The following is a 243,793-nucleotide window of genomic DNA, read 5'->3' on the forward strand; positions in this document are numbered from 1 at the left end:
TTGAGCCGGTTATACCCCCTGACGGCAAGGAACATTTATGTAATACTGGCATGAGTGAATCGGATTCTTCCTTATCTGATACCTCTAATATTACCAATAACATGACTCACATATTGGGTCGTTTGAAACCCTCAATAGAAAATCCTTTAAACCCAATACGGAAAAGATGTTTGGCCAGTAATATTGAGCAAAGGGTTAGTGCCACATCCAATATTAGCCACTTCAATACAGGGCATTTATACACCCTTCCTTCCTAGACCAATTTTTAGCTTTCAGAGCTCTTACACTTTGAATGACAATTACTCAGTCATGCTACACTGTACCCAAACAAAATTTATCATTTTTTTCTCACAAACAGAGCTTTCTTTTGGTGGTATTTATTTATCGCTGGGTTTTTTATTTTTTGCAATATAAGCGAAAAAATTGAGAAATGTTTGAAAAAAAAATTTTTTTTTTATTTCTATTGTAAAATTTTGCAAATAAGTAATTTTTCTTCATATATTTGGGGCAAAATGTATACATCTACATATCTTTAGTAAAAATAACCCACAAGCTATGGTGCAAATCATTGAAAAATGATCACATCTGATCACACCTGATGTACTGAAGGCCTATCTCAATTCTTGAGATCCTAACAAGCCAGGAAAGTACAAATACCCCCCAAATTACCCATTTTTAGAAAGGAGACATCCCAAGGTATTTAGTAAGAGGCATGGTGAGTTTTTTTAAGTTGTAATTTTTTCAATGACACCCTACACCCTACAATACCCTACAATACCCTACAATACATTCTGCTACTCCTCCTGAGTATGGCGATACCACATGTGTGAGACTTTTACACAGCCTGGCCACATACAGAGGCCCAACATCCAAGTAGCACCATCAGGCTTTCTACAAGTATAAATTACACATCTCATTTCTCAACCACCTATTACACTTTTGAAGACCCTGGAGCACCAGGACAGTGGAAACGCCCACAAAATGACCCCATTTTGGAAAGCTAACACCCCAACGTATAATCTATGAGGTATAATGAGTCTTTGGATTGGTTCATTTTTTTCCAGAAGTTTTTGGAAAATGCTGAAAAAAAATGAAAATGCATTTTTTTTTTACACAAAGTTGTCCATTTATAAGATATTTCCAACACACAGCATGTACATAGCAAAAAGGACATCCCAAAATACATTCTTCTACTCCTCTGGAGTATGGCGATACCGATGAGTGAGACTATTACATAGCCTGGATACATACAGAGGCCCAACATCCAAGTAGCACTGTCAGGTGTTCTAGGAGCATAAATTACACACATAAATTCCTGCCAACCTATCACATTGTTGAAGGCCCTTCATATTTCTAACACATAGCATGTACTGTACATACCAATTACAAACCAAAATACATTCTGCTGAGCAAAGGGTTTAGAAAAGATTACCTGCGGTTTTAGTAGTGCAGTGCTCCACAGAGGAGAGCATCAGTCCAGGCAGCAGGCAGGAACATGGACATCGACAGCAAAACAGGCAGCAGGCAGGAATAGTCAGTACAGGTAGAGATGTTGTCTGCACAGCCAAACCATTGGTCCATATAGCAGGCAGGTATGTGGTCAGCAGCAGCAAAAGGATCGTCCATGCAGCAGGCAGGAATACTGTCCATAGTTAGTACATGCAACAGGCAGAGATATGGTCAGTACAGCCAAAGTATTTGTCCAGGAAGCAGGCAGGACCATCAAGCTTAGGGAATTGGTCAGGAAAGAATGTGGACAGGGGTAGAGGCTTCTCCCATCCAAATTGTTTTGAGGCCCCTGGGCAACCTGACCCTGTTCCGGGAACACAGAAAACCAAAAACTGTTTTTATCAACTCAGAACACTATTCTGGAGCCCCTCATATATGTGAGACCCCTGTGTAGCAGGGTGAAAGATCAATCCAAGGGGCAGGCAAAAACATGGTCAACAGGTCGAGGTCAGTGCAGGTAAAAGACAGAAATAGACGGTAGGCAGAGGCATAATCGATACAGTCCAGGGTCAGTTCACATGAAAGGCAGAAACATGGCGGATAAACAATGCAGATGGCAGGCAGAGGCATAATCGAGAAACAGGCCAGCGTCAGTTCACATGGAAGACAATGATATGGTTGGTTGAGGCAGGGAAATATTCAGGACAGAAATTGAAAATGGAGAAATGGCAGTCTATTGGAAAAATGGGCTAACAGTTTACAAGAGTGTGATAGTGTCTGAAGCATTCTCTGGCAAATGCCAGGTTAGGGGGGACATTGTGGACAATGGAAACTGATGTCTTTCCTAACTCCTCTTTTGGTGCACACCCGACATTTTTTTTGGCGTCGTCTTCCGGATCCTGATGGTGGAATATGGTCCAGAATGCTTTCTGGGAGGGATACTTGATAGATCAGGGCAGTGACAATGTCTTCAATAAACGTTATGAAGGTGTTGGGCGTTTCCGTCGATTTTTGGTAGATAATGAAAGAATTTAAAAGGGCCAAATGAAACAAGTAAATTACTACTTTTTTGTACCAGACGAGGTATTTTCGTGTTGATAAATAGGGCTGTAACATTTGATCATTTAAATCCACCCCTCCCATGAATTTATTGTACTCGTTGATACAGGAAGGCGTGCGAGTCTTCTGCGAAGTTCCACCAAGGTGTCATCATGGATGGTGGACATGATGTACACATCTTTCCTATCCCTCCACTTCACAGCCAACGCTTCCTCGTTCCTCAAGCTTGCTGATTCCCCCCTTTGTAGCGTTGTGGTGACTAGACGCTGTGGGAAGCCCTTTCAGTTTTTCCTTGCTGTACCGCAGGCCATTTATTATTATTATTATTTTTTAGGTATAGGTGGCGAAAAATGGGAAAACTGGTATAGCAGTTGTGCATGTAAATGTGATTCCCCTTTTTGAAGGAGTGGGAATGCCAACTCTCAGACATTTTTTCTGCTTATTCCCATGTACGAAGGACACTCAGGGGGCTGGAGCTGGGAGTCTTTGCCTTCATACACGCGGAATGAGTGTACATATCTGGTGGAGCTTTCACAGAGCTTGTTGAGCTTCAACCTGTACCTCGCCCTCTTACTGGGGATATATTGCTTGATTCCCAGCCGGCCTGTGAAATGACCAAGGATTCGTCCACAGAGATGTTCTTGTCAGGGATATACATTTCGGCAAACCTCTTGGAGAAAAAATCAATTAGGGGCGAATTTGATATAATTTATCTGAGTCTGGGTGATTTCTGGGGGGGCACTGTGAATTATCGTTGAAATGCAGAAAGCGCATCATAATTTCATATCGGGACCTGCACATGACAGATGAAAAAATTGGCATGTGGTGGATAGGGTTGGTCGACCAATATTTATGCAGTTAATTTTTTTTGTAAGCCCCATGTTGAGCATTAGGCCTAAAAACAATTTAAGCTCCTCCACTGTTAGGGGTCTCCATTCAAAAGAGCATAGCTTGAGCTGGGGTTATTTTCAATAAATTGTTGAGCAAAAAGATTGATTTGGTACACGATGCCTTGAACTAATTCATCAGTGAAAAAAAAATTTAAAAAATCAATTTCTGATAAACCTTCTGTGTTGACTTGCACACCTGACTGTGATTGTGAAAGGGGGGATTGTGGCTGACCCTGTGCTAGAAGGCAGCCACAATGGGTTTGCCAAGGCATCTGGAAGCTGAGTTTGGGCCCTAATTCTTTGGTGTGCAATTCCTGCACTTGTACTGGGCCTTTCCTCCTGGGGTCTAGCAGCGCTTGCACTGGGTCCAGCGCCGTTGGCACTGCTGGTAGCTGCCTGGTGTTCAGATCGTCTTCTTTTTGAATGGACTGCTTCCTCCTCCGATTCGGATCCTGATGTGCTGTCTTTGGGGGGCTCATATTCCCGAACCAGAATTGGAATTAGAACTGGGCAGTGATCTCTCCCCGTTGCTCTCATCGGTCATACTCAGAATCTGACATGCCTCTTCTGGCATGTATACCTTTCTGGACATAGTGGCTGATGGGATCACAGGACAGGTACTCAGACGGGATGGATGGATGGATGACAGGTACTCTGACGGAATGGATGGATGGCAGGTACTCTGGTGACAGGTACTCTGATGGCGGGTACTCTGGTGACAGATACTCCTGTGACAGGTACTGTGGTGACAGGTACTCCTGTGACAGGTACTGTGGTGACAGGTACTCTGATGGCGGGTACTCCTGTGACAGGTACTGTGGTGACAGGTACTCTGATGGCGGGTACTTTGATGGTGGGTACTCCTGTGACAGGTGCTGTGGTGACAGGTACTCCTGTGGCGGGTACTCTGGTGACAGGTACTCTGATGGCGGGTACTCTGATGGCGAGTACTCCTGTGACAGGTACTCCTCTGACAGGTACTGTGGTGACAGGTACTCCTGTGACAGGTACTGTGGTGACAGGTACTCTGATGGCGGGTACTCTGGTGACAGGTACTCTGATGGCAGGTAATCTGATGGCGGGTAATCTGATGGCAGGTGCTCTGGTGATAGGTACTCTGATGGCGGGTACCCTGATGGTGGGTAATCTGGTGACAGGTACTCCTGTGACAGGTACTCTGGTGACAGCTACTGTGGTGACAGGTATCCTGTGACAGGTACTGTGATAACAGGTACTCTTTATTGAGGGGGCAATCTGGACACTAGAATAATCTGTAACTAATCTCTGTAACTGTAACTCACTGTTCGCTGATCTTCTCCTCACACTAGATCGGAGTGTGAGGAGAAGAGCCCAGCAACAGCCGTTGCAGCTGGAGGAACATGACTGCCAGTTTCTTGTCCTTCTTGGGCACCCCCTCTCTCTAGGCTCACATTACTCCCTTCCTCAACCTGGAACCAACATCGGAGCCTTCAAATCGCTGTGCATCCTCCAGCAGTAGTTCGGGGGACTTCTCCGCGCATAATGGTGGGGCTACGGAAGGAGTGACTGTGGACAAGGAGCTGGTGGAATAGGCCGCTTTGGCAGCTGCATAGGAAGGCAAACTACTCTGAGCCTGGGTGACAGAGGAGGATGAGGACGGCTTTGTTATCCACTCCAACTCTTCTGTATGTTCTGGCTCAATAACACGGCCAGCAGCAGAGAAATAGTACAAGTGTGCCCCAAGGCCACCTGCAGAGAATGCACCATGTCAATGACCAGCACTGTTGACTGTTGTATACATAGAGCCTGCTTGCCCTCTTTTAGTGGCCTGTGAGTGTCTGCCTCTCCTTGGTGGCCTTCCGGACATGATGTATATTTGGTTTTGCAACACCGCACTACACTGTATTGTGTAATGTGTACACCACCAGAAGTGTAGTAGCAACTGCACTATGACTGCACTGTATTGTGTACTGTACACCACCAGAAGTGTAGTAGCAACTGCACTACAGCTGCACTGTATTGTATACTGTGTACACCACTCAGAAAAGTAGTAGCAACTGCAGTACGGCTGCACTGTATTGTGTACTGTGTACACCACCAGAAGTGTAGTAGAAACAGTACACCACGGAATGCACTGTAGATATAGGCTACACTGGATGCCGGTGCCACAGTCTATTCTTCCATTGATGATGCTGATTGTCTTGCTTACATGTGAGTGTTCACGTTTTTTACTTTAATAAATTGCCATCTGATTTTACACTATGGGAGCCCTCCCTTTCTTTTCTCCTATGATGACAATACTATGCTGAGGGCTGAGCCCCTTTCTGTGGACCCATCCATCTCCATCCCAGCACCTGACGCCCTTTCCAGGTCCCATCTCCATCTCTGTTCCCGGGAATTCCGGACCAGTAGGATTTCAAAAGCCCTCTTAGACCCTCTGTAACGGGGGGGTCATGGGGTTCTGGTAAGCGGCCAGGCTCTTACTGTTGGTGGTGGTCCTACACATCCAAGGTTCCATGCGGTTGAAAGACCCGGGATTGCTATTTCACATTTTTTTGGGTTCTTCTTATGGACTATTTTTTTAACTATTCACAATGATTTTCCAATACGTGCATTACGTTTGGACTTTATTTGACATTTGTTTGCACTAATGGTGACATATTACTGCACAGATGGTTTATGTATTCACTAATACTGGTTGTAGTTGGGAGTGTGGTTGGGAGTTTTTGGAGTGGCAATTTGGCCACACATTCAATAATTTGCACAGCGCGAATCATCCAATTTTTTCTTGTTCATGTTATGTGTTTGTGTCACATTTAAGATATCGCTGCTTTTTTTCATATCTTTAGACATTTTGAAGCGCAATTATTTTTTTCTCTTTTTTTCCTACACTGGATGCAGAGTATATATATATATATATATATATATATATATATATATATATATATATATATATATATATATATATTTATTAATACACCGCCTGAAGTATATTAGAAAAAGTACACCAGGAATGCACTGTAGATATAGCCTACACTGGATGCAGAGTGTATAATATATATATATATATATATATATATATATATATATATATATATATATATATATATATATATATATATACACACACATACACACACACTAGACTAACTGTGTATATAGCAGCCGTAATGCATTTGCTACTACTTTTCTGGTGGTGTACACAGCGCACAATACAGTGCAACCGTAGTGTAGTACATATATATATATATATATATATCTATATATATATCACCCTTTACCTAAAGGTAGGTGCTAGAGTAGTATTTTTCTATCTCAGGGCCCAAATGCAGATAAATTTAGCCAGGCCTGTGTTGTTACATTTCAGGCCTGGTTGTTGTGATTTTGGACTGGGAGTGTCTAATGTAGTGGGGGTGTGTGGCCACTTATGCTTTGGCTCAGAGATGCCTTCTCTGCTTTCAGATGGATTATTCTGGAAAAGAGGTGGGACTTAATTTCCGTGTAAGCTGTAGTGTATTTAAAGACAAACCAACAGGACCATATCTTTTTCCCCAATTCAGCTTTGTTTCTAAGGGAGTAAGTTAGGTCTTCCATATAGTATAGATGATCTACCTCCACAAACCATTGCTAAGAAGAAGTTAATGATACAGATCTTCATCTCTAGGGAGGCATCTGGCTGCTGTAACCGGGGAACACAGGACCTGGATGTAAAGAGGATTAAGTCACGGAAGTGTCAGTCAAGCGGAGGAGAGTGGAGCAGCATTCTGTGACCGGGGACACAGAACTGTTCTGGAGGAGAAAGGTTAGTGTAACAGAAGAAGAGAAACTTGTCAGAGCAGTGTAGAATGCTGTGGCCAGGGAACACAGCATTGTTAGCGATGGACTGGCTGGAATTAGTAGTCCGCTTATTGCCATGTGTCAGGTCATCGGGGGGAGATGCCATGTCGTCTCTGGCCTGGTTAGCACATCGGTAATACCTTACAAAGACTGGGTGACTGTTCGATTTATGGAGGCTGGGGGGAGAAGCTGTGTGCAGCTCTGGCTCTTTGATTCATAAAGACAATATCACTCCGGTTTACAAATGGGAATTATTCAGAGTGGTTCCTTTTGTTCTTTTGGAAGTAAAGCTAGTAACTCAGTAACTGCGCAGTAAAGGATTTGCACAAAGAAAAGAAACAACATTCAGTAAAGAAGTTAATGCACAGAAATACAAAGATACAAGGCCAAGGCCACCAGTAATTTCAAGAATGTGCTGTATTATGGGCATCCCATATTCCCTTTTCTCCCATCCAAGTTGTACCCCACAATAAAAGCAACAAAACGGAGAAAAATGACTGTTTATTGTCTTTAAAATGGTGAATGGGGGGTTGGCAGCAGGGTGATTGGCGGATGCTAGTAACCAAATCAGCAGCCCTTATGAGGGTTCCGCTACATATGTATGTATATATATATATATCAAATACACTGCAGCTAACTGATTAACCTGCCTGCTTAATCTAAATCACGCTATTTCTCTGTCCACGCCAGCACTACACTGCCATGTAAGCAGCCTTATATAGTGTGGGGCGTGGACTTAGTCCCCCTGAGCCATGATTGGCCAAAGGCACCCTGCCTTTGGCCAATTATGGCTCAGAGCAGAGGGGGCTGGGATTGGCCAAAGGATGCAGGTCAGGTGCATGCTTTGGCCAATCATCATACAGCAATGCACTGCGAACATCGAGCTCATCCCTACTGTACATACATTCTTACACTTAATGTGCTTTGTGGTTTTGGTGGTTCCTGTTTCCCTTCATTTTTTCCCACAGACACATATTCATACATTCTTCACCATTTTCCCTGAGATGGGTCTTTTTATTTTTCCTGTACTCAGGTACAGTTTTCACTGTACTCCTAACTCTATTTGTGTTTTTGTCCTGACTCTTAATTATCATGCCACACCAGTATTTTGTTATACAAAATTAAACACATTTATATATATTTTTTATAATAAATTACTCTGGATGAAAAATGGATGGACACATTTCTATTCTACACATAGATGGAAAAGAGGATACCCACCAAGGAAATTGGGACTTTAAAGGCAACAAGGTACACATATCATAAAAAATGATTTATTCGAGAATCATATATAAAAATATAATTATACAGTGTTCAAACCAATAAAAACACTGATGACTATGGTGATAGATTCCCATGTGAAGTCCAGACTGCCGACGCGTTTCAGGACCCAATAAGCCCCTTCGTCAGGGGAACTTGTCAGGAGGGGATCACACTGTACAATAAAATTCAAATACATTAATTAGTATCAATAAGCAGTTTTTACAGTAATTTACAAAGAATGGACATACAGCATAGTAGTTGCATAAGGAACATACCCATGATGGTCATCGTAGACATTCACTGCTGGACCAGTGGCAAAATTAGACTCATGGACAGGCAGAACTTGCGTCAATTAGACACAGTTGTACCGGGCGGGTCCCCACTCATCCACACAAGGCCTCCAAATGGTAATGAATAGGGGGGCTCATCAATGAATATAATTCCTCAATATAAGATCTATTAAGAGGGTATAGCAGTGTTTAGTCCTACTATTGAGCATCAATAACTTCATGTCTGAAGGATAACTCCTTTTTAACAGACATGAATGCATAGAAGATACAAAACACATGCCAAAAATATCCACCTCCTACCTCCATACAATCCTTATCCAAATGGAACAGGGTAGAGCAGGAAATAGCCCCGGCTGGAGACATGCACATAACCGTCCCTCATCTGGTTAATTAATTTACGGCTTGGAAATAAATCTATACAAAAAAAGGGTACCTAATAGGAACCATATACTTGTCTCAATAAGTTCCTATCAAGAGGGGAGTATGTTTTCCCCTCCAGCAAATATACACTTAATATGCATAATGCAGAGTCTATAAAGGGAATGGCTCATAGAGCCTAAGCATACCTTCACAAGGACTGTATGTACAAAAAAGTAATGGTGTATGAAGTATCGTCCCATTGCCGTCCATCGAGAAGATGCACGCCCGTCTCCGCTGTCTATACAGTGAAAGAGCAATTGCATCTACTGTTGACTTTTAAAATAACCGGGAAGCGTGCGTGGCGTGATGAGATCACTACACACAGCGTTGCAGTGATATCGTGTCAGGCGCCACATCAATAGCGAGGCGTTTCCGCTTGTTCACCGCGCATGTGCCATTTTCCATAACCGTAAATCAGTGCTCAGAGGTTGCCTAGCAACCGTAAACAAAGAAGCCGTGGCTAGGGGACAAAATTAAACTAATAGGTATATGTCTTGAGGTGAAATTATACGTAGGAAACACATGGTTATGTTACAACTGTGGTATATGTGGACTCAACAAAGGACCGGTGCGCAAAATGTGCCACAACCGACCAATGATTCTCCTAACTGCTCTGTGTTGGTTGTTGTACTTGGTAATCACTCTGATGACCTGTTTGTCACTCGTTTTTTCCTTTTTGCCAAATAGCAACTCTCGTCTCGAATGTCCATTGGCCCACTTAAAGGCCTTTAAGGAAGTATGTGAATAGCCTCTCATCAAAAGCCTATCCCTCAAAGCACCCGCCTCCTGTGCAAATAATTCTTGGTCAGAACAATTCCGTTTAAGCCTGAGGTATTGGCTATACAGAATTGAACGTAGGAGGGGCTGAGGGTGTGAATTGGAGGCATGTAAAATTGTATTCCCTGCCGTTGGTTTATGATAGAGTCTACTCGACAGACTCCCATCAATATTTTTAATTATGGTAACATCCAAGAACATTATACTGGTTTCACTGTATGTTACAGTGAACTTTAAATTAAATTCATGACTGCTGAGGCGCAATGGGCTTAGGTCCCACTTAACGTAACACCAAGGGATAAAGTCCCCCACCACCCTTGCCCTTCACTTACAACCATTAGGTTGGAAAGAGCAAGGCCACAGCTTTATTAAATTCCAACACATAACATGTGAACATATTTAACCAGTACCAGTCACAGTTGTACTGTGAGCACTTAACCAAAAGAGGGAAGTGGTGCCTGTCCTTACCATAAGTGCTGGACAGACAGCCTATTTCCTATTTTCCATCAAGGGCATAGCCCATTACAGCAACTTTAACTGCTGGCAAGGTCAAGAAAACTGCAGCAAGCTGTGACATACCAAACATAGGAAAAAAGGGGCGGAGGGTGGGCAGCTCTTCCATCGACTCTTCCGAAAGACCCAGAATTCCCTGGGGCACACGATTTTCTGAGCTCAGACCTATCCCATCCCCATGTCCCAACCAATCGTTCCCCTTGTCACACACCTAGCCATGCCCCCATCAGTCAAGGCTCTCTTTCCCTAGGGGGCTCAAGAGGCCTTCATTCTGATTCATCGCAGAAATACATTCCTCCAGTTCGGCCACGGAGACCTGCCATAGCAACAGGATATCATCTATGTAGCGGAACCAAGCCGCTACATGATGAGTACGAGAGCAGTAACAGGTTAGGCATATTGAGGAGGGAAATGCGATGGGACCCAACAGTCGGCAGACACCACAAAGGAATACATCAAGAGGGGGAAAAGAACAAAACCAATAAGGTTTAATAGACAAATAAAAAATAAAAAAAAAATAATGAAAAATATAAAAAATAAAATTAAAAAAAAAAAAAAAAAGATTTTGTTGGAAAAGCAATGAATTCATAAGAAGTATTGGATTGTTAATATTTAGTAAATTCATACGTCAGTAGTGCATGGTTAGTACATTAAACTACGCATTATTGATTGCGTATGATAATCGTTGCCACATGGCATACATATTCGATCGAATATGCCATTGCCACCCACCCATACTATCACCCCCTTGGATAATACATGTTGAATATAATGCTCAGGTGTAATTGGGAGTGATGTGATTTGTTATATGATTAATCTTATGTCATGTCCACTTTTTAATTTAAGTTATCTGTATATATATTTACAGCTTGGCCATCTCTCTTTTTTGCCTGATCGTGGTGTTTCTGTGTGGACCAGTGGCGATGACCATGGACATGTGTGATACCATCCTGGGTGGATCCTTTCTTGTCCCGTCTGGCGCACACGGGCCTCCCATATATTGGGCGGCCTTTCATGGTGGTCCGGGCGTGGACAACCACGCCTGTAGCACTATGGTTTGGTGCTCGGCACTATGCCTGCCCCTTGGCCCATGTTGTTGCGTCAGTAGGCATTGCCTGCAGGATGCCCTCTTCGCAAAGCCTCCCTCTTGGACCGGTCCTATGGGGGGCGCCCTTGCAGCCTCTGCCTAGGGTCCCCTTTTTGGTATTCTTGGGAATGTAGGACATCTATGTGCATATGATTGTAACTTGTAACATAACCATGTGTTTCCTATGTATTTTTTCACCATAAGACATATACCCATTAGTTTAATTTTGTCCCCTAGCCACGGCTTCTTTGTTTACGGTTGCTAGGCAACCTCTGAGCACTTATTTCTGGTTAGGGAACCTGGCACATGAGCGGTGAACACGCGGAAGAGCGCCGCTATTGATGTGGCGCCTGACGCAATATCACTGTGATGCTGTGTGACATCATCGCACCACGCACGCTTCCCGGTTATTTTAAAAGTCAACAGTAGGTGCAATTGCTCTGCCACCGTCTAGATGGCGGAGACGGGCGAGCATCTTCTCGATGACGGATGGCAACTGGACAATACTTCATACACCATCACTTTTTTGCACATACAGTCCTTGTGAAAGTATGCTTAGGCTCTATGAACCGTTCCCTTTATATACTCTGCATTATGCATATTAAGCACATATTTGCTGGAGGGGAAAACATACTCCCCTCTTGATAGGAACTTATTGAGACAAGTATATGGTTCGTATTAGGTACCCTTTTTTGTACAGATTTATTCCCAAGCCGTAAATTAATTAACCAGATGAGTGACGGTTATGTGCATGTTTCCAGCCGGGGCTATTTCCTGCTCTACCCTGTTCCATTTGGATGAGGATTGTATGATGATAGGAGGTGGATATTTTTGGCATGTGTTTTGTATCTTCTATGCATTCATGTCTGTTAAAAAGGAGTTATCCTTCGGACATGAAGTTGTTGATGCTCAATAGTAGGACTAAACACTGCCTCTACCCCCTTAATAGATCGTATATTGAGAAATTATATTCATTGATGCGTCCCCCTATTCGTTACCAATTGGAGGCCTTGCGTGGATGAGTGGGGACCCGCCCGGTACAACTGTGTTTAATTAACACAAGTGCTGCCTGTCCATGAGTCTAATTTTGCCACTGGTCTAGCAGTGAATGCCTACAATGATCATTATGGGTATGTTCCTTATGCAACTACTATGCTGTATGTCCATTCTTTGTAAATGACTGTAAAAACTGCTTATTAATACTAATTAATGTATTTGAAATTTTATTGTACAGTGTGATTCCCTCTTGACAAGTGCCCCTGACGAAGGGACGTATTGGGTCCTGAAACGCGCCAGGCTGTCTGGACTTCACATGGGAATCTATCACCATAGTCATCAGTGTTTTTATTGGTTTGAAAACTGTATAATTATATTTTTTGTATACGATTCTTAAATAAATCATTATGTGTACCTTTGTTGCCTTTAAAGTCCCAATTTCCTTGGTGGGGTATCCTCTTTTCCATCTATTGCATAAGGGATGTTGGCAACTTAAATTTGTGTAGTTGGGTGTTCTCTCTTTTTATGTCTATTCTACACATAGTGTATCCACCTTCCATTTGCTCCCCCTTGGGTCTTACTTGGTCCCGCTCCTTCAGCTCTCGGGTCAGATGTTCCTAACTGTCACCAAATGGGAATGTTGCCATAGTACTTAAGCTCAGCCGATTTGTAAGTATGGGGTCCCTTACGGTGTCCCCTATGGTTTTAAAGATACTACTCATTGCTAAAGTTAGATATTCTAAAACTGATGTTTTACTCTATAAACATGTTTTATGTGCATCCGCTCCTGAGGAAGTGAGCGGTCACTCATGAAACGCATCAAGTTTTTAAGATGCCCTATTCCAACCATGTATTGACATTTGAAACTTTTTATTCATGTACCGTACATTGGAACTACTATTAATTGACTTGGTATTTTTGTATCTGCATTTGATCTAATATGACGACAATTGTATCTACTTTTGAATAAATCCATTAATTATGTTTAATTTGTTTTCAGTGGCCATGTGTGGTACACCTCATTTAACTATTTGCCGTTCGACCATTTCAGACACTTCACTTCTACACACAAGAATCTACTTTTTTTTGCTAGAAAATTACTTAGGACGCCCAAATAGAAAAAAATTGTGGGAGTTGCACTTCTTTATGTCACGGTATTTGCGCAGTGGTTTTTCAAAATTCAAAGTTAATAAAAAAAAAAAATGAATAAAAAACACACACCACACTAAAATTCTGGTCTGGTGACCCATTCTGAATCATTTATTACTACATTCTGAAGTGGAAGAGGAGTTTTTGCTCACAATTCAGTCTATATACCAGTGGTGGCTAGTGCTCAAAATTTTTGGTGGGGGCGCAAACAAACTGAAAAAAAAAAAAAATCATAAATTGCAGCCTCACTGTGCCCAAACGCAGCCACCGTGCCCATCACACACAACCTCATTTTCCCCTTAAATGCAGCCTCACTGTGCCCAAATAGTGCCACTTTGCCCCATAAAATGCTGCCACTGTGCCAAACACTGCCACTGTGCTCCATTAAAAATTCTACTGCCACTGTGCCCATCAAAAAAGCACTATGATTGTGCCCAAATGCAGCCAATGTACCCAACACTGCCACTGTGCCCATCAAACACTGTTACTGTGCCCCCCCACCCGCTGTCTGCCTGGCACCTACCCTGTCTCGGTGGTGGGTCAGTCATGCGGGTGACAGCGATGAGCGGTGGGACCTTGCAGGGGGGGGGTCAGACAGCGGCTCCTGTGTCCTCCGTGTACCTCTCCCCTCCTCCTGATGGGCGTCCAATCGTAGCGCTTGTTCTTTCAGCCAATCAGGTGATGGGTAACAGACCCGCGCACCTGATTGGCGGAGAGGCGGTTCTGTGTTAGGAAAGCCGATCTATATTTTTGAAGCCTATTAGAGCCTATGGCTCTAATCAGGTACTTTAATAAACACACCCATGCCGCTGGAATTCAGGCACCCGGCGTCCTAAAAGGGTGTCAGATGACTGAATAGGGGGTGGCTGCCATGGATAGATTCATGCAATGCATGAATCTATCCATCAGTCAGAGGGGGGTGGCTGGAGAGAGGCCCCAAAAGGATTTGCCCCTTCCTGACCAGGCCATTTTTTTTGCGATACAGTACTCAATTTAACTAACAATTTTGCGGTCGTGCAACATTGTACCCAAACAAAATTGATGTCCTTTTTTCCCCACAAATAGAGCTTTCTTTTGGTGGCATATGATCACCTCTGCAATTTTCTTTTTTGCGCTATGAAAAAAAAAGCGCAACAATTTTGAAAAAAAAAAAAAACCCACACACACAATATTTTGTACTTTTTGCTATAATAAATATCCCTTTTTTTAATATTAATTTTCTCCTCAGTTTAGGCTGATATGTATTCTACATATTTTTAGTGGGAAGGAAAAAAAAACTAAAAAAGGGAAAAAAAACAAAAAAAACGCAAGCAGCATATATTAATTAGTTTGCGCAAAAGTTATAGTTTCTACAAAATAGGGGATAGAGTTATGGCATTTTTACTAGTAAATCAGAGGTAAAAATAGCCACCGATTACTGAATAAATGTCATTGGCAGGGAAGGGGTTAACACTAGGAGGCGATCAAGGTGTTACCTGTGCTCCCTAGGTGTGTTCTAACTGTGGGGGGGGGGGGTGCAACTAACTAGGGGAGGAGACCGATCGGTGTTCCTACTTAGTAGGAGCACGCAATCTGTCTCCTCTACCCTGAGAGAACTGGGATTTGTACGTTTACACACAGACAGATCCCGGTTCTCGCTCTGTCAAGTATAACTGCGGCGGCTGGTCCGGAAGTGGTTAATGGATGCACCGCCACCGCTATATACAAAATGCATATTGTAAAACCATCAAACAAAATGGATGTTCTCATGCTTAAAACAATACGTGATTTTTTTTTTTTTTGTCAGTTCCCCTTTTTTGTTTATTTAAAGTATAAATAAAGGCAAAACTTTCTTAAGCTTTGGATAGAGTGGAGAGGGATTAGACAGTGTGTCAAGTTTTGTTGCGGTCTGTGTCCCCATTAAGGAGATTTAACCTCTCTATATGTCCTGTTTATCATCTTTGAAAGTAAAAGAAAATCCCAAAGTTTGGATTGTCTCCAGAAATTTAAATAATGGGAAGTTCTGGTGACCTGGCTATGGGACAGGAAGTGAAGGGAAATCTCCACAATGGGACACAAATAGGAAAAAAAAAAGAAAATCTCACAGGGGTTATAACCCTCCCTTACTCTATCCAAAATGGAAAAAAAAAAAAAAGGATGATTTGCCTTTAGTTCTTATGTGCATCATGTCCAGCTGACTGTTGGCAGCTCCTGTTGCATTGGCACAGATATGGCGTCTTGTTTAATGCTCACTGACTCTCTCATAAGTAATGGTTCGTTTGGGGAGGTGGACCGTCTGTTGGTACAGCATGTAATTGCACGTAGGCAAAGTCTTATGCAAACATAAATAATAAGCATGAGAAAAAGATAAACAACAATGCAAACACTTATTTTCAGAAACCATGTTGCCAAATCATCAAAATTGTCCAATCCCTTAAAGGGGTTCCAGCCATCTTTATGAATATTCCTCATCTTATTTTGTAATTCTTTTCGCCTATCAAGACTTTCATTAATCGTATCATAATAATCAGGTATCATGTTATCAAAATCTTCTTGCATTGACTGGCTTGAATTCATGTAGTCTTTCCTTCAAACTTTTTCACGAATCCGGACGTCAGAAGTACCAAAATGTGGCCCGCCGAATTTTGATTCCAATGGCTTTCTAACGTGTCTCTTGACAACCACCCAATCACCTGGTTTGATCCTGTGAAAACCTAAATCAGAATATGCATTGGGAAAAAAAGAGTTGTACTTAGTTTAATATTCTTTGGAAATATTGAACATATTTTTTAGTAAATTTCAGTAAGAAGCCTTTAACTGTTGGGAGAAATATAGCCCTGTTTTGGGTTCCTAGAAAGACAGCCCATTCGGTTGAGGGGAAGACCTTGCAGATTATAGGCTTCTACCCATCCTTTTCCTGTATCCGCTTTCATTTTTGCACATGTTTTTTAAAAATTTAATGAAGTCACTCAACCTTACCACTTCTTTATGGGTGATAAGGAGTGTGACGAGAGGGCCCGTGGAACCCAGAATCCCTTGGAAAAGTTGGGAAACCCTTGTTTCAGCTCCCCATGCACCTCCTATGTCTAAGTCACCCTGTGTCCATTAGGGGCACAGGCAGACTGAGAAAATATGGCTTGGATTACTTTAAATGCTACATACTATTCTTGGTTTGTTTGATTCTGAACTCAACATGTTCATTGAAAGAGCTGATCACATTGGCCTCTGTACATTGTAGGAGACAGTCCGACTCCTACTTGAGCTTGTTCTATTGTGAGAAGGTGTCCTGTGTTTATACTTATGATAATGTATAATCAATCTACTGTGTGAAGCTCGGTGACAACAAGTCTGACCTGTAGTGAAATCCTGATTAATCACAACAGTGGCCAGATGGGCACAGAGTCACATCGGCTGCTTTATGGGATTAGTTAATTAGCTCATATTAATTTAGGTTTCTGGTTACAGGTGGATTGTTAGAGTAATATGAGCAGGAGGGAGGAACCTCCTCTTCAACTGTTTACAACACTGTATTCTTGTTCTAACAAACAGTTCATTTTGAGCAACCAAATGAGTATTGTCTTGGCTGTGGTTGGAATATCTGATATCTATATTCAGACTGGAAGGAAGTGGTATATGAAAGCACTCAAGCGGAGTGTGGAACCTTTCGTTACAAGGATTATGGAAAGCTTGCTCTGTGTTATGTCCTTCCATCACCTCTTTCATCGCTTCTCCTGTAAAGTAGGTTCCTCTGTCACTCTCAAGAGTTTCAGGAACTATATATATCTGCAATTATTTCATTCAAATTCTCTTAGCAGTTGTTTTTGCATTAGCCTTAGCCACCGGCCAGACCTCAGACCAACCTGTGAACATATCAACATACACTAGAGTATACTCATAGGTTCCTATCTAGGCATAGGAACATAGGGGGTTATTTACGAAAGGCATATCCACTTTGAAGTGCAGTCACTGTAAATGTGAGGGGTAGATCTGAAATGAGGGAAAGCTCTGCCGATTTTATTATCCAATCATGTGCAAGCTAAAATGCTGTGTTTTTATTTTCCTTGCATGCCCCCCTCGGATCTACAGCGACTGCACTTCCAAGTGCACTTTCAGTGCAATTTCAAGTGTGCTTTGCACTTTGTAGTACAAAGTGGATTTGCCTTTCGTAAATAACCTCCATAGGCTCTTTGGAAAGGGAAAATTGGACTAGGAGTATAGGTTTGGGGAACCTATACAGGCCTCCATGTGTTCCTGAAAGGAATCTTTCCCTCTTACCTGGGCAACCCCTTCAGAAGTTATAAGGACAGCAGCCCTAACTGTGTGATCTGCTAAAATATTTGCTCTGGCGGTCATCTCACTTCCTTTCGTATACCCCTTTACTGTCGGGGCCTGGAACTAAACCACTGCCCTGTCTGGCAGCAACTCTCATTGCTGCACAATTCCCTGCCTGATTGCTTGAACAACCTTGCCTTATGTTTCATTTCTCTTGAACCCTTTGCACCTCCTATGAATTTCCTATTTAAGCCATGCCTTTGCACTTTACTAAATTATTGCGCTCTCCTCCACTAATATTTTGCTTCTTTCACTCCTGCTGCTGTCCATATCTTTGCTTCTGCTTGATCGCAGCCATTTACTGCCTTGGCTTGATCCTTGACTACACTTCCTGTTACTGACTTTGGCTTGTTCCTGACTACACCTCTGCTTGATCCCCACTAGCTAAATCTGAAACTTGACCCTGGCTTGCTCACCTCCTGGTGTGGCAATCTCGAGGACTGCGACCTGGCATTAGCACGCAACAAAACCAATATCCACTATTAGCAGCTCTGGTAAATACCAGCTACTGTTTAGATCCCTGCACCTCAGGTGAACCTGCATCATCTACCAGGATGATTTGCTTGTGCGTTTGTCCTGCTTGTTGGTGGGAATCTCTCAACTGTTATATCCACTGGTCTCCTAGCCTGACCCCGGACCGTGACATTTACCTTCAAGATGGAAACTTTTGCTGGTTTCTGAAAGTCCTCAAATAGTTGGTCTAGAAATTTTGCATGTCTCATGCCGCGTACACACGAGCGGACTTTGACCAGACTGGTCCGGCGGACAATCCGATCGTGTGTGGGCTTCATCAAACCTTCAGCTGACTTTTCCAGTCGAAAATCTGACGAACTTTAGATTTGCAACATGTTTCAAATCTTTCCGACGGACTCGAGTCTGGTCGAAAACTCCGCTCGTCTGTATGCTCCATCTCCATCTCCATCAGAGCCATGCAATCATGAGAAAAGCTCCCTTCCTTGTCAAGTATAGGAAGAAGGGTAGCCAGATTAAGGTGAACACATCATTTGACTGTGAAAGTCAATGGAGCAAAAGGCAATCTGGTACACTTCAAATCTACTGGCAGACACATCCTTGGTATTGATTTAGAATTACTGTCAGGAAGGGCATGCCAGCACCCAAGATGGCTACCGAAGAAGATGAACTGTTACCTATGCCCCTGTCAGAATGCCATTGGTGCGCACCCACCCTGTGACAGCTTTTGCCGCCCAAACAGACTATTTAAACTCAGCCAGTTTCCAAACTCAGTGCCGTCTGCTCTACAGCGTTCCCGTTGCCTTGTTAACCCGGCTTGCCTCTAACGTTCCTGCTTCCTGCCTGTACCTGACCTGCCTTGTTTGACTCTGCATCTGCCTGCTCCCTCTGCTACCTCGCTGCCAGCCCATCACAGATCCGGCCTGTATCCTGACTACGCTTCTGCCTTCGCATCTGCTCCTGACGTGCCCTCCAGTGTATGACCCGACCTGCCTGTACCTGCCTTCTCTTCTGCTTGAAGAATCCTACTGAACTACCATCCCTTCTGCATCTGTCTCGGCTTCACTGTCTGCAATCCACCTGGCACTCGTGCAACTTTGCACTCCTGCACCTCCTTTCTGCTCTACCAGGGGGCCTCAAGTCAGAGGTGTAAGAGAGGCCATCCTCTGCACATCAGGCTCTGCCATCAGGTACTTGACAATTACCTTTACTAAATCTGACACATATGGGGTTAAATCAGAGTCTAACACAATTGCGTTATTTTGTCTAGCACTAAGGTGCAGGCTGCTATGGCCCTCATACAACTGGGAGAACCTTTGATCACAGACTCTAAAGAGAGAAACATTCATCACAGGCCTCAGGTTGTCTTAATGTAGCTTGGTGAGTACACCTGCAGCATATGACAAAACAATGAAAAAAAAAAAAACTTCCTATAGTCAGCTTGGAGCTTCTAATAGAAAGGGAAAGGGTTTATTGTGGTAGCCTCATAAAGAGCAGTCATGAGTTCTGATGCATTAGGAATACAGTTTCTGCAATATCCCACTAACCCCAGGAAGCCATGTCTCTGCCATGCATTTCTGGGTTTTTTAAATCCCTATAGCATTTTACCTCGGTCTGGGGTTAGGTGATGGATTTCATGTGAAATACAGTGGCCCAGGAAAAATCACTTTCACTTGACAATATTGCAATTTATCATCTTCACTAACTCTGTTGCTACTGTTGTAAAGAAACATGAGAAAGCTTACTGTCTCTTTTCTGCATATATTCTCAATAAACAAATCACCCACGTGTTGATGTAGCACTGTAGGTAGTCAGTAGTGTATTAAGGTTTTGTGTTGCCCTAGGCCTGACTAAACCCCCCAACGTAAATATGACCCACCTCTTGCTGTTCAGTACCTGCCCTGAAATTTTCGAGTGGGGACACTAGTTCTGAGGTCGGGGGGGCAATGGATGCCCTTAATTTGCAGAGATTTCCTCTCACTTCCTGTTTGGCTATGGGGCAGGAAGTGAAGGGAAATCTCTGCAATGGGACAGGGATGGTAAAAAAATAAACTGGCAGGGGCTATAACCCTCCCTTACTCTATCCAAAATGATAATGCCTATAGTTCTACTTTAAGCACACCCTTCTGATAATTTTATGGAGAGGACTAAGAAGATATAACCATGCCAATGGTGCAGCAGAAAACATAGCACAGTAAAGAAGGTTTTTAGTCCAGGATGATAGAACAGTCAAAAGTAGAAGTGGCGGCGGCGCGCCCCCCCCAACAATTGCGGAATGCCGGCCACCCGCATACCGGAAGCAGTGCAGCCACTTTTTGGGGGTGCTAGACTAATTTGACTCTCAGCCCAGTCCACCTAATAAGACTGGCACTACACTAACAGTGTACCACAAGCCGGCGGGGACCCTTTCCGTGCTGCCCCCCTGCAAAGAGTCGGCCTTGACCAGGATACAGCATTGTGTGTAGGTGTGAGGAGGACCAGCAGTCCAATACCTGCATTTACACAGTATAATATTCAGAGGGGTTGCTCACATAATTTTAATTTGAGACTTGCTTTCCATATCATCGCCATCAAAAACGAATAGGGTCCTGACAAGTTAGACTGCCGCAGGTTGCTCTGGGGCAGAAGGGGTATCCCCTTGCTTGCTATTCACTTCATGTTGTTGCCACAACATAGAAAGTATGTTGTGCCCAAGATCTGGGCTGGACTGGGACAAAAATTTGGCCCTGGACTTCACCCAGACTGGCCCACTTTGACAGGTCTCTCCCATGCCGGCTTGCCACCCAAGCCCCCCCCCCACTAGCTATTAGCCGTTCTACATTATTTCTCTTATAGGCAGTACCAGTGGGGAAGCTAGACATTATTTCACCTGGGGCAAAGAATCAGTTTGGTGCCCCCCCCCAATGGAACAAGATTAGGCAGGAAAGTGAGGCCGCCCTCCTTCCAGATCGTATGATGAGCTTCTAAGTGTTGACTCCTGAGCATCATGTCTGTATTCAGGTGTGCTGCATAACTAGCCAGGGAGAGGAGGTGAGCACTGCGGGGGGGACAGAGGACTGGAGGGAGGCAGCGGTCCACTGTCACTGAAATCGGCCCACTGAGCCATCGGCCCACCGGGAAACTCCCTGTAGTCCCAATGGCCAGTACATGCCTGCCCAAGATGTTGGGCCAACTCCTTAAGTTTAGATTTATCCAGTTTTGCATAGGGGCCCTTTGAGTCCATTCATCCTCTCTTTGAACATTAGCCAAATTCAGCTTAGTATGGGGCTTTTAAACCTTTATGCTGTACTATATTGCACAAATCATCCTTTATGTTTTTGCATATAATCTGGCTCTTGTGAGTTTCTGGATGGATCTTCTAATGTCAAACTAGCAGTTACACAAGGTGGGGAGTCCTCCTCTACAGAATCTTCTGGCCAGGTGTAAAATGAGGGCATTACATTTTTTTTTTTAAAAAACACTTCCATCAAGTCAGTTTAATTTACTAATGTAGCTTCTGTCCCCTATGGAGCTCTTCTACATGTTCCTTCACTGCACAGTAGGGGGCGATAATCATGCACAAAGGTTTGCCATGGTTGTAAATCGAAAGTTCCTTCAGACGTTAACAGCTTAGCTGTCCCTTTTTTCACTCTACATATTTATCTAGGGGCATAGTATAGGTGGAACCATACCCGTGGTTCATAAACTCATCTTGCGTCAGGCATTTTCTGAGGGTCCCTGATTTACCTAAATGTAATGCCCATAATGACCAGCCAGTCTTTTTTCTTTTTTTTACTTATTCTCTCTAAAACAAATAGTATAGCAGATCTGAAGATTTACAAGCATAGTCTCCACTTATTCTCATGGATAGAAAGTGTTCATGACGCAGTACGCATGCACCGGACTTCCAATATGGCCGCGTAAGCCGGGGGTTCCGCTCTGCCTGAGCCAGCAAGCCGCTCTAACCCCGGATCTGGGCTAGCAGGACACCCACAGACATCGGGAATCAATCGGGGAACACCCTTGCAGCATATACATGCCAGGCAGCTGAGTCCGCCGTGACCTGGGACCGCAATTTACTCCCGATGGACACCAGGCCAAATCCAAGATGGCGACCGCGTCTCAGCCACGAGACATGCACACAGGGGGACAGGCAGAACACAGGCAAGTCATTGCTCCAGCCACATTGGCCTACACACCCCAGGCAAATCCCAACATCTCCCACAATGTGACCCCATCGCCTGCATCCACAGAATCGCTCATAGAGCGATCGATAAACAATTACATGCTATCCCCTCTGGGTAACACACCAGCACATCAAGACGCCTTGATCTCACCAGGAGGCCCAGACCCCGATATACCCCAGAATGCAGGAGACTTGTTTCTCAAACTGTCTGAGCTCCTGGAAAAGGGCCTGAAAGATACTGCCAACAAAATCACGAATGATATCCGCTCTGGTTTCCAAAACCTGGGCTCCAGGATGGAAGCGATCGAACATAACAGTGTCCGGTGCCAACCAGAAAACTGATCATATCCACCTCATCCAAGAGCAACTAGAGGTGGCCCTTAACAAGATCGACTATCTTGAAAATCGGTCGAGAAGGAACACTTTCAGAGTCAGAGGTTTCCCAGAATCCACCACTGATGTCCCCAAAGCGGTCCAAGACCTCATCAAAACCCTCATTCCGGCGATAACCCCACACCAGCTGGAGTTAGATAGAGCTCATAGGTCACTGGGTCCCCCCAGAAAAGACAGGTCACCAAGGGATGTGGTAGTGAAACCGCACTACTACAGCGTTAAAGAGTAGATTATGAAAATGTGACAACAATCCCGCATCTCCTTCCAAGGACAGGAGATCCAGATTTTTGCAGACATCTCTCCCATGACCATTCAAAGGCGCAGAGCCCTCAAACCATTGTTTCAGATACTCTTACAGAGGGAAATAAAATATTGGTGGGCTTTCCCCTTCGCTCTAAAATTTTCTTACAATGGCAAAACCCACTCCTTTGCTACCTTCCCATAGGGAGAACAAGTGCTCCTCTCCCTGAGATTCATTTCTCAAGACCCTGCAATGGACACATTTAATCTGCAAGCAGGATCCTCCAAACTCCCAACTCCTACAAGTCTGATTTCCCCCTCGTGGAAATCAAACAAAAGCAGGCGAGTGAAGGAATCCATGCCTACCTGAAGAAGGCCAAGACGCTACTATTCCATCCTACTTCCCAGGGAATAACCCTGTGCGTCAAACTTAAATGGGACCTCCTTCCTGATCGAGGAAACCCTATTGTCACCACTACACCACCCCACACATTTTTATTCACAGGAAAATACATCCATCTCACCTGCTTCAGCATATCCACTCCCCATCAATATTATGGGTCAAGGATTATCTAATTTATCAAGCAATTTACCTGAGATGAATAGTCCTAAATCCTCAAAGGGAAACATTCCGGACTTTCTTCAGCTGACTGAAAGGACGGTTTGCAGCATATCAGGATCAAGAGGGGATGGTCACAAGCAATCTTACCCATTTTAGGGGCCACGTTTGGCGAAATCTCTCAAGATTGTGACATTCCCATTCCCCTCACCTCCCCATCTATCTCCCATACCCACTCCTACTTACCCCCCCCCCCCAACAGATTGCAAAGGACTAGATGTCCTGCTGGCTTTGATCCAATGTTGAAACATTATAGTTTCTATTTTTGTTCCAGTTGATATTTACTAATTGCTTTTCTACAGTTCCAGGGTAGGCTTTAGCTGAGGAAGCAGTCATGCGCCTCCATCATGGTGTCACCATTTTCAAGTGATGGAACAGTAGCCCTACTGAAGGACTACCACTGTTTTTTTGTACGGTGACGAGGGAAGGGACCTATTCCCCCCCCCCCTCCTCGCTAGGCCAAATTACATTTTGTTTCCCCTTCTTTCTTTTCTTCCCCACTAACCTCTTCTCTCTGGTTGCCAGCTTGCAGTTGTTGCCATTCCATCAAACCACTCCAGGTCCCAGGTACAGCTCCAAGTCTTGTTTAAGATTGCTCCGTCTTCCTCAAGGAGGGGTAAGTGACATATACATTGAGACACTTCTTTTCTCCAGTGGTCATGCCTAATAATATGCTCCCCCCTCTCCTCAGAATAGTCTCCCATAATGTGCAGGGTCTCAATTCAACAGTTTAAGAGAAGAAAAGTCTTTCAGTCATACCATTCCCAGAAAATGGCAGTGGTTCTGCTACAGGAGACCCATTTTCCAATACGATACACCCCATCTTTTCTACATGCTCACTACCCCCAATTCTTTTTGGCAATTGCCGAAGACAAGACGAAGGGGGTAGCGATCATGTTTGCAAGACCATGTAAGTTTAAAGCCCTTCAGGTCCACAAGGACCCTGAGGGTAGGTTTATTCTGGTGAAGAGATTGATAGAAGGTCATTTATATTCATTCATCTCTTATTACACTCCCAAGAAAGGACAGGGGAAATTTTTTCAATCCATGTTCCAAACCCTAGGTCCTTTTTTGGAAGGGACGGTGATATATCGCGTTCGACCAAAGCCTTGATAAATCTAAACCACCTTCAGCACAACTCACACTCCCACGAAAATCAGTTCCAAAATAGCGAAATTAATTTACCAACAATGTCTTGCAGATATCTGGCGAGAACTTAACCCAACCACCAGGGACTACACACATTTCTCAAACCCTCACCAATCCTATTCAAGAATTGATCACATTTTTATTTCCTCAATACATATCCCAGCAGCAATCAAAGCCTACATTAAAGGACATGGCATTATCGGACCATTCTATGGTTATACTCACATTTCAGGGACACCTCACCAGACCTCCTCTCCCTCAATGGAGACTCAAGGAATATATTCTTAAGGACCCAATTCAGGTTATAGAACTAGACAAAGCATTGAAAGAATATTTCCTCCTGAGCGACATAGAAGGAATCTTGGCTGAGACATTATGGGCGGCCCACAAAGCTACGATCTGTGGCAAGCTAATCCAAATAGCCTCACAAATGAAAAAAAAAAAAAAAGAGCCTCGGATGTAAAGAAGCTAGAAAGAGACTTCTATGCTTTATGCAAACAGCACAAAAAAGACCCGACAAAAGGTCCAAATCGCTCAACTAGATGCTGCACGAATAGCGTTAAACCTGGTGCTCACAGTCAAGGCCGAGAATTCCCTACGTTGGAGTGGAGCAAGATTTTATCAGCAAAAAGATAAAATGAGCACGATGTTAGCTACAAAGCGCTCTCCCAAAATCCATACATTCACACTCCCAGGAAGACAGGGCCCAGACCAGGTAAGGAGGGCAATAGACATTATTTCAATCCTTCAATCTGGATGGGATGGAGGACCCCCCCAGGAGGGTTTCCTCTTATTGTTAGACATGCAGAAGGCCTTTGATTCGCTCTCCTGGCCTTACCTGTTTGCAGCTTTTAAATGTTGGGGATTCGGTGAAAACTTTATGGGGCTGCTGAGATCCCTCTACTCTGATCCTGAAGCGGGGGTCAGACTACAGGGATACTACTCCAACCCCATCAAAATTGCCAGAGGAACTAAACTGTTCGTTGTCCCCTCTAATCTTCGCTTTAGTGATTGAAATTGTTGCCATAACGATTAGATCAGATCCAAACATCAAGGGTGTAAAGTGCAGACAAACTTCCCACAAATGCGCACTTTTAGCAGATGATGTCCTTCTTTTTGTCACCTCCAACATAAACAAGCTCCTCGATTCCTTTGGAAATATATCAGGCCTACAGGTTAACATGATCAAATCCCAAGCAATGAATATTTCGCTTCACCCAACAGTGGTCAAACAGCTAAAACCTGCATTTAAATTTAAATGGAGCGAATCATCAATCCGTTACTTAGGGATAAATCTCACCCCTAAGATAGAACACCTGTATCCAGCAAACTTTCACCCCATGTATCGTAAATTGGAAAATGACCTCCAGATTTGGTCGTCACACAACATATCATGGTTAGGTTAAAATCACTCTATCAAAATGACTCTTCTCCCTAGACTCCTCTACCTGTTTAGAGCTCTCCCGATAACAATTAAAAAAGATCTTAAGACTTTTCAGGGGAGGATAATAAAATTAATCTGGGGGAAAAAAGGATACAGATTAGCCAGATGCATCCTTTATAGCCCAAAAACACGGGGAGGATTAGGTCTTCCTGATCTCCATAAATACTACCAAGCTGCTAGACTTGCCCAACTCTCGACGGTCTACTTCAGAGGAGAGAAACCCAACTGGATTAGTATAGAAAGACAGGCGGTCCAAAACATACACCCTAGACTTCTTACTGTGATCTCCCTGTAAATCCAGACCCCCAATATTATCCCCCACGCTATCAAATTCCATTAAGTTATGGGATGACATGATAGAGCTACCCTCTCTGACATCAGATACACGTCTACCAACTCATTTTCCACAACCCCCTATTCAAGCCAGGTACACATATCAAATCATTCCAATGGCGGCTAAATAAAGGGATGTATCGTATTGGACACTACTTCTCCACCTCCGGACCGATCTCGTTGAAACATTGTGTTGAAAATTTAGAACTTCCAGACTCAGAAAAATTTTGATACTTACAGATCTCGCACTTTGTACACTCTATATGGAAAAACATACCCAATCCCCCAGAACTCACACATTATGGAGCGTTGGTGTGGGCAGGCAGTGGAGCAGCGGTGGGGTATATCCATAATATACATGTCTCTTTCAGAACCCACCTCCAAATTTCCATACATGGAAGCATGAGAAATCGACTTGCAAGAAACCTGGGACCTGGAGGATTGGCATAAAATGGGATCGAGAGCTTCTAAAGGTATTGTGAATATTTCTCTGATAGAAGCAAACCTGAAAGTATTTACAAGATGGTACCTGGTACCCGCTAGATTAGCATTAATGTTTCCCTCCTCATCACCATTATACTTTAGAGACGGTCAAGCACAGGGATCCATGGTCCACATTTGGTGGGAGTGTCCGAGAATCAGAGGATTCTGGAACAAAATGTTTAATCTTATCAGGAGAATCACAGACCTCTCCATCCCGAAATCCCCCCAAACAGCGCTACTAAATGGCCACATCCCCAAGATCCCTAAACATTCTCGTAAATTTATTTCATTCATGCTAATGGGTGCAAAAATTGCTATTGCCAAGGCCTGGAAACAACCAACGGTCTCGCTCTCGGCTGCCAAGAGGAAGATCTCTTGGATCATATTCCAAAAAAAAAAAAAAAAAATGGTCAGTACGTTAACGGATTCAGCAAAATCATTTGAGGCTATTTGGGAACCCTGGGCTAGGCACATAGGTATCTCCCTTATACCTGGAGTTAGTGTTAAATGAACAAGCACTCAAGTTCGAGTAATGGCAACCCCCCCCTATACTCTCTCTTGTTTCTTCTCTCTCCCCTTTTTCTTCTCTTCTACTATTATTTTAAGGCCTAAGTGAGTCTGTATTTGTACTCCAGCAATCGTTAATTAGAGTACGCGTACATACCAACATCATATTCGCAGGAACTCTCAAACATTAGTTATAGTCTTTCAGTGTACATCCTGCTTCACATGAGATTTCAACAGAAACGAACAGGTGATTCACCTTTGGACGCTCTCGCTCCTTGGGAAATGACGGTTATTCCCAGGAGGTGAGCCGCCGTGTCCTGGTCCCGAAAGAGCACATATTCTAACTCCATGACTCGGAGAGGTGTCAGGCCCGACGACCAAACTTTTTATATGTACCGCTGTTCAGCTGAACCTCGGGAAGAATCCGTAATACTTTGTTGAGTGAGATCATATATTATGATGTATATATCTATTTTTCATAGGCTCTGTCTCAAAGTTAAATGATTGCCTTACATTGTACTGCACTGCTTTTCAATACAAATTTAATCAAAAAAAAAAAAAAAAAAAAGTTTTTATGACAATAGACAAAACATTTGTGCAAGAGACCCTCCTCGTTTCTTTTTCTGTGGGTTTTTTTCTGATCCTACCATGTGCCTCTGACCCAGGCAGCCCCAAAGCGTCAGAGTAGGGAACTGCAGAGGTCTATCCCTGTTCACAATCGATCCAGTCCATGAAGGGGACACAAACACATTCACATACGCAATACCCAACCAGAAAGGTCCATGAATGGATCTTTAAGGGCAGCTTACCTATCCAGCTTTTAGTGGTCTGCGTTCCAGATGGTCTCAATCAAGGCGTGATTCTTTCTGGAGACTGTGTCCACCTCTGGCTTCTGACTCAATAAAATTGTTGTGGATATTTCTGGTTGATACACTAAAAATAAAAAAAAAATTATTTAATTGTATAGAACAAATATAACAGGAGACGACAACAAAACAGAGAGACAGAGAGACAGATTTGCACAGCAATTTTTCCAGCTCTTTAGTGAATTTTAATGAGAAAAAAAAAAACCACAACACACAATATTTCACCACTAGCCGACCAGCTTATGCAGATATACTGCGGCAGGTCAGCTCTCCTGCATGAATCGCCGTATCTGTACGGCAGCTTGCGCAGTTGCGAGCAGAGTGCTCTCGATGTCTGCCGGCGACCTGTGATCACCTAATACAGAGGCAGAATGGGGATCTGCCTTTGTAAACAAGGCAAATCCCCGTTCTGACATGGGAAATGTGAGAGATCTTCTGTTCCCAGTCATGTCTGTCAAATCCCTGGTAGCCCCCCACCCCCTACAGTTAGAAGGGAACACAGTTAACCCCTCGATTGCCCATACACTGATCAATGTAAAAAAAATGTATGTATGAGAGATAGATAGAGAGATATATATATATATATATATATATATATATATATATATATATATATATATATATATATATATATATATATATATATATATATATATATATATATATATATATAATATATAATATATATATATATATATATATATATATATATATATATATATCTATCTATCTATCTATCTATATCTATATCTATATATATTTGACCTAAACTGATGAATAAATGTGTTTTTTTTTTTTATATTTTTTGGATATGCATTATAGCAAAAAAATAAATAAAAAATAAAATAAAAATAAATAAAGATAATAATTTTCAAAATTGTCCCTTTGTGTTTATAGCGCAACAAATAAAAACCGCAGGAGGTGATCGACTACCACCAAAAGAAAGCTCCATTTGTGGAAAAAAGAAAGGAAGTCAATTTTGTTTAGGTACAACATCGCACGACCGCACAACTGTCAAAGTGACGCAGTGCCATATGGCAAAAAAAAAAAATGGCATGGTTATGTATGGGGCAAATCCTACCAGGGCTGAAGTGGTTAAAGCCTTTTTATTGGGCAAGCTATAAGGGCACTTTCACACGGAGGAATCGTCTGTAAAGCGTCGCTAGTATTAACGGCGCTTTACCGTTGTTTTAGCGGTGGTTTTCAGCCGCTAGCAGGGTGCATTTAACCCCCACTAGCAGCTGAAGGGTTAAAAGCTCCCCCAATGCGTCGCTGCCAAGGCGCAGCCCATTGATATCAATGGGCAGGGGCGCTTTAGGAGCGGTGTATACACCGCTCCTAAAAGCCGCCCCAAAGATGCTGCTTGCAGCCTTTTTTTTTTTTTTTTAACCTCCAGCCAGCGCAGTGACCCAATGTGAAAGCACTCCGCTTTTACACTGGAGTGACAGGAGAGGCGTTTTACAGGCACTATTTATAGTGCCTCAGTGTGAAAGAAACCTTAAAGATGATGTTAAACCGAGTAGATAGATATCAAACATGTTGCGCTTTAAAATTGCACATGCTCTTGGAATGGAGCCAAACTACGGTACTTTAAACTCTCCAGAGGACACGCTTTAAAAAATTTTAAGGTTACAAAAAGGAGGTCTAGCACTAGAATTATTGCTCTCGCTCTAAGGCCCCTTTCACACTGGGGCGGTGCAGGCGTCGGCGGTAAAACTGCGCTATCTCTAGCGCCGCTTTACTGTCCTTTTAGCGGTGGTATTCGGCCACTAGCGGGGGGGGGTAAAGCCGAGAAAGGATTAAAACCACCGCAAAGCGCTGCTGCAGCGGCGCTTTGCCAGCGGTATAGCCGCGCTGCCCCATTGATTTCAATGGGCAGGAGCGGTATACACACCGCTCCAAAGATGCTGCTAGCAGGACTTTTTTTAGCGTCCTGCTAGCGCACCGCTCCAGTGTGAAAGCCCCTCTAGGCTTTCACACTGGAGTGTGAGCAGCGGCTCTTTCAGGGCGCTTTGCAGGCGCCATTTTTAGCGCTGTAGTGCCTGCAAAGTGCCTCAGTGTGAAAGGGGTCCAACGTCTGCGACAATACCTCACGTGTGGTGTGAACGCCGTTGACATGGGGACGTGACCTATGAATGCATTTAATTCTACGCATGAGGCGACAGGGATGTTTTATTTTTATAAATTATAATTAGTTTTTACGCTCTTTATTTAATTTTTTTTTTAATCACTTTAATTTATCTCACAAAAAATGTAAACATCCCTTGTGATAGAAATAAGGCGTTAAAGGTCCTCTTTATGTAGACATCTGTGGTCTATAAGAGAGATCAGAAGGGAAAAAAAAAAAGGGAAATATAAAACAAAAAGCATTGCTCTCTGCTTTCCTGAAAAAAAATGGTAGTGTTTGCATCTGTCAGAGCCGGAAGTGATGATTCTCTCACACACACACACAAACACACACACACACACACACACACACACACACACACACACACACACACACACAAACACACACACACACACACACAAACACACAAACACGTATAATCCACTTTTTATAGACAAGTATTTTGTATGGACACTTTTTTCACAATAAACACTGTATTTTTTTGTTTTATGGAACTTTTTTTATTAGCCATCCAGGATCACAAATGTTACATTGAGCACTCATACGATTTAACACTAATAAATGTTTGTGTGATTTGTAATTTAATGAGATAGGACATGTTAGCAGTAGTGTATTTAGGTTTTGTGCTGCCCTAGGCCTGACTAAACTCGTGTACTCTCCCACCATTTAAATATGACCCACCCCCTCCTGTCAAGGCCACACCCCTTGCTGTTTTAGACCTGCCCTGAAATTTTCGAGTGGGGACACTAGTTCTGAGGGTCGGGGGGGGGGTGATGAATTCCTTTAATTTGCATAGATTTCCTCTCACTTCTTGTTTGGCTATGGGGCAGGAAGTAAAAATCTCTGCAATAGGACAAGGATGGTAAAAAAGAAACTGACAGGGGTCATCCTCCCTTACTCTATCCAAAATGAAATGTAGCGCCCTGCTCCTGAAGAGCAGGCACTATTCTTTTCAAATTTAAGTTAGTTGAAGCTACAGTTTGGCTCAGCTTATTATTACCTAAAGTTACTGCTTTCTGTACCAGTTTGGCTTTACCATGCGAATTTCCATCTGACCATGGGTGGTGCTGTTACCATTGGTGGATGTTGTAAATACAGTCTGGTTGGACATACTGAATACTCTTTGCCTAGAATGGAGCCAAACTACGATACTAGAGTTCAGTGGGAGTGGTTCATCCGCCGTGCATTCTGGGGAGCAGACACCATTTTTTAGGGGTTGTTCACGCTTCCTGACCTCATGGTCCTCCTGGCCTGGGGGAATTGCTGCTGCCTAAAATCCTGCCTTGGGGGTCGGCTGACCCAAGGCCCAGCTACTAGAAGAAGGCCAAAAGTTTTAGTGGCCTATTGGTCCATAGGATGGTCTCTTTGCTGTCTGGCCTGCGGGAAGAAGCAAGGGACTGTAGCAACCAGGGGAGGACTCTTCAGGAGAGGACCGAGCATAAGGCTGGTATCTGGGAAGAGCCTGGGAACTCAGTCGGAGACGCATCTGGGATCAAGCACAGCAATTAATTTATTCAAGATTGTCAGGTCTGTGACAGAGACCGTGCCCGAGCATCGCATCGGCTGCTGGGTTGGTGAGAGAGACCTATCCGGTGGTTGCTAAATCCAGCTGTGGAGCTGCTGCTCGCTGGATATAGGAATCTCTAACCGCAAAATTCAAGGTACCTGAATCCCTTTTAACCTCTACCCTGCTATTGCATATTTTGTTTCTTCAATAAAACTTGGAAAAAGGATTAAGTGTTGGAGCCAGTGTCTTCCATTGAATATCTACTATGGGACCCCTATGATGAACACTGAGGATGGTAACGGTAAGCCCAAATCTATTCAGCAGCTCCTTCGGGGGTTAGTGCTTCAAGGAATAAAGAGGTGTTGCCTATATTTCTACTTTAAGCACAAATTTCTGATAATTTTATAGAGGACTAGGAAGATATAACCATACCAATAGTGTAGCAGAAAACATTTTGGTTTGGAAGGTTTGTGGTCCAGGATGATAGGACAGTCAAAATTAGAAGCGGCGCCCCCCCGCCCCACAGTTGCGGAATGCCGGCCGCCCGCATGCCGGAAGCCCAGTCAGACTAATTTGCCTCTCAGCCCAGTCCGCCCCATAAGACTGGCGCTACACCAACAGTGTAGCGCAAGCCGGCAGGGACACTGTCCGTGCTTCCCTAGGCCTGGGCCTTCTCGGGCCTAGGCCAGGATACAGCGTTGCGCGTTATACTGGCCTAGGCCAACAAGTTTATTTTACTTTTCCAGCTTTAAAACACAACCACTTATTAGATTTAGGAAGCGCCTCTTTACCTCCCCTTTCCTTGTATCTTGCTCACCAGCTCCATTCTATGGAGCTTTGGGGGGTAGCCTAGGCAGCAGCCACACCTGTTTTACCATAGCACGGAAAACAACAACTTATTTCAGCTTCTGGCCTCCCAGGATCATAGAGATGGCCGGAGACCATCCTGTCCACAGCCAGCTCTATGGTAACCTGGTGACACTGCTGGGTTAGGTCTTGGGCTCCCTGGTCACATGAAAGAGCCCAGAGAGGCACCGTCGAGTGATGGGAGGGGAGGGGGGGACAGGGCTGCTGTTAGAAATCACGGGGCCCCATACAGCCTACCTGACAGGGGCCCCCCCCGCCAAAAAGTGACTGGAGGTCATAGATTTAGCCATACCTCCCAAGATTTTGAGATGGGAATGAGGGACACCTACTAACAAACGTATTTAGACATAGGACACGCCCCCTGCCACACCCCCTTAAGGGAGAACTAACCAAAAAAATAAAAAAAGTTAAATTAAATCTACAAGGACTTTTTTTACTGCTATTCCTGCTGTATTAAAATTTACAAATGCAGCAATTTAGAATTTGGATGAAATGTTTAGCGCTAGGAAATAATCTTTATCTTTCAAAAAGTGCATTTTATACACAACTATATAGATCAGACCAAAATGAGGGACAAATGAGGAGGAATGAGGGACAGAGGGACATTACTCCAAATCAGGGACAGTTGGGAGTTATGGATTTATCAGTCCTTTTCTCTGTAGCCCCTGCTGCACAGATGAATGAATAGGAAACACTCTGAGGCTTCCTGCTCATTCACAAACTGAAGCAAAGTAAACACTGTTATGATCTAACACAGTTTACTATGCTTCAGTGATGAATGGACATAGCAGTGATTGGTACTGATCGCTTACTGTGTTCATTCAGGAAAAGAAGGGGTTAGTAAATTACATATTTACCAGCTCCTTCCCCTGCTCTCCATCCTGAAACATTCCCTTGTGTACCCCAAGCAGCTACCAGCAGGAGAGGAGAGGAGGGAAGCTGACAGCACTGTGGAGTAAAGGGGTCCATGGGGGCGGGGGTAGCAGATGGAAGGTGCTCATGTGCTATAACCAATCCCTCTGCAGTGCAGCCGGAGGGAGGGAATGGAGGAGAAGCTGGAAGCACTGCAGGGGGAGGCAGAAGTGGATCGGTATCTGCAATAGGGCTGTACAGCTGGCCCTCCTGTTTAGTAGGTGACCAGGCCACCCTTTTGAACTGATGGGGCCCAGGCCTAGTATATAGTTGCCAACATTGCAAAAATGTTTATAGGGACACTTTTTTGTCTGTAGGTGGAGTCTTGCTATAATTAGGGGGCGGGGCATTCATTTGAAGGTGGGGCGCAGCGAGGAAATAAAAATGTGGTGCGCGATGGGCATGGTTCTGATGAAAATTTGGGCGTGGCTAGAATCTGAGCTGAATGAGGGAGAGAGAAAAGAAAGAAATAGGGAGGGAAGGAGAGAGAAGGAAAGAAAGAGGGATGGAGGGACAGCAGGCCCAGATCCTACACCACAATAGAAATGTGTATTTCAGAAAGTTTAACAATCAGCAGATAAAGATACTCCAAACACCTGGCGTTAGCACTTCAATCATCCCGGCACCATGCTTGAACTCGCCATAAAGCAGAATCAGTGGGAGCTCTGGAGAGTGTCATTTGACACGTCGTCTGCCACCAAATGCCATCAGGCACCCCCAGCAGAGTCCCTCCTTACACCAGGCGCCCCCCAGCAGAGTCCCTCCTTACACCAGGCGCCCCCCAGCAGAGTCCCTCCTTACACCAGGCGCCCCCCAGCAGAGTCCCTCCTTACTCCAGGCGCCCCCCAGCAGAGTCCCTCCTTACACCAGGCGCCCCCCAGCAGAGTCCCTCCTTACACCAGGCGCCCCCCAGCAGAGTCCCTCCTTACACCAGGCGCCCCCCAGCAGAGTCCCTCCTTACACCAGGCGCCCCCCAGCAGAGTCCCTCCTTACTCCAGGCACCCCCCAGCAGAGTCCCTCCTTACACCAGGCGCCCCCCAGCAGAGTCCCTCCTTACACCAGGCGCCCCCCAGCAGAGTCCCACCTTACACCAGGTGCCCCCCAGCAGGGTCCCACCTTACACCAGGCGCCCCAAGCTCAGCACACACTCTACACCCAGCACAGTACATACTCTTTAATCAACACATAATCTACACCAGGCACAATCTGTCCACCCATCACAGTACACACGCTACATCCAGTACAATCTGTATACCCATCACATAAACACACTATTACACCCAGCACAACACACACTCTGCACCTGGCACAATCTGTATACACATACTTTATAGTGTCATTCTTCTCCAGGCTGATTTCCTCTGCAGTGTCTTGTATGCAAGTTTTGTACAACACCCATGTGCCACATTTCTCAATCTCTCCACACACATATACAGCTGTGATCAGAAACCCTCACCCACTATTGTGCTCTGTGTAGGCTGTGTGCACACAGACAGCGCAAGAATATTCAGAATTACACAAAACTTCCTACACAGTCTGCCGCCACCACCACCACCATCATCATACATGAGACCACAAAGATAGCTGGTCTTCAGTAAAATTGCAGCTGGAGACATTTTACCAGTGACCTCTATCATTGGTAGCGGCGGGAAAACAGCGATTTCCCGGGAAACTAAGACTGGTAAACAAATCTAAATTTGGGACAGTTGGCAACTATGCTAGTACAAAAGGGCTGGCTGTACTGCCTCATCGGGGGGGCGGACATCCTCTCCTGCTGCCTGTAAAATACAGCTGCTGAAATACTGTATTTCATAGTATGAAAAAACATGTGCATAATTCTAGTTATTCTCAGACTAAGTACCAAATATACACCAGCATTAGCTCTGAGCCCAACATACAGCCAGTATTACTATGCTTTTTTTTTTTTTTTTTTTTAATCTTTTATTATTTTTTTCCCAACTAAAAGGCAAGAGTTTTTTTTTTTTTAAGGGTATTAGAACCCCTGTCCTTTTTTAATCACTATATGTCCCTGTTGAGGAGATTCTGCCCTCTCTATTTGTCCTGTTTACCATGACCATTGTATAACAGATGTACTATCCTTCCCATACTGCCTGACCAACCCCCTACTCCAACCCCCACACCATTTCCCATTAATAGAGACCACACCAAGTTGGAGTACATTTTGGCCGTGGCAGCCTCTTTAATAACCAAAAAATTTAAATTAACATTACCATAAAAAACATCTGATAGTCGCGTTGGTCTTTGCAGGCACTCCGCATACCATCTGTTTAATAAAATAAATAGAAAAGATTTGCGCTCAGTAAAAAAAAAAAAACAGTGAGATATGAATATTAAAGTGATAATAAAAATACGTGAGAAGAGTCCTGCAACTAGACACAATAACCCCGATATGAGGGCACAAATATGGATATAGATAGAACAGTGCAGCGCTGGACAAATATTATATGAGTGAAATGTGTTAAACGAGTGAAAAATTCCAATTAAAATGAACAACAATAAATAAGTTGTAACAACTGATAAATATTAATTAACCAATATAAGTGCTCATAAGGCCCCTTTCACACGAGGCGGACTCTGCTTCCACGGAGCCTGCCTCGGTCCGCCAGCTCAGCGGGAGATCTCTCCGTTGATCTCCGCTGGGCCGGCGGATGACAGGTCCCTCTCTGCTCACTGAGTGGGGAGGGGCTTGTCAGGCGCCGCTGCCGCCTATGGAGGGATCGGATGAAAACGGACAGCATGTCCGTTTTCATCAGATCTCACCCGATCCGATAGCGATGGATCTGGACGTAGGGCCATCCGTCTGCTTTTTGCGGATCGGACCGGGTCGAATGTCAGCGGACATGTCTCCGCTGACATCCGATGCTCCATAGGCTGACATGGAGCGCCGTTCAGGTCCGCCATCAAAACTGACAGGTGGACTCGAACGGTCCTGATCGTGTGAAAGGGGCCTAAATGACATATTAAAGTGCAAACAGTGAACAATATTCAATGTATTGGGTGAAAAATAAAAAATAAAACTAAAGTCCATAAACAAAGGTGTTCCGATGTATATTCTGGACCACTATTCCACCGCTGGTGCTGCCCACCACCTTGTGATAGAGAAAGGGAGGCTTACCAGACAGCCTGCAACCGCCCCTTACTCAGGGGGGTCAAAACAGGCTCAGCAGAAATGTGTAGACCACAAGGGATATCCCACAGGGAGCTCTGCATATGTTCCTCCACCTTCCTTCCAGAACGGTTAGTCAGCAACACCAGGGAATGTTGTAAGGGATGCAATCCCAGGGGTACTTCCTCTCCTCCGGAGCTCCTCGGTGACAACAAAACTCACTTCCAGGTTCTGTTTCTGGACATGTTTTTGGCTGCCCGGAGTTTGGGCCTATCCCGGGTACATCTGGCTGTAGGCTGTCTGAGGGCCTATCCAGAAACAAGAGAGCAGTGTAGGGTTGGGATTGCGGGTTGCAGTCCAACCAGAAGTGACGGTTCTGCCGGGCAAAGAACCTGTCGTGGTCAGAGGTAGAGGGGAAGCTGTCACCACTAAGGGACCAACCACCTTATTACCAGGGACCACAGTGAGTAGCTGAAGCAAGTACCGGAGCAGTATTCTCACCAACCAGGGACAGTGAAGAATCAGAAAACTTCAGCAGGTGCCAAGCCCATAGTTGCCAACATTGAAAAAAAAAAAACTTTTTTGGCTGTAAGCAGAGTCTTATTATAATTAGGGGGCGGGGCATGCGTTTGTAGGTGTGGCTTAAGGGGAAAGTAAAAATGCGGCGCACGAAGTGGCGGAAGATGGGCATGGTTGACACAAAATAGTGGGCGTGGCTCAAAGGGGGTGTGGTTAGAGTCTGAGGGAGAGAGGGAGACAGAGAGACAGAGACAGAGACACACAGACAGAGACACAGACACAGACACAGAGAGGAGACAGAGGAGACAGACAGAGACAGAGACAGACAGAGACACCAGATCCTACACAACAATGGAAATATGTGTATTCTAGAAATTTTAACAACCAGCAGATAAAGATACTCCAAACACCTGGTGTTAGCACTTCAATCATCCCGGCACCATGGTTGTTATGGTGTCAGGATGATTGAAGTGCATTATTTCTATTATTACATTGTAATATAAAATGAAATCATTCAACTCACCATAATGCTGAATCAGTGGGATCCCTGAGAGTGTCACCTGCCACGTCGCCTGCCCCCAGCGGAGCCCCCCCCTACATCAGGTGTCCCCAGAGGAGCCCCCCCTTACCCTCAGGTGTCCTAGTAGGAGGGGGTATACAAAATAATGTCTCCCGCCGTGTAGTTACAATAGAACCCCCTTTCCATAACAGACCGGCAGCAGGGCGGGGGGGTAGCCGGAGCAGGGCACAGGGTGGGCGGCGATGCAGGAGCTTCGTCTAGCCACCCAGCTGTTCCTGGTCTAATTAAAAATGGCAGCCGGCGGAGACAATGTCTCCACCGGCCGTGGAACGCTAGCGGCGGCGGCAAAAATTCGTGAAAAACTGGGATTTCTCTGGACATTTCCCGGGAAACAATAAAAATCGGGAAAAGAGTCCAAATCCCGGGAATGTCCCGGGAAATCCGGGACAGTTGGCACGTATGCAAGCCAGGGACCCAGCCAGTGGGGTGAGGTTTGGAGTCATCCCACGGAGTATCTGAGTGCCAAGCCAGAGACCGAGCAGGGAAGCGGGGGTGATGCTTGAGGAGGATACTAAGAAGTACTAAGTAAGAAGCTTGGAAGAGCTTACGGGAGTCAGTGGCAGTGAATCACAAAGTCTAGGGAGAGAGATTGGGAGCTCAGTGGGCTGAGAATTTACAAGAAGTGACTGTATAGGAGTATAGGAGTTTGTTACAGCTTGTTAGGAACGGTTCTAAGACAGTTGCCATAGGAGACAGCATTCCTACACATGCAGATGTGGGGGTCTTGCTGGATGCCTTTCCCTGCATGGCTGTCTACCTGTAGAAGTCTGAGTCTGCCAATTGACATTGCAACTACCTAAGGGTGTCCTGGCCCTAACCCTCTCTCACCAAAAGTTCTGTTCAAGAGAAAAATAACCACAGAATTTGAATTGGTCGATCAATTTTCGACCCATTTGAATTCCAAATTGTTCTGAAAATTTGGAATTTGTTAAAAAAATAATAATAATAAATAAAATAAAATATACAAATGAAATTAAACAATTTTTTGCATCCTGCGCAAGTTGCATCTATATGATGCAGGTGCGACTTTTGAGGTCTATGGACCTCAAGTCATATGAAAGTCGGACCAAAGTAGTGCAGGAACTACTTTGAAGTCGCTCAGATATGAACAGTACTCATAGGGAAACATGGAGTGCAACTTGTCATGTGATTGTGGGGTCCAAAGTCACGCACGTGTTTTGTCTTGAAGATAAATCCTTCTGCACATACAGCAATATAAAAAAAAAACAATAGGTTCATGATATGCCACATGTAAAATCACACACACACACACACACACACACTTGAATGCCTTATTAGAGCACATGCAATGGCTTGTTGGAGGCACAGCAAAAAAGTGCCAACTGAATTTTTTTTGTTTAATATTACCAACTTTGCCGTGGGATGTCACCATCCTGCACCGTGCCGTCACTCCAAGGTCCCATACACACTATTCGATTTTCTGCAGATATTTGTTCTTCAGATTTACCAAAACCCATGTAGTGTAAGGGTCGGCCTGATTGCATACATAATTAAAACTCTTAAAAGGTTTGACCTCCATATTATATGGTTTTGGTAAATGAGGACAAAAATCTGCAGAAAACTGAATAGCGTTTATGGGATCTAAGGCTGGCCATACATGTTCAAAAATTTCTTGTACAAATTTAGATTTACCGAAAACCATATAACATGGGGTCAAAACTGAACAACACTTTCAATTGTATCCAATTGGTAAATCTAAAGAAAATTTGTGATTGTTTTGGTATCACTTCAGCAGAAGGGGCTTCAGAATTGGGCAGAGCACGGTTCCAGTGCTCCATCATGACAGGATGATGTCCAGCCTTTGAGGTCTCTTACCTGTAGGATGCCACCATATTGCACTCTGTTGTCTCTCACCTGCAGTGGTCTCTTCTCCTGGGTATGTATCGTTGGGTTCTCAGTCTGGCAATCTCACACTGTTGTCACCCCTTTCAGATTCTCTCTCTTTTGATTCCACACGGTAAAGAGAGGAACATATGTTGGTACCATGTATGGTGGACACTGTCACGTCTGGATATCTCCCTGTGACCTCTTTATGCCCCAACTGCAGCCTGGACGGCACTCACTGCGTCTTCAGAAGGTGATGAAAGCATGGCAAACTCCGCAAGTAAAAAGGGGAAGTAAACTCAAGGTGGCTGAGATGTTAGGGAGGGACACACAATACCACAACACCGAAAACACATACAAATCTCCCAGCACTCAACAATCAGATGTAGGGGGCACAGCTGGAGTGGGCTTGATTTGTTAAAGCAGTGGTCATCAACTCCTATCCTCAGGGCCCACAAACAGGCCAGGTTTTATGTATTACCTTGGGGGAGATCCAGACTAGAATACTGCAATCACTGAGCAGCAAATGATATCACCTGGGATGTATTTCAGCTATTTCACCTTCACATATTGTTTCACCATTTATTCACTACTTTGATGTCAAAATGATGTTACACATAGTTACATAGTTACATAGTAGGTGAGGTTGAAAAAAGACACAAGTCCACCAAGTCCATCATACTTGGCGTATGTCCCTTTAAGGGTCATTTGGACTCACCACACATTTTGGTTTTCATTCCACCTCATGAGCTTTATGTTTATTATTTTTTCTCTTCATTCCTTTTCAATGCAAAATCACTGTGTATTTATTCAATTAGACTTTCACGTTGTTTGTATTGATCCATGTGAGACCCATCAAATGGTCTTTGTTTTCCTACACTTTTAGCTTTACCGCTATCATTGCAATTACCACTATCATTTGCCGTGTCAGCTGCTGCTTCGTATTTAAGGGTGTAGCGCGGTATTATATTTGTATTATTTTACTACATATGCATGAACTGGCCAACAGGTATGCCTCAAGTAAGATTTGCATGGTGTGGGCTCTTGGTGCATAGGATTGTAGTCAATATCAACGGCTCAACTAGAGTCGCCACCTCATCCCTTTAAACCCGAACACATATTAATTACACAGGTTCTGAGACTAATTTAATGCAGATAAGGCACCAAGTGAGTTTAATTACCACCTTAATCAGCCACAGAACCTGTGTAATTAATATGTGTTCGGGTTTAAAGGGATGAGGTGGCAACCCTAGGCTCAACTATCAACCCATCTCCCCACGCCAAGGTCCTAGGTGTAATCCTGGACTCTGAACTAACCTTTCGACCCCACATCCTATCGCTATCCAAAATTTGCCGCCTCAATCTCCGCAACATCTCCCAGATACGCCCCTTCCTAACCAATGTCACCACAAAGCTTCTAATCCACTCCCTGGTCATCTCCCGCCTCGACTACTGCAACTCCCTCCTCATTGGTTTACCTCTAAATAGGCTATCTCCACTTCAGTCCATCATGAACGCTGCTACCAGACTCATCCACCTCACAAACCGCTCAGCGTCTGCTACACCCCTCTGCCAATCCCTCCATTGGCTGTCACTCAGTCACCGAATTAAATTCAAGATACTAACTATAACTTACAAAGCCATCCACAACCTGGCCCCCAGCTACATCTCTAACCTAGTCTCACAATACCAACCTAATCATTCTCTTCGCTCCTCCCAAGACCTCCTGCTCTCAAACTCCCTTGTCACCACATCCCACGCTCGCCTTCAGGACTTCTCCAGAGCCTCCCCCATCCTCTGGAATCCTCTACCCCAATCCGTCCGATTTTCTCCTACTTTATCCACTTTCAGATGACCCCTGAAAACTCATCTCTTCAGAGAAGCCTATCTGGCCCCCACCTAACATCTGTACATTTATCTTCTCCATCAGAACATCCCCCACAGTTATTACCTCTTGTATCTCTTGACCTTCCCTCTTAGATTGTAAGCTCTAAGGAGCAGGGCCCTCTGATTGCTACTGTATTAAAGTGTATTGTATTTGTACTGTCTACCCTCAAGTTGTAAAGCGCTACGTAAACTGTTGGCGCTGTATAAATACTGTATAATAATAATAATAATTCCCAGCACTAGGTTTTCCAAAGAGTTTAATCTGTATTTTCAGATCTCTATCTAGTTAGCTCTTATGCCCCGTACACACGATCAGAATTTCCATCAGAAAAAACTTGGATGGTTTTTCTGTCGGAATTCCGCTCAAGCTTGCCTTGCATACACACGGGTCACACAAAAGTTCTCTGAACTTTCGACCGTCAAGAACGCCGGTGACGTACAACACTACGATGAGCCGGGAAAATGAAGTTCAATGCTTCCGAGCATGCGTCGAATTGTTTCCGAGCATGCGTTGCATATAGACGATCGCATTTTCGGATAGGAACTTTTTCCGACCGAAAAATAGAGAACCTGCTCTTAATCTTTTGCTGGCTGGAATTCAGACAGAAATAGTTGGATGGAGCAGGGGCGGACTGACAACTCATGGGGCCCCCAGGCAATAGGAGATTATGGGGCCCCCAGGCAATAGGAGATTATGGGGCCCCCAGGCAATAGATTATGGGGCCACACAGTATACACACATACGCATACAGTATACACACACAGAATACACATACACACACATTTTTACATACTGTCCCTGGTTTTATTGAGGCTGGCAACCCTGATGGGGCCCTGGGGCAGTGCCCGAGTGCCCGAATGGTCAGTCCGCCCCTGGGGATGGAGCATACACACAGTCGGAATATCCGACCAAAAGCTCACATCAGACTTTTTTTGAAGGAAATTCCGCTCCTGTGTATGGGGCATAAGAAGAGGAATGTCATGCTGTATTTGTCATTGGGAATAGTCGATTGAAATAATTCACATTTAACAAACCGGTAAAATTATATCAAATTTGCAACTGGTCCAATCCAGAACATTAAGATGATGATGATGATGTTCCTTTTCCATGATAGAATGTGGCACAGATACATCAACAGATTGTCTCTAGAAAAAAAAAAAAAACAATGCACCCCAGGCACAGGTTTGTGTCGAACATAACAGTAATGTCAAAGTTAAATAAAGCTCTGAAACCTCCTGAGACATGAATTTCCCCAGGGGCCCGGGGCGGGGGGCGGGGGGGACATGTCATTCTTGCCTAGATGAGGAAAGCAGAAGTACTTGGTGCACTACACTAAAGGTACATATTCTGCCAATCCCCCTCCTTATTTTTATTTTTTTTTGCAATTTGCTGATGTTAGGAGTAAGATTGAAAGAACAATAAAAGTTAGTGAAGGATTTTTGCCTGCATCACTCTTTGTTAACTCCCCCCCCTTGTCAATGTGGCAGCTCTGTGTCCCCCCTTCCATTATCGGGGTGCTGGCTAATCCAAAAGCCCCCATGTTTGTTGGCCCTTCTACACAGTGGCGGGTGGTAGGTTTTTCTTTTGGAGGGGAGGCAAACAACCACCCCCCCGGTACTACCATACCCGGGCAGCCAGCGGCACGGCACTACCACCCCCCCAAGTGGTCCGGCACTTATCCGATCTGGGTGGCGGGCTGTGGCATCCTTTAGCATAGTCCACACGCCGCGCCGGCTGCAGGGTGCGGGGGGCGGCTCCGGTGTCCGCTCCTCCAGCAGTTTCCTCCGCAGTGTGTCTCCTCTCTTTTGCCTAAGCGCTAGGCATCCGATAGGATCGCCTGAAGCTTTGGCCAATCAGGAAACAGGTCTCACAACCTGCCTCCTGATTGGCGGGGAGGAACTTTAGTGTGATGATAGCAAAAAATTAACTCGCTATCGTCACACAACTGGGTGGGCTCGGGGGAACCACAGCCCCACCACACGAGCAGGTAAGTGCCGGACCGCCTGCAGGAGGGGGTTTGCTGCATTGCCACGCCGCCAGGAGGGGTTTTGTTTGTTTGTCACCCCCCCAATAAAAGAACCCACCAGCCGCCACTGGTCAAAAGTGTCAGTCGGTGTCTGATTGGCTGCCGCATGTCAGGAACGGTGTCATCTCCGGTTTCTCCTGCTGGTGGCACTATTACATTCAGCACCTGTGCCCACTGTCCAGTCTGAAGTTCCAGTACCTGCTATCCAGTCCGATGTACCTGCTGTTCAGCCTGTTGTGCCAGTACCTGCTGTTCTGCCTGATGTGCCAGCACCTGTGCCCACTGTCCAGTCTGAAGTTCCAGTACCGGCTGCCCGGTTTGAAGTTCCAGTACCTGCTATCCAGTCCGATGTACCTGCTGTTCAGCCTGATGTGCCAGCCCTCCAGCCTGATGTCTTGGTGCAGCCCAGCGATCTGATCACCTGCATTGGATGTTGTGTATAACATCCCCTGACACCGGAACATCGTAGTCCCGCTTTAAGTCACTGAAATAAATAAATACAAATTTCATAAATATATCCCATAATTTTTAGATGCTATAACGTTTGTGTAAACAGATCCATATACGCTTATTGGGATGTTTTACCAAAAATATGAAGCAGAATACATATTGGCCTAAATTCATGAAGAAATTAGATTTTTTTTTTAATTTTATTGGATATGTTTTATAGCAGAAGGTAAAAAACATACATATATATATTTTAAAATTAAAAAATATATATAAATGCGCTAATAATTAACTTCCTATTTAAATAGTACTATGCATATAATATACCGTGAAGTAAAAAATATATAATATGTGATCCACAGTTTCGTTTTCTTTCCTCTCACCGCTGACACTGTGTCTCGGATGACGTCACTGGCTCCTCCCGACGCGTTGCGTCACATGTCACGTGACTTTATCAAGGGTACCAAGGGTATATTTTTGTTTTCAAAATTGTTGATCTTTTTTTTGTATATAGCTCAAAAAATAAAAAACGCAGAGGTGATCAAACACCACCAAAAAGAAAGCTCAATTTGAAGGAAAAAAAAATTTGGTACAGAGTCTCATGAGCGCGCAATTGTCAGTTAAAGTAACGCAGTGCCGTATCACAAAAAATGGCCTGGTCAGGAAAGGGGGGTTAAACCTTCCGGCGGGCAAGTGGTTAACAGGCTCTGATTAGGAAAATGCGCATAAAGCACATACAGTGTCCTGATAATAAATGCACAGTATGTTATATAGACATGTACTGTATATATGGGGGAAGTTCCACTTGTAGTGAAATAACACAGCAGAGGACAGCTAAGGACTCCATAGCCACCAGTCTTAGAGACATCTGTCCTTCTATGTTCTGTCTTCTATAAAGCATCGCAAATGATAAATTCCTGCAGCCAGTGATATGAGAAAAAACTATCACCTGAAACTCCGACTTTACTGCCAGTCAGTTCTTCATCTACAGAGAGGAAATGGTGGGCGGGGAGCAGTCAGTGCAGCTGCTGTAAGAGATATTATTATTGCTAATCAGTTTGACAGAACGGCCTCCACTAGGGGTCGCCACCTTTTCTTCAAGTCAAACCCGAACACAAAGGCCTCATGCCCACGGATGTTTTTACAGCCTTTTTTTTTTAGCGTTTTTTGCAGCTTAAAAACACCTGTCTATGTTAGTCTATGTGGCTTCATGCCCACCTAGGCGTTTTTTGAGCTGCAAATGGCATAGGCGTTTTTAAGCTGTAAAAAAACAAAAACAAAACTAGTGGGTTCTGAGAGATGTTTTTCAGCTGTAAAAACGCTCTAACGCTGATAAATGCTGACAAACGTCGATAAACGTCGCTCACCAATGTTTTTTAATGTTTTTGATCCATTGAAAAAATAAAAATCGAAAAAAAAAGATGCTAAAAAATGCTAATGCGGAAAAACGCTAATAAACGCTAAAAAACGCTATTGCAAAAACATTGAAAAAGCTGAAAAAAGTTTAAAAAATTCACTGCAAAGCTGTGTGCATGAGGCCTTAAAGCGGCGCACAGCTATTTTTTTTTTTATAGTATAAACTATACATACATTTTGCTATTAAATACCATTTCTAATCATATGAAGTTAATAACAAGAGTTCCCCCTTTACATCAGAGTCCACAGAGTTCCCCTTTTACATCAGAGTCCACAGAGTTCTCCTTTACATCAGAGTCCACAGAGTTCCCACTTTACATCAGAGACCACAGAGTTCCCCCTTCACATCAGAGTCCACAGAGTTCTCCTTTACATCAGAGTCCACAGAGTTCCCACTTTACATCAGAGTCCACAGAGTTCCCACTTTACATCAGAGTCCACAGAGTTCTCCCTTTACATCAGAGTCCACAGAGTTCCCCTTTACATCAGAGTCCACAGAGTTCCTCCTTTACATCAGAGTCCACAGAGTTCCCCCTTTACATCAGAGTCCACAGAGTTCTCCCTTTACATCAGAGTCCACAGAGTTCCCCTTTACATGAAAGTCCACAGAGTTCTCCCTTTACATCAGAGTCCACAGAGTTCCCCTTTACATCAGAGTCCACAGAGTTCTCCCTTTACATCAGAGTCTACAGAGTTCCCCTTTACATGAGAGTCCACAGAGTTCTCCCTTTACATCAGAGTCCACAGAGTTTCCCTTTACATCAGAGTCCACAGAGTTCCTCCTTTACATCAGAGTCCACAGAGTTCCTCCTTTACATCAGAGTCCACAAAGTTCCTCCTTTACATCAGAGTCCACAGAGTTCCTCCTTTACATCAGAGTCCACAGAGTTCCTCCTTTACATCAGAGTCCACAGAGTTCCTCCTTTACATCAGAGTCCACAGAGTTCCCCCTTTACATCAGAGTCCACAGAGTTCCTCCTTTACATCAGAGTCCACAGAGTTCCCCCTTTACATCAGAGTCCACAGAGTTCCTCCTTTACATCAGAGTCCACAGAGTTCCTCCTTTACATCAGAGTCCACAGAGTTCCTCCTTTACATCAGAGTCCACAGAGTTCCCCCTTTACATCAGAGTCCACAGAGTTCCTCCTTTACATCAGAGTCCACAGAGTTCCCCCTTTACATCAGAGTCCACAGAGTTCCTCCTTTACATCAGAGTCCACAGAGTTCCTCCTTTACATCAAAGTCCACAGAGTTCCTCCTTTACATCAGAGTCCACAGAGTTCCCCCTTTACATCAGAGTCCACAGAGTTCCCCCTTTACATCAGAGTCCACAGAGTTCCCCCTTTACATCAGAGTCCACAGAGTTCCTCCTTTACATCAGAGTCCACAGAGTTCCTCCTTTACATCAGAGTCCACAGAGTTCCCCCTTTACATCAAAGTCCACAGAGTTCCTCCTTTACATCAGAGTCCACAGAGTTCCTCCTTTACATCAGAGTCCACAGAGTTCCCCCTTTACATCAGAGTCCACAGAGTTCCTCCTTTACATCAGAGTCCACAGAGTTCCCCCTTTACATCAGAGTCCACAGAGTTCCTCCTTTACATCAGAGTCCACAGAGTTCCTCCTTTACATCAGAGTCCACAGAGTTCCTCCTTTACATCAGAGTCCACAGAGTTCCTCCTTTACATCAGAGTCCACAGAGTTCCTCCTTTACATCAGAGTCCACAGAGTTCCTCCTTTACATCAGAGTCCACAGAGTTCCTCCTTTACATCAGAGTCCACAGAGTTCCTCCTTTACATCAGAGTCCACAGAGTTCCTCCTTTACATCAGAGTCCACAGAGTTCCCCCCTTTACATCAGAGTCCACAGAGTTCCCCCTTTACATCAGAGTCCACAGAGTTCCCCTTTTACATCAGAGTCCACAGAGTTCTTCCTTTACATCAGAGTCCACAGAGTTCCTCCTTTACATCAAAGTCCACAGAGTTCCTCCTTTACATCAGAGTCCACAGAGTTCCCCCTTTACATCAGAGTCCACAGAGTTCCCCCTTTACATCAGAGTCCACAGAGTTCCCCCTTTACATCAGAGTCCACAGAGTTCCTCCTTTACATCAGAGTCCACAGAGTTCCCCCTTTACATCAGAGTCCACAGAGTTCCTCCTTTACATCAGAGTCCACAGAGTTCCTCCTTTACATCAGAGTCCACAGAGTTCCCCCTTTACATCAAAGTCCACAGAGTTCCTCCTTTACATCAGAGTCCACAGAGTTCCTCCTTTACATCAGAGTCCACAGAGTTCCCCCTTTACATCAGAGTCCACAGAGTTCCTCCTTTACATCAGAGTCCACAGAGTTCCCCCTTTACATCAGAGTCCACAGAGTTCCTCCTTTACATCAGAGTCCACAGAGTTCCTCCTTTACATCAGAGTCCACAGAGTTCCTCCTTTACATCAGAGTCCACAGAGTTCCTCCTTTACATCAGAGTCCACAGAGTTCCTCCTTTACATCAGAGTCCACAGAGTTCCTCCTTTACATCAGAGTCCACAGAGTTCCTCCTTTACATCAGAGTCCACAGAGTTCCCCCCTTTACATCAGAGTCCACAGAGTTCCCCCTTTACATCAGAGTCCACAGAGTTCCCCTTTTACATCTGAACTCGCAAAGTTCCCTTTACCTGTAAGGGGGGGGGACTCTGCACTCTCTGATGTAAGGGAGAACTCTAGGGACTCTGACATAAGGGATTCTCTAGGAACCCTGATCTAAGGGGGAACACTGAGAACTCTGATGTACGGAGAGGACTCTGATGTAAAGGGGAAACACTGAGGCCTCTGGTGTAAAGGGGAACTCTGATGTAAGGGGTGCTCTGAGAACCCTGATTTTCCTTAGTGTACACACTCAGAGGCAGGAGAAAGAAGGGGGAGACTTCAGTCACAGACAGGGATGGATGGTGAGCTCACTCACCCCTTGGCAGTCACCACCTCTCATCCAGATGTATCTGAGGCTGCTGGACTTCAAATTTCTGGCCCCCCCATGTTGCTTTTCTGAGGCACAGTGCTCAGGGATTGGAGTGTGAGCAGACAAAGGGGTAGGGGTGAGGGGAAGAGGTGCAGATCGAGCCCTCTCTCCTCTCCTGTCTGTGTGTGTGTGTGTGGGGGGGGATGGTTAGTTCTGGCTTTGGACAGTAAGAAAGAGCATGCAACAGACACTCCCAGCGTAGACAACTGCAGCCAGCAACCCTGCTGGGAAGTCATAGACCAGTCTGAATAATGTGTTCGGGTTCAGACAGTCTGAAACCCGGACACATGATTCCAAACCCGAACTGTCCAGGTGAATCCCAGGAAGGTGGCAACCCTAGCCTCCACCCATCAATGCAACCTGCAAACGGTTTATTTCCTTATTTTCCTTTTTTTTTGCAGCATGTAGTCCAGTAATTTCAGCCCTGCAAGCATCTAGGTAGGGATGAGGTTTGGGTTCACATTGTTTCCCAGAGATTTGCAAAGTTTGAAGTGAATTTGCAAAATCTGAAAATCTGTAAGGTTTACTACCAATCCACCACCAGAAAGAAGGAACAACCTAATCATTCCACCTTTTCCTTGGTCAACAAAGTCACAAGAGCCAAGAATGTGAAGCCATTATTTTCTGCCTCTTTTCTATAAAAGGATAGGCTTGTCAGTGTGTGTGTTGGACCTGTTAGAGAGAGCTGACAATTCGGTATAAAGAGATACTTTTTATCATTTGTATTTATTAATTTACTGTATCTCACAAAAGTGAGTACACCCCTCACATTTCTGTAAATCTTTTCTTCTATCTTTTCATGTGACAACACTGAAGAAATGACACTTGTCTACAATGTAAAGTAGTGAGTGTACAGCTTGTATAACAGTGTCAATTTGATGTCCACTCAAAATAACTCAACACACAGTCATTAATGTCTAAACCGCTGGTAACAAAAGTGAGTACACCCCTAAGTGAAAATGTCCAAACTGAGCCCAATTGGCCATTTTCCCTCCCCAGTGTCATGTGACTCATTAGTGTTACAAGGTCTCAGGTGTGAATGGGGAGCAGGTGTGTTAAATTTGGTGTTATCGCTCTCATTCTCATACTGGTCACTGGAAGTTCAACATGGTACCTCATGGCAAAAAACTCTCTGAGGATCTGAAAAAAAGAATTGTTGCTCTACATAAAGATGGCCTAGGCTATAAGAATATTGCCAAGACCCTGAAACTGAGCTGCAGCACGGTGGCCAAGACTATACAGTGGTTTAATAGGACAGGTTCCACTCAGAACAGGCCTCGCCATGGTCGACAAAAGAAGTTGAGGTCACGTGCTCAGCGTCATATCCAGAGGTTGTCTTTGGCAAATAGACGTATGAGTGCTGCCAGCATTGCTGCAGAGGTTGAAGGGGTGGGAGGTCAGCCTGTCAGTACTCAGACCATACGCCGCACACTGCATCAAACTGGTCTGCATGACTGTCGTCCCAGAGGGACCAAGATAAACTTGTTTGATTCAGATGGTGACAAGCGTGTGTGGTGGCAACCAGGTGAGGAGTACAAAGACAAGCGTGTCTTGCCTACAGTCAAGCATGGCGGTGGGAGTGTCATGGTCTGGAGCTGCATGAGTGCTACCGGAACTGGGGAGCTACAGATCATTGAGGGAACCATGAATGCCAACATGTACTGTGACATACTGAAGCAGAGCATGATCCCCTCCCTTCAGAGACTAGGCTGCAGGGCAGTATTCCAACATGATAACAACCCCAAACTCACCTCCAAGACGACCACTGCCTTGCTAAAGAAGCTGAGGGTAAAGGTGATGGACTGTCCAAGCATGTCTCCAGACCTAAACCCTATTGATCATCTGTGGGACATCCTCAAACAGAAGGTGGAGGAGCGCAAGGTCTCTAACATCCACCAGCTCTGTGATGTCATCATGGAGGAGGGGAAGAGGACTCCAGTGGCAACCTGCGAAGCTCTGGTGAACTTCATGCCCAAGAGGGTTAAGGCAGTGCTGGAAAATAATGGTGGCCACACAAAATATTGACACTTTGGGCCCAATTTGGACATTTTCACTTAGGGGTGTACTCATTTTTGTTGCCAGTGGTTTAGACATTAATGGCTGTGTGTTGAGTTATTTTGAGGGGACAGCAAATTTACACTGTTATACAAGCTGTACACTCACTACTTTACATTGTAGCAAAGTGTCATTTCTTCAGTGTTGTCACATGAAAAGATAGAAGAAAATATTTACAAAAATGTGAGGGGTGTACTTACTTTTTGAGATACTGTATATGTTTGTTTCTCTTCATTTTGGCATTGTTCCATGTCCTCCATGGCAGTGTCCATCTCCCCTTGCCTTTTGTATGACAATAGCTATCTCATTAGCCCTACAAATGGCCAGGCTTGAATAGCAAGGTTTGCCTATCCCATAGACTTCATGAAGGTCAGCAAAACTTCACCTCCTTCACTAAGCTCTAGGGTGAATTCCCTTACAAAGTGAAAAATCTATTTGCCTTTAGTGAAACCAACCCTTGAAACCAGAGGCAACTAGGCACCTAGAATTTTCACAATGAGCATGACAATAACCAGCTATGTCACTTAATGGTAATCCATAATCTGAGCTACAGATGGGTGGGGGGTGTCGAGATGAGTTGCCAACAGGGGGTGCAAAGGTGAGTTGAGAATGTGTGGGGGGTGCAGAGGTGAGTTTTGGACAGGCATGCAGAAGTGAGCTGCAGACAGTTTTGGATGGTGGTGCAGAGGTGAGTTGTGGCAGGAGGTGCAGAGGTGACAGTTTTTTTTTTTTGGGGAGGGGGGGTGAGTTATGGGTAAGGATGCAGTGGTGAGTTGCAGATAGGGGATGCAGAGATTAGTTGTGGACAGGAATGCAGACGTAAACTGTAGACAGTTTTGGACGGTGGTGCAAAAGTGAGTTGTGGCAGGAGGTGGAGATGAGTTGTGGATGGTGGTACAGGGGTGAATCGCTGACAGTTTTGGGGGGAGGGGGAAAGAGATGAGTTATGGGTAAGGATGCAGCGGTGAGTTGCAGATAGGGGATGCAGAGATGAGTTGTGGACAGGGATGCAGAAGTAAGCTGTAGACAGTTTTGGACGGTGGTGCAAAGGTGAGTTGTGGCAGGGGGTGCAGAGGAGAGTTGCAGACAGTTTTGGAAGGTGGAGCAGAGGTGAGTTGTGGCAGGGGGTGCAGAGATGAGCTGTGGATGGCGGTACAGAGGTGAATCGCTGACAGTTTTGGGGAGGGGGGTGAGTTATGGACAGGGGTGCAGCGGTGAGTTGTAGAGGTGAGTTTTGGACAGGATTGCAGAGGTGAGCTGCGGACAGTTTTGGATGGTGGTGCAGAGGTGAGTCATGGCAGGGGGGTGAAGAGGTGAGTTGTGGCAGGGGGGTGCAGAGGTGAGTCGTGGATGGTGGACAGAGGTGAGTCGCTGACAGTTTTGGGGGGGAGATATGGGTTTTGGATGGGGATGCAGAGGTGAGTTGTGGCAGGGGTGTGCAGAGGTGAGTCGTGGATGGTGGACAGAGGTGAGTCGCTGACAGTTTCGGGAGGGGGGGAGATATGGGTTTTGGATGGGGATGCAGAGGTGAGTTGTGGCAGGGGGGTGCAGGGGTGAGTTGTGGATGGTGGACAGAGGTGAGTCGCTGACAGTTTCGGGAGGGGGGGAGATATGGGTTTTGGATGGGGATGCAGAGGTGAGTTGTGGCAGGGGTTTGCAGAGGTGAGTCGTGGATGGTGGACAGAGGTGAGTCGCTGACAGTTTCGGGAGGAGGGAAATATGGGTTTTGGATGGGGATGCAGAGGTGAGTTGTGGCAGGGGGGTGCAGGGGTGAGTTGTGGATGGTGGACAGAGGTGAGTCGTGGATGGTGGACAGAGGTGAGTCGCTGACAGTTTCGGGAGGGGGGGAGATATGGGTTTTGGGTGGGGATGCAGAGGTGAGTTGTGGCAGGGGGGTGCAGGGGTGAGTTGTGGATGGTGGACAGAGGTGAGTCGCTGACAGTTTCGGGAGGGGGGAAATATGGGTTTTGGATGGGGATGCAGAGGTGAGTTGTGGCAGGGGGGTGCAGGGGTGAGTTGTGGATGGTGGACAGAGGTGAGTCGTGGATGGTGGACAGAGGTGAGTCGCTGACAGTTTCGGGAGGGGGGGAGATATGGGTTTTGGGTGGGGATGCAGAGGTGAGTTGTGGCAGGGGGGTGCAGGGGTGAGTTGTGGATGGTGGACAGAGGTGAGTCGCTGACAGTTTCAGGAGGGGGGGAGATATGGGTTTTGGATGGGGATGCAGAGGTGAGTTGTGGCAGGGGGGTGCAGGGGTGAGTTGTGGATGGTGGACAGAGGTGAGTCGTGGATGGTGGACAGAGGTGAGTCGCTGACAGTTTCGGGAGGGGGGGAGATATGGGTTTTGGGTGGGGATGCAGAGGTGAGTTGTGGCAGGGGGGTGCAGGGGTGAGTTGTGGATGGTGGACAGAGGTGAGTCGCTGACAGTTTCAGGAGGGGGGGAGATATGGGTTTTGGATGGGGATGCAGAGGTGAGTTGTGGCAGGGGGGTGCAGGGGTGAGTTGTGGATGGTGGACAGAGGTGAGTCGCTGACAGTTTCGGGAGGGGTGGAGATATGGGTTTTGGGTGGGGATGCAGAGGTGAGTTGTGGCAGGGGGGTGCAGGGGTGAGTTGTGGATGGTGGACAGAGGTGAGTCGCTGTCAGTTTCGGGAGGGGGGGGAGATATGGGTTTTGGGTGGGGATGCAGAGGTGAGTTGTGGCAGGGGGGTGCAGGAGTGAGTTGTGGATGGTGGACAGAGGTGAGTCGTGGATGGTGGACAGGGGTGAGTCGCTGACAGTTTCGGGAGGGGGGGGAGATATGGGTTTTGGGTGGGGATGCAGAGGTGAGTTGTGGCAGGGGTGTGCAGAGGTGAGTCATGGATTGCGGGACAGAGGTGAGTCGCTGACAGTTTCGGGAGGGGGGAGATATGTGTTTTGGATGGGGATGCAGAGGTGAGTTGTGGCAGGGGGGTGCAGGGGTGAGTTGTGTACAGTTTTGGAAGGCGGTGCAGAAGTGAGTTATGGCGGGGGATGCAGAGGTGAGTCACTGACAGTTTTAGCGGGGGGGGGCAGAGATGAGTTATGGATAGGGGTGCAGTGGTGAGTGGCAGAGTCGATGCACGGCCAGTTGTGGACAGGCATGCAGATGGGAGTTGTGGATGGTGGGGTGCAAAGGTGAGCTTTGGACAGGAGAGCACAGCTGAGTTTAGGACAAGGGGCAGAGGTGAGTTGTGCACAGTGTGGGGTAGTGGTTAACAATGCCCCTTTAAGACCCACCCACTATGCAATTTTGCCGTACCCACCTTATGACGTGGTGCACACAATGCACGGCATCGGTGGGCGAGTTCCTGTACCTGTTCTCCATAAAGAAGAACAGCCCTGGAAAAATAGCCCTGATTGTGATATTGTGATGTTAGGGAATTCGGCTCAGTGGTAGAGATAACATTAGTGAGTCCACTCCAGTCCAATCTGTGGTTTAGAGCTTGCCAGTCCATTTTTATTAAACAAATGAAAGCAAAAATTAAAAACAGAACAGTTGCCCACGCAGGGGTTTTTTTGCCAGCAAAACAGAAAAAGCAGAGCCACCTGGCTCCCTCTTCAGAAGGTCTGAGGCTCTTTTCTCTGGTCCCACAACCCACAACCCACAACCCAGCTCTCTTGGCTCAGTCAGCCTTTTGATTTATAGCACACTGCTGCACCTGATATGGGTGTAAATACGATTGTGAGAGTTCCTCTCCCACATAGAAACCCACCATCTCTTCCTGTTTCCTGAATGAGATTAACATTTACATGTGTTTCTCTGTTCACCAACATCTTTGAACCCTACCAGAAGAAAAGAAGAAGAGAAAACAAAGATTAATTATGAGAGACCTCACCGGCCGATCGACCTTCTTATCCTCACATATACAGGCAGATCAGCTGCGATCAGTTGGAGAAGACGAGAGATCCCAGAAAATGGGAGCAACACTATAAGATGATCTGTATACATTCTTCATATATCTGCCTAGACATTATACCATAAAGGCCCAGCCATCATTTCCATACATCGTACTTCGCCCATCACTCACACTTCCTATGTGCTGACTGGTTCAGGGAATCAGTCCCAGAGCCACATTCAACTTTTTTTTTTTTTTTGCACACATGTTAAAATGCACATTTTAGAAGTGAAAATTAGTTCCAATTCCATATTATATATTTTCTGAAAGCAGAGACCCTAGAGAATAAAATGGTGGTTGTTGCAGTTTTTTATACCACATGATATTAGTGCAATGGTTTATCAAAGTGATATTTGTGGTTAAAAAGAATGCACTTTAGGGCACACAATTTTTGGTGAAACACAAGAGATGAGATTGTGCCAAGTGAATAGATACCCAACATGTCAAGCCTTAAAGCTGCGTGTGCAGTAAAATGGCGACAAACTTTGATACCTGAAATAGTCCATAAACATGCTTTAAAACCCTAGACAGGTCATCAGTTTAGACATTTAATTGTACATAATGGGCCTAGAATTATTGCTCTTACTCTGGCATGCATGGCAACATACATTATAACATGTGCTGTTGTCGTATGTTGGCACCCCCAACTCAGGTCTTTATGCATTTTTTAAAAATTTATTAACACATTTATTGCTATCACATTTGGGGCCGAGAGCCCCCTATGTGATACCATATAGGTTATGACAGGTTCTCCCATGTTGAGGGCATGTGGCCTGGTATGGTTCAGGGGAGGCAGCGCTCCCCCCCCCCTTTCCCCCTTTCCTAACCTGCCTGCCTAGATAAGGGTCTGGTATGGATTTTGGTGGGGACCCCACGCCATTTTTTTTCTTTTAATTTTGGCGTGGGACTGAGACTGGGGAGGAGGACCCCACGCCGTTTTTTTCTTAACTTCTTCAATAGCTGGGTGCCAGCAATTGCAATCGCAAGTCATTTTAAATGGGATTTGACTCCTTATTTTTCTTCAGAAATGTCAGTTTTTCTGCAGCATGTTCTATGCATGCTACAGATGCACCTCTTTGCAGGCAGACTAAGGGGACCCTCCGGGAACTAAATTTTAAAGGAATTTTTCATTTTTTTTATTGCACTTTAACCACTTCAATACCAGGCACTTATACACCTTCCTGCCCAAGCCAATTTTCAGCTTTCAAATTGAATGACAATTGCGCGGTCATGCTACACTGTACCCAAACAATTTTTATCATTTTTTTCCCACAAATAGAGCTTTCTTTTGGTGGTATTTGATCACCTCTGCGATTTTTATTTTTTGCGCAACAAATAAAAAAAGACTGAAAAGTTTTTCTTTGTTTCTGTTAAAATGTTTTGTAAATAAGTACGTTTTCTTCTTCAATGACAGGCACTGATATGGCTGCGAAGAACAGAGAGAAGCACACCGCTCCAGGCAAACTCAGGTGCAGGATGGATCACAGGTGCAGACCTCGGCTCACCACCGTGGAAGACGAACAAGACAAGGAATTGGTCGCACACCGGAACTCCAAATTATCTCGATGTCATCTTTATTGTCAAAAAACGGTCAGACAGATACAGGCAATGGTAGACGTTTCACAAGCGATAGCTTGCTTGTTCACAACCAACACTAAACAGGCAGGTCTTTTAAGGGAGTCCATCCAAATTGGGATACACCCAAAAACACACCTGGCTCTAAGGCTCCATTCACACTAGCGCGTTTTTTGATGCATTTTGCATTTTGCAGAAATGCACGGGAATTTTTTAACATGGGTTCCTATGGAACATGTTCACATCAATGCCTTTTTGTTTCTCTGCATTTTTGGAAAGGGTCAGGGACTTTTTTTCATGCAAAATGCAACGTTTTGCATGTAATAGAATTCAATGGACAAGCATCAAAAACGCAAGTGCACCGTTTTTGCAGCGTTTTTGCCGCTGCTCAAAAACGCTGCTCAAAAACGTGGCAAGCATGAAAAAAAAACCTCCAAAAACGCCCAAAAGCAACATGCATAGGTGTGAATCGAGCCTAATGCCGCGTACACACGGTCGGACTTTCCGGCATACTTGGTCCGGCGGACCAGAGTGTGCCGGACAATCCGCCCGTGTGTGGGCGGCGGCGGACTTTTCCGGCGGACTTCTTCCCAAAAGCCCGCCGGACCTAGATTTGAAGAAAGTTTCAAATCTTTCCGTCGGACTCAGTTTCGGGCGGAAAGTCCGCTCGTGTGTGTGCTGGTCCGACGGAAAGCCCGCTCGTGTGTAGGCTGGTCCGACAGACCAAATACGACACGAGGGGATGGTATTGCATCTCGCGCTCGCTGCAATAGGAAAAACAAATCTTCCTATTGCGGCGAGCGCGGGGCATACCAGGCCCTTAGGTCTGGTATGGATTATAAAGGGGAACCCCGCTACGCCGAAAAAACGGCGTGGGGTCCCCCTAAAATCCATACCAGACCCCGATCCGAGCACGCAGCCTGGCCGGTCAGGAAAGGGGGTGGGGACGAGCGAGCGCCCCCCCCCCTCCTGAACCGTACCAGGCCGCATGCCCTCAACATGGGGGGTGGGTGCTTTGGGGGAGGGGGGCGCCCTGCGCCCCCCCCCCCCCAAAGCACCTTGTCCCCATGTTGATGAGGACAAGGGCCTCTTCCCGACAACCCTGGCCGTTGGTTGTCGGGGTCTGCGGGCGGGGGCTTATCGGAATCTGGGAGCCCCCTTTAATAAGGGGGCCCCCAGATCCCGGCCCCCCACCCTATGTAAATGAGTATGGGGTACATGGTACCCCTACCCATTTACCTAGGAAAAAAGTGTAAGTAATAAAACACACTACACAGGTTTTTAAAATATTTTATTAAACAGCTCCGGGGGGGGGGATCTTCCTCCGGCTTCGGGGGTCTTCTTCCGGCTTCGGGGGTCCCTCCGCTTCATCTTCTCCCAGCGTCCGGTTGGTTCTTCTCCGCTCTCTTCTCCCGGTGTCGCAGGTCTTCGGCCGGCCCCTCCGCTGTCTTCATGTAGCTCTATTGCGAGCGGAGGTCCGGACTTCTGGGCTTCTTGGCTTCTCTTCTCTTCTCTTCCCCCAGATGTTGACACGACGCTCTCTCCGGCTGGACTGGTCTCTGAGGGCTGCGTTGTGACTTATATAGGCGGAGACCCCGCCCCCATATGATGTCACAGTCCCTGGGCATGCTGGGACTGTGACGTTTTAGGGGGCGTGGTCGACCACGCCCCCTAAAACGTCACAGTCCCAGCATGCCCAGGGACTGTGACATCATATGGGGGCGGGGTCTCCGCCTATATAAGTCACAACGCAGCCCTCAGAGACCAGTCCAGCCGGAGAGAGCGTTGTGTCAACATCTGGGGGAAGAGAAGAGAAGAGAAGCCAAGAAGCCAAGAAGCCCAGAAGCCCAGAAGTCCGGACCTCCGCTGGCAATAGAGCTACATGAAGACAGCGGAGGGGCCGGCCGAAGACCTGCGACACCGGGAGAAGAGGCCGGAGAGCGGAGAAGAACCAACCGGACGCCGGGAGAAGATGAAGCGGAGGGACCCCCGAAGCCGGAAGAAGACCCCCGAAGCCGGAGGAAGATCCCCCCCCCGGAGCTGTTTAATAAAATATTTTAAAAACCTGTGTGGTGTGTTTTATTACTTACACTTTTTTCCTAGGTAAATGGGTAGGGGTACCATGTACCCCATACTCATTTACATAGGGTGGGGGGCCGGGATCTGGGGGCCCCCTTATTAAAGGGGGCTCCCAGATTCCGATAAGCCCCCGCCCGCAGACCCCGACAACCAACGGCCAGGGTTGTCGGGAAGAGGCCCTTGTCCTCATCAACATGGGGACAAGGTGCTTTGGGGGGGGGGGGGGCGCAGGGCGCCCCCCTCCCCCAAAGCACCCACCCCCCATGTTGAGGGCATGCGGCCTGGTACGGTTCAGGAGGGGGGGGGGGCGCTCGCTCGTCCCCACCCCCTTTCCTGACCGGCCAGGCTGCGTGCTCGGATCGGGGTCTGGTATGGATTTTAGGGGGACCCCACGCCGTTTTTTCGGCGTAGCGGGGTTCCCCTTTATAATCCATACCAGACCTAAGGGCCTGGTATGCCCCGCGACGGGGCTCGCAAGGTGTCAATCTCGCCGATAAAAGCGGCAAGATTGACATCCTTTTCTAGTCCTGTCGCACCCGAGTCACATTCAAAATGAACGGACTTGTCCGTGTGTGGGCAAGTCCGTTCATTCTGAAAGTCCGCCGGAACTCCGGCGAAAGTCCGTCGGATAGACGGGCGGACTTAGCCCGCCGGAAAGTCCCGGCGTGTGTGGGCAAGTCCGTCCGTTTTAAAGTCCGGCGCACCTGGCGGACAAAGTCCGTCGGAAAGTGTGCCGGACCAAGTAGGATAGAAAGTCCGACCGTGTGTACGCGGCATAAGGGTCAGGGACTTTTTTTCATGCAAAATGCAGCATTTTGCATGTAATAGAATTCAATGGACAAGCATCAAAAACGCATGTGCACCGTTTTTGCAGCGTTTTTACAGCGTTTTTGATGCGTTTTTGATGCATTTTTGCCGGTTTTTTTTTTTTTTTTTAGACTGTAAAAAAAAGCTAAAAAAAAAACCCGCAAAACGCAAAACGCAAATCGCGGCAAAATCGCGGCAAAAACGCCACAAAAACGCTGCTCAAAAACGTGGCAAGCATGAAAAAAAAAACCTCCAAAAACGCCCAAAAGCAACATGCATAGGTGTGAATCGAGCCTAAGGCTCCATTCACACTAGCGCGTTTTTTGATGCATTTTGCATTTTGCAGAAATGCATGGGAATTTTTTAACATGGGTTCCTATGGAACATGTTCACATCAATGCTTTTTTGTTTCTTTGCGTTTTTGGAAAGGGTCGGGGACTTTTTTTCATGCAAAATGCAGCGTTTTGCATGTAATGGTTTTCAATGGACAAGCATCAAAAACGCAAGTGCACCTTTTTTGCAGCGTTTTTGATGCGTTTTTGGTGCGTTTTTGATGCGTTTTTTTTTTTTTTTTTTTTTTTTTTTTTTTTAATTTTTTTGAAGACTGTAAAAAAAAATGTAAAAAAAATTAAAAAAAAAAAAAACGCAAAACGCAAATCGCGGCAAAATCGCGGCAAAATCGCGGCAAAAACGCGGCTCAAAAACGTGGCAAGCATGAAAAAAAAACCTCCAAAAACGCTCAAAAGCAACATGCATAGGTGTGAATCGAGCCTAAGGCTCCATTCACACTAGCGCGTTTTTTGATGCATTTTGCATTTTGCAGAAATGCATGGGAATTTTTTAACATGGGTTCCTATGGAACATGTTCACATCAATGCTTTTTTGTTTCTTTGCGTTTTTGGAAAGGGTCGGGGACTTTTTTTCATGCAAAATGCAGCGTTTTGCATGTAATGGTTTTCAATGGACAAGCATCAAAAACGCAAGTGCACCTTTTTTGCAGCGTTTTTGATGCGTTTTTGGTGCGTTTTTGATGCGTTTTTTTTTTTTTTTTTTTTTTTTTTTTTTTTAATTTTTTTGAAGACTGTAAAAAAAAATGTAAAAAAAATTAAAAAAAAAAAAAACGCAAAACGCAAATCGCGGCAAAATCGCGGCAAAATCGCGGCAAAAACGCGGCTCAAAAACGTGGCAAGCATGAAAAAAAAACCTCCAAAAACGCTCAAAAGCAACATGCATAGGTGTGAATCGAGCCTAAGGCTCCATTCACACTAGCGCGTTTTTTGATGCATTTTGCATTTTGCAGAAATGCATGGGAATTTTTTAACATGGGTTCCTATGGAACATGTTCACATCAATGCTTTTTTGTTTCTTTGCGTTTTTGGAAAGGGTCGGGGACTTTTTTTCATGCAAAATGTAGCGTTTTGCATGTAATGGTTTTCAATGGACAAGCATCAAAAACGCAAGTGCACCTTTTTTGCAGCGTTTTTGATGCGTTTTTGGTGCGTTTTTGATGCGTTTTTTTTTTTTTTTTTTTTTTTTAATTTTTTTGAAGACTGTAAAAAAAAATGTAAAAAAAATAAAAAAAAAAAAAAAACGCAAAACGCAAATCGCGGCAAAATCGCGGCGAAATCGCGGCAAAATCGCGGCAAAAACGCGGCTCAAAAACGTGGCAAGCATGAAAAAAAAACCTCCAAAAACGCAAAAAAAAAAAACTCCAAAAAAAAAAAAAAAAAAACGCAAAAACGCATCAAAAACGCATCAAAAACGCATCAAAAACGCTGCAAAAAAGGTGCACTTGCGTTTTTGATGCTTGTCCATTGAATTCTATTACATGCAAAACGCTGCATTTTGCACGAAAAAAAGTCCCTGACCCTTTCCAAAAATGCAGAGAAACAAAAAGGCATTGATGTGAACATGTTCCATAGGAACCCATGTTAAAAAATTCCCATGCATTTCTGCAAAATGCAAAATGCATCAAAAAACGCGCTAGTGTGAATGGAGCCTAATAGTGCCACATACAAACAACATTTCAACCAACATTTTAAAAACATTGCAACGTTTAAAACGCATACATATGTCTAAACAAGTGCACACAAAAACAATAACAGTCATAATAAAATATATATATAAGTAAGCTTGCGGTCATGTATCCAAAGTTAAATCACAAGCAAATCATGAAAAAGGAGAAAAAGTAAAGAAAAGGACAATAAAGCCTAAAAAAAAAAAAGACACCAAGTGTCCAAATCCAGGCTTGTAAATGCCCAAAAAGGGTTAACCAAAAACACACCTGTTCAATGAATACATGAAATGCTAAATATCTATGCACACATTATGAACATTCATAGGTGTGTATGTAAATAGATGTATATAGCAAAATCTCATTGGGTATTAAAAGTTCAGAACCAAAACTTTGTTCAGCTAAACTGAACCTCAGTATAATTGGACTATTGATGTGAAAAATACATAGAGCTGACTGGTGATTAAAAAAATAGCCATCAAAAGTCAAATCTATGAAGGACATAAGGACAAAAGGAGCATTGTAACAAAAAACATTGAATTCCGCTGTAAAATATAAACATCAGAATGTGCAAATCGCAGCAGAGACAAAATAGGAAAAGATATGGAATTAATATACATATAAATGTAAATGTAAATTTACATAGATTTGACTTTTGATGGCTATTTTTGTATCACCAGTCAACTGATATGGCTGCACTGATTGGCACTGATAAGGCGGCACTGATGGGCACCGATGAGGTGGCACCAATGAGGTGGCACTGATGATGGGCACTGATGGGCACTGATAGGTGGCACTGGTATGTGGCACTGATGGGCACTCATAGGCGGCACTGATGGGCACTCGTAGGCGGCACTGATGGGTAATTATGGGTGGCACTGATGGGTACTTATGGGTGGCACTGATAGGTGGCACTGATGGACACTGATGGGTGGCACTGATGACACTGATGGGTGGCATTGCTGGGCACAATTTTTATTGTGCCATAGAGGTGCCAGTCAGTGCCCATTTGTGGCATATGTTGGGCATTGATTTTCACATGTGGATGGCCATGGGGGATGTACCTGGCCATCCACATGTTAGGAGCTTCCCTGGTGGTCCTGGGTGGCTTCCCTGGTGGTCTAGTGTGGGCATCTGAGGGGGGGCTGTGCTGATAAACAATCAGCGCAGACCCCCCTGTCAGGAGAGCCACCGATTGGCTCTCCTCTACTCACGTCTGTCAGATGCGAGTGAGGAAAAGCCGATCAATGGCTCTTCCTATTTACATCGTGATCAGCTGTGATTGGACACAGCTGTCTATTAGGGATGAGCCGAACACCCCCCTGTTCGGTTCGCACCAGAACATGCGAACAGGAAAAAAGTTTGTTCGAACATGCGAACACCATTAAAGTCTATGGGACACGAACATGAATAATCAAAAGTGCTAATTTTAAAGGCTTATATGAAAGTTATTGTCATAAAAAGTGTTTGAGGACCTGGGTCCTGCCCCAGGGGACATGGATCAATGCAAAAAAAAGTTTTAAAAACGGCCGTTTTTTCAGGAGCAGTGATTTTAATAATGCTTAAAGTCAAACAATAAAAGTGTAATATCCCTTTAAATTTCGTAGCTGGGGGGTGTCTATAGTATGCCTGTAAAGGGGCGCATGTTTCCTGTGTTTAGAACAGTCTGACAGCAAAATGACATTTTGAAGGAAAAAACTCATTTAAAACTACTCGCGGCTATTGCATTGCCGACAATACACATAGAAGTTCATTGATAAAAACGGCATGGGAATTCCCCACAGGGGAACCCCGAACCAAAATTAAAAAAAAAAAATGACGTGGGAGTCCTCCTAAATTCCATACCAGGCCCTTCAGGTCTGGTATGGATTTTAAGGGGAACCCCGCGCCAAAAAAAAAAAAAAAAAACGGCGTGGGGTCCCCCCAAAAATCCATACCAGACCCTTATCCGAGCACGCAACCTGGCAGGCCGCAGGAAAAGAGGGGGGGACGAGAGTGCGGCCCCCCCTCCCTCCTGAACCGTACCAGGCCACATGCCCTCAACATTGGGAGGGTGCTTTGGGGTAGCCCCCCAAAACACCTTGTCCCCATGTTGATGAGGACAAGGGCCTCATCCCCACAACCCTGGCCGGTGGTTGTGGGGGTCTGCGGGCGGGGGGCTTATCGGAATCTGGAAGCCCCCTTTAACAAGGTGACCCCCAGATCCCGGCCCCCCCCCCTGTGTGAAATGGTAAGGGGGTACATAAGTACCCCTACCATTTCACGAAGAAAGTGTCAAAAATGTTAAAAATGACAAGAGACAGTTTTTGACAATTCCTTTATTTAAATGCTTCTTCTTTCTTCTATCTTCCTTCATCTTCTGGTTCTTCTGGTTCTTCTGGCTCTTCTGGTTCTTCCTCCGGCGTTCTCGTCCAGCATCTCCTCCGCGGCGTCTTCTGTCTTCTTCTCCTCGGGCCGCTCCGCACCCATGGCATGGGGGGGAGGCTCCCGCTCTTCTCTTCTTCTTTTCTTCTCTTCTTCTTTTCTTCTCTTCTTCTCTTCTTCTCTTCTTCTTCATTTTCTTCTCCGGGCCGCTCCGCAATCCATGCTGGCATGGAGGGAGGCTCCCGCTGTGTGACGGCGCTCCTCGTCTGACAGTTCTTAAATAACGGGGGGGCGGGGCCACCCGGTGACCCCGCCCCCCTCTGACGCACGGTGACTTGACGGGACTTCCCTGTGGCATTCCCTGTGACGTCACAGGGAAGTCCCGTCAAGTCACCGTGCGTCAGAGGGGGGCGGGGTCACCGGGTGGCCCCGCCCCCCCATTATTTAAGAACTGTCAGACGAGGAGCGCCGTCACACAGCGGGAGCCTCCCTCCATGCCAGCATGGATTGCGGAGCGGCCCGGAGAAGAAAAGAAGAAAAGAAGAAGAGAAGAAGAGAAGAAAAGAAGAAGAGAAGAGCGGGAGCCTCCCCCCCATGCCATGGGTGCGGAGCGGCCCGAGGAGAAGAAGATAGAAGACGCCGCAGAGGAGATGCTGGACGAGAACGCCGGAGGAAGAACCAGAAGAGCCAGAAGATGAAGGAAGATAGAAGAAAGAAGAAGCATTGAAATAAAGGAATTGTCAAAAACTGTCTCTTGTCATTTTTAACATTTTTGACACTTTTTTCGTGAAATGGTAGGGGTACTTATGTACCCCCTTACCATTTCACACAGGGGGGGGGCCGGGATCTGGGGGTCACCTTGTTAAAGGGGGCTTCCAGATTCCGATAAGCCCTCCGCCCGCAGACCCCCACAACCACCGGCCAGGGTTGTGGGGATGAGGCCCTTGTCCTCATCAACATGGGGACAAGATGTTTTGGGGGGCTACCCCAAAGCACCCTCCCAATGTTGAGGGCATGTGGCCTGGTACGGTTCAGGAGGGAGGGGGGGCCGCACTCTTGTCCCCCCCTCTTTTCCTGCGGCCTGCCAGGTTGCGTGCTCGGATAAGGGTCTGGTATGGATTTTTGGGGGGACCCCACGCCGTTTTTTTGTTTTTTTTTGGCGCGGGGTTCCCCTTAAAATCCATACCAGACCTGAAGGGTCTGGTATGGAATTTAGGGGGAACCCCACGTCATTTTTTTTTTTAAATTTTGGCCGGGGTTCCCCTTAATATCCATACCAGACCTGAAGGGCCTGGTATGGAATTTAGGGGGACTCCCACGTCATTTTTTTTTTTTAATTTTGGTTCGGGGTTCCCCTTTGGGGAATTCCCATGCCGTTTTTATCAATGAACTTCTATGTGTATTGTCGGCAATGCAATAGCCGCGAGTAGTTTTAAATGAGTTTTTTCCTTCAAAATGTCATTTTGCTGTCAGACTGTTCTAAACACAGGAAACATGCGCCCCTTTACAGGCACACTATAGACACCCCCCAGGTACGAAATTTAAAGGGATATTACACTTTTATTGTTTGACTTTAAGCATTATTAAAATCACTGCTCCTGAAAAAACGGCCGTTTTTAAAACTTTTTTTTGCATTGATCCATGTCCCCTGGGGCAGGACCCAGGTCCCCAAACACTTTTTATGACAATAACTTGCATATTAGCCTTTAAAATTAGCACTTTTGATTTCTCCCATAGACTTTTAAAGGGTGTTCCGCGGCATTCGAATTTGCCGCGAACACCCCAAATTGTTCGCTGTTCAGTGAACTTGCGAACAGCCAATGTTCGAGTCGAACATGAGTTCAACTCGAACTCGAAGCTCATCCTAGTGTCTATGAGACTCGGCTGATCGCAGATCGGAGTAAGGGTTTGATCCTGATCCCTTACCACGTGATCAGCTGTCAGCCAATGACAGCTGATCATGTGATGTAAACAGAGCTGGTAATCGGTTATTTTTTCTCCTCTGGTAGTGTGAGGAGAAAAAAAAAAAGTCGATCACCGGCGGCTGGGAGAGCGACATCAGTCCCGATCATCGAGAGCCTCTGCAGAGGCTTCTGTGCCCACCAGTGCCACCTACCAGTGCCCACCAGCACCACCTACCAGTGCCCACAGTATCACCTATCAGTGCCCACAGTGTCACCTATCAGTGCCCACAGTGCCACCTATAAATCACTAATCAGTGCACCATCACCAGTGCTGCCTATCAATACCACCTACCAGTGCCCATCAGTGCCACCTACCAGTGCCCAGCAGTGCCCATCAGTGACATCTATCAGTGCCACCCATCAGGGACCATCAGTGCCCATCAGTTCCGTCTCATCAGTGCCTATCAGTGTCGCCTTATCTGTCCCCATCAGTACAGCCCATCAGTGCCCATCAGTGCAGCCTGATCAGCAAATATCAATGAAGGAGAAAATTTCCCGTTTGCAAAATTTTATAACAAACTATGAAACATGTTTTTTTTTTTTTTCAAAAATTTCTGTCTTTTTTTTGTTTGTTTAGCAAAAAATAAAAACCCAAGTGGTGATTAAATACCACCAAAAGAAAGCTCAATTTGTGTGAAAAAAATGATAAAAATTCCATTTGAGTACAGTGTAGCATGACCGCGCAATTGTCATTCAAAGTGCGACAGAGCTGAAAGCTGAAAATTAAAAAAGTTTGGATACCCCTGTTCTAGACCAGAGAGGTGATCGGAGATAATCTGGTCTCCCAACACTATTGTAAGCCTGGAGAGGTACCAGAGGGCAGCGGGAGGGCTCTTCCACCGCCTGTAAAAGCAATCCAGCGGCTAATTAGACTGCTTTTGCTTTGTAAAGGATTGACTTCTGAAGAAAATGATACAAGGTCTATGGCTGACAGCTGCAGCTCTAACCCCAGTAAATTAAATGAAATCTGCTGTGCTAAAAATTCTCAGTACAAAATAGTTCAGTACAAAATAGAGTTTTGTCGCCGACTCCTCCCAGATGAGGGAGGAGTCGGCGACGAGATGCTAGTGCATGCTGCCATCTTTCTGGTGGGGACGGCTGTATACATACACACAAAGCTCATTTTTTGTTTGTCCAAGGTATGAGTGTATTTCCATTAATTTTTACAACATAAATGCTGTTTTTACATACTGCGCAATGAGGTTCATCTCCTTCTGTTCACATGGGATGACATTTATGGGGTGACTATTGCTGGAGTGTATTTTGAAGAAGGAGAATTACACCTGTGTTTGCTGTATCCATAATCCAGTCTGCTGTCATTAAAGTATATGAAGGTTGATGGGCTTCCTCTATACTACACCTCATGTATGCTGATGTGGCCTTTGTGATGAGGGTCCACTAAACAGGGTAATCGGCTGTGTTGTTGGGCGCCGGTGATGGTTTCCTCTATCATACACTTACCTCCTGCTTACCACAGATTGAATCATAATTGAATATCTGTTCCTGAACTGAGTTTTATGGACTATCATTTATAAGCGCCGCACCTTAATTACATAAAACCCTGGTACAACCGCTCAAAGTCAACCATGTACGTGATTTGGCAGCAAGTGGATAATTATGGTTAATGGTTTTTATTTTCTAATTGTATTTTTATTGTAAGTGATGGTATTACAGGAAGGGTTAATGTTAGGATTACAGAATGTGTTAGGGTTTCAAGGAGGGTTAATATAAAGCCTACAGTACTAAAATTAACCACTTAAAGAGGAAGTAAACCCTGGTGGGTTTATTTCCTCTTTGTTTCCCTGCAAAGGTAAAGAATAATGGGCTACTATGCATCGCATCGCATCGCTTAGTAGCCCATTATGTGTCACTTACCTGACACAGGAGCCTGCGATGTCAACGCTGTCCCCTCTGCTACGGAGCGTCCATCTTCTTTGCGGGTATCATGGCTCCGGCGCTGTGATTGGCGCGCAGGAGCCGCCACTAACGGCATATCGCCGTTAGCAGCGGCATGCTCAGTGCGCCTGCGCGCCGCTATCTACGCCGCATGTGCCATAGACAGCGGTGCCTGTCTTTTTGCAAATATCTCCTAAACCGTGTAGGTTTAGGAGATATTTCTTGGACCTACAGGTAAGCCTTAATCTAGACTTACCTGTAGGTCAAAGTGGTCTGTAAGGCCCCTTTCACACTGGGGCGGTGGGGGCGTCGGCGGTACAACAGCGCTATTTTTAGCGCTGCTGTACCGTCGTTCTTGCAGCGGTATTCGGCCGCTAGCGGTGCGGTTTTACCCCCCGCTGGCGGCCGAAAAAGGGTTAAAATCCCTCGCACAGCGTGGCTATAGCCGCGGTATTGCCGCGGTATAGCCGCACTGACCCATTGATTTCAATGGGCAGGAGCGGGGAAGGAGCGATGAATACACCGCTCCTTCCCCGCTCCAAAAAAGTGGTTTTCAGGACTTTTTTCACCATCCTGTCAGCGCACCGCTTCAGTGTGAAAGCCCTCGGGCTTTCACACTGAACAAACAGCGGAGGCTGTTTAGGGGCGGTTTGCAGGCGGTATTTTTAGCGCAATAACGTCTACAAACCGCCCCAGTGTGAAAGGGGTCTAAAGGTTTACAACCACTTTAAGGACGAGCCTCTTTTTGAGATTTGTTGTTTACAAGTTAAAAACAGGTTTTTTTTTGCTAGAAAATTACTTAAAACCCCCAAACATTATACATTTTTTTTCTAACACCCTAGAGAATAAAATGGCGGTCAATGCAATACTTTCTGTCACATCGTATTTGCGCAACGGTCTTACAAGCGCACTTTTTTTGGAAAAAAAAATACACTTTTTTGAATTAAAACATAAGACAACAGTAAAGTTAGCCCAATATTTTTTTTTTTTATATTGTGAAATATAATTTTTACGCCGAGTAAATAGATACCCAACATGTCACACTTCAAAATTGCGCCCGCTCGTGGAATGGTGACAAACCTTTAACCTTTAGAAATTTCCATAGGCGACGTTAATTTTTTACAGGTTGCATGTTTTGCGTTACAGAGGAGGTTTTGGCGCTAGAATTAATGCTCTCGCTCTACCGATCGCGGCGATACCTCACATGTGTGGTTTGAATACCGTTTTCATATGCGGGCGCTACTCACGTATGCGTTCTCTTCTGCACGTGAGCTCGTCAGGACGGGGCGCGTTTAAAAGATTTTTTTTTATTATTTATTTTATTTTTTATTTTTACACTGTTCTTCTTTTTTTTTTTTTTTTAAATGTCCTTTTTATTCCTATTACAAGGAATGTAAACATCCCTTGTAATAGAAAAAAAATCATGACAGGTCCTCTTAAATATGAGATCTGGGGAGTCAAAAAGACATCAGATCTCATATTTACACTAAAATGCAAAAAAAAAAAAATTGTCATTTAAAAAAAAATTTAAAAAATGGCCCTTTAAGAGCTATGGGCAGAAGTGACGTTTTGACGTTGCTTCTGCCCTGCAATGGAAGAGGATCCGATCGCCTCCGCCGCTTCTGACAGGTCCAGAGCGCGGTGGGAGGGGGGCCCTCTCCCGCCGCCGATAAAAGTGATCTCGCAGCGAATCCGCGACAGAGACCAACATTATTGGAAACCGGACCGCCGGGCCGAAGAAGAGGATAATGGGGTTAGGGCAGCAGCTATATATATATATATATATATATATATATATATATATATATATATATACATCCTCTTCAAATTTAGGATGTATATAATCGTGCGGCGTTCCGGAGGTGGTTAATGTATCTGAGAAAAAACAAATTATTTGGGAGGACACCAAACATTTCTTTGCAAGTTTTAAAATATTTACAATAATAAAAAAATAAAAAATCTAAATCTGTAGACCAGAAGCCATAAACCTGCCTGATATCCAATTCCAAGGAAACAAATCCCAAGTCAGACGAGGAACACTCCTAGTACAGCAGAGTTCTAAAGATTCACTAATCTCTACTGATAATAAAAGTGAAACCGCCTTCACCTCTAAGCAACAATTAAAGCAAACAACCCAGTCAGACCGGAATCAGGTCACACCCTCCGGGAATTCGAGAGCAAAGCTATGAGTAACACAACAGGTGACAATAACAAGAGGGAGATGCCTTCTGTAGGCAACACGGAAGAGGAAGAAGTGCGGAATACAGACATCCCGATCTGTTTTGTTGGATCTACATCTCTTCAATGTATATGGAATGCGTGATGGGACAACCAAAACTTCACCGATGAGAAGAGACCAAGATATGGGAACACGGCAAGAGCAACACAACACCAACCTCAAGGGAACTTACCACAAATCTAGCTTAATAGTGAGTTCATTATTTTCTATGAAAGGCCCACAAAGTTACCATAGCTCTGAACCATAGTTCATATTGTATATATTCTATTCATCTTTCTTCTGTGTGTATCTGCTTCTTTGTGGTTCCCCTCTCCTTCAGGGAGCGCCTGCCCCCGGTCGTTAAACTTCAAAGAAGTTTAAATAATAATATTACAATAAAATCAACTGGATCTAAATCTATCAAATTAAAAATGTTAAAAATGCATCAGAAATAGCATGGGGGTGGAACATCTATCAATGCAAAAACTTGAAAAGCTTTACAAATGCTATTCGGACAGGAGCAATGATATACAGAGAGTGCTAGAGCACTAACATTAACCACTTAACGACCAAGCTTCTTTTTGAGATTTGTTGTATACGAGTTAAAAACTGTTTTTTTTTTTTGCTAGAAAATTACTTGGAACCCCCAAACATTATACATTTTTTTTGCCCTAACACCCTATAGGCGGTCGTTGCAATACTTTCTGTCACACCGTATTTGCGCAGCGGTCTTACAAGCGCAATTTTTTTTGGAAAAAAAAAATACACTTTTTTTTAATTAAAAAATAAGACAACAGTAAAGTTAGCCCAATTTTTTTTTATATTGTGAAAGATGATGTTACGCCGAGTAAATTGATACCCAACATGTCACGCTTCAAAACTGTGCCCGCTCGTGGAATGGCGACAAAATTTTACACTTAAAAATCTCCAGGCGACGTTTAAAAAATTCTACAGGTTGCATGTTACAGAGGAGGTCTAGGGCTGGAATTAATGCTCTCGCTCTACCGATCGCAGTGATACCTCACATGTGTGGTTTGAACACCGTTTTCATATGCGGGCGCTGCTCACGTATGCGTTCGCTTCTGCATGCGAGCTCGTCAGAACGGGGCGCATTTACATTTTTTTTTTTCTTATTTATTTTACCTTTTATTTTTTTATTTTTACATGGTTTAAAAAAAAAATTGTGTCACTTTTATTCTTATTACAAGGAATGTAAACATCCCTCAGATCTAATATTTACACTAAAATGCAATAAAAAAAAATTGTCATTTAAAAAAAAAAAAAAAAAGTCCCTTTAACCACTTACCGACCGGCTCATGTACATTTACGTCGGCAGTTTGAAGATGGATATCTCGGCAACGGCAGCAGCTGCTGCCACAAACGAGGTATTCATCTTTAGAGCCGGCAGTTCCGTTTACGATAATGGTGGTCTCTGCGGTGGATTCACCGCGAGATCACCGTTATCGGTGGCGGGAAAGGCGCCACCCCCCTCCCGCCGCTCTCCCGTGCCCTCCGCTGCTTACCGGAGCCGTCAGTAGCGGCAGAGGCGATCGGGACCTGTCCATGGCTGGGTATGGAGGCAAGTGAGGGGAAGGTGGCCCCCACCCATCTCCATACCATAGGAGGGCGGAAGTGACGTCAAAACATCACTTCCGCTCATACGTCTTAAAGGGCCATTTTCCTGTTGTCATTTTTTCAAATAACATTTTTTTTTTTTTTTTTGCATTTTAGTCCAAATATGAGATCTGAGGACTTTTTGACCCCAGATCTCATATTTAAGAGGTCCTGTCATGCTTTTTTTTATTACAAGGGATGTTTACATTCCTTGTAATAGGAATAAAAGTGACCCAATTTAAAAAAAAAAAAAAAAACAGTGAAAAAATAGATAAAATCAAGTAAAATAAATAAGAAAAAAAAAAATTAAAGCGCCCCGTCCGGGGCGAGCTCGCGCGCAGAAGCGAACGCATACGTGAGTAGCGCCCGCATATGAAAACGGTGGTCAAACCACACATGTGAGGTATTGCCGCGATTGTGAGAGCGAGAGCAATAATTCTAGCCATAGACCTCCGCAACCTGTAGAATTTTTTAAACGTCGCCTATGGAGATTTTTGAGGGTAAAAGTTTGACACCATTCCACGTGCGGGCGCAATTTTTAAGCGTGACATGTTGGGTATCAATTTACTCCGCATAACATTATCTTTCACAATATAAAAAAATATTGGACTAACTTTACTGTTGTCTTATTTTTTTATTCAAAAAAATGATTTTTTTCCAAAAAAGTGCGCTTGTAAGAACGCTGCGCAAATACGGTGTGAAAAAAAATATTGCAATGAGCGCCATTTTATTCTCTAGGGTGTTAGGAAAAAAAACAAAATATATAATGTTTGGGGGTTCTAAGTAATTTTCTAGCAAAAAAACCTGTTTTAAACATGTAAACACCTAAATTTCAAAACGAGGCTTAAGTGAGCTATGGGCGGAAGTGACGTTTTGACATCGCTTCCACCCTGCAGTGTTATGGAGACGGGTGGGGGCCATCTTCCCCTCACTCGTCTCCATACCCAGCAAGGGGTAACATACGATCGCCTCCGCCGTTGCCGACGGCTCCGGTAAGAGGCGGAGGGCACCGGAGCCAGGCGGGAGGAGGGGGAGGCCTCTCCCGCTGCTGATTAAAGTGATCTCACGGCGAATCTGCCGCAGAGACTACTCTTATCGGAAAGCAGACCACCAGCTCAAGAAGAGGATACTGGGGTTATGGCAGCTAGCTGCTGCCATAACTACGATATTCCTCTTCAAAGTAAGGACGTATAGCGGCGTGCGGCGGTCCGGAAGTGGTTAACAAAGACAAAATGTGTTTAAGTTCGCTAGCAAATTACATGTCATTGACAGCTTCTTTTTTTTTTTTTTTTTTAAAAGGGTCTGCTGTGTAATTTGGGGGACATTTGGAAGGGTTTGTGTGCTGTTTTGTTTAAAAAAATGTAGGCAATGAATGTCATTTGCTGGCAATTTAACCTGTATTGTTTTTTCTTTGTAAATGTCACTTTTGCTGTAGCACATCCTACAGCAAAAATTTTAAAAATGCACAATGTCCCCCCAAAAATCCATACCAGACCCTATTGAATCTGGTAATGATTCTAAGGGGGTACTTCACAAAAGAAAAAGTGTGAGGTCCCCCAAGAAATGCATACCAGACCCTTAATCCGAACGTGCAGCCTGGCTGGACAAGCGTGCACCCCCCTTCCCTCCCCAGAACCATATCAGGCCACATGTCCTCATCATGAAGAGGGGTACCTTGCCAGGAGGAAACTTCCCCTGGAAAAAGTACCTTGTTGCCATCCATGTTGATGAGGACAAAGGCCTCCTCCCTACAACCCTGGCAGGTGGTCGGGGGATCTGCAAGTGGAATCTGCGGCACATCGTAATTTGGAAGCACCCTTTAATAATAAGCGGGCCCCAGATAACATCCCCCTCTATGCGAATGAGTAACACAACAAAAAATATGTAGCCTAGAAATAAGGACACCCAAACATCTGGCAAGTTCTTTATTTTAAAAAATTTTAAAAAGTCCCTCATTGTAAAGCCATGGATGATGTCCGCCGACAATCTGGAAAAAAAAACAGATGACCCCGCACACATGACCGTTCCTAGTGATACAACTAGCTGAATGACAGATCTTTGAGCTATCATCGGCTATATAAGGAAGACAGTGGGAAACTGTCATATACAGAAGTGATAGAAATACCACTGAACCATTGGCTAATCCCTAGTATGAAGATATCTTCTAAGGTAGACACAGAAATAAAGAGGCTAGAACTCTTCCTCACACCATTAAAGCCTCCAGCCCTGCATCCTGGGAGGACATGTATTGTTTATTTTTTTTTTTATACTTACCTATTTCTAGATACACTATATTACTAAAAGTATTGGGATGCCTGACTTTACACGCACATGAACTTTAATGGCATCCCAGTCTTAGCCCGTAGGGTTCAATATTGAGTTGGACCACCCTTTGCAGCTATAACGGCTTCAAATCTTCTAGGAAGGCCGTCCACAAGGTTTAGGAGTGTGTCTATGGGAATGTTTGAACATTCTTCCAGAAGTGTCTTTGTGAGGTCAGACATTGATGTGGAGGGGAAGGCCTGGCTCACAGTCTCCGCTCTAATTCATCCCAAGGGTGTTCTATCGATTTGAGGTCAGGACTGTGCAGGCCAGTCAAGTTCCTCCACCCCAAACTTGCTCATCCATGTCTTTATGGATCTTGCTTTGTGCACTGGTCCAAATCATTTGGTGGAGGGGGGATTATGGTGTGGGGTTGCTTTTCAGGTGTTGGGCTTGGCCCCTTAGTTCCAGTGAAGGGAACTCTTAAGGCATCATCATACCAAGACATTTTGGACAATTTCATGCTCCCAACTTTGTGGGAACAGTTTGGGGATTGCCCCTTCCTGTTCCAACATGACTGCCCACCAGTGCACAAAGCAAGGTCCATAAAGACATGGATGAGCGGGTTTCGATGAGCACAGAGTCCTGACCTCAACCCCATAGAACACCTTTGGGATGAATTAGAGCGGAGACTGTGAGCCCAGGCCTTCTTGTCTAACATCAGTGCCTGACCTTACAAATGCGCTTCTGGAAGAATGGTCAAACACTCCCATAGACACACTCCTAAACCTTGTGGACAGCCTTCCCAGAAGAGCTGAAGCTGTTATAGCTGCAAAGGGTGGGCCAACTCCATAATAAACCCTACAGACTTATGCCCTGTACACACAATAGGATTTTCCGACAACAAAATCCATGTTTTTTTTTTCGACGGATGTCGGCTCAAACTTGTCTTGCATACACACGGTCACACAAATCTTGTCGGAAATTCCGAACGTCAAGAACGCGGTGATGTACAACACATACGGCGAGCCGAGAAAAATGAAGTTCAATAGCCAGTGCGGCTCTTCTGCTTGATTCCGAGCATGCGTAGAACTTTGCGCATCGGAATTGTGTACACACACGATCGGAATTTACGAGAACGGTTTTGTTGTCCGAAATTTTGAGATCCAGATCTCAAATTTTGTGTGTCGGAAATTCCGATGGAAAATGTCCGATGGAGCCTACACATGTTCGGAATTTCCGACAACAAGCTCTCATCGAACATTTTCCGTCGGAAAATCCTATTGTGTGTACAGGGCATAGGACTGGGATGCCATCAAAGTTCATGTGTGTGTAAAGGCAGGCGTCCCAGTACTTTTGGTAATATAGTGCATCTTCAGTTTGGCCACATGGAGAGTTGCCATCTCTTCTGAGATCACAAGGTTAATTTTCTTCTACCTCCTTGCCTCTTCTTCAGTGCTAGGCAGTCCTGAATAATGCAGAGATCATGATGATACCAGCACTGTTGTCTGTATTACTATACTTCGAGTGCAAAGCACCATGATGACAACCCCCTGGGGGGAATCCTTGACTCTCAGTGCTAAGAAAGTGTGTTCAATAAAGCTGGGTGCAGAAGACCACTGTTGGATTAAGACTAGTGCTGGATCCAAAAAAAATGACTACAAGCAAATACCCTGGTCAATAGTAAATTCAGTCTCTATGTTGCTTGATAGCCATTTTGTTCATGCTTTCCTCATATATTGGCATATAAGGAATCTATTTACGAACATAAATATCTGAAGGATCAGGGCTTTTTTTCTCAAACAGTAGGTGCTGGAACTTAACCACGACCCCTCAAAACCCCTCCCCCCTACACACACCCTCCAAATCACATCAAATAGTGGGTGTGTTCAGTCAAATTTCACGAAAACAGTAGGAGGGTCTTAAAGGGGCATTAAATACCAGGATTGCATTACACACAGAGTGCAGAGCTGTCACTTGTAAACACAGAAACCAGACTTCTGTGATTACAAGTGATTGTGGTGAGCAGGCACCAAAGGGTCTGAGCCAGAGGTGGTGGAACTGAGTTCCACCAAGTTCCCCCTGAAAAAAAGCCCTGTGAAGGATACATTGGTCATATTTTATCACGCTCAAATGCAGTGACAGCTGGTGCTCAAACTTTTTTGGGGGGCGAAAACAAGCTGAAAAATTCTGAAAAATACTAAAAAAAAACATCAAATGCAGCCTCGCTGTGCCCATCAATTGCAGGCCTGCTCTGCCCATTAAATGCAGCCTCACTGTGCCCATCAATTGCAGCCTCACTTTGTTCATCAATTGCAGCCTCAATGTGCCCATAAATTGCAGCCTCACTGTGCCCATCAATTGCAGCCTCACTGTGTCCATCAATTGCAGCCTCACTGTGCCCATCAATTGCAGCCTCACTGTGCCCATCAATTGCAGCCCTGCTCTGCCCATCAAATGCAGCTTCACTGTGTCCATCAATTGCAGCCACTGTGCCCATAAATTGCAGCCTCACTGTGCCCATTATGAGGGGTTCACTTCCCACCATCATCCCTGTGAGTTCCCGGCCAGGCATGTACGTCAGCTGTGCCTGCTGTGCCCATTATGAGTGTCCCCACGCCCCACTGATGCAGTGCATCAGCAATAGCCCACTACTGCTGCTCACTCCGAGTCCCAGGATGACACCTTGTCCAGCAGTGCTTACCACAGACATCAGCCCAGGCATCCACTCTTCCCTAGCAGTGCTGCAGCACATATGCCCTGGCTGCCGGCTGTGGATGCTCAACGGCTGGTCGTTGACTCCTCCTGGCCGCTCAGGCCTTGCGTTCCATTCCAGTGAGGCTCTGGTGAAACCGGAAGTGATATTGCAGGTCCAAAGAAAGCACTGTCTATGTCTTACAGAGCGCCAATCAGAGCACAAGCAGAGGGAACAGAATAGTACAGTGGGATGCATCATTCTGCGTCCCAAAGGCAATCTAAAGGCCGCCAATAAGGCTTCTGAGCCACATTCACGTGTTTGGAAACACTCCATGCCTCTTATAGCACCCGTGTGTTCAGCGCCATGCACAGACTTAAATTGACTTATTTTTTTTTTTCTTTTGCTATTGGGGGAAGGGGGGGCAGCGCCCCTGTGCTCCCTATTGACGGGCCTCCACTGCTTGAAAGCAAATACACTATTAACATACTTTTTTTGTTTTCCCCATGTAAGTATGCAGGTTGATAATATAGGCAAATTCACATTTTCTTATATTTTCTTTCTACAGGTTGCCTAAAACTGGGAAAATGAATAACAGCAAAGTGAAAGTGGCTGTGAGGGTTCGTCCTCTGAATCAGAGGGAGGAAGGACTAAACTCAGAGTGTGTTGTTCGGGTCAGTGGAACCCAGATTACCCTTCTGCCACCCATTTCTTTCAAGGAAAAAGACAGAAAAGAACCTCATATATTCACATATGACAACTGTTTCTGGACAGAGGATAGACATGATACTGGGCAGGAGGATGTATTTGAACATCTTGGAGATGGAGCTCTTGAGAACATATGGCTTGGTTACAATGTATGTATCTTTGCTTATGGCCAAACCGGATCAGGAAAAACATTTTCAATGATGGGGACAGATAACCAACCTGGTATTGTGCCAAGAATCTGCTCTGCTTTATTTAATAAAGAGTCCAATGACTTGGAAACCATCAGGATTGAGGCCTCTTATTTTGAGATATATAATGAGGAGGTGAGAGATCTTTTAAGGTCAGCAAAAAACCAAAAGAAACTAAGGGTTCGAGAAGACAGGCTAATTGGTCCATATGTTGAGGAGTTATCTTGTCATGCTGTTCAAAGCTATGGAGAAATTAAATTACTGCTGGACCAAGGTAACAAACAAAGGGCCATTGCAGAAACCAAGATGAATGAGCAGAGCAGTCGATCCCATTCTATATTAACACTGACCATTACACAAACATGTAATGATCAAAAGTCTGGAGCCTCCAGAGAGTTGGTGAGTAAGGTCAGCCTAGTAGATCTGGCGGGAAGTGAGAGGTCCTACAAATCTGGTGCCCAAGGCAGTCAGCTTAAGGAGAGTTGTAATATCAACAAATCCCTCTTAACTCTCGGTCTAGTCATAAATTCATTAGCTGAAATCTCAGAAAATAAAAGGAAGAGTCAATACGTGAATTATAGAGACTCTGTGCTCACATGGCTGCTAAAGAACAATCTTGGAGGAAACAGCAAGACGATTATGTTGGCCACAGTCAGTCCTGCAGCAGATAATTATCAGGAAACGCTCTCTACTCTAAGATATGCAGACAGCGCCAAACGAATAGTCAACCAAGCCGTGGTGAATGAGGATGTGAAATCTAAAGTCATAGAGGAGCTACAAGAGGAAATAAAAAGACTCAGAGAGCAGCTTACAACAACAGAGCAAGTGAAGGCAGAAGTACAGGAACTAAAGTTGCATTTGGAAGAAAAAGAAAATCTTCTCAGAGATCTGAAAACCTCCTGGGAAGAAAAGCTAAGAAGGACCGAAATCGCCACACAGAAATGGCAGAAGAATATAGAGAACATGGGCGTCATTCTTAATAAACAGGATGTCGTATTTAGTAATCAATGCTATCTTATCCAACAAAGTACAGCATTAATTATCCATAATATAAATGATATCACCAAGATTGGCTCTGGACCTTCTCAAGACATCCAGATCTCTGGTCCTGAGGCTGAGTGTGAACACTGTGAGATCAGGAAGACAGAAGAAGGAGAGGTTTTTCTAACTCCAGTTGGCAACTCAAAAACCTATGTTAATGGCTGCTTGTCCAAAACATTGACCCAGCTGTGGCATGAAGATAAAATACAGATAGGAAGCAATGTATTTATTTTACACCTTCCCAACAGACCAAAGCCAGATCATATGAAGACAAATGTTTCTATTGAAGCCGAGGATCAAAGATATGATGAACTGAACACAGAAAATTACATCTCATCCATATTATCTAAAAGAGACAGATGGAATAGTAGCATGACTGAGGGAGAGAAATCCAAGACTAACTCAGCAATGTCCGAAAATCACAAGACAACTCATGGCTTCACACAAACCATTCCAGCCTCTGATGATGACTGTAACTCTTCTAAAAACAAACACATATCTGATATCTTCACCGAAATCTCTAATAAGTCAAACAGCCCCCATAATAATGTTAATACCACTGGAAATACCCAATCAGAATACCGGGAGTTAGGTGTAGGCACACAAGTACAACCCTTTATTGTTCAATGTTCACCGCAGTATGGGGAGGCCAGTTTTCAAACTTCTAAAACTTTACAGAGCAGCAATTACTTTCGGAACACTCCACATCAGGAATACAATTTTACTTTACCAAGGTATTTTATTTTTTTTATATATTTTATATTATTTTATTTTAGGACATATGTAATAGCAAATGACAGGCCATATACTGTATGACACAAAAGATAGGCAATACAATTTGCTCTCTTTGGGGATCTGGCACAAATAGTGTTGCAAATTGTTATTAAACCATGCAGTAACTTGACCTGGTCTTTGTAGTTGGGTATGCAGCAACCTTTTATTAAACTCCAATATTCTGATGGTTTTATTTTGATGCATTGTTGCCATGTACAGCATGAAAAAATGTTGAACACACAAATTTATGAATTAAAAACTCCAAATTAGTGGCAATGGGGGCCCATTCTTTTTAGCAATGCAAGGTTCTAACTTGATTTCTTTTTCCTCCACTTTGTTATTCTAAGAACTAACACGTGGATGAATAATTCAGGCACATCCAGTAGAACAACCACGATGAAGTAGGAGCCTCTCATCAGCTGTAGCCTCTGCTCTCATTGGTTGAGTTGTGACTGGAGAGAGAGATACTGACTCTCTGTACTCTGATTCTGAGTTGAACTCTACTGAGTAACTTGTTGTGCCAATGGCCTCCAATGTAGTAGAAGCATTGACATTGACCTCCTATATAACATGAGTATTTATAGTGACCACTAATATAATAGGGGTATTAACACTGACCACTAATGTAACAAGGGCATTCAACAATGTAATGGGCACAAGGGCATTGATCACTATGGCAATGTTCTTTGACATGGTATAGTGAAGTCAGATTTTTTAACAGAATCAAATAAGAGAATGAGCTTGTGTGGCAAAATGGTGACTAATTATTATATGATCATACATTTAAGATACCATTCGGTAATGCTTATAATGTGTGTAGATTACATAAGGCTGCCCATTCATGGCAGATCCTTCAATGACAACAAGATTGTGGATCTTCTCATCATTGCTTAAAATAATGGATTGCCAACAACTCATTATTTGTTTCCAGTGACAAACAAAACACTCAGTGGCCTGCATTTCTACCCCCTCTGGGGCTCTCTCTGCATGGAGTTGGTATGTTCTCTTTGTGTTTCTGTACTTTTTCCCCCAAATGTCCTGGCTTCCACCGACCAAATCCCCCCAAAAAATTCATGTAAGTTTACCAGCTTCTTTGTACTTTTCTGTATAACATGCTCACAATCACACATTTCAGAGATTTTCCAGCATTCTCTACACTTGATAATGAGCACTTTTGATTCTCAAAGGTTCTCAAAATTATTGCTGATAAGACTGGTCCTTCGCCTGTGAGATTATCTCTAGTCATGTTCAAATGTGTTGCATCATTTGGGTCATTACATCATTTATATTGGTCATACATGGGAAGATCTGAGGGCTTGCAAAGAGTTGATTGGCCTTTACATGATTCTCTGCTCGTCTAGAATTCAAATAACCCTTTCGCTGATTGTCAGTCATCTTACCATTACAGATATGTACAGAGGTGTTGACAATAACAGCTTGTATGATAACAGGCTTGATTTATCTCCCTTTAAATATCTCAGTTTTAAGGCACTACTTCCTCCTGTCTCTATGTTTCAGTGGTGGTGGAAGAAGGAACACTCATGGGTTCTTCTGTTGGGACAAGGACACTGATCTACAATGGCTGACGGATCTCCTTCCAAGGACCTCCATCTCAGCTGCCTCTATCTGCTGTATTTCACATCCTCCTGGAGATTACTGGAAAACTGAGGTTCATAAATTCTCTCCCATCATTTTCTGTCACTCATTCACTACACAGGCTAAGTGGACTCAGCTGGAGGAATTCCTTAGACATTGTACAGGTGTATGTGGTAAGTGATATACAGGATGACATTAATATTTGTCATTGTTCCAGCTTTGACCAATGTAACTTTGTATAAACCATTACTGTGGGATCCCTGTGGTATGAAAATCATTGCAATAGAAACAACTAGGACAAGTGGCTATCCAGCTGCTTTGTCACCACAGGGGGTTGGCCATAATTTCCAGCTTCTAGAGCAGTGGTCTTCAAATTATGGCCCAGGGGCCAGATGCGTCCCTTTGCTTGCCTTTATCTAGCCCTTGCAGCACTTTTTCTCCTGCTGACACCAAGAGAGAGGCACTATTATTTCCGCTGATACCAACAATGGGACATTGTTATCCCCACTGATACCAACAATGGGGCATTATTCCCTCCACTGACACCAACAATAGGGCACTATTCATATGACTGACACCAATGATAGAGCACAATTCCTACCTCTAACACAGAATATGGGGCATTGTTTACTCCCACTGATGTCAAGAGATTATATTTCTGCTGGCCACACTTCACCCCCCTAAGTTCTGAAGCACAGTAAACTTGACCCTTTGGTTAGAAAATTTGGAGACCTCAGTTCTAGAGAGATCACATAGGTATGGCATAATCATAGTTACATTGGTCCAAGCTGGAACAAGGTAAACTATGTAAAGAATGCAATTTCTTCTATAAAATCCAGTTTTGTAAGTGTTTATAGGAGTAGTAAAGGGATTCTTATTGCTTCAATGATGCTGCAGAAAAGGGTGATCCTGTTTTCTAACCAACTGAACTTTATGTTCATCAAAAAAAAAAAAAATCTAGTTGACTCCTTTGGTCAACAAGTGCTAGGCAGACACATCCTATATGCTAGGTTGGAATACAAGTTTTCTTTGCACAGTAATTTTTTCACAGAGGAGTGGATTGACTTGTATTTAGGCAGATAAGAGTTATATCTCAATCATCCCAGTCTTGGTTCATGGTTTAGATGTTCCTATCCACTCTTTTTCCCACTCTAGGTAATAAAATACAAGGTCTGGACATTTGAGTGCTCCTATCTTGATGCTGAAGAGTTGAGACAAAAGCTGAGTCCTTGTTTTTTTTTCTTGTGTCCTTAGGTGATGGTCCTCTTCTCCCTTATGTGGTTAAGTTTTTTTTTTATTCCTAACTAGTTTTCTTTACTTTCCCTTTTATTTTATTTTGGATTGTTCAATCAACTCTTCACTGCCTTCAACTGTAACAATAGAAGCAGCGTATCTGGGGAGGTGTCACCTCAGTAATACCTTGGGAACTGGACCTACACCCCACGCTGCTTCGGCCACTAAATCCTGCTTGGGCACACATTGGCATTGAGTGCAATAAGCGTAGTTAGCCACAGTGTGCTTTACAGGTCCAGGGCCATGATCCATTCCTATGGTTGCATTCTCTGATTAGAGGTCAATACCACCTTATCAGCAGCACAGCATCAAACTATTTTTCATAGTGACTAGAAAGTAGAAAGATAGATGCTCAGAGTAGCCTGTTTACTTTTGGTGTTAAAGAACAAACAACAAAAGATTCCTCTTACTCCAGTGCTGGGGGGTGATGGCTACAAACCACTTGAGGCATACAGTACCTCGAAATAGTCATAAAAATGTCTGTGCCCCAGTTTGTGAGTAAAAGATTCATTGTGAAATCAAAGTCAAAGGATTCCAAAAATGGAAAAGGTTAAAATATGGCTGACATACAATCAATGTTGAACATCATGCTTAATTATGAACCTCGATCTCACCCAATCCTCAGCAGGCTGACCCAGGCATATCAGGGGTGGTGCTGGGGGTGGCCAAAAGGTGTGTAGGTGCCAAATGTTGGCTGGGCATCCCCCCAATGGAAGAGATGACAGACTACTATTTGAACCAGTAAGGGTCAGTGATGTGGAGTGGCCCCCAATGGACCTGGCAGAGAACCGCTGGATGGTGCAGCTGGTATAGTCAAGTGGCGCGCTGGATGCGAAGTCCCTAACACAGAGTGATGTCGGACTGACTTACCTCATTGAGGCTTGGGATGGAACGTAGATGCATTAGTAGAGCAGATGGAAGGCTGTCAGTAGGCTGTAGTCATGACAACGCATTTTGGGCGTGGCCCTCAAATCACCAGTTCTCGAAACAGTGGCTGAACTTTTTAGAACTGCTTTTGGTGTTGTCATCCAACAAGAAAAAAATAAAAATATTTTTACATACATTTACATATACAAATGATTTTCCCATTGATTGCAATGTATATGTCTAAAATGCAGGAATTTCACACAAAGCTTCTCATTTCCACATACATTTCAGGGAAACAAAAACAGTCAACTTCACTCATCCCCAGTTATAAATATGTAAGTTTTTTTCTTACCCTTTACAATTGTCACATGTCCAGGTAAACGTGTAGTCATTATCATGGCGGATGTGATGGATGGAGACGCTGAGCAGACAGTAAGGAAAGATTGGGGAAGATGGAAATTCTCTGGCTGTGACCTCATTACTCTGACACGCCAAGAAATAGACTCGGTCAGTACAAACAGGTCAGCCCTACAGAGAGCAATGCCTGAGAAGATTGAATATCTGAAAAAAATTCTACAAACATCTACAGGTAAATGTAGAATAATTTCTACTTTATCTGTTATTCATATCCCTACTGTCTATAGAATTCAGACTTCTGTGGATTTCTTTTACGTATTCATGTAGAACTACAGTATGGCCAAGTAAAGTCCAGGGCATGAAAATTCAATTAATGAGGTGGCAATGCTATTCTACCACTTCTGAATTTAGAGCAGTTTTGTCATCCTCATTTCAGCTGTACCTAAAAAAAAATCATTAGATGCTCCCGGTGACGAGGCAGGTGGTGTGACTATCGGCATTGTCACTACTGATAGTCCTAGTTGGTGGGCTAAGCTCAATCAGGGTGAAACGCATCAAAAGGGGATGTGTTCAATGGTGGGGAATGCAGCTGAAGCTTTTGCTTTCACTTTAAAGTGATTGTAAAGGTTCTTTTTTTAAATTTTTACTTACCTCCACTGTGCACTTCGTTTTGCACAGAGTGGCCCCGATCCTCGACTTTTGGTGTTCCCCCTGCGGCGCTGGTAGCTCCTCCCCACATCGTATAACCCCTAGGAGAAGCGCTCTCCCGGGGGGGGGGTTACCTTGCGGGCACGCTCCAGGGTCCAGAATTGGCGTCCATAGACACGAATGCCGGACTCGGATGCATTAAGGTGAAAAAACATGAGTCTTTACAACCCCTTTAAGACTTGGTTGGTACATACAGAGTGTGGCCAAAGATCTTGTATTGCTGACAATGGCTCACGCACCACGTTGATGGAGATTACATCTCTGGGTGGTTTGGACTATCCAATGCTTGCATGTCATGGCTGAGCAATGTAGAATACATAATTGGTTGATACATTCAGAGTTTAGTCCTGGGTCTTGTAATGCTGTAGATGGGCAGATCTGGATGTGCTCGTTGAGGGACCAGAAGTAGGAGCAGAGAAAAAGCCAGTAGGATGCACACAGCAGCAGCGTCATATCTGTCATGTATGGTAGCATGAGCCAATGCATTACGGGATAATTTATAGCAAGCTTTAAGGCAAGTGTCTGATTTTTTATTATTTTATTTATTTTTTGTTTATGTAACTATAAATGTTGAGGACATATGGCCTGGTATGGTTCAGGAGGGGGGTGCTCACTCATCCCCTCTTTCCTGCAAGCTAGGATAAGGGTCTGGCATGGATTGTGGCGGGGAGGGGACCCCCATTGCCGTTTCCTTTCTTTTTTATTCTGTTTTGTTTTGTTATTTTTCCCGGTAAATGTTTTTTTTTTTGTTTTTTTTTTCATTCAGCTGTCAGCTTCCCGGCCGCACTCCTTAACAGCTAGCTTTTACTGTGCCCTGATTGGACAAAGCTTTGCCTAATCAGGGTGCAGAATGCACTGTGCAGCGTGTAGTGCATTGAAGGGCATTCAGCGGGGCGAACAATCGCCAAACGTCCTGCAAATTCGGGTGTTCCCTGCATGGGCTGAACAGCCAATGTTCGGCCCAAACTCATGGTCAGGCTGAACCGTTCGCCCAACACTATCCACAACCACCACCCTCAGGTCCCAGAAACCTACACAGAAAAAAGTGGAACTGCCAAATCCTCCTGTATAAAAGTCCTCGGTCCCAAACTCTGGAACTACACTAGGACCCTTTGTTTCCCTATTATGTTCCAGCGCAACTTTTTAAAAAAATTTTTAATTATATACAATATACGTAATACATTTTATGTATATTGTATATTATAACTCTGTACAAAGTTTTCCTCATCATCATGAGTGTAGCAGTCTTCTGCTTATGTTTTTACTTTGTTCCTTTCCACCCCACAGACAGAATTCCTGTGCCATCGGTGTGGAAAAAGTTAAGAAAGCAGGTAAGAGAGGAATTCATGTGAAAATACAGCAAAAATCGAATGTAGGTGGAGTGAGACTCATGCCTCGTACACACGATCGGACTTTCCGACAACAAAACCGTGGATTTTTGTTTGAAGGTTGTTGGCTCCAACTTGTCTTGCATACACACGGTCACACAAATGTTGGCCAACAATTAGGAATGTAGTGACGTACAAGACATACGACAAGCCGATAAAAAGGAAGTTCTATAGTCATGTGATATCTCCATTACGAACGCTAGTTTTACAAGACCGAGCGCTTCCGGGTCGTACTTGATTCCGAGCATGCGTGAACTTTTGTACGACGGACTTGTGTACACATGATCGGAAAGTCCGACAACAAAGTTTTGTTGGCGGCCCAATCAGATGCTAAGCTTCTCTCTTCCTCTTCATCTGAGCAGCACCCAACAGGAGAATGTCCAGTCAGGCTTGGTTAAGTAAACTTTAACTTTACTTTCCGAATTTGGCTAACAACCATTCTAGTAAGAAATGGTAATCAGTTATTATTACCTTCTCCAGCAAAGAAGAAATCTAACCCTTTTTTAGGTGGCAAAGATTATTTTATCTTCAAATATCCTGGTGCACAATTAGTTCCCATAAATAGGGTGTTTTCTCCTAATTCTTCCTGCCACTCTCAGTCCCAAGGGTATTTCATCCCCAAGTCGTATTTAAGCCCATGACACAATATATTTTCTAGCTCATTTTGATAGGGACCGAAAGACAGAATTCAGAGAGTAGTGGTTAATGATTCTTACTCTGAATGGTCTAAGGTTATCAGTGGTGTACCCCAAGGTTCAGTATTGGAACCCTTACTTTTTAATATCTTTATACATTATATTTGGTCTGGGATTAAAAGTAACATTTCAGTCTTTGCAGATGACACCAAGATATGCAGTGGAATAACGTCCTTACAGGATGTCTCCAATTTACAAGCCAACCTCAATGCCCTGTCTAATTGGGCGTCTATGTGGCAGATGAGGTTTAATGTCCATAAATGTAAAGTTATGCACTTGGGGGCTAAGAATATGCATTATTATACATACTAGGGGGAGTACAACTGGGGGAATCAATGGTGGAGAAGGATCTGGGGGTTTTGGTAGATCATAAGCTCCATAATAACATGCAATGTCAAGCTGCGGTTTCCAAAGCGAGCAAAGTCTTTTCTTGTATTAGGAGAGGTATGGACTCCAGAGAGAGAGAGAGAGAGATAATTCTGTCCCTGTACAAATCATTAGTAAGACCTCATCTGGAATATTCAGTTCAGTTTTGGGCACCAGTTCTCAAAAAGGATATCAGGGAACTGGAGAAAGTGCAGAGAAGGGCAATCAAAATGATAAGAGGCATGGAGGATCTCAGCTATGAGGAAGGATTAGAGGAACTGAATTTATTCCCTCTTGAGAAGAGGAGATTAAGGGGGGATATGATCAACATGTACAAATATATAAGGGGTCCATATAGTGAACTTGGTGTTGAGTTATTCACTTTACGGTCAACACAGAGGACAAGGGGGCACTCTTTACGCCTAGAGTAAAATATATTTCATCTCCAAATACGGAAAGGTTTCTTAAGAGCTGTGAAAATGTGGAATGGACTCCCTCCAGGGGTGGTTCTGGCCAGCTCAGTAAATTGCTTTAAGAAAGATCTGGATTCTTTCCTAAATGTACATAATATAACTGGGTACTGACATTTATAGGTAAAGTTGATCCAGGGAAAATCTGATTGCCTCTCTGGAATCTGGAAGGAATTTTTTCCTCTGCTGTAGCAAATTGGATTGTTTTTTTTTTGCCTTCCTCTGGATCAACTGTGGGTATAGGATTGTGTATATGGAATTGTAGGATATTTTTTATTTTATTTATTTTTATGGTTGAATTAGATGGATTTGCATCTTTTTTCAAGCTGACTAATTATGTAACTATGTAACAACACATGCCAAAAATCAGTGAAGCAAAAAAGTAATTGCTGAACACAAATTATCCTAATACATATCTGTAGCCTTCACCTGTTTGCCATTTATTTCCAATCTGCAGTTTCACATGAAGAAAGTTGAGGTTGGGATCTTCTCCAGATCGAGTGAGAGTGATTACTCCTGGTTGGTGAACCTGCTGAGATCAGCAGATTTCTGTGGTTGGGTTCAGAGTGTCACCCCGTGTTATATATCTAATAATGGATTCCAGAGGTTCAAACATGATGTGTCTCAGTGCACATTTGGTGTTTTGTATCACACAAAGAATTGGGGAAGAGTCAATGTGACCGATGTGAAGGAATCTCTGTATGATGAGGAGCTGCAATATCTTCATGACAGACTTGGTAAGAGAAGATGTTATCATTATATAATAAGGATCACATAAAGTGAGCTTGTTTTTTCTTTACTTAACATATTTTTGACTTTTTAGAAAATATACAAGACATGAAGGAAATGTATAAAACAATAAGCTATCAACCATATATAAGGACATAAGTAAAACCAAGATCATTAAAGTGTACCAACATAGATCATGTATAGCAGGGGTCTCCAAACTTTCTAAGCAAGGGGCCTGTTTACTGTCCTTCAGGCTTTAGGGGGGCCAGACTGTGGCAATTGGGAGTAGAAAATGCCCCAATATCAGTGCCCCATCATTGGTAATAATGGGACGAATAGTGCCCTATTGATGGTGTCAGCGGGAGGAATGAATACAATGGTATGTAAGCACTTCCACCTTCTTGCATGCCGGTAGGGGGAATTGTGCTCCATAATTGATGCCAGTTGGTGGAATAGTGTCCCTGAGGGCCTGAAAAGGCAAGCAAAGGGCCACATTTGGTCCTCGGGCTGCAGTTTAGAGACCACTGATGTATAGGGTTGTATGTATAACAATGCAGATTCAGGGGGTGTCCCTTTGCCCCTGGGGATTAAGATTTTTTTTCCACTGCTTGAGCAAATTGGATCACAATTTATAAGTGTTTTTTTTTTTTTACCTTCCGTTTGGTCAGCTGTGGGTTTTTTATTTTTAAGGATGCAGGATTTTTTTTTATTAATCGCCCTTTAGTTACGTTGATAGACATATATTTTTTCTTAATCTAACTAATTAAGCGTAGAAATACACCAGAATTAAAATATTGAATATTTAAAGTGCATATAATCCCAACAATGAACTTCTCTAATGCCGCGTACACACGACCAGTTTTGCTGTTGGAATAAACTCCGAAGGTTTCTCAGACGGAACTCCGACAGAATTTCATTCAAGCGGTCTTGCCTACACACGGTCAAACCAAAGTCCGACCAAAGTCCGACCAAAGCCTGACCATCCAGAACACGGTGACGTACAGCACATACAACGGGACTAGAAAAATGAAGTTCAATAGCAAGCAGCCAATAGCTTCCGTCTTGTACTTGCTTCAGATCATGCGTCGTTTTTGGTCCGTCGGACATTCCGCTCGTGTGTACGCGGCTTTATTTGTTCCCTTTTGGTCTGTTAAATATACCTTGAAAACAGTTTGTTATATCTTTTTTATAAGTGCAAAAATAAAACCTGTCGATCCTACTAGAAAGTTCATCAGCTAATGTATCTGCTGGTGCTGCACTCTTATCAGTTAGCATTGTTTCCAGATATCTCTGAAGGCTACAGAGCACCTCCCCCTATGTTATGGAGGTGAGAAGATACATTACAGTGAGTGAATGATATTAAAGGGGTTGTAAACCCTCAAGGTTTTTCACCTTAATGCATCATTAAGATGAAAAACCTTCTGTAGTTCAGCAGCCCCCCAGAGCCCTCCTTTTACTTAATTGAACCCGATTGTTCCATCGATGGAGATGAGTACAGCAGCTCCAGCTGCTATCTCGGGTCCTCCTTGGATAGATGTATAGCAGTGCAGCCATTGGCTCCTGCTGCTGGCAATCAAATCCAGTGACATGGGAGCTGGGGGCGGGGTCAAGTCCTGCTTTCTGTCAATTGACGCAGGACTCGGGAGCGCGCCTGCACACGTGTCCCCTTGGAATGCGGGTCTCCCAGGAGGAAGTCGATGCAGGGAGGAGCCAGGAGCACCGCTGGGGGACCCCAGAAGAGGAGGATCGGGGGGCACTCTGTGCAAAACACTTGCACAGAGGAGGTAAGTATAACATGTTTGTTATTTAAAAAAAAAGAAAAACAAACCTTTACAACTCCTTTAACAAGACTGTTGGTTTGTGTCTACAGGGAAGGACAATGTGATTGTGGTGATCGATGATATGAATGAAGTCAGTGATCTGGAGAAGAACAGGATCCTGGAGAACCAGCCTAGTATCCGGGGGCTCGCCCGGGATCTGTTCCTGTTTAGTCATAATGAAAAAATGGCAAAGTCTGATCCCCGACACAAGTCAAATCTCAAGAGAAAAATGGCACAGCTGGAATCCATAATAAAAGGCAAGATTTTGGAAGTGGGCTTTTTTATGTATCTTTGCTTTGTAGAGAGATATCTAATTTACATAAAATAACTTTTTTTTTGTCATCAAGGTAATCTTTATTAATGAAGAACGGAGTTCTTCTGGAGTTTTAAGTTTCATACAGCAGGAAGCGAACACATACAAAGGGAGAAAAAAAAAAAGAAAATAGTCTTCAACCCATCTGCTTCAAAAAGGAGTCACTTCCAATATGATCTTAAAATGTTGCAGCATATTATACAGTGTAATGACATGGGGAAGACGACAAAATCAGATGAGTTGTATGTGAGATATACATAGAATGTTATTCCTGTACAAATCATTAGTAAGACCTTATCTGGAATATGCAGCTCAGTTTTGGGCTCCAGCTCTCAAGAAGGATATCAGGGAATTGGAGAAAGTGCAGAGAAGGGCAACCAAACTGATAAGAGGCATGGAGGAGATCAGCTATGAGGAAAGATTAGAGGAACTGAATTTATTCTCTCTCGAGAAGAGGAGATTAAGGGCGGATATGATCACCATGTATAAATACATCAATGGGGATATGATCACCATGTATAAATACATAAGTGGGGATATAATCAGCATGTATAAATACATAAGGGGGATATGATCAGCATGTATAAATACATAAGGGGGGGATATGATTTCCATGTATAAATACATAAGGGGGGATATGATCACCATGTATAAATACATAAGGGGGGATATGATTTCCATGTATAAATACATAAGGGGGGATATGATCACCATGTATAAATACATAAGGAGGGATATGATCTCCATGTATAAATACATAAGGGGGGATATGATTTCCATGTATAAATACATAAGGGGGGATATGATCTCCATGTATAAATACATAAGGGGGGATATGATTACCATGTATAAATACATAAGGGGGGATATGATCAGCATGTATAAATACATAAGAGGGGATATGATTTCCATGTATAAATACATAAGGAGGGATATGATCACCATGTATAAATACATAAGGGGGATATGATTACCATGTATAAATACATAAGGGGGGATATGATGTCCATGTATAAATACATAAGGGGGGATATGATCTCCATATATAAATACTTAAGGGGGGATATGATCACCATGTATAAATACATAAGGGGCCCATATAGTGAACTGAGTTATTCACTTTCAGGTCATTACAGAGGACAAGGGGACACGCTTTACGCTTTTAACTTCCACACATGGAAAGGCTTTTTCACAGTAATGCCCCGTACACACGATCGCACATTCCGACAACAAAATCCAGGGGATTTTTTTCCGATGGATGTTGGCTCAAACTTGTCTTGCATACACACGGTCATAAAAAGTTGGTCAGAAATTCCGAACGTCAAGAACACGGTGATGTACAACACGTACGCCGAGCCGAGAAAAATGAAGTTCAATAGCCAGTGCGGCTCTTCTGCTTGATTCTGAGCATGCGTGGCACTTTGTGCGTCAGAATTGTGTACACACGATTGGAATTTCTGACATCGGACTTTGTTGTCGGAAAATTTTAGGTCCTGCTCTCTAACTTTGTGTGTCGGAAATTCCGATCGAAACTGTCCGATGGAGCCCACACACGGTTGGAATTTCCGACAACAAGCTCCGATCGCACATTTTTCGTCGGATAGTCCGACCGTGTGTACAGGGCATAAGAGCTGTGAAAATTTGGAGTATACTCCCTCAAGAACTGGTTCTGGCCAGCTCAGTAAATTGTTTTAGCCCGGGTTCACACTATAACGGGCTGCGGATCGCACAGGAGCACTGTGCGTCCCTGTTCCCCATTTCAGGGACGAATCAGGGACGATTCTATGCCTGAATTTGGCTCTGAAACAGAGTCAAAGACGCACAGCGTTTTTGTGCAGTGCGCTCCGCAGCCGCCCCAGAGATATGTGAATCGGCTCCATAGGGAGCCAGTCACATTCTCCTACTATGCGGATTAGATGTGGGGAAACGCACATCTAATTCGCATAGGTGTGAACCCGGGCTTAAAAAGAGTTGGACGCATTCCTAAATGTACAAAATATAACTGGATACTAACATTTATAGGTAAAAACATCAGAGGTAGTTGATCCAGGGAAAATCTGGTAGCCTTATGGGGAATCAGAAGGAATTCATTTTTCCCCCAATGGAGCAAATTGGATCATGCTTTATTGGGATTTTTTGCCTTCCTGTGGATTATCTGTGGGTATAGGATTGTGTATAAGGAGGTTTTATATATATATATATATATATATATATATATATATATATATATTTTTTTTTTTTTTTTCTATTGTTTGAACTAGATAGACTAGTGTCTTTTTTCAACCTAACTATGTAATATGTAATAAAGGATTGTTTTTTATAATTAAAAATATAGTGTTGTTCTTGTAATATATGGTAGAGTGCATATTTGATCCTTCTATCCTTATTAACCATAACATCAAGAAGTCTTTGCATGACTAAGGCAGGGACTACAAGCTCAGGGTCACTCAGTCACCTTTCCCAGATCTTCTTATATTTGTGAAAGATAATATAAAAAAGAACATCTAGATGGGAAAAATGTATGTAAGTACTGTATAGTACATACCTGTATAGTACATACCCAATGGACTACTAGGGAAGATGACAATCATTGGTAGTCAGTGCTACTGCAGTTTAGCCACAACCTTCCAGGTCCTGTGCATTGTGGTCAATAACAGAATAGCCCCCCTTTTTCTTAAAGGAATATAAGTCACTTTAAGTCCACAAGTGCACCGTGTATGGGCGCTGGACACTATGGGTAGCATGACATCTATGCAATCACGTGACTGCATGTTAGATGCTTCATTTGCCTGCTTTTGTGATTTATTGCGGCGCAAAGCAGTGCCCCAAAACACTTCCGTTTTGCAGGCATTCCCTTGCTGTGGGTTTTACTATTGGCACCGCCATAGGAAATGGGCGGTGCTTTCCCCGAGCAGCAGCATCACTTCTGGGTTCTGTGCCAGAAATCATAAGTGAACCTGACCCCGCAGCTCCGTGAATGGAGAAGCCACAGGTACTATCTATCTGCCTGTGTCCTTTCTGTAATGTTATCTGAACCGTCTGAACTGTCTGTAGTATCCCGTGATCAGACTGAATGTGGAGGGGGGGGACTTCCTGCTTCACCTCTACCCCCAGCTATTCACTCGCAATCTGCTGGCTAAGACAGAGACATGTGCCTGGCAGGAGAGGAGAGGAGAGGGGAGGGGAGATGGGGGACTCTATCTATCTATCTATCTATCTATCTATCTATCTATCTATCTATCTATCTATCTATCTATCTATCTATCTATCTATCGGCCCTATTGCGGGTGAGTGACGGGGGGGTGTATGGGGTTGGTTGGGGCTTTGTTTGCGCCCCCCAAAATAATGGAGCACCAGCCGCCACTCACAATGTCCAATTCCGAAATAGAGTTTTGTGGCTGCCCAGGCATACCTCCATGGGGTGAAAATCTATGCTGGTATTTTCCATAACTTGGTTGTCCTTTGGAAACCTCGATGTCTTCAACAGACTGCGAGGTGCAGCAGTCCCGATACCAAGAGCCAAAAGCAGGAACAGAGCCAACCAAGACTCCTGGACCTTAGGCTTCCCCCTTTTTCATAGGTGGGCTGGCTGGGACCAAAATGTCCAGGAACTGAGCACACATAACTTAACCCTTTCTCCTGGCCTTGGTCAACCTCTAACTTAATGAACAAACATTGACACAACCTGCCAACAAGCTCCCTGTCCAATAAAGGCTATCACTTGGAAAAATTTTACATCCCTACATGTATAACTTTAAAGTACTGTAGCCAAAGCTTAGAGCCCAAAAGAACTTTCAGTTTAAATCATTCTGTGTGCATCATTCTGCAGAGAAGGACCCTTGTTCTTTGTGTGAAAGCAGTGGTCTGTCTGCAGAGTTCTGACATGCCTGTGGGCGGGGCCTACTCTCCCTGCTTGTGAGGGTACCTTTCACCGTGCACATGCTCCCCAATGCCTGGAACCAGACGGGGCCATGTCCATGTGAAAGTCGAACATTATGGCAGTACCCTGGCTTAGAGATGAGCTGTACACTTTGCGCAGTTGTTAATTACACAGAGTCCCTCTGTAAAAGTGCTGTCCCGTGTTGTTACACACCTTGTTTGTTAAATGTTGCATTTACTTTAGGAGGGACACTCAGGTTCAGTCTCAGTTACTTTGGGGGAACCAACCGCTAGGGAGGGAGCCAGATCACTGACCCCCCTCGCTGCTGAAGGACCTGTCACCTACGCCAGGTACCACACTTTCTGAGCACTTGCTTAAACACTCCTCACCAGTTCTTGGTTACCTGTGGCAACTGCACTCCAGTTATCCTCCGAGTAAACCCTTTTTAGTGGCCTCACATAAGTCATAATCTACCATGCATCCCCTTGGATAACTTCAGTCCAAGCTTCCAAACAGTTTAGAACTATATGTAGCACCACCCCCGCAGGGGCTGCAGATGACTGTTTCCCCTACTCCCGCACAGCCAGGCGACAAGCATTTTCCACTCTCATCCATACACAATGGAAAAGTGTTTGAGCTTGGTTTTTGTAGTTTTATTAGGGGTAATAGCTTTGATGGGGAATAGAAATGATGGCTTGACTGACACAAAACCAGGGATTCTTTCCTCCCTATGTACACACTCCAGAACTGTCCTCCTCCTGAACACTGACAGTCTTTGATATTAAAAGATGCAAAAGCCCCTTAAGTTATAGAGTCTACAAGCTATAGTGTAAATCATAAAAAATGTATCACATCTGATGTACTGGCCACCTATCTCATTTCTTGAGGCCCTAACAAGCCAGGAAAGTACAAATGCCCCCCAAATGACTGCTTTTTTGGAAAGTAGACATTTCAAGGTATTTATTAAGAGGCATGGTGTGTTATTTGACGTTGTCATTTTTTCCCACATATCTTTGCAAAATTAAGATTTTATTTATTTTTATTTTTTCCACAAAATTGTCATTGTAATAGCTAATTTCTCTCACGTGGAATGTGCATACCACAAATAACACCCCAAAATACATTCTGCTACTCCTCCTGAGTATTACAATACCACATGTGTGAGACTTTTTCACTGCCTAGCCACATAGAGAGGCCCAACATGCAGGGAGCACCATCAGGTGTTCAAGGAGCATAAATTACACTTGTTGACTACCTATTACAATTTTGAAGGCCCTGGAGCACCAGGACAATGGAAATGCCCAGAAAATGACCCAATTTGGGAAATCTAACACCCCAACATATAATCTATGAGGCATATTGAGTCTTTTGAACGGTTCATTTTTTCCAGAAGTTTTTGGAAAATTTGGAAAAAAAATTAAAACGCATTTTTTTAACACAAAGTTGTCTGTCTATAAGATATTTCACACGCATAGCAAAAATTACACCCCAAAATACATTTTACTACTCCTCCTGAGTATAACAATACCACATGTGTGAGACTTTTACACAGCCTGGCCACATACAGAGGCCCATTGTTGAAGTAGCACCTTCAGGCATTCTAGAGGCATAAATTGCACATCTCACTTCTCAACCACCTATTACACTTTTGAAGGCCCTAGAGCACCAGGACAATAGAAACGCCCACAAAATGACCCCATTTTGGAAAACGAACACCCCAACATATAATCTATGAGGCATTTACATAGCAAAAATGACACCCCAAAATACATTCTGCTACTCCTCCTGAGTATAACGATACCACATGTGTGAGACTTTTACACAGCCTGACCACATACAGAGGCCCAACAATGAAGTAGCACCTTCAGGTGTTCTATGAGCATAAAATACACTTCTCATCTCAATTCTCAACCACTTATTACACTTTTGAAGGCCCTGGAACACCAAGACAATGGAAACTCCCACAAAATGACCCCATTTTGGAAAGCTAACACCCCAACATACAGTGCCTTGCAAAAGTATTCACCCCCATTGGCATTTTTTTGTGTTTTGTTGCCTCATAACCTGGACTTAACATGGATTGTTTGAGGATTTGCATCATTTAATTTACAGAACATGCCCACATTTGAAGATGTTTTTTTTTTATTGTGAAGCAAACAACAAATAGGACAACATAAAAGAAAAAGTCAATGTGCATAACTATTTACTCCCTAAAGTCAAAACTTTGTAGAGCCAACTTTTGCAGCTATCACAGCTCCAAGTCGCTTTGGATAAGTCTCTATGAGCTTGCCACATCGCACCACTGGGATTTTTGCCCATTCCTCCTTGCAGACCTGCTCCAGCTCCTTCAAGTTAAATAAACAAGTAAAAGATGGCGCAATACCATATACCTTACATACCGTTGCCTATATGCACAAAGGCAGGGTCCATACAAGCATATATAAACTATATATATGGGTATAGTGAGAGTCATTCAAGGCAGCCACCGAAAGGAACCAAAGCCAGATCCAATGTGCTAAGATAAAAACAAGGAAAAGGGGCGCCACTGAATATGTATCAAATAAAATTTATTATTAAAAATAACATCCACTCACATGTGAGACTGAAGAGTAGATCTTAGGTACATCTTGTGACACACAATGGAGCGAAGGACTACAAATGTCAGCAAGTCCAATTGCACTGGCGTCACCTCTCATAGGCTGAAGATGAGCTGCGCTGAGCCAATAATAGTCTGTGGGCACACCACGAACAGGAGAGCAGAAAAGCCGTCTGGGGTGGTGTGGGTTCCAAGAGTGGAGGATGTGAGGGCGTCTAGCCTGGTGCTGTGGTGTGAGGCAGAATGTCCCAGCGAGTCGTCCGGCGTCCGTGATGGTGTAGAAAGCACGGCCGTGTGGTCGGAGCCAGAACGAGGCTAGGATCGCAAACACTGCGGCGCCGAGCTGTGACGTCACTCCTGTGCGACGCGTTTCAGAGATAGCTCGCTATCGATGGAGGGGATAGCGGCACTCCTTTGTCAAGCATAGAGCAATGATGTGAAGCAGGGGTATTATATAGTCCATGAGGAGGAGGGGCCTTAACACGGAACATTCAATACAGATAATAAACATAATAAAGAAATAACAAAAGTTAAAATAACGGACATCAAATGGACATATAGTGAAAAATGTATATAAGACTGTAAAAATAAAGACAAACTTTATTTTTACAGTCTTTATTTTTACAGTCTTTATATGTTTGGAGTTTATAGTACATACATACCATTTATCATTTCTTATTATTTACTTATCTATGAATTAGTGATTTCATAATATTGTTTATGCTCATTTATTTCTCCTCTAGATAGGGAGGTTCCCCTTAATATATTCCCGTTTTATTGTCGGCAGCCTTCTCATCCTGCTTCTCCCACTTGTCATTTCATTTTCTTTTACATGGCCCATATGCTGCTTTATATACATTTTTCACTATATGTCCATTTGATGTCCGTTATTTTAACTTTTGTTATTTCTTTATTATGTTTATTATCTGTATTGAATGTTCCGTGTTAAGGCCCCTCCTCCTCATGGACTATATAATACCCCTGCTTCACATCATTGCTCTATGCTTGACAAAGGAGTGCCGCTATCCCCTCCATCGATAGCGAGCTATCTCTGAAACGCGTCACACAGGAGTGACGTCACAGCGCCGCAGTGTTTGCGATCCTAGCCTCGTTCTGGCTCCGACCACACGGCCGTGCTTTCTACACCACCACGGACGCCAGACGACTCGCTGGGACATTCCGCCTCACACCACAGCACCAGGCTAGACGCCCTCACATCCTCCACTCTTGGAACCCACACCACCCCAGACGGCTTTTCTGCTCTCCTGTTCGTGGTATGCCCACAGACTATTATTGGCTCAGCGCAGCTCATCTTCAGCCTATGAGAGGTGACGCCAGTGCAATTGGACTTGCTGACATTTGTAGTCCTTCGCTCCATTGTGTGTCACAAGATGTACCTGAGATCTACTCTTCAGTCTCACATGTGAGTGGATGTTATTTTTAATAATAAATTTTATTTGATACATATTCAGTGGCGCCCCTTTTCCTTGTTTTTAGCTCCTTCAAGTTGGATGGCTTGCGCTTGTGAACAGCAATCTTTAAGTCTGACCACAGATTTTCTGATTCCACAGATTTTCTCAATCCAATTGATTTTCAATTGCATTGAGGTCTGGGCTTTGACTAGGCCATTCCAACACATTTACATGTTTCCCCTTAAACCACTCAAGTGTTGCTTTAGCAGTGTGTTTGGGGTCATTGTCCTACTGGAAGGTGAATCTCCATCCTAGCCTCAAATCACACACAGAGTGGTACAAGTTTTGCTCAAGAATATCCCTGTATTTAACACCGTCCATATTTCCCTCAACTCTGACCAGTTTCCTAGTTCCGACTGCTGAAAAACATCCCCACAGCATGATGCTACCACCACCATGTTTCACTGTGGGGATGGTGTTCTTTGGGTAATGTGATGTGTTGGGTTTGCGCCAGACATAGCGATTTCTTTGATGGCCAAAAAGTTCAATTTTAGTCTCATCAGACCAGAGCACCTTCCTCCATACATTTTGGGAGTCTCCCTCATGCCTTTTTGCAAACTCAAAACGTGCCATTTTGATTTTTGCTGAAAGTAATGGCTTTCTTCTGGCCACTCTGCCATAAAGCCCAACTCTATGGAGTGTACGGCTTATTGTCATCCTATGTACATATACTCCAGTCTCTGCTGTGGAACTCTGCAGCTCCTCCAGGGTTACCTTAGGTCTCTGTGCTGCCTCTCTGATTAATGCCCTCCTTGCCTGGTCCATGAGTTTTGGTGTGTGGCCGTCTCTTGGAAGATTCACTTTTGTGCCATGTTCTTTCCATTTGGTTATGATAGAAGCAGAAACCAAAAAAAAAAAAATATTGTAGCGCTAATGTAAAACAACCATATGTTGTATAATATAAGGAGCAATAGATTCCTCAAATGCCCATATCACAAAAGAGGACATACAAAGTATATAAAAAGATGGAAAAGTCCTAAAAGTCCTCAAGGAATGTATCTTGCAAAGTGATAGTGGTCCTCAACATGTATATGACTTCATATTGCACGTATCCATAGACAAAGAAAAAGATAATTCAAAGGTACGCCACCACCAACAATAAGAAGGCTTACCGGAACCCTTGGACCCAATAAAACCTACGTTCGATTGGGTCAAACAAGCTTTGGTCATCAACGGCTGATGAACTTTCGTGGGAGGTGGAAGAAGATCCAAAGATGGTGTGTGTCAGGCAGAGGTATGCACAGAATCGCTAGGCAGAAGCATGGTCAAATAGCAGTCCAAGGTCAGTTCCAGATCAGGGAGAGGTATGTACAGAATTGGCAGGCAGAAGCATGGTCCAATAACAAGCCAGGGTCAGTTACAGAGCAGGCAGTGGCATAAGGGGTTTGAAGGTAAATGGCAGGAACTGAGGATTACGTTTACCATACTTCACTAATAATTTACTGAAATATGGTAACGGCAAAACAGTCACCTATGCAGAGGCCTGGTTGGGAAGGACAATGGGGACAATAATAAGATGTGTCTCTTCTGACTCCTCCACTGGTACACACCTTATCTTTTTTTTACGTCTTTGGCCTGTTGGTTTGGGAGGGATTTTATTGGGAAAGTGGCGTTCGGAGAGTCGACTAAGGACATCTGATCGGATGTTTTCTGGTGAGCCATTCGGGAATATAAGGACAGTGAAAATTTCCTCCTGGTAGCCAAGGAAGAGTTGGGGGTTTTGGGTGGAGTTGCGGTAAATTATATAAGAGTTGTATATGGCCAAATGAAAAAAATAAATTGCTACTTTTTTATACCATTGGCATGTCCGTCTTGGCAAGGTAGGGTTCAAGCATTTGGTCATTGAAGTTGACTCCCCCCACGAACAAATTGTATTCATGGACTCATGTTGGCTTTTGGATGGGGCTATTCCTTCTGGGGATTTCCACAAAGGTATTATTGTGGATCAAAGACAGCATGTATCCCTTCTGTCCCTCCAATTCACTGCCAGAATCTCCTTGTTTCGCAGACTTGCCATCTCTCCTCTTCTCAACTTCATATTGACAAGACTTTGAGGAAAGCCCTTCAGATTCTTTCTTACGGTGCCACATGCTGGCGTCTTCTTCCGATGAATGTTGTGGAACAGGGGCAGACTTGTGTAGAAGTTGTCTACATACAAGTGGTATCCTTTCTCGGGTAGGGGGATATATGAGGTCCCAAACAACTTTCCCACTTGATCCCAAGTAGTCTGGGCAATTAGGGGGGTGCAGCTGGGTATCCTTCCCTTCGTATACTATGAAGGCATATGTGTACCCTGAGGATCAGTCACATAATTTGTACACCTTCACCCCATAGTGGACCCTTTTGCTGGGGATTAATTGCTTGAATTTAAGCCTGCCACTAAATTTAACAAGGCACTCATCCACACATATGTGTTGGTCCAGGGTAAACAACAATTCTGAAAAATAATTTAGTAGTGGCTGAATTTTGTAAAGCCTGTCATAATTTGGGTAATTTTGGGGAGGGCACTGGGTATTATCATTGAAATGTAGGAACCTCATGATCATGAGATATCTGGCTCTGGGCATTACCGTGGAGAAGATTGGCATGTGGTGGATGGGATGAGGTGGGTTGGCCCAAAAAAAACTTCAACTCCTCCACTGTTAGATCTCTCCACTCATAAGGACGGGCATAATAGGATGTTGAATTATTCAAAATAAATTGTTGTGCATACAGGTTCCACTGGGCCACAATTGATGCTAGCATGTCCTCTGTAAAAATAAAATCAAAGAAATTGATTGGGGAAAAATTCTCCATGTCCACCTGGACTCCTGCTGGTGGTGATGAGACTGCACAGGTGTGTGCTAAGCCTGCACTGATGGGCACTGATGAGGTGGCACTGATGAGCCTGCACAGATGTGTGCTAATAAGCCTGCACTGATGAGGTGGCACAGATGTGTGCTGAGGTGACATTGATGAGCACAGATGTGCACTGATGAGGCGGCACAGATATACACTGATGAGGTGGCACAGATGGGCACTGATTGATCGCACAGATGTGCACTGATGAGGTGGCACACATGGGCACTGATTGATCGCACAGATGTGCACTGATGAGGCGGCACACTTGGGCACTGATGAGGTGGCACAGATGGGCACTGATGAGTTGGCACAGATGGGAACTGATGAGCTGGCACAGATGTACACTAATGAGGCGGCACAGATGTGCACTGATTGATTGCACATAACGAGGCAGCACTGATAAGGTGGAACAGATATGCACTGATGAGGTGGCACAGATGGGCACTGATGAGGCGGCACAGATAGGCACTGATGAAGCAGCACAGATGTGCACTGATTGATTGCACAGATGCGCACTAATGAGGCGGCACAGATGGGCACTGATTAATGGCACAGTTATGCACTGGTGAGGTGGCACAGATGGGCATTGATGAGGTGGCACAGATGTGCACTGATTGATTGCATAGATGTGCACTGATGAGACGACATAGATGGGCACTGTTGAGGTGGCACAGATATGCACTGATGAGGTGGCACAGATGGGCACTGATAAAACGGCACAGATGGGCACTGATTGGCACAGATATGCACTGATGAGGTGGCACACATGAGCACTGATGAGGTGGATCACTAATGGCACTGACACCACAGATGGGCACTGATGGCACAGATGGGCACAGATGGGCACTAATTATTGATGGCACAGACTGACACTGATCCTAACTGGCACCGTGGCACTGTGGTACTGATTGGGCACTGTTTGGGCACTATATGTAGATTTTCATTCACTGTAAAACGTTTCAATCACTCACCATTCAGCACAGATCCTCTCTCTTCACACGCGGTCTCTGTATGAGGAGGAAGGGCTGTCAATGAGAGATGATCTCATATGTTTACATTTGAGATCACCTCTCATTGGCTACGCCGATCGCATAGTAAATGGCCGCTGTGATTGGCCATTTACAACGATCTGTGATTGACTGTGTCCAAGGGACTTGGCCAACACAGATTTTCCCCGATGCCTGCTCGCGGTGGCGCATGGGGAGTGAGGAAAGGGGGGGACATCTATTGACGGCATTCGGCTGTAGCGCTGATGGGAACTGGTTAAATCACTTCAAATCCATTATAGCATTAGGTACATAACAGTTCAGTCCCTAACTAAGTGAACTGAGGCTGCTCAGGCATTCCTTGACAAGGTGAGAGTCCATAAGTGGCATTTTCCAAAGCTTGGCAGTTTCTCCATTCTTCTAGTGATCTGAAGGACTACTGGGTGTAGCAGCCCCTTCTTAGTATCCCGTGTCATTTGTGGCATTGAGCGAGGCAGGAAAACATTCCAATAGTGGCCCTAGGACCCAGTCTGCTCCCTATTTTATATTAAAGGGTGAAGGGAAGGGCCCAAAAAGCCCAGGAAGGGAGCCCGAACCTGGTTAACCCCTTCCCGGCTTGGGCAGGCTAAGTGATTCACTGCAACAAAAACCACATATGTAGGCAACCTGACTACATGCCACCTGCTAAGACATGCCTATACTTCTGCAATCAGTTCCATTTATGCTTTCCTCCATTATGTCTCTAAACCACACCTGATGTGTTTTGTTACCTGGACTTCTTCAGATGCAACTTGATTGTGAGTGTGTAATCACTCATAGACCGACTACAGGATCATCTGATTGTTATACACTCTTTATTCACTTAGACATTGACAGCATGTGATCAGTATGGAAGAGGGCAACAATCCAGGCATTCAATATACAGTACGGGAAACTTAAAGTGCTTTAACTACAGTACCTTAAAAAAGTATTCACACCCCTTGAAATGTTCCACATTTTGTCATGTTACAACCAAAAACGTAAATGTATTTTATTGGGATTTTACGTGATAGACCAACGCACAGTGGCTCATAATTGTGAAGTGGAAGGAAAATGATAAATGGTTTTCATTTTTTTTAACAAAATAAATATGTGAAAAGTGTGGGGAGCATTTGTTTAGCGCCCCCCTGAGTCAACACTTTGTAGAACCACTTTTCGCTGCAATCACAGCTGCTTTTTGGGGATGTCTCTACCAGCTTTGCACATCTAGAGAGGGACATTTTTGCTCACTCTTCTTTGCAAAATATCTCAAGCTCTGTCAGATTGGATGGAGAGCGTCTGTGAACAGCGATTTCCAAAGTCCTGCCACATATTCTCAATTGGATTTAGGTCTGGACTGTGACTGGGCCATTCTAACACATGAATATGCTTTGATCTAAACCATTCCATTGTAGCTCTGGCTGTATGTTTAGGGTCGTTGTCCTGATGGAAGGTGAACCTCCACCCCAGTCTCAAGTCTTTTGCAGATTCTAACAGGTTTTCTTCTAAGATTGCCCTATATTTGGCTCCATCCATCTTCACCATCAACTCTGACCAGCTTCCCTGTCCCTGCTGAGGAAAAGCATCCCCACAACATGATGCTGCCACCACCATGTCTCATGGTGGGTTTGGTGTGTCCAGGGTGATGTGCAGTGTTAGTTTTCTACCACACATAGTTTTGCTTTTAGGTCAAAAAAAATTTTGGTCTCATCTGACCAGATCACCTTTTTCCACATGTTTGTTGTGTCCCCCACATGGCTTCTCTCAAACTGCAAACAGGACTTCTTATGGCTTTCTTTCAACAATGGCTTTCTTCTTTCCGCTCTTCCACCATCTCTGACTTTAGGTTTACAAACAAAGCTGTCTTTAAGAGTGCGATAGGAGAGCATCAGCTCAGTGTTTTTATTTTAACAGGTTGGTGGTGCCATTCATTGTTACTGACCAGGATCTACATTGCTGAACAATGTGATTGATGATCTATTTACATTGTGGGGCTTTTTTTTTCTGTCAGAGGGGAAGGTAAAGATCTTGTGATTTTGCTAAGCAGGAACGTGGATCTCTGTTTTCCCCAAGTCAAAGCACTTCCCCCACACAGTTAGCAAGCACACCCAGGGAACACATTTAACCCTTTGATCGCCCCTAAAGTGTACCCCTTCCCAGCCAGTGTCATTGGTACAGTGACAGCAGAGGCGGCTCTCTAATTAGGCAATTTAGGTGGTCGCCTAAGGCCTCGCGCTCCCAGGGGCCTCGCGGCCGCCTAATTTGCCTAATGTGCGCGTGGGTTGCGAATGTTCCTTGGTCGATGTCCCCAGGGCCGTGTTTAGGCCCGCAAATAGTTTGACCAAGCCAGGGGGCTTACTGACCACTTAATCATTTCCCGAGATCCCAGGGTCAGTGCATTGCGGCTCCATGTACTCCCCTCCTCCGGCTCCTCCCCTTCTGCTGCGCTCTGCAGATCTCCTGCAATGTGCAGAGCACGGCGGCTGAGCAGCTCCCTGATCCACTCTCCAGGACGGAAACCAGACGGTCTGTAATGGAGGAACCTGCCACTGTCAGAGCTGGTGTCTAGCAATCATCGAGGAGCCTGTCTGCCGCTCAAGGTACAGCATGACAGACAGTCCTGCCCGACACAGACACATCTCGTGACGTCACCCCCCTGACTGAGGGCGCCCCGAAAATCACTGCTGCTAGCCACTGCACACAAACAGCCATGATATCTATATCATCTGGTATATGATGCCACCTACTGACCACCAGTCATTCATCCTATCTGCCAGCCAGCCACCCTCTGCCAGCTTCCTAACACCCTGCCTGTCATCTTCATCCCACCTGTACACCTCTGCCGGCTTCCTACCATCCTGTCTGTTATCTTCATCCCATCTGTACCCCTCTGCCAGCTTCCTACCACCCTGCCTGTCATCTTCATCCCACCTGTACCCCTCTGCCAGCTTCCTACTATTCTGCCTGTCATCTTCATCCCACCTGTACCCCTCTGCCAGCTTCCTAACACCCAACTGTCATCTTCATCCCACCTGTACCCCTCTGCCAGCTTCTTACCACCCCCTGTCATCTTCATCCAACAGGTACTCCATTGCCAGTTTCCTACCACCCCTACCATCATCATCATCCCACCTGTGCCCCACTGCCAGCTTCCTACCACCCCCTGTCATCTTCATCCCAACTGTACCCCTCTGCCAGCTTCCTACCACTCCTGTCATCTTCATCCCACCTGTACCCCCTGCCAGCTTCCTACCACCCCCTGTCATCTTCATCCCACCTGTACCACTCTGCCAGCTTCCTACCACCCCCTGTCATCTTCATCCCACCTGTACTCCATTGCCAGTTTCCTACCACCCCCGTCATCATCATCCCACCTGTACCCCACTAACAGCTTCCTACCATCCCACCTGTCATCTATATACCACCTGTACCCCTCTGCTAGCTTCCTACCACCCCCCCTGTCATCTTCATCCCACCTGTAACCCTCTGCCAGCTTCCTACCACCCCGCCTGTCATCTTCATCCCACTTGTACCCCTCTGCCAGCTTCCTATCTCCCCCCGTCATTCCACCTGTACCCCTCTTCCAGCTTCTTACCACCCCCCTGTCATCTTCATCCTACCTGTACCCCTCTGCCAGCTTCCTACCACCCCCTGTCATCTTCATACCATCTATACCCCTCTGCCAGCTTCCTACCACCCCCCTGTCATCTTCATCCTACCTGTACCCCTCTGCCAGCATCCTACCAACTGCCTGACATCTTCATCCCACCTGTACCCCTTTGCCAGCTTACTACCACCCCCTGTCATATTCATCCCACCTGTACCCCACTGCCAGCTCCCTACCACCCCCTGTCATCCTCATCCCACCTGTACCCCTCTGCCAGCTTCTGTAAGGTAAACCGGACCTCCACCACTAAAAGGCCAGTGTGGATACCTTCTCATGATCGCACACATTGCACCTGTGCTAATATTCATGAACAAAGGACCAACAGAATGCCCGCAATACCAATTCGTCTCACACCGGTATGTGCGCGTGCGCACATTGGTGCACAAACGAGTGTGCGCGTGCATGCGTGAGTGCGCACGTACACACACCAATTAGCACTTGGCGCCCAGTGGCCTATTTAAACTGCTCTGTTACTGCAAACAAGTGCTGGATGATCTTCAGCTCCTTCCTGAACCACCAAGTCTTGATCTGCTGTTTCTGTTTGTTTGTGTATGACCCGGCCCGTCTTTGAACTTCCCCTCTGCATGCTCCTTTACTTTGTTACCTGGTATCCTGACTTCGGCCTGTTTATTGGACTTGATCTGCCTGCTGACTTAGTACTGCATTGCCCGGCTGTTACCTGACCTTGGCCTGCCCTCTGGACTTTCTTTTCCCTGCTGATTCGGTGCCCTGCTGCCCGGTTGTTGCTGACTACTGCTCTTCTCCTGGTTCTGCTCCTGTCCACGCTCTGGTGCCCAGCTGCTCCGCTTCCTGCTCCAAGGACCGTGACTGCCAGCTCTACCCACCTTCAGGGGGGGACTTCACCTGCCAGCTACCCGGCACTAGTGCCACTCCTTGCCTTTACAATTTCTGTTCCCACCTTCAGGAGTGTAGGCGGGAGGAGCAAGGGAGGCCTCCATCACATTCCACCAGGTACGTGATAGCTTCCTACTACCCCCCTGTCATCTTCATCCCACTTTTACCCCTCTGCCAGCTTCCTACCACCCCTGTCATCTTCATCCTACCTTTACCCCTCTGTCAGCTTCCTACCACCCCCTGTCATCCTCAACCCACCTGTATCCCTCTGCCAGCATACTACCACCCCCATCATCTTCATCCCACCTGTACCCCTCTGCCAGCATACTACCAACCCCATCATCTTCATCCCACCTGTACCCCACTGCCAGCTTCCTACCACCCCCCTATCATCTTCATCCCACCTTTACCCCTCTGCCAGCTTCCCACCACCCCCGTCATCTTCATCCCACCTGTACTCCTCTGCCAGCTTCCTACCACCCCCTGTCATCTTCATCCCACCTTTACCTCTCTGTCAGCTTTCTACCACCCCCCTGTCATCTTCATCCCACCTGTACCCCTCTGCCAGCTTCTACCACTACCCCTGTCATCTTCATCCCACCTGTACCCCTCTGCCAGGTTCCTACCACCCCACTTGTCATCTTTATCCCACCTGTACTTCATTGCCAGTTTCTTACCAACCCCCGTCATCATAATCTCACCTGTACCTCACTACCAGCTTCCTACCATCCCACCTGTCATACTCATCCCACCTGTACCCCTCTGCCAGCTTCCTACCACCCTGCCCATCATCTTTATCCCACTTGTACCCCTCTGCCAGCTTCCTATCACCCCGTCTGTCATCTTCATCCCATCTGTACCCCTCTGCCAGCTTCCTACCATACCACCTGTCATCCTCATCCCACCTTTACCCCTCTGCCAGCTTCCTACCACCCCCCGTCATCTTCATCCCACCTGTAACCTTCTGCCAGCTTTCTACCACCCCACTTGTCATCTTCATCCCACATATACCCCTCCGCCAGCTTTCTATCTCCCCCTGTCATCTTCATTTCACCTGTATCCCTCTGCCAGCTTCCTACTACCCCCCTGTCATCTTCATTCCACCTATACCCCTCTGCCAGCTTCCTACCACCCCCCTGTCATCTTCATCACACCTGTACCCCTCTGCCAGCTTCCTACCACCCCCTGTCATCTCCATCCTACCTGTAACCTTCTGCCAGCTTTCTACCACCCCACTTGTCATCTTCATCCCACATATACCCCTCTGCCAACTTCCTACCACCCCCCTGTCATCTTCATCCCACCTGTACCGCTCTGCCAGCTTCCTACCACCCTGCCCATCATCTTTATCCCACTTGTACCCCTCTGCCAGCTTCCTATCACCCCGTCTGTCATCTTCATCCCATCTGTACCCCTCTGCCAGCTTCCTACCATACCACCTGTCATCCTCATCCCACCTTTACCCCTCTGCCAGCTTCCTACCACCCCCCGTCATCTTCATCCCACCTGTAACCTTCTGCCAGCTTTCTACCACCCCACTTGTCATCTTCATCCCACATATACCCCTCCGCCAGCTTTCTATCTCCCCCTGTCATCTTCATTTCACCTGTATCCCTCTGCCAGCTTCCTACTACCCCCCTGTCATCTTCATTCCACCTATACCCCTCTGCCAGCTTCCTACCACCCCCCTGTCATCTTCATCACACCTGTACCCCTCTGCCAGCTTCCTACCACCCCCTGTCATCTCCATCCTACCTGTAACCTTCTGCCAGCTTTCTACCACCCCACTTGTCATCTTCATCCCACATATACCCCTCTGCCAACTTCCTACCACCCCCCTGTCATCTTCATCCCACCTGTACCGCTCTGCCAGCTTCCTACCACCCTGCCCATCATCTTTATCCCACTTGTACCCCTCTGCCAGCTTCCTATCACCCCGTCTGTCATCTTCATCCCATCTGTACCCCTCTGCCAGCTTCCTACCATACCACCTGTCATCCTCATCCCACCTTTACCCCTCTGCCAGCTTCCTACCACCCCCCGTCATCTTCATCCCACCTGTAACCTTCTGCCAGCTTTCTACCACCCCACTTGTCATCTTCATCCCACATATACCCCTCCGCCAGCTTTCTATCTCCCCCTGTCATCTTCATTTCACCTGTATCCCTCTGCCAGCTTCCTACTACCCCCCTGTCATCTTCATTCCACCTATACCCCTCTGCCAGCTTCCTACCACCCCCCTGTCATCTTCATCACACCTGTACCCCTCTGCCAGCTTCCTACCACCCCCTGTCATCTCCATCCTACCTGTAACCTTCTGCCAGCTTTCTACCACCCCACTTGTCATCTTCATCCCACATATACCCCTCTGCCAACTTCCTACCACCCCCCTGTCATCTTCATCCCACCTGTACCACTCTGCCAGCTTCCTACCACCCCCCTGTCATCTTCATCCCGCCTGTACCCCTCTGCCAGCTTCCTACCACCCCCTTTCAACTTCATCCCACCTGTACCCCTTTGCCAGCTTCCTACCACCCCCTGTCATCTTCATCCCACCTGTACCCCTCTGCCAGCTTCCTACCACCCCCTGTCATCTTCATCCCACCTGTACCCCTCTGCCAGCTTCCTACCACCCCCTGTCATCTTCATCCCACCTGTAACCTTCTGCCAGCTTTCTACCACCCCACTTGTCATCTTCATCCCACATATACCCCTCCGCCAGCTTTCTATCTCCCCCCTGTCATCTTCATTTCACCTGTATCCCTCTGCCAACTTCCTACCACCCCCCTGTCATCTTCATCCCACCTGTACCCCTCTGCCAGCTTCCTACCACCCTCCTGTCATCTTCATCCCACCTGTACCCCTCTGCCAGCTTCCTACCACCCCCTTTCATTTTCATTCCACCTGTACCCCTTTGCCAGCTTCCTACCACCCCCTGTCATCTTCATTCCACCTGTATCCACTGCCAGCTTATTACCACCCCCCTGTCATCCTCATCCCACCTGCACCCCTCTGCCAGCTTCCTACCACCCCCTGTCATCCTCATCCCACCTGTACCCCTCTGTCAGCTTCCTACTACCCCCTTCCATCTTCATCCCACCTGTGCCCCTCTACTACTACCCGCCATTACATCTTCATCCCATCTGTACCCCTCTGCCAGCTTCCTACCATCCCCTTTCATCTTCATCCCACCTGTACCCCTTTTCCAGCTTTCTATAACCCCCCAGTCATCTTCATCCTACCTGTACCCCACTGCCAGCTTCCTACCACCCCCTGTAATCCTCATACCACCTGTATCCCTCTGCCAGCTTCCTACCACCCCCTGTCATCCCTATCCCACCTGTACCCCTCTACCAGATTTCTACCACCCCCTGTTATCTTCATCCCACCTTTACCCCTTTGCCAGCTTTCTACCACCCCACCCTGTCATCATCATCTCACCTGTACCCCTCTGTAAGCCTCCTACCACCCCACCCCATCATCATCATCCCACCTGTACTACTCTGCCAGCTTCCTACCACCCCACCCCCTGGGTAATGAGCAGTAACCCATATAAACCAATTAGTGAGCAGTAATAAGGCGCAGTTACCTCTAACAACTAATCAGTGAGCTGTAATGATGTGCAGTGAGCTCTAGCAACCAATCATTGAGTGGTAATATTGTGCAGTAACTTCTAGCAACCAATAAGTGGGTGCTTATGATGTGCAGTAATCTAGCAACCAATTAGTGAGCCTTGTGCAATCAGTGAGTGTGAACAAGATATTTATGTTTACATTATTAAAGTGTTTTTAAGATAAGTCTATGTGTGTGTGTGTTTGTTTTTTGGGATGTTGGGGTGGAGAGTGAAATTGCTAGGGGTGGGGGGGCCAGGAAAATGTTTGCCAGGGTCCAATCAATATTAAAGACGGCCCTGGGTGTCCCTGGGCTGGCGGGGAGAGCGGGCCAGCACACACTGGGGTAAAGCCATGGAGGTTCCAGCCAGCTGTAACCCCCCCACCATCCTAGCCTTCTCCCAAGTTGTAGTTCTCCAAACCACACACTAGTCAGCCGGTGCCTGCGCTCTGCAGAGACTACAACTCCCAGAATGCACTGTTGGGCGAATAAAGAGTGGGAGCGCTGCTAGGACGTATGTCATTGGAGGAGTCAGGTGTGTGTGGACTGTGGAGAGGAGAATATAGGATGAGACCAGAGCCGTCACGCCGGAGCTCAGAGAGGAATGGCTGACAGAGCCCTGCACGGTGCACCTGAGAGGAGGTCAGTGACAGCGCTGCCAGGCCAGTCTGAGGGGGAAGGGTCACTGATGTAAGGGGGGAGTGAATACAGTAAGGTAGGGGGGGCACTGATATAAAGGTTCCCCCTTATATCAGTATGTAACCCCCACCCACCCTTACATAAGCGTTCCCCTTTACACCAAAGTCTGCAGCATTACCTTTACATCAAATTTTCCCTTGCACTGTAAGGGGTTCTCCTGCAGACTCTGATGTAAGGGGGAACTCTGTGCTGGCTGGGTTATATTAACCTGACCTTGATGTTAAATGGAGAAATATCGTTTTTGACACTTTTGCGATAACTTAAACACACTGCTAGTATACCCTATGTTTAATGATATTTGATTGAAGAGTAATTTGTTAGAGAAAATTCTAGAAACTGTGAATATATAGTTCATATGATTTAAGGCTCTTAATTTATGCAATTTCTGCAGTTACTGTAATTTCTATTGCTTTAATTTTTTTCCCATTATGGGCGTGAGTGGGGCCTCATGTCTAAGATTTGCCTAAGATCTCACTAAGCCTAGAGCCACCTCTGAGTGACAGTGTATGTTTTTAGCACTGATCACTGTATTAGTGTCACTGGTCCCCATAAAGTGTCAGTTAGTGTAAAATTGTCCGCTGCAATATTGCAGTCTCTCTATAAGTTGCTGATCGCCCTCATAACTAGTATAAAAAAAAGGTAAATAAATAAAAATTCCAGTATTTATACTATAGTTTGTAGACGTTATAACTTTTGCACAAACCAATCAATATACATTTATTGGGATTTTTTTTTTACCAAAATAATGTAGAAGAATACATATTCGTCTAAATTTATGAAGACACTTTATTTTTTATTTTTATTTATTAGATATGCATTATAGCAGAAAGTAAATATATATATATATATATATATATATATATATATATATATTTTTTTTTTTTTTTCAAAATTGTCGTGTTTTTTTTGTCATTTTTAGCGCAAAAAATAAAAACCGCAGAGGTGATCAAATACCACCAAAAGAAATCTCTATTTGTGGGAAAAAAGAGCATCAATTTAATTTGTGTACAGCATCACACGACCGCGCAATTGTCAGTTAAAGAAGCGCAGTGCCGTATCGCAAAAAATGGCCTGGTCATGAAGGGCATAAAACCTTCCAGAGATCAAGTGGTTATTCTCTGCGAGGATCACCAGATTATAGTCCCTTCGCTGGGTATATGGAAGGGTTTACAACCACTTTAATGATTTAATGCAAGCCCAATCAATACTGCTCTCTGGAAATTTTTATTTAAAAAAAATAAATAAAATGTTGCATTCAGCTGCCTTTGACACAGTGGACCCCCCCCTCCTCCTCAAAAAACTCCTTTTGTCTTAGTGACTGTACTCTTCGCTGGTTCTCATCCTACCTATCCCACCGCTCCTTCAGTGTCACTTACAACTCTACTTCCTCCTCTCCTCTTCCTTTCTCCGTTGGGGTCCCCCAAGGTTCTGTTCTTGGACTTCTCCTTTTCTCAATCTACACCACCTCCTTGGGTCAGTTGATTGCCTCCCATGGCTTTAAATATCATCTCTACACTGATGACACCCAAATTTATCTCTCCACCCCCCAGCTCTCTCCATCTGTCTCCTCACGCATTACCAACTTACTAGCAGACATATCAGCCTGGATGTCACATCAGTTCCTCAAACTGAACCTATCCAAAACCGAGTTCATGATATTTCCTCACTCAGGTGCCACTTCCCCTGATTTCTCTGTCAATATCAACGGCTCAACTATCAACCCATCTCCCCACGCCAAGGTCCTAGGTGTAATCCTGGACTCTGAACTAACCTTTCGACCCCACATTCTATCACTATCCAAAGCTTGCCGCCTCAACCTCCGCAACATCTCCAAGATACGCCCCTTCCTAACCAATGTCACAACAAAGCTTCTAATCCACTCCCTGGTCATCTCCCGCCTCGACTACTGCAACTCCCTCCTCATTGGTTTATCTCTAAATAGGCTCCTCCTCACTTCAGTCCATTATGAACGCTGCGGCCAGGCTCATCCACCACACAAACCGCTCAGCGTTTGCTACACCCCACTGCCAATCCCTCCATTGGCTGCCACCGAATTAAATTCAAGATACTAACTATAACTTACAAAGCCATCCACAGCCTGGCCCCCAGCTACATCTCTAACCTAGTCACAAAATACCAACCTAATTGTTCTCTTCGCTCCTCCCAAGACCTCCTGCTCTCCAACTCCCTTGTCACCTCATCCCATGCTCACCTTCAGGACTTCTCCAGAGCCTCCCCCATCCTCTGGAATGCTCTACCACAATCTGTCCGATTTTCTCCTACTTTATCCACTTTCAGATGATCCCTGAAAACTCATCTCTTCAGAGAAGCCTATCTGGCCCCCACCTAACAACTGTACATTTATCTTCTCAATCAGCACATCACCCACAGTTATTACCTCTTGTATCTCTTGACCTTCCCTCTTAGATTGTAAGCTCTAAAGAGCAGGGCCCTCTGATTCCTACTGTATCAAATTGTATTGTATTTGTACTGTCTACCCTCAAGTTGTAAAGCGCTACGTAAACTGTTGGCACTATATAAATCCTGTATAATAATAATAATAATAATAATAATAATTAGTTATTCTGACTTTAACTGTTGTAACAGTGACTTATCCCTTTTGTTGAGACCTATGCCTGACCTGTATAAGCAGATTACCACGGACAGTCTTTATCTGATAGATCATCAAATACCTTTTCATATCCACAAAGATCTTTATTAAATATGCAGATTACAGCAGGCAACAAGATGTGGCAGATGATTGAAAGGATAGTATTTGCAGGTCAAAACATGGTAATATGTTCTCAGATGAGAGCAGATTGCATGAGGCCTAAAGACAAGTGGCCATATCTTATACCAGTGGTCATCAACCCTGTCCTCAGGGCCCACTAACAGGCCAGGTTTTATGTATTACCTGGGGGGAGATGCAGACTAGAATACTGCAATCACTGAGCAGCAAATGATATCACCTGTGATGGATTTCAGTTATCTTGCAAACCTGGCCTGTTAGTGGGCCCTGAGGACAGGGTTGATGACCACTGTCTTATACCATTCAGATATTGTGAAGGAAAAGGAAATACATCACACAAGTGGATGGGAACACAGAAGAGAAGACGGAACAAGATGGTGCAATAACTAAAATAATCACAAGATGGCAGTATATTAACTATACTGAGGCCAAATAAACAATGGCTTAGGAAATTAACTTCATAAATTCGCAGTTCACAGTAATTGAACATAAACCATGACTATGTGTAGAATAATTATATTAATTTGGCTTTATAATCAAGATCTGTAAGTATGCAGTCTGGGTCCCTTTTAAGCTTTGACTTTGAAAAAGCTCTCTCAGCTCAGCATAAGACAAATCTTGAAATAGCTAGGTTGTGTGCGTGCCATTTTTTGTACCAGTTGTCCTGCATGTGCAAAGTTAATGACTAGAGGTCAGTAGGTCAGTGGTTTCACAGATAAGAATATACTCAGTATATCTGTCATAGACTTTATTGTAAAGATCTTTTTAAAGGTAAAAACATATATTATCCATAATATAGTTAGTTATTTGATATAGTTATTTAATTAGTTAGTTAGATTGAGTTTGTGTGAAGTAATATATATTTATATATGTATCCAATTATAGTTTAATATGCATTTGTAAGGTTTGGTACAGAATTGCATTTCTGCAGCTTAAAGGATATCCATTACAAGAATTCGGCCATTTGGAAAGGTCATTCACCTTTAGTTTTTTATAAGAATCTGTTGTGTGTTACTGACAATCAAAGAGGTTTAAGAGATGTGTCAGCTGTTGGCAAAGAGAATATTTAGAATAATCACGAATATGATCATTTCATATTTAGTTCTAGCCGTATATGGCTATGGCTTTAGTCTGCTGACTGGTAGATTTGAAATAGTATAAAAACAGAGTGACACTTCACTTCAGGATGCACGACACACACACCACACACTTCACTACACTTCACTACACGACACAACACAACACATGTCCTTTACTCACACACAGAAGGACTTCGCTACTTTTTCACACACATAAAGAAGAAGGACACACGCATCCTTACATTGAAGACGACATATTGTTTACATTAGGCCTAAATACAGCCTACCTCACAAACAGCTGCTAGAGTGGACATCTCTCTGACATAGAAAAGCACAAACGGAGCTGAGACATCTCTTGAACATTCTTGATACAAGTTTTTGTTTATTTTGTTTTACTACATCAAGCTGTAAGAAGAATTTAACTTTGTATATTTTCAAGTTGTTGCCAAGTGTGACCAAATAAACTCACACTTTGTTTTAAGACAGCCTGGCTACTGAACTTTTGAACAAAACGCCTAAGACACTGTTGACATAACACGTGTCTGAGAGGAGAAGGTTTTTTACACCCTCTCCACATTTTTACATTGGCGATTGCCAGCCAGTCCAGTTTTTTTTCCCTGCTCCTCGACAAAGGGGGGAGACTCACACATTTTCCTGATTGATCAAGTCTCGGGAAAAAACGATCAAAGAACCTAGAAAGCGGCGTTTGTGTTCCATCAGACGAGGATGAAAGGTCAAGGAACTGAGCCAGCTAAAGACGAGAAATTCTTCTAAATATGATATGGCATCTGATAATCAAATATGGAGGAACAACAAGCTCCAAGAAGAAACTAAGTAAAGAACCTAGAAGGAGGCGTTTGCGTCAGATGTGGACAACAGTTCAATAAAAGTCAAGGGTGAGTTTTTCTATGTCTGTTTTCTCACCTCTAGCCAAAGTTTGTAACTGAAAAAAAACAAAAAAAAGGAAGACCCAGCCTACGAAGTTGATTGACAAGGCCATTTGGACGGTATGCTTCAAGCTATTGTTGGAAATCCAATACTTTGTTTATGAAAACGTAACGTTACGTACGTGAAGATTTCTGCCAAGGTTAGTTCCTAAGAAGGTGAGAACGTCTCACATAAGAAAATATTGGGTAGTTGCCCAAGAAGAAAAAAATGTTGAATCAGGAACTGAGACTTCACGTTATTTGAAAAAGCTACCATTGAGGTACAACAGGCAGATGTATGTACTATTTGGTAAGCTAAGATGAAAGTCGGATTTTGATGTTTGAAAATGGAAAGTCCAAGAAACAGCCAAAGAAAAATCAACAGGCAAGAACACTAAAGCACACTAAAGCACACTACAGCACACAATACATGGAACAAGGCAAAAAGCTACAAGAAAATGATTCTTCCAAGAAGAAGCAACGAACGAAAGAAAACGCTACAAACAAAAGAAAAAGCAACTAACGAAAGAAAAAGCAACAAACTAAAGAAAAGGCAACGAACAACAAATTTAAAGGACATTATTCATCTCTTGTTTTTTTTTAAGTGTGCACAAGGACTATCATACTAAACAAGGGGTGAGTGTGTTTGTTTATATAAAAAGGGTAACATGGGATGGTTAACATCTCAAGGCTCAGAAGTATTTTCCTGTACCATCAGGAATACATGCAGTAGTAAGGTAATTAATTAATGTCAGAGTGTAAAGAAGTTATTAAATAAGGAAACTAAGTTTAATGCTGCATGTAAATGTTTATGAATATTTTAGGCCCTGAACAACAGAAAATGTGTGTTATTACACGTGGTCATTTTAAAACACCTATATAGGGGGCAGAAAAAAGTTTTCAGAGAAAAAGTATTGATTAAGATTGTGCAAAGAACTGTATGAAATTGAGATTATGGAAAATAACATGGTGTTTAGTGTCTTACAAAAATCCTATAGATTTGGTTGTAGGAAATAATAAGTTAAGGATTGAACAATTTTTACAAAAATTCCAAACTTAGATTTGGTTATTAAATTAAAAGTAGTAGATTGTTCTAATTTATTTAAAACTACCCAGAGAAAATATAAAAACATGAAAGTTTTGTTCAATCTAAAAAATTGTAAAAATAGCAATTGTTAAAAGTCTTTGTAAATTAGTATTTCTGGTAAAAGTAAGGACTTTGATTGATGGAGGAGTTTTCTCGGGGAAAAGGCCTATCGCAGTTTTTGGGCAGGACCCAATCTGTGAGTTTCACGAGATTGTCCTCTAAACAATTTTTTGTCATTACTATAATCAGGAAAGTCATATAACGTAGTGTACATGATTTTTGGCAGATGTACAAACAAAATATGTTTAAAAAGTGGTAAAAAGGTTAAACATTTTAAAAAACGATAAACTAGATTGTTACCGAATTGTACAGTGTATTGTATACAAAGCATGATAGCTAAGACTGACTGTAACAGATCTTTCTCTGAAGAGTTTGTGACATACGAGGAGTGTATTACCAACAGAGAAATGCAGATCAAGTTACACAGACTAGTCATCATGTCATGACAGTTTTCACTTCTGTGGATCAAAGTCTTCCAAATATCTGGAAGAGGGTTCATGGATGAGAAAAAATGTATTTTTAAAAGGTATTATTACTTACTAAAGTAACTGTTTTTTAAAAAAAATACGATTTTTTGGGCCTTAATAACTTTTCTCGAGAGTTCATTGAGATTTTTCTAGACAAATTATCTGTCTGAGTAAATTTTAATGAATTATATAGGCTTAATGGAGGGCAAATATTTTTAATAACAAGAGAGAACTTGTATACATTAATTTGAAGATCTAATGAAAGCCCTTATTAATTTAGTATTTTTTGATTAATATAGAGATCTCTCTCAGCCATTTTACATTCAAGTGTATGTGGGTGATGAGACAATTTCATTGGTATTTATAAAAAATGTGTTAGTGCATTGTCCAATGCTACAGGTCTGAGACATTGTGGGTTTTACACCATTTGTTTTGAAAAGCATCTTATGTTACACTAAAGGTGTTATTACATGGAAAACAGAAGGTGTAAACACAAACAGCTTTGTCTAGCGGCAATTGGATGTTAAAACGATCAGTTGTAGTGGTATTTAAACATACATGGGGATTAAATAGATGCAGTGTGAGGGATAGAACCACAGTTGTGTAAATTAAGGAAAAAGTCACTTATTCAATTTTTAGTGGACATTTATTGGGAAAGAATTTCCTGTGTTTATATAGATAGCGCTAAATATATTGGCACAATGGAATGACAATATTAAACTTTCTGTAAGTGTCTGCATTAAAAGCTGATCCTAAGACTGCCATGTGTTTAGCAGTCAGAGTGACAGGCATGTGTGGTTCATTCAATCATACTGTATGAGAGGAATGTTTTTAGTTCTGAAAAGAAATTTCAACATGATCAAATTTCTTTCAGAAATAGAATATTTGGGAAAGCCCAACCTAAATTGTCAGTGTAAAGGAAAAAAATACAATAATCTGGTAAGATTATTCTTTTACAAGATTTAATATTAGTCACAGGATAAAGAGGGGGACTGACATTTTGTCTTAGAGTCAGTACAGACTGATGAAAATAATATTTATTGTAAAAAAATAATTGATTCCAACAATAATGGATAGAGTTATTTTTAAATGAAAATATTTCTTTTTGCATATCCAGGTACCTGACTGACTGACTGACTGATTGATTAATTTTTTTGTTTAAGCTAATGAAAGAAATTCTAAACTACTCATTTTAGAACACTTTGTCATCAAACTTCTGAATAATGTTTTATTTGAACAATCCAATAGGAAAGAGTAACCTGATACTACAAAGTATTGAGGGATTTGGCTAATCCATATAGATTGATTATATTAGTTTTTTTCCACCTACTAAAGGAGGATATTAGGATGTTGTTTTTTTAGCTAATGTTTCTTTTTGATAAATTAATTGAGATAATTCTAGAAAAAATAATATTTTTAACAAAAGCTAAGTTGTTGTGAACTTATGTCATATTCCATTGGGGTTGGATTTCAAACCATGGAATCAGATTATGATTTAAAATTTTGCAGGACATGTATGCAATTTTAGGTATTTAGTAAAGTTTTTGTTTCTTATCATCTTAAGTACTCAGGTATTGTAGAACATATGAATAGTATTATAAAGTCTAAATAGGGTAAGATGATTCAAGAATAAGGTAAAGATTGGGTGACTTATTTACCTCTTATAGTCTTAGTTTAAAAACTTTATTATTTTTTAAACATAAGGTTTGTTAACTTTTTGAGTTAATGACAGGATGTCTTTTGAGATTAGCATACTCCGTTATTTTTATATAATCTGCTGTATAGAAAGAAGTGTGGTTGCAAACATTGCAAACAGGTACAGGTATTTCAGAAGTTTGTTCACAAATTATGGCTAGGCCTTTGCTAAATTTAAATAGAAATGATGTCTTGAATGAGATTTCTACTTCTAATGAGTATGTTTAGTAATTTATTCCAGTAGCTAAAGTTATGGTTAAGAATTAAAGATCTGAAGGTACCAGGGATGCCAACAGAGATGTCAATTGGGATGTCAATTGGAAAGATTATTTTGTTATTTTTAAGGTACATTGGAATTATACTTTTTGTTTCTAAAGAATTGGTAATAAAATAAATAAAAATAATTGGTAAAAATAAGAACTAAATGGGTAGGATGTAATCAGCAGGAATGTTTCAGTTTGAGGAAATACCTCAGTGACAACTGCTGCCGGAAATTTATTATTGCATCCTATAGTTATTATATTTATTATCATGATATTATGTATTTTATTTCAAATCTGTATTATGGTTAGAATGAAACGATTTTATAAATTGATTAAGGAAGAAATGAAAGAAGGTGAAAAAATTATGACAGGTATTTTTAGTCGGAAAATTACTTCTGGCTTATCTGATCCTGTGATTGGCTGTGGTACATCTGGAGCAACTGATTCAAAATGTGTATGAAAGGGCCATAAATGGAGTGTGCATGATTTAGTTAATATAATAAATTATATTCAGGGGGAATTGTAGAATAATTATATTAATTTGGCTTTATAATCAAGATCTGTAAGTATGCAGTCTGGGTCCCTTTTAAGCTTTGACTTTGAAAAAGCTCTCTCAGCTCAGCATAAGACAAATCTTGAAATAGCTAGGTTGTGTGCGTGCCATTTTTTGTACCAGTTGTCCTGCATGTGCAAAGTTAATGACTAGAGGTCAGTAGGTCAGTGGTTTCACAGATAAGAATATACTCAGTATATCTGTCATAGACTTTATTGTAAAGATCTTTTTAAAGGTAAAAACATATATTATCCATAATATAGTTAGTTATTTGATATAGTTATTTAATGAGTTAGTTAGATTGAGTTTGTGTGAAGTAATATATATTTATATATGTATCCAATTATAGTTTAATATGCATTTGTAAGGTTTGGTACAGAATTGCATTTCTGCAGCTTAAAGGATATCCATTACAAGAATTCGGCCATTTGGAAAGGTCATTCACCTTTAGTTTTTTATAAGAATCTGTTGTGTGTTACTGACAATCAAAGAGGTTTAAGAGACGTGTCAGCTGTTGGCAAAGAGAATATTTAGAATAATCACGAATATGATCATTTCATATTTAGTTCTAGCCGTATATGGCTATGGCTTTAGTCTGCTGACTGGTAGATTTGAAATAGTATAAAAACAGAGTGACACTTCACTTCAGGATGCACGACACACGCACCACACACTTCACTACACTTCACTACACGACACAACACAACACATGTCCTTTACTCACACACAGAAGGACTTCGCTACTTTTTCACACACATAAAGAAGAAGGACACACGCATCCTTACATTGAAGACGACATATTGTTTACATTAGGCCTAAATACAGCCTACCTCACAAACAGCTGCTAGAGTGGACATCTCTCTGACATAGAAAAGCACAAACGGAGCTGAGACATCTCTTGAACATTCTTGATACAAGTTTTTGTTTATTTTGTTTTACTACATCAAGCTGTAAGAAGAATTTAACTTTGTATATTTTCAAGTTGTTGCCAAGTGTGACCAAATAAACTCACACTTTGTTTTAAGACAGCCTGGCTACTGAACTTTTGAACAAAACGCCTAAGACACTGTTGACATAACACGTGTCTGAGAGGAGAAGGTTTTTTACACCCTCTCCACATTTTTACACTATGCATTGTATTATTTTTTCTTACAACAAGTATAACAGCATATTAGCATAGCTCCCAACTGTCCCTGATTTCGAGGGATTGTCCCTGATTTGAAACAAAGTCCCTCTGTCCCTCATTCCTGCTCATTTGTCCCTCATTTTGGTCTGATCTATTTAGATGTATATAAAACACACTTTTTATCTTTCAAAAAGTGTTTCCCAGTGCTAAACCTTTTATCCATTTTCTAAATTTCTGCATTTGTAAATTTTAGAAGTCAATATAAAGGAATAAGGCTAGGTTCACATTGACCTTAAGAGGAAGTGTTTGAGAGGCGTTTGACAGGAGTTAAAAATGCCCCACGAACCCCTATGCACAAGATTTATTAGACAGCACATTGTGCTGATCACACTAAGCGTTAACTTCAAAATCGAAGCCTCGTGACGAGTCAGGAGGCGTTTGAAGCCTTTCAACGCCTCCCATTCAAGTCTATGGTAACGCCCCGCAAACGCTCTGGCAGGCGTTTTCGGCGCAGTTTTGGTGCGGTTGCCGCATGTTAAAACTTATTTATTTCTGTCACTTTCCATTGTGGAGCAGTTTTAACGCTCAAACGCTATGAAACCGCACATAGGGCATTTAGGGAGTGTTTTTAACGCTTGTAAAACGCCCTATTCTAAAGCTCATTGACGCCTGTCTGACGCCCATACTAACGCCATAAAACACTATAGGAGCATTTGTTGAGCTTCAGAAATTTAGTCAAGTGTGAACAATCTCTAATAGTGGTAAACAAAAGCCCTTGTCTCATTTTTGTTACTCACCTTCTCGACACTCCAGTGCTCCTTGGGTCCTCCTATGTCCTCTCTTACTGACTCAGCATCATCATTCAACCCACTTCCCTGGGTGCCCAGATCATGGACCTGCTCCCTGGGGTTGTATTATCATGTCATCCTGAATTCATAGAGAAACCTTGCAGAAAGTGTGGTGATGACACCGATATATGAATGTCCTTCTGAACAACATTCATGATCTGCCACCATCTTCACAGGGAGAAGAAGAACCCGGGACATCACAGGCCAGAATAGTTCTGAACTGTTAAAGAAAACCTGCGCATAGAGAACCATGTTGGCTGCCATTTCCAACCCCCCTTACCAAAAAGATAAATAATGATTTATCCCATGTAATACTTGTGACAGACCTAGCCGGGACAGAGGCTTTTGGAGGGGACTGAACGCTAGCCTCTTGCCTACCGATTATAGGCCCTGGCATTTGGGGGAATGGTGCTCTTTGTGAGCTGTATGCCTGGGGACCCTTGAGGTGGTATTACTTTGGATTCAGGTCCATGTCCTCCCCAAGACACACAGACTCTGGGAACCCTGTATATGCCATATTAGAAATAGTGACTGATTAATACTGTTGGGACACATACTGTTAGATGCTAATGTCATCAACTCCAGCCACCTGTCTGTTGTCTGCTAAAATGTAAATAAGTCTAGTCTGGCTTGCCACAGTTTATAAGAGTCTTTCACTCATTGTTGTTTGTGCTAATTAACCCTGCAATTGTATGAGTTCTGTGTTGATATTTATGATAATGTGTATTGTATAGTCGGTGAGCTAGGAGACAATAAGTCTATGATGAGGGGTCATATCTCTGAGTCACCTAGTCTGGGTAAATGATTTAGTAAACTAACTCATGTTTATTAGGTTTCTGGTTACAGGTGTATTGTTAGAGTAATATGAGCAGGAGGGAGGAACCTCCTCTTTTACTGTATATAAGACTTGTATTTTGGTTATAAGAAAATAATCCATGTTCAGCAACTAAACAAGTATCGTCTTGTTTTGTGCTTGTGGGCAGTTGGAATATCTGATATCTGTATTCAGACTGAGAGGAAGTGGTATATGACGAAAGCACTCAAGCGGAGTGTGGGACGTTTTGTTACAATACTGATCCAGGGGATTCAGTGATTTCTGAGGCACTGACCTAGAACACATATGTGGATCAGGAGATTTGGCTTGGACTGGCCTGACATCAGCTGAGAGAAGTGTGATTGCTGGCAGTAAGTTGCACAGCGGACTGAAAAGGGAAATTCTAATACTCTTTTTATGATTTTTTGTTTTACAGTAAAGTGCATCCAGAAAGTATTCACAGTGCTTCACTTTTTCCACATTTTGTTTTGTTACAGCCTTATTAAAAAATGGATTAAATTCATTATTTTCCTCACAATTCTATAAAAAATACCCCATAATGACGATGTGAAAGAAATTTGTTTAAAATTTTTGCAAATTTATTAAAAATAAAAAATGAAAAAATCCCATGTACATCAGTATCACAGCCTGTGCCATGACACTCAGAATTGAGCTCAGGTGCCTCCTGTTTCCAGTGATCATCCTTGAGATGTTTCTACAACATGATTGGAGTCCACCTGTGGTAAATTCAGTTGATTGGACATGATTTGGAAAGGCTCACACCTGTCTATATAAGGTCCCACAATTAACAGTGCATGTCAGAGCACAAACCAAGCCATGAAGTCCAAGGGATTACCTGTAGACCTCCGACACAGGATTGTATGGAGGCACAGATCTGGGGAAGGGTACAGAAAAATGTCTGCAGCATTGAAGGTCCCAATGAGCACAGTGGCCTCCATCAGCTGTAAATGGAAAAGCTTGGAACCACCAGGAGAGCGAGCTGCCCGGCCAAACTGAGTGATCAGGGGAGAAGGGCCTTATTCAGGAAAATCCCAAATGTTGGGGTTGTCCCCAGAAAAGTAATAGAGGAGAAATCTTCCAATGGGGACACTAGTTCTGGTGACCTGGGTGTCCCCATGGAATGCTCCTAATTTTCTGTGACTTCCTGTTTGGTTATGGGACAGCAAGTGAAGGGAAATCTGCTGTCTGAAAAAGGTTCCACTGCAGATTACTTTTCAGAGGGCATTAAACTTAACGTCTGTCTGTAAGAGCCTTTAGGAGATCTTATTCCTGCACAGAACTCCACTTAGTGGCTGCAAGTGGTGAACATGAAACATCAGAATCAGGGTGGATTTGATTTAAATCATAATTTTTAAAGAGCAACTGTCATCTCTTTCCTGCAGCCGCTCCTCTTCTGATCCACTGTTGGCTCCTCCTCTGACCCGCTGTTGGCTCCTCCTCTGACCCACTGTTGGCTCCTCCTCTGACCCGCTGTTGGCTCCTCCTCTGACCCGCTGTTGGCTCTTCCTCTGATCCGCTGTTGGCTCCTCCTCTGACCCACTGTTGGCTCCTCCTCTGACCCGCTGTTGGCTCTTCCTCTAATCCGCTGTTGGCTCACCGACAGACCCATTCACTTTAATGGGACGGCTGGAGATGCGGCAGTGAAACAACAAGGTGAGGGACATGGCAGCAGCAGGCGAGTGGACGCCCGCTAACAGGCGCTGTCATAATGGATCTGAAATGGCAGGTGCTCTTTAAATGTAAGGACTTATTCTTGCTGGTAGTTAAAATCTTTAATATTTGCACACAAAATGAAGGTTTCCTATTTAGAATAATAAGCTGTCAGGTTAATAAAACAGCGATATCAGAACCGATTCAATCATACAGTTTGTAGTGTACATAGATCTGCAAAACAATGGGATAAAGAAATATTCCTGAACTTTGTTTCATCTCATGGTTACTGTGAAATTGTGGGAATGCATCAATGCAGTGCATGTTATCTCAGCTTGCAGAGTTTGGATTCATTGAATGAGTTTACCAAAAATGTTAATATTACAGAATATACAGCCTCATGCTACATAACTAAGCTTCATTTCATGCTAAAGAAACTAAATTATTAACCCCTTGCCGACCGGATCACGCCGATATACGTCGGCAGAAGGGCACGTACAGGCATATTAACATACCTGTACGTTGCCCTTTTAAGACGCGGCATTGTGGGCGTGCGCCTGCCGAGAGCTCCGTAAGTGTGATCGCGGGTCCCGCGGACTCGATGTCTCACGGAGAGGGAGAACGGGGAAATACTGATGTAAACAAGCATTTCCCCATTCTTCCTAGTGACAGGACACTGATCACAGCTCCCTATGATCGGGAGCGGTGATCAGTGTCATATCACACATAGCCCCTCCACAGTTAGAACACATCCCTAGGACACACTTAACCCCTGCAGTGCCCCTACTGGTTAACCCGTTCACTGCCAGTCACATTTACACAGTAATCAATGCATTTTTAATTGCAATGATCACTGTATAAATGTGAATGGTCCCAAAATAGCGCCAAAAGTGTCCGATCTGTCCGCCATAATGTCGCAGTCATGATAAAGATCACAGATCACTGCCATTACTAGTAAAAAAAAAAAATATTATTAAAAATGCCATAAATCTATCACCTTTTTTGTAGACACTATAACTTTTGCGCAAACCAATCAATAAACGCTTATTGCGATTTTTTTTTACCAAAAATATGTAGAAGAATACGTATCGGCCTAAACTGAGGAAAAAAAATGTTTTTTTATATATTTTTTGGGGATATATATTATAGCAAAAAGTAGAAAAAAGTATTGCGTTTTTTTTCAAAATTGTCACTCTTTTTTTTTTTATAGCGCAAAAAAAAAAAAACGCAGAGGTGCTCAAATACCACCAAAAGAAAGCTCTATTTGTGGGGAAAAAAGGACATCAATTTTGTTTGGGAGCCACGTCGCACGACCGCGCAATTGTCAGTTAAAGCGACTCAGTGTCGAATCGCAAAAGACGCTCCGGTCTTTAGCCAGCCAAATGGTCCGGGGCTGAAGTGGTTAATGTTCAGTATCTTAAAAATAAAACTATCTTTAGATAGATATTTACTCCAAAAGCATTTTATTAAAATAAATTTTGATAAAAATCAAAAAAAAAATCTGATTTAAATCAAAAAAATCCGACTGTTTTTATTTTTTTACATTTTTTTTTTTAAATCATTAATTTTTATCCACCCTGATCTGAATACAATTTTTCAGGTTCATTGGCATACATTGTTTCAATAATTGCCAATCAGAGTGTTCTAAAAATACTGCTGTGGAAGAAAATGAAATGTGTTTTTGTTTTACTACATTAGAGCAATGGAATGAGTAGGAGTCTGACAGTGGTGACCAAGGTTTCTCGATCCTTTCCTGGCCCCACTTTCAGAGGTCCTATTGCACAATTCTGTAGAGTTAAGGTTAGAGAATGATTCAGATACTTCAAAATACAATTATCTTAATCAAACATGCAACAATAATAAGTGGTATGCAAATAATTTCTACGGCATATTCCATAAAAAAGTCTGCTATTTCTTGTAGTACTGCAGGGTCTTTCAATGTCGTCTTCTCCCTGGACAAATAGTCAATTTGCTTCTCATAGGTTCTGGCATAAGTGGTAAAGCCACCCGAATTGTACATATTCCGCTCCTGGATAAAAGAAAAATGTTTGTCACATCATATAACACGTCAGACATCCAACATAGTACATTTTACAGAAGAATGTATTTATACAGCTGAACACCAGCAAGGTAAATACATAGTTAAAATAATTATACGTGAATGGTTTTACCTGCAAAATATTTAAGTATTCTATTCAGCCAGTCTTGTGATCCTAATGCCCCGTACACACGGTCGGACATTGATCGGACATTCCGACAACAAAATCCATGGATTTTTTCCAACGGATGTTGGCTCAAATTTGCCTTGCATACACACGGTCACACAAAGTTGTCGGAAAATCCAATCGTTCTGAATGCAGTGACGTAAAACATGTACGCCGGGACTATAAATGGGGCAGTAGCCAATAGCTTTCATCTCTTTATTTATTCTGAGCATGCGTGGCACTTTTTGTGTCAGATTTGTGTACACACGATCGGAATTTAACCGATCTGATTTTGTTGTCGGAAAATTTTATAGCCTGCTCTCAAACTTTGTGTGTCAGAAATTCCGATGGAAAAAGTCTGATGGAGCCAACACACGGTCGGAATTTCCGACAACAAGCTCCGACCGCACATTTTCTGTCGGAAAATCCGACTGTGTGTACAGGGCATAACACCCCTCTCATACAGTACAGTCTGACCCTGGACCTTCTTGCTGTCTAAACTGCAATTAGGCAATATAACCTGGTATGGAACCCGCCCCAACCTGTGATTGGACAGGAAAGAATAATGAGATCATCATTCTGACCTCTTCTCCTGTAAGGACACTTCCAGTGTATTAGATTGACTTCATTGTGCCCCCCCCTTGTGCCTTCCTCCACCTTCCAGTCATGTGCCAGTTGCATCCCTCACTGCCCGCTGTCATCTTCTTTCTGGCTACTTCCGGGTGCCGTGTTTTTGGCAACTTTAAACTGCATCCCCCCCCAAACCATAACAGGCCTTATGCCCTTAACATGGCAAGGATGTCCCCATGTTGATGGAGCAGGGTTCTCTTCCCCACGTTCCTTGCCCAGTGAATGTGGGGGTTCTGTGGAGGGAACTTTTAAAATTATGGAAGTAAAAGGGCCTCCAGATATTGCCCCCCCCCACACACACACACCACAAATGAGAAAGGGATACTCTGGTTATCCATCCAATCCAAAAATAAAAAATAAAAAAATATATATATGTATATCATTTTTCCAAAGATGTGATTTTCATATGACTTTACTTACACCCAAAGTCTCAGTGATGTAAAAGATATATATGCCAAATTTCAAGAAGATTGGATAATATTTAGGGGTTGCACACATTGATCACATTTATCAAAGCAAAGTCTGTGGGCTTCACTTGATAAGAAGTCATATACAACAATGCTGGATGAAGAAAGTCCCGTTCAAGGCTTTCCAGAAGAACAACGGGTGAAAATGGTTAACTACATCCGAAATGTCCTAAAAAATGGAAGTCATCCAAGAGAAGACTACAAAGAAACAAAGGTAGGATGGGCTTTTTTGGACAAACGTATTACTCAGGCTGTTAAGGAAAATATGACTAAAAATTTAGAAACCAAACCTGCAAAGAAAAAGGAAATGCAACGATTAGAGGGTAAAAAACATGGTTTTTGAAGGAAAAGACCTGAGCCATTTCATTACTAATAAAACAAAGACATTCTTTGAATTGTTTTGGAATCAACGATGTGACAGAATACTGCAGTGATTCTCTAAGAAGCCATGTGAACGCTCTTAAGGTTGTCAATGACACCGCAGAAAGAGGAATTGCTCTGATAAAAAAGTATAACGAATCGGTCACGGATGAACGACAAAAACAATTCTTGTTGAGGGTAGTCGAGCGTCACAGAAAAGTCGTCACCAAGCCAACAAAACAAGGGATTGCATCGTTCAAAGTTGATTAATGTAACACACGTTTTGCCTATCATATTACCTATTAATCTTCGTGTTGTTTTAATAGTATCTTAAGTTTGTGATTTCTAGTTTTCCCAATATAAGTAATTAACATTGAAAAATTGTATTTCTTGCCTACTTTTACAAAACAGATCAAAGTGTGCAACCTCTAAATATTATCCAATCTTCTTAAAATTTAGCATATATATATCTTTTACATCACTCAGACTTGGGGCGTAAGCAAAGTCTGCAAAAAATTTACAGTTTATTCTTTTCCATTAGAAAATGAAACACCCTAATGTATATATATATATAAAGAGAGAGAGAGGGAGAGAGAGAGAGAGAGAGGGAGAGAAAGAACACACACTGTGGCAAAGTATTTTAATAAATAAAAAAGTAGAACATGTCCCACAGTGCACATCCATCATAAATCACATTAGCCGCCAATGTAATTCCATTTTGAATAATTAGGAATGATGATCCAGGTGACACAAACATGATAACCTGCATGTGATGATCCTGCACCCATCACTACTCTTGCCACAACTGGCCGGGCTGCTGAATGTCAATAAGCAGGCTGGTGATGCTGACTGACATCATTGATCAAATATGGAAGGTGTAAAGATTGGGGTGATCAAACTCAAATGGTGCACACGTTTTCAAGAAGTTGCGTCAGTCCAGAACTGCATTTTTAATGGCATGGCCACCCAGTTTTATATAAAGGAACAGAAAAAAACTCACAGAGGACAGCAATTTCCCATACAGGGTTTCCACCGTGTACAGTGCCTTGAAAAAGTATTAATGCACCTTGAAATTTCCCACATTTTGTTATGTTACAACCAAAAACGTAAATGTATTTTATTGGGATTTTATGTGATAGACCAACACAAAGTGGCTCATAATTGTGAAATGGAAGGAAAATGATAAATGGCTTTCAATTTTTTTTACAAATAAATATGTGAAAAACATGGGGGGGCATTTGTATTCAGCCTTCTTTACTCTGATACCCCTAACTAAAATCTAGTGGATCAATTGCCTTCAGAAGTCACCTAATTAGTAAATAGAGTCCCCCTGTGTGTAATTTAATCTCAGTATAAATACAGCTGTTCTGTGAAGCCCTCAGAGGTTTATTAGAGAACCTTAGTAAACAAACAGCATCATGAAGGCCAAGGAACACACCAGACAGGTCGGGGATAAAGTTGTGGAGAAGTTTAAAGCAGGATTAGGTTATTAAAAAATATCCCAAGCTTTGAACATCTCACTGTTCAATCCATCATCCGAAAATGGGAAGAGTATGGCACAACTGCAAACGTACCAAGACATGGCCGTCCACCTAAATTGACTGGCCAGGCAAGGAGAGCATTCATCAGAAAAGCAGCCAAGAGGCCCATGGTAACTCTGGAGGAGCTGCAGAGATCCACAGCTCAGGTGGGAGAATCTGTCCACAGGACAACTATTAGTCGTGCTCTCCACAAATCTGCCCTTTATGGAAGAGTGGCAAGAAGAAAGCCATTGTTGAAAGAAAACCATAAGAAGTCCCATTTGCAGTTTGTGAGAAGCCATGTGGGGGACACAGCAAACATGTAGAAGAAGGTGCTCTGGTCAGATGAGACCAAAATTAAACGTTTTGGCCTTAAAGCAAAACGCTATGTGTAGTGGAAAACTAACACTGCAAATCACCCTGAACACACCATCCCCACTGTGAAACATGGTGGTGGCAGCATCATGTGGTGGGGATGCTTTTCTTCAGCAGGGACAGGGAAGCTGGTCAGAGTTGATGGGAAGACGGATGGAGCCAAATACAGGACAATCTTAGAAGAAAACCTGTTAGAGTTTGCAAAAGACTTCAGACTGGGGAGGATGTTCATCTTCCAGCAGGACAACTACTCTAAACATACATCCAGAGCTACAATGGAATGGTTTAGATCAAAGCATATTCATGTGTTAGAATGGCCCAGTCACAGTCCAGACCTAAATTCAGTTGAGAATCTGTGGCAAATTGCTGTTCACAGACGCTCTCCATCCAATCTAACAGAGCTTGAGCTATTTTGCAAAGAAGAATGGGCAAACATGTCCCTCTCTAGATGTGCAAAGCTGGTGGAGACATCCCCAAAAAGACTTGCAGCTGTAATTGAAGTAAAAGGGGGTTCTACAAAGTATTGACTCAGGGGGGCGCCATACAAATGCCCCCCCCCCCACACACACACACTTTTCACATATTTATTTGTCAAAAATGTTGAAAACCATTTATGATTTTCCTACCACTGCACAATTATGTGACATTTTGTGTTGGTCTATCACATAAAATCCCAATAAAATACATTTATGTTTTTGGTTGTAATGTGACAAAATGTGGAAAATTTCAAGGGGTATAAACACGTTTTCAAGGCACTGCAACTATGTAACTCTTGTCCCTTTGCTTGCTAGGACAGTGTCTATGGAGGGACAACATACAGTCAAGCAGTTACTCTCTATGGAACCTTCGCACAGTTTCATATTGCTCCCTTTTTTCCAACACTCCATCAGCGACTGTTCTACCAACAAATATTTTTCACACCAGTTTCTTTAATCTTTTTAATTTTCAATACAGCTGACCTGCCCAGCAGTGCTCCAGAGTGCCTCTCATACACAACCTCTGTATAAAGCAATCCAGCGCACTGTGAGACAACTTTCCACACTAATGCCCTGTACACACGATAGGATTTTCCGACGACAAAATCCATGTTTTTTTTTCCGTCGCATGTTAGCTCAAACTTGTCTTGCCTACACACGGTCACACAAAGTTGGTCGGAAATTCCGAACATCAAGAACGCGGTGACGTACAACACGTACGATGAGCTGAGAAAAATGAAGTTCAATAGCCAGTGCTGCTCTTCTGCTTGATTCCGAGCATGCATGGAACTTTGTGCGTCGGAATTGTGTACACACGATCAGAATTTCTGACAACGGATTTTGTTGTGCTTCTTGAACATGGAATCCTTCCAATGGAATTAAAATATATGTAAATATATTCTACTCTCAACCCCTGATGAAGGTATCAGAATACTGGAAACGTGTCGGGTATCAGGGTACACCACCCTTTGGGGAGTACATATGATGATTTGTATTTTTGTATTGATGTTGTGTTTTTTGTTTGATGTATTCATGTAAAGTGTAGACGGCACACGTCTTTTTTATCCTACATTATTAAAAGATATATTTTTTATCATAGAATTGGTGGTCTGTTAAAGTGGGGTATTTTTCCTTGTTCCATTGTACCTGGGATGGGACCACCACACTCTATATCTGATACGGTGGAGGTCTCTCTTTTTTCTACAGTACCAGACAGGAAGCTTCTTGGACACTTTCTAGAAGTTGACCTGCACACACTTGCATGTCCCCAGAATGGGTCTATCCCTTTACCTCCCTAGACAAAAGCAGGTATCACCACAACCATTCTTTTTTTTTTTTCTATTTTATGGCTTTTCTGTATTGTAATGAATAAAATAAAGTATTGACAGACATTTAAACCTTTATGTCCAAGTACAAAACACTGCTGTTCAAATAGAAACCTAACTTCTTTCCATCATCAAGCCTTAGTGGCCATACAGAATTGTTCATAATAATTCCTAGGTGCATTCACTCGCCAAGCTCTAAATCTTCCATTTCCTTTAGAAGTGCTTCCTCTTTTTTGGATTTTCTCAATTTGGTTCTTTTCTAATGTCTTGCCAGAACCCTGGAGCTCTTTCAGTTGTTCGATTGCTTTTAGTTTCTTTTTGAGATTCTTGATCTTTTTGTCAGTTTCTGGATCTCCTGTTGTCATAGTGGCTGGAGCAATATTCTGATTACTCTGCAAAACTTTCTCAGCAGGTTCATCCGCTTTAGTCTCCTGTTTGGTGGCTTTCTTCGCCTCTCTTTTGGTTTTTCAGAGCTGTTTTGACATGGGTTTCTCAGTGGATGGAGGCTTCACACTTTGAGAAGGACTTCATGCAGCTTATAACTAGTGACAGGCTTGTTCCTCAGTGCTGGTGGCCTGTATGCTTGAGCTGGTTTGCTCTCTTCTGCTGTTTTTTTTCTCCAGGTACAGGCTGATAACTAATGGGCTTTGCAGGAAAGGTTCTATCTTTAAATGGGTGCCAGGACACTTGTCACAATTCTGTATTGTCTGTTACATCATATTTATGTAATATAGAACCTGTTTATTGTCAGATCTTATAACCATTTTCAACTCGCAACCTTGGAGAACATGTAGCAGTGACAATATTCTCTCCATTGGGGCACCAGGCAAAATAGGTTGCATCAGAAGCTGTTGGCTTGGAAATAAGTTTGTAATTTTTGATGTCCCAAACTTCCATTTGGCCTCTCAGGTTACCAAACCCAGCTAGTACTAATATGTGTCCTTGAGGGCTGTAGAAGGCAGCATTCCGAGGACCAGTTCCAAAATCGAATATGGGATCACATTTTAGGTTTAAAACAGTAGCTTTGGCTGACATAAAACCATAAACAGCACAAAATTCTGTTGAATTTTTGTCCCAAACAACATCATAAATGGGACCATTTTTTGGTAACTGCACAACAGCACTTTTCCCATTTCCTGCAATGTAGTGCAATGTCTGCTCTCCATAGTATGAGGCTTCCCGTTTTTTGTCCACATCAGTGCTGGCAGTGACTAGTACTGCAGTAGCTTTGAATTCCATAACATTGTGACCCGGTCTACTTTGAAGAAACTTTTATTTACTAGTGCTGAATGGGGTTTGCTGAAGTTAGGATATTGGTGGTAAAGTCTCACAAATGACGGGGCTCCTTTGCTTCCAGGAACATCCACTGCTACCTTGCAAGGATGATCTCCAGGTGACAATTCAAAATTGCAATTGTACCAAAAATGTTGTCTTCAAAGAAGTGCACTTCTTTGTTTACATTCCTGGCACATATCTTCTCATCCTCGGACCTGCAAGGAGACCGTTTCTGCATCTTTTTTCTGAATGAAGGATTTCACACACTTTCCATTTTTCAGGTCATACAGTTGTAGATTAGGAAAACACACTGTACCATCCTTCCCAGTTGTCTACACAACTGGGAAGGATGATACAGCAGGTGTTCCTAATCTACAACTGTATGACTGCCATGTTGCCAGGATTGTGTTCTTTGTAGATATTTCAAGGCCGACTACTTTAGGCAGATCAAAGCTGTAGCGTGCTGTCAGCACTGTTCACTATATTTGTTATTTCTCTATTACACCAACCAAATAGCTTCCCATCTCTGCTAAATGTGGAAACTTTGCAAATTTTTGCTACTGTCGTTCTGAAATGAGTCATGGTTGGTAAACTTTGGAGGCCCCTGGATCAATTGGATTCTGTCAGAATCTCTGACTGCATGCAGCTTGGGAGGCGCCATGTTGAGCCGGAAAGGGACCACTGACACCACCACAACCATTTCTAAGAAGCAGCAGCTACAGGCCTGAGGCCTTGGGCACTTGGGTGGAGACCCAGGGCCAGGACCTAGAAATGCTTCTGAAAAAAAAACTTTCAGGTAAATGGAACACAACAGAGTCCCAATTTTTAGTACAATGATTTCTAACAATACAAAAGCTGAGGATGACTTGTTGTCCAGTACTTACCATGGACTTGCTCTGGATTATACGGTCTAGTATTTCCTCCCGCTTACTGTTATCATTCTTTGCCTTGATCAGCAGTTTAGGGAGGTGCATACCAATGGTTCTTTGCTTACTTTCCTCAATCACTCCATTATTTGCCAGTTTCAGTTCTTTTAGCCTGTTCTCTCTTTTCTTAAGTTGTGTGTTTGGATTGTCTTCTGTTAGTTGAAAGGAATAAAAAAAAAAGAAGTCATTTGGATTTGATGTATTATACTAGACCCAAGCAACCATTCTACAGTTTAACTTAAAAGAAAATATAGATTCATGACAATACTACATAGTGCATCAATATATTTGCATTGGGCCTCAACACTTTCTAATAGGTCTCCATATCAGTATAACATCTGTTGTTTGAGAGGAGCATTTAGCTGTAATGCCGCATACACACGAGCGGACTTTATGGCAGACTTTGCCCGGCGGACTGGATTTTGTCAGACAATTCGATAGTGTGTGGGCTCCAGCGGACTTTGTTTTCTCAAAAGTTGGACGGACTTAGATTTGAAACATGTTTTAAATCAATCCGTCAAAATCGAGTCCGGACGAAAAGTCCGCTTGTCTGTATGCTAGTTCGACGGACAAAAAGCCACGTTAGGGCAGCTATTGGCTACTGGCTATGAACTTCCTTGTCTTAGTCCGGTCGTACGTCATCACGTACGAATTCGACAGACTTTGGTGGATTGTGTGTAGGCAAGTCCGTTCATTCAGAAAGTCCGTCGTAAAGTCCGTCGAAAAGTCCGCCGGGCAAAGTCTGCCGTAAAGTCCGCTCGTGTGTACGGGGCATGATACAACCTTCCTTGAGTAGATATTTGGCCAGGGACATTGGCCTCTGAAGGTTAGAGGAGTCTTAAGAATGGTTGAAGCCAATATCAAAAGATGATTGGCCAAAGGTAATTTTTTTAACTTTATATCACAGTGTATAATTTTTCAGGATGATTTACCTTCTTGTTTCAACTGCAGCGCAGTCGGGGACTGGTTGGTCCTACAGATGGAAATTCTGACAGTTTCTTTGGACTGTATGAATTCCAGAAGAATGGACTCTGCCTGAAGGATGTCAGAGAAGAATGATAGTGAGTTATTACAAATTCATCATTATCTATCATTGTACACCTTGTGGAGAGTCAGCCTGGGGCAGGGTTTAGAAGGGGTTAATTGAAGAGGGCAGGTACTTCCCCTTTAGACCTGCTTATTGCCAGCTGAGTTGAAAATGTCAGAGAGGAGAAGTGTGTTTGGAGAGAGATGGCTGTTAAGCTATCAAAGCTGAGAGGAGCTTGAAACTGGAAGGACCCCTGTTACCTATGACTTGATCCTGCTGGGTGAGCTTGCCTGAACTGGGACTTTGCTATGTCACCTCATCCCATGCTCCCCTTCAGTACTTCTCCAGAGCCTCTCCCATCCTCTGGAATGCTCTACCCCAATCTGTCCGATTTTCTTTATCCACTTTCAGACAATCCCTAAAAACTCTTCTCTTCAGAGAAGTCTATCTAGCCCCCACCTAACAATTGTACATTTATCTTCTCAATCAGCACATTGCCCACAGTTATTACCTCTTGTATCTCTTGACCTTCCCTCTTAGATTGTAAGCTCTAATGAGCAGGGACCTCTGATTCCTCCTGTATTAAAGTGTATTGTATTTGTACTGTCTACCTTCAAGTTGTAAAGTGCTACGTAAACTGTTGGCGCTATGTAAATCCTGGATAATAATAATGTTATATGCTGTGGATGGGATGCTGAGCATTATTTAAAAGGACTGTCTTATTAGGTCAAAATCTCACCACGGCACAAATTAAGAAGCTTATTGATTTTACGCATTCTACATCTATAAGCTCACAGATCCCAGAAATGTCATATAAATTTTTGACTAGGTGGTATTGGACCCCAGTTAAGATAGCAAAGATGTTTCTGACGGCAGACGCCAGATGTTGGAGAGGGTGTGGACAGAAAGGCACCTTTCTCCACCTATGGTGGTCGTGCCCTGGGATTAAGGGGTTTTGGGAAGCAATCGCTCCTTGGGTTGAAAGGCTATCCCCCGAACCAATAGAGGCGACTCCTTGGAATTTCTTGTTTCATGGAACCTCAATGTCTGTTAGAGCTTATAAGAAAAGTGTTATCCCACACTTAATAAATGCTGCCAAATTATTAATACTTAGGCTATGGAAACAAACTAGAAGTCCAACTTTGGACTGGAAGAAAGAGGTTAACTTAATAATGGAGGCCGGAAGATGGGAGCATGCAGTGAAAGACAGGCAGGATAAAAACACTGAAATATGGGCAGGATGGGTGCGCTGCTTGAAAGAGATTAGATAGAGTAATGATGTAAAGAGCTGTATGATCTCTGGGTTAGAATGTCGGTGAGGGGGAGGGGGTTTTTTGCTTTTCTTCCCTTTTTCTTTCTTTTTCCCCTTTATTTGCCTTTTTCAAGTATCTTTTAGTTGCATAGAGTGGTACACAGGTTTTTTTTTTTGTAGAATGGGGTTGAATATGGGGAAGGGATAGAGGGTGGGGGAATGGGAGGAGATAGAACACATAGGTAGGAAGGGGGGCACAGAAGAGAAGGGATAGTCCAAATACATATAGTGAAGGGAAGATGGTATATATATATATATATATATATATATATATATATATATATATATATATATATATATATATATATATATATATATATATATATATATATATATATATATATATATATATATATATATATATATATATATATATATATATATATATATATATATATATATGCACTGAATAGGAGGGATATATGACTCATAGAAGCCTCATACATTTTTTTTTGGTATTGAGTTTGATGCTAAGAGTGATTTAAATTGGCTTAGTAGCCTCCTAATATAATAATTTTTTGTATAGGTTGAGGTTTTTTTTTTTTTTTTTTTTACTTCACAATGATGGAATGTTTTACATTTTGTGGATTTGGAAGGGGGGAGTGAAGCACAATGGAAACACTATATCTGGAGGAAGAGGCAAGATGGGAGGGGGAGGGGAACACTATCGGTGCAGGGGAGGGAGAAACAAGGAAAGGGGAAGGGGGAAGAAATTGTTTACGTGATTTATTGGGATTTAATTATTTTTTTTGTTTGAAGGGGGGAAGAATTGTCAATGATAAGAATGTTTTTATTTGGATAAACTCGAATACTGTAGACTTGAAATATGTATTAATGGATATACTGGAAAATGAATAAAGATTTAATAATAAAAAGGGAAAAGGAAAAAAAAAAATTATTATTTAATACCACCTCCGACTCATGAGGTGGTGCGAAGGGATTCCTATTCCTATCGATACCTAGACAGGCGAGCAGCCCCAGTGCCGGGTAGGCACCTACCAATGTAAGCGGCCATTTGGCTTTTTATTTGCTTTTTTACAATTTTAATAAACGGTGTTATACTATGGAAGATCTTATTGTTTTCCACATATCCCATGTCTGAACTACCGGGGCTGGAAGGGTTTCTTTCCCTATTACCATCCAGCATCTAGCCATCCTATGTGAGCAGGCACAATCCTGCACAAGCGCTAATGACTCTCTTTTTAAGTAAAGGAGTCATTGGTATCTGGCAGTGGTGTCTCCAGCTTTCATATTTAGGGGGGGCACATGGGGGGACAGGGGCAAAGTAGGGGGGCAACTATAAAATGCATATATATATATATATATATATATATATATATATATATATCCTGGGGCCCTTTACTACGACCCCACAACGGGCCCTTTCACATGTTCTGCAGTGAGCTCCCTTCCTACTGTATTGGGGTCCCCCAGGGTGGCAGAAAACAAGAGATATATGTCACCAACATATCAAGAAAATATAAGGATCCAAAGCAGTGGGAGAACTATCACGGTTGCAAAGGTTGTCTTGCCTCCGGGCCCTGGTGTTCTGCCACTGTGGGGTTCCCCAGCCTCCTCTTGCTGTCCTGCCCTTGCTATTGACAGCTCTGGTCTGGCATCTCTTGGAATTTACAGGCTGGTCCTCCTGTCCTAAGGACGGGAGAAATCAGTCTGTTTTTTCAGTAACTGAAAGTCCTGGTGGAGTCCTTCCTGCAACTCGCTCTTCTCCCTGCCAATGAGGATGCAGGTGAAGGAGCAGATCAGGCGGCCGTGGTTGTGTGAACGCTTGCATTATGCAGTGTCAGCGAGCAGGGGAGGGGGGAGGAATCACCCGCAGGAGCTGACTGGGGACTCTCTCCCTCTTAGACATTGATTTTTTGTAAAAAAAAAAAAAAATTTTTTTTTGGGGGGGGGGGCACATGGTGGGGCACAGCATAATGTTGGGGGGGTCAGGGCCCCCTCTGCCCCCCCTAGGGTCGCCATTGGTATCTGGTAAGCAGATATCTTTTTACTACTGCAGGGTGTATTTTTCTTCTCACTTGGTGAAGGAACCTCTACCTGTGTACATCAAGAAATTATCCATCTTAGAAGATTTTTTTTTTTTCACCGGCTATTGTGATAGCCCATCACTGGGACTTTATCATTATCACTGTTATTGTGTGTCACCTTTCTACTTTCATTTTTTGGTATCTATATGGTTCACATATATTTACACAATCATTAACCTCTCTAGTGTTTTATGAGAGGTTATTTATTTATTTAGTTTTTATTAATTATTTATCCATCACTATTTCAATCATTTTCTATCATATTTTTATCCTATTTTTCACTGTAACTACTAGCGCCCCCTATCTACCCACCTACACTTTGATCACTATTTGTTCAAATTGGGGAGCAGCTTGTTATCTCAATTATTTCATTTTTAGTTTTATTTACCTTTAATTTTTTTTTAATTTATTTCATTTGGTGCGAGGTTTCTCTTTTTTTCCTTTACCAGTCCAGTGGTGGAGGGAGCCGGGCAGCGAACAGTGGTATCCTCAGGGTGTGGACAGGATGATAGCACCTTGTTCATCTCCACACGGTGAGCGCGTGGCCATGAAGAAGGTGAGCAGTGAAAGCAGCTAAGACCGAGAGCCTGGGAAGAAGAAGACCTCCACCGCCTCCCTGACTCCTGAATAGGACAGCAGCAGTGGTCGCAGGATCCCCAGTGCCTCCCAGAACCTCGACTCCTCCAACCTCCTCTCCTCTCCTGGTTTCAATATCAACATTGATGGCAGCCTGGAGGATGATGACTGGCAGGGGTTCAGGCAGCCAGGGATCCGCTGGAAAGAGCAGAGAACCCCCATCATCACCCAGAAGGAGAATGGACCCTGTCCACTGCTGGCATAGAAGGTACAAGGCATCATGAACATTCTACTGCTGGTACAAAGGTACAAAGCATCACACACCTAACAGCAGACAAGGACTTGGACAGGGATGCACAGGAGGGGCTGCAGAGAGGGACAGGGCTAGGGCTCTCTCATATTCCCCCTACCCCTCTCTATCACCATCCCTCTCTCTCTCTCCCTCTACCCCCCACTCTCACCTCCCTCTCTCTCTTACCCCTCTCTCTTTCTCTCTCTGTCTCACCCTCTTTCTCTTTCTCAACCCAATGGATGATATGGGATGGGAGGATGGGACTGGAGGAGGACATAGAATGGAGGATAAGGTATGGAGGAGATGGGACTGAAGGAAAAGGACATGGGATGGATGATATGGGACGGGAGGAGGAGGAGGGCAAGGGATGGAGAAGATAAAACTGGAGGAAGAGGTGGGACTGGAGGAAAAGGTGGGAGGAGGAGGACATAGGATGAAGGAGATGGGACTGCAGGAGAACGAGGACCTGGGAGGGAGGAGATGGGACTGGAGGAGAAAGAGGACAAGGGATAGAGGAGATTGGACTGGAAGAGAAAAAGAACATGGGATGGGGGAGATGGGGCTGGAGAAGGAGGAGGACATAGAATGGAGGAGATGGTACTGGAGGGATTCATGGGGTCGAGGAGATGATATTGGAGGAGGGGAGATGGTTCTGGAGGAGGATGAGGACATGGAATAGAAGATATATTATGTTGTAAGAGTCTTAAAATAAAAGTGGGTGCACTGATGGATTCAGTGGGCAGGCCCTGAGGAATGTTGATGGTCAAACCCAGGGGATGGTTGTCTACTCTAGGACACAATCTATCCGCACCCAGAGCCCGAAAATTATTTTTAACAGCAGGTAAGCACTGGATGTGGAGATACATGTGAATACATGCTTACAGGAGCAGACAGCCTGTCATTCAGGTGGAAATAATTGGAGCACCTGGGATCATGACTACAGGTACACAATTATTTTTATTTACTTTATTTAAATGTAAAAAGAAATGTTTACGCTTTTTGAACATTTTTTTTATTTAACTTTATTGCTATCACAAGAGGTATTCCGCTTTGATGCTCCCCCAGCAGCTACAATAAAATGGTTATGTAGGGAGAGGAGAGAAGATCATGTTCTTCCAAGGAATGAAGTGGAACAAAATGATCGATGGCAGAGAAAACGAATAGCTGTGAGAGGCGGGGCAGTGATAGTATCAGAAGGAAAGGGGATTGAGAAATGACTGAAGTTGCTCAGATAGAAAATGAAGGAGGGCTTAAGGAAGCTGCTGCAGTTTAAAAAGGTTATAATGTGGAAATGTTTGCAGGGAATTTACATCAAGTAGTTTCAACACCGTACAGGACTTACTACAAGTGTGGAAAGGAAAAGGTAAGGTTGGAGTTCAACTTTAAAGTGGTTATAAACCTCTGAGGTTAGGAATGAACAAAGCATATCCCACTATATCAGGGATATGCAATTAGCGGACCTCCAGCTGTTGCGAAACTACAAGTCCCATCATGCCTCTGCCTCTGGGTGCCATTCTTATGGCTGTCAGAGTCTTGCTATGCCTCATGGGACTTGTAGTTCTGCAAAAGCTGGAGGTCCGCTAATTGCATATCCTTGCACTATATTGTGTTCTTGCCTTAATCCAAAGAACCTAGTGTGGTTCCCTTTGATATCTCATCTCTCCATCTGCATGAGTCCCCTTTGACAGTCTAACTCCAGAACAGGCAAGCACACAGAAGGTGACTGACAGCTTCAGCTGTACTTGTTTCCTTTTGAGGCTGTGTAGAGGGGTGTGTGTCTATTCCCTTCACTTGGATTTTAGATTACACTCAGTGCTCCTATTTGACATCATATCCCTGCCCCCTGCCTTCTTGAGCTGGAAAATAGCCTTTGATCTGTGTGTTTTAAAAGGCTTTAGAGTAGAGAGAGAGAGAGAGAGAGAGAGTTGCAGATAAACAGGTACAACTAATGTAGAAAAATGTGAGGAACCCCTGTTTAAGTGTAGCACCCTCCAGTGTAGAGTGCTATGTTGTACATGTGTTTTTCTGTAGAGTAAGCCAATTGTTTGGCTTGGCTGTCAGCCAAGCCGGTGTTTATTCTGGGTCAGGGATGAGTGACTCAGGGAGACTGGATGACTCATCAGCAGCATCTCTGGTGACTCCCCCTGCTTGCTGGAAACTTGGAGAAGATTCCAGAAGCAGCTGGAAGGAGTCTAGGTGGAGCTGTCTGGTGTATTCATGTGGGCCCCAGAGATACTGGAAGGGGAAATGCACCTCATAATTACTCAGAGTTAGTCCAGCAGGAAGTTTGGAGATGGAGTGTGAGGAGGCTGTTGGAATCCCTTAAGGGTAGCCCCCTACTCTGGGAGGAGGGTGACCTTGGGCTGATGTGTTGGAGGACGGGGAGTGTACATAGAGTTTGTCCGTGAAGAGACTTTGTTCCAGTCAAGTGGGCATCCCATAATACCCCTATCTCCATTCAAGTTTAATACCCCTAAATAAAAACAAAAAACAAACAAAACAAAGCTGCTGGACTGTTTTGTTGTCTCAAATGAACCTGTGGAAATTTGGTGTGCCTGGCTTTGCAGGGTGGGGGATCCCTTTTCACCAGCAGCTCCTACGTGGGGTGCGCTACATAAGGGTTTACAACTATCCCTGCACACCTGTCAGACTCAGTTATGAGGTTAAGTCTGAACAGCTACCCCATCGCCATTGCCTGCAGCATGTCTTAGCACCTATGTAAATGAGCACTAAATAGAAGCTGACAGGGGAGCCTTATAAATACCGTATATACTCGAATATAAGCCGAGTTTTTCAGCACATTTTTTTGTGCTGAAAATACCCCCTCGGCTTATACTCAAGTCAAGCACTATTCTGCAGCAGAGAATGACATTTTCCGAACCTAATTTGGGGCCCAGTATCTCGGGTCCACTTGGTGCTAGGAACCCCAGCTTTGGATATGTTGTAGTGCTAGTTACAAATTTGGGGTTCCTAGCACCAAGTGCCCCCGAGATATGGGGCCCCAAAATCGGTCAACTGTGTCCATCTGCAGCAATGTCATTTCGGGACCCTTTGGGTCCAGAGACCCCAAATTTTGGCTGCAGCTAGGGGGCATCTAGGAACCCTTAACTACCAAGTTTGAAGTTCGGGGGACCTATGGCTGCAAATGGGCACAGTGAGGCGTGCAAATGGGCACAGTGAGGCATGCAAATGGGAGGCAGCAAATGGGCATTGTTGACCCTCTTTTCCACTTACAGTATCTGCGCATTTCTCACCCTAGGCTTATACTTGAGTCAATACGTTTTCCCAGTTTTTTGTGGTAAAATTAGGTGCCTCGGCTTATATTCGGGTCGGCTTATACTCGAGTATATGCGGTATACCTTGGTGAGCGGCAGCATCTATAATGCTCCTATTGCTTGAAGCAAATCCCATAATATGCAATATCTTGGATAATCCCAGTTTTGAATTGCTTCCTTTAAAATCATTTTAAGTTAGGGGAGGAGACACATAATATCCGTTCCCACCAATGACAAGCATGGCAGGCTGAGATTTGGGAGGGGGTCACACATAACTCTTTCTGTCTGACTTTTAGAGGCATGAGCATGTTATAAACATTGATTATTTTCCTGAAATTTGAGTTTATATGTAAATAGTGTTGAGTAAAGTTCATTTTAATGCAAAAAAAGCTTTTAGCTTAGTTATACCAATACCTACCTCTACACCTTTTCTTGGTTCACTGTTGTATCTCTCTTCTATCAGCGCCATATCCTCCTGGAACTTCAGGTACCCGCCTGGTTTGGAGTACAAGCCTTGTTGCAAGGCTTTCTCATGGTCTCTAGAATGTTTTTTGATGAGCCGATTACAATATTTACGAGACTTCACTTCATTCATCTCAGAAAATTCTCTCTTTCTCTTCTCTATATTCCCCTGGAAGTAAAGTAGTGAGGATGGCGGGTCATATGAGTTTCAAACTACAGTAAGCATCTACTTCCTGTCAAATACTGTACATGAATTTCTTGCTGTTCACCAGTACCATGACACAGGCATTCTGGCTGGCTACCCCAAGGAACCAAAGAGTACATTATTTTATTCTATTTTACATAAAGTATACCTAAAACCAAAACTTTTTTTCTTTAGTTTTTGGGCATTTCTCACCGGAACAACTTTCCCTAGTGGAAGATTTTCCTATATAGGTGAAAACGATGAATTCCTCTTCACTTTCTGCCCTTAAGACAATGGTCACCTGGAAAAATAAATGAATCTCCCCAGCAAGATCCAGATAACAATGCAAATCTGCAAGGGTTATAATTGTTCCCAATACTAAAACAGTTTTGGCTTTAGATTTTTTTATATACAGTATATATATATATATATATATATATATATATATATATATAATGTACTGTGATATTTTGGGAGGAATGGGGGTCCGGTATCACCAGCCAGCCATGTGGGTAAAAGCTACAGTCTTCATTTTCCAAAAGTTGACTGAAAACAGCTTACTGTACTTCAGCATGGAAAAACAAAACAGTCTACACTTCTGGTACACAAAATAAGACTTTGGCTCACCACTGTCACAAGCTTCTCCCACCACAGGGATTTTAAAGTTCCCAACTGCTTCAAGGGTCCAGAAACATTGCAAGAACTCAGCAGCAGCATCTCTATTACAAGACAGTCCACACACCCCACACAGCTGTGTTCTGTTCACTCAACACCTCACAGACACCTGCTGGCCCTTCAGGACCACACTTTCTGTAGTTTTAGAGGGTTTTTCCCAACCAAAAGGCTCTTTGAGTCTCTGAATTCTGGGTCTCATACCAGGATTTAACAATCCTATGAAAACTGTAAGTCATTTTTCAGAACACCTCATCCTACTCCCAACTACTTATTTTTGTTCCCCTTAATTGTACCACAACCCCAATAATGAGGGCATATATCTCCCATCCAAGACTCATCCCTGGCATTCTGTACAATATACATATACAGTATATATTATGCCCATAGAGGAAAGGCATGCTCACCATAAACTGTGCATGGAAAATAAGTTTAAGGTCATTGAAGGACTTGCCAATGAATATCTGAAGAGCTTCTTCCTCACACTGAGCGCTCAGCTCAATAAACTCCTCCAGCGTCTCTGTGGGGAATTGTCCTCTTTCTCTCATCCTCTTCTCATAATGCTCAGTTGCCTCCTGGACAGCCGCCTTGTTTTCCATCTCCGATATACTCATCACAGTGTCCTCCATACACACAGCAGTGGAAGAATTGATGGCTTCTGTGTACTTATACACTAGCTGCCCCAGTACTATTCATAGGAAATATGTAAAAGAGAAAATGAGTGCTTAGGAAGAAACTTCATGCAAGGATTGGGGAGTTTACTTGGATAAATATCTTAAATATTTCAACCAATATTATATGAAAACCACCCCTCCTTAGTAGCTTAACCCTCAATCAATGCAGCTTAAAACAATTTATCACCAATGATTTAACAATGCATACTGCATGCATGTTAAACAAGATCTTTAATAAAAGGGCCTGAACCTTGTATTATTCAGACTTAATAGTCTCCTCTCTTCCACTTGTGGTCTCTTCTGCCTTTAACAGCCCTGGAAAGATACTGTGTTCAGGACTCCCTGGTTCCCCTGCTTAGCATCCTTGGAGGGCTATGTCTATCCCTGATCACCATAGCACTTATATTGAGTTTTGAGGCTGGGGACCATAAGCAGGGAAGATAGGGCTACCTTACCCCTTATTTTGTGGTAATACAATAGCTTACCTTTGTTTTTTGTTTTTTTTTTTTTTTTTTTTTCTTTTCTCTATCTGCAATAATGTTATTCTGTTTTTGTATATACAATGGCTACTTCGCCCCAGCAGAGATGGAGACTTCATGTACCTGTTGTGCTTTGCTTATCCTATGTTTTTTATACACTAAATCAAAAATCAATGTAGCACATACAGTATCTCACAAAAGTGAGTACACCCCTCACATTTTTGTAAATATTTTATTATATCTTTTCATGTGACAACACTGAGAAAATGACACTTTGCTACAATGTAAAGTAGTGAGTGTATAGCTTGTATAACAGTGTAAATTTGCTGTCCCCTCAAAATAACTCAACACACAGCCATTAATGTCTAAACCGCTGGCAACAAAAGTGAGTACACCCCTAAGTGAAAATGTCCTAATTGGGCCCAAAGTGTCAATATTTTGTGTGGCCACCATTATTTTCCAGCACTGCCTTAACCCTCTTGGGCATGGAGTTCACCAGAGCTTCACAGGTTGTCACTGGAGTCCTCTTCCCCTCCTCCATGATGACATCACGGAGCTGGTGGATGTTAGAGACCTTGCACTCCTCTACCTTACATTTGAGGATGCCCCACAGTTGCTCAATAGGGTTTAGTTCTGGAGACATGCTTGGCCAGTCCATCACCTTTACCCTCTTTAGCAAGGCAGTGGTCATCTTGGAGGTGTGTTTGGGGTCGTTATCATGTTGGAATACTGCCCTTCTTCAGTATGTCACAGTACATGTTTGGCATTCATGATTCCCTCAATGAACTGTAGTCCTTAGTCTGCTTGTCTTCAGCAAACTGTTTGTGGGCTTTTTTTGCATCATCTTTAGAAGCGGCTTCCTTCTGGGATGACAGCCATGCAGACCAATTTGATGCAGTGTGCGGAGTATGGTCGGAGCACTGACAGGCTGAACCCCCACCACTTCAACCTCTGCAGCAATGCTGGCAGCACTCATACGTCTATTTCTCAAAGACAATCTCTGGATATGACGCTGAGCTCGTGCACTCAACTTCTTTGGTCAACCATGGTGAGGCCTGTTCTAAGTGGAACCTGTCCTGTTAAACCACTGTATGGTCTTGGCCACCATGCTGCAGCTCAGTTTCAGGGTCTTGGCAACCTTCTTATAGTCTAGGCCATCTTTATGTAGAGCAACAATTCTTTTTTTCAGATCCTCAGAGAGTTCTTTGCCATGAGGTGCCATGCTGAACTTCCAGTGACCAGTATGAGAGAATGAGAGTGATAACACCAAATTTTACACACCTGCTCCCCATTCACACCTGAGACCTTGTAACACTAACGATTCACATGACGTCCAGAGGGAAAATGGCTAATTGGGCCCAATTTGGAGATTTTCACTTAAGGGTGTACTCACTTTTGTTGCCAGCAGTTTAGACATTAATGGCTGTGTGTTGAGTTATTTTGAGGGGACAGCAAATTTACACTGTTATACAAGCTGTACACTCACTACTTTACATTGTAGACAAGTGTCATTTCAGAGTTAAGAGTCTGCTAATGCCCCACCATATACTATTTGCACTTTATCCAATGGACTTTTCACATTATATAGAGAGATAAGAAAACTTCACCGTCAATAGTATCTCTATGTATCCAACACCATGCAATTTGTGCTCCACCACTGTGCACATTAACTACTCGCCCCAATCATATACATATTTTTTTTTAGATATGTTTTATTATGTTTACTGGTCTCCATTCCTAAACTGTCAATATTACTTGCTTGTAACTGGTGAAGTGTCAAAAATAAAAATATTTATGGGGACAAAATGGCCTGAAAATATAATAGAATATGGTTCTATTTAAGGGGGCCTTCAATTAAAAGTGAAAATTCTGCTCATCCTCTCCCCACCTCTACTGTAACAACAGTACTTCCCTTGCCTTAGAATTATGTAAGCTTGGCCCGCCCTTTGCCAGCCTGCAACTTAATGGCATACGTCATAAATCCTAGGAGGTTGTGGGGACAGTCTGGGTGGAGCCATATCCAAGATGGCCGAACAGCCCAGTGAAGGATCGGCTCCAGTGAAGACAGCACTGATATCCATATGCTGGCAACTGTCTGTTTCTTTTTCTTTGAGTCAGCAGCTACAGTATTTTTAGTTGCTAACTTTTCATTTTGTACAACCGTACCAAAGTTCTTCTTTAAAACACACAGCTCCTGCACAGTACTCTCCTTTCTTGGTTAGTATTCAATATAGTTACAAAAATTGTGCAGCACTGTTAAATAGGGTAGTTTTTGGTATTATAAATATAGGTTTTATAAATAGAAGGAAAATGTATCGGAGTAAAGAAGTAAAAGCTTCTTTTTCTTCATCACTCTCATTTTCTCATTATTACTCCCTTTCTTCCCTCTCCTTCAGTTTCTCACACGCTTCTTCATCTATCTCTCCGATCTTCATCTCTCTCTCCCCCAATCCTTCTCCTTTCTACACTCCATTCCTCACTTCCCCTTCATCTCTCATTCCCTTAACCTCCTTCCCTTACTCCTTCTCTATCTCTCCCACTCTCTGTCACTCCTCCATCTCCACCTTTCTCACTCTTCCATCAAGTGCTGTGTCTTGGTCTAGGCCAACAAGGCCCAGGCCTAGGGCGGCACTGTGCGGGGGGGGCGGCAAAAAGCCGCCCCCCCCCCCCGAAAATGGCAGCGGCGCCCTCTTCCCGACTCCCGCACAGCAGGGCCACCATCTGGGGAGAACAGCTTAGCAGTGCAGTGGCGTCCCGGGTTCGGAGGGGGCTAGAAAGTAGTTTAAGTAAGAGCTGTCAAGCCGCCTCTCCGTAAAGCTGTGATTCTGTCTCTGATTGGCCCTCTGCTGTGGCCAATCATGGGGAGGAAAACAGCGGTCTGGAAGCTGGGCGGCGGCACGGCGAAACCAATTAGAGCGGCTCTCTCTCTCTTCTCCCTTCGGCTGACAGAAAGGGGAGGGGGGGCGAGCGGGGAAGCTCTCTGCTGCTGCCGAGTTCTCTGACAAATGCAGCAGCAGTGCTGTGATAGGGAGAGGAGAGATGCAGGCTGTCTGTGTATCTCCCCCACTCGCCCCCCCTCCCCTTTCTGTCAGCCGAAGGGAGAAGAGAGAGAGCGGCTCTAATTGGTTTTACCATGCCGCCGCCCAGCTTCCTGACCGCTGTTTCTCACCCCATACTTGGCCACAGCAGAGGGCCAATCAGAAGACTCTGGGGGCATCATGGGAAAAGTAGTCCCTGAAGAATGACGGCCCCAGTGTGTCCACAGACATCATGCTACAGCCCCCAGCATGCATGCACTCTGCTGAGGGGGATGTTAGAGGAGAAAAAGAGAGTACTGTGCTGGGGGAAGCCAAAGAGGGAGCCAAGCTGTACCCGCACCACCAGAGAGCCACGCTGTACCCGCACCACCAGAGAGCCACGCTGTACCCGCACCACCGGAGAGCCACGCTGTACCCGCACCACCAGAGAGCCACGCTGTACCCGCACCACAGACAGCCACGCTGTACCCGCACCACCAGAGAGCCACGCTGTACCCGCACCACCAGAGAGCCACGCTGTACCCGCACCACCAGAGAGCCACGCTGTACCCGCACCACCAGAGAGCCACGCTGTACCCGCACCACAGACAGCCACGCTGTACCCGCACCACCAGAGAGCCACGCTGTACCCGCACCACCAGAGAGCCACGCTGTACCCGCACCACCAGAGAGCCACGCTGTACCCGCACCACCAGAGAGCCACGCTGTACCCGCACCACCAGAGAGCCACGCTGTACCCACACCACCAGAGAGCCACGCTGTACCCACACCACCAGAGAGCCACGCTGTATCCGCACCACCAGAGAGCCACGCTGTACCCGCACCACCAGAGAGCCACGCTGTACCCGCACCACCAGAGAGCCACGCTGTACCCACACCACCAGAGAGCCACGCTGTTCCCGCACCACCAGAGAGCCACGCTGTACCCACACCACCAGAGAGCCACGCTCTACCCGCACCACCAGAGAGCCACGCTGTACCTGCACCACCAGAGAGCCAGCCACACTGTTCCCGCACCACCAAAGAGAGAGCCACGCTGTACCTGCACCACCAGAGGGGGAGAAAGATAAAGCCACTGCCAGGGTACAGACATGCTACACTACTGACCAGAGTCAGCCTGGGCAACCCAGAGTGAGCGAACGTACAGCCAGAGGGATCACTGTTGCAGTTTCATCGGGTCTGGTAAGAGAGTCTGTTGGCCATTACCCATTACTGTTCCCAGGGACTGAGCCATTAGGAATTGCCTAACCTGATATCCTCCAGGCCTTGTTGACCGCCACAATGAGCTCCAATGCTGGGCCTCCAGTCAAAAAATTAAGGGGGATGACACAATTTTTACAGCTCCAGGTGACACCAAACCTAGTGATGCCACTGTCCCGGAGCCCACAACAAGTTCCGGCACTGAGCTTCAGTAACTGGCAGCCAGAGTGCGCTAGCGTGGGCACCCAGGACATCTGCCACCTGGGGTCCCACAAGCGGCGATCGGCTTTCCATAGCAGCCGCCACCTCTCTCCCCACTGTCAGCCACACACACTCCTCAGCTCCTCCTCCTTCTCAGCTCCAATGTTCTAGTGTACACAGCCAGGAGGAGAAGGAGCCACAGAGGAGGGACATGACTTCAGTGCATGAGCCGCGCTGCTGCTCTGAGGTCTGTGTATTGTTTACAGTGGAGGGGGACACAGTAACCGGGAAGGGGGGCAGATAACAGATGCACACATGGATGAGGGGAGGGGGGTAAGGGGATATGTGCTGGCTGCTTTGGGAGGGGAGAGGATATGTGCTAGTGGGGGGGGTCTGATCTTCCCCTCCCAAAGCAACTAGCACATATCCCCTTACCCCCCAAATGAAAAGATGCCGCATGCCTCTCTGTCCTCCTCCTGTGGTGTCCCTCTGTCCTCTTCCTGCGGCGTCCCTCTGTCCTCCTCCAATAAAGATGACAGGGCGGATCTTTAAAAGAAAGGGGTGTGGCCTTGACAGGAAGGGGTGGGTCATATTTAAATTAGGGGGTGCTCAAGCTCAGTCAGGCCTAGGGCAGCACAAAACCTAAATACACCACTGCTTTCATCTCTGCCTCTCTCTCAGTCCTCCATCTCTTCTTCTCTCATTTCTTCCCCATCTCTCCCCTTTTCTACGCTCCTTCATCCCCTCCCCCCCTCTCTCTCACTCCTCCTCCATCTCCCCTCCTCTCTTTCACTTCTACATCACTCCCTCTCTCTTAATCCTTCTCCATCTCTCCCCCTCTCTCTTACCCCTTTTCTATCTCTCCCCCTCTCTAAATCCTTCTCCATCTCTCTGTCACTCCTCCATCTCCCCTTATCTCACTCTTCCATATCTGCCTCTATCTCACTGCTCCATCTCTTCTTCTCTCATTCCTTTCCTATCTCTCCCTTTCTCCTTCGCTTCTTCATAATCTTCCCCCCTCTCTCACTCCTTCTCCATTTCTCCCTCACTCCTCCTAAATCTTTTCAGATCTCACTTCCCCCCCCCCACTCTTTCTCCCTCTCCCCTCACTCCTTCTCCATCTCTCCCCCTCTCCTTCATTCCTTCTCCATCTCCCCCCTTCTCCCTTACCCCTTCTCCATCTCTCCACCTCTCCCTTACCCCCTTCTCCATCTCTCTCCCTCACTCTTTCTCCATCTCTCCCCCTCTCCTTCACTCCTCCATCATTTACCTTCTCCCTCACTCCTGTTCTATCTCTTCCCCTCCATCCTACTCCTTTTCTTCCTCTCCCTCACTCCTTCCCCATCTCTCCCCCTCACTCCTTCTCCATCTCTCCCCCTCTCCCTTACCCCTTCTCCATCTCTCCCCCTCTCCCTTACCCCTTCTCCATCCTTCCCCCCTCCCTTACCCCTTCTCCATCTTTCCCCCTGTCCTTCACTCCTTCTCCATCATTCTCCTTCTCACTCACTCCTTCTCCATCTCTCCCCCTCTCCCTCACTCCTTCTCCATCTCTCTACCTCTCCCTCACTCCTTCTCCATCTCCCCCCCTTACCCCGTTCTCCATCTCTTCCTTACCCCTTCTCCATCTCTCCCCCTCTCCCTTACCCCTTCTCCATCTCTCCACCTCTCCCTTACCCCTTCTCCATCTCTCTCCCTCACTCTTTCTCCATCTCTCCCCCTCTCCTTCACTCCTTCTCCATCATTTTCCTTCTCCCTCACTCCTGTTCTATCTCTTCCCCTCCATCCTACTCCTTTTCTTCCTCTCTTTCACTCCTTCCCCATCTCTCCCCCTCACTCCTTCTCCATCTCTCCCCCCTCTCCCTTACCCCTTCTCCATCCTTCCCCCCTCCCTTACCCCTTCTCCATCTTTCCCCCTGTCCTTCACTCCTTCTCCATCATTCTCCTTCTCACTCACTCCTTCTCCATCTCTCCACCTCTCCCTTACTCCTTCTCCATATCTCCACCTCTCCCTCACTCCTTCTCCATCCCCCCTTACCCGTTCTCCATCTCTTCCTTACCCCTTCTCCATCTCCCCCCCTCTCCCTTACCCCTTCTCCATCTCTCCACCTCTCCCTCACTCCTTCTCCATCTCCCCCCCTTACCCGTTCTCCATCTCTTCCTTACCCCTTCTCCATCTCTCCCCCTCTCCCTTACCCCTTCTCCATCTCTCCCCCTCTCCCTTACCCCTTCTCCATCTCTCCCTCACTCCTTCTCCTTCTCTTCCTTTCTCCTTTACCCCTTCTCCATCTCTCCCTTACCCCTTCTCCATCTCTCCATCTCTCCCCCTCACCCCTTCTCCATCTCTCCCCCTCTCCCTTACCCCTTCTCCATCTCTCCCCCTCTCCCTTACCCCTTCTCCATCTCTCCCTCACTCCTTCTCCTTCTCTTCCTTTCTCCTTTACCCCTTCTCCACCTCTCCCTTACCCCTTCTCCATCTCTCCATCTCTCCCCCTCTCCCTCACTCCTTCTCCATCTCTCTCCCCTCTCCCTTACCCCTTCTCCATCCTTCCCCCCTCCCTTACCCCTTCTCCATCTTTCCCCCTGTCCTTCACTCCTTCTCCATCATTCTCCTTCTCACTCACTCCTTCTCCATCTCTCCCCCTCTCCCTCACTCCTTCTCCATCTGTCCACCTCTCCCTCACTCCTTCTCCATCTCCCCCCCTTACCCGTTCTCCATCTCTTCCTTACCCCTTCTCCATCTCTCCCCCTCTCCCTTACCCCTTCTCCATCTCTCCCCCTCTCCCTTACCCCTTCTCCATCTCTAACTCACTCCTTCTCCTTCTCTTCCTTTCTCCTTTACCCCTTCTCCACCTCTCCCTTACCCCTTCTCCATCTCTCCATCTCTCCACCTCTCCCTCACTCCTTCTCCATATCTCCACCTCTCCCTCACTCCTTCTCCATCCCCCCCTTACCCGTTCTCCATCTCTTCCTTACCCCTTCTCCATCTCTCCACCTCTCCCTCACTCCTTCTCCATCTCCCCCCCCTTACCCGTTCTCCATCTCTTCCTTACCCCTTCTCCATCTCTCCCCCTCTCCCTTACCCCTTCTCCATCTCTCCCCCTCTCCCTTACCCCTTCTCCATCTCTCCCGCACTCCTTCTCCTTCTCTTCCTTTCTCCTTTACCCCTTCTCCATCTCTCCCTTACCCTTCTCCATCTCTCCCCCTCACTCCTTCTCCATCTCTCCCCCTCTCCCTTACCCCTTCTCCATCCTTCCCCCCTCCATTACCCCTTCTCCATCTTTCCCCCTGTCCTTCACTCTCTCTCCATCATTCTCCTTCTCACTCACTCCTTCTCCATCTCTCCCCCTCTCCCTCACTTCTTCTCCATCTCTCCACCTCTCCCTCACTCCTTCTCCATCTCCCCCCCTTACCCATTCCCCATCTCTTCCTTACCCCTTCTCCATCTCTCCCCCTCTCCCTTACCCCTTCTCCATCTCTCCCTCACTCCTTCTCCTTCTCTTCCTTTCTCCTTTACCCCTTCTCCACCTCTCCCTTACCCCTTCTCCATCTCTCCATCTCTCCCCCTCTCCCTCACTCCTTCTCCATCTCTCCCCCTCTCCCTTACCCCTTCTCCATCCTTCCCCCCTCCCTTACCCCTTCTCCATCTTTCCCCCTGTCCTTCACTCCTTCTCCATCATTCTCCTTCTCACTCACTCCTTCTCCATCTCTCCCCCTCTCCCTCACTCCTTCTCCATCTGTCCACCTCTCCCTCACTCCTTCTCCATCTCCCCCCCTTACCCGTTCTCCATCTCTTCCTTACCCCTTCTCCATCTCTCCCCCTCTCCCTTACCCCTTCTCCATCTCTCCCCCTCTCCCTTACCCCTTCTCCATCTCTAACTCACTCCTTCTCCTTCTCTTCCTTTCTCCTTTACCCCTTCTCCATCTCTCCCTTACCCCTTCTCTCCCTCACCCCTTTCCATCTCTCCCCCTCTCCCTTATCCCTTCTCCATCTCTCCCTTACCCCTTCTCCATATCTCCATCTCTCCCCCTCTCCCTTACCCTTCTCCATCTCTCCCCCTCTCCCTTACCCCTTCTCCATCTCTCCCTCACTCCTTCTCCTTCTCTTCCTTTCTCCTTTACCCCTTCTCCACCTCTCCCTTACCCCTTCTCCATCTCTCCATCTCTCCCCCTCTCCCTCACTCCTTCTCCATCTCTCCCCCTCTCCCTTACCCCTTCTCCATCCTTCCCCCCTCCCTTACCCCTTCTCCATCTTTCCCCCTGTCCTTCACTCCTTCTCCATCATTCTCCTTCTCACTCACTCCTTCTCCATCTCTCCCCCTCTCCCTCACTCCTTCTCCATCTGTCCACCTCTCCCTCACTCCTTCTCCATCTCCCCCCCTTACCCGTTCTCCATCTCTTCCTTACCCCTTCTCCATCTCTCCCCCTCTCCCTTACCCCTTCTCCATCTCTCCCCCTCTCCCTTACCCCTTCTCCATCTCTAACTCACTCCTTCTCCTTCTCTTCCTTTCTCCTTTACCCCTTCTACATCTCTCCCTTACCCCTTCTCCATCTCTCCCTCACCCCTTTCCATCTCTCCCCCTCTCCCTTATCCCTTCTCCATCTCTCCCTTACCCCTTCTCCATATCTCCATCTCTCCCCCTCTCCCTTACCCTTCTCCATCTCTCCCCCTCTCCCTCACTCCTTCTCCATCTCTCTCCCTCTCCCTCACTCCTTCTCCATCATTCTCCTTCTCCCTCACTCTTTCTCCGTCTCTCCCCCTCTCCCTTACCCCTTCTCCATCTCCCCCTCTCCTTCACTCATTCTCCATCATTCTCCTTCTTCCTCACTCCTGTTCTATCTCTTCCCCTCTATCCTACTCCTTTTCTTCCTCTCCCTAACGTTTTCTCCATCTCTCTCCCTCTCTCTTACCCCTTCTCCATCTCTCCATCTCTCCCCCTCTCCCTTACCCCATCTCTCCCTTACCTCTTCTCCATCTCTCCCTCACTCCTTCTCCATCTCTCCCCCTCTCCCTTACCCCTTCTCCATCTCTCCCTTACCCCTTCTCCATCTCTCCATCTCTCCCCCTCTCCCTTACCACTTCCCCATCTCTCCCCCTCTCCCTCACTCCTTCTCCATCATTCTCCTTCTCCTTCACTCTTTCTCCATCTCTCCCCCTCTCCCTTACCCCTTCTCCATCTCCCCCCCTCTCCTTCACTCATTCTCCATCATTCTCCTTCTCCCTCACTCCCGTTCTATCTCTTCCCCTCTATCCTACCCCTTTTCTTTCTCTCCCTAATGTTTTCTCCATCTTTCTCCCTCTCTCTTACCCCTTCTCCATCTCTCCCCCTCTCCCCCACTCCCTCACGCCATTCTTCTGCTCCTTTCTTCAAACTCTTCTCTTTTTTTCCTCATCCTCTCCTTTTCTTCCCCTCTCCATCTGCTTACATTCATCTTTTTCCTTCTCTTTACTTTTCTCCTTTTTCTTGCCTGTCAATTTGTTTCATTTGCTTCCTCCTCTTCTTTATGTTTCTGACATCTCCTCCTCCCTCTTCTTATTTTCCCTACCCACTCTCTCTTTCTCCTTCACTCTCGCTTCTTCTCTTTCATTTCCCCTTATCCCTCACTCACCCTCTCTCTTTTTTCCCCCTTCTAGCCCCCCCTTTTCCCCCCAATCTTTGTCAGTTGTTCCGTCTCTTCTTCTCCCTCACTTTTCATCTCTTCTTCCACTTCTTCATCTCTCTTATGGCAGATATACTTACTTTCCCCAGACACGGGTTTGATGTCATCCAAGAGTTTAACTTCAACATTTTTGTAAATGTATTCACAGAATTTGTGACACTGATCCACAAAGCTAGAAGAGAGCTCTTCCTCTGACACCTCATCCATCCTCTGAAGAACCTTTTTATCTGCAGATGGAGGGTCAAACACAAAACATTTGCGGGTGTTGAAATACATCCGGATGGTGTCTCTGCACCGGTTGCTTATCTTTGAGGTCTCCTCTGTACTCTCCACTTGAAAGAATAAAATAATGCAAAATCAGAAACAAAACAAAAATGTTGGTCATAAGAAGATAAGACATCATAAAAAGTTTATTTTTACATGGAAAGAGTTGCTGTCTCTGACTATTTTATGCTCTCTGTGTCCTGCTGGAAAGATTTTACTTCATTTTCTGTCCTGGAGGCACAACTGGAAATCAGGGGATATCTCTTCAAAATTATTGATATCCCCATCTTGGAGACTTGTCATAGGAACATGTATCCCATTGGAGGTGTCTCCTTGCTCTGATAATAACTTTTGATTTCCACTCACTTTCTTGTCTTGGTGACATCTCCTCATCAGAGGCACAGACAGCAATAAAATCTGACCTATTATTTACTCTATCAAAAAAGAAAAAATTATGAAGCATGCAGGAATGGGAGACACCACACACCACAAGCTCAACAGGTGGAGAGGAATGTGAATGGCCTCAGACTTGAACTTCTCCTGGCCCTTGCCACTGATGCATTTCGCCCCACCCACCAGGGCTTAATCATAGAGGTCGCCTCTACGACCAAGCCCCTGGTGGGCGGGGGAAAATGCATCGGGGAGAGGCTCAGGAGGAGCTCAAGTCTGAGGCCATTCACATTCCTCTCCACCTGTGGTACTAGTGGTGTGCAGTGTCTCTCATTCCCTCATGCTTCACTGATTTCTGCATCAAGCATAAGACAGCCTGCACCCTTACAATGCTGTGAGACACTGAATTTTTACCAGCAGAGCACCTTGAGTGGCACTACAAGTGCAAAAATATTTCTAAATATACTTAAAAATCTGTATTAGCTTCCAGACATCTGAATCAAGCCTTTACTGAAAACTGACGACTGAATGTGATTGGTTGGTGCAGGGCAATGCCCCTGTACCACACAGAACCTTGAACCTGCAATCCGCACCTCCCTTGAGCAGTAATAGCTTCAACACTTCCTTCGACTGACCCTCAGAACCTGCACCCTATTTGCTAGACTAACAATGACTTCCTATACCGACCTCTTAGGACACATGGCCACAGCCAAATACCAATCACTAATACCCTGATATCACCGTTAGAAATGAACACAATCCTAACTAAATAATCTGACAACACAGCCACTTATCAAACAAAGGACTTTTAAAAAAATATATGTGTAGCGCTGACAATATTTGTTTCTAGTTATATGTAATGGTGTAAGGTTAATAAGTTGGTATATGGTGCCATCTAGTGGCCAAAAAAATATAATTGCAGCACCTTTAGATTTCATTACTTGGGGAAGTGACATGGAAGTGTTTTATTGTTTACTTCTGGACATTAACTTGACCTACCCATGATGCCCGTAAACTCCCATAGAACATTGGGAGAACTGAACTGCATCGTGGGAAGACTATAAAAAGGCTGGGAGCGGCCATCTTAGGTCTCTTGTTCCTGGGACGCGTGGCCTGCCAGAGGGCTCTGTGGGTGTGTGGGTTTTCCACAGAGTTGCAGCCTACCCTGTGCGGAGCGGAACAGCAGCCAGCGATCCTGCCTTAGATCACAGTGTGCTGGAGCAGCAAAGTGATCGTTCCGGAGACCCGTGAACGAGGTAACCGAGGACTCCTGGTCGTTAGTGAATGGAACGGCGTAGCAGCGCAGCTGTGACTTCAGATAGACTGAGGACTTGCGGAATGGAGGCATCCATTCATCTGAATTTAGTGCAGTGAGAGGGCTGATGCCCAGAAGTTTGTGTCACACTACACACATTTATATCGATTGCAAAGTGTTGCTGGGACTGATAGTCCCATGGAACAAATTCAGTTACCATTACTACAGTGCATCATTCTTCAGCATCCTATTGGTCACAAGCCTTGTGGATTACAATTATTGGTTTTATAGCTAGCAGAAGACTGAAGATAACAGGACTATTTTTATCAATGCAAGGCCTTGCATTTAGTCGAAAATAGAGTGACTGCACTGTCTAAGCAGTGGGAGCTCCCTAGGGATTTAAAACTGTGGGGTGTTAATCCTTCTGTGTTTTTTGTGTTTGCTACAGTGTGCTGGAGGTAGGAAGGTGTCCCGAGTTAAGACATTGACACTTTGAACACTGGTCCCACCTGGAGACACACCAACAGGGGGTCTATTCAAGAAAACCATATATATGTGTGTGTATATGTACTAAGATTGTTGTGAATATTCACTGTGCTGTCACGCTACGTTTGTGTGGCAGTATAGTCATTGTAACTATCTTTAAATATCAGTTTAGTAAAAAAAGTAATTTTGTTTAATCACAAATTTTCATGTGCAGTGTTGTTTTTCTCCTGCAGGTGGAGCAACAAACACCCAGGTAGAAGTATATATAACTGTAATATATATATATTGTGAGTTAACATTCGTATCAGTGTCATTACAACACTGCACTACAGTTGTGTCAAGGGGATTGAAACAAATTTATAAGGGGTGCAAGAGAGTAGAAAACAGGCCCGATCAATATCAGCAGCTCCTTCGGGGGTTATTGCTACATATGTATGTCACACAATAACTTATCCTTTACATGGTGACACCCAACTGCAACAGTTTCTGTATTATTACTCACGTTTCTGAGGTGACAGAGCATTCTCCAGGTACTCATCTTCTGTGATCTCCTTTCCATCCAACTCCAGCATCAAGGTGACATCTCTCACTGCCCAGATGAATGCAGGAAAGTGTCTGGAAAACTGTCCCTCGTTATTCTCATTATCCTTAGATTTTACCTTAATCAGTTCCGCCAGCTCCCCTACAAAACTAATTTTGAGTTAAGAAAGTATTGTCTTTATCTTTGAAAGTTCTATACATTAATCCAACCACAGCCCTGGACAATTCAAACAGAATGTTAAATGGTCAGCGTATGAATCTACTAAACGTTTTCAATGGAGGGAAATTCTAATTGTAAGGAGGTGTTAGGGCAGTTCTGTTCCTAGTTCTGTCACTAGGTGGAACCCACTCCTAATCTATACATATGCTTGGCAGTGTGAAACTATAAAGGAGTTTGGGGGGAGAATTAGAGGAGAAAGGAGGCAGTTGATCTTGCCCCCATGGGTCTAGGTGAAGCCCTTTTGATAGGTATGTAGTAAGGAGAAGATGAAGTTTACCTCCCCTGAGGAAGGTACCGACAGCAGCCACCAGACTTTGTAAAAACTTGTATATTTTTACTACAAGGTAAACATTGAAAATCATTGAAAACTGAAGTAGAATAGAAAAGTATTGAACCAGGTAGGACTTCAGCAATGCAGATTTATTAACAGCTGATAACATACAGGTTTATGTTCAAAGTATTACAAGATACAAGTCTAATTTATACAGTTTCTTACAATGCAAGCATATTAGATATAGGTATTCTTATTCCCTAACCAAATTGAAACAATTGTGAATTGTTCTCACCTTGAACCAGACAGGGTCTTTTCTGCCAATTCTTGGGAACCCTTCACCTGATAGGAGGTGGTCCGGTCCCCTCACAGAGTTCTGGGTTCCAGCTCGACCAAGTTTGTGAGGGAAATTCACCTGAGACCACTCTCTGGAACAAGTTAAGAAGTCTTCTCTATTTGACTCGTACGAGGAGACAAGTTACGGACAGATATTTGCCTGCTAGTTCTGACCGTCTGCCACCCTTGCAATAGGGCTGCATAGACAAACAGTCAGCCTGATAGAAACCTATCTGACTTGTCTGTATAACAATTGTAGAGCTTGCATTTATATACCCTTTTACAAGCCTTATCTTAACCATCTCTCTTAGATATGATTGGTCGCTAAGATCTATGTCAATGTAACTAACTATAAATCTGACACCTGTTCTACAACCAGATAAACGTAATTATTCCCAGAATTCCTATATGTTCATTAACCACTTACCGACCGGCCACTGTATATATACGTCATTACTTTGAAGATGGATATCTCGTTACGGCAACAACCGAGGTATCCATCTTTAGGGCCTGCGGTTCTGTACACGATAATGGTGGTCTCTGCAGCCACCCCCCTCCCGCCGCTCTCCCATGCCCTCCGCCGCTTACCGGAGCCGGCGGTAGCGGCGGAGGCAATCGGGTCCTTTCACTTCTTAGGTATGGAGACGAGTGAGGCTAAGATGGCCCCCACCCGTCTCCATACCATAGGAGGGTGGAAGCGACGTCATTACGTCAGCTCTGCCCATTTGTCTTAAAAGGCACAATTTTTTTGTGTCATTTTTTCAAACGACTTTTTTTTTTTTGCATTAAAGTCCAAATATGAGATCTGAGGACTTTTTGACCCCAGATCTCATATTTAAGAGGACCTGTCATGCTTTTTTCTATTATAAGGGATGTTTACATCCCTTGTCATAGGAATAAAAGTGATCCATTTTTTTTTTTTAAAAACAGTGAAAAAATAAATAAAATAAAGTAAAATAAATAAGAGAATTTTTTTTTTAAAGCGCCCTGTCCCAATGAGCTTGCGCGCAACGCATAAGCGAACGCATATGTGAGTAGTGCCCGCATATGAAAACAGTGGTCAAACCACACATGTGAGGTGTCGCCGCGACAGGTAGAGCAAGAGCAATAATTCTAGCCCTAGACCTCCTCTGTAACGCAAAACATGCAACCTGTAGAATTTTTTAAACGTCGCCTATGGAGGGTAAAAGTTTGACACCATTCCAGGAGCAGGCGCAATTTTGAAGGGTGACATGTTGGGTATCAATTTACTTGGCATAACATTATATTTCACAATATAAAAAAAATTGGGCTAACTTTACTGTTGTCTTATTTTTTTATTCAAAAAAGTGAATTTTTTCCAAAAAAAGTGCGCTTATAAGACCACTTCGCAAATACGGTGCAAAAAAAGTATTGCAATGACCGCCATTTTATTCTCTAGGGTGTTAAGAAAAAACAATATATAATGTTTGGGGGTTCTAAGTAATTTTCTAGCAAAAAAAACTGTTTTAAACATGTAAACACCTAAAATCCAAAACAAGGCTAGTCCTTAAGTGGTTAAAGTGATTTATAACTGGTTTTGTCCAATTAAAAACACCTGTGTAGAGACAGTAGGGCACCCAGCTGTGTTATCAAGCTCTCCTTGTCCTGATAAGATTTACAGTAACTTAACTCACAAATTTACTACTTTGGGACAATGAACTTTCAATAACCCCACCAGATGTGTTATATGTCTCACTATATGTATGTATTTTAACAGTTTTAATGAGGGCACAAGCAGACCTTTGTTTGACCCTGTCAAACTTAAATAATATACTGTACATAACTTTCCCGTATTCCTCATAATTATTTTAACCACCTATTTTCTTATCTTATCTGTCCGATTTATATGCATTTCAAGGACTTGAGACAATTCTATATAACTTGAATCTATTCTAATGAACTTTCACCCAGTAAACTATCTTATAAAAAGTATGAGAAAGAAGCAGAGAGGTCATCTGGTTCAACATTTAAAATGTAATCTTTCTAAATCTATGGAAAACACAGTATACATTATTAAAGATTAATAATTGTTGCTTTACTTATTGAATAATAATATTGATAAAACTACTACTATATAATAATAATATGAATAATAATATGAATAACATAAAATATATATTGGTTAATATGAAATTCTACTACAAAACCCACTGGACTCATCTCTGCTTCATAGTTGGTACATGGCTTGACATGAGAAAAAGCAAGGTGAAGTGTTGTGATAAGGTACTGGGCAGGTTATGGTGAATGTTCTTTATTCATCTTTCAGATAGAGTGGGTCCACACTAATGAAATTACGGGCAGGAGGCCTGTTAGTGGTATACAAAGAAGTTACATTGTACCTACGTCTGCTTGTTACTTCCTATAGTACATGCATTGCTGATCACACATTGCTTTCATTTTTTTTGTCTCATCAAAATGGATTCAGCTGCTAGAGAGTAAAGCAGAAAAACAGTTGCATGGAGTTACTATACTAAATACAGTGATACCTTGGTTCACAAACTTAATTTGTGAAATGACTCTGATCGTGAACCGAATTGGTTGTGAACCAAGGCAAATTTTCCCATAGGATTCAATGTAAATCAGGTTAATCCATGTAGCATGGCCCCCTCGAGGGCTGCTGAGATTTACCTGCTCATCTGCATCCCATGAGACTATCCCATGAGACTATGTGTGTGTATGGGGGAAGGGGGGGGACAGATGTGCAGGGGGTACAGAGGGGAAACAAATGTGTGTATGTTGGGAGGGGGGGCAGATGTGCAGGGGGGTACAGAGGGGGAACAGATGTGTGTATGTGGGGAGGGGGGGCAGATGTGCAGGGGTATAGAGGGGGGGACAGATGCGCAGGGGGTACAGAGGGGGAATAGATATGTGTGTGTGTGGGGAGGGGGGACAGATGTGCAGGGGGATACAGAGGGGGGGACAGATGCGCAGGGGGTACAGAGGGTGAAAAGATATGTGTGTGTGTGGGGAGGGGGGGACAGATGTGCAGGGGGGTACAGATATGTGTGTGGGGGTGCAGAGGGGAACAGAGGTGCAGAGCGGGGGCGCAGAGGGGAACAGCCATTTAGGATGATACAGTGATCGGGGGATCTGAGGTGTGAAGGTGGAAGAATTGTGGTGATCTGTGACCTGAAAATACAGGAATTTGGGTGATCTGAGGTGTGAAGGTTCAAGTTTACCTTTGTAAAAAAATAAACAAATGCAGATCTTTTTGCAGGTACAAAAATGTGGATTTATTATTATTTTTAGTAAGAACCTGTAAAACATTGTTAGTGTACCTGTATGCTCGTACAAACAGGCAGTTACATAGTTAGTCTGTCTGTATACTGCCCTAGCCTGTGGACCACGGCTGGCGCGAGGAAGCGAGCTGGTGTCATCCACGATTTGTCTTCAGGCTGGGTCCAGAGGCACAGGTGCAGGCCTGTGGACTACGGTTGAAGAAATAGGTGAAGAGGCACCGCAAAAATCTCAGTGAGGGGCGGAGCCAATTGGGGGGGGTGGCAAAATGAGGTTTCGCCTAGGGTGTCAAAAATCCTTGCACCAGCCCTGCCAACATATCTTTGCATTGATCCTTCTTCAGGTCTTCCTTTGTCAGTTGAGGTAGTTCTTGGCTGCGTAACTGTGTCAGGTCACAGTAGTACCTCGGCACTCCAGCAGGAGTGACTCCCACAGCTTCTGCACCTATTGCCCCCCTGTGCTTGTGTTCTACCCCTTGACATACAGCCGAGACTCCTTCCAGAGGTAAATGGACCCAACTCTTCTGACCAGTATTTATGAGGTGAGGCTTTCGAGAGAGGGCGTCATCGTCTCGGTTTCCTACCCCTGGCCGATACTTAAAGCTGAACCGGAACTCCGACAGAGTTACCAACCACTGATGTCCAGGGGAATCTAGTTTGGCAGTGGTCAGTAGGTAAGTTAAGGGATTATTATCCGTTTTCACCATAAAGGTGTCTTTGTACAGATAATCACGCAGCTTATCCACCACAGCCCACTTGAGGGCCAAGAACTCCAATTTGTGTGCCAGAATTTTCTTCTCAGGGGGACTGAGGCTTCAACTCATGTAGGCTACCGGGAGAAGTCTCCCTTCCGACTCATGTTATAACACTCCCCCAAGGCTATCTCTGCTAGCATCCACATGCAATTCTTGAATAGATTCATGAGGTTTCCTAGGGCCTCCTTTATGAATCTTCTGAGGATCCTCCTCTATTTGTTTCTCCAAAGTTCATTCAAGGCTTGGGCAATCTGCGAGAAATTCTTCACAAATCTTCTCTAGTAGGAGCAGAAACCCAAAAACGACCACAGTTCAGTGACAGTGCTTGGGCGAAGCTAGGAAGTGAGAGCCTCTAACTTCTAGGGGTCTGTAGCTATTCCTTCGGCTGAGACTACATGCCCAAAATACATGACCGAAGTCTGGTAAAATTGACACTTCTCCACCGACAGCTTCAGCCCCTCAGCGTGTAATCGTTGGAAAACCTTCTCCAAGCGAGCCTCATGCTCCTCCAACGTTTGCCCGAACACAATGATATCATCAAGGTAAACTAACACCTCTATCAGGTTCATATCGCCCACAGGGTTCTCCATCAGCCTCTGAAAAGTGTCGGGGGCCTCCATAAATCCTTGTGGCATTTGGTCGAATTCGAAAAACCTCAGAGGGCTGATAAAGGCTGTTTTCTCTTGGTCTTCCGGATGCATGGGTATCTGGTAGTATTCACTCTTCAGATCCAGCACACTAATGCCCCGTACACTTGATCGAAAATTCCACCAGCAAAAGTCCGATGTGAGCTTTTGGTCGGAAATTCCGACCGTGTGTATGTTCAATTGGACTTTCGCTGGGGAATTTACGCCAGCAAAAGATTGAGAGCAGGTTGTCTATTTTTCCATTGGAAAAAGTTCCTATCGGAAATTCTGATCGTCTGTAGCAATTCCGACGTGCAAAATTCCTATGCATGCTCGGAAACAATTCGACGCATGCTTGGAAGCATTGAACTTCATTTTCTCAGCTCGTCATAGTGTTGTACATCACCGCATTCTTAACAGTCGAAAGTTCAGTGAACTTTTGTGTGACCGTGTGTATGCAAGGCAAGCTTGAGCGGAATTCCGTCGGAAAAACCATCCAAGGTGAAATTCCGATCGTGTGTACAGGGCATAAATCATTTAGCTCCTGATAGGCATTGCAGGGCCTCTTCTATGCGAGGGGTTGTGTACTGGTCTGGGATAGTCCTTTCGATACAAGGTTCGGTAGTCAATACACATCCGGAGGGACACATTCTTTTTCTCACTACCACAATCGGGAAAGCATAAGGGCTCCTGGATTCTCTAATGACCCCCGACTTCTTCAGTTCAGTCAGTTGCTCTTGAACATCCTCCAAATCGCACAAAGGAATTCTTTTGGCTCTTTCCCGAAAAAGCTTGTCTTTATTTAGCTGAATCCGGTGCTGAACACTTCTGGCACAACCCACATCTAATTCATTTTTATAGAATATTTTCTCCCATCGGGCTATTTAAGCTTTTATCTTCCCCTTCCATCCGGGAGGCAGATTTGAGCAGTAAACAGTAGACTCTCCTCCATTTCCCTTCTGGATTAGATCATCCCATGTCACTGGGGTGGCAGCGCTCACCTTCCCAATCACCATCTGGAGCTTCAGATTGATTGGATGACAGGTGACATTCCTCACACTGACAGGAATCCATCCCCCACTCCTCAATAAGTCTCTGGTGGGTATGATCTCTGGGACTAATTCTATTCTACTATCTTCCTCTAGTGGATCAGCTTCCACCACCACATAAGGACCCGGCTGGTCCCATGACAACTTAACCATGGCTCTCATGCAAGCCCTCTCGCCAGGTTGCAGCACCTTTATCCTGGGTACCCAATCGCCACAGTCTTCCTACCCCTTCTGCAGGAGCCTTCTTCTCCTGCAACACCTGCTGAAAGTAATCTTCACCCGCTGAGAGTAATCTTCTCACAAGATTGGTGTTGGTACCTATCAACAATGAATATCGGCCTGCCCCAGGGGGTCGGGGGCAGACAACTGCTAAGGTATCAAAAGGTCTCAGGTTTTCTGGCCAAGGAAGTATCAAAAGTTATCTTGATAGGTATGTATCCAAGTTTCCTGCTGGCTTCTGGAAGAGCAACTTTGTTGAGCTTTCAGAACTTCAGTGAGTAATTGAGGGCTGATGCCTGCCTTGGGGCACTTGGCCCGAAAAGTGTCCAATCTCTCCACATCCATACCACCTCCTCCACCTCATCCATTACATCCACAACACCTCCTCTCTCGCCCTTGGGAAGATTTTGCCTCTCCTTGGCAAGTCCACTGTTCTTGGACCTTTGTTTAGGTCTCCATCACTCGCATTAAAGTGTGATACATCTGAGTTTGGGCTTGAGCTACTCGGCTCAAGTTCACTTATTGGCTTGTTAGTGTCAGGAATGGGCAGCCCAGCCAGTTCTGACTCAGTTCCACTGTCCTCATCTGAGAAACCCATTTCCGTATGTACAGCTCAAGCCACCACATTCTCTCTACTTCCAGCAACAGAGCTTACTTCCCTCGGTCTTTGGCTCTTCACCTCTAAGAGAGCTTCTTCCTCTTGTGCCTCCCTTATTAGTTAAGGGTATGTGGGCACCACCTTGGTTAAGTAACAACTTCAATGCGATAGGTTGATTTGGCTGAGCCCCTTGTAGAACCCGGTCCAATCGAGCCTGACCAGCATCTTTGGTGTCAATACCTTTCTTAAGGATAATTTGGTGCAGCATCCTGTCTACTCAAGATATGTTTTCAGACAGACTCCCCCCTTTTTGCTGGTGAGTGTGGTTGAACTTGTACATTAAATCTGCTGTGGTTTCAACCCTCCCAAAGACAGCATACAAAGCATCTATGTAATTGATGGCAACACAGGTTCTCTTTCCCATCGTCAGGTTTAACTACCTGTGCAACACAGTTATCCTTATGGTGGTTGACCGGTTCTCAAAGATGTGTCATTGTATTCCACTTAAGAAGTTGCCCACTTCTAAGGAACTGGCTTCCATTTTTGCTCGGGAGATCTTTTGCTTACATGGGATACCCAAGGTGATTGTCTCGGACAGGGGTAGTCAGTTTGTGTCCCGGTTATGGCGAGCCTTTTGTGCACAGTTGGGAATTCAGCTTGCTTTTTCCTCTGCGAATCACCCGCAATCTAATGGGGCTGCAGAATGAGCCAGTCAGTCCTTGGAGCAATTCCTACATTGCTATATTTCTGACCTTCATAACAACTGGTCAGACCTATTACCATGGGCAGAGTTTGCTCACATCAGCACCTTGAATTCTGCTTCCTGATTGTCCCCGTTCATGGCGAATTATGGTTTCCAACCATCCATGTTGACTGACTCGTTTGTTCCGCAGAGTATTCCTGCGTTAGAGGAGCATCTGCGTGGTCTTCGTTCCACTTGGGCACAAGTCCAGGAGGCTTTGCGTCATGCTAATGATAGGTACAGACTCCATGATGACCACAGACACTTGCCTGCGTCTTCCTACCAGGTTGGGGACAGGGTCTGGCTGTCATCTCGAAATCTCCAACTTCATGTTTCCTCATTGAAGTTTGCACCTCGGTTTATTGGGCCTTTCCGCATTCTTCGCAGGATTAACCCAGTGGCTTACGCATTAGACTTTCCTTCTAATATGCGTATTTCAAATGTATTTCATGTCTCCTTATTAAAACCTTTGGTGTGCAACCGCTTTACCACCTCAGTGCCATGTCCTCACCCTGTACAGATTGAGAACCATGAGGAGTATGAAGTACAGTCCATTGTTGACTCCCATAGGTTCAGTGGGTGCATACTTTACCTGGTGCATTGGAAAGGGTACGGTCCGGGGGAACACTCTTGGGTCTCATCCTCGGAAGTACATGCCCCTGTCCCCCTCCATGATTTCCACAGATGTTTTCCCCTCAAGCCTGGTGGTCCTCCGAGGGGGAGGGGTTATTGAGAAGGGTGTACTGTCAGGGCTGGGCTCAGCCCTTCCTTCTCTGAGCTGGCCGCTCAGCTCAGCTGTCGGCTAATTGCCAGCTCCCATCTCTCTAGAATAAAATGGTGGGTGTTGCAATTTTTTATGTCACACAGTATTTGCGCAGCAGTTTTTCAAATGCAATTTTTTGGAGAAAAAAAACACTTTCATGAATTAAAAAAAACAAAACACTAAAGTTAGCCCAATTATTTTGTATAATGTGAAAGATGATGTTACGCCGAGTAAATAGCTATCTAACATGTCACACTTTAAAATTGCATCTGCCCGTGGAATGGCGGCAAACTACGGTGCTTAAAATTTTCCATAGGCGAGGCTTTAAATGCCTTTACAGATTACCAGTTTAGCATTGCACAGGAGGTCTGGTACTAGAATTATTGCTCTCACTCTGACATTTGTGACAATACCTCACATGTGTGGTTCAATCACTGTTTATATATGCATGCGGAAGTAAGGTATGCATTCGCATTTGTGCGTAAGCACGGTGTGATGGAGAAGCTTACATTTTTTTATATATATATTTATTTATTTAATACAAAAATAGATTTTTTTACATTTTTTTGTTTGTATTGTTTTACTGCTATCACAAGTAGGGATGGGCGAACTCCTCGGCCCAAGCATAAGTTTGGGCCGAACTTTTGCTGTTCGGGCGTTCGGCAAACAGCCCGAACTGACCACAATGCTTTGCGGCGCTGAACAGTGCATTGCAAGCCCTGATTGGCTGAAGAAGTGAAAGCTTCATCAAATCAGGGCACAGAGCACTGTCAGAATCATGATTGGACACTGTCACCATGACTTTATCCAATCATGGCTCATTCCCGCCCCACAGTATAAAAGTATTCTTTCAATGGCAGCCATTTTCAGTGTGATTTTGGCATGGAGAGAGATAGAACAGGGCTCTGTTCAGTGCTATTTGCTAGTGTGCTATACTGTGCTATTTTTCTTCAATTGTTAGTGTAGAATATTAGTTTAGTGTCAGTCTAGGGATAGTGTGAGTGTAGTGAGGAGGACCATCATTCAGTTTTGCATAGTGTGCAGCTAGAGTAGGGACAGCCCAGATAGTTTCACTGTAGTGTAGTGAGACCGTGCCAGTAATCATTACATTAGTGTATAGCTAGAGTAGGGACAGTTCAGATAGCATCAGTGTAGTGACCGTTGAATAGGGATGAGCCGAACACCCCCCGGTTCGGTTCGCACCAGAACCTGCGAACGGACCGAAAGTTTGCACGAACGTTAGAACCCCATTGACGTCTATGGGACTCGAACGTTCGAAATCAAAAGTGCTCATTTTAAAGGCTAATTTGCATGGTATTGTCCTAAAAAGGGTTTGGGGACCCGGGTCCTACCCCAGGGGACATGTATCAATGCAAAAAAAACTTTTAAAAATGGCCGTTTTTTCGGGAGCAGTGATTTTAATGATGCTTAAAGTAAAAAAAAAAAGTGAAATATTCCTTTAAATATCGTACCTGAGGGGTGTCTATAGTATGCCTGTAAAGTGACGCGTGTTTCCCGTGTTTAGAACAGTTCCTGCACCAAATGTCATTTTTAAAGGAAAAAATCTCATTTAAAACTGCTTGCGGGTTTAATGTAATGTCGGGTCCTGGCAATATGGATGAAAATCAGTGAGACAAACGGCATGGGTACCCCCCAGTCCATTACCAGGCCCTTTGGGTCTTGTATGGATATTAAGGGGAACCCCGCACCCAAATTAAAATAAGGAAAGGTGTGGGGCCACCAGGTCCTATATACTCTGAACAGCAGTATACAGGCGGTGCAAACAAGACAGGGACTGTAGGTTTGTTGTTAAGTAGAATCTCTTTGTAATTTTGAACGGGTACATTTTTAACGTGTTTAGCTCCAGCCAAAAAAATCTTTTTTAAGCTTTTTGGAAAACATAGGGAAGGGTTATCACCCCTGTGACATTTGTTTTGCTGTCTTTCCTCCTCTTCAGAAGATTTCACCTCACTTTTTGTCCCAATGGATTGGAAAGCATCAGTGGAAAGGAGAAATGTTTTTCCCATATTAACTCTTACAGGAGAGAATTTCCCTTCCTAGGGGTAGATTTCATCTCACTTCCTGTTGTCTCCTTCCGTTTGCAAGTAGGAGTCGTTTGTAAGTTAGATGTTTGAAAGTAGGGTCCTGGTCGGGCAGGAGGCGGAGCCTAGCAGAGCAGACATGCATTGTTAGAGCTCCACACCGCTGAGGAGAGAAGAGAAGGACAAAGCGGAGCCTGCAGGCTCAAAAGGTATCCATTTGAACCTTTTTGCCCCAGGGAACAAACTGTGAAAGTTTGGGCAGGAAATATGGTACTGGGAGGAAACCGTGGCAGAAATAAAAATCACCTCACAAAGAGCTCACAGGCACTCACTGCAGCTGAAGCAGCTCCAGTCACCTCACAATATACAGCATCAGGGCGCTCTCACAGACAGAAAATGTCACAGCAAGACTCTCCATTTGAGTCAGATACAGAACAAATCCTCTCACAAACTTCTCCACAAGCCTCCTCAGTATCCCCAGTAATATTATTACAATTTGAAAAGATGCTTCATAAGGCTTTAAAACAAACCTCAGACCAAATAACAAAAAGCCTAACCAAAGAAATAAGAGAGCTGGGAAACCGCACCGCAGCCTTAGAAATAAAAATGGATGAAATTGAAATTACAACCCAAGAAAATATAACAGAATTGGAACAATTAAAAAAAGAGAATTTAATACTTCAAACTAAGCTCGAAGATTACGAAAATAGAGCCAGACGTTCAAACTTGCGCATAAGGGGAATACCTGAAACTGTGACAGACCTGCAATCTACTATTACTGCTCTATTACAAGAACTAAAGCCAGATATCCCTATTGAACGTTTAGAACTGGACAGAGTACACAGAGCCCTCACAGCCAAAAAGAAAGATGGACCCCCACGTGATATAATCACAAAATTTCATTATTACAGAACGAAAGAACAAATACTAATTGCTGCAAGAGAAAAAAAGGAACTTAATTTTCAAGGACACAATTATCAAATTTTTGCTGACCTATCCCAACTTACTATTACTAAAAGACGATCCATGAAACCCCAACTAATGGAACTGCAACGCCACAACATTATGTATCAATGGGGCTTCCCCTTTTCAGTCAGATTTAACTACCAAGGTACAATTTACAGAAGCAGATCAGCAGATGAACTACAACAAACCCTTTTAAAATTAAATCTGACAGAACCCACAAGCAGCAACACTCCCACATGCAGAAGAATAGCGTCATCTTCACCTTCAGGCAGCACCCAGAAAATTTCAGAACAAAATGGGAATCATCATTCTCACAAAAGAGGCCGTTATGCCACATCATCCATGGACCAAGAAGATTCAATGGACTGACATCCTAATTCCTGATATCTCTTCATTTATTATACTAAGAGATGGTTCTCTATAAAAAAACCTATATTTATAACTGAATGTAACTGCATTCTGATAGTCACACACTGTGTGGGATCATGTTACATTCCAGTTATATTTCTTATTACTTCTGATTCATATAGCCTTAGAATATATAAGTGAAATAAGGAAATTCTTGTTCAGTTATATATTATCAGGTAATAACAATAGATTTATTACTTTTTAGGACAAATATGTTCAATAATCCAGAAGTAATGGAAGCTTTTTCTTTCTTTTCTTAAAACAAATATATTATTACCTAACTAGTTCCTAGAATTATGTTTTTGTTTATTCTAATCTGAAGCAATACAACCTCAATTTTATGAGTTAACATATCTAAACAGTTACATATGAATAAAATATGTAATTGTTTACTCTAAAAGGGTTAAAATCCCAAAATAATTCAAACTATCGTCATCAATACCAAAGTTATTAACAGTACCTTTCTAACTGAATTATTTAGCCTAGGGCAAGACTAAACATATACAACCACCCTGGAATAAATAATTTCAACAAAAACTATATTCTGCACTCCAATTAATGAATCATCATTTTGATGTCTTTTGACATAGCACTTCTCTCCTGTAAGCGGAAGACCCGTGTACCCCCATTAGCCCTCCTCATTCTCCCAACCATATTATGTGGGAGTGTGACGAAGGCACTTATTCCCCTGAGAGAGATATTTATTCTCTTTCACGGGTAAATTGTGATTACTTGCAAAAAATAATTTATACAATGTATCATCTAATCTCATATGTTTTTTGTTTACTCTTTACTCCAGAATTCACTGGTTTCTTTTCTATCTATTCATCTCTTCAGTCCACACAGGTTGATCTGTGCAGTCAGCTCTGCATAACAAAAAGTAAGTCAAAACTATTTGATCTATTGCCATGGCACCACTGAATATACTTTCCCTGAATGTTCAGGGAATAAATGTCCCTCAAAAAAGGACCAAAGCTTTCCGTACTTTCCATAACAAGAAGGCTCACATAGTATGCCTCCAAGAAACACACTTCACCAAAGATTCTACTCCAAAATATATTTCTCCTTTTTATCAACAAATTTACACGGCTTCTGCCTGTACCAAGCAAAGGGGAACTCTAATTGCATTTCACCGATCCACACCATTCACCTTATCATCAGAAATTAAAGACCCAGAAGGTAGATACCTGATGCTCATGGGTTATATAATGGATACAGCAATCACGGTGATTTCCTACTACGCTCCTAACAAACAACCTACACCATTCCTCTCACATATATTACAAGTGATTAATACACACAAAATAGGAACAGTGATAATGTGTGGGGATTCGAACCAGGTCCTCCTCCCATTTCTAGATAAATCACCTTTTACACCATCCAAAATAACCTCTAGATTACCTTTTTCTCAACTTCTTTCCAAATACAATCTGGTAGATTCATGGAGAGAAAGTAACCCAATGAAAAAAAAATTCACTTATTTCTCGCACCCTCATCAAACCTTCACCAGAATAGATCATATTTTTCTAACAATAGGAATGATACCAGAAATTATTGCATCAGATATAATTCCGATTCCGTGGTCTGACCATAATGCAGTATACACTACTATAGCCTCAGCCATACCAAAAGCGCATGACCCAACGTGGTACTTACCTGACATAATGCTCAAACACCCACTACATCAGATGGCCATTGAACAAGCTTTAAAGGAATACATATCAATTAATAATACAACAGACATCTCCCCAATAACACTGTGGGAAGCTCATAAGCCTGTCTTGCGTGGTACAATACAAAGACAAATGGCACTATTTAAACGGGAACGCAAAAATCTAGCAAAAAAACTAGAACTCAATTTTAATGCAGCCTACATATCATTCCAAGATAATCCATCTCAGAGTACAAAATCTCATCTGGAAAAATCTAGATTGGAATACGATCTATTTCTCACTGAGTCAGTTGATAAATCCCTCAAACGCTCCAAACACAATTTCTACATGAATACAAACAAACCAGGTACATATTTGGCTCGGGCATTAAATTCAACTAACAAATCTTTCAAACCAATACGTTTGAAATTATCAAAAAATGTTTACACTTGTAATCCAGTTAAAATAGTCCATAAATTTCACTCACATCTCGCAACTTTATACAAGACAAACAATGAATTTAATCCTACAGAAGCTGAATCCTTCTTCTCAAAAATAACCTTACCTGAGTTATCTCAGAATCAAAAAAGCAGTTTGGATGAGCCTATAACTATAGATGAAGTTGCTAACGCCATAAAAGACCTAAAACTTAACAAAAGACCAGGCCCAGACGGCTACTCGGCTTTATACTATAAAACATTCTCAGAAATACTCTCTCCCATTCTCACTGAAACTTTTAACAAACTTCTAGATGGACATTCTTTTCGGCAAGAAACACTAATGGCAATTGTTTGTATGATCCCAAAACCCCTTTCTGATGATACTTCCTGTGTGAATTATCAGCCTATCTCTCTGTTAAACCTCAATATTAAATTATTAGCAAAAATAATAGCAAAACGCCTCAATAGCATTATAGGAAAATTAATACATAGAGATCAAGTAGGCTTCATGCCAAATAGACAGGCAGGGGATAATATACGCAGGGCAGTGTTATTGGCACATATTGCTAAAAAACGGAAAATCCCTTTATGTTTTCTATCTCTCGATATTAAGAAGGCATTTGACACAGTATCCTGGCAATATATGCAATATTCATTACAAAAATGGGGTTTTGGACCCCACTTTTTAACATGGATCAAAGCATTATATAATAAACCCAAAGCCTATATAAAATATGCTGGATACAAATCTGAAGCCTTTAATATCGAAAGAGGTACCCGACAGGGTTGCCCATTATCTCCCTTATTATTTGCCCTTATACTCGAACCCATGGCCCAATACATCAGAACAAACCAAACTATAACTGGCATTGAAGTAGGAGGTATTACACACAAATTATGTATATTTGCAGACGATATATTACTTTTTCTATCATCACCACAGGTCTCTGGTCCTAACTTAATACCAGCTCTTGATGGATTTGCAGCCCTATCCGGCCTTATGATTAATCCTAAGAAATGCCTAGTGCTTAATATTTCACTCACAAACATGGAATTGATCCCGGCTAGGGCTGCACTCCCATTCACATGGGCAGAAAAATCAATCCCATATCTTGGAATTCATTTAACAGCATCTCATTCTGACTTATTCTCAACCAATTATCCTCCTGTATTAAGACAGATCAGAAATCTAATAAAACAATGGTCGCAACTTCCTTTATCCTGGATAGGGAAGATTAATGCAATCAAAATGACTATTCTACCCAAATTGCTTTATCTATTCAGAGTCCTCCCTATTCCAATTCCTTCCTATTTTTTGAGAATAGTACAAAAAAGAGCAACTTCGTTTATATGGGGATCTTCTAAACCACGTATACCTATACACACACTACATCTTCCCAAAAATAAAGGAGGCCTGGGATACCCTAATTTTACTAACTACTACAGAGCAGCACATTTGGCCAGTCTGTCCAAATACCATGCAAAACAGGAAATCCCATTATGGGTATTTATAGAGGCTTCAGAAAATGACCCTCTATTAATATCAAATTTATTATGGCTTGATCCTAAAGACCGCTTTAAAATTCATAATCCCATAACTAAACACTTCTTATCTCTCTGGGATAAACTAAAAACCAAATATCAGTTACAATCTCCACACAATCCTCTCCTTTCTTTTATCAGAAATCCGGCCTTTTATCCAGCATGGATCTACCCAAATTCTTTTAAAGCTTGGACAACATCAGGCATTCAGACACTAAATGACTTCATAGCATCTAAATCATTCCTTTCATTCCCATCGCTTAGAGAAAAATATGATCTACCAAACTCTGAGATATTTAGATATCTCCAAATCAAAAATTTCTATACACCATTCCTAAAGGGGGATACACCATTATCCCAATTATCCATTTTTGAATCAATCTGTACAAAAGATCCATTTGCTAAAGGTACAATTTCATCACTTTATAATCAATTATATGGAGTAGCAAATCTTAATAGACCCTCTTACGTTCAGAGGTGGGAGGAGGACCTGGGACGAACTTTAGAAGACACGGACTGGTCTAATATATGGCTCACATCTAAGTCATCTTCACCCAACATCTTGGCACTGGAGACAAATTATAAAGTCCTAACTCGCTGGTACCTTGTACCCGCTAGAGTGGCAAAATATTCACCTAATACCTCAGCTCATTGTTTTCGAGGATGCCCAGAAATAGGCACATATTTACACATATGGTGGACGTGCCCAGTAATCCAAACCTTCTGGAAGGAAGTCTTCGTGATTGCATCTAAAATATTTAAAAAAATAATACAACCAGATCCATATTTAACTTTACTTAATCTAAAACCGGAATGGTTAACACTCTCTCAATTCAAACTTATGATCCAACTAATAACGGCTGCAAAACAAACAGTGGCCAAGGCATGGAAATCTCCTACATTGGTACTAGCAGAAACAATTCACAGAATGAATAATACAATGTCCCATGCTAAGATGGTAGCCATCGATCAAAATCAAATTCCAAAATTTGAAAAACTTTGGCATCCTTGGATAAAACAACAGTTCCTGTCAAATTTCAGTGACTCTGTCCTGTTGCCATGGTAACAGATTAAATGACTTACAGAGACACCCATTCTAAGGCTTCAAAGAGAACTAAAAAGAATAATAAACTGACGAGCGGGACAACCTTGTGGACCATACCTCTACCTTTCAACCCTTTTTCTTCTTTCTCTTTCCTTTTCTCCACCTTACGATTAAAGCTCATTATCAGAATTTATTTGACTTATATACACTCTACTTGTAAACAATATGTATAGTAGGTATAAATCATTTAAATACCTACAAAAGTAACTAAGGAAATTATATATATCTTTAATTTAGGTTTACGTGAACCCAATGTTTAATATTTGAAATTTCATGATATTTACCTATATAAACCCTACTGTAAAACAATGAGCTTACTTTATAGATCCTTGTAAACTTACTTTATGTATCTTTATGTATCTTTATAACATTGTATACTCAATAAACTTCTTTTGACAAGGAAAGTAGGGTCCTGCCCTATATACTCAGCAGAAATTTGGGCCTTAGGTGTTGCTGTGGCCACAACACTGTAAGCCCTCACAGGGCTCTGCTGTGAAATATTAGATCAAGAATTGTAATTACATGCCCATGTTGAACAGGAGCTGAAAAATTAGGCCTTAGGCACTGGTGCTGGTGCCACAACACTGCAACCCCTCACAGACACTCTAGTTGGAATGCAGGAACGAGCCCTGCTGCAAAGTATTGCATCAAAAATTGTAATTACACGCCCCTGTTAAACAGGGGCAGAAAAAATGGGCCTTAGGCACTGGTGCTGGTGCCACAACACTGCAACCCCTCACAGACACTCTAGTTGGAACGCAGGAACGAGCCCTGCTGCAAAGTATTACATCAAAAATTGTAATTACACGCCCCTGTTAAACAGGGGCTGAAAAATTGTGCCTTAGGCACTGGTGGTGGCGCCCAGAACCAAAAATGCTCTTACAAGCTATCAGCGTGATGATTGAGGAGGAAGAGGATAATTACTCAGGGATAGTCACTCAGCATCAGCATAGGCAATCTTTGAAGGGATCTGAGATTTCAAAAAAAATTATTCGGTTACATCAGCATCAGGTGCTTGGTAGCTGGTGGTGATCCAAGACTCATTCATTTTTATGAAGGTCAGTCGATCGACCGAGTCAGTGGACAGACGCACCCTGTGATCGGTTACCACGCCTCCAGCAGCACTGAATGTGCGTTCCGAAAGAACGCTGGATGCAGGACAGGCCAGTAGCTCAATTGCATACTGTGCAAGCTCTGGCCAGTGATCCATCCTCAAGACCCAGTAACCCAGAGGATTTTCGGTGGGAAAGGTGTCCAAGTCTGATCTTGCCCCTAGGTATTCCTGCACCATGTAAAACAGACGCTGGCGATGGTTGCTGGAACCGATCATACCTTGGGGCTGCAGACCAAAAAATTGTCTGAACGCATCGGTCAGACGGCCACCTTCTCCACCGCTCCTTCTTTGACTGACCGAAGCCTCAGCAACACGTTGTCCAGAAACAGGAGTTTGTAACCTCCCAATCTCTGGGAACGCGTTGCACAGACCTTTCTGCAAGGCCTCCCGAAGATGTTTCATACTCTGCTCCCTCTGCGATGGCAAGATAAGGTCCGCAACCTTACTCTTGTAACGTGGATCAAGGAGGGTTGCCAGTCAGTATTGGTCCTTCTCCTTGATACCACGAATACGAGGATCCTTACGCAGGCTTTGCAGGATCAGGGAGGCCATGCAGCGTAGGTTTGCTGAAGCATTCGGTCCGGAGTCCTCTGGGTCACTAAGGACTACATGGTCCGCAGCCACCTCCTCCCAGCCACGTACAAGTCCATGTGTTTCTTGGGACTGATCCCTTAAAGACTGCTGCTGATGCTGAGTGCCAGGCTCCACCTCCATACTGACACAATCTTCCTCCGCCTCCTCTTCCTCCTCGTCCTCTTCCTGTGTGATCGGCGGGCACGCAGGAACACTGTCTGGATAAAGGGGGCCTTGAGAGCTAAGGAAGTCCTCCTCTTCCTGCCTCTGTTCTGCCTCAAGTGCCCTGTCCATTATTCCACGCAGCGTGTGCTCCAACAGGTGGACAAGGGGGACAGTGTCACTGATGCATGCACTGTCACTGCTCACCATCCTCGTGGCCTCCTCAAATGGTGACAGGACAGTGCATGCATCCCTGATCATGGCCCACTGGCGTGGGGAAAAAAAAACAAGCTCCCCTGACCCTGTCCTGGTGCCATAGTCGCACAGGTACTCATTGATGGCCCTCTGCTGCGTGTGCAGCCGCTGCAGCATGGCCAACGTTGAGTTCCACCTGGTGGGCATGTCACAGATTAGGCGGTTCTTGGGCAGGTTAAACTCCTTTTGGAGGTCCGTCAGCCGAGCACTGGTATTATATGACCGGCGGAAATGCACACAGACTTTCCTGGCCTGCCTCAGGACATCCTGTAAGCCCAGGTACCTGCCCAAGAACCGCTGCACCACCAAGTTAAGGACGTGAGCCAAACAGGGCACATGGGTCATTTGTCCCTGTCGGAGGGCAGAGAGGAGGTTGGTGCCATTGTCGCAAACCACCATTCCTGCCTTAAGTTGGCGTGGCGTCAACCACCTCTGAACCTGCCCCTGCAAAGCTGACAGAACCTCTGCCCCAGTGTGGCTCCTGTCCCCCAAGCACACCAGCTCAAGCACCGCATGGCATCTTTTGGCCTGCGTACTTGCGTAGCCCCTTGAACGACTACGGAGCACCGCTGGTTCCGAGGAAGAGGCCATGGAGGAAGAAGAAGAGGAGGGGGTGGAGGAGAGAGGTGTGTCACAATCATTAGCATTTTGGAGGCGTGGTGGCGGAACAACCTCCAACACTACTGCACCTTGTCCTGCATCCTTCCCAGCTGCCAGCAGAGTCACCCAATTGCGCCGTGAAACTTAGGTAACGTCCCTGTCCATGCCTGCTGGACCATGAGTCAGCGGTAATATGCACCTTACCGCTGACCGCCCTGTCCAGCGAGGCATGGACATTGCCTTCCACATGCTGGTAGAGAGCCGGAATCGCCTTCCGTGAGAAAAAGTGGCGTTTGGGTACCTGCCACTGAGGAACCGCACATTCCACAAACTCACGGAAGGGGGCAGAGTCTACCAACTGAAAAGGCATCAGTTGAAGTGCTAGCAATTTTGCCAAGCTAGCATTCAACCGCTGGGCATGTGGATGGCTGGGAGCAAACTTCTTTCGGCGGTGCAGCAGCTGGGGCAGGGAAATTTGCCTGGTACAATCTGACATCGGTGTACCAAAATCAGATTGCCCACAAGTACGTGGCTGTGACACACCTAATTCTACACCTTCATTCCTCTCAGTGCAGGTCTCAGAGAGGACTGAAGGTCTAGTGGGGTTGGAAATCTCAGCTGATGAGGAGCAAGCAGAGGTCCTCTTTGTTCTTTGGTGTGGGTCTTTTAGATACGCTTGCCAACGAACTGCATGGCAGGTCAACATATGTCTGGTCAAGCATGTGGTACCCAAGCGGGAGATGTTTTGGCCACGCGAGATACGCTTGAGACATATGTTGCAAATAGCAGCGGTGCGATCTGATGCACTCGTCTCAAAAAAAGCCCACACCAAAGAATTTTTTGAATAACGCGCAGAGACTGCAGCGCCCTGCACATGTGGAGCTTTGGGGTGTGATGCAGTCAATGTGCTGCCCTTAGGCTGGCCCCTGGAGGGCATCCTGCCTCGTTGGTGATGTGCCGCCTCCTCCTCCTCCTCCTCCTCCCTCCTATCAGGCACCCACGTTGAGTCAGTGACCTCATCATCCCCTCCCTCCTCATCACTGGAGCAAACCTGGCAGTATGCTGCAGCAGGGGGAGCATGACTGCCAGATTGCTGTCCTTCTTGGGCACCCCCTCTGTCCGTGCTCGTGTTACTGCCTTCATCGAGCTCAGTATCATCATCAGAGCCTTCCAAACGCTGGGCATCCTCCTGGAGCATGTACCCATCACTGTGGTCAAACAGTTCGAGGGACTCCTCAGGAGGACATGGTGGGGCTAGGGAAGGAGTCACTGATGACATTGAGCCAAGGGAAGAGGCCGCTGCTTTGCCAGACAAAGTACCCTGGGCATGGGTGAGAGAGGATGAGGAGGATGAGGACGGCTTGGTCATCCACTCGACCAAGTCTTCCGCATGTTGCGGCTCAACATAGCCAGCTTCCGAAAAAAAGGCCAAGCGTGTCCCATGGCCACGTGCTGATGAGGATGCACCGTCTCCACGACCAGCACTAGACACAGAGCCTGCTTGCCCTCTCTTATTGGCTTGTGACTGTCTGCCTCTCCTTCTTGGCCTTCCAGACATACTAATGGCCTGTAGCTGCACTAAGCTGGGATATATATATATATATATATATATATATATGTACTGATACTGCAGCTAGCAAAATCAACTGCCTGCCTATAGTATGAGAACCCCACCAACCTTCTACAGGTAGCTTTAGCTGAACACTGTGAGGTGGACGCACCCCACTAACTTGTAGGTTTAGCAGAACACTGTGAGCAGGACGCACTGCACTAACTGTAAATAGTCTAGCTGCCTGACTGTGGTACTAATAGGATCAAAAGAACACCAGCAATTTTCTTCAGGTAGCTGTATTTACTGTGACAAGACAAGCCTGCCTGTCAGTAAGAAGATAACAGGAACGGATCTAGCTGAACACTGTGAGCAGGACGCACCCCACTAGCTTGTAGGTTTAGCTGAACACTGTGAGCTGGACGCACCCCACTAACTTGTAGGTTTAGCTGAACACTGTGAGCAGGACGCACCCCACTAACTTGTAGGTTTAGCAGAACACTGTGAGCAGGACGCACTGCACTAACTGTAAATAGTCTAGCTGCCTGACTGTGGTACTAATAGGATCAAAAGAACACCAGCAATTTTCTTCAGGTAGCTGTATTTACTGTAACAAGACAAGCCTGCCTGTCAGTAAGAAGATAACAGAAACGGATCTAGCTGAACACTGTGAGCAGGACGCACCCCACTAGCTTGTAGGTTTAGCTGAACACTGTGAGGTGGACGCACCCCACTAACTTGTAGGTTTAGCTGAACACTGTGAGCAGGACGCACCCCACTAACTTGTAGGTTTAGCAAAACACTGTGAGCAGGATGCACTGCACTAACTGTAAACAGTCTAGCTGCCTGACTGTGGTACTAATAGGATCAAAAGAACACCAGCAATTTTCTTCAGGTAGCTGTATTTACTGTAACAAGACAAGCCTGCCTGTCAGTAAGAAGATAACAGGAACGGATCTAGCTGAACACTGTGAGCAGGACGCACCACACTAACTTGAAGGTTTAGCTGAACACTGAGCAGGACGCACCCAACTAACTTTTGTAGGTTTAGCTGAACACTGTGAGCAGGACGCACCCCACTAACTTGTAGGTTTAGCTGAACACTGTGAGCAGGACGCACCCCACTAACTTGTAGGTTTAGCAGAACACTGTGAGCAGGACGCACTGCACTAACTGTAAATAGTCTAGCTGCCTGACTGTGGTACTAATAGGATCAAAAGAACACCAGCAATTTTCTTCAGGTAGCTGTATTTACTGTAACAAGACAAGCCTGCCTGTCAGTAAGAAGATAACAGGAACGGATCTAGCTGAACACTGTGAGCAGGACGCACCGCACTAACTTGAAGGTTTAGCTGAACACTGAGCAGGACGCACCCCACTAACTTTTGTAGATTTAGCTGAACACTGTGAGCAGGACGCACTGCACTAACTGTAAATAGTCTAGCTGCCTGACTGTGGTAGTAATAGGATCAAAAGAACACGATTAATTTTCTTCAGGTAGCTGTATATACTGTAACAAGACAAGCCTGCCTGTCAGTAAGAAGATAACAGGAACGGATCTAGCTGAACACTGTGAGCAGGACGCACCGCACTAACTTGAAGGTTTAGCTGAACACTGAGCAGGACGCACCCCACTAACTTTTGTAGGTTTAGCTGAACACTGTGAGCAGGACGCACCCCACTAACTTGTAGGTTTAGCTGAACACTGTGAGCAGGACGCACTGTACTAACTGTAAATAGTCTAGCTGCCTGACTGTGGTACTAATAGGATCAAAAGAACACCAGTAATTTTCTTCAGGTAGCTATATATACTGTAACAAGACAAGCCTGCCTGTCAGTAAGAAGATAACAGGAATGGATCTAGCTGAACACTGTGAGCAGGACGCACTGCACTAACTGTAAATAGTCTAGCTGCCTGACTGTGGTACTAATAGGATCAAAGGAACACCAGTAATTTTCTTCAGGTAGCTGTAAATACTGTAACAAGACAAGCCTGCCTGTCAGTAGGAATATAACAGGAACGGATCTAGCTGAACACTGTGAGCAGGACGCACTGCACTTAATGTAAATAGTCTAGAAGATAACAGGAACGGATCTAGCTAAACTGAATACAGTGTATATATATATATGCAACACCTGGGATGCATATATATACACAATACACTGTAAGTGCAGCTAACTGACTGACTGTTCTGCCTAATCTATCTAACTCAAATCAAATGTCACTGTCTGTCTCTCTCTCTCTCTTAATGAACGCCGGAACACACACTACACAGGGCCGCCGTGCAGGCGGCCTTATATAGTGTGGGGCGTGTACTAAATCCCCTGAGCCATAATTGGCCAAAGCCTCCTTGGCTTTGGCCAATTACGGCTCTCTGTTCAGGCGGCGCTGTGATTGGCCAAGCATGCGGGTCATAGTGCATGCTTGGCCAATCATCAGCCAGCAATGCACTGCGATGCCGCAGTGAATTATGGGCCGTGACGCGCCACACGAATTTGGCGCGAACGGCCCATATCGTTCGCAATTCGGCGAACGGGCGAACAGCCGATGTTCGAGTCGAACATGGGTTCGACTCGAACACGAAGCTCATCCCTACCGTTGAACACCGTCTATCTGATTGCGTTACTGCCAATTTAACGTCATATAGTTTTGTGTTCGTTACTGCCAGTTTAACGCCATATAGTCTTGTGTGCATTAATGCCAGTTTAACGCTATATAGTTTTGTGTGCGTTACTGCCAGTTTAATGCCATAGAGTTCTGTGTGTGTTACTGCTAGTTTACCACCATATAGTTTTGTGCATCACTGCCAGTTTAACGCCATATAGTTTTGTGTGCGTTACTGCCAGTTTAACGCAATTTACTTTTGTGTGCGTTACTGCCAGTTTAAAGCTATATAGTTTTGTGTGCGTTACTGCCAGTTTAACGTCATATAGTTTTGTGTGCATTACTGCCAGTTTAACGCCATATAGTTCTTTGTGTTACTGCCAGTTTAACGCCATATAGTTCTATGTGCGTTACTGCCAGTTTAATGCCATATAGTTCTGTGTGCATTACTGTCAGTTTACCACCATATAGTTTTGTGCGTTACTGCCAGTTTAACGCCATATAGTTCTGTGTGCGTTACTGCCAGTGTAAGGCTATATCGTTTTTTGTGCGTTACTGCAAGTTTAACACCATATTGTTCTGTGTGCGTTACTGCCAGTTTAACGCCATATTTTTTTATAGTTTTGTGTAAGGATGAGCCGAACACCCCCCGGTTCTGTTCGCATCCAGAACATGCTAACAGGCAAAATATTTGTTTGAACGTGCGAACATCGTTAAAGTCTATGGGACACGAACAGGAATAATCAAAAGTGCTAATTTGAAAGGCTTAGATGCAAGTTATTGTCAAAAAAGGGTTTGGGGACCTGGGTCCTGCCCCAGGGGACATGTATCAATGCAAAAAGAAGTTTTAAAAACTGACGTTTTTTAGGGAGATTTTAATAATGCTTAAAGTGAAACAATAAAAGTGCAATATTCCTTTGAATTTTGTACCTGGGGGGTGTCTATAGTATGCCTGTAAAGGGGCGCATGTTTCCCGTGTTTAGAACAGTCTGACAGCAAAATGACATTTAAAACTACTCGCGGCTATTAATGAATTGTTGGTCCGACAATACACATAAAAGTTCATTGATAAAAACGGCATGAGTTTTCCCCACAAGGGAACCCCGAACCAAAATTTAAAAAAAAAATGGCGTCGGGGTCCCCCTAAATTCCATACCAGGCCCTTCAGGTCTGGTATGGATATTAAGGGGAACCCTGCGCCAAAATGTAAAAAAAAAATTTTTAAAAATGGCGTGGGTGTGCCCCTCTAAATCCATACCAGACCCTTCAGATCTGGTATGGGTTTTAAGGGGAACCCTGTGCCAAAATTTTTTTAAAAATGGCGTGGGGTCCCCCCAGAAAACCATACCAGACCCTTATCCGAGCACGCAACCTGGCAGGCCACAGGAAAAGAGGGGGGACGAGAGAGCACCCCCCCTGAACTGTACCAGGCCACATGCCCTCAACATTGGGAGGGTGCTTTGGGGTAGCCCCCCAAAGCACCTTGTCCCCATGTTGATGGGGAGAAGGGCCTCATCCCCACAACCCTTGCCCGGTGGTTGTGGGGGTCTGCGGGCGTGGGGCTTATCAGAATCTGGAAGCCCCCTTTAACAAGGGGACCCCCAGATCCCGGCCCCCCGTGTGAATTGGTAATGGGGTACAAATGTGCCCCTACCATTTCACAAAAAAGTGTCAAAAATTTGACAAGTCCTTTATTAATTTCTTCTTCTTTCCGCATCTTCTTCCATCTTCTTTCTTCTGGTCTTTCTTCGGTGTTCTTCTTCTTCCTCCATCTTCTTCTTCTCCATCTTCTTCTTCCTCCACTCTTCTTGTCCTGCATTTTCCTCCGGATTCTTCTTCGCTCCGTCTGCACGATCCGCCTCAGTGGGAGTCTTCCGCTGTGTGATGCTTTGGTACTTCTGACACTCTATATATAATGGAGGACGGGGCCACCCAGTGACCCCGCCCTCCTCTGACGCCCAGGGAATTCACGGGGACTTCCCTATGAATTTCCCTGTGTTGTCAGATGGGGGCGGGGTCACCCGTTTACGTAACCGGGTGACCCCACCCCCTCTGACAACACGAGGAAAGCCATAGGGAAGTCCCCGTGAAGTCCCCGTGCGTCAGAAGAGGGTGGGGTCACAGGGTGGGGTCACTGGGTGGGGGTGGGCCCACCCCCCATTATATAAGAAGCCCCACCCCCCATTATATAAGAAGCCCCCCATTATATAAGAAGTGTCAGAGGAACCAAAGCGTCACACGGCAAAAGACTCCCACTGAGGTGGATCGTGCGGACAGAGCGGAGAAGAAGCCGGAGGAAGATGCGGGATGAAAAGAGTGGAGGAAGAAGAAGATGTAGAAGAAGAAGATGGAGGAAGAAGAAGAACACCGAAGGAAGACCAGAAGAAAGAAGATGGAAGAAGAAGCAGAAAGAAGAAGAAATTAATAAAGGACTTGTCAAAAACCGTCTCTTATGTTTTTTTAACCTTTTTGACACTTTTTTTGTGAAATGGTAGGGGTAGATTTGTACCCCATTACCAATTCACACGGGGGGGCGGGATCTGGGGGTCCCCTTATTAAAGAGGGTTTCCAGATTCCGATAAGCCCCCCGCCCGCAGACCCCCACAACCACTGGCAAGGGTTGTGGGGATGAGGCCCTTCTCCCCATCAACATGGGGACAAGGTGCTTTGGGAGCCTATCCCAAAGCACCCTCCCAATGTTCAGGGCATGTGGCCTGGTACGGTTCAGGAGGGGGGCGCTCTCTTGTCCCCCCTCTTTTCCTGCAGCCTGCCAGGTTGCGTGCTTGGATAAGGGTCTGGTATGGATTTTTGGGGGGACCCCACGCCATTTTTTTTATTTTGCCACGGGTTTCCCCTTAAAATCCATTTTTATCAATGAACTTTTATGTGTATTGCCGGACTGACAATTCATTATAGCCGGTGTTAGCGATAGTAGTTTTACATGACTTTTTTTCCTTTAGAAATGTCATTTTGCTGTCAGACTGTTCTAAACACGGGAAACATCCCCTTTACAGGCATACTATAGACACCCCCCAGGTACGAAATTTAAAGGAATATTACACTTTTATTGTTTCACTTTAAGCATTATTAAAATCACTGCTCCCAAAAAAAACGTCAGTTTTTAAAACTTTTTTTTGCATTGATTCCAGAGGAGATCTGGAACACAGACATCCCACCAGCCTTCCGCTATCCAAATTACAGCTTACCTCCGCATTGAATGTTAACAGGACACCTATCATCGCTGAGAGTGAACCCCCTCCACTGATGACAGTCTGCAAATATCCATTCAACGCTTCCGGACGGGACCCATCCACAAAAGGGACAACATCCAGAGTGGAGGTCATTTCATGCCTTTTTTTAAGGGCGGTCTGGTAACCCTTTAATCTCTCTGTGGTGACGGGTTTATCAGCGGTGGAAGTCATAAAATCACCCAACAGGGATTCTCACATATGCTTTTATGGACACTATATAAAGATTAAGCATGTTTTATCTAAGTGAAATAGAGGTTTGCGGGGGTGATTGCCACTCACTTTATTCCACATTTCAGTTTGTTATTACCATATTGGGAACACTCATGGACAATATTTATTACAAGTGAATTATTGTGCACAGTTTTTTAATTTTATATTTTCAGTGTTTGTTTATATACAGCACAGAGTTTTTCATTATTTATTTTTCTAGTGTTTGTCTATATCCAGCGCTGTACTTTTTTGTATACAATATATATATTATGTTATTCATATTATTTTTCATATTATTATTATTGTTATTATTATATAGTAGCTTTTTTATCAATATTATTTTTCAATAAGTAAAGCAACAATTATTATTCTTTAATAATGTATACTGTGTTTTCCATAGAAAGATTTAATTTTAAATGTTGAACTTTAGATGACCTCTCTGCTTCTTTCTCATACTTTTTATAAGATAGTTTACTGGGTGAAAGTTCATTAGGATAGTTCATTGTTTTAGTTTTTAAGTAAGCGCTAATTAGAAAAGAAAACACTTGACAGCAGATAAATCACAAGAGATAATATGGGAAAGTATGTACAGAACATTAAATTAAGTTTGACAGGGTCAAACAAAGGTCTGCTTGTGCCCTCATTAAAACTGTTAAAATACATTGAATAAGGAAATACTGATATGTATGTATATATATAGATAGATAGAGAGAGAGAGAGAGAGAGAGAGAGAGAGAGAGAGAGAGAGAGAGGGAGAGAGAGAGAGAGAGAGAGAGAGAGAGAGATAGATAGATAGATAGATAGATAGATAGATAGATAGATAGATAGATAGATAGATAGATAGATAGATAGATAGATAGATAGATAGATAGATAGATAGATAGATTATCTAGATATCTATATATCTAGATATATAAATAGATATATCTAGATATATATAAAATAAGTTATATAGTACTTTTACACATAGGATTATATAGTAACACATTTGATGGGGTTATTGAAAGTTCATTCTCTCAATGTCATAAATCTGTAATTCTTGAAGTTAGTTAAATCTTATCAAGATGAGGAGGGTTTGTTAACACAGCTGGGTGCCATACTGTCTCTACACAGGTGTTTTTAATTGGACAAAACCAGTTATAAAGCACATGAACATATAGGAATTCTGGGAATAGCCAAGTTTATCTGGCTGTAGAACAGGTGTCAGATTTATGGATAGTTACATTGACGTAGGTCTTAGCGACCAATCATATGTAGGAGAGATGATTAAGATAAGGCTTGTTAAAGGGTATATAAATGCAAGCTCTACAATTGTTAGTCAGACAAGTCAGATAGGAGCTCATAAGGCTGAACTCTGTGTATGCTGCCCTATTGCAAGGGTCATAGAGGTCAGAACCAATAGGCAAATATCTGTCCGTAACTTGTCTCCTCGTACGAGTCAGAGAAAACTTCTTGACTAGTTCCACAGTGTGGTCGCAGGTGAATTCCCCTCACAAACTTGGTTGAGCCAGAACCCAAACCCTGTGAAGGGACCAGACCACCGGTGACCATTACCATACGAGGGAATCTCAGAGCACACAAGATTCCTTATTCCAAAGTCCTCCATCTATTGACAGAGGCCGGTTGACTGACTGGTCCCTATCAGGTGACGGGTTCCCAAGAATTGGCCCATTGTGGTTCAAGGTAAGAGCAATTCACAATTGTTTCAATTTGGTTAGAGGATAAGAATACCAATATCTAATATGCTTGCATTGTAAGAAACTGTATAAATTAGACCTGTAATTTGTAATACTTTGAACATAAACCTGTATGTTAAAAGCTGTTAATAAACCTGCATTGCTGAAGCTCTGCCTGGTTCGATACTTTACTATTCTACTTGAGATCCATGCACTGTATTGTCACCATTTGAGGAGGCCACAAGGATGGTGAGTCATGATAGTGCATGCAACAGTCATACAATCCCCGTTGTGTTCCTGCTGGAGTAGACTCTGCGTGGCATTATGGACAGGGCACTGGAGGCAGAGCAGCAGGAGGAAGAGGAGGAGTTTCTTTCCTCTCAAGGCCCACTTTATCCAGACACCATCATTCCTATGTCACAGAACACACAAGAGAAGAGAGGGGAGGAGGATGAGGAGGAGGATTCTGGCACTTTCATAGGCTTCAAAGAAGAGGAAGACATGCGTCAATCTGTAAGCAATGGCTTTCCAACCCCAGAACCCTTGGGAGTAGTACGTGGCTGGGAGGAGGAAGTTCCAGATGCTGTCATCCTGAGTGACCCCGAGGAGTCTGCTTCATCAATCCTTGGCAAATTTGAGGTGAATGGGCAATCTCATGCTTTAAAGCCTGCAAAAGGAATATGTGGCATAAAGGAGAAGGATGATTACTGGTTGGCAACTCTCCTTGACCACCGTTATAAGGGGAAGGTCTCAGAACTCATCCCGTTCCCACAGACAGTGCAGAAGATAAAATGAGGACACGTTAAAGAGGATTTTATTGAACATTTTTCCTGACTCCAGTAGGTTACAGTGTCGTGGAAAATATCGTTTTGAGTCTTCTGCTGGTCAAGAGAGGAGCGTTGGAGAAGGTGTCTGCCTAAGTGAGGCATTTCGGAATTTTTTTAGTCCTCGCCACCCAGGGCTGTCAGCTTCCACATCCCATCGGCAGCATCTGCATCACATAGTGCATGATTACCTCGGGGCCAAAACAGGGATGGAGAGCTTTCCAGCTGATGATCCACTGACTTACTGGGTCATGAGAATAGATCACTGGCCAGAACTTGCCCAGTATACTATTGAGTTGTTGGGCTGCCCTGCATCCAGCATGCTTTCAGAACGGGCGTTCAGTGCTGATCATAGAACACATCTGTCCACAGACTCCGTGGACTGTTTGCCTTTTATAAAAATGAATCAGTCCTAGATTAGCAGCTATGAAGCCCCTGATGTCGATGTCACTAATTAAATTTTTTTGGGATGTGAAATCTCTGCAGGACTTCGAGGCTGCCTAGCTTTGAGGGTGTTCAATGATTTCATGTGGAAGAATGTTTTAGGTATAGGTTTCTTAGGCACAATTGACAAAGAGATCAAAGTATAGGGAGTGGCGCTGTGTTAGGAGTATGACTAAAAATTAGCAGGAAGTTCAAGTATAAAAAATAAAAATAATTTTTTTGGTGTTATCCAAAAAATTACTTATAGGAAAAAGTGTCCTTATGTTAGTGAAAACACCTTAACAAGTGAAAAATACTACTATATGTGCAAAAAAATTGCAAACATTAAGCAACACCACTAGATAACATAAATACATCTTCACATGAATAAATATAGAGTGATAAAGTGCCAAAAGCAGTGGTTGTCCACCAATGATGTGTAAATGTGCAATAATTATACGCAATAAAAAAATCATTAATAATGTGTCAAAATCGCAGCTAAGAATCAAAAAAATCAAAAAAACCCTATGTTATTTAGTGCATAGAAGTTCATAACAATAGTGCAGGGAGTTCTTCTTAGGTGATAAAGTGCCGTGCTTTAACAACTGGTGGTCCCCCCAATGTGGTTGCACTCACCGGAGCACTCCACCCCTGCAGGGGTACGAGCGTATACTGTTGGTCCTGTCCCTTCAGTCCTATGGGTGTCAGTTTCCTTCCACGCGTCATATTTCCAACAAGCAGCCGTACACACAGAGAGGTGGGGTCTTCCTGTCCCTTGATATTAAAAGTCCCCACTGGATATCCGCTGTTTAGGATATAAAAATAGGTGCCGTGCAGTGTGCACAGAGAATGGCAGCACTTCTCTGTGCACACTGCACGGCACCTATTTTTATAGGTGCCGTGTTATCTAGTGGTGTTGCTTAATGTTTGCGATTTTTTTGCACATATAGTAGTATTTTTCACTTGTTAACGTGTTTTCACTAACATAAGGACACTTTTTCCAAAAACCAATTTTTTGGATCACACCAAAAAAATGATTTTTATTTTTTACACTTGAACTTCCTGCTAATTTTTAGTCATACTCCTAACACAGCGCCACTCCCTATACTTTGATCTGTATTCTTGGGGGATTACATAGGTGTCCCCTTTCTACCTAGGGGGGCTGCAGGTGTAAGTCAGTCTATAAGCGCGGATCCGTTGAGATATCTTTACAAATGACAAAGACCAATTTTTCAGCACCTGTTTGACATATCATTGCAATTTTTTGCCTTCATCAAGAGTACCTCTATAGGGTTACGGTGGGAAGGCGCCCCTGACACCCAAAGAGTAATTTTTCAGCACCTGTTTGACAGGTGCATATCATTGCAATTTTTTTTTTGCCTTCATCAAGAGTACCTCTATAGGGTTACGGTGGGAAGGCACCCCCGACACCCAAAGAGTAATTTTTCTGCACCTGTTTGATAGGTGCATATCATTGCAATTTTTATACAAGGCCAATTCTTGCTTTCATCAAGATTACCTCTATAGGGTTACGGTGGGAAGGCGACACCCAAAAGACCAATTTGTACGCACCCGTTATTTCTATAAAAAGTCAAAGTGACACCAGAATGTATCCAAAAAATCTCTAATCTTGTTCCCAGTGCACTACATTGTGGCCCCATCATACACACTGCAAAAAGAGAGAAATGGGAGTGGTGCGCTTATTCAATAATGTGCCATAAAATAATAGGAAAAACTAAAAATACACACAAAAGTCTAAGTAAAGCCCAATGGTAGGGGTCAGTTCATATAGAGATAAATATCTCATAAAAATAACTTGATAGGAGAAAAAACAAAACATCAATCCAACATTGACTGTTAAATTTATAAATTGGCCACTCACTTCCAACAATGACCAAAAAGGTCAAACAAGGCTCATCAGACAGCAAATGGGGAATCCTGCTGGTGGATCTGTAAAGACATTCAGGTCCCAAGTGAAGACGAAATGCTGCATGGAATCTTCTCATCAATACATCCTGCGCTCATCAATGGGTGATTCCATATATAGAGAAAAAGCTCGCTCCAAAGGATAAATACTTCTTCCCTGAGGAAGTCACGTGACCAGTGATGCAATGCATCGGGTGGAACCTTGTGACGTCCTTTCTGGTGCCAATTATGGAAGTGTGTTGAGGAGGCGAGTGTGTTACTACTCCCATTTTATACTGCGGTTTTTATCCTTACTTTATGTAAGCAGCTTCTTTTATTAAACACATTTACTTTATCTGGCAATATTGCACTATGGTTGTTGTTTGTTTCCTTTGAGTGCCATTCACACAAGAAGTATTTATCCTATGGAGAAAGCTTTTTCTCTATATATGGAATCACCCATGTTGAGCGCAGGATGTGTTGATGCGAAGATTCCATGCAGCATTTTGTCTTCGTTTGGGACGTGAATGTCTTCACAGATCCACCAGCAGGATTCCCCATTTGTTTTCTGATGAGCCTTGTTTGACCTTTTTGCATTTGATTACGCAGTGTTTTTGAGTACACTACTAAATGATTGTAGCTATTTCACAGTTATACAGTGCCTTGCAAAAATATTCACCCCTTTGGCTTTTTACCTATTTTGTTACATTACAGCCTTTAGTTCAATGTTTTTTTTTAATCTGAATTATATGTGATGGATCAGAACACAATAGTCTAAGTTGGTGAAGTAAAATTAGAAAAATATATACATAAAAAAATTTTCAGAAATAAGAAAATGATAATTGGCATGTGCGTATGTATTCACCCCCTTTGTTATGAATCCCATAAAAAGCTCTGGTGCAACCAATTATCTTCAGAAGTCACATAATTAGTGAAATGATGTCCACCTGTGTGCAATCTAAGTGTCACATGATCTGTCATTACATATACACACCTTTTTGAAAGGCCCCAGAGGCTGCAACACCTAAGCAAGAGGTCCCACTAACCAAACACTGCCATGAAGACCAAGGAACTTTTTATAAAAAAATATCCAAATCTTTGATGATCCCTACGAGCACCATCAAATCTATCATAACCAAATGGAAAGAACATGGCACAACAGCAAACCTGCCAAAGAGACGGCTGCACACCAAAACTCATGGACCAGGCAAGGAGGGCATTAATCAGAGAGGCAGCACAGAGACCTAAGGTAACCCACGTTCAGAATCACTGGTTGAAAAGATTGATACCATGATGATGCCTTGCTCAAAAGCACTTCCAAATTTGCATTTATGTTTGTAATGAATGGAATTTTGCAAACAAAACCCACATTCATTGTTAGAAATGGGTCCAGCTCTTTTGAATGTTCTCAGCACTGCGGTAGAAAACCAACATTGATTTGACCCTACTAAAGACTAGAAAATAAAAAGAACATTTCACAACCAAAAATCTACCAGTGCTTAGCCAGCTTAAGAGGAAGAGTCATTGCTATGTTTGCAAATCAGAGCTTGAGATATTGAGACCTATAACGAATAGTTTTTTTCTTTTAATTTCCACACAACATGCCTGCAAATACCTGATGTGTCCTTCATTATGCCCCGTACACATGATCCGAATATTGGACGAAAACTGTCGTCCAAGGAAGAATCGTACGATTTTCGGATTGTGTGTGCACTACTTTTGAGAGCCGATCATGACAGTTAATCCGATATTATTCGATTGGACAAGCACGAAAATTTTCCTCGTACCATACCAGATCGTACAATTTTTATCTAGTCAGTATAGTGGTCGTCCAAAAATACAATACAAATACATTACACACATGACATCACTCCTGATTTGTTTTTCTGTTGTACGAGAATTTTCATGACTTTAGTTACCTATTCAATTTATGCTTGCGACTATTAAGCAAAAAAAGTCGTACGATCTGTCGTACGATATTCGGATTTCAGTGAGCCTGTTACTTTACTTTGCAGATGCAAAGCACAAGTTCACTTTAGGTTCTGGACTGCAGTTTGGGGTGTTTCTTCTTCAAGTGCTCACATCACTGCCTGTGGACACTTTCCATGGAATGTAAGAAGTGTCTGAGGGAGAGGCAACAAGACCAACCTGTGGGCCAGTATGTAGCTTCTAATCACCAGTCTCCACTACATTATTGAGGGTCAAATGGCAGCAGGAAATTAAAATTGCTTTAGAAATATTTTCTCTTATTTTATACATGGATAGGTGTGGATGGGATGGAAACAAGGATTTCTTTTTTTTTTGTTTTGTTTTCATTTTTGCTCAGAATTGGGCATTAGCATCTTCAGCCAAACTACAGACAGTATAGCCCGAAGCAAAAAAAAAAAAAAAATGAGCGCAGGGCTAACACGATAAGGAACACAGAGTGAGCCGGGGAAGTCAGGGGTTAAAAAACCCCTTGGTTAGTTCATTTAGCTTTATGATAATTGGGCAGCCAGTGTGGGGAGGGGCTGCAAGGATAGTCTTGGGGGATGTTACCTAGAGCCGGACATCCAAGGGAGGACACGTGGAGGAGAAACATTCCTGCCTGCTTGCCCTACATTGGATTGATTTGTCCTCTTTTATTTTTGTTTATTTTTTCAGGCCAAAGTGTGGTTGGGGTCTTTGGAGGCATTTTAAAAACAACATGCTGTGATTATCTTATTAGGGACCCATCTAAGGTATGGAGTCCTCGGTGCAATGCCAGTTATGGTGGATTAACTGGTAATTACATTTGTGGTATCTGCAGAATGTGGTTTGTCCTCGAGCCGGTGAGGTGCGGCTGGGGACCATGGAAGTAGTTTTGCAGATACAATGTGGATAATTTGATACTTGGTGCCTCCAAGGATCGGCAACCTTAAATTTTATAGTTATTGTAGTATTTTGTTATATAATTTGCTATTGTTTTAATAAAGGGGCAGAAACAGCCAATTTCCTCCAACATTTGTGTCATGGTTTTTGGTAAGTTTAGTTGGGGTAAAAAAGATGGTGTGGTGCAGCTTTTAGTGATACAAAGGGTTAGGATTATATCTGGGGTACCTTTGTCATGTAATTCTAACCCCACTACTAGTCAAAGTGTATTTTCACCTATACCAGTCCTGTTCTCTTAAGGCAAGCAAGTTTACAAGTACCTGGTTGCTCCAGGACTTAATATGTATAGGCACTACCTAAGTGGTACAAGAGGTGAAACAAAGATATACAAAGAAGTACCTGTGGTCCTTAGAGTGCTTAGGAATGGGCTAATGTTTCAGCAGGTGAGTAGCCAGTAACAAAATTTAGACATCACGCACAGCTCTCTCTCTCTCTGATGAGAGTTTTCCAGGAAGGGAGGGGGGATGAGTCATAAGAGGGCAAATGAGAGCTGCAGAGCTGGAGGTGTGCCTCTGTGTGTCTATGTAAATACAGGAAGTGAACAGGCAGCAGCTTCAGCTGCCCACAATTAAAATGGATGCAGCCAGACTCAGTGGAGGGAGATTTCTGCAGCATATTTGGCAAGTACAGAATCACAATATATATAAAATAACATGCAAAGTGGTTGGAGGGAAGTTTCAGAAGGGCAAAGATGTTTTTATTACAAATGATGTGAGCAGACTGCAGTTCCTCTTTAAAGGTTGCAAAGTCCAATCAGCCTCTGCCCCAGATGATCTACCTTTACGATGTTACTGTTGTTAACCTGCCATTAAATGGCACTGTATTGTGAAGGATACCGGAGCTTCTCAACTGCATCTTCATCAATGGTTCCTCGGCTGTTGTAGATTAGGGCACTGCTCAGCAAGACAGACAGACAAAAAATCTTCAGATCATTTTTACTGTTTCTCTGTAAAACAACAATGTCCTCAGGTTACATGGAGTTTACTGTTCAAGTATTGAGGCTGAAAAGCTTCCACAATGAGAAGGTGTTGATAACTGGACCTGAAAGCAGCAACACTACTTCTTTACAAATGGACTCAGAGTCCTTCTCAAACTATGGGACATAATTTGTAATATAGATCCCAGAAGCAAAAATTTGGTACAGATGTTTATCAATTTGTTTATTTTTAATGCACTCTCTAAAACTTTTTTTAAAAAAATACTTTTGCTATGGATGAGACCATGATTTAGAGCAGAGGTCTCAAACTGGTGGCCCTCCAGCTGTTGCAAAACTACAAGTCCCATGAGGCATTGCAAGGCTGACAGTTACAAGCCTGACTCCCACAGGCAGAGGCATGATGGGACTTGTAGTTTTGCAACAGCTGGAGGGCCACCAATTTGAGACCCCTGATTTAGAGTAACTCCCCTTTTGTTGAGAATAAAACAATCCTCTCTAGGTGATCAATGTACGTTGCAGGAATTTTACCAAACTTTGAAGCAGAGTCCGACCTGTTTCCTTACCTGCTAAAGATGGGAAGGTCTGGTTAATTATAACCACTTGGTGCACTCTCAGTGCTCTTATGGAAAAAGTTGCAATGCCTGTGTCCCCTTAGAAGCATTTAACCCTTGGGGAGTATCCCATCAAAACTGAAACTCTTATTGCAGGGTATAGTTACCTATTAAATACAGACATACTGTATATGTGAGCTATTCTACCTCCCAATGATTTGTATTCACATTATTCAGGCACCTTCACCAGACAGTCAGGTCCATAACTACTTCTTTCCTTTACAGATTACCAATATAACCCGGTCACCCACCTACTTCATAAAAATACAAAAGCACCAAATGTGATCTATGAGTACAGTGGTCTATAATGGGAGCGAGGAAAGAACCAATATTACTACATCATCTGTTCTGGTTACTAAAGAGGAATTTGGTCAAAGCTTACTTTTTGGACGTCCCCCAGACCTTCTGTATCCAGCAGGACCAATGTTTTCTCTTTCATTAGGGGATGGGGGACACACCACATCCAGATACCTTTGGTCTTTGCTTGCACAGCGGCACTCAGCTCAAAACCTGAAAGCAGAGGATATTCCCAGATACGTATGTCACTTCTTACGGTAGACTTAGTGGCCCATTCACATTTATGAGGCCACTTAGGCCATATTATTGTGGTATTACATGGTAACATACATCTGTTGCCACACTTTTTTTTTTTTTTAACCAATAATTGTTATTAAGGTTTTTACATGTGTACATCCAACTATACACAGATAAAGAAGAAAAGAAAAGAAATACAATAAAGTGTGGTGCACAGTACACCATTCAACAATTTACATGCTACTCGTAAATTACACATACTTAGACTTCCAACCCTACTGAAGCACAAATCTAAACATTCAAACAAAGATGCATTGATCTGATGCAGTGGTTCTCAACTCCTGTCCTCAGGACCCACTAACAGGCCAGGTTTGCAGGATAACTGAAATACATCACAGGTGATATCATTTTCTGCTCAGTGATCTATTCTAGTATTCTAGTGTGCATCTTCCCAAGGTAATACTTAAAATCTGGCCTGTTAGTGGGTCCTGAGAACAGCAGTTGAGAACCACTGCTTTAAAGGGATACAATATGGAGAAATGGGCACACAGAGATGTACTACACATGTTATTTATTTTGCCCAGATATACACTTTAAGGCTCCATGCACACTAAAGCTCAAAAAAGCTTTTCTGGATGTCAGATTGCTGGCAGAAAACTCTGGTTGAAAAACGTTCTTTTAACAGTGTTTTGTACTAGCGTTTATGAGCATTTATGAACGTTTTTTAGCGTTAGCGCTTATGGGCGTTTTTAATAAAAATACACAGAGGACACTCCAAAAATCCTACAATGCATTCCAAACTCTCACAATGCATTGAAAAAATAGAACGCCGAATGCTAATTAACGCGCGTTTATGAGCGTTTATCGGCATTTATCACCGTTTGGCGTTTTTTTGGTGGTGAAAAACGGCACTTTGAACGCGAATTCCTGGCGTTTGGAAAAAAGCCCATAAACTCCATTAAAGCTAAAAAATGTCCATGTGTGCATGGACACATAGGATAACATAGAGTGGAGTTTATGGGCTTTTAAAAAAAACGCCCATAAAAACTGCAGTTTATCAGCTCCAGTGTGCATGGAGCCTAATAGCACAATCTGTTGTCACCGAATCCCTCACCTTTTAGAACACCAGCCAACTTGTTCATCAAATAAGATTTTCCAGTACGATACATTCCATTAATGGCCACCACAACCAATGGCTGATTTATCTTGGACAAGATTTCTACCGCTTCAGCATTGACCTGGAGACTTCCATCTTTAAGATTTTCAATCAGACACACTGGAGCCTCCATTTTTATATCCTGCCTAAAAACAAACAGACATGTTTATTATAAATCAAGGCAGAGATGTAACTAGAGCTTTCAGGGCCCTGGTGCAAGAAACCACGAAGGGCACCCCTGACCCCTTACTCCCATCAGGGGGCCCTTTATTATGACCCCGCAGTGGGACCCTTTCACATGCTTTGCTGTGGGCCCCCTTACTGCCATCTTGAACAGTGGCAGAACCCCAGGGCCCGGTCGCAAGTGTGACCTTTGTGACCCTGGTAGTCTTTCAATTGTGTCAGTTTTTATTTTTGTTATTTTATCTAGGGAGCTGTAGGACCTAGATAAGAGGGGCGGTGGGGGCAGCACATAGAGGAACTGATATCCTCCATTTTCCTCCTGCAGCCGCTAAATGCCTGTGGGAGGGAGAGGAGGAGACATAAGGCTTTCAGTGGCTGCAGGAGGAAAATGGAGGGTATCAGTTCCTCTATATCTTCTATATCCCGCCCTTATCCCTCTGAAGGTCAATCATAGTAGGTGGTTGGGTGTAATTAATACTTTGTTGTCCCTCATGGTTTTCTCTGCCCTCACCCCTCTGGGATTTGTAGTTTAGACTTCTCTGGATTCCCTTCTCCCATGACAGGTCCTCTTTCCCCTCCTACTGATGGGTTTATGGCTCAGGAACAGGAGCACAGCACGGGCTTAGTGACAGGGGGTGGAGTTACCAGTCTCTAATACATTTTCCACCATAGCAGGCCCCTTTTACCCCTTCCACTGATTGGTATAAGGCTCAGGGACCGGAGGGATTACCAGTCTCTAATTCCCTCCCCCATGACGAGTCGTCTTTTCCCCTATCAGTCACCGGTTATGGCTCAGGGACGTGGGGTGGAATTCATATTAACATACCAGGCTCCTCCATGCTGTCACTGTCCCAGGCAGTCAATGTCAGTTCCTCTCCGGACCGGACTGTCATGTCTCTCCCACCACCCGCTTCCTCCAAGGCTCCCTCACAGTGTGTTGGGTGCTATGGATTTCCAGCTCTGGATAAATGCAGAACAGAGCAGGGAAGCGGTGTGGGAGTTCCTGAGGCATGGGTATGACAAGCTGGACACTGCACACACACCTGAAAGCAGGGCCTGGATAGAAGAGGTCGCTGAATGCCTGTTGGAGGGAGAGGAGGAGAAGCCGGCATTCAGCGGCTACATGGAGGAAATGGAATGCATCAGTTTGTCAATATGCCGCCTCTCCTATGCAGGTGTACAGGGGAGCTGCATGACCCCTGTAGTTATACCCCTGATTAAAGTGTACAGAAACCAAAATACTTGTGGGTCTATTTATAATCAATTTGCTGTATGTTTTGTCCAACAAAATTCTTTGTATATTCATTCTGGGTGAAATAACCACTGGTCTAGCAGGGCAGCTTTTTTTAACCACTTTAAATCCAGACTGTTTCATCCCCTTCTTGCTCTCGCCATTTTTCTGATAACAGCGCAGTCACAATTTAAATAACAATTACACTGTACCCAAATTAATGTTATATCATTTTTTTTTAGACAGATAGATTTTGATGATATTTAAATACCACTGGATTCTTTATTTTTTGCCACATAAAGGAAAAAAGACTGAACATTTTGAAAAAAAAAGTTTCTCTAATTTTTGTTAAACATGTTGCAAATAAATAATATTTTTTCATAAATTTAGGCCAAAATGTATTCTGCTACATTTGGGTAAAAATAACACAAATTGGGGACGTGGTCTGGCCGCTGTGAGAGATGACCGCCTACCTGCAGCGCTCTACTTCACAGGGCACCACAGCAACTCTCAACGATTGTACCCGCTGTAATTCTTCTCCATTACGAAGCATTTAACTCTTGAGCACCCGTGGGATATGTCCTGGAAGAAGGAGAGGCCTCAGAGTTCCAGACGACTTCACAAATTGTTCATGAAGCCGCCACAGCATGGACCCCAAGATTGCGCCAGGAAGGAAAGCTGCTGCTGTCCCTTCCAGTCTCCCAGCCTCCAGTGGACCTGGATTTGAACGATTCTTCAGTATTGGAATAATTTGCTTCTCTGCCTGCTGCCTCCTCTCTCTCCACAACAGACCGAGGTTGTAATTGCATAGTTTTCATCTATGGTTTTGTGGAATATAAAGCTGTATAATGATGAATGGATAAGTTGTATTTATAAAAGGAAAATAAAAAATTTTGATTATAAAAAAAACAACAGACAGAGGTAAGAGAGCAGCCTTATCTCCAGCACACTCTCCCAACAAACCGCCATCCACAAAGAAAAAGCACTGGGGGTGACACCATTACAGCTACACAGGCAGACATGCCTAATACTTAGCGGTTCTACCTGCTTCTAATAACCCAGCCTCAGGGAACTTTTTAAAATTTATGCTTCTCATGTTTCATGCTGTTTTCCAAAGAAATCTTAGAGCTTCGATTACACACATGCCAAACAAATTAGAAGCTGTGGAGGAGCATATTGATTTCTTGGAGAGCCAGATGAGTGAAGTGGCTAAAGCTAACAACACTGTTGTAGATAAACAGGATGACCACTCAACTATTATTTGCCAACTGCAGCTTCAAATTGCTGACCTGGAGGACTGCTCCAGGTGGAACAATATAAAAATCAGGGGTATCCCTGAATCTGTCACGCCTGGGGAGCTAAATTCATATTTGCAGTAGCTTTTCTGTAAACTAATCCCTGACATCACTTCATAGGATATCCGTATAGGCAGGGCACACAGAATTCAAAAGTTCAGTCATCTCCCAGCATCGGTACCTCATAATACCATTGCATCGCTGCACTTCTTCCACATCAAACAGAGATTAATGTGGCCAGATACTTTCACACATTACCAGAGCTTAACACACAATCTCTCGCTGCAATGACATTTCAGTGGCGACCTCTCAAGCCCGCATGGCATTTACCCCACTCGCTTCCATCCTTCAAGCTCAGAATATTGCTTACAGATTGGGGTTCCCGACCAAGTTATTGGTGACATACTGATGTGATTATGATGAAGAAATAATACATTTTATAATCTTCTGGTGGAGATGTTAAATTCAGTTAGGCCTCAAGACAGATGAAATAAAGGTCTTTGTGACTTCATATGTTTTCCAAATTTCAATGGATCAACCATTCCAAAATTTTACAAGCCTTGTGTTCAAACAAGAATGATAGAAACCAGTTCTTCAAGCACTCAACTTATTGCGAAGCAGAAACCAGAAAAACATTTACCTGTCCTTGTTGAATGGATAAGAAAAGAGACACAAATACGTCACTAGACTGTTATCACATAGAAATCACCCTTTTCTAACAAAACCCATTGTGTTAGATTTTAGGAGTTGTGTATACAGCTAAACCATCTCTAAATATTCACTGAGTCTGTTCAATGTTCATTTCAAGACATTTTTAGGAAGAGATTTGAATTTTGTGCAGTCAGTGCTTTTTTTAAAAATACATGTGTTTGATTATAAGTTACTCAAATTATATATTATATTTCAGGCCACAGATACAATTATGATTTTAATATCTACTGACCCAATGATAATTCTGTTGTAAGGTAAAAATATAAAGATTTTGATGTAGAACAAATTAGAATAGTTTTAACCCCTTTATGACTAAGCCTATTTTTGACATTTGGTGTTTACAAGTTAAAATCCATATTTTTTGCTAGAAAATAACTTAGAGCCCCCAAACATTATATATATATTTTTTAGCAGAGAATCTAGAGAATAAAATGGCGATTGTTGCAATATTTTATGTCACACGGTAATTGTGCAGCACCTTTTAAACGCAACCTTTAGGGGAAAAGGGACACGTTCATGAATTTTAAAAAAAACAAACAGTAAAGTTAGCCCAATTTTTTTGTATAATGTGAAAGATGATCTTACGCTGAGTAAATAGATACCAAATAGTTATGCTTTATAATTGCATGCACTCGTGGAATAGCGACAAACTATGGTACCTAAAAATCTCTATAGGTGACACTTTAAACATTTTTTACGGTTACCAGGTTAGAGTTACAGAGGAGGTTTAATGCTAGAATTAAATTATCACAGCGATACCTCACATGTGTGATTTGAACACCGTTTACATATGCGGGCGCGACTTCCGTATGCGTTTTCTTTGCTACAGGAGCTTGCGGCAAACAGGGGCGCTTCAAAATGTATTTATTTTTTCTTATTTATTCTTATATTAATAAATTGTGTTTAAAATAATGTGATCACATTTATTGCTGTCATAAGGAATGTAAACATCCCTTGTGACAGTAATAGGTGGTGACAGGTACTCTCTAAAAGACCCCTGATCCCTCCTTTGCACTTCAAAGTATTCAGATCGCCATTTTTGGCGATTCTGAATACTGTATATTTTTTTAAAACCGGTGCCATTGGCAGCTGAGTAAACGGGAAGTGACGTCATGACGTTGCTTCCGTGTTTACAATTAAGAGACTGGAACAAAGCCACTTACGGCTTCGTTCCAGACTGTCACTAGCCGCCGGAGGTGGCGGATTGCCGATCGGGCCTTCCGGTGGAACGGGAGGCTCGGTAAGAGCGGTAGGAGGCGGCGGGAGGGGGGGGGATCCCTTCCTGCTCCTCCGGTATAACAGCGGAGCGTCTTTTAGCCACATCGGTTGTTATCCCTGGAAAGCTGATCGCCGGCTCTAAAAAACAGTACCGGGATGATGCCTGCAGCTGCGGGCATCATCCCGATATAACCCCCGAAAGCCGAGGCCGCACTTCTGCGTATGCTCGGCGGGAAGGGGTTAAAATGCCAATCAGTGTTATGTAAGACATATGAATCATGACTATAATTGTATTGATTAATATATAGTATGTGTTTTTCCTAGATAGACAAGTCTTTAAAAGATATACAAGATATACATTTATCCATATATATACCTATTTTATGTGATATTGATTAATCAAAATTATACTGAGAGTATTGTATATTATGCCGGTTACCAGAATCTCCGAATAATATAAATCATATATATATATATATATATATTCCTCAGCACCAATATACAAACAGATACACATTATGAAAATATAACATATTATTTAAAAGATAGTTCAGAACACATTTTTATGCTCTCAGACATGCCTAGTGGTTGAAGGTGATATTACCTGAAATTCACCAAAGTAAATCATTAGATTCTTTTAACCAATGGAAAAGAAGCCATACCTTTTGGGCAGAGCTTATTATAATTTTCCGATACATATGGGTTGTGACTCCGCTAACAGCATTCTCCGTTTTTTCCTCACCTGATCAAGACTGGAGTACCCGGACAGAACAGAACAATAGTCCTAAAACTCCATGGGGTGTCTTTCTCCTTCCAATTTAACCAGGAAGTCAATTTCCCGTCTTCTTGGTTGAGTGGGAACCACATCCCCTGTAGGTTGAGCTAACGCTGGTGACTAGGGATGAGCCAAACACCCCCCAGTTCGGTTTGCACGAGAACTTGCGAACAGGAAAAAAATTTGTTCGAACACGCGAACACAGTTAAAGTCTATGGGACACGAACATGAATAATCAAAAGTGCTAATTTTAAAGGCTTATATGCAAGTTATTGTCATAAAAAGTGTTTGGGGACCTGGGCCCTGCCCCAGGGGACATGGATCAATGCAAAAAAAAGTTTTTAAAAACGGCTGTTTTTTCGGGAGCAGTGATTTTAATAATGCTTAAAGTGAAACAATAAAAGTGTAATATCCCTTTAAATTTCGTACCTGGGGGGTGTCTATAGTATGCTTGTAAAGGGGCGCATGTTTCCCCTGTTTAGAACAGTCTGACAGCAAAATGACATTTCATAGGAAAAAAAGTAATTTAAAACTACTCGTGGCTATTAATGAATTGCCGGTCCGACAATACACATAAAAGTTCATTGATAAAAACGGCATGGAAATTCCCCACAGGGGAACCAAAATTTTAAAAAAATGACGTGGGGGTCCCCCTAAATTCCATACCAGGCCCTTCAGGTCTAGTATGGATATTAAGGGGAACCCCGGCCAAGATTCTAAAAAAAATGGCGTGGGGTCCCCCTCAAAATCTATACCAGACCCTCCTGGTCTGGTATGGATTTTAAGGGGAACCCCGCGCCAAAATTTAAAAACAAAATGGCGTTGGGTCCCCCTAAAAAGCCATACCAGACCCTTATCCGAGCACGCAACCTGGCAGGCCGCAGGAAAAGAGGGGGGACGAGAGAGCGCCCCCCTCCTGAACCATACCAGGCCACATGCCCTCAACATTGGGAGGGTGCTTTGGGGTAGCCCCCCAAAACACCTTGTCCCCATGTTGATGAGGACAAGAGCCTCATCCCCACAACCCTTGGCTGGTGGTTGTGGGGGTCTGCGGACGGGGGCCTTATCGGAATCTGGAAGCCCCCTTTAACAAGGGGACCCCCAGATCCCGGCCCTCCCCCCTGTGTGAAATGGTAAGGGGGTACTTACCCCTACCATTTCACAAAAAAACTGTCAAAAATGTTAAAAATAACAAGAGACAGTTTTTGACAATTCCTTTATTTAAATGCTTCTTCTTTCTTCTATCTTCTTTCTTCTTTCTTCTATCATCCTTCTATTTCTTCCTCCATCTTCTTCTTCTGGTTCTTCTGGTTCTTCCTCTGGTGTTCTCATCCGGCATCTTTCTCTGCAGCGTCGGCGTCTTCTTCCCTTCTTCTCCTCGGGCCGCTCTGCATCCATGATGGCATGGTGGGAGGCTCCCGCTGTGTGACGCTTCTCTCTTCATCTTTTTCTGGGGGGACCCCATGCCGTTTTTTTTAAAATTTTGGCACAGGGTTCCCCTTAATATTCATACCAGACCTGAGGGGCCTGGTATGGAATTAGGGGGACCCCCAACGTCATTTTTTTTTTTCAATTTTGGTTCAGGGTACCCCTGTGGGGAATTCCCATGCCTTATTAAAATCACTGCTCCCGTAAAATGGACGTTTTTAAAACTTTTTTTTGCATTGATCCATGTCCCCTGGGGCAGGACCCAGGTCCCCAAACACTTTTTATGACAATAACTTGCATATAAGCCTTTAAAATTAGCACTTTTGATTTCTCTCATAGACTTTTAAAGGGTGTTCATTCGAATTTGCTGCGAACACCCCAAATTGTTCGCGAACTGGCGAACAGCCGATGTTCGAGTCGAACATGAGTTCAACTTGAACTCGAAGCTCGTCCCTACTGGTGACCTGCTTGGCAGCTACCGTTTCATTCAGGAAAGTTGAAATATGTACTTGGTTCCAGCATGGCTTAAGGAAGAGTCAGTCAGCATCAACACGTTCAGTCACCTCCTAGATTGTTAAGACAATTAAAAGAGTCTACTCTTTGGAACTCGGAGGTTGCAAGAAGTAATTCCTCTTTAAGAGTATCCATCTTGAAAGCCATGACAGCCATTCTAAAAACTCTGATAACCAGCAATTCAGACCAGTAGCCATTTTGGAATGGGTAATTATGTTGTGTTGATTTTATTTTATATTCATTTGTGTTCTCTTAAATATTGATTGATTGAGTATCATACAATTGATAATTATTCTCTCGAATTAATAACCGCCTTATAGATTTTTCTCTAAAGATTCAATTTTCAATATATTTTTCATTTTGCATAGTTTCCATCTGATTGACATAACAAACGTCTAATTGTTTTCACGTTGTTAACCATTTACTCACCTGCAGTATAGTAACGGTTGCATTTGTGAAATACAGACGTTCTGTCTGATTGTAATTTTACAAGGTTATTGATTTTACAGGGAAGTTTATCATTGCTGTATCATGTCAAAGGTACTACAACCCCATTTAGTGGGTGTTTCAACTGATATTCAAGCTGTTATGTAACGCAATTGGTATTTTAATTTCATGTAACTTTTGTTTTTGTCAACCAATATATATATATATATATATATATATATATATATATATATATATATATAACTATTTTGTATGATTACATGTCTGGTGAAAATATTTCATATTTTTAGATTGTGGTCATAATAGATTGAACTGTATCTTAAAAATATCATCGTTAAAATATACTTAAATCATAAATACCGTGCAGGAAAACTTTCCTTAATAAGTACAACATTGTGGGTATATATAGTGCAGCGCTAGTTTGGATCACAAAAAGTGTTAAAAAAAACAAATATATTCAACCTTTTGTTCAGATCACATTAAATTCAGAATAGTACCAAGAAAGACCTCAATAAGTATCTGTTTGCATAGAAAATCTGAGGGTCAATAAAGAGTCCCAAACAGGTGGTGGTGTCCAAACACCACGTAGATGGATTGAGGCAACACACAATAATAGGATCAGAAAAATTAAATGTATCCCACCATTTTGTTCATAACATATATTCAAAAACTGGTACTGAGAAGGATTTCAATAAATATCTGTTGCATAGAGAATCTAGAGACCAGATAAAGAGTCCCAAACAGATGGTGGTGTCTATACACCGCGTAGATAGATCGAGAAGAGGTAATACACAATGATAGAATCCCCCGTGTGGAAGCAATGCAGGCTTACCGGAACCGTTGGACTCACAGAGACATATATCCCCTGAGTCAGAAATGCTTGTGTTGCCACCGGGCAATGAAGTAGGATCTCCCGATGGGACAATATGGAATCCAGATGCCGTTTCTAGGGCTCCCGACAGAATTCTTTCATGTATACCCCAATTTCGTGGTGGCAGGGTTATCTAAAATAAAATCCCCCTACACAACATACATTGTGCCTGGTCCAATAACAGCCTCCAAATCAACCCCTCCTTCCCTATCCATGTGTGAAACAGACAGCAGTGGACTGTGCGTTATTCTTCATGGTTCAGTCACTTCCCAAACGGCGCGGAACGACACAATAATTCGGCGCTTCGGCCATCACTGCAGCCCTCCACCAGTTGGGGCTTTGTGGCCGAGTGGCCCGACGGAAGCCTTTCCTCAGTGCAAGACACATGAAAGCCCGCATGGAGTTTGCTAAAAAACACCTGAAGGACTCCAAGATGGTGATAAATAAGATTCTCTGGTCTGATGAGACCAAGATATAACTTTTTGGCCTTAATTCCAAGTGGTATGTGTGGAGAAAACCAGGCACTGCTCATCACTAGGGATGAGCTGAACACCCCCCCTGTTCGGTTCGCACCAGAACTTGCGAACAGGCAAAAAATTTGTTCGAACACGCAAACACCGTTAAAGTCTATGGGACACGAACATGAATAATCAAAAGTGCTCATTTTAAAGGTTTATATGCAAGTTATTGTCATAAAAAGTGTTTGGGGACCTGGGTCCTGCCCCAGGGGACAAGGATCAATGCAAAAAAAAGTTTTAAAAATGGCCATTTTTTCGGGAGCAGTGATTTTAATAATGCTTAAAGTGAAACAATAAAAGTGTAATATCCCTTTAAATTTCATACCTGGGGGGTGTCTATAGTATGCCTGTAAAGGGGCGCATGTTTCCTGTGTTTAGAACAGTCTGACAGCAAAATTACATTTCAAAGGAAAAAAGTCATTTAAAACTACTTGCGGCTATTAATGAATTGCCGGTCCGACAATACACATAAAAGTTAATTGATAAAAACGGCATGGAAATTCCCCACAGGGGAACCCTGAACCAATATCTTCTATCTTCCCTCGGTTTCTTCCTCCATCTTCTTCTTCTGGTTCTTCTGGTTCTTCCTCCAGTGGATTTCCTCCGCGGCGTCTTCTTATCTTCTTCTCCTCGGCGGCTCCGCATCCATGATGGCATGGAGGGAGGCTCCTGCTGTGTGACGCTTCTCTCTTCATCTTTTTCTTCATCTTTTTCTCTTCATCTTCTTCTCTTCATCTTCTTGTCTTCATCTTCTTTTCAGGCCGCTCCACATCCATGATGGCTGTGTGACGCTTCTCCTCTTCTGAGGGTTCTTAAATAACGGGGGGCGGGGCCACCTGGTGACCCCGCCCCCCTCTGATGCATGGGGACTTGCTGGGGACTTCCCTGTGGCATTCTCCGTGACGTCAGAGGGGGGCAGAGTCACCCGTTACGTAACCCTGCCCCCTTCTGACCTCACGGGGAATGTCACAGGGAAGTCCCCGTCAAGTCCCTGTGCATCAGAGGGGGGCGGGGTCACTGGGTGGCCCTGCCCCCCATTATTTAAGAACCCTCAGAAGAGGAGAAGCGTCACACAGCGGGAGCCTCCCTCCATGCCATCATGGATGCAGAGTGGCCCGAAAAGAAGATAAAGACAAGAAGATGAAGAGAAGAAGATGAAAAGATGAAGAAAAAGATGAAGCGAGAAGCGTCACACAGCGGGAGCCTCCCTCTATGCCATCATGGATGCGGAGCGGCCCGAGGAGAAGAAGATAAGAAGACGCCGCGGAGGAGATGCCGGACGAGAACACCGGAGGAAGAACCAGAAGAACCAGAAGAAGAAGAAGATGGAGGATGAAACCAAAGGAAGATAGAAGATAGAAGAAAGAAGAAGCATTTAAATAAAGGAATTGTCAAAAACTGTCTCTTGTCATTTTTAAAATTTTTGACAGTTTTTTTGTGAAATGGTAGGGGTACTTTTGTACCCCCTTACCATTTCACACAGGGAGGAGGGCTGGGATCTAGGGGTGATCTTGTTAAAGGGGGCTTCCAGATTCCAATAAGCCCCCCGCCTGCAGACCCCCACAACCACTGGGCAAGGATTGTGGGGATGAGGCCCTTGTCCCCATCAACATGGGGACAAGGTGTTATAGGGGGCTACCCCAAAGCACCCTTCCAATGTTGAGGGAATGTGGCCTGGTACGGTTCAGGAGGGGGGGCGCTCTCTCGTCCCCCCCTCTTTTTCTGCAGCCTGCCAGGTTGTGTGCTTGGATAAGGGTCTGGTACGGATTTTTGGGGGGACTCCAAGCGTTTTTTTTTTTAATTTTGGCGCCGGGTTCCCCTTAAAATCCATACCAGACCTGTAAGGTCTGGTATGGATTTTAAGGGGGACCCCACGCCATTTTTCCCCTTAATATCCATAGCAGACCTGAAGGGCCTGGTATGGAATTTAGGGGGACCCCCATGTCATTTTTTTTTAAATTTTGGTTCAGGGTCCCCCTGTGTGGAATTCCCATGCCGTTTATATCAACGAACTTTTATGTGTATTGTCAGACCGGCAATTCATTAATAGCCGGGAGTAGTTTTAAATGACTTTTTTTCCTTTGAAATGTCATTTTGCTGTCAGACTGTTCTAAACACAGGAAACATGCACCCATTTACAGGCATACTATAAACACCCCCCAGGTACGAAATTTAAAGGGATATTACACTTTTTTTGTTTCACTTTAAGCATTATTAAAATCACTGCTCTCGAAAAAAAGTCTGTTTTTAAAACTTTTTTTGCATTGATCCATGTCCCCTGGGGCAGGACTCAGGTCCCCACACACTTTTTATGACAATACCATGCATATAAGCCTTTAAAATTAGCACTTTTGATTTCTCCCATAGACTTTTAAATGGTGTTCTGCGGCATTCGAATTTGCCGCGAATACCCCAAATTGTTTGCTGTTTGGAGAACAGCCGATGTTCGAGTCGAACTAGAGTTCGACTCGAACTCGAAGCTCATCCCTACTCATCACCTGTCCAATACAGTCCCTACCGTGAAGCATGGTGGTGGCAGCATCATGCTGTGGCGGTGTTTTTCAACTGCAGAGACAGGACGACTGGTTGCAATCGAGGGAAAAATGAATGCGGCCAAGTACAGGGATATCCTGGACAAAAACCTTCTCCAGAGTGCTCAGGACCTCAGACTGGGCTGAAGGTTTACCTTCCAACAAGACAATGACCCCAAGTACACAGCTAAAATAACGAAGGAGTGGCTTCACAACAACTCCGTGACTGGCCCAGCCAGAGCCCTGACTTAAACCCAATTGAGCATCTCTGGAGAGACCTAAAAATGGCTGTTCACCAACGTTTACCATCCAACCTGACAAAACTGGAGAGGATCTGCAAGGAGGAATGGCAGAGGAACCCCAAATCCAAGTGTGAAAAACTTGTTGCATCTTTCCCAAAAATACTCATGGCTATGTTAGATCAAAAGGGAGCTTCTACTAAATACTGAGCAAAGGGTCTGAATACTTAGGACCATGTGATATTTCAGTTTTTCTTTTTTAATAAAACTGCAAAAATGTCAACAATTCTGTGTTTTTCTGTCAATATGGGGTGCTGTGTGTACATTAATGAGGAAAAAAAATCAACTTAAGTGATTTTAGCAAATGGCTGCAATATAATAAAGAGTGAAAAATTTAAGGGGGTCTGAATACTTTCCGTCCCCACTGTATGTGTCCAAGAAACTCACTATGCCCTTAACAAAGCCCCTTGCTGTTCTCATAAGCTATACCCACACTGCTTTTTCACCAATGCAGATTGGAAAACCAAAGGTGTAATGATAGCTGTACGCACCTCCATTGCTTTTAAATTAGATCACGTAGTGGAAGACCCCCATGGGGGATTTCTTACACTCTTAGCCTCTTTCAATAGTAGCCCGCAGTCAATCTATATGCTCCTAACAGTCATCAAAAGTCCTACTATTGCTCTGTTTTAAGTAAATTGACTGCCTACCCAAGGGACCACATTTTATTATGTGGATACCTCTATTAAGTTGTAGATCCCCCCCACCTTGACTTCACCAATATTAGTAGGTAATGTTCTACTGCGCTATCCTCTTTGCTCCTTCCAGAGAATCTGTATGACATATGGAGATGTAAGCATGGAGCGGAGAAGGACTATACCTACTTCTCATGTTTCAAGACAGAATTGGTCTGTTTCTAGTGGCCTCACCACTGCTTCAGAATGTATCCTTATCTACCATTGGCCTTATTGCTAAGATGTTGAAGAGGAGAAATAATAGGGTGAATTTGCCGCTGCTGATGACACTACACTAGTCTGTACCTGGAAGGAAGAGGAGGAGGATGACGATGAAGGATTGGTTATCTACTCCACTACCTCCTCTGTATGCTCTGGCTGTATAGCACACCCACTGCTAAAATGGAAAGGCAGACCTGCCTCTAAATGTTGCTGCTTGAGAACTGCTTTGGCCTGTGGATGTCACTTGCTCCCTAGATGCATGTGCAAGAACCTCTGCCTCTCCCTTTAGACATCTCATGGATGATGACAAAATACCAACCCTAAAACAATAGAACTTAGAAGCCATAGAACCCAGAAATAGAACAAACCTCTAAAAAAAAAAACATCTCCAAAAAATAGAAAAATGGGGCCAGCAGTAGCTAATGATCAACAGAAGTTCTTGCTAACACATAAAGGTTTTCCTAAAAAGGACTGTTGGGTCTGTTCACTGTGAATACAATGGGTGGTACACAATGCAACACAATTCAAAGTGATGGAGCACAGAACAGTACAGTGACTATAGGAAAGGGGGTGCACTTCAATATCTGTAGCCCACTACACTTTCACTGTAACGGTACAGGACGGGATATCCCTAGGTGAGCTAACAGTAAAGGCATCGTGGAGCTGATTGGATCGTTGGTACTTGCTAACAGGGCTGATATCGTTCAGCCATGAGGTGAGAGGCTGGGGGGACCACATTCTTCCATACACTGGAGATTGGCTACTGGCACTGAATTTTCCTTAATGAACTATCTGTCACTCTTTGGAATTGAGATTGTCACAATTTGGATTGCATTGTATATGGGTTCTGATATATTGAGGACACGTTGTGTTTCACTTTATTAAGCATTTTTACACATGGGATTTTTAATCATCAATATTTATTGGTACCTATTCCGTTCACTTACGCTGAGTTTTGTTAGTTATGTATATATATGTATAATATGCTGTATATTTATTTATTCTGATTTTGCACAGATTGCACAATTTGCACCATCTACATACTGTATTTTTAAGTTGTCACATTAGCTATTTACCTGCACATTAATTCATCCATTATTAAGTGAGTACCATATTAAGTGTGCATTTTATTATTGCACTTTGTTGGATTTATCAATTTTTGAATATTAATTATGTTATTTAATAATAGAAGATATTTTTTTTCCTTTTCTTGGATATTAATTTTGGGAAGCTCTACTAGTGGTCAGTTTAGAAGTGGGACATTTTGAATTCATTTTTTGATGTAACAATGGTTTGCCATAATCTTTAGTTACACAAAGTGATGGAAGACTAATTGCTAGACACAATTATTATTCAGATTTTCTGCATCGAATCTCCATTATACTTGGCTGTTGTACATTTTTAGTTGATTTTATTATTGTTTTAACATAATTATTTAGTAAGCGCCACATATTCTACCACGTTATACATCCTCTTTGATTGGTGTGTGAACACCTTTATGCTGGCAGCTACACTTATCATCTCCTGTAGTGTATTACTTGAGGAAGTCTTTGTGCCGTACTGTGTGGTTTGTGCATTAGTATTCGTTATTATTTGATATCTGTTCCTTATCTATCTCTACTTGTGCTGCAAACATGGAAGTTTTTGGGTTTTTAGAAAATAGAACAGTAGATTTGGATGATTGTGTTTGAGAAGCAAGAAATAAATATGGTAGGAGACATTGAAAAATGTTTTAGAAAAATGGGACATTTAATGGAAAAAAAGATTAATTCATGGTGGGACATAGTTACACATGAAAAATATATAAAAATAGATTATTACCAAGAAGATTGAGATGGGATGTTCCCATTAATGATGGATTATTAGATAAAGAATCCACTGATGAGTGGTTCCAATTCTTTAATGATAAGGGTTTGGAACTACTTGATTTGTTAATCAAAAGGAAACAACGGAAAATGAGATTACTAGATAAAAATATTGCTGAATTAAAAGCGATTGTTGAAATTTCAAAGGAACTACCTGAATTCGATGCTTTAGCAAAACAGCTACAGAGAGATGTGGAACAAAAAGATAATGAAACAGCAGCAAGGAGAAGGAAATATCAAAGGGATTTAAAAGATTATGAGGATGATCTGGTATTTAAATGGCAAAACAAACTAGAAGAATCTGTAATAAACTCGACCAATACCACCCCAGAAAAAGATGAAAAAACCTCGGTGACCACAGAAAAAGTGAAGAATTTACCCACTAGTGGCCCAGGAGAAAATTGCAACAACTACAACACTCCAAACCAGAGACAAGGATGGTATGGCAATAATTGTAAAAAGCCTTTCTGGAAAAATAGTTGGCATAACAATAATAATAAGTTCTACAATTCTCCGAGATCCCTTCAACAAGTATCTGATAGAAGAGAGCCACCTACATCGGCCTGGAGAAATTATGAGAATTATAGATATGAAAACAGGAGTAGAGACATCAGGCCACATCATTATGATGGAAGACGAAAACAAGCCCCATATGAAAATCAGTATAATATTCCAACATATAATTGGTAAGAATATTTGAGAAGGCCCGATGAAGAAGGACGGACCCCTAGGGATCATTTTGAAAGTGTAAGAACTCCGAAATATCAATAAGGGGGTCATGACAGAACTCCGAGACGTTTTTTAGAGATGAGACGCCGGGAGTCCCCCAGGCGTCACCAGATGGAGAATGGATCACGAAGATCAATCAGGAGAAGTCCAGATTGTACACTGAGGAAAGAAACAAGAAGGTAAGAAAGAAATCGGGACCAGCAGAGAGATGTGGATTGGGAAGAGAGAGTAAGGAGATCCCCGAGAAGAGGTTCAGAAAAACCATCTGGAAGAAACGCAAAACACGGCGCGGATGCAGAGCAGGAACAAAAAAAACAGAAGAAAAAGAGATTAATAGGAGAAGGGATAGTAAATATTAGTGGAGTGGAACTAACGGAAGATGAAATTAGAGTATTGGATAAGGCCTTAAATTTGCACCGAAAAAGAATTTGAATAAATTCAATGTTTATTTAGATATCAATAAATTTGTTAGGAGTCTCCATATTAAGAAATATATGTTGAATAAACCAGGAGAGAGCATATCAAGAAATAATACTGTGGAAAATAAGACCAAGTACCGTATGTACTCGAGTATAAGTCAAATTTTTCAGCCCTTTTATTTGGGCTGAAAGTGTCCCCTTCGACTTATACTCGAGTCACCGCCGTCTGTCTGCATGATCAGCGTGTCATGCAGACAGACGGCGGACGGCGTGTGATGATAGTGTTCGGAAGCTATTCCAGCTTTCAAAAGCCGCGCCTCCTGCTCGTCTGTGATAGGCTGCGTACAGCCTATCACTGACATTCTCTCATCCTCGTCCGTGGTATGAGAATGAGAGAATGTCTGTGATAGGCAGTCAGCGGTCAGCCTATCACAGACGAGGAGGAGGCGCAGCTTTTGAACTGTGGAATGGCCGCCGAACAGTATCATCACACGCCGGCTGCCATCTGAGGATGGAGATCGCCACAGGGAGGATGGAGATTGCCACAGGGAGGATGGAGATCGCCACAGGGAGGCTGCACAGGACACAGGTAGGCTGCACATGCACACAGGACACATGCACACAGGACATGTACAGGACACAGGACACAGGGACACAGGAACACAGGACACACATGTACAGGACACACATGTACAGGACACACAGGTACAGGACACAGGACACATGCACAGGGTACAGGTAGGCTGCACAGGACACAGGGAGGCATGCAGCTGCAGATGGGCATTGTTGACCCACTGCATTTCTCACCCTCGTCTTATACTCGGGTCAATAAGTTTTTCCCAGTTTTTTGTGGTAAAATTAGGGGCTTCGACTTATACTCGGAACGACTTGTATTCGAGTATATACGGTATAGTGGTTTGAAGAACAAATCGCTATCTAATCCCCCAATGGGAACAGAGGGACATATAGAGGTATTCCGAAGAATGGTCTTAAAGGACTTGCAGGACCTCAAGATCAAAAAAAATGTATGACCCTATAGATATCAAGAATGGTATTAAAAAACTAGAAGAGAGGAAAGACATTGTGGTACGACAAGCCGACAAAGGGGGAGCGATACTGATCTAATCTAAAAAGGACTATCAGAAGGAACTAAACAGACAATTGAGTGATGCCAGTACTTATCAGAAATTGCCTGGCAATCCAATAGTATGATATAAAGATAATCTGGCCTACCTAGTAGAAAGAGGGAATTCGAAAGGTTTGCTAAATAAAAAAGAAGCAAAATATCTACAGCTGCGTGGATGTTGGATTCCAGTTATATACACTCTCCCTAAGATTCATAAAAATAAAGAAAAACCACCAGGAAGGCCGATAGTAAATGGAATAAATTCGGTTGGAGCAAGTATAGGGGAATATATAGACTGGTTCTTACAACCACTAGTGAGGAAAAAACAAAGTCATGCTTAAGAGACACTAAACATCTGATACAGTTACTTGACACTATCACATTTGGTGACAGACCAGTGTACCTTGCAACGGCAGATGTGGCATCACTTTACACCATAATTGATCATGAGGAGGCTATACAAGCAACCAAATGGGCCAAAGAATTTAGTGATTTAAAGGCTATGCAGAGGAAGTTTTTGTTGGATTGTCAGAGATATAGCCTGGATCACAATTACTTCTGGTACAAAAGTGATTTTTACAAACAGATCTGTGGAATAGCAATGGGAGCGAAATAAGCACCGAGTGTGGCCAATCTCTACATGGCTGAGTTGGAGGAGGAAGCCCTATATAGAAATAAGCCGCAGCAACTGCTCCTATTTAAGAGATTTATTGATGATATTATCGTTATTTGGGCTGGTGACAAAGAATGTTTGTTGGATTTTGGCTTCAATCTGAACTCAAACAACAAGAACATCAGTCTGACATGGGAGATTAGCGATGAGAAAATACAGTTTCTAGATCTGGAAATTCTGAAAGAAGATGGGAGACTGATTACACAAACATTTTTGAACAGGTTGATAGGAACAGCTGCAAAGATAATAAAAGTATACACTGGACTTCATTTACCTTTATTGAGAGACTTATAAGTTTCATTATTGCCGTGTTTACCATTTATGGACATTCGTTTTTCAGTCATTTTCTTGATTGAAGACTTTTTGCACAATTTATGCGCTACATTTTATTTTCACATGATAGGAACAGCTACCTCCCATTAGACAGCTGCCATTATGCCCCATGGTTAAACAATATACCTACAGGCCAATTTATCAGGTTAAAGAGGAATTGTACGAAACAGGAAGTATTTATAAAACAAGCTGAATTTATTGGGGAAAGATTTGTCCAAAAGGGCTATCGATCTTGTTTTATTAAAGAAAAAATCAAAAATGTAGGGGCCTTGGACAGAAGTAAACTGATTGAGGACTCAATTAAAAATAAGGGGTCTATAAATACTGTACCATTGGTTATGGATTATAACATGCAGCACAAACAAATAGAAAAAATATTCAAGAAATATTGGAACATTGTGAAGGCTGATCGACACTTAGGAACAGTGGCGGCCCGTCGATAGGGGGCGCTCCGGGCACCGCCCCCCCCCTCCTGTAGTCACAAAAAAAAAAAAATTGAAAAAAAAAAAAAAAAAAGAAAAAAAAAAATTTTTTTTAAACTGTCCCTTTAAAAAAAAAAAAATCGAAAAAAAGTTCCTTAAGTGCACTGTGTCCGAGCGCCGGACGCAGCGCACTATGGGAAGCACCACGTCAATGCAATCACCAGATTGCAGACGTGGCGCTTCATTTGCGGGCTTTTAACCCGCCTTGTGGCGCAAACCAAATCGCCAATTAGCTTCCGCCCATAGAATCACTACGGGCGGGAGCATTGTTGTCTAAATTGGAGGTTACTTCCGGGTTTTCGTGTGATAGACGAGAACCGGAAGTGATGTCAGCAGCTGCCTTCTTTGCAATGCATGGCCCGAGCGGAGCTGAAAGCAAGGTAAGAGAGAGCACGCCTTGCAGCCCTGAGGATTTTTTTTTAGTAATGAAGAACATCTGCCAGCTGCCTAACTGATATATTGAGAGACTCTGTAATTGCAGTTGTGTTTTAGGATCAGTCCTGCTTTTGCACATAACCAGTCAGCATTCACAATTCTTAATCTCCCCGACCTGCTTCATAAAGCAGTGACAATGTGTTGTTCTGGCTATACATCCCTCAATTACTTTCCAGTCTGTCTTATCTCTGTGTAGTTTTCTGGAAATTGTACTGCAGTCATTCCTAATCCATCCAACAGATAAAATCTTCCTTTTGTTTGTTTTTGACTGAGTTACTGCCGTTAATTTACTGCTTTTGCATTCTCTTCTGATCCTGCTAATTATGCCTTAAATTCGTATACCTCTATGCATACCTCATTTGAGTCTAATAATGAGGATTTTAATTATAATTTAAATTTTTTGGTTCTGCTGTTCTATTTTATATTAAATTGCAGATTCTTTTATTACTCATTAACTCTTCCACTGCTTGACTTCTTGCACAACTATTAGTCATAAGGTTAGATTTATTACTGTGCAGTGAGCTGTTTGTGCTGCTGAGGGACTGAGGAACGATTGTCATAGGCATGGACAGGACATCCTGAGACTTGTAGTTCCACAGAGATCATAACACCATAGGTTTGTTATTTGTGAACATGCACTTTAAGTGATAATACCTTGTGTAGATCTGCTCTGAGTTATGGATCCAAGTTATATTGAACCCAAAGGCAAACATGTAAGATATTGCATTATTCCAGTCCCTAAATGTGATGACTGTATTCGTTTTATTTTTTTAGTCTTTATTAGAGCCTGTTATATGATGTGCAGAGCCCTGTGTATAATGTATAGCCTGGTATATGATGTACTACAGGAGACGGAGTGGGGGGATTCTATAAGGAGTGGGGCTTGTGAAAAGTGGGAGGGGTAAAAAAGGAAGGGCGGGGTCTGGCGCCCTCCCATCTTAAAATTTCACCAGCCGCCACAGCTTAGGAACAGTATTACCAGAAAAGCCAAAATTCACGTATCAAAGGGCACCGACTCTGAGAGACCTTGTAGCAAAGAATGTGCTGAATCCCCCCATTCAGAAAAGATTTTCCTTTTTTGATGGGAAAGGATTCTATCCCTGTAAGACATGTTATACATGCAGACATATAGCTGAAACTAAAAAGAAAAAATCCAGCTTCAAATACACTGTTACAGAAAAAGAATACCAGATAAAAGAATTTATATCCTGTCGAACAGAAGGGGTGGTATACCTTCTGGAATGTCCGTGTCAGATTCAGTACGTTGGACGAACTAAAAGGGAACTTTGGTAGAGACTTAGGGAACACACCCAAAACATAAAGAATGGCTACCCAAAACATAGTCTGTCTAGACACTGACCAGTTCCACAATAGAGACCCCTCCTCTCTGAAAGTATCGGGAATAGATAGATATAAACCCCTTTGGAGGGGTGACAACAAAGTAATAAAACTCAGCCAGTCAGAATCCCGCTGGATCTATGAGCTTCATACATTGGCACCACTAGGACACAATCTGGAATTTGATCTTAATTGTTTCATTTCTGATTATTGAATTTTAACCTTTCTAGCTCCTTCTAATATCTGTATTGCTCCTAATTATGGGATTGCTTTTTTCCGTATAATCAATTAGTTTATTAATTACTAGTCGTTTATTAGATGGCTTACGTATTGAGCTGCGATATAATTCTTAGGTCCACTCTTGTGTATTATTAATATTTATTATTATCCTTCTCCTATCTTATATTATGGTAATGGTCATTACCACTGTCTTGCTCCCTTATTAATTAAATACTATATCAAATACTAGTTGTTTAACAGATGGCATGCAATGTTGCTGATATTGTTTGCTTTTATGATATAATGGCTTGATTATAGTACGTATTTATTGTTTAGAATGATGCCTTATTTATTTTAATATTTATCTATTTCAGTTATGTTTCCTCAAGATTATTGTATTCAATTTTATTCATTTTTAATTGTGGCGTGGTGTAAAGCCAACTGTCGCATTAATACGAACCTGTGCTATTGATATTTCATATATTTTTTATCCTTTCCTTTTATCAGCCTTAGTAATCCACTAGCTGGCAGTCATACGTTTAGAGTTAGTATTTATGGTGTTATTTTCAATCTATCATTGCCAATTAGAGGAATTCTATTGCACATGAGAGAGGATCTGCTTAATTTTATTTATGTTATTAATTTGATTATGAATTGTAGTACTGTTTGTGAACTGCTTTTACCAAAATGAAAAAACAACATTTGGAGTTCATGTTCTGTCATTTGTTGAGCAGGAGTTACCATAGTAACCTGCCTGCTTTAAGAGTCATCCTCGTACACCCGCCTCCACACCCTTTGAGAAAGTGACATGACTGTCACGTAACGCATCAGGGAGAGGAGGCCTGCTACGTTCGGCTTCCCGATCACGGCCGGATCAGGAAGCAGCTGTATATCTGTGTTCGTTTGTGATTACCTAACTGTAAGTGGATTAACTTTAATAAAACTGCTTTTAAACTACTACACTATGGAGTGCTCCCTTCCCTTTTTATGATTCACATTACTCGGCTGGCTGCTTGAGGCGCCCTGGGAACGAAGCGCGGTACAGGACGGGGTATCCCTAGGTGAGCTAACAGTAAAGGCATCGTGGAGCTGATTGGATCGTTGGTACTTGCTGACAGGGCTGATATCATTTAGCCATGAGGTGAGAGGCTGGGGGGACCACATTCTTCCATACACTGGAGATTGGCTACGGGCACTGAATATTCCTTAATGAACTATCTGTCACTCTTTGAAACTGAGATTGTCACAATTTGGATTGCATTGTATATGGGTTCTGATATATTGAGGACATGTTGTGTTTCACTTTATTAAGCATTTATTAAGCAAGACGGTTCTTAAATAATGGAGGGCGGGGCCACCCAGTGACCCTGCCCCCTCTGACGTCAGAGGGAATGCCACAGGGAAGTCCCCATCAAGTCCCTGTGTGTCAGAGGGGGGCGGGGTCACCGGGTGGCCCCGCCCTCCATTATTTAAGAACCACCAGAAGAGGAGAAGCATCACACAGTGGGAGCCTCCCATCATGCTGGATGCGGAGCAGGCCAGAAGACGAAGGGAAGAAGACGCCGGCGCCGCGGAGGAAGATGCCGGATGAGAACACCGGAGGAAGAACCAGAAGAAGAAGATGGAGGAAGAAACCGAAGGAAGATAGAAGAAGCATTTAAATAAAGGAATTGTCAAAAACTGTCTCTTGTCATTTTTAACATTTTTGACACTTTTTTGTGAAATGGTAGGGGTACAAAACACTTACCATTTCACACAGGGGGGAGGGCTGGGATCTGGGGGTCCCCTTGTTAAAGGCGGCTTCAAGATTCCGATAAGCCCCCCGCCCGCAAACCCCCACAACCACCAGGCAAGGGTTGTGGGGATGAGGCCCTTGTCCCCATCAACATGGGGACCCCACGCAATTTTTTTTTAATTTTGGCGCGGGGTTCCCCTTAAAATCTATACCAGACCTGAAGGGTCTGGTATAGATTTTGAGAGGGACCCCATGCCATTTTTCTTTTTAAATTTTGGCCGGAGTTCCCCTTAATAACCATACCAGACCTGAACGGCCTGGTATGGAATTTAGGGGGACCCCCCACGTCATTTTTTTTTTAAATTTTGGTTCAGGGTTCCCCTGTGGGGAATTCCCATGCCGTTTTTATCAATTAACTTGTATGTGTATTGTTGGACCAGCAATTCATTAATAGCCGCGAGTAGTTTAAATGACTTTTTTTCCTTTTAAATGTCATTTTGCTGTCAGACTGTTCTAAACACAGGAAACATGCGCCCCTTTACAGGCATACTATAGACACGCCCCAGGTATGAAATTTAAAGGGATATTACACTTTTGTTGTTTCATTTTAAGCATTATTAAAAATCACTGCTCCCGAAAAAACGTCCGTTTTTAAAACTTTTTTTTGCATTGATCCATGTCCCCTGGGGCCGGACCCAGGTCCCCAAACACTTTTTATGACAATAACTTGCATATAACCCTTTAAAATGAGCACTTTTGATTATTCATGTTCGGGTCCCATAGCCTTTAACAGTGTTCGTGTGTTCAAACAAATTTTTTGCCAGTTCACATGTTCTGCTGCGTACCGAGCCGGGGGGTGTTCGGCTCATCCCTACTCCTTGACCTGCTCCATGTGAACCTCTCAAACCTATCCTGCCTCCTATACCTGCTCCATGTGAACCTCCTGATCCTATCCTCATCCTGTACCTGCTCCCTGTGAATTGCCCAGTCCTATCCTGCCTACTGTACCTGCTCCCTGTGAATTGCCTGGTCCTATCCTGCCTCTTGTACCTGCTCCCTGTGAATTGCCTGGCCCTATCCTGCCACATGTACCAGCGCCATGTGAATTGCTAAGTCCTATCCTGCCTCCTGTACCAGCTCCATGTGAATTGCTAAGTCCTATCCTGCCTCCTGTACCTGCTCCATGTGAATTGTCTGGTCCTATCCTGCCTCTTGTACCTGCTGCGTGTGAATATTCCAGTCCTATCCTGCCTCCTGTACCTGCTCCATGTGAATATCCCAGTCCTATCCTGCCTCCTGTACCTGCTCCATGTGAATATCCCAGTCCTATCCTTCCTCCTGTACCTGCTCCATGTGAATTGCCCGGTCCTATCCTGCCTCCTGTACCTGCTCCATGTGAATATCCCAGTCCTATCCTGCCTCCTGTACCTGCTCCATGTGAATTGCCCGGTCCTATCCTGCCTCCTGTACCTGCTCCGTGTGAATATCCCGGTCCTATCTTGCCTCCTATACCTGCTACATGTGGATTCCCCAGTTCTATCCTGTCTCCTGTACCTGCTCCATGTGAATTGCCCGGTCCTATCCTGCCTCCTGTACCTGCTCCATGTGAATATACCAGTCCTATCTTGCCTCCTGTACCTGCTCTGTGTGAATATCCCGGTCTTATCCTGCCTCTTATACCTGCTACATGTGGATTGCCCACTCCTATCCTGTCTTCTGTACCTGCTCCCTGTGAAAAAAAAAAGCATGAGTTCCCCCAAAATACACACCTGAACTTGATCTGGGACTGAATCTTGGCTGGCCAGGGAAGGGGGGAAATAAGCATGAATCACACCAGGTCACATGCCCTTAACATTGGGAGGGTATCGCGCACCTTGTCCCCATGTTGATGAGGAAAAAAAGGCCTCTTTCCCACAACCCTGGCTCTTCAGTTGTGGGGGCTTCTGATGGATGGCTTATCAAAATCTGGAAGCCCCTTTAAAAATAAGGAGACTCCAAACACTGTTCCCAATTCCGTTAGGCTATTTGCCTGACCTCTGAACAATCAAAATTTGGTCCAGGCACAGATTCAGAATGAACTGACAGCTCATCTCTATACAACAGGTTATTTAGCATAGTCCAGCTCAGAACTGAAGTACACTTTAGTGAGTATGACATAGAGAGTAACAGCGGAGGTTGCAGCCACTGAGAGATTCAAACTCTACTGTGCTTCTCCTACAGGCTGTGCAGAATTATGTTTCCATGTATTATGCCCTGTACACACGGTCGGATTTTCCGACGGAAAATGTGTGATAGGACCTTGTTGTCGGAAATTCCGACCGTGTATAGGCTCCATCACACATTTTCCATCGGATTTTCGGACACACAAAGTTTGAGAGCAGGCTATAAAATTTTCCGACAACAAAATCTGTTGTCGGAATTTCCGATCGTGTGTACACAAATCTGACGCACAAAGTGCCACGCATGCTCAGAATAAATAAAGAGATGAAAGCTATTGGCTACTGCCCCGTTTATAGTCCCGACGTACGTGTTTTACGTCACCGCGCTCAGAATGATCGGATTTTCTGACAATGTTGTGTGATCGTGTGTATGCAAGACAAGTTTGAGCCAACATCTGTTGGAAAAAATCCTAGGATTTTGTTGTCGGAATGTCCGATCAATGTCCGACCGTGTGTATGGGGCATTAGTCTTTGGACTAACAAGCAATCATGTTGAATCCTTGGGTGTGGAGGAAAAAAATGAGCCCCCATTGCTCTTAGGCCCCAGAACAGCCCTGCTAGCTGCTTTGATGGTAGTTACAGCGCTAATTTGGATTTTTCAAGACAAAACTTCATGTGTTTAGCTTTTTTCACATTGTGTGGCAAAATTGCATCAAAACTGAGTTACTGCCTGGTTTATTATCAGTATGCATGCAGAATAACAAAAATAAAAGGAATTTCTATTGATTGCCTGTCTGTGTCATATACAGTATTGATTGCCATTTATTATTACATGCATCCTGAAATAGAAGTAAAATACCTTGGTAAAGTAGCATGATATTCCATCTCTGGAGTGTCCTGAAAGTAGTCTCTGCTTTTTAAACCTTCAAAAGTTTGAGAACTGGCCTCCCCATACTGCGGTGAACATTGAACCATGGAATCTTGTATTTGTCTGCCTACACCTACCTCCAGGTATTCTGCTGGCGTATTTCTGATGGTATTAACATTCATATTATTAAGGCAGCTGTTTGATTCACTGGAGAGCTGAGTGAACATATCAGACATTTTTTTGTTTTTAGGAAAGCTAAAAAACTCATCAGTGGCTTGGATGGTTTGTGTGAAGCCTTTAGCTTTCTTGTCCAACTTGGATTTCTCATCCTCATCCATGCTACTATTCCAGGCGCCTCTATTAAATGGAATGAATAACGTGTCATTTTCTGTATTCAATTCATTACAAGTTTGAGCTTCAGCTTCAGTGGAAACTTTTGTCTTCATATGATCTGGCTTTGGTCTGTTGGGAAGGTGTAAAATAAATACATTGTTTCCTATCTGTATTTTATCTTCATGCCACAGCTGGGTCAATGTTTTAAACAAGCAGCCATTGATGTAGGTTTTTGAGTTGTTAATGGGAATTAGAAAAACCTCATCTTCTGTCCTCCTGATCACACAATGTTCTTGCTCAGCCCCAGAAATCTGTATGTCTTGAGAAAGTCCAGAGCCAATCTTGGTGTGATCAGTTATATTATGGACAATTAATGTTGTACCTTGTTGGATAAGATAGCATTGATTACTAAATATGACATCTTGTTTATTAGGAATGACACCCATGTTCTCTAAATTCTTCCGCCATTCCTGTGTGGCGGCCTCAGTCCTTTTCAGCTTTTCCTCCCATGAGGTTTTCAGATCTCTAAGAAGATTTTCTTTTTCTTCCAACTGTTCTTGTAATTCTGCCTGTTTCAACTGTTCTGTTTTTGTAAGCTGCACTCTGAGTCTTTTTATTTCCTCCTGTAGCTCCTCTATGACTTCAGATTTCCTATCCTCATTCACCACTGCTTGGTTGACTATTTGTTTGGCGCTGTCTGCATATTTTAGGGTAGAGAGCGTTTCCTGGTAATTATCTGCTGCAGGACTGACTGTGGCCAACATAATCGTCTTGCTGTTTCCTCCAAGGCTGTTCTTTAATAGCCAGGTGAGGACAGAGTCTCTATAATTCACGTATTGGCCCCTTTTTTTATTTTCTGAGATTTTAGCCAATGAATTTATGACTAGACCAAGAGTTAAGAGGGATTTGTTGATATTACAACTTTCCTTAAGCTGTCTTCCTTGGGCTCCAGATTTGTAGGACCTCTCACTTCCCGCCAGATCTACTAGGCTGACCTTACTCATCAACTCTCTGGAGGCTCCAGACTTGTGATCATTACATGTTTGTGTAACATTCAGTGTTAGTATGGCATGAGAACGACTGCTCTGCTCATTCATCTTAGTTTCTGCAATGGCCCTCTGGTTGTTACCTTGGTCCAGCAGCAATTTGATCTTTCCATAGTTTTGAACAGCATGACAAGATAACCCTTCTACATATGGACCAAGTACTCTGTCTTCGCGAACTCTTAGTTTCTTTTGTTTTTTTGTTGACCTTAGAAGATCTCTCACCTCTTCATTATATATCTCAAAATATGAGGCCTCAATCCTGATGGTTTCTGAGTCATTGGACTCTTTACCAAATAGAGCTAAGCAGATTCTTGGCACAATACCAGGTTGGTCATCTGTCCCCATCATTGAAAATGTTTTTCCTGATCCTGTTTGGCCATAAGCAAAGATACACACATTGTAACCATGCCATATGTTCTCAAGAGCTCCATCTCCGAGATGTCTAAAAACATCTTCCTGCCCAGTATCATGTCTATCCTCTGTCCAGAAACAGTTGTCAAATGTGAAGTTATGAGGATCGTTTCTGGCTTTTTCTTTGTAGGAAATGGGTGGCAGAAGAGTAATCTGGTTTCCACTGACCCGAACAACACACTCTGAGCTTAACCCTTCCTCCTTCTGATTCAGAGGACGAACTCTCACAGCCACTTTCACATTGCTGTTATTCATTTTTCCAATTTTGTGTAACCTGTGGGAAGAAAATAAAATAAAAGTTAAAGACAGTTTTGGAACTTTCTATGCTTGTAAGTGTACACTTTTAAGGAATAAATTACCATGTGGTTTTACCTATGGCGGTTCCCCTCTATTTTGTCTCCAGATCATTTTGATCATCTACATCGAGTGAATTTGAATGTTCGGCTGCTGGTCAAGGATAAACACCTTCAGTCTCTAGGAGTATCTGGCCTGATCGGCCATCGGAGGCACTGGGAGGATTAAAGGCCCTGGCTGGGTATTAGCCACAAGCTCTAATCCTTGTGCAGCTGATAAGCTTGCACTCTATGTGGTGGTGAATTCACATTGTCCCATAAAGTCACAGGAGACAGTCACCGTTTTGTGTTGTTACAATCACTCACTTATTTTTCTTTTAGAGGATTTTTCAGGACTGTTTATTTTATACATCATTTAATATAAAATATTTTTTATTGTTTTATTTTTCATTTTTATGTTTTGGACTGTTTTTGTCACATTTATTCACTTGCACTTTTTTGGTTTTCATATGCCAATTTCATATTTTTTTTTAGATATATGGTTTGTGAGCGCAGCTCCTTATGTTTATTTATTGTATTTGTGTGTATTTCACTTTGAGTTGCAGCTTTTGTGGTAGGTTAACAGCAGTTTTTTTTCTTTATAATGTACAGGCAGACATGTCACCACAACCCTAGCAGCTCCGCCTGCATCTGACAATCCTGCTTCAGGAAACTTCATAAAGTCCATGCTGCTCACTCTCTACTCTGATCCTCAGAGGGACCTAGGAGCCTCCATTACACATATAGAGGATAATAAGCTGGAAACTGTTGAGGAGTGCACTGATGTTTTAGAGTGTGGTGGCTAAAGCTCTCATTCGTCTATGCTGTGGTAGCCAAACAGAATGGTCACACCAACATTATCCATCAATTACAACACAACTTAAATTTGCCAACCTGGAGGACCACCAATATAAAAATCAGAGGCATCCCCGTGTCTGTGAAACCTGGCAAACTGAGTTCTTACCTGAAACAACTATTCCGTAAATTGCTCCCTGCTTTCACTACGCAAGATCTACTAATTGACAGAGCTCACAGAATTCAGAAACTGAGCCACCTCTCTATCTACCTCTCATGGTAGCAGGCAGATGCACTATTAGGGCAGGTGGAGATCATACAACTGTCTAGGTCCTTGACTGTACCCAGTGGGAACCAGGCTGTAAACATTTTTACTCCACCCCAACTACTACTAATAAAAGCAATATCTCTGGATATTGGGGAGTTACTAGACTTTAAGGTTCCCGAAAAGATATTAACTCCTGTCATCCCCTGTCCCCTGTCATCTGCTCTCCTCCCCATATTCTGTAGAGGGTCATCTCAAAGGTGTCTATGCAACTTAAGTAACTACTGCATTACCATTATTATTATTAATTCTGTTCTACCACATTACCATTATTATGATTAATTTCGTTCCTTTGTGCTTACCACGCTCCCTGCTACTCAGTGCAAAAAGTATTTACCTGCTTATTCCTGGTTCCCCCTTAATGGAGAAGCATTACTGACCTCCCTCTACTTTATTCCTCACTAGCAGTGGCAGCTGGTGAAGTTTTAGGTTAAGGGGGGCGCCAGACCCCGCCTTTCCTTTTTGATTCCTCCCACTTCCCATAAGCCCCACCCCTTATATAATCCACCCACTCCATCTCCTGTATTCCACCCATAGTGTCAGGAGTATACAGCTCAGCATCACAAGACAGAATATACAACCATAGCATCACCGGAAAAGAATATACAGTCCTAGCATCACAGGACGGTAGTATACAGCCCTAGCATCACAGGACAGCAGTATACAGCTCAGCCTCACAGATCAGGGTATACAGCTCAGCCTCACAGATCAGAGTATACAGCTCAGCCTCACAGATCAGGGTATACAGCTCAGCCTCACAGATCAGGATATACAGCTCAGCCTCACAGATCAGAGTATACAGCTCAGCCTCACAGATCAGGGTTTACAGCTCAGCCTCACAGATCAGGATATACAGCTCAGCCTCACAGATCAGGGTATATAGCTCAGCCTCACAGATCAGGATATACAGCTCAGCCTCACAGATCAGGGTTTACAGCTCAGCCTCACAGATCAGGATATACAGCTCAACCTCACAGATCAGGGTTTACAGCTCCGAAGATGAAACAAAGGCGCCACTCTAAGTGCAGTAAAACACATGGAGTTTAATAAAAACTGTAAGAAAGGTACTCACAAAGGTACAATGTAAACAGGCATGTTGGCAAAAACTGCCGGATATCCTGGAAGCGGGTCTGATCCGAGTGCCTATTTGTTCCCAATTCCGGAAGTGACCTCATCCTCCTTGTTCTCAGCGTGCGTTCCAATGACAGGAAGTGTCGGCATCCATTGGCGCAGCCTGTCCACCGGAGACCACTGCGATTAAGGAACCGGATCAGACCCACTTCAAGGATATCCGGCAGTTTTTGCCAATATGTTTACATTGTACTTTTGTGTGTTTCTTTCTTACAGTTTTTATTAAACTCCATGTGTTTTACCGCACTTAGAGTGGCGCTTTTGTTTCATCTTCACATCTTCAGAGTGTCCAGAGGATTGCTTCTTTTTCTCTAATGGGGCTGCCTTCTTAAGTTGATATCATCCCACGAACTTTATGGACATTACTATAGCCCTCATGGACATTATTACAGCCAATGCCATTTACAATTTTCACCCTCCTTTACATTGTATTGTTTTGTAGACTAGTTCCCCATTGGGAGCAACAGAGTTAAGGGTTTTACACTGTCTTGGGCTTAGCGCTCACTTTATCCCTATATATTGTTGTGGGTTTAAAGCTCAGCCTCACAGATCAGGATATACAGCTCAGCCTCACAGATCAGGGTATGCAGCTCAGCTTCACAGATCTGGGTATACAGCTCAGCCTCACAGATCAGGGTATACAGCTCAGCTTCACAGATCTGGGTGTATAGCTCAGCCTCACAGATCAGGGTATACAGCTCAGCCTCACAGATCAGGGTATACAGCTCAGCCTCACAGATCAGGGCATACAGCTCAGCCTCACAGATCAGGGTATACAGCTCAGCCTCACAGATCAGGGTATACAGCTCAGCCTCACAGATCAGGGTATATAGCTCAGCCTCACAGATCAGGGTATACAGCTCAGCCTCACAGATCAGGGTATACAGCTCAGCCTCACAGATCAGGGTATACAGCTCAGCCTCACAGATCAGGGTATACAGCTCAGCCTCACAGATCAGGGTATATAGCTCAGCTTCACAGATCTGGGTATACAGCTCAGCCTCACAGATCTGGGTATACAGCTTAGCCTCACAGATCAGGGTATACAGCTCATCCTCACAGATCAGGGTATATAGTTCAGCTTCACAGATCTGGGTATACAGCTCAGCCTCACAGATCAGGGTATACAGCTCAGCCTCACAGATCAGGGTATATAGCTCAGCCTCACAGATCAGGGTATACAGCTCAGCTTCACAGATCTGGGTGTATAGCTCAGCCTCACAGATCAGGGTATACAGCTCAGCCTCACAGATCAGGGTATATAGCTCAGCTTCACAGATCTGGGTATGCAGCTCAGCCTCACAGATCAGGGTATACAGCTCAGCCTCACGGATCAGAGTATACAGCTCAGCCTCACAGATCAGGGTATACAGCTCAGCCTCACAGATCAGGGTATACAGCTCAGCCTCACAGATCAGGGTATATAGCTCAGCCTCACAGATCAGGGTATACAGCTCAGCCTCACAGATCAGGGTATACAGCTCAGCCTCACAGATCAGGGAATATAGCTCAGCTTCACAGATCTGGGTATACAGCTCAGCCTCACAGATCTGGGTATACAGCTCAGCCTCACAGATCAGGGTATACAGCTCATTCTCACAGATCAGGGTATACAGCTCAGCTTCACAGATCTGGGTATACAGCTCAGACTCACAGATCAGGGTATACAGCTCAGCCTCACAGATCAGGGTATATAGCTCAGCCTCACAGATCAGGGTATATAGCTCAGCAGTACAGATCAGGGTATATAGCTCAGCCTCACAGATCAGGGTATGCAGGTGTACATCATAGCTTTCAGCGCTCTTGCACTTTCAATGACAATTGCACGGTCATGCAACACTGTACCCAAATTAAATTTTTATCATTTTGTTCACACAAATAGAGCTTTCTTTCGGTGGTAGTTATTAACAACTCCGTTTTTTATTTTTTGCGATAAAAGCAAAAAAAGTGCGGAAATTTGGAAGAAAAACAATATTTTCTTCTTTCTATTTTAAAAGAAATCCAATAAAATCTAATTTGTCATAAATTTAGGCCAAAATGTATTCTGCTACATGTTTTTGGTAAAAAAAATTCCGTTAAGTGTATAATAATTGGTTTGTGTGACCACGGACATACAGTATGTACACAGATGTGTGCAGGTGATCACGGACATATGTGTGCAGATAATTATTGGGACATGTGATTTTACTGTTACATATGTGGGGGACAGGTGTTTTTACTATGTGGGGACATGTGTTTTGGGGACATGTGTGTTTACTTTGTGTTTTTTACATTGTGGGGACACTAGACTGGTGATCAGTGAGTAAAAAGCTGTAAAAAACAGCTCATACTCACTGATCACCAGCTGGATGCAGTGATCCGCTCTCCTCTCTTCACCGACAACTTCTGTGTGAGGAGAGGAGAGCCGATTGCCTAGCACCCGGCTCTGTATTTACGTCACATGATGGCCGTGACTGGACACGGCCGTCATGTGATCAGGAGGGCCAATCACGGAGCCCTCCTGCCGATCGGAGATGCGCTGTGTCCCGGTGACATGAGCTCATCAGGATCGCGCCGCTGTGTGGGCCCGCGCGCGCGTGATCCCCCTCCTTCTGAAGGACGTTCCTCAACGTCCTCTCAGAAGGGGAGAGTGCCCACCTGGCTGTTTATATACAGTGGCCAGGTGGAAAGTAGCTAAATGACCAGGAAGAGAGCACAGCAGTGCTCTGGCCTGAGACTCAGAAGGGAATCTGAGAGGGAGGAGCCCTGTTTGTTTGGATTGAAAAAGAAGGTTTGCTTTACCTCATGTTTTGTGGGTGATGGGGACCAGCCCCACACCATATAGAGAGCCATCTACTGTTTAGTTTAGCGTCGGACCGCAAGGAATTACTTTACTATTTTTGTTTGTTTTTATGACTTTGCAAACCACTTGTAAATAAAGCTGACAACCCGCCAAATCATCATCATCATCATCCTCATCATTGTATAATACACCCATCACCGCTATCCTCATCATTGTATAATACACCCATCCTCATCCTTGTATAATACACCCATCCTCATCATCCTCATCCTTGTATAATACACCCATCCTCATCATCCTCATCCTTGTATAATACACCCATCCTCAGCATTGTATAATACACCCATCATCATCATCCTCATCATTGTATAATACACCCATCATCATCATCCTCATCATTGTATAATACACCCGTCATCATCATCCCCATCATTGTATAATACACCCGTCATCATCCTCATTATTGTAATATTCACCCATCATCATCATCCTCATCATTGTATAATACACCCGTCATCATCATCCTCATCATTGTATAATACACCCATCCTCAGCATTGTATAATACACCCGTCATCATCATCCTCATCATTCTATAATACACCCATCATCATCATCCTCATCCTTGTATAATACACCCGTCATCATCATCCTCATCATTGTATAATACACCCATCCTCATCATCCTCATCATTATATAATACACCCGTCATCACTATCCTCATCATTGTATAATACACTCATCCTCATCATCCTCATCATCCTCATCATTGTATAACACACCCATCATCGCTATCCTCATCATTGTATAATACACCCATCCTCATCATCCTCATCATTATATAATACACCCGTCATCACTATCCTCATCATTGTATAATACACTCATCCTCATCATCCTCATCATCCTCATCATTGTATAACACACCCATCATCGCAATCCTCATCATTGTATAATACACCCATCCTCATCATCCTCATCCTTGTATAATACACCCATCCTCATCATCCTCATCATTGTATAATACACCCATTGTCATCATCCTCATCCTTGTACAATACACCCATCATCATCCTCATCCTTGTATAATACACCCATCATCAGCATTGTATAATACACCTGTCATCATCATCCTCATCATTGTATAATACACCCATCCTCATCATCCTCATCCTTGTATAATACACCCACCCTCAGCATTGTATAATACACCCATCCTCATCATCCTCATCCTTGTATAATACACCCATCCTCATCGTCCTCATCCTTGTATAATACACCCATCCTCAGCATTGTATAATACACCCGTCATCATCATCCTCATCATTGTATAATACACCATCATCATCATCCTCATCATTGTATAATACACCCATCATCGCTATCCTCATCATTGTTTAATACACTCATCCTCATCATCCTCATCCTTCTATAATACACCCACCCTCATCATTGTATGATACACCCGTCATCATCCTCTTTGTATAATACACCTGTCATCATTATCCTCATTATTGTATAATACACCTGTCATCATCATCACCATCATCATTGTATAATACACTCATCATCATCCTCATTGTATAATACAGCCGTCATCATCCTCATTGTATAATACACCCATTATCATCATCCTCATTGTATAATATACCCGTCATTATCATCCTCATTGTATAATACACCCTTCATCATCATCATCATCTTCATTGTATAATACACCCGTCATCATCATCATCCTCATTGTATAATACACCCATCATCATCATGCTCATTGTATAATACACCCATCATCATCATCCTCATTGTATAATACACCCGTCATCATCATCCTCATTGTATAATACACCCTTCATCATCATCATCCTCATTGTATAATACACCCGTCATCATCATCATCCTCATTGTATAATACACCCGTCATCATCATCCTCATTGTATAATACACCCATCATCATCATCCTCATTGTATAATACACCCATCATCATCATCCTCATTGTATAATACACCCGCAATCATCATCCTCATTGTATAATACACTTGTCATCATCATCCTCATTGTATAGTACACCCGTCATCATCATCCTCATTGTATAATACACCCATCATCATCATCATCCTCATTGTATAATACACCCATCATCATCACAATTGTATAATACACTTGTCATCATCATCCTCATTGTATAATACACCCGTCATCATCCTCACTGTATAATACACCCGCAATCATCATCCTAATTGTATAATACACCCGTCATCATCATTATCCTCATTGTATAATACACCCATCATCATCCTCATTTTATAATACACCCGCTATCATCATCCTCATTGTATAATACACCCATCATCATCATCCTCATTGTATAATACACTTGTCATCATCATCCTCATTGTATAATACACCCATCATCATCATCCTCATTGTATAAAACACCCATCATCATCCTCATTGTATAATACACTTGTCATCATCATCCTCATTATATAATACACCCGTCATTATTATCCTCATCATTGTATAATACACCCGTCATCATCCTCATTATATAATACACCCGTCATTATTATCCTCATCATTGTATAATACACCCGTCATCATCCTCATTATATAATACACCCGTCATTATTATCCTCATCATTGTATAATACACTCGTCATCATCCTCATTATATAATACACCCGTCATTATTATCCTCATCATTGTATAATACACCCGTCATCATCCTCATTATATAATACACCCGTCATTATTATCCTCATCATTGTATAATACACTCGTCATCATCCTCATTATATAATACACCCGTCATTATTATCCTCATCATTGTATAATACACTCGTCATCATCCTCATGCTCATCCTTGTAATACACCCGGGTTCAACAAACAGTTGAATTCTAAATTCCAAATTCTAAAATAGTGGATGCTTCTAATCTAGAATCATGGAGCACCAGCCCTGAGATGATCCTTCCCCTTTAGTCTGGGTTCACACTGATGTGATGTCGGGAACCAGTGCGATTCCAGTGTCGGTCCCCACATCACATCTCTCCTGCAGGCAGTTCACACCGCCCTCTGCAAACCGCTGTGGGTGTCAATACAATGTTAATGACACCCCCAGATCAGATCACAGGTGAGAACACCCACACGATCCGATTTCAATGTGGGGGGAAAAAAGTCCCTGCGCTTCTTATCCTGCGAATCTAATGAGAGTTCAGCCATAACTGTTCAACTGTATACAACCGTATGGCTGAACTCGCATCTCACAGACATCGCATGTGATTCCCACTGCAGGTGCGGGTGCAAATCACATGCCATGTCTTAGATGGCAGTAGTCTGAACCTGGGCTCATACCCTCCCGACCTCCAGTAGGTCATGAGAGAACCCAACAAAACAAATGCAGGGAAGTAAAGGGTTAACCTCCTCACCTGATAACAGAACATTCACTGCACACTCAGGATCAGACTTATTTACTGCTGGGACAGAATAACTCCATAACTGGAGACAAGCTCAACAAACAGTGAGATAGCTGAAGATAGCAGCACTCTGAAGGGCAACCTGCCACAGGGTAAGATCGGTATCTCTCCTGCAATAAATAAGGCTGAGCCTGGTGTGCAGTGAGATGTTGTCATGTGAGTGAGTGAAAGGTTTACTTTTCTCCATTTGCTTGTTGCTACGGAGAGGACGAGCTGCTCCAACTCCAAGTTCATCCTTGCATCTATACAGAGCCGCTTCTCCTCCGTCCTCCGTCCATGCCTTGTTACTGCCCTGCATAGGGGCCTACCTCTGCCATTACGGAGCCTCTCTGGCAGTCTCAGTCCGTCAATTCGTGTCCACTCCACACTGCAGTGAGCCTAGGGTTGCCACCTGTCCAGGATCCGATCGGACAGTCCGAGTTTGGAATCATGTGTCCGGGTTTCAAACTGCCTGAAATCTGGACACATTATTCAGACTGGACTATGGCTTTCCAGCAGGGCTGCTGGCTGCAGCTGTCTAAGCTGAGAGTGTCTGTTATGCCGCGTACACACGGGCGGACTTTTCGACGGACTAGGTCTGGCGGACTTTTCGACGGACTTTCCCAATGAACGGACTTGCCTATACACGATCACACCAAAGTCCGACGGATTCGTAAGTGATGACGTACGACCGGACTAAAATAAGGAAGTTGATAGCCAGTAGCCAATAGCTGCCCTAGCATCGGTTTTTGTCCGTCGGACTAGCACACAGACAAGCGGACTTTTCGACCGGACTCGAGTCAGTTGGAAAGATTTGAAACATGTTTTATTTCTAGGTCCGTCAAACTTTTGGGAAAATAAAGTCCGCTGGAGCCCACACACGATCGAATTGTCCGATGGACTCAGGTTCGCCGGACCAAGTATGCCGTAAAGTCCGGTGGTGTGTACATGGCATTACACTCTCTTTCATACTGCCCAAAGCCAACACTAACAATCCCCCCACATACAGATGAGAGAGGAGAGAGGGCTCAATCTTCTTCCCGTCCCTACCCCTCTGTGTCTGCCCACATTCCAATCCCCGGAACTGTGCTTCAGAAAAGCGATGAGAGGTGGTGACTGCCAAGGGGTGAGTGAGCTCACCATCCATCCCTGTCTGTGACTAAAGCCCCCCCTTCTCTCTCCTGCCTCTGAGTACACTAAGGTAAATCAGGGTTCTAAGAGCACCACTTATATCACAGTTTCCTTTTAAACGAGAGGCCACAGTGTTCCCCCTCACATCTGAGTCCTCTCCGTACATCAGAGTTCTCAGTGTTCCCCCTTAGATCAGGGTTCCCAGAGCTTCCCTTATGTCAGAGTCCCCAGAGTTCTCCCTTACATCAGAGTCTTCTCCATACATCAGAGTTCTCAGTGTCCCCCCTTAAATTAGGATTACCAGAGCATCCCTTAGAGCATGTTAGAGTTCCCAGAGTTCTCCCTTACATCAGAGTCTGCAGAGTCCCCCCTTACAGTGAATGAGAACTCTGCGGATTCAGATGTAAAAGCGCGACTCTTGTGATTAACTTCATATGATTAGAAACATTATTTAATTGCAAAATCTATGTATAGTTTATACTATAAAAAAAATTGCCGTGCACCGCTAAAGTGTTCGGGTTTAACTTGAAGAAAAGGTGGCAACCCTAAGTGAGCCGGGAAACCGTAAGTGACGCGGGTGTGCTAAAAAAAAGCACCGCCCACCGTCCTCAGGACCGCGCCAATTAAAATACAGGAAGGGAGGACAGAAACAAATCAGTGTAGAGTGGGAGCGTTTGCGCACGCCCTAAACACGGGCAAATCAGCTTCCCATAGACCGCCGTGTGTCCGACACCCGGACTCCCTTAAAGGGCATCTATTTTTTTTTTTTTCTGCTCGGAGGGGCGGTGCCCGTGCGCCCCCTACGGACGGGCCACCACTGGTCTTTAGGAGTTATGTACTAGAAACTGGTGATACGCATCCCTCGTCCACACACCTCATCTCACACTACTGCACTTGTTTTATTATTCCTCTTTGACCTATGTTTTGTGCAATATCTCACTGCCATGTTGCTACACAATGATTAGTAACTTCTCTCTGTACTTGATATTTGAATATCCTTATGTTTTGCTTTGATGTACAGCTTTTTAGACCCCTTTCACACTGGGGTGCTTTTCAGGCGCTATAACGCTAAAAATAGCACCTGCAAAGTGCCCTGAAAGAGCCGCTGCTTTGTCTCCAATGTGAAGGGCCCGAGGGCTCTCACACGGGAGCGGTGCACTGGCAGAACGCTAAAAAAAGTCCTGCTAGCAGCGTCTTTGGAGCGGTGAAGGAGCGGTGTGTACACCGCTCCTGCCCATTGAAATCAATGGGGCAGCATGGCTATACTGCCGGCGTAGCGCTGCTGTGCTTTGCGGTGGTTTTAACCCTTTCTCGGCCACTAGCGGGGGGTAAAATTAGCCCCACTGGCGGCCGAATAGTGCCGCAAAATTGACGGTAAAGCTCCGCTAAAAATAGCTGCGTTTTACCGCCGACGCACCCACCGCCCCAGTGTGAAAGGGGCCTTTTTGTTTGTACCTTGAAAAACCCTTCAATAAAATTTGAACAATGAGAAAAAAAACCCCTGTAATGCCGTGTACACACGACCGGACTTTCGATGGACTGAATCACGTTGGACTTTTTGACGGACTTCCGTCGAATCGGACTTGTCTACACACAATCACACCAAAGTCCGACGGATTTGACCGTGATGATGTACGACCGGACTAGAATAAGGAAGTTGATAGCCAGTAGCCAATAGCTGCCCTAGCGTCGGTTTTAGTCCGTCCGACTAGCATACAGACGAGTGGATTTTTTGACCGGACTCGAATCCGTCGGAAAAATTTGAAACATGTTCTAAATCTAAAGTCCCTCAGATTTTCGACAGAAAAGGTCCGCTGCAGGTCCAATGAAGCCCACACACGGTCGAATTGTCTGACGGATTCGTTCCGTCGGACAAGTTAGGTCAAAAAGTCCGGCCGCGTGTACACGGCATAATTCTTCCACTTTACAAGACTCTGATTCGGCCATATCTTGAGTATGACATCCAGCTCTGGTCACCAGTCCTCAGGAAGGATTTGCTGGAACTAGAGAGAGTCCAGAGAAGGGCAACAAAAGGAACAAAGGGACTGCAGGATCTCAGTTATAAGGAATGCCTACAAACATTAAACTTACAGTATTCTATCTGGAGAGGAGATGCTTAAGAGGAGATATTATAGTGATATACAAATATCTAAATGGTGATTCTAGCATTGGGAGAAAACTATTCAGTTTCAAGGAGCTTAAGAGGACACACAGCTACTAACTGAAATTGTAGGAGAAGGGGTTTAACCTTAACTGTGTAAGGGGTTCTTTACCGTCGGAGCGGTAAGGATATGGAACTCCCTTCCACCACCAGTGGTGTCACCAAAAAGTGTTGATAATTTAAGATAAAATGCTTAGATGAGCATCTTAATGAATAACAGAGATATGGAAAATGGTTTTGACATAAACACACACCTACACTGGCTAAACTGGATGGACTGGTGTCTTTACTCAACCTTACCAACTATGTAGCTATGCAACGATGTGAAAATTTGTGAAAATAAGTGTGTATTAAAAAATAATTAAATACATGGACCTCGCAGGGTGCAGGAAGCTTTATTGGGGCAAGAAATGGTTGTGGTCTCTTTATCTCTATTGTGGTCCCCATTGGGAGATATCCCCTCACTTTCTATTCTGGAAACAAGGGAGAAAAGGGGGGGGGGTGGCAAAGCAGGCACACAGAGAACGAGAGATAGAAAATATACAATAGGTTCTATGGTTCAAAGGTAAGTTACATTCTGGGACTTATTAAAAGATAATAAACAACTCACCATAAGGGGTTTTTATTTCACCTACCGGACGTTCCTTTGATGTTGGTGTTATCTAGCTGTTCCTGTGCTGTGTTCCCATATGTTGCTCTTTTGGTTGGAATTTTGGTTGCCCCATCATGCATTCCATATATGTTGAGGAGATGTTAATCTCACAGAGCAGATCGGGATGTGTATATCCCTCACTTCTTCTAGTTTCTATGCTGTCTACAGTAAAAGTGTTATTTATATCTTTCTTCGGAAATTCCAGGAGGGTGGGACCGGATTCCGCTCTGACTTGATTGTTTAATCTTTAGAAACTTTCTTTATTGGAAGTTTTTTGGTATGACTGCAATTTTTTTACATATGTTTTGCTATCAGCCAGATTTATGGTTGCTGGTCTGAGAATTCACTGATCTTTTAACCGTAAGATATTTTAAAGTTTCAATGAAAATAAATAATTGGTGTCTTCCTGATTGTCTGATACTGAAATATCCAGGGGGTGTTTTCCCCAGATATAATAAATGTATTATTTATTTGTCTGTTCCTATAGTTCTGCTATTCCATTATAAATCGTATAATATTACCAGTGATTATAATATTAATAATAATGCTGTCAGTGTTAAGGAGTTCTTTACTATCAGAGTGGTCAGAATGTGGAACTCCCTTCACAGCCGATAGAGTCAATGGGAAGTGTTGATAATTTAGGAAAAAAACTCTTAGATGGGCATATTAGCTAACACAATATCCGGGGATATGGAAAATTGTTTTGACACAAACACACACACCTACAGAGGTTGAACTGGAAGGACTGGTGTCTTTATTCAACCTCACCAACTATGTAGCTATGCAACGATGTGAAAATTTGTGAAAATAGGTGTGTATTAAAAAATAAATAAATACATGGACCTCGTAGGGTGCAGGAAGCTTTATTGGGGTAAAAAATGTGTGTAGTCTCTTTATCTCTATTGTGGTCCCCATTGGGAGATATCCCCTCACTTTCTGTCCTGGAAACAAGGGAAAAGGGGGGGGGGGGCGCAGAGGCATACAGAGAAGAAAGAGAGATAGAAAATATACAATAGGTTCTATGGTTCAGAGCTATGTTACATTGTGGGACTTATTAATAGATAATAATGAACTCACCATTAAGGGGTTTTTATTTCACCTATCGGAAGTTCCTTTGATGTTGGTGTCGTTATCTAGCTGTTCCTGTGCCATGTTCCCATATGTTGTTGCTCTGTTCTCGTTGGTGAAGTTATGGTTGTCCCATCATGAGCTCCACATATGTTGAGGAGATGTCAATCTCACAGAGCAGATCTGGATGTGTATATCCCTCACTTCTTCCAGTTCTATGTTGTCTAGATGGGTTATTTAAACCTTTGTCCGGAATTTCCCGGAGGGTGGGGCGGGATTCTGCTCTGACTTGGAAATTTCCTGACAGCAGTACTTTCCCTTTGATTATTATTTATACAAGTTAATCTTTTGGAAATGTTCTGTACTGGGAGCGTATGAATCTGTAATTTGTTTCCATAGGTTTATGGTTGCTGGTCTGAGGATTTAATTCTCTTTTAATGGTAAGATATTTTAAAGTTTCAATGAAAAAAAAAATGTTTGGTGTCTTTCTGAAATCCAGATTGTCTCATGCTGAAATATCCAGGGGTATTTTCCCCAGATATAATATACTGTATTTTTTTATTTATTTGTCTGTTATTATAGTTGTGCTATTCCATTATAAATCTTATAATATTACAAGTGATAATAATATCATTAATAATAAAACTATCAGTGTTGAAAGAGACATAGATTTTATTTTATTACAAAGAAATGAAAATGACCAATAAGCACATAAATACAACTAAATGATATTGCAAAGTCATTTATAATAAAAGAGTTGATATATTACATATATCCTTTCCCCAAGTTCAGTATTATGGCCAGGCTTCAAGAATAAGAGAGAGACACAAAATGACCTGGCTCTGCATTTTATAACACACACGCACATCAAACACAACCCATATTTCCACCCCCCATTCACCCCCTGAATAGTCCTCTGTCCAATCCAAAAAATGTTAAGCCATTCTCCCACAATCATTGATATCTTCAAGCAGATGGCGTTGACACACTGTGGGCAAATCCCTTGACTCATGTCAACATTTAGACCACAGCTTTCCCTTTGATCTCTCGGTGATGGACAGCTGATCAGGTATTCTCATCTTCACCCCATAAGAGGTCTGGGGGTGCTCTTACTGTTCATCTACCCCTATAAATCCCAGTAGAAGGCTATGCAATAACATCCTCGCAGGAGATTAATCTTTTTTCATAACATCCTGTTATAAACACCCTGCTGTGCAATCCTGGTCCACTGGGTTGTAACATGGAATTTCACAGTGACTAGATAGAATATTGATAACCAGAAGAAGTAGCTATTCAGAAATATCTGATATGAGAAATGTTGTATGGTCCAATAGATACAGTACTTCTGGTGCATTTATCCTCTAACCATCCTGGAAATTCTAACGCTAACCCTTTCTGTAATTCTAACATTAACCCTTCCTATTATTATTATACAGGATTTATATAGTGCCAACAGTTTGCACAGTGCTTTACAACATGAGTGCAGACAGTACAGTTACAATACAATACAATACAGGAGGAATCAGAGGTCCCTGCTCAGTGGAACTTACAATCGAAAAAGGAGGGTCAAGAGATAGAAGAGGTAATTACGGGGAGGTGGGTTGATGGAGAAGATAAAAGTACAGTTGTTAGTTGGGGGTTGGATAGGCTTCTCTGAAGAGATGGGTTTTCAGGGATTACCTAAAAGTAGACAGAGTAGGAGATAGGCAGTTTGTGTTAAAGAGTTCCAGAAGATGGGAAAGGTTTGGAAAAAGTCCTGGAAGTGAGCATGGGAAGAGGTGAAAAGGGAGCTAGAGAACAAGATTTCTTGGAAGGAATTAAGAGAATAATTTGGTTGGTAGTTTGAGATTATGTTAGTTATGTAGCTGGGGGCAGAACTGTGGATGACTTTGTAAGTTTTGTTAGTATTTTGAATTGAATTAGTTGGGTAAGCAGAAGCCAGTGGGAGGATTGGCAGAGAGGGGTAACAGACATGCAGGGACAAGTTGATAGTTGTGCCATCGATCTTGACAGAGAAGTCAGGGGAAGGGTCACGTGGGAGAGGAAATATCTTGAGCTCAGTTTTGGATAGATTGAGTATGAGGAAGTGGTGTGACATCCAGGCTGATATGTCTGCTAGTAAATTAGTGATGCTTAAGGAGACTGAGGGAGTGAGCTGAGGGATATAGAGGTAAATTTGGGTGTTGTCAGCGTAGAATTTATATTTAAAGCCATGAGAGGCTATCAGCTGACCCAGAGAGGAGGTGTAGGTTGAGAATAGGGGAGGTCCAAGAACAGAACCTTGGGGGACTCCAACAGATAAAGGAAGAGGAAGTAGAGCTGTACATGATACTGAAGGTGTGATGGCATAGGTAGAATTTGAACCAATGAAGAATACAGTCACGGAGACCAAAGGAGTGGAGTTTTTGGGGGGGAGAGGGTGGTCAACTGTATCAAAGGAAGCAGAGAGGTCCATAAGTAAGAGCATAGAGCAGTGATTGTTGGTTTTAGCCATTAGTAAGTCATTGGTGAGTTTTAGGAGAGCAGTTTCTGTTGAGTGTTGAGGACTAAATGCAGACTGAAGGGGATCAAAAGGGTTATTCTCAGTGAGGTTGTAGACCAGACATTCTAGGAGTTTGAAGGAAAAGGGGAGTAAGGAGGTGGGGAGTAGGGATGAGCTTCGAGTTCGAGTCGAACTCATGTTCGACTCGAACATTGGCTGTTCGCAAGTTCGCCGAACAGCGAACAATTTGGGGTGTTCGCGGCAAATTCAAATGCCGCGGAACACCCTTTAAAAGTCTATGGGAGAAATCAAAAGTGCTAATTTTAAAGGCTAATATGCAAGTTATTGTCATAAAAAGTGTTTGGGGACCCGGGTCCTGCCCCAGGGGACATGGATCAATGCAAAAAAAAGTTTTAAAAACGGCCGTTTTTTCAGGAGCAGTGATTTTAATAATGCTTAAAGTCAAACAATAAAAGTGTAATATCCCTTTAAATTTCGTACCTGGGGGGTGTCTATAGTATGCCTGTAAAGGGGCGCATGTTTCCTGTGTTTAGAACAGTCTGACAGCAAAATGACATTTTGAAGGAAAAAACTCATTTAAAACTACCCGCGGCTATTGCATTGCCGACAATACACATAGAAGTTCATTGATAAAAACGGCATGGGAATTCCCCAAAGGGGAACCCCGAACCAAAATTTAAAAAAAAAATGACGTGGGAGTCCCCCTAAATTCCATACCAGGCCCTTCAGGTCTGATATGGATATTAAGGGGAACCCCGGCCAAAATTAAAAAAAAAAAATGACGTGGGGTTCCCCCTAAATTCCATACCAGACCCATCTGGTATGGATTTTAAGGGGAACCCCGCCCCAAAAAAAAAACGAAAAACGGCGTGGGGTCCCCCCAAAAATCCATACCAGACCCTTATCCGAGCACGCAACCTGGCAGGCCGCAGGAAAAGAGGGGGGGACGAGAGTGCGCCCCCCCTCCTGAACCGTACCAGGCCACATGCCCTCAACATTGGGAGGGTGCTTTGGGGTAGCCCCCTAAAACACCTTGTCCCCATGTTGATGAGGACAAGGGCCTCATCCCCACAACCCTGGCCGGTGGTTGTGGGGGTCTGCGGGCGGGGGGCTTATCGGAATCTGGAAGCCCCCTTTAACAAGGGGACCCCCAGATCCCGGCCCCCCCCTGTGTGAATTGGTAAGGGGGTACAAAAGTACCCCTACCATTTCACTAAAAAACTGTCAAAAATGTTAAAAATGACAAGAGACAGTTTTTGACAATTCCTTTATTTAAATACTTCTTCTTTCTTCTATCTTCCTTCATCTTCTGGTTCTTCTGGTTCTTCTGGCTCTTCTGGTTCTTCCTCCGGCGTTCTCGTCCAGCATCTCCTCGGCGGCGTCTTCTATCTTCTTCTCCTCGGGCCGCTCCGCACCCATGGCATGGGGGGAGGCTCCCGCTCTTCTCTTCTTCTTCATCTTCTTCTCTTCTTTTCTTCTCTTCTTCATTTTCTTCTTTGGGCCGCTCCGCAATCCATGCTGGCATGGTGGGAGGCTCCCGCTGTGTGACGGCGCTCCTCGTCTGACAGTTCTTAAATAACGGGGGGGCGGGGCCACCCGGTGACCCCGCCCCCCTCTGACGCACGGTGACTTGACGGGACTTCCCTGTGACGTCACGGGGAATGCCACAGGGAAGTCCCGTCATGTCCCGTGTGTCAGAGGGGGGCGGGGTCACCGGGTGGCCCCGCCCCCCGTTATTTAAGAACTGTCAGACGAGGAGCGCCGTCACACAGCGGGAGCCTCCCTCCATGCCAGCATGGGTGCGGAGTGGCCCGGAGAAGAAAATGAAGAAGAGAAGAAGAGAAGAAGAGAAGAAAAGAAGAAGAGAAGAAGATGAAGAAGATGAAGAGAAGAGCGGGAGCCTCCCCCCCATGCCATGGGTGCGGAGCGGCCCGAGGAGAAGAAGATAGAAGACGCCGCCGAGGAGATGCTGGACGAGAACGCCGGAGGAAGAACCAGAAGAGCCAGAAGAACCAGAAGAACCAGAAGATGAAGGAAGATAGAAGAAAGAAGAAGTATTTAAATAAAGGAATTGTCAAAAACTGTCTCTTGTCATTTTTAACATTTTTGACAGTTTTTTAGTGAAATGGTAGGGGTACTTTTGTACCCCCTTACCATTTCACACAGGGGGGGGCCGGGATCTGGGGGTCCCCTTGTTAAAGGGGGCTTCCAGATTCCGATAAGCCCCCCGCCCGCAGACCCCCACAACCACCGGCCAGGGTTGTGGGGATGAGGCCCTTGTCCTCATCAACATGGGGACAAGGTGTTTTGGGGGGCTACCCCAAAGCACCCTCCCAATGTTGAGGGCATGTGGCCTGGTACGGTTCAGGAGGGGGGGGGCGCACTCTCGTCCCCCCCTCTTTTCCTGCGGCCTGCCAGGTTGCGTGCTCGGATAAGGGTCTGGTATGGATCTTTGGGGGGACCCCACGCCGTTTTTTTTTTTTTTTTTGGCGCGGGGTTCCCCTTAAAATCCATACCAGACCTGAAGGGCCTGGTATGGAATTTAGGGGGACTCCCACGTCATTTTTTTTTTAAATTTTGGTTCGGGGTTCCCCTTTGGGGAATTCCCATGCCGTTTTTATCAATGAACTTCTATGTGTATTGTCGGCAATGCAATAGCCGCGGGTAGTTTTAAATGAGTTTTTTCCTTCAAAATGTCATTTTGCTGTCAGACTGTTCTAAACACATGCGCCCGTTTACAGGCATACTATAGACACCCCCCAGGTACGAAATTTAAAGGGATATTACACTTTTATTGTTTGACTTTAAGCATTATTAAAATCACTGCTCCTGAAAAAATGGCCGTTTTTAAAACTTTTTTTTGCATTGATCCATGTCCCCTGGGGCAGGACCCAGGTCCCCAAACACTTTTTATGACAATAACTTGCATATTAGCCTTTAAAATTAGCACTTTTGATTATTCATGTTCGTGTCCCATAGACTTTAACGGTGTTCGCGTGTTCGAACGAACTTTTTTCCTGTTCGCATGTTCTGGTGTGAACCGAACAGGGGGGTGTTCGGCTCATCCCTAGTGGGGAGTAAGTTGTTAAGATTGGTGGGGTCCAGAGAGGGCTAAATACTAAACCCACAACAGTAAAATCAGTCTGTATAAGCAGTAAATCAAGCTTGTTATACTCACTGTGGAACCTATGGAGTTACTCCTCTGCATTGTGTAAAAGGCTGTTTCATGCTGTATGCACAGATCCTCCTCTTATTGCATTGCCCCCAAAACATGTCCAGATAAGACAGAGTTAGTGGTGTCAGTCTGCACATGCTCAGTTTGGTGTGTATTGCTAGAGAGTTGTTTTTTTCTTGGGAGGGTGCATGTGATCAGCACAGGGACAATCAGCACTGTTCATTATGAAAACTCAAAACCCAAAAATATGGGGGTGATCAGTGAATGTTTTATAGAGTTGGGGAAGATCCCAGAAGAGAGGGAGAGATCAAAGGTGTGAGTTAGAGAGTGTAGGATAGAGCCAGAGGGTGACCGTAGTATACGTGAAGAAAAAGGGGGCAGGTGGTTAGGTGGGCATTAGAAAAAAATTAGCAATCTCATCTATAGTAGCGGGGCTGAATGAGGGAAGTAATGATTGTACCTGTGGACATACAGTGTTAAGTGGAGGAGGTATCTGTACAATAGAAATCTGATCATGAATTGAATTGATCTTATTTTTGAAGGAATTGGCAATCTCCTGGATAGTGAGTGAGTTAATGGGTGAAGGCAGTGGAGGAGGAAGTAGAGAGTAGAGTGGAGAAAAGTTGAAGGGAACTTGATGGGAAGGTGTTAATGAAAGTGATAAAATAGGTCTGCTTGGCAGTGTGGAGGCAGGAATTATATTTTTGGAGGGTATATTTAGGGCTATGTTGAGGGCTTTCTGAGACTCAGTCTTATGCTACAGATAATCAATAGTGTGGCTACATTTTTTGAGACTTCTGGTGTTATCTGTTTGCCAGTGTTGTAGGGGTTGGGGTTTCATCCTGTGTGTAGTGGGGGGGGGGGGGGTGAGTATGTCCAGGGAGGGTGACAGTGAACTATTGTAGACAGAAGTGGCTAGGTAGGGGCAGGACAGGGATGAGATTTTGTCACAGAGGTGATCAGTAGCACAATAGAGGAGAGAAGGGTTAAAGTGGCGAAGGTTTCTACGGGTAGTTTTTAGGCAGTTGTAGGGAGAGGGGGTGGAAGACAGGGAGAAGAAACTAATAAGGTAGTGATCAGAGAGAGGAAAATGATTGCTGAAGAGGTTGCATGGAGTACATATATAGGAGAATAAAAGGTTAAGGGCGTTGCCATCAGAGTGAGTAGAAGCCTCACAGATCAAAAGAGGAGGTTAGTCTGAGAAGTTTAAAAGTAGCAGGAGTGTTAGTATTAACATGGATGTTGAAATCTCCGAAAATTATTGTGGGTATTTCAGAAGAGAGAAAGTAGGTAATGCAGTGCGGTTTTGCCGTGCTTGTTGCGCCATAAATTATGCATCAAACCGCATCACATGAAGCTTGTTGCCCAAAAAAAGCTCCTATTCCTTTTTGGGCAACTAGCTTTGCACAATGCGGATTGCCATACAACAATCATGGCCAAACTGCACCACATTTGAGGAGCCTTTAAAAATGAATGGCACCCAAATGCAGGTGGCGCGTTTTGTCTCTATTGCAGTGCGATTTGGATTCATGGCTATTCTGCCCGCAATCCCAAATGACCAGATCTGAACCTGATCTGAGGCCTCACAGTCCCATCTCTGTCCGGACTCCCTGAGAAGGATAATTAAA

General features: G+C 43.7%; 2 protein-coding genes, 1 long non-coding RNA gene and 1 pseudogene across 7 annotated transcripts; 1 reads left to right on the forward strand and 3 right to left on the reverse strand.

Annotated features, from left to right (window-relative positions):
• Positions 1-13,791: 13,791 nt before the first annotated feature.
• Positions 13,792-40,503, reverse strand: LOC141148213 (uncharacterized). The gene is made up of 4 exons (XR_012245184.1): positions 40,206-40,503; positions 36,336-36,388; positions 28,634-28,757; positions 13,792-16,402 (listed from the first exon to the last, which is right to left on the reverse strand). It is a non-coding gene; the product is annotated as an uncharacterized lncRNA (long non-coding RNA).
• Positions 40,504-69,797: 29,294 nt separating this feature from the next.
• On the forward strand, positions 69,798-92,057 carry LOC141148210 (kinesin-like protein KIF13A). Of its 2 annotated transcripts, XM_073635447.1 has the most exons (8): positions 69,803-70,054; positions 76,983-79,085; positions 80,644-80,894; positions 83,258-83,470; positions 85,234-85,277; positions 87,323-87,602; positions 89,465-89,671; positions 89,762-92,057. In XM_073635447.1, the coding sequence occupies exons 2-8, from the start codon at positions 77,002-77,004 to the stop codon at positions 89,773-89,775; spliced, it is 3,093 nt and encodes a 1,030-aa protein (XP_073491548.1). In that variant the 5' UTR covers positions 69,803-70,054; positions 76,983-77,001; the 3' UTR covers positions 89,776-92,057. The 2 variants fall into 2 exon arrangements, with proteins under 2 accessions (XP_073491549.1, XP_073491548.1); XM_073635448.1 differs by lacking the exons at positions 85,234-85,277; positions 87,323-87,602; positions 89,465-89,671; positions 89,762-92,057 and adding an exon at positions 84,315-84,461 and having other exon boundaries at positions 69,798-70,054.
• Positions 92,058-120,130: 28,073 nt separating this feature from the next.
• On the reverse strand, positions 120,131-236,731 carry LOC141148209 (uncharacterized). 4 transcript variants are annotated; one of them, XM_073635443.1, is made up of 12 exons: positions 236,497-236,730; positions 220,857-222,929; positions 195,527-195,714; positions 194,261-194,388; positions 193,167-193,276; positions 157,245-157,432; positions 154,428-154,679; positions 143,505-143,785; positions 142,198-142,410; positions 134,182-134,284; positions 133,208-133,401; positions 120,131-125,720 (listed from the first exon to the last, which is right to left on the reverse strand). In XM_073635443.1, exons 2-12 carry the CDS (start codon positions 222,908-222,910, stop codon positions 125,514-125,516), a joined length of 3,918 nt encoding a protein of 1,305 aa, XP_073491544.1. In that variant the 5' UTR covers positions 222,911-222,929; positions 236,497-236,730; the 3' UTR covers positions 120,131-125,513. The 4 variants fall into 4 exon arrangements, with proteins under 4 accessions (XP_073491544.1, XP_073491546.1, XP_073491545.1 ...); XM_073635445.1 differs by lacking the exon at positions 236,497-236,730 and adding an exon at positions 235,403-235,595; XM_073635444.1 differs by lacking the exon at positions 236,497-236,730 and adding an exon at positions 235,378-235,595.
• On the reverse strand, positions 129,989-133,153 carry LOC141147517 (eukaryotic translation initiation factor 2A-like; annotated as a pseudogene).
• Positions 236,732-243,793: the final 7,062 nt, after the last annotated feature.

This window comes from Aquarana catesbeiana, linkage group LG06 (genome assembly GCF_042186555.1).
Source record: "Aquarana catesbeiana isolate 2022-GZ linkage group LG06, ASM4218655v1, whole genome shotgun sequence".
Lineage (NCBI taxonomy): Eukaryota > Metazoa > Chordata > Amphibia > Anura > Ranidae > Aquarana > Aquarana catesbeiana.

Bases quoted from the DNA above. Each gene is read 5' to 3' on its own strand.
- LOC141148210 (XM_073635447.1), top strand. From the start codon at position 77,002: ATGAATAACAGCAAAGTGAAAGTGGCTGTGAGGGTTCGTCCTCTGAAT. The intron at 85,278-87,322 runs GTAAGAGAGGAA...TCCAATCTGCAG, and splicing joins GGAAAAAGTTAAGAAAGCAG to TTTCACATGAAGAAAGTTGA. The intron at 87,603-89,464 runs GTAAGAGAAGAT...TTGTGTCTACAG, and splicing joins ATATCTTCATGACAGACTTG to GGAAGGACAATGTGATTGTG.
- LOC141148209 (XM_073635443.1), bottom strand. From the start codon at position 222,910: ATGAATAACAGCAATGTGAAAGTGGCTGTGAGAGTTCGTCCTCTGAAT. The intron at 142,411-143,504 runs GTGAGCATGCCT...CTTTACTTCCAG, and splicing joins TTTTCCATGCACAGTTTATG to GGGAATATAGAGAAGAGAAA. The intron at 134,285-142,197 runs GTAGGTATTGGT...GACATCCTTCAG, and splicing joins AACCAAGAAAAGGTGTAGAG to GCAGAGTCCATTCTTCTGGA.